The following is a 288,358-nucleotide window of genomic DNA, read 5'->3' as shown; positions in this document are numbered from 1 at the left end:
CCTGATGTGATCCCGGAAAAGGATGCCCATCACTTCTGTGGTGTTTCTCCCCCACCCCCAAAGCATTACCCAATTCTAATCATAAGGAAAAATGAGAAACCCACATTAAAGGCCATTCTACAAAATAACAATCTTGTGCTGTTCAAAGACTCAAAATCAAGAAAATAAAAAGACTAAAGAATTGTTTCAGATTAAATAAGTCTAGAGAGACATACAACCAAATGCAATGCATGATGCCAAATTGGCTCCTGGAGCTGTCTGTTGATACAACACAATCTGATGATACAAAGTGGTAGTGATATAGTCACGTGGCATAAAGAGCCAATCATTTTATAGATTATAAATGACAAAAAGTCAGGAACCATGTCAGTGTTTCTCTAAAATTTGTTCATTTTGATCTTTTATTTTACAGAAAGGACAAGGAAGGAGAAAGAGAGGGAGAGAAACATCGACCAGACTTCCGCCAAGATGGAGGCATAGGTGGAAACACTGTGCCTTCTCCCACAACCAAGTTTGAATACAGCAAAGGTTTGGAGAAACAAAGACACAACCAAAGGACAGAAAATTGAATTATACAGAAGTCCGACTACATCTAACCGTTCAACGGGACGGTAAGAGGGGCGGAGCCAGCAGCGAGCAGGGTTGGGCAGGACAGGGCCCCCGACCCAGGCGCGCAGGCAGACGGGAACCAGTTGGGGTGCGAGGCAGACCGCGGGTGCATATTCGCGCACACTGAGACAGATCACGCAGGCCCCAGGGGGCGAGGACTGATGGCGGTGGCACACTCGCGAGCAGTGGGACGAAACGTGTGGGTCCGATGACAGCAGCAACTGCGGCACCGGTGAGGGCCGTGGCGGCAGGTGGCGGACAGGACGCCATAGTCCCTCTTTGACCCCGCCCCCACATACAGCGTCAGTCATAACCCANCTTTCATTTAGAATGGAAGGACAGATAAAGTGCTTCTCAGATAAGGTCAAGTTCAAGGAGTTCATCATCACCAAGCCCTTATTATATGAAATGCTAAAGGGACTTATATAAGAAAAAGAAGATGAAAAATATTAACAGTGAAAGGACAGCAAACACACAGTTATTAACAACCACACCTAAAACAAAAGCAAACCAAGAGGACAGCTAGATCAGGAGTGGAACCATAGAAATGAAGAACACATGGAGGGTTAGAAATAGGGGGGTGGGAGGGGGAGAAGGGGGGAGAAGGCACAGAAAATAGCATAGACAGTAGGTAGAAAATAGATAGGGGGGAGGGCGAGAATAGTGGGAGAAATATAGAATCCAAAGAACTTGAGACATGTGGTTATAAACTAAGGGGAGGGGAGAATGGTGGGGGAGGGAGGGTGCAGGTGGAGGGGAATGAAGGGGGGGAATAGAACAGCTGTAATGGTATAATCAATAAAATATATTTTAAAAAGAAAAAAAAAAGAAACATCGACCAGTTGCTTTCCACACTCAAACCTGCATCCCAGGCATGTGCCCCAAGCGGAATCGAAGCAGAGACCCTTTGGTTTGCAGGACAAAGCCCAACCAACTGAGCCACACAGGCCAGGATGTGTCAGTCATATTCATTGCTATATAGCTATTAACCAGCACTCAAAATGCTTTATATATTTAAGAAATATATTCCAAAATAAAGAATGCATGAATGAATAGTGTGTAATTGGTGTATTTTTAGATCTATTAGTTGTTATTCTCATTGTTTGAACTTGGTTGGTCTCTAAGAAAGTTACCATTTCCATTTCCTGAGGTTCTGGGATCCTGAAGAATTTTAAGCAAGGGGAGTATGTACTTGACTGTTGCTATTTCTCCCATTGCCCCCTGCTTCCTTTCCCATAATGACTAAGCCATTGAATTTTATGCCTGAAGTCACTCCATGGCCATACCCATACAACTGAGAAATTCAATACAGTTTGAAACCAGGAGAACGTATGTTATCCCCCAAATAACTGTGGGTCTTTTTTTTTCATTAAAACACTTTAGCTGCCATTCCTCAAAGTCCTAATGCCTGGCTTTTCATTGCCTTTTATCCTGGAGAGCTACATAATAACTTTTTTGTTAAAAATAAGCCAGTTTGTTAGTACCTAATAAGGGCTACTGTTTCCTATGGGTAGTGGACCATTTTGATCGATATCAGTGTGGCCCATCAGTACTGAACACTGTCTTTTACATGGTAGAATATCAAATATAAACACACACACACAAATACATTCACTGTCCATGCAACACATTTCACAGAAAGACAGTAAGTGATCTCATAGGTTTCCTGTCTGCAAAACAGACGGCAGTTGGGGTTGATTAATAGAAACTTCCACTCTGTTTCTTTAATTGTGCTACAGAAAAAGGGTCTGTTTCCAACTGAACAGACAATTTATGCTTCATTAAATTCTTCTCTCGTCTTTGCACTTCAGGTACTTCGATTAGATGGCAGCTCTATGTTGAAGGGCTCATTCAAGCATGACAACATGCCAGGGGGTATCTGGAGAAGCCACGGGACTAAAAGCAGCCTTTACATCTGGAAGACACTACCTCTCATGTCTCAAAACACTCAATTGAACTCTGTGGTTCATAAATATTCACCAGTTGAAAATGGTATCTTAAATAAATGAACAAACACCACAGAATTCCTTGATGGGAGGCTCAGCTAATATTTCAAAATTAGGAATTTATTTCTACAGAAATGAAATGTTTTGTACATTTGGCACATATGAGATGGCTTAGAGGTCTGTTGATTTTTAATTTTAGTATGCATAGAATATTAACTCTTCAGTGATTAAATACGACCCACAAATATATAAAGCTTATAAGATGTAAAACTTGAAGACATTTTATTTCCTGAAATTTAATGCTACACTATATATTTAAACATTTTCTTTGAAATATGTGTAATGTCACTCTAAATATGTTATGTTTTTATATTCATATGTTGACTTGAATTTGCACAAGTCAGGAAGTTTCAAATATGTGGGGATAAGATGAGATTGATCTGTTCTTTACCATTATCATAACTTCACAGAGAATTAGGCAGCCTGTACTCCCACTGGTAAAAAGTTGAGAATCTTAAACCTGTTTCTCTTTGAAGATAATTAAATACTAAAAGTATCACTGGTTCCTTTTCCAGTTAAGTATTTACAACATTTTTAATGTTTATATTGACTAGCCAATGAAGTCATACAAAATGATTCTTCCAACTCTTACCATTTCAGTAGACATAATCTTTAACCAAGATGTAGCCTTCATGACTGGATGTTTGCGCTCCTTAAAAAAAAAAGGTCCCCATTTTCTCTGTTTCTTTTTCATCACTTTGCCTACCGTCTGACAAACTGTCCTCTCAGTTTATTCTCTAATTTGCTGACATCCAGATGCCTTGGAAATCGAGCTAATAGTTATGGTACTTTCTTTGCATTCGTCTTTTCTCTTTCAAGATGGAACTCAGGGGCTTTTTAAAGCAGTTTAATCACATTTCTCAGTGGTATAGGTCAATTCCAGAAGGAAGTTAGTGGAAATACAAAGCCTTTCAGAGAAAAGATGGAAACACCCAGAGAAGCCAATTGAAATGGATATCGATGATGCTCACTAACTGAGCCCTAGCTGAGGGGTTGAATTATTCAAAGGCAACCTTACAATTCCACTGTCTTTCCTCTAGGGCCGGGCAAATATTTTTTTAATGAAGATTGCCTCTTCAGTTCATTGCATGCACAGAAGTCCTTCGAGCTGCCGCTGTTTGTTTCATGCATCCTTTTCTTTCCCAGGAGCCATTGCTCTCCCTTTCTAGCCCGGACAACAGGACAATGCAACGTTCCTTCAACAAACATCCTTTTTTTTAAAGCAAAGAATATCTCTGCTCTCCATTTTTGCTGGACATCCCACACAGGGCTGTTAAGTTTTCCTCAAACACAGATGAAAAACAGGGTCACACTCTTCCACTAGTGGCTTTTTCACAAGACCTCTTTTTAAATATTGTGATTTATTCTCCTGAAGATAACCTGTCCCTTTCAGGGATATTTTTCCCTCGCCAGGAATTGACTATTTGTGGACCTTGGCATTTTGGCAGTAATCGTCTCCAGTGGCAAGGTATACACCAGGGGATGGCCAAGGGTACGGTTAAAAGACTCACAATTTATGCATCCCTTCTTGGGTAACTCCTGAGTGAACAGAAAGGGTCACAGACGGAAAAGGGACAAAAAGCAAACCTCCCAATAATCTCCGATTAATGAGGGAAGTATACATGAAGAGGAAGAAAATGATTCCTTTGATGCCTTATTGTGCACGGTATCCTTGCTTTGCCACCGCGACAGAAGGGCCTGGCCATCGTGCTCTCGGGGGACTATTTCAGGCCACAGCTCAGCCTGAGCGTGTAGGCGTGTGGTGAGGACACCTACCACATGTGTGTAAATTCACACTGCCTCTTGAAAATTAAGATGATTGTTCTTAACTGTGTGCTCTTACCCATGTGTTAAGAGGGTTGAAGGGAGATAGACTTTATCACACAGAGCAACTATTTTCAATATGAGATCATATAAAAATCTACCTAGCATGATTTTCAAAAAGATATAAGGCTTTTACTTAGAACAGAAGTTTAATGTAGAGGAAGAAGTTTAATGTAGAGGTTGAAAGAGTATCCAGAAAGTAAAAATTTATAAGAATTTATACTTTGAATCTATCACTATTAACCTCAACTATATTTATAAGTTTCCTTAGAATTAACTGTAGGTTTCCTTCTAATGCTAATGTCTGTCCACTGATAAATAAGCAGATAGACCTGAATCGAGAGATATCTACTATACCGTGATATATATGCAATTCAATGTAGAATAGGAATTCTCTTTCACACACACACACACACACACATATATATATGTATATACACACAGATACATAGATAGAATGCTAATGTCTGTCCACTGATAAATGTATAGATAGATCTGTATAGAGAGATATCTATTATACTTGATATATGTGTAATTCAATGTAGGATAGGAATTCTCTCTATATATATCTGTGTGTGTATACACACATACATAGATATACACATACATAATATATAATAGAGATCTCTGTATAATCAATATATATTTGTATAGTCAATATATAATCAATATGTAGAAACATCTACACATATATCTATGTATCTATGTAGAGAGAGACATAGAGGGAGTCCATAAACCAAGTCACAGGATAAGGACTCTAACTCATTTTTTGAACTCTCCTTCTATACACACTCGTGAGTATGCAAGTATATGCACCCTGTATTAGTGCTCTTTTGTTCACCAAATATTTTGGGATTTCCTTCTTCCAGGCACAAGGTGTTCCCCTGCCCCTTTAAAGGGAGGTGAGGTCATGTGACCGGCTTGGCCTGTGAAATGTGAGCAGAAGTGGTGTACTTCACACCCAAGCAGAGATTCTGAGAGCCAGTGTTTGTCTCACCACAGCCCTTCTCTGCTGTTGTGGCAACCGTGAGAGCACACGAAGAGGAGCCGTCTCCGGCAGCCTGGGTCCCTGAGAGATCTGGATAAACAGACCCCGACGGCCTGTGTCGGTCGGTCGTGAAGTAAAGCAAGGAGTGCATTTCCGTTGGGCGAAGTCGCTGACGCATGAGCATTGTTGGCTATCGCAGCATAACCTAGTGCAGGGATTGGCATAATTTTTTTGGAAAAGGCCAGAGAGTACATTTCTCTGTCTTTTTATTTTTCTTAGCAAACCTCTTTCAAAAATGTGTTAGTTTCCAGACTGTACAAAGCCAAGCTGCAGACCAAATTCAGCCTGTGGACCTTAGTTTTCCATTGCTCTGATCCAGCTTATGCTGAGTGTCAATGAAGTTTTTATTTTCTCTCTGCATCACTTTCCTTAGCTGTCCTAATTATCTTATCGGAATTTCCCAGACTGGAAAAAGGAGAAATGGAGATAAATTTTTTTAGAGAAAAATTGTTATTTGCTATGCAAAATGTTATTATCTCAACTTAAGTAATGATTTAAAAATACTTCTGAACAAAAATTGTTAAGAAGAAATATTTTCCCCATCATATTATCTTCATTTTCATGTAAATAACCTATTTCAAATGAAGCCCTTCCTTGTTGTAACCAACACCTTTAAGATGCTGTAGACACACATGTACACACACAGTTCTCAGGGCAAATAAAATGAGGCAATTACACCTATCGTAGCCATGGAATACTTATTAACATAACGCCTGTCAATACCCTATGAAATAGCTATTCATCCCAACACACGCTGGGCAGCCTTGCATTGCCTTTTACTTGGTACCAGGCTCCTTGAAGTTAAGTCGTGGTGGCTTACCTGGTCCAAATTTAAGCTTACCCTGCTTCCCTAAACTCTGCATCTGACCAGCCCTATGGCCCAGCCCTAGCTTCATAGCATCCCTGGAAAATTTACATGGCACATTCGGGCTTGAACACCAGTTGCTGGCCACGGTAAAAATTAATTTCATGCTAAATTCTGAAACAGCAAAAATATCAGTTACCGTGGTTTTAAAAGAAAAAAAAAAACTCAGGAGAAAACAATGGATGGGAGAGGCAGAGGAAGGATTTTTGTTATTTGAGTTTTTAACCTTTGTAGTCCGACGGGGACACTGGCCCTCAGTGTCCTCGTAGTTATGGATGAAATAAGACATTCACATGGACTACCGAATCCGGTGGAGGAAAAGAAACAGCATAGCTTTTTCTCTCAAGGGGAGCAAAAACCTTGGCCCTTGCCTTGACGGGCCTTTACTGGGTTTCTCTGCACATTACCTGATGGTCCTCATTTACTGTGCACAGGTTGCTTTAGGTCCTTAACTTTTACAGAAAACAAAGGAGCCAGTGCCGCTAATCACATCCCAGAAGAGGGATATTTGCAAATGAAAAGGGCAAAAGTGGTGGAACCGGTTACACTTGTCCTTGGAAGGTTTAGCATGGATTTTAGGAAGTTATTTTGCAGTAAATGTTTGCCCCTGGGGGCTGGGCCCAGGCCACACAGAATGGTCTCCTACAGTAGTTTCATTGATTAAAAAGAATCAAGAGAATTTGCAGTAGCAGTCTCTGAAGAAGTTCAAACTTTCAAAAGCAACAGATTGAGCCCAGTAGAGACCTCATCATCTGTGATTGAAAATAAGTTACATTGAATTACTTCACTCTCACGTATGATGATCATCATTGTCTGTCATGTGATACCAACTTAGTTCAGGATGTGGGCCCCAGAAGGAGGAACACATGTTTCCCGTTTAGAATTGCACGAGAATGTTAAAGTTAGAACATCCAAGGGAGGGGGAATTATGAGACAATAAAGAAATTAAGAGCTAAATTAAAATGCTTTAGTTATACTTTTTCTCTCTATATATCTCTATATATTATATTATCTGTTTTCATATATATATACACATAATTTTATTATGCAAGTGGAATATGCTTGAGAAGTATATTAGTTGGGCCAGAATAGATACTTCTACTTCAACTTACAAAGAATTATATAGACAGTTTCACATATGGAGGTTTTGGTGATGCTCCATAAGATACAAAAAGAAGAAAAAAAGTGAAAGAATATCATATCAATTAGTATATCTAAACCAAGTTATCAATGATTCAAAATGCACATATCTTAATTACTTTGTTAAAACCAGGACTATAGGGCAGGTTGGGCAGGTTCTCAGAGTTGAAAATGTGTTTCCTAGCTGTGTTTGAGCTACAAATTGATAAAAAGCCAGACTTGTACAAGCTCAAACTATGATCAAATGTATTTTTTTTTCATTCAGGAGGACATTATAAATAATGCTAACTTCATTCCAAGTCTCTTTCTCCAGTGGGAGGGAAGGTAGCACCTTTCAACCATGGGATGGCTTCCGCTGAGTCCTGTTGGGCCAGGTTAGGTCACACGTTCCTGAGCAAATGACAGCCACTGGAATGTCCTATTTTCATTGGGTTAAACACTGATTCCTCAAGCAATTCTGGCAAGGAAGACAGAATTGTTGTAATTGGCTTAGTTGAATAAGAACCTGTCTCTGGAATTAGGGTCACCTCCTAAATCACTTGGCTGCTGTTTTCCCGGGGACGGGGGGCCTGTCAACCATACTAACTTCATAACCAGCTTCTTCTAGAAGGCGCATGGGAATTGTTTTAATTAGTCTGATACAGTCACCAAGTCACCTTCAAAGATCAATAGCCCACTCAACTTTGGGTCAGGAATTTATAATGTGATTCTTAGAATTATTTCCTCTTACTATTCATGAAAATTGGCCCAGACCATGCAATTGGGAAAGACATTTAGTTTAGTTTGAGAGAGACTAAGCTATAGGAAAGAAGGAATTTTTTTCCTACTTAGGAATTATATTCCAGTACCGTATTCCAAGACAGGAGTCTGTATCACCAACTGATGTACCATAAGTTTGATGTTGATAAATATAAAAAGCTCTGGCCATGTACCAATTTAATCCAGATAGTATTTTAGGGTCAAACCTGATGTGTGAGTCTTGGTTCTTCCACTCTCTCCCTTTGTGACCTTCAGCAAGCTACTTCACTTCTCTGTAGCTCACTTTCCCACACTGTGAAATGGGCATAAAAATAGTACCCATCTCAGAGGGTTGATGTGGTCATTGAATGACTTAATATGTGTAAAGATGTAGTATGTGACAGGCGTGTGAAAGTAAGATAGGTATATTTGTTATTACTATCATTTTACTGTTACTGTTTTTTTCTTCTACTTCAAAGTGGTGAGCTGTCTACCAAGGACATTTCGGGTTAGAGAAGAAAAAGAGAAGTGGAGACATCAATGCATTTTCAGATTGTTATGAAGAATTTGCTTTTAACAGAGTATGCTGCATTTGAATCACTGATAAGATTTGTGGACAACATAAATCAAGAAAGACATATTTCATGCAAAATGATAGAAACTCAAGACTTCGCTCTGTGTGTGCCACACGAGGCTGTACAACTCCTCAGGGCATACTCATGCTAGGTCTCAAAGTGGAAGAAAGAATGCAGTTTGTTTTGAACAGTAATTGGGGTAATTTTAATTGTCAGTTGTTCATGAATATAGCGTGAATCTGAAAAATACAAAAGTATCTGGAATCTTTTCTTCAGCGTATTATAAAATAACTGCACTTATGTGATTATTGTTTGGGGAATATTCTTTTAATTCCAACAGCTTTGAAAGGCTATGAGTGGTTTGTGTTGTTCACCAATACTATGAATCCAAATGTTATTTTAAAAGTTGTTAAAATAGTACTTCATCCAATTAAGGACCTAATAATACAACTAGGACATTAGCATAGGCTATTTGGTATAGGCTGCTAGAAGGTTGAGCAAATGAGGCCAAAGTTACAGATTCTATTTAAGTGTGACATGGTCTAGTTAGAAAACTCTCTTCTACAAACCAGTGGACTCCCAGGCATCCCTCTGGGACTGCGGCTGTTGGGGACATAAAGAATAAGCAAGGGCGGGGAGCAGACAGCCTGTACCTGTACCACTGTCAGAAAGCAATTCAGAGCTCCATCGCACAGACAGTGGGTCAGCAGCGTTACAGTAGTAATCATGACTGTTGCAGTTTGTTGAGTACATGCTAGCCACACTGGTCCATGTTTGACCAACTGTATTTTATTTGATTTAATCTTCACAAGAACACAATAAAGGAGGTATTATTATCCTCTTTCCAAAGATGAAGAACAGGAACCTAGGAGAGTTAAAGAAGCTTGCTCAAAATCACACAGCTAATGACTGGTAGCTCTGCACGTAAGAAATGCTCTCCTCTAAGGTAGACCCCTGAGGATGTACCTGCAGGCCTGATTGGGCTCTGAGCTTACTCAAGCATTTATGTTGCTTTCCAGTATTTTCTGAGCTACACTCTATAGTTGGAGTTTTCAGACAGCTGCATCAAAAGCCCCCCCCCCAAAATCAAATGTAAAAATGCAAAAAAATATATACCCCCACTCTGAATTTTTCCCCTTGGAGGAGGAGGACTGGCTGATGATGAAGATTATGATGATAATAACAGGTACCACTGAGCACCTACAACGGGCCAACCACATTTGATCCTCTCAGCACCCTCAAGTAAGTACGATACTAGTTTCCTCTCACTTCACAGAGGAAGTGAGAATAAAAAGGCTAAGTAATGTCTAAGATCACACCGTCACTGAAAGGAAAAGCCAGGACTTAAGTAACCTCCATTTAAGGTAAAAGCCCATGCTCTTATTGAGATATTATATTGACAAAAAACAGCAAAGAAATGTTTACATGATTTGGCAGATTTGTGATTAAAACTGCACCCAATTCCCTATCACTTCATCCAAATTTACGCTCCCCAATTTACTTCTCAGAGTGATCTGTCATGGCTTCATGGCATAATACAATGCGGGACAAAAGTAGGCTTACAGTTGTTCATAGGGAAAACAGCACAACAATTAATAAATGATAAAAGAATAAACTGTTGTACATACTCACAACTGTAAACCTACTTTTGCCCCACCCTCTACATTATGCCTATAATTAAAGCCTCTTGCAAAAACAAATTTTTCCTCAAAAACAAAAATGCAGGGAATGGAACATACAAGCTCTTCACACATTTTTAAAAAATTCAGATTCTTGTCTACTTTTTTCCATCTAATTGGTGAAAAGTCATAACTGTGTTGATCCCTACAGTAGCTATGATCTGTATAAAATGCTTATATTCATTTAAGGCATGTGAGCATTCAGCCACAAAAACAAAATGCAGAACAATTCAAATTAAATTTCATCATTTGTTCAAATACATGTCTCTTTGGTCACACCTTCTTGATGAATAGTAGCGGACAAGTACACGGCTCGTATGTTACTTTAATAGGCCGATGTAACGGCATGTGAGCTGTTACCTCCTGGGAGAGTGAGTGACAGATTCCAGTTCTCATTACTGAGGAGATGAGTCTCAGAGAATTCATTAGTGCCCAGTGTGGCAGCTCTGTGAGTGCCTTTAATTTGGAAAGAGGGACAGGAGGCCTGTGCGCCCAGGAAACTACAGACAGGTGATCTGAAATTGAAGGCTTTTAGGGCAAAGAGTTCTCCTGAGAAGACGGCATTTACTCACCTGGTTTTTCCGGTGACTGGTGCCAGGTCTCTTCCTTTAGTCTGTGTCAGGACACACTCTAGAAGCAACAGAGACTGCGGGACTTCCCCTCCCTTGTGAGGAAGCAGGTTCAAAGCAGGATGTTTCAAAGGTACCTGACATCCACATGGCTCATCTCCCTTGTAAATGACCCTTTTTATTCTATACAATGACAGCGAGCAGAAGTAGAGAGTAAAATGCAGCTTGTCAATAACACTGACGTTTCATTTTCAGGTAATGGTGTTAACCCTTTCTATCAAACTGCCAAGCAAGCTTGGTACTGACGGATTTAAAAACCCTACATGCACTACTTCTGCCACAGGCTGGTAAAGATATTTTTTTAAGTAGTTTCATCACAAACACAATGTTCAGACTTCTAGGCAATTAAAGGTGCCAACACAGCACTTACTAAAAGGCTTTCAAAGTATTTTGACTACAACCCTTAGTAAGAAATATGTTTACACAAAACCAATACCCATGTACATGTAGGTGTTTACACGGGTGAAATTAATGCTTCGGTAATTGTGATGCACTCCTATCTGTAGTGTCCTGTTTTAATCTCTTCATTTACTTTATACTGTTCTATTGCATTCTATTCTATTTTTATACTGGGTTTTTTAAATGTTGATTCTATTTTAAAAATTGATTTTACAATTTATCAATGCATTAGGGCCTGCAGTTTGAAAAACTATATGATAGAACCACATATAAAGACAAAGGCGTTTTCATATTAATTTTTATGAGAATAAAAATTAATCATTGAGTGCTTACTATAGGCCAGGCGCTGTGCCATAGTTTCACAAACTTTCTAACTTAGTTTGTTCCCACAGCAAAGATGGAAGTTGATAGTATTCTCCATCTCAGATAAAGAAAATGAAGTTCAGAGAGGTAAAGAAAGTTGTTCCAGGGCACACAGCTAATAAGTGGCAGAACTAAAATACTGGCACACCATAGGTGTACAACAAGCATTGAATGAATGAATGAATCAATGATTGAATGAATTATGGATAAGAGTGAGGGCGCAAGCCTGATGACTTTTGACTACCACATGTATTGACAACTAACCTTCACCGTAGCGTTTCTTTCCAAACCACAGTCTAACACTATGGTTTTCAATGACCTCAAAACAAAAATAAGAGTTTTTATCTGAAAATGCAAACAATTCTTTCTTAATTGCAAGGGGTGAAAATAATAATAATAATTATGGCTAATATGTATTGATTACTGAATATGGGCCAAGTGTTTAAGAGTTTTTTGTGTGTGTGCATCAAAATAATAGTAGCCACATAAGTTTTCAGGAGGATGAAATTCATGTAACACTCTCATCACCCATCGGGTAGATACTATTAGTGTCTTTGTTTTGTAGTAGAGACTGAGGCACAGAAATTTTAATGACACGTCCAAGAGCACACAGCTATTCAAGGCCAAGAGCTCTATCTTCGAACCTAAGCCCTTACTTGACCTTTACCCCCCAGTGTAATCACTAGGTCAGCTAAACTTTTATCAGTAAACCAAGGTTGATTGTTTCCAAAGCTAACACAATTAGAAATGCTAAATTCTTTGGTTGAGTGAGCCATCCATTATATGGTGTTTATCTCTCCTAACATTCTCCATGCTTAAGAGCATTTTTCTGAGGGTTTAGATATAGCCTATATTACCTGACACAAATATTGAAGATTATAATTTCAGAATATCCTATATTTTCATGCATCAATATTTTATAAGATTAGTAATAAAACATAACTTTTTGGAAGCTAGTCATGATTTTATTTTTGATATAATCAAACTAAGAGATATTTATATACTTAATAGCAATTCGCTCTGTTACAACAATGTGGGGAGACTAAAGAAATACATTGTCAAGAATAACCATGAGTACCTTAGCGGTGGGAAGAGCTGTGGTTGGACATCTTATTGACAAAACTTAAGAGGCTAACACCAGATTCTGAAGAGGAAGCCAATGAAGGCCAGGAGCCAGGTCCTCAGCCAATCCCATGAAGAAGCAAGAGAACATAATAGAGTGCTGTCCAGAATGGAAGCGTGTGTTGCAGAGCCCTACAAGCTAACTTGTTGCAGAGCCCTACAAGCTAACTTGCTGCAGATGTTGTCCCTTTGGTTCTCAGATTATCTCTTGCCTTAGGTGAAGCCTTTAAGCCCTGCCACATAAATACAGCAGGTGCAATTGGTTAGAATATTTGAAGCAGAAGAGGCCAATGCCCTTGGATACATGACTTTGCTCTTCTACCTGGGAGCAATACTGAACCACATTGCCTAGCGCCTTGACATTCTGACCCATGAAATGCGGGTACAGGCGATGTGTCTGGTCTCTAAGAACCTCCCTTGGGATCCTCTATTCTCTCTGTTTCTTCATTCTTCTGCTGGATGACACCAGGCATGTTGAAGAAGGAAGCAAATTAGGTCCTCAAATGACTGGGTGGGGCACACCCCATGGAGATGCATTAGAGGGTGGGAAATAAACTTTTATTATATTAGGCCACTGAGATTTTTACAGCAGCTAACATGACTTACTCTAACTAAAACAGTGCTGGAGTGTGAACACTGGTGCAACTGTTATGTTTTAGGTGAAAGATTATGATGTGTATTTAGTGTTGTAAATTGGGAAAGTGAGCGTGCTCTGTGCACATATAGCCTTGTCTACGAAGGTCTGGCTGACCTTGTTTAGAGCCATGACTGCCCGCAGCAACCACCCTGGCACAGAAGGTTATGTAGTCGGCTCGCTTCTCCCTCCTCTAAACCTTTTGGAACCTGCTGAGGGACCGACTGCCCTCCCCTCGACAAATCAGATGGACCCCAGACTCCCTAAGGACTCACATGGTGGAGCCCAGGCAAACTACTAGAGCAAATCCTGCCTCCAACTCTTAGTAGCTGTGTTACTCGGTACTTTGATTATAACCTCTGTGCTTGTTGAAATAAAGAACAAATTGACAATAACCAGAGAGGAGCAGGGAGGGGGATAATGGGGGGAAATAGGGGAAGGGTCATTAAGGAGCATGTATAAAGGACACACAGACAAAGCCAAAGGGTAGTTTCAGGAGCAGGAGGTAGAGATGGATGGGGGGAGGATGTGGTGGAGTAAAAATGGAGACAACTGTACTTGAACAACAATAAAAAAATCTCTGTGCTCATCTTTCTTATCTGTTAAATCATTGAAATAATAGTACCTATGTCATAGCAGTGTTCTGAGGATTAAACAAGCTAAGCAATACAAAGCACTTAAAACAGTGTGGCGTGTGGTAATTGTTCAATGTTAGCCATTATTATCTTAATATTGTTATAATATTTGTGTTATTCTCCCTCTCTTGCCTGGAGTGTTAAGACTTAAAACTTTTACCTTTTTTTCTAGGAAAGGACCTTCTCTCTCTATTACCGAGGAATGCTGGGAGGCACTAACAGAGCTTTTTGTTTATTACAATACTATTTTTCAGGCGTGTGTTTTTTGTGTTCTCACACCATCAGAAGGAAAGAATCTTCTCTTGGTTTTACCTTCCGATTTATGAAGCAAAAAAACTTCCAAATTCTTTTTTTTAATAATTTTTTTTATTTAAAAAACTTCCAAATTCTAATTGGCCTGAAACACTCACAGACACAATAACCTGGAGGTGAGGCTGGTCCAGGTCGGCATGTCTGCCCCCTCCCCTGAAGCTGAATGGACGTTTTTACAAGGCATGCATCTGGGCCTCAGCTTTCTGTTGCCTAAGCCTGCCTAGCCTTTGCCACATTTTTCAGTGTGGCCGGGTTACAATGGGAACTTCAGCACCAGCTTTCCTAGCATGGTTGTAAGGAACTAACTCCACCATAAGCCAAGATTTTGGTTGAAAGGGGATTTTATAATGAATTTTCACACCAAGACGTTTTTAATTTTTTCAAGTCTCCTGACAAGAGGTAATCATTAAGGTTAAGCAGACGTGTTGCCCTTTCCCTTTCATTGGACACTTTATTGTGGTGGCAGCCAGAGTTAATGACTGGCCAAAGTATATCCTATTTCTCTCCATTTCAAAAGCCAGTTCAGTATACAGACCTAGTATCATAGAAATGTACACTTGAAAACCATGATTTTATGAATCAATGTCACCCCCAAAAATCTAATTTAAAAAGCCAGTTCAGTGTCCATACATTTAAAAAAAGAACAAATGGGGTAGAAGCAGAGGCCGTGCATATGACTGAAGGTAGCAGGGCATCGGTGGAGGGGAGCTCGATGGTGCAGGGCTGATGGGTGCAGGGCTGATGGCCGCAGCTCAGCCTGGCCTCCTGCCTGCCCCGAGATCAGTGCTCACAGAAGAGAAAGAGAGGAAAAGAAAAAAGGAAGAATAAGCGCTCACTTGGTTTTTAAGGCTGGAGTACAAAATGATATCTATTTGGTTTATCTCATAAATTAAATCATTGAAGCATTTTATTAGCAATTCATAAGTGAAGTTTTTTTTAAATTTAACAACAATCTTTGCAATAAAAATGTCTTCAATGAGAAGAATGAATAGTTACATTAGGAAACAATCAATGCAGTGTATTTTGTTTGCATTTTTTTCAGGAACAGGACTGACAGTGAAGGGAAGCGATGAGCCTTAAGGGAGCGAACCCTGGGAAGTAAAGTCCAGTCGAAATACGCATCCTCTGAAGCTTAGGCAAAGCAGTCTTCTCTTTACCTTGTCTATCTAGTTTTCTCTTTTATACAATTACATGTACATAATCAAATTGTTTTCAGACTTTTCGTTAGCATGAATGTTCTAACTGTACCAACATTATATTCACAAAATACAGTAGATTATCTTTTAATTTTTCTTGACTGCAAGTATCTGACTCTATCACAGTTTGGAGGACCTCCTCCCATTAGAGCTAGTGTAGGCCTGTGACTGACCTCCCCTAATCACGTGACGTACTTCACAGTTTCAATAGAGGCCAAAGATACAGGAGCTCCAGGGAATTCTTTCCAGCGTCAGTGGAACAAGATCTCATTCCCAGGACAGCGGCGCGCATGACTCTGTGAATGGATCTCAGGTCCGAGCCAGGGGCAGAGGCCGGCAGCGCAGAGCAGCGGCAGCAGCAGTGCCCAGGGGAGGTCTGTTCCACTGTGCTCTCTGGGACATTTCTTGTGTCTGTGTGGCCTCCGATTCTGCTATTCCTGTGATCTCAGCAAATCGATGACAAACCCTTGCCCTTTCTTTTACTTCTGTTGCTTTTTCCTTCAAATCATCTTAGATTTACAAAAGAGTCACAAAAATGGTGGACAGCTTCGTTCTCTATACACCCCTTGCCCAGCTTGCTGTAATGTTAACATCTCCCGTAACTGATACACCAAAAGCAAAAATGAACACCGGTGTAATACTGTTACCTAAACTCTGTCCAGGCTGCCTCAGTTTTTCCCCTAATGCTTTTTTGTGCTTCAGGACCCAGTTCATCAGACCTCATTACAGTTGCCTGTCATGTATCCTCTGTGTCCTCTGATCTGTTTCTTGGTCTTTTTCCTGTCTTTAATGACTGTGACACTTCTGTGGTCAAGTATTTTGTAATCTCCCTCGATTTGGATCACTCTGATTGATATTTGCTATGATTAGACTGGATTATAGATGTTGGGTACATGGTTTTGATATGTCTTATCACTGCTGATGTTAAACGTGACCTGTTGGTTATCCTGGCGTCTGCCAGGTTTTGCTAATGTTACTATTTTCCTTTTCTACTTTCTACTTATTAGAAGCAAGCCATGAGTTTAATTCCCGCACACAAGAGAATGAAAATCAAACTCTCCTTTGCTGAATCTGTGGATATATGCTAAAATCACCACAATAAATATTTCAAGGAAGATATGCTGACTCTATGTAAACATCCCATTTCTCAAAACTTCACCCACTAATTCTAGCATTCATTACTGGACCCAGCACACAGCCCATGTATGACTGTGCTGTCCTTTCTAATGGTAAAGTGTTATACATCCTTAATGTCTTCTACATGTATTAATTAGAAATTTTCTACATGAAATACTTGTCCTAACTCCCCATCTATTATTTGTTTGTTTATTTAATAATTTATTCATATCAGTACACATTTATGGATATCTATTTTATTCTTTGGCTTATAATTCAATACTATCGTGATTTATTTTCTTGCTCAGATCATTACAGCTGTGGCTATTGATAACTTTTTCACGTTGTCTCCTATGTCTTTTTGACAGGCCCTCACCTGGTTTTTTTTTAAAGCTGCTACCATTACTTCCTTACCTTCTGATACAACAAGATGCTTTAGCCTCATTTTGTATTTTTCCGAGTACAGTTCTAGAACCAAAAATTTCTCCAAGAAGCCCTAGTTTCTTTCAGTGGAGAATGGTATTTCAAAACTAATGAGCTTGAAGTGCTTGATTCTATTGGGATATCACTATTTCTAGACACACTCCCAGAAAGAATGATATATTTCTGTATAGATCTATATTTCTGTATCTGTGTATTTATATGTATAAATATATGCATACATATATATAGTGCATATATATTTATTTCTATATTTCTCTATCTGTATATATGCAACTATGTATTAAATATATGAACTATCTGTCTACCTTTAAATAAACATGAGTTCATTCTGGTCTCTCTGATTCTAACCCATTATGGTGATTTTCATTCCAGCCCTCACTCCTTTATTTGAAATTTCTTTTTCTGACAATGAGATACCTGGCTCCCAGTATTATAATGTATTTACTTATTTGTTCAACCTTAATAATATATTGTACTAAGAACTGCAGTGAGAAAGTTACTGGCCATAGCACAGTTTTAGTGTACAATATATTCCTTTAATATTTGACCTCACAACTTCAGTAAAAACAGTTTGCCAACATTACTTAGGTCAGTTTCTTTCTTCCCCATGACCTTTAGTGTAGTTATTTCATATATTTTGTATTACATTTAGCTTCATTTGTCACCTTCTGCATCCCATCCTGGGTTCTCTCAACATCCTACTCCATTTTTTCCATTTGGACACAGGATGCACATTGTACAGCTCCGTGAGCTTTGATAAGTGTGTAGAGTCAGGTCTCCAACCCCACGGTGTTGGACCAACCAGCTCCATTACCTTCAGTGGCCCTGTGCTTCCGCTTCGTAGTCAACGTCCCCATCCCTTCACCCAGGTCCCCTGGAGACTGCGGATCTATTTTCTATCTCTATAATTTTGCCTTTCCAGAATGACATATAAATGGAATCATACTATACACAGCCTTGCATATATGGCTTCTTTTACTTTACAGAATGCAATTAAGGTTCACAAGTGCTGTCATGTGAATCAATAGTTCATACAAGCTTCCTACTTTTCAACAGCAACCTGTCTCATGTTTTCACCTGAAGGTCTAGAGTAGAGAAAAAATTATATGCTCAGTATTAGAAAATTTAGTGACCTCTCATTTCCAAGTTAAACTCCTCCTCTGTGCCATGCACACTGTTTAACAGTGGGAATTCCTCAGTGAAGGACAAGATCTCATGCCCGGTGGAACTCCCAATAGACTATGACAACTGCATTGAAAGAGCAAAACCAGGCAGAAACCTGGAACATACTGAAGAGCTACCTCCATCAGTTAAGACCAGGCCGACTTCACAAAGAAGTGACTGGCAGTTTGGATGAAGGCTAAAGAGTAAAAAGTAGGAGTTAGAAAGGAGAAGTCAAACAGAACAGACAGGGGTGCAGCTGGCTCTGCGCAGGAACCGCATGCTGAAAGGAGCATTCGTTTATGAGGACATGAAGTCCATTCAGAAGCAGTGAAACCTGACATTAGCAGAGGAGAGGAGGGGGAAACACAGCAGGGGCCCGTCAGGAGGAGTGGGGAGCCCATGCTCAGGCGTTTGCTCTTCGCGCTAAGGGGAAACTGCCTGTGTCTAGGCCTGGGTGCCCCAACAACCTTCACCCCCACGCTGAGAGCATTCACCCCCCTTTGTCTCCCACTTTGTTAGTGACAACCACCGGGAAGTGAAATGGTCAACTTTGGAAACCAGGGTAATTTTAACTTTTCTATTTTGAGGTTGAAGTGAATGCAGGAAGTAACTTTGAAGCTTTGCCTTACTTACATAGATGCATACTGGCTTGTCCCAAGGATGGAGGTAACCAACTGTTTGGATTCGGAATTAGAAACATACTTTCCTCCGTGAAGAAAAATAAACGAAAAACATGATGACAAAGGTAAAATTCTTGAATAAGATTAATGAATTCATTGTACTTCTAATAATAAAGATCAGCTCAGAGGGCTGGCTTATTTAGATTGTTTTTTCTCCAAAGCCAGCTGACAACTCCATGGCCATTAAAAACATAAGTGTTTTCCCGGTACATTGACAGGACAGGGGCTACAACTGTGAGTGGAACTCAAGCACTGGACGCAGGGAGCTGCTCTAGGGCCTGAAATGTTTGCCTCTCTCCTTTCACTGACTGACGTGCAATGAGCAGCTCTAAGGATTTAAAGGGGGAAAGCGTTGTCAATCATCTATTTCTTCCCAAAAAAGTATCTGATGGAAATTTCCCTCATTCGGTCAAATAATCTGATTGGAGGCCCCCCTGTGTGTGCCATATAAGGAAGGAATTGTACTGTTAATTTAAAAAGAGAGATACAGCTAATAACATTTAAATTTTCTCTCAGAAATAGTCTTTTAAAAAAGGAATCTGAAACTGTTGTAGCTCTGGCCAGTAATCTGGCAATCTTTTCTTACATTACCATTGGTAATTGCCCATCGACAGAATCCAGATACCTAAAATATTGGTGATGTTAAGACAGAAAAATACATATGCTGAACCTACATCTGTATATAAACTTCCTCATCCCTACACCTTCTTCACCAATACACTTTATGACTCTTCCGGTTGGTGCTATGAGTACCCACCTTTTACAGCTGAAGAAAAGGAGGCCTACCAAGGTTAAATAATTGCCTGGGTGGTATCTCTAGCAAGTCAGCATGAGCCGAAAATTGAACAAGATTTCCCTGATTCCAAAGTCTATGGTACTCATATGCTATTTTCTTTCTAGTCTTGGAATTTCATCTGTTAATCTTTCAAATAACTGTGTGGCCATCCACTCCATGTTCATAATTGCTTCACCAGAGTTCGAGTGAATTAGCTGCATTGAGGTTAGTTGTCAGTTTCTTGCTATTATGAAAAGAATGCAACAGTTAAAATCTTATACCTACTTCTTTACCCATTCATGAAAATATATTTAGTGGATAAATACTATGAACTATGTAGAGAGGCATAATGTAATTGACCAATTATTAAATTTCTACATTTAATCTCTTGATAGAGGGCTTAATGCTTCATGAGAGTTTTAATTCTAGAAGTAGTAAAATATAGTTTTTCTTTTCCCTTTAGCTATAGACTGGGATCGATCCTAGAAAACACAAAGTCACCATGAAAGCATACTCCTTTGAACAGATTGTTCTATTTTCAAAGCCACAGTTTCTCCTGTGAGATAGTCCAGCCAGTATTTTCACAGGGCTGTTTTGCTGATTATATGTAAAATGAATGTAATGGACTGAGCATGATGCCTGGCTCATAAAAACTGGTTAGTAAATGTTCATTACTATTGTATCTCTATTAGTTATGAACACTTGTCTTTTGTGTACGATATCATTTTTAGTATCCACATCTCCATGAGTTAATATATTACTATTTTATTCATTATTTCGTTCATATAATAGTATTTATTGATCACCTACTATGTACCAGACCCTGGTCTAGGTGTTGGGGATGCAAGAGCTCATAGAAAAAGGACTTATATATAGCCGACATGCTGATTCTGTCGAAATCAGCATGTTTTCATGAATTTTGACTTAAAAATAACATCAGTTGAAATAATATTCTTTAAAGTAGAATTTAGGGTATTTAATTATAACTCTAAAGATTTGATGGTTTTTTAATATTTTTCTAAAAATGAAAAATGATACCACTGTTTATGGGTCAGTGGCTAGTGGGAATTCTTTTTACAGCTGCCTGGTGTCATTTATCTTGATCAGACACTAAATAAGCAATTTTTTTTGTAATTTACAAGATCATTGTATCTTTTATACCTTGGCTTCCAGATCACTAAAGAATACAGCTTAACTTTTATTTTCATCTATCCATGTGAAAAAATAATACGTAAGAGGGTGTCTAAATCATACATTTCAATTCAATTGTTTTAAAAATATCAGTTGAACAAAATATCAACTGGTAACAATATAAAAGAAAAGAAAGAACTTACATATGTATTTTATTGGAGATATACAACGAGTTGTCTTAAATTCAATAATTTAGTATCAAATAGAATATACTTCTCGGTACATGTCTAATTCCTCTGTAGATCTGTGCATTATGATGCTCATATGTATGTGTATAAGCACACATATACACATATAGATGTGAATACACACACATACATATACATTTTTTTACAGCACCAGCAGTAGTATTTAGTGGACAAGTAGCCATCTTCTTACTGTTATTTAAGTCTATGTGTATGATCTGGAAAATTTAGTGAGAATCCAAGTCTGTCCAGAATAATGTCATAACAAGGTAATATGGAATCTGATTATGTGAAAAGCTGGCTGTTTACACAAAGAGGTCAGAAACCAGCTGGCTGCACATAAACTAAAGAAAAACCAACAAACGTCCTAAGACAGTTCTTATTCTTGAACTGTTATGGACTTGCAAGCTTAGCACAATTTTAAAAGGCCCAGATATTGAGAATGTTTTCTAAGTCAGCACAAATCCACTAAAAAAATTTGTGTGGCTTGCTACCCAAATTATCCTGAAGGCAATGAGAACATGTGTTTAATTTCTCCTTGCATGGTATTATTTAAAGATTAAAATGTTTTGAAAAAATGTAGCATTATTTTACTTCTATGATTTAGGGAAAACATCATCTTAGACTCAGGAAAATAACCTGGGGTTATTTTTATATGTATTTTATTTCTATTCTACAGAACTGTTGTTCAGATTGGATTTAGGGGCCCTGGCCAGGTAGCTCAAGTGGTGAGAGTGTCATCCCGATACGCTAAGGTTGCAGGTTCTATCCCCAGTCAGGGCACATACAAGAATCACCAATGAATGGGTCGATAAGTGGAACAACAAATCAATATTTCTCTTTCTTTCCCTTCCTCTTGCTCTAAAATCAATCAATAATTTTTTAAAAATTGGATTAGGGTAGGCATTCAATAGATTTGTCTATACTACTGCCATGATTGGTAGAAGCACTTATCTGAAAAATCAGCTCTGAAATTATTTGCCTTTTTCTCCTTCATTCTCCCTCTCTCATTGTCTTTCTTTACTTTCCTTCTTTTTTCTTATTTCTTTCCTTTCTTTCTTTCTGTTCTCTCTCATTTACTTTTACCCCTCCCCTTCTTCTTACAACTTCTTGACTCTAAAATGTTATACCAGGCATCATGAAAGATTATGTAAGTGTATTAAAACTTGGGTCGCCTACAGTAAAAACTCAAAACAAAAGTATTACTGAATTTTTGAAACTATGTTTATCTTCAGCAGTTAAATTCCTCCTCTTCAAAGGATTAATAGTATATTCTAAATTCTAAATAGGAGGAAAGAGAGAAACTAAAAATGTGATGTTTCAGGGTTATTTTGCAAAAATAGAGAAGATTTCAAGTGAGTAAAATGATGAACAGACACAATTGTATATTCAGGCTATGAATGATCTCAATGCTAACTCTACATTGAAGCTAAGATTTGTTAAATTCTTTGGTGGAAGCATAACTAACTGTTGTATTCATTCCATGATACCTCTATTGATTTTTATGTTTTGATGAAATTCCTGATTGCCAGACTATTACAATACCACCTAATTTTTGTGAGGTTGAAAGGCACTCGGTGTTGACGTACGGAGCCATTTGTGTTTGAATGGTTAAACACCACAGATGAAGTCCACACAAGTGCAGCGTATGGATTCGCTGATCACAATGTACATTAGTGAACTGATGGACTTTTAATATCTGGCAGAAAAAAAATGCTTTACCACAGAGAGATTTTGACATTTACAGTAAAACTCCTTTTCTGAACATTTGGTTTTAATAATCTTGAAGGTCTAGTTTAACTCTTTCTTGTACTTTTATAGACACTTCATCTGGCCAGTCTTTTAAAATAAAAGAAAAATGGTTAATGATCCTCTTTCAGCACAATATAATGTAGCAATGGACCACAGCCTCCAGAGCCAAAGAGCAAACACAATAGTCATAAAACAACTGTGATGCAATGACCCACATGTGCTGTCTCTGTGACTCAGGGTAACCAGGCAATGTCAAGATAAAACGGTTGTAACACAAAGCTGAAACGTCAGCATGCACTTGGGACTGGCAATCCTGTCTAAAGCAATTAACTGCCCCGCCACGTCTTCCCTCCTACTCTCATTTTCCCTGATGTCCACCTCTGCTCTGCAGTTCCTTAAAGTTAAAACATTCACAAAACAAAATTTATTCTTTCATGATAACTAGTTTTTTCACTTCATGTACAAGATGGCTGACTATTGGGAAGAGGGCTTTTGCTCTTCTTCCCAAGACCAGCCAGAAGATCCAAAAGACCCAGAAGATTCGGATCCTCCACACGAGCTCCTGCAGAGTTATGAAGTCCCGAATGTCTCAGGAGAGTGTGATTGCTGCTTTGCAAATCAGGGGTTGCAGTATGTGAGTCATTTGTTCCTCGTAAGCCCCAATGGAAGTCTTGTTTTATATTTTTCAAAGTGGAAACAGCTTCGTTCTTCCTTCATAATTATACCAATATTTTGTGCTTCCTCTATAAATATCAGAGGATCTAGAAAGGTAAGAGATCTCAGCTATAGATTTGCTAGCTGGGGTAACCATTTTTTGTATACTATCTTATAATTTTTATTGTTTTTTAATATTCATTTACTTCTAGAGAGAGGGAAGAGGGAGAAAATGAGGGAGAGAAGAGACATGTGAGAGAGAAGTAGATCAGCTGCCTCTAACACACCCCCACCAGGGACCTGGGCTGCAACCCAGGCATGTGCCCTGACTTGGAGTCAAACAAGCAACCTTTCAGTCCCCTGGCTGGTGCTCAATCCCCTGAGCCGCACCAGCCAGGGCTACTATCTTACAATTTTAAATAGGCATTCAAGTATATACTCATTTTTTGTGGTAAAAAGAATATAACATATAATTTACCAACTTAGCCATTGTAAGCGTAAAGTTTGGCAGTGTTAAGTTTATTCACATTGTTCTGAAACAAATCCCCAGGACTTTTTCATCTTGTAGAACTGAAAGGCTACACCCACGCAGCAGCGGATCTTCCTCCAGTCCCTGGTAACTGCCACTCTACTTTCTTTTTCTATGAATTTGACTCCCTTAGATGCCTCGTGTAGGTGGAATCATATCTATCTGGGACTGGCTTATTTTATTCAGCATAATGTCTTCAAAGTTTATGTATGTGGTAGTGTACAAAGAGATTTCCTTTCTTTACATGGCTGAATAATTTCCCATTGTATGTATGCAGCATATTATGTTTACCCACTCACTCATCGATGAACACTGGGTTTCTTCTGCGTTTTGCTGTCATGAACAGTGCTGCTACGAACAGAAGTGTGCAAACATCTCTTTTTTTGGCATTCATATTGTTTATAACTCTTAACACTGTGAACGACATTATAACAAACTTCTATGAACACAAATATTTGGAAGTAATTGATGAATTATTTTTGTAAGAAAATTCCTAGAAGTTGTTGAGTCAAACAGTATATGCATGAAAAATAAAACTATATTTCAAAGTAATCCATGTACAAGAAAAAGATCAAAGCCAGCTTCTCCATCCTCAGCAAATTACCCACGTAGGTCCAGAGGTAAATTTTCAAAATTATTTTTGTTCTTCTTGTCTTAATCACCTACCACACTTATTCTAGAACCCCAGTTCTCAACCATGACTACACATTCGGACCACCTCAAAAGCTGTTTGAAAAATATATAGGTTTTTGGACTCCCTCCCAAAACATTTAAAGCATAATCTCTTAAGGTGGGGCCTGGGGCTTTGTCCCTTTTTACGTAATATTTTTAAAGCTCCCCAAGTTTTTAATAATGTATCGCCAAAGCTGAGAATCATGGTTTTGGAATAGTGCTACTCAAACTTTAATGGGCACATAGACCCCTGATGGGTCTGGTTAAAACGCAAACTCCATCTCAGCAGGCCTGCCGTGGGTGCTGAGGTCTGGCTGGCAGAACAGGTGAGGTCAGTCCTCCTGGGGTGCAAACCACTCTCTCTCTAGTGAGTTCTCTTCTCCTTACCGGTTTACCTGCTTCCGACAATATGCAGAGCCTCTTGGTACAGAAGAGAGGAATGTGCTCATTGCCATCACTCCCTTCTACTTCTTTTTTGTTCTTCTTTTGTAAATGTAGGTAATTAAAGTTAACTTTAGATAAATAATTTCCTGTTTCTCACATTTTGACAGTATTTCCTCAGCCTCGGCCCCCACCCCCTTTAAAAGTGAGTTTTTCTATTTTTTCCCATCTTTTCTCTCAGAAAATGTTTGTTTTGTCTTTTGTTAGCTTTGCTTTGATATGTAAATAATCCAAAGAGTTAATATTTCTGTTCTCTCCTGCAATCATAGACAAATCTTCAATGTTATGTCCTTAGGTTTTCTCTTAAAGTAGAAAAGCAACAAACCGATTGCCAGGGTTATGCTCTAAAGCAAAACAAATATAAGTCACGCCAAGTGATGCATGAGGCTCCATCGCCTTCTCCCTGGGCCCTCTTACAGGAGTCAGGGTCCCCCAGAGAATGGTGTTCCTAGCACTAAGGCCTGTGGATTCCTTAAAATCATAGCATTTAGTCTGCATCCTATTTTGATCAACATTTTCCAGTACAATTCCCTTCCAACTCTGGGATTTATTTGCCCTTTAGTTTTTCTGCTCTCTGAGTCAGAGTAGCTATTTCACAAGTCACAGATAACTCCAGAAGCCTTATCCCCAGGGCTTACTGTCCCACCCCACTCCTGAGGGTTACTCCCTAGGCCCAGTGTCACCTGGGAAATTCCTGTCCTCTCCTGCATGGATCGGCTGTTTCCACCTTCCTGGGTTACTATCTTTTCTCCTGAAACACACTTGGCACAATAAATGACAAGGTAATAAGTGTGCTTAGTTAGTGCTTGTATCTTTGAAGCTTATATTTATAGAGTATTCTAGATAAAAACTAATTTTACTTCAGAACTATGAAGATATATATCGGTCTGAGTCTCTCTCTCTTTTGTAACTTGTGGCTTTTTTCTTGTTAGCTTTTAGGTTCTTCTTTGCAATTATGTCGTTCTGAAACATCACCAAAATGTGGTTAGGTCTTTCTCTCATTAATTCACTGGACTGGATACTCAGTGAGCCACATAAGACTGAAGGTTCTTGTCCCTCCTTGGCTCTGGTACATGTCTTTTTATTATTTGCTACAATAATTTCAACACTTATTTGTCTATTTCTTCTGAGGCATTTATTAGATGAATATAGGCCCTCTCAGTTTTCTTCTGCCCATTTTTCATCTTTTGTCGTTTTGCCTAATGTTTTCAAAGATTTCTTTAATCTTTTTGGTATGGCAACTAAGTTTTTTATTTTGAAGATTTTATTTTAAATCTCTAAGAACTTTTTCTCATGACATTGTTCTACTTCTTTATTTGTGGATGTAATATTTCCTCTCTTGAGAATGTTTATAAGCATGATTTTTTAAATAAGCTGGTTTCTATTTTCTGACAAATTTATTGGGGTGGCACTGGCTAACAAAGTATGCCAATTTCAGGTGCACAGTTCCACAACACATCATCTGTACACTGTATTATTGTGTCTTCACCACCCCAAGTCAAGTCTCCTTCCATCACCATACACCCTCCTATACCCTTCTCCACCTCTCCCACCCCAGGCAGTCCTCACACTGTTGTTCTTTGTGTCCGTGAGTTTTTCTTTTTTTTTCTTTTTTGCTCAATCCCTCCAAAAAATTCTTTTTTGTTCCCTAAAGTCATTTCGGTCTCCTCCAAGGATATTTTTCTGTTTTTTAGACTTTGGTATTTCTCTCTTTACATTGGTAGTTCTTGTGGCAGTCCAGCGACTTCCCCGTGTCATTAAGAGAGGAGGCCTGGGTTGGTGGAGTAGATGCTTCTGCTTTGTGTAAGTAAGACTGTTTCCCTACTAGACCTCCCCCCTTCTGGGGTTTCCTTCTAGGACAGGCTGAGCAGTGTTGCCTGGTAAACTTTGAGGATCAATGGAGCGAGAGCCGGCTGTCAGGCTGAGTGTCTGACAACAACCCAGATGATAATGGCTTCCTTCCGAGGCACCAGCAAATTTAGAAGTGTTATCTTTCCCCAGTCTGTTCCATTTCTTTAGAGAGGATTCATCATATGTTTTGCCTGGAGCAAAAATTCCAGCTGCCTGCTTACTGTGTCCACATTGTGGATAGGGTGCTGACTGGAAGAGGTCTGAACATATTCAGACCTTTAAGTAATTGCCCTGTTTTAGCTCCGTCTTTCACTCTCTGCTGTGCTGTGTCTACTGACTCTGTACCTAACGCAGCTCTGGGGTGCCACAGGGCAGATTAGCTTTCTTTCTCTACAAACTGTCAGAGTCTATTCTAGGCAGGTGATTTCCCCGTACTTCCCTTCTGATGGCTCCTGTCTACTTTTTGTGTTCCAGAATTTTATTAAATATCTCACCCTTCAGTGAAACACACTCCCCCATTCACTCCTGTCTGTTGTGCCAGGCAGCAGCCTTTTGCTCCTAGCCATTACTCACCCTTTTCCGGTGCTGCTGTCTATCACGGGAGAGTGACCCCTGCGAATGACATTTCTGTGTCAACTGGCTTCCGTCTCGGTTTAGCCAGTTGGAAGCACCGGTGGGATATTGAAGAAAGCGCAGAGGGAGAAGGTAGACTGTTTCTTCCTTCTGCTTCCGCCTTGGGTGGCATCTCTAGAAGTGGCTGCATTACTTCTATTTTGTTCAGCACCTTCTCACCCCAAACAGCCCCTTTCACCACGGTTTCAGCACCTGTAATGTGGTCCTTGCTCCTGGCCTTCAGTGATTATACCTTCATTGGTTCCTCCAGCCCTAGTGGTTGTAGCTGTACCTGATGTTGCTAATTTATCTGGCTTTTTAGATGTTCCCATGCCTTCAAAAATAGCTTCCCATATTGAGTTCTCACCTTTGAACTATTTTGCTCAATTTTGCTGGCTGAACTCTGAGAGAAACAGACAAAAGGAAGTATGTTAGTCTATATTTCTACACTTTTAATTCAATGAGTCTTAGAAGAAATGGGAAGCCAGTGTGTGTGTTCAGTCTGCCATCTTCAGTTAGGAAATATATGCATTTTTGAGGCTTTTGATACATATTATGAAATTACCTCCTATAATGTTTGTACCAAATTACATTTCCACTAACAGTATTTTGGTATCCTTGTCCCGACTTCCTCAAAACACAGGGGACTGATACTTCTTTTTAATCATTACATCCAATCTTTGTACAAGAATCCATGAAACTTCAAATTTTCTTGCCTTAGAACATCTCATATTTGTGTTGCACTAACAGCTGGAAGTGATCTATGAGGAGATAAAGACAATAGTCCTGGCCTCGCATTTGATTCAAGATGGCTGGCCAAGTTTCTGAGGAGCCCAGAGTCCCAGCAGTATGGGAAAGACGCACCAAGCAGCATTTCCAGTGTCTGCTTCTGATATCCAAAAGGAAAGAATTATTCTGGCTCTCTAGAAAAGCAAAATGCTCCAAGATAAATAAAATCATTTATGAGATCCAAATTATTAAAGCATGACTCAGAGAACAGCGAGTGTCTCAAAAAAGACTGAGTCAAAATTGACTCCTGACGTCCCTGCTGTGTGGGTTAGAAGTCCCCTGGAAAAAGTCTCCACCTGTCTCCGTGGGATCTCCAGTAGATACCCAGCTGGAGAACTAAAAACAGAAAATAAGAGTATTGAAATGAAGGACGCTTCCATTTCACCTTATGGAGTAGTTTCATAATTGCAGCCTTCCTTGAAATTGTGTGGAAGCGTCAGTTGGAGTCTTGATGAACCACATCTGGCCATGACCCAGTCCACTTTGTGGCGACTTTGCTTGACATTTATTTTCCCTGCTATAGTCCTCCCAAAATTCATCACTTTATCAATTGTATCCCACCCACCAAAGACCTCCTCTGTGCCTTCCTTGTACTTTCTACCTGCATAGAGAATGCATTGAGATATGCTTTTTCATCAACTGTGCTCTAAAGCACATAATTTACACTCTTTGGCCTCAGTTTTCTCATCTTTCAAATGAGGCTGACTGGTCCTAAACTTCTACTAGACTCTGAGCAGGAGCTGTGATGGCTGAGAAATAGGTGTCCTTAGGGAGGCCAGTTAGTTAGGGACTTAAACTTAGAAAAAGTCTCAGATTTGGCCAGTTGGTCTTTCCTTCTAAAAATGTTGTTTTAGTTTACTTTTGTGTTTAGAGCATGATTTTAAGTTCTTAAATGTGTTACAGTTTTTGCTATCTTGTTCTAGAATTTCTTCTTCTTCATTTTTTTAATGTTCCAAAAGATTCAAAAAACAGAAGAGTCTCAGGTTTTTCTTGACATCTGGGAGGGCCGTGCCTTGTTGTTCAGTGAGTCTATTCACATCTCTCTCATTCTCCCTGTGGCCTATGAACAGGTTATCGTGGGTTGGAGAAGAGATTTGGTTTTATGAAATGACGAGTCAGTGTTCTGACTAACCCCCAATGTTTTGGTGACTGCTGGGGTGGAACCCAATAGTTCTGCCAAGTTAGAATTAGTACCAGTGTTACTTCTTTTTGTGGAGATTCAGCCCAAAATCAGAGTTAAAGAGAAATAAAGAAAATCCATGGTGTAAGTGGATATAAGTTACAATAATCACCAGAAGATGTTTTCAGAGCTTCAAAGAAAGAAAAATGGAAAACCTCATTAAACACATTAACAGACCATTTGTAATTAGCCTGATGTATGCCTTTGTTGAAAACTATTTCTCATGAGATGGACAGAACCAAAGTAGTCAGCAGACTGGGCCAAATTAGGCAAAACAAATGTCCCCGGGACTTCCTTTATTTCATTTGGCCACAGTCTCTCTCTCTCTCTCTCTCTCATACACACACACACACACACACAATTTCTTTCTTTTTTAAAAGATTTTATTAATTTATCTTTAGAGGAGAAGGGAAGGAGAGAGGGAGAGAAATATCAATGTATGGTTGCCTCTTGTGCATCCCCCTCTGGGAACTGGCTTACAACCCAGGCATGTGCCCTGACTGGAAATCGAACCGTGGTCCTCTGGTTCACAGGCCTGAGCTCAGTCCACTGAGCTACACTAGTCAGGGCAACACGCAATTTGTTGTCAGTCTTGTTAGTCATAACCTGTTCTTTGGAACCCTCAAGATAAAATGCACAAATTATTTTATAGAATAACCATTTATCACTTTATGTAGACACATAAGTTGTAAAAATGCACTAACGATGTGCTTTATATCTAAGGGATTTACATTTCATCCAATTAGCTCCGTATAGAGATGACGGAGCTAAGCATTTGGTCTAAAACATTTTGTGTATGTTGTGCTTTTATTCAAACATAGGTTAACATTTGGAAGTCAGTTTGCTTTTCAGTCTGCTGGAGTATCACACAGGAAGTAACCGGCAGGAGTCAGCAGTGTATGGGGTAAGGTTCTGGAAACCTGGGTGTCTAATGCTCTTTGCTGTTTGTCCCAAGCACACAAACTAATTTGTCTACACATGGACACCACTTCTGTCTTGCCCCTTATAAATGAAACCTGTTCTCTCAGCCTTCCTTTCTGCTCAGCAAATACCTGTTCCCACTCAATGCAGTCCTTCGGTAATCACTGAGGCAAAAGAGAACAGCACCATTTTAATGTATTTCCAAGATCAAATGCTGTTCTCTTTTCTCAGCCCAAGTAGCTACACGAGCATGTTTTCTCTAAATTCCAGGTGATGTCAAAATATGTTTGGTAGATAACAGACGGCATCTCTGTTTTATAAAAAGTATTTCTCTGGAAAATAAATAATATTTTTCAAATTTCCTGCAGGTATCTGAAAATTCAGTCTCAAAGCCAAAGTAACAAACACAAAAAGCAAACAGAAACAAAAAAGGTGAGAATGTTCCATTTATATATCTATGAACATAGAGATATGTAGAAAAGCAGGTCCACCTATGAACAAGTATATCAGGGCCCATGACTAATGAGTCCACGACCAGCAAAGAACTGGGCTTCAGTTCCAAGAAGAGCCTTTTTCTGGCTATATCCTTTCACTTTGGTGGGAAGTATAGGAAGTTTGGGCTTTAAGAAATCCTGGGGCTCAGGAGACTTCTAGAAAGCACTGTGGATTAGGCTGAGGCAACTGCCTCTCCACAGCATCAGCTTTATCTGGTTCTGAGATAAGAAGTACTTGTGATCAGCTCCCATTCCAGAGGAAGCTGACTTCCAGAAAGAGGTTAAGTGGCTGGCTTGAGAGAAGAGAGCTAGGCATGGGAGATCCCCTTTATCCTGCTGTGATGCTATCTCTATTGTGCTGAAAAAAACCCAGAATTGCTGGAATTATCCATCAATGGGGCAGACATTTGCGCTATTTGCAGTCATCTGGGGAAATGTTTCCGGCTAGTGGTTAGAAACATTTACTTCTCCTGTTTCAGAGGTCATCATGAATGGGGCAGGTATGGGATTAATTCTTTTTGGCAGCCATATCCTGGAGGGAGAGGGAGAGCCAGAATGATCTCACAGACAAGTGGAAAAAAAAAAACCCGGCAAGTTTCACACCCACTGGCTCTGAACCTGAAGCCAGTTCCCCTTGTGACGTCTGACTCCAGCTAAACAACGCAACTGAGAACGGTCTTGCCAGCCTCTCAGAATACACTCTTTAACCCTTTATATTAGTAGATCCTGTGACACCATAGCATGGGAAAAATGATACACTGCCAGGCTAAAAACATAACAAAATTTAAACTGCTTTCATTCTTTTTCACATTTAAGATGTTGGGGCAATGCTCTTGGTAACTTCGTATGCCACCATGGTGGAAAGGGTCAAGTAGCTCTGTGATTCGCGTGTGCCTTCTCGCCTCCTCGTGGCCGTGGCCATCAGATTAAACTGCTCAGGGTTCTCGTATTCAGGATGCTGGGCGATGCATGCTTTTTCTGCCTTGCTAAGCAACTTCACGTTCTATGCCCCTCAGGAATCTATTTACCTTGAGATAGGGTGGCGCCTCACAAATGTCATTCTTGAGTAACCCACAAGGTTTTTACTCTGCTATGCAACCATCAATTCTGTATATTTTTTCTTTAAACTTACTCACTTCTTCTACCATTTTAAAAGATATCACTACTGTCCATGGATAAAAAGTTTATTATTTGCCTTACATACAAGATAGCTTTAAAGTATATATGCAATGACGACAGAAACATGCTTTAAAGTTTAGGTAAATATTGCTACCTTATGCTAAAGACTGTGAATGTGAGGCCTAGACACTCTTCCCGATAAAACAACAACAATAGCGACAACAACAATGACAGCAGAAGGGCAACGGACGCTGTAAGGAGTGTTAAATGCAAGCCAACACTAAATTGCGATTTTCTCCTTTATGTGATCTGAAGGATTGAAAGAACATGGATAAGGAAATCAGTTTCTAATTAGGGGACCAGAGTAAAGACGCTGGGCCATGTGCCCTCCTGTGTGCTGTCTCAGGGAGGGGAATATTTTGGTGAAGAGTCTTTGGGAAACATGTCTAAACTCCAAAGAGCATTTCCACTGCTCAGCTGGACTAGCAGGAAGAAAAGGTGTGATAAGGGTAGACGTTGTTTTTCTCCAGTCAGTTCCGTCCAACACTCAGTAGGAACTACGTGCTCAGATAGTTCAAGTAGCTTGTTCTCTTCTTAACAAGGAGACAGAAATACATTTGGAACAAGCAATTACAAAACAAAAACAACACTCAGTAAAGGGTGCATACTGAATACCTGGGAAGATGGCAGTGCACCGGAGCCTTTAACAGGGGCCATGTCCGAATGGAAGCATCCCTTCTTACCCCTTATTGGGTTCGAGGCAGGGCAAGCCAGAGGAAGATGGGATTTCTGCCCTGACTTCGTCGCCCCAGGAAGTACTATCGATGTTCAAAGGGTGGAGAGAAAGCCTCCTCAGACTCCTGAAGAACCGGTCCTTTGATGCTGTGTTTGTTTGCCAAGATGCGATGGTGTATGTTGGGCTGATTACGGACCCAGCAGGGCTTTAATGCAACGGAGTAAATTAAACAAGTTCGTTTGTTGAAACATATTGTGAGTGTTTGAAAGAACAGATTTTTATAATGCCTATGCTTATTAAAATGTTAAAGAAAACTCTTGCCTCCTGTTTAAATCATTATCCAGTGAATTGATACAAATTTTCTAGCAAATAACCATAGTTATAAGCCAAACTTTTTTGAGTAATAAGACTGTGTCATGTAAGACATTGTACTTTTGATGTCTATAGTTTGAGAAAAATATATAACGATCAAAGCCTGCTATTAATTCAGTGAAGCAAGTCAATTTGTGTTTTATTCATCACCTCACCTACAGACATTTCAAAAAGACTAGTGTGTGTGTGCATGACGTGCTATTTATTTAGTCTACCCATGCTGAATGTGCATGTGGACTTACAGACCCCTCACAATAAATTCTGCTACCCTCAGGGGTCCGAGACCTACTGCTTGGGAACCACGGAATAGGACAGGCTCATGATTGATGACAGTGAGGAGGGTCTGGGGCACATCTGCTGGTCTTCCACTGCTTTTATCATCATGACCTTCAACACTTTCTTTCTGAAACTCTGCACTCTGCTTTGTTTACTGAAAACATTTTCTGTATAAACTTGGACAAGCCGGTTATGACTTTCCACACTGGAAAGTTTTTTTCATGCTAAAAAGTGAATTGCCCTTTTGAATGGACACATGCACAACTGAGAGAAAAGTCATTTCCAGTTCAAGAGGCACCAGTTCTTCTAGTGCAACCAATAGTCCTTTGTTCCACGGGCATGTGTAGCATGACTCTTTAGGCCTTTGTGAAACACATATTTAATAAAAAAACGAAGGCAGAAGGATTGCTTGCATCCCAGTCCAGCTGCTTCCCTTTACATTGTTACCCGACAGATCAACAAAATCCACCACTGAAGTTAGTACTTGCTGCACAAATCATAGCTAAATAACACTGTAAATTTGCTTTCCGAAATGTTAATTCATGTGTCCTAGCCAATTTGGTTAGAACTTGTAATTCAAAGTGTGCTGTGGACTTTTGCCCCCTTGCACTCTCCTTTAGGGGGTCTGCCTTTTGTGTGATCCTAGGGACAATTCTGACTTTCTTATAAGCAGTTCTTTCATCTTTCACACGTTCCTGCCGTCCTCTCCTCTCCTTCCTACGTGAACAATAACTTCCTTTTATCATGGCACAACGTTCCAATCAACTTGCCTATGTTTGCTGTCCACATATACTCATGTCTTAGCCCGTTTCCCCCCCCCCCCCCCCCCCGCTCCTCTCTGGCTTCTGTCCCTGGGTCTCCGCTGAAAGCCTGCTCTTGCCACAGTCACAAACCACTATTATAGGGACCTGAAGGTCACCATTTGGTTCTCAGCTCACTTGCTATCTTACAAGCAGCTGACATGTTGATACTCCCTGTTTAGTTTCTTAAATTCATTTCCATTATACTCTTTTGTGTCTTCAATGGGGGAAGACTTGTTCTGAGCATAAATAGAACACTGAAAAAGAAAGGCTGCACTCTCGTCCATGAATGACAGTCTGAGGGAGACAAAGAAGCAATGTGCAATGACAGTGTAGTGTGTGGGATGTTCTGGGAGAGGAAATATTACTTTGTTAAGAAAGAACTTATTGAGAATGTTTACTCAGGATCTGGGAGGTCAGGGAAAACTTCCTCAGCAAGTGACAGTTAGTCCAAGACTTAGAAGGTGAATAGGAGCGAAGTGCAGTGGGAAAGGGTACCCAGGGCAGAGGCACGAGTAGATGCAAGAGTTCGGAAGTGGACAGAGAGCACGGAGAGCTGGGGTAGCTTAGTGACCATCAAGTGCGGGCGGTTAGGGAGCAGAAAAAGGTAAAAATGTCACTGGAGTGAGGAGGCCTCCTATTGTGTCAGGTCTTGTAAGGCAGTTTAAGCAAATCGGACTCATGGGAGGCAGTGGGGAGCCAGTTAAGAACGTGGAGCCAGGAAATGGCTGCAGTGGAAGACAGGACTGGAGTGGGGTGAGATTAGAAGGAGAAAGACTTGTTAGGAGTCTGTGACATTGGTTTAGACAACAGATGGGGATGGTGTTGAGGGGATAGAGAGAACTGGTTGGTACAGAAGAAGAAACACAAAATTTAGTGAGTGATTGGTTGGGGGCCAGGATGGGGCACAGTCCCTGGTCAGGGAGATGGAGGAGTCAGTCATAGCCACCATGATGAGGCATATAGTGGTGTCTTTCACCAGTTTGGAAGCACCTCAGTAAGAACAACATATAGCTAAAGGTGAAGGGACACTGTAAATTCAGCTGGAGTTTTTGACACTCTCTAAAAGCAGACACACACTTGGACAGGCAGTGGGGACCCTGGAGGGTACGACCTTCACTCTGTTTCTTGGAGATAAGTGAAGGGATGAGGAGATACTGACAGTGTCTCTGTTCTCAGGAGCTTTCTCAGGAAGCATGTGTGAATGACCCACAATACAAGATATACAGACAGGGGGAGGGGGAGGCAGGCTTCTAGAGGGGAACCTGCCTTTTTTTCTAAGCAAGAGGACACTTCCCACACCAGACAAAAAAGCTACAGCTCAAGATGCACAGCTCTGAAAACTGGGCTGTCAGGGAATCTGCAACAAGAATGAGACACTTAGTGCGAGAGGTCACGTGACTTCACTGCCACATTCTCAACAATGTGCTTTAAGAGGCCTCCGTGGTCTCAGGGGTTTAGGCATTGAGGGGAAGTTGGGGGAGATATTTAGCCCTGAAATAGTTAAACCCTGAGCTGGGGACTCTGGTACTTTCTCAATATCTTGACAAATATCCAGGTTTGGGGTCAGCAAATCAGACCAAGTTGAAATGAGTATAGATAGATGAAATACAAAGGAAGAAAATAGTTTTTTCATTTTAGCATTGTTGGCTTATGTGTTTTCTTTTGTTTTTTAGTGGTGCATACCATTTGCAGTGGAGGTCTCATTTCTTTCAAGATCATTGCTTTTGCAATTCTATCGAGCAATATACGAAAAGGATTGCAAAAAATGAGAAACTATACTTCAGACATTTCTAAAAATCAATAACATTGTAGACATTTTTTTAATGCCAATATACTTATGACAGCCCTAGTTGAAATAGTTTGCTTCTCTGTACAGTTAGACACAAATGAAAGAATTGAAATGTTGTAGTCTAAGGGGACCATTTGAAAAAAAATTTCAACATGAATTTACATTCCCATTATTATTACCAAGTCTTATGTCTCTCTACCTGCTAATACTTTACATAATAATACAGTGTGCTGCCCTGGCTGGTGTGACTCAGTGGACTGAGTTGTGGCCTGGGGACCAAAGGGTCGAGGGTGCGATTCCCAGTCAGTTCACATGCCTGGGTTGCGGGCCAGGTCCCCAGTATGCAGTAATAACAGGCAACCACACATGGATGTTTCTCTCCCTCTCTTTTTCCCTCCCTTCCCCTCTTTCTAAAAATAAATAAATAAAATATTTTTAAAAATAATAGAACCTGCCTCTTCAAAAGGCTATTAATGAGGTGTATTTCACTCTATGCAGTCTGTTAGGAGTTCCAGAAAAATTATACCTTAAAAGTATATCTTAAAAAATTATATCTTTAGTATATCTTAAAAGTTGAAATCTCTTCTGCAAGTGAGTAAACTTCTTCTAAGAACTATGTCAGGAGCTGCAGGGACTGGAGTCACCAATGACCTGAATTTCTGTAAGCAGAGCCTAGTCAGGTTCTCATCAGTGCCTTGCCCAAGGGTGGCCAACTCCCTTCTGCGGTATCAGTCATTGTTAGCCACACCAGGGAGTGATTTAATCTCCGTTAACAAAAAAAGCAATTGTTGTGCTACCCTCAGGGGAGTGTTTAGTTCACTGCCATGCTTCCAGCATCACCGTGCTCCCATCTTCCCCCAGAACGGTTTTGTCTGAAATGGAAGTGACGGCAGATTAACACTAATAACCCTGCAGCCATAATGCAGTCCTTCTGGTGCACCAGCGCTGCGCTAAATGCCGTTTTACACGATGTCATCTAGTCCTCAGAGCCACCTGTGATGTGGGATTACTGGCTGTGTTTTAGAAATTACAAAACACACGTTCAGGGAGAGGAAGACATTTCCCGAGGCTCACCCAGAACTGGGGTTTCAAGTCAACCGTTTGACTCTTCAGTCTGTTTCTTAATAGCCCAGTGGCTTAAAATTTTGTTCCCAAAGGATGAGGAGGCAGAACTCCAGGATCCTACCCGAACCAAAGCAATTCTTCTTTTGTTGTTTTTTATACTAATCAGTGCAGGGCTCATGGAAATAACGGCTCACAGCCATGTTTTAAAAACAGATGGAAGCTCCCTTGGTTACTGTATTTTCTCTATGCAGCACGTAAACCAACTATGTATTTATAAATGGACCCCAGGCTGCCTGCATTATGCACTCTAGGACCACAAAATAATTGCCGAAAAGAATAACCCCACTGGTTGACTACAGACTGCACAATCTTATGTCAGTACTTCTGGGTTAGATCAATGAAGGCCTGTTAAACTAATCATATAACAAGACAAAGGGTAGTCCAGTACAAGTTAACCCTCATGTGTCTTTGATTTATTAACTACCTTGTATTTAAAAATGTCCCACAGTGACTGGTATAGTTCAGTTGGTTGGGTGTTGTCCTACAAAGTTAAAGGTCAAAGGTCACCAGTTTGATTCTTTGTCAGGGTACAAGCCTGGGTTGTGGGTTTGTTCACCGGTCAGGGAATGTATGAGAGGCATTCTGATCGATATTTCTCTCTCACAATGATATTTCTCTCCCTCTCTTTTCCCCTTCCCTTCTCTCTAAAAATAAACAAATAGAATCTTTTAAAAATGTCCTAAAACAAAATACACATTTTACTAGTGGGAAGGTTAGAAATAGTTACAGTAATTGGGACCCATGAAGAGAGTATGAGAAATGAAGTGGGATCCAGACAGCAAAAGTTTTTTTTTTTTTTTGAAATGAGACGTCTCCGACTCATTGCAGAGTGTATTTCAAGGGCAACTGATAAAATTTAATTTCTTATAGGCCACTCTAAGAAACAACACAGTGAGTCTCTTTACAATTTTTCCGAATGAAGTTCTATAGTTAGAAAACTATTAGTCTTTATTTTAGAGACAGCTATCGTTTCACAATTCAGAAATGATATTTGAGAGTTTGTTACATAACATGAAAACCTTCTGGATTCAAAGCATTACTATCATCTAATAGATAAAGGAAGCCCAGGTTATAGAGAAGTAGGGTATATAAACCACTCCCGGGAAACTTGCAATACGGTTTCCTGCACGAGACTGTACTCCAGATTCTTTGGACATCAAAAGACAGAAGCTGAGAAATCTTCCATTTTCATGCTGCCGGTAGTTTTTTTCTTTTTTCTTTTGTATGCCAAGAAGTGACACCTAGAGCAGACAGCTTTTTTATTCTGGGAAAACCAACTCAATATGCCTTTCAGGTCTAAAAAATAAAGAAAGTGAATACTCTGTTTTTGAGGCAGAAAGAATAATCTTGATGCAGACACTTCAAATCCGGAGTTTGGGTCTTCCATTTAGACGCATAAGTTGGATAGGATGTGTAGCAGAATTCTCTTTCTCCGCAGACACAGAGGCCAAGCAAAAAACTTTCCTTTATATTGATTTATGCTGCCTTACAATAGCATATTATTGTTTGTTTTAAAGGAGACCCTCTCAGAGTATACAGAATTGTGGTGTATATGTGTGTACATAAAACACATGTGTTTATGTTTTATTGTTCCCATAGGTCAATATCTTAGCATCAGAGAATCCGAAGACTGCAGCAAGGTTGGGTATGTCTGAATCTAATAATTCATAAGCGGTTTTGACTGGGCTTGGAACAGCTTAGACTGAACTGCAGATGCCCCATACTTGGCATAATAAATAATGTAATGGCCTCAGCCTGGGAGAAATGCATGTTATTGAACCATTTGCCTGTTAACATATAGCTAAGACCCATGCTAAGGCAGTGGGTTGGGTTTCTCTTGGAGAATGAACACAATTGCTCTGGAAAGAGGCAGATCCTGGGTGTGTGACAATGGCCCAGGAAGCAGGCTTTAGGATGAGGAGAGGAGAAACTTCTTTTCTCGTTGGAGCCTCGTGAAGGTTGAGCAAGGAGAGGAGACACGTCAGAGAAGATTCCTCTTGAGGGGTACATGCTTACATGGGTGCTGGGGCGTATGGCTTGATACGCTGGTTCTAGCAATATGGGCACGTGGTGCTGGGGACTCCTTACAGATCTACTGACTGTGAGTTAAATTAGTGCAGTGCATTTTCCTTTCATTATTTCAGCTCTTTTGGGTTTTTAAGCAATTAGGGATGCAGTGCAAATAAAATGAAGACTGCAGAATGACCATCGAATTCAGCACCCTGGAGGTGGATGGAAAGCTGAATTAAGATGTATTTAAAGTAATAGTCTGGTCTTCACTGTGCTACGGATAATCAAAGAGGGCTTGATGTTCATTTTTGGGATGAAACAGTATAATGGGCAGCAGCTGCTTACAGAAACCCCTTCTAGAGAGATAAAGAAGTGAGCAGTTGCCACAGAAGGGGCAGACACCTAAGGTGGGAGCCAGATGGCCGGGCAAAATGATAAACAGGGGCCAGGATGGACCTAGAGAGAGAAGAACCCGAGAGTTCTGTAGAGCGAAGGCTCGGTCTTTACTTTGGATATTTCAAGTCAACAGGAACATGAGAATGCAAATATCTCTTCAAGATGGTGATTTCACTTCCTTTGGATATATATCAGGAAGTGGGACTGCTGGATCATATGGTAGTTCTATTTATAAGTTTTTGAAGAAACTATACCATTTTCTGTAATGGCTGAAGAAATTCACACGCCAAACAAATAGTACACTAGGGTTTCTTTTTCTCCACATCCTCACCGACTCTTATCTTTTGCCCTTTTGATGACAGCCGTCCTAGCAGGTGTAAGGTGTTATCTCATTGTGGTTTTGACTTTATTTCCCTGATGATTCGTGATGTTGAGCATGTTTTCACCTATCTGTTCGGCATCTGTATGTCTTCTTTGGAAAATGGCTATTCAGGCCTTTTGTCCATTTTTTTTAAACAGGTCATTTGGTTTTATTTTGCTAATTAGTTGCATAAATTCCTTATATATTTGGGATATTAATTCCTTATCAGATATGTGGTTTGCAAATATTTTCTCCAGTTCTATATTTTGCCTTTACCTTCGTTGATGATTTCCTCTGTTGTGCAGAAACATTTTAGTTTGAGGTGGTCCCTTCTTAGTCTGTTGCCTGAGCTTTGGCATTAATTCCAAAAACGACATTGACAAGTCTGATGTCAAGGAGCTCACACCCTGTTTTCTTCTACGAGTTTTTATAATTTCAGAGCTTCTATTTTACTCTTTAAACTATTTTGAGTTGAATTTTCTGTCTGGTGTAGATAAAGATCCAGTTTCATTCCTTTGCATGTGGCAATGCAGTTTTCCCAGCAGCGTTTCACTAAAGAGCCTATTCTTTCCCACTGCGCATTCTCAGCGCCTGTTGCAAAAGTCAGCTCATTGCAGCATTCTTATTCACAGTGTCCAAGATATGAAAAAAACCTAAGTTTCCGTCAACATGAATAAATAAAATGTGATTTTATGTATAGTATATAATGGACTATTATTCAGCCTTTAAGAAGGAGGAAATCCTGCTATTTGCAGCAATATGGACAGGCCTGGAGGCCACTGTGCTAAGTAAATTTGAAGCCAGACAGAAAAACAAGTTATTTCAAAAAAAACGTCAAACTTACAGGGAGTAGAATGGTGGTTATCATGGTATGGGAGTATGGGAAAGGGAAAATATAAGGGTACAAACTTCCAGTTATTGGATGAATAAGTTCTGAAGATCTAATGTATGGCATGGTGACTATAGTTAATAATAATGTATTGTATACTTGAAATTTGCTGAAATAATAGATCTCAAATGTTCTTACCAAATGCATACACAAAATGGTAACTACGGGGCATAATGAATATGTTAATTAGTTTGATTGTAGTAATTATTTTGAAATATAAACATATATCAAAACATGTTGTACATTTCCAATATATTTTGTAAAAAGTCAATAAAACTATGAAAGAAAGAGTAAAGTTGATGTGGTTTCACTAGCCTTACAGTGATGTGGTTGGATATAGACATGAACACTATCAATGCCAGGAGAGTCTGATATTGTAATGTGCACCAACCTTTCCAGTCGGATCTCATAAAGTGTTCACTCTACCAAACTTCTGGTGAGCCCAGTCAACACACCTGTCTACGCTTCCCATCATTCGAATGATTCCCGTCATTTGTGATCTGATCCAAAGCATGACCTTGGAGCATTACCTTACATGGAGCACCTACTGTGTACCCAGTGCCACTCTAGGCAACAAAATGCAAGGGGAGAATAAAATAGACTAAGTCCCTATTTCAATGGTGTTTACAATCTGGTGAGGAAAAACAGTCAATAAATAAAGTCAACAAGTAAATGAACACATCATATAACATGGCAGTTTCTGGTAAGCGATGTGGAAAAATAGCTAGTCAAGGCAGGAGAAATAAGAGTGTGATAGGTAGGGTGCGGAAGGTACTATTTTATATAGGATGATCAAGTAAGGCCTCCCTGATAACATGACTTTTAAGAAGAAACATGAAAAAAGTAAGGGAATGACTGACTATGTGGCTATCTGCATGGAAGAGCACTGCAGCATGGAAGAGCACTGCAGCCGGAGGAAACGACATGTGGAAATGCAGGGAGTGCCTGGTTTGTTCTAGGCTTGGCAACGGCCTAAGTGTGGTTGGGGCAGAGTGGGCGAAACAGGGCAGGGTAGGAGATAAAGCCAGAAAGATGGAGGCAGATCACCAGATCTGGGGGCAGATCACCAGCGCCTTATGAGCCATGGCAAATAAAGGTCTTAGCTCTTCTTGAGTGTGACAGCGCAGGATAGTTTTGAGCAGAGAAGGAACACGATCTGATACTTTACAATGGTCACCAGCTGCCACGGGAAGAGACAGTGGAGAGTCTAGTCAAGAGGTTATTGCAATCACACAGGTGAAATGGAATGCTGGCTTATTGTAGCCCTAAAGATGGTTCAGAACAAGAAAATCAGAGTCTGGGGGTACATTGTTCATAAACTGGATGTACGTTGAGAGAGAAATAAGTCATGGATGTCTCTAAATGTTTTTGGCCTGGGCAACTGATCAAAAATAGTTGTCACTTATGAAATGGAAAGGACTGCTAAAGAAGTATGTTTGAGGAAAACATAAAGAGTTTCATGTTATATTTCTCATGTCTATTGGATATTTAAGTAGAGAGGCCAGAAGACAGTTGGCATTTTTCAGTGTATTGTTATTTAAAGTAATGGACTAGATGACAGAACTTACAGGGCCAATGTAGGGAAGAGAGGGGGCCTAAGAAGTGGCCCCTTCATAAAGACTGAGAAAATTAGGGGAATGCTGAAAAGGAGAGAAGGAGGAAGAGCCAGTGGCACAGAAAGAGAACTGAGAGAGAACAGTGAACAAGAGACCAAATGTTTTAAGTTGTGTGCTGCAGTGTGCCTGTGATGAGGATTTAGGGACAACCAAGGACTTCAGTGACTTGGGGGTCCTTTGTAGGAGTGGTAGCCATGATGCTTATTGGACTGGGTTTCAAAAGAGAATAGGAAAGGTACTTACAGCACAGTTCACCTGGGTCCATGATTTGGAAACAGAGGCAGTCGAAATCTAGAATCATTGATCATGATGCAGGACAATGATCTGTGTGTCAGTGAGTCACCTCACGATGAGTGATGGGCCTGTTGAAAAGAGAGTCATCAAGGTGGTATTGCCCCTGTAAGCTGTCTGATGGGGGGCATCACCAACGGCGGTGGAGGGCACAGCTGAGGCATGGTCTGTGTAAGAAGAATAGGTCTTCAGGGTTCCACTTAGTTACTGTTTGCAGCTCCTTCTAGAAAAGTGAACAATTCTGTTTGATAGCTGTGAGAACTAAGGGAAGACACCCAGTCAGTGTGTGGAACAGTCTGACACCGAGGCCATCAGAATGACCATCTCGATGATTATCCGCCCTTAAGTTGAAGTTAGTTATAAGGGATCTCCGTACTCGGTTTTATTCTAGTAAGACTTTTGTTCTTAAATTGGCACTTTGGGATAATATTTCTGAAAAACTGCAACTGCTAGTGAGTCTAGTGGATGGAATTTATTGTTCTAGACGGGTACATTTTTGTTGTTTCTAAATTATGGCTCAACAACAGAATGGTAGTTCTGAAAATAAAAGCCAGGCACAAAGAGGTTTGTTTTCAACCTTCAGGCAAGGCCTTATAAGAGTGTGTCTCAGCCTCCTGAGACTGAAGACAAAGTGCTTTCCCAGGAGCCCCGAAGTGGAAAAGCATTTCGCTGCTCCTGGGACAGCACGGAACATACACTGTGTGAAGCAGTCATCCAGTACTTTCCTTTCTCCTCTTGCTAGTTCCCTTTACTTTGGCAGAAGGTGGAATGTGATGGCCCAAATTAGGCTTATCCACATCTAATTCCCAGATTCTGCGACACCAGTTTTACTTTCTTACTCAATAACATACGACCTTCCAGAAGTTACCCAGAAAGAGTCCCATGGAAGGCAAATGTCCTATTGGTTATAGCACGGTCTGAAACACTTTATTTGAATGGGATTTCCATTGCCTTCTGAGCAGATTGGTCACATGAAGCAAATATATAGTACAATAAGTGGTATTTCCTGATGTGATGGATCCCCCATCTAATGGCCTCTGAGCGCAAGTCCCATGAACCATAATGCTTTTTGCACACAAGTCTGAGATTGCCCAGTGCAGATTTTACCAAATAAGGCTCTTTCTGCATAACGGGTTCGAAAAGACCATGGCAGGCAATTCAGAAAAAACTGTGCTTGCCTCTCCACCTTTTTCCAAGCTTACACCCCTGGGTTTTTGTTAGCATTTTAAAAAGAGATTTAAAGCTGCACTTCAGCCACCTTGTAAAATGAAAGAGTACATTGTACAGGCACCAAAGGTACACGTCAGTGCTTTTATCAAATTCAGGGTCCTGCTCTGCTGTACTAATTGGAACCATGTGTTGAAAATGCAAGACAGAATTTTCAGCTGTTCTTTAATTAAATGGACTAAAACAAGGACTAAACTTCACATTTCTTTATAAGGAGAGGCTGCCGGGTGGCTCTGTTCGGAGGACTGACGGAGGGTCCTGAGTGGGGCTGCTGGCCCCTGTGTCAGGGCGCAGGGGACACTGGTAGTTTGCTTTCACGTTGAAGGCATTCTCATGATTCTGTGATCTAGCCAGGTCCCCAGAAGGCCTGGTTGCAAACGCTTCTCTCATAAGGAGATGAAGAGAAGTGATAAAAAAAAAGTACTTATTTTCAAGTGTACTGGAAGATTGACTCATGAAGATTTTTTAATATTTTATATGGTTCAGTTACTGCAAAAATCATCAGTGAGGTGGAAAAAGTGCCTCTTCATGTACTTGCCCACTGAAATCTGTGCAGAAATTTTGGCCAAGATGCGTCTACTAGAGAGACAGTGAAAAATATTCTCAAGTTTTCTACTGAAACATGAGAAAAGGTATAATTTGATTTTTCAAAAGTGCTATTTCTGCAACCTTATATTTGGGGGTGGGGAATGATACTCTATCACTCTTAATTGTCCTGGGATCAAGCTCCCAAAGACCCAGAGTTTAGTCCACAATGTCTTCTTTCAGGATTTAAGCCCCTTTCACAATACTCTATGTTTTGAATCTACTGAATGGCAATGGTGTATTGAAATTCACTTGCTCCCGGCCCCTCCAAGGCTGGGACCCAGGGCCAGTACCTCCACACAGAGTGCTGAAGCCTTAATGCATATACAGTTTCCAACAGAATGGTTGCACCTACAGCCTTCAGAGGTGCAAGGAGAGTGAATTAACGAGGAAAGAGACAGTAATGCCTCCAAAGGTGCACAGGAGCAGCATTCAGCAGGAGATGGGTCCCTCTTGGGATCATCCATCAATCCTGCTAAAAGAATGACAAATGCTCCTACCTTTCACTCCTGAGTGTATAGTTCTGAGCTACCTTTTGGAATACCCTGATGGGGTGGGACATGTGTCACCGACAGGGCTGGCAGCCCTGATAAGGCACCCCTACACTGGCCTTTTCGCCTTCCCATTTTTTATGCTTTCTGTCTAGCACTCCGGCTGCCTGGGTTCACATTCCCAAATAAATTGACTGTATGCAAACCCTTGGATTAGGCTCGGCTTTTGGAGGAATGCAGAGTAAGACAAGTTCCCAGAAGGGTCTTGTACGAGCAGGTTCCATAAATATTGTCTCATTTCCCTACACTTATTTGACTGGATGTATTGTTTTTCAGATAGCAATTAAGTTGGAGACTGTCTCTAAATCAGAAGTGTTCAGGACTAGCGTGTCGCCTACTTACTGGAACAGTGGCCATCAAGATTGCTCCTGCTCATAATAGGGACATGTACTATCAAGATGGGTGCAGGGCTCTACTCTCTCTCCCTTCCTGTAGAACAAAAATCCTTTAGGGACAAAGAGACCCTCACCCAGAAACAGCATTCTCTGTGACATTGCGAGATCAAAGTTTAGGGCAAAGAGCCTCAAAAGAGGGAAGAAAAAGAAACCAAAACAATGAAATCTGTATTGGATATTATTCAAATATAGGAGAGGAGAATCAGAAAGTGAGGACAAAGATTGGTAAATAAGAGGATATGTGAATATTTGAAAAGGAAAAAAAAGTGAGTGGAATGTAGGCTGAAGAGTGTTTAGTTTGAGTGGGTAAGGAGGAGAGGGGAGTCAGGACAGGAGGTGATGGAAAGCTAGTTACGAAGCAAAAATGAAATGCTTGTTGTCATGTATTTTTCAAGGCATCCTTTTCCAGTTATTCAAATACAGAGAAAATCACTTCAGAATATCTCTAAACCACTTGCAAATGAAATCTGCCCTCTTGAAGAGAATTATCAGAAGCTGTCAGATCAGCAGTGAAAATGTTTAATTCAGACAATAGCTACAAATGGATGTATGAATAGTGCCTTTGTGATGATATCATCTCCCTTACAAAACGTAAGCACCTATTTTTTTGATTTTCTGATCTAGAGGTAAATTCGTGAGGCCTTCCATAAATTTAGATGTCAGCTTCATTTTATTAAAAATGAATTATATAAATAGTACCGAGTAAAAGAATGGGAGAGACACAAAAGGATGAGAGCGAGCTGCTCTTCCGGGCACTATCTACCACCGGCCCCTGGACTGGGCTTCCTGTCCCTTTCCCAGGTGTCCAGGAAGGGCCCTCACACCTCAGCTTTTCTGGCCGTCCATATCTTCGCAAGGAGGTGCCAGTTAGACCTGGGCTGCTCAGTTATTCCTGTCTTCATTGTATAAATTAGCTCCACGCTCCTAAAACCCCTGGCCAACACGACTTCTGGGATACCTTCTAACTTGTCTCCTTCAGTGCAGTGATTCAGTCACGACCTTGGGCATTCACCTCAGGCTTCCATTTTCCAGGACCTTCTGCTCTCTCCTCTGATCCAGCAGACAGCTTCCTCCTCAGCTCACTGTCCTCAACCTGTGCCAACTTCTTTTAGCCTCTCAACCGGATCTTTTATCCTCCGTAGATCCTCACCCATGACTTCAAGTTTATCATTCTCTTTATACCATTTATCCGACCACTCCTTGATATTACAGTTCATTAGATAGTCCCACTCCCCGCAACACTCTGTTCTTTGAGAGCAGGTCCCCAATTCCTCTTACTGGCATGTGTGCCCCACAGCTAGAGTGCTTGTATCGTTCACTGTCACAGCTAGTGAGAAAACTTTCTAAAGAAAGTTTCTCTAAGAAAAACTTTTCTAAAGTAGTTTCTTGACTTTTTAAAACTATGTAATAAAGATATCTCTTCCTGAGATGGAAATTTTCTTTTATAAATTTCCTAATGAGGCCTGAGCCAGACTATCTGATGCCAGGGCCAAGAATTGTAAATGTTAAGCTGAAAAACCTTCAGAAATGCAATCACCTTGTTCTAGAAGTGACGGCACTAAGGTCAAAAAGCTGCATTGTAGCTCAATTCTGGTGCCTGCTGTTTCGGTGTTCTTCTACAGCAACCTGTTTTAGAGTGTAGACAACGGAAAAACATGAGGAAAAATCATGGCACGGAATGATAGCATCTGAACATCGTTAACACTGGGTCTATAGACACCTGTCCACCTGTTCCAGGGCGAGGAACATAAAACCATCCCTCAAACCTTTCCACACCAGGTATAAATGACAATGGGTTGGTAATGCTCTGCTCTAACCAGCTGAATCAATCTGACACACAGCAATGGTGAAAAAGATCCACTGCCCTGGAAAACAGAATACAAATTCTGTAAATATTATGAGCTTTATAAATTATACTGTTATTATATACACACACACACACACAGAGCTGCATACTGATTTTGGTTAGTCATTTGTGGTCTATTCAGATGAGATAACATTATTTTGAGATTCTGGTACTTTATGTATAAAATCCTTTTAGAAAGTTATCCAAGGTAAATCTTGGATTATATGAGGTTCATTATTATAGTAAAGTTCTTCTGTGGCTGAATAGAATTTCATGTTTTATAATTACATTTTTGTATTTCACATATTTGTATTACACTTAAAATTTTTTCTCTTAAGTAGAAGCCACTATGAAAATAACAATGCAGTAAAATTTCTATTTAAAATATTTGGTCGTTCCATTGACTTAGTGAAATCTTATTCCTGATAGAAACAATAACGTGTAATTTCCCTTTGCTCTCTATAGTCAAGTCTATGTGCACATATATATGTGTACAGTTGACTCTTGAAAAATGTGGAGCTTAGGGTAGACCCTCATGCAGTTGAGAATCCATGCATAACTTCTGACTCCCCCAAAACTTAAGTTGCCCCTCAGTCTCTGCAGGAGACCGGCTCTGGGATGCCCATAAATATGGAAACCCGAGGATACTTCAGCACTGACATAACACATCATAGAACAATGCATACAAACCATCTGCAAACTCCCAACAATAGATTGAAAATAGTATAAATATTTATTGAAAAAAAATCTGTGCATAAGTGGACCCACTCAGTTCAAAACCTGCGGCTGAATTGTATATGTTATTTATAATTGATCCCAGAGGTACTTGAGCTCTCTGAAACATTATTTCTTTCGATTAAAACATAACAACTTTAATCTTTTAATGGGTTTCTTTTCAAAATGGTTTAGTAGCTTAAAGACACTTTTGAGTGCCTACTATACAATAGACATGCATTAATTCAGCGAATACTCACTTAGTGAGCCTCTATGAATCCAGCCCTGTTCTAGGCACAGGGGTAGAGATAAAGCAGATAGCCATGTGGCTGCTCTCATGAGGCTTGTTTTTTTAGGGTGAAAGGGAGGGAGGGAGAGCAAGAAAGCTAGAGATTTGAAAAAAATAACTCCATGCACAATAAAAAAATATTCCAATGACACAGAGTGACTAGGAATGTGCACACCTTTAAAAAGGATATTTCAGGGAAAGCTCCTCTGAGGAAGTGACATTTAATTCTAGATCAGAAAGATGAGAAGAAACCAAGTGTGTGAGATGAGCATTCTGGGCAGAAAGACCAATAGAACGATGGTTTTGAGATCTGGCCCACTTGAGGGACAGCGAGAGGTAAGGAAGCAAGAGAAAGAAATAGGAAATCAGAGGAGAGAGGCAGGCAGGGGCCAGATCACGTCAGACATTGTAGGTTGTGGTAAGGAGTATGAACTCCATCCAAAGGGCAATGGATTCATATTGGAGAGTCAATTCAGGCAGTGAAATGGCCTTATCTAAAATTTTAGAATTCTGCGTGTTCGGACTGTAGAGGAATCGAGTGTACAGGGAGAACAGCCAGAAACCAGATGTAGTAGACAGAAAGAGAAGTAGACAAAGCCAAGGTTAAGTACAAATAATAGGATTCGAGAGGAGAAGGGCAGAAACACCAAGGAGGATTCCTGGTTTTTAGCCTGAGGAAACTAGGTGAGTGACGGTGCAATCAGTCTGATGGGGAAAACTGGGGGAGAATTCATATTGAGATACAATCAAATCTCTGCTTTAGATGTGCTCAAGTATCCAAACAAAGGTATAAGCAGATAGAGGTAGTCAGGTGGATTTTTAGGAACCTCCTGTTAATAAATTAATGGTAAATTATATATACAAGGTGGGGCCAAAGTAGGCTAATAGCTGTGAGTACACAAAACAGAGTTTATTCTTATATTATTACTTATTAATTTCTGTATTATTTTCCATATGAACCATAAACCTACTTTTGTCTACCCTGTATGTATGTGTGTGTGTACATCTGTGTGTGTGTGTGTGTGTGTGTGTGTATGTGTGTGTGTGTATAAAACTATAGAAAGAGGACTATTCTAGTATTCTAATTTTGGAGATGTCAAATTACAGATGGTATTTAAATCCATACATAACCTAGGGAGATAATGCAGGTAATAAAAACAAGAAGGGTGGAGATTAATCCCACAGTACTCAAAATTTAACGGCTGGGCAAGGAAAACTCAGCCAAGTAATCTAAAAAATAAGTTGCCCGGGAGAAAGAGAAATAGAAACAGCGCATATTATTGCAACAGTTAAGTGAAGACAACATTTACTGAGAAGAAGTGTTTGACAGTCAAATGTTACTAAGGGGCTTTGTAAGATGAAGATTTGGATGGACCAATTTGGGGCTTATCAACACGGGGGTTATCCTTAAGTTTGAGTAGCATGGAAAAAATGGATATCCAACTGGAGAGAAGGAGGATGAAATGAGACATTCAGTAGAAATTGAGCAATTTTTCAGACGTTGTGCCAGATGTCACTGAGGTAAATGATATGTGAATATGACAAGACCCTTGTCACCAAAGAGGGTCCTCATACATGTAAAACAAATCTTTTATCAACAATTTCCAGAAATATCCTTTTTTTAATATAAAAGGATTTACATTTACATTGGTAACCACTTTATGAAGGCCTGTTAGTATAGTGAAGGCAAAAGTTAAACTAAGAAACATATTTTATTAAGAACACAAAATCTTCAGTGTATCAGACATTGTACCATTTGATTTTCAGGTTGTTTACATACACAGTAAAACTAGGTTTTATATGTCATCCCACAAATCAAAATACTCAGACATAAATGTTCTGACTACTCAAAAAAAAACACCTGTAGACATTTTCTTTGTCGTATTTTCAAAGTCTTCCCAAACAGGATGTTAGACAGCTACCATATATAACATGTGTGAACAGAGTCAGATCAACACATCCTTAGTAACAAAAGGTGAGATTTTCTGTAATTATAGTCATGCTGAATGAACAGGTTAGAATAATGTGCCATCGTCACCAAGTCCTATCTCCATACACACGTATAATCCATTTTGCACAATGGCTTCAATTCACTGTGTGTCTAATTAAATTGTAAGATGAAGTAATAGCTGCTGCTGAGTTGAAATTTCACTTTTTTTTTAGGTTAAAGAAATGAACAGAAAACATAGGCTAGTGAACATCAAAGCGCTTTGGTGAGAAGGTTAAATCTCATCAAAGAGGTCTTCCGAGCTGCTGTTTCTCAGCGTCTCCAAAGACAGGTTCTCCGTTGCAACGTGCTGCTCCTTTTCCAACATCCCAGGGAGTGGAGGGTCCAGCCTGGAGCAAAAAGAAAGTCAAGACCATTTTATTAAAAAAAATTCCACATCGAGTAAAATAAAACTAAGAGATACAGAAGTGAATGAAATAAAGTTAAACCCTGTTTCAGAACCGCACTTTGAGATTTAGTTCCTTACGCTGTATTCACATAAACAGAGATGAAGGGAACTTAATTACCTTACCTACTTTCAAATTAATCTGTTGTTATTTTGAGGTCACAAACATTCAAGGGCCTAAGACAGTACTCGTGATTAAGGTAAGAAATAAAATAGACTCTGTTCTCTAACTATGTTTATGCCAAGATATAAGTGGTTTCTCAAGCCATTTCTTCAATAATTCTACCCCAGTTTCTATTTTCCTTTGCCTCCTTAAATTCTACTATTAACATGCATTATAATTTCAATACTAAGAAGTTCTAATCACATGAATTTCCTTTAGTGGTCATTTGATTATAAGTGTGTATGTAACTAATAATGACTTTACATTTTAGTAGTTGTTGGTCATTCATTTACCAAATCTACACATCTTCTTTTTAGTAACTAAATTTTATTCCGTTTCAGTACTGCCGTTATGCATCAATGAACTGACTTCTCTATTTACATAAATGTTCTTTTTAAGTTCCAGGATAAAAGGTATAGTCACTGACTGTTAACTGGTCTTAAAAAACAGTAAAAAAAAAAAACCAACTTAAAAAAGCTGGAGGGCAAACGGCTCAATCAGAAGGCAGCTTAGGAAGGAACGTATGTTTATGCTCTTGTGTGAATCTTGTCAGCGGTTTGTATGGAACCTGCATAAAACATTCTTAATCTTCCCAACTGGAGGCGGCTTCAGGGGCGACTATGGCTGGGGCGAGTCGATCCGCAACACTGGTACTGCTTCCTACCTGAAGGGCAGGAGTGACGGCGCTTGGTGCAGCTGAGATAGAGGGGGGCTGGGATGGGGGTAAAAGACAGAAAGCTGTACTTGAACAACCATTAAATAAATTAATTTTAAAAAAGGCAACGGTTCTTGAGGTCAGGACATAGAGATTTGAATCCAGGTCGATTGCTAGTCTATGTGACTTTTGGCTAGTCATTGAACCCAACTGGACTTACATTCTTCCACCTAGAAAACTGATGTGGTGATACCGGTCTCAGAGGTGGCCTACAGATTAAATGAGATGTTGTAAATGAAAATGCTTATAAATTCTCACAAAACATTTGGAAACTATTAATGTTAGCTGCTAATATTGCATAAACCCCAGAAGAGTTCTTGCTAATAGCTTCTTTCATGTAAAAGAATAACCGATTAAGAATCTCCAAACATCAAGTATGTTTTTCAGATTATGAGTATTTCAAAAAGCCTGCACCCACACTTAGCTGCAGAGGTTATTTAAAAAAGTCCACAGAAGACCCTTCTTGGCCTCATGACCACACACCATTAACCCTGGTTGGCTGCCACTGGGCCTGTGACAGGTTCTGTCTTGTCCTGAACAAGCCAAGTTTGAAGACACTGCCCTCACAGGAGTGCCAAAGTGCAGGGCATCAGTGATCGTCGAGACAACAAGCACTACCCTCTGGGAGTTTCAATGTAAACATTAACAATAAAGATGGACATAATTATTGTGACATAATAACACATCTAAACATATATTCCACAGGAGGATAAAATGATACAGTAAAGAATAAAAGTATGATGAACACATGCGTAAGTTTTCAATGTCAACTCGAAACACAGTAAACATTTTTCTCTGGCCCTAAATGTTTTAGGAGTTGCTTTTTCTCCTAGGAAGAAAAAAGAGAATTGAATGATTTCAATTAAAGAGTCAGACATGGAAAAACCTGTATATAGGTTTTTTGTAGTCTACACACTGTACAGCCAGAACACAAAGATCAATCTAATTTTTAAAAATTAGCATAAAGCAAAAGGACCCCTCTGAAGTGACAATTCCAAAGGAAATAGGTTCCTGGCACTCCCCCTCTGATGACCATCTTCTAAAGTCAAGAGGAGCTTAGAAAGATTTAGACACTTTCGTTCCCCATGCCGAATAGATAACAGGTGCTCAAAAATGCATTCAGTGAATGGAGAAAACCATTCTATATCTTTTATATCCCTGATAAGTCAACAGAGTAAATTATAGAGTTCTCCCGACACCAAAAAATAAGCTTAATCATTTTTATAAATAATATTTAAGACTTCTTATACATTTGGAAAAGTACAAAAAGTCCATCATTCTATTTTATATTATTTGTATTTTCATATTTTTACAAAAATTGAATCATTCCATATATATAATTTTCCAGCTTGATATTTGAACTCTCCAAAATATTAGCAATGTCTCTGTATGTTGAGATACATATCTACATTCATCGTTAATTTTAATTTGGTTATACTAACCATTAATCCACTGATAGATATTTGGCTTGGTTCGATTTTTCAATGATCTTATAAACAACACAACAATTAGTATTCTTACACATGTCTTAGTGTAATTATATGAAATTAAATAATTTCATGAACATGCTTATTCCAAGAATTCACACCTAGATGTAAAATTTGAAAGCAAATAACTCAGAGAACCTGAATCTACAGTCTTAATAGAGAGTGAGCTAAACAAGTAACTTGCAACTTGGGAGTTCCTGTCTGTCTAATTAAATAACAACCATTAATTATAGCCCATTTTAAATTCTAATTATTCCATGAAGCCTTTTTTAAAAAAAATCTTTCTACCTTCAGGCTGATTTTCCTTACATTTTCCTTTCTCTTCTTTTTTTCCTTTTCTCATCTTTTCTTTTCTTCTTCTTCTTTTTTTTTTGGTTATCTTTCTTTTGGTTGTGCAAGGAAGTGAGGTGTTTCTGCTTACACCTTCATCTTGTCCAGAACTCCCTGGAATGTGCCACATGTTTTGATTCACTCATTTACTGATGGGCACTTACTTATGTTGCTTCCAGCACTTGGCTATTGTAAATTGTGCTGCTATGAACACTGGAGTGCGTGGGTTCTTTTGGATTGGCGTTTCAGGGTTCTTAGGGAATAATCCCAGCAGTGGCAAAGATCACTGCTCACTTTTTTCCCTCTTTTTTCACTGTTCACTTTAAAAAAAATAATTTCAGAGAGGTTAGAAATGACAAGATTCCTAGTAAACAGGTTTCTCTCCTGGCTTCATATAAATAAGCCTGATCAGTAGAGGTTTTTTTCCTGCGAAAAGAGGACAGGAAAAGTCCCTACAGGAGCCTCCTTTACTACTTTCCCTGCCACTAAGGAAAGATAGAGTATGTTACAGGGGCCTTTGGACCACACCTTCTCCCTCCCTTTTCCCTCACCTTCTCTCTCTCTCTCTCTCTCTCTCTTTATTGACTTTGGCTTTATAAGTTAGATAAGTCAGTTTTTACTTTAATTGAAAGATTTTTCCATTATTTTAGTCCTTGCTAGTAGACTTTATTCTTAGTGTTCTCACCATTACCTGGTCTAATTAATCCCTCTGCTCACAAAGTTGTGAAGTTCTCATCAGTACCATCCTGTGCTGTGCGTGTCCTCTCTCCTCCTGCTGTGAGCTGTTGAATATTAATCTGTCCCAAATCTTCCCTGAATGTTTTTCTAGGCTTTTCAGGGAATGACAGGATGATTCTGTAGCTGGCACTTTTAAGGAGGCAGACCGTTTTCTAACATCGTCATCATTATAAAGTTAGTGTCCTATAACTGATACACACAATGAACAAAGTAAAAAGCCGTTTCTTCACAAAGAGAGCTGACCACACTTAGTGCTACCGGTGAGCACAAAGACGTCACTGCTCACATTCTGGGAGAGGCTCCACCTGTGTTAAAGAGACAGAACAAGCTCAGAGCCCCGGAAGGTGGAAGATGGAAATCATCCATGAAATTCTGTAGATTTTGAATTTGAACTTAAAAGATTTATTTTTCAGTTGATTTAAAAAATAACCAACTGTAAAGTAAAACCAAGCTACATAGGGAGGCAGAATGTTTTTAAGAAAAATTACTGTTATGTCACAACTGGTAGCGATTCTCTGAGTAACTGAGGCAGCACCGCCATGGAGAATGTATTTTAAATGCTCAGAATACCTGGGGAAGGGCCAGCCTAACCTCTTGCCTTGGAAAAGTTTAATACACATAGGGTATTTTGATTCCAAAAAAAGTTCAAATGTCACCACTAAACTTTTATTTATCACACTAAAGATATGGGAAGTGATTTCAGGGCAGAAGAGAATAGTGCAACTTTCAGGTTTCATCCAAAGTTATGAAACTAAATTTTCTGTATTACCTGCTCTTCTGAAGTTATTTTTGGTGTTGAATCAAATCAAATAAATACTCCTTAGGGTCAAATAGTTACTACTTAATGCAAACATTTGTTTAAAAGAAATAATAAATTTCCCTAATTACTTCTTAAGACGACTAGGGTTTCAAATATAGAAATTCTAAGTCCTGTATCAACCCTAGTAAAAGCAAGCAATGACAAAATTATTTATTCTTTAGTATATAAAGTAGAATATGCATATTACAAAGACTTCAAAAACTTCAGAAGAGAAAACTAAAATAAAAATGAAAAGTATCCTTTGTCCATTCACCTGTTGATAATTTAGTATATATTTTTTAATTTAATCAAAATCTGTTGAAAGTTTATTCAAGGTTGCTAATGTATCACTGAAAATAACAGCCAATACTGCAGGTACTGTGAGAAGCTCCTTATTCATGGAATTGTCATAACAACACTACGTCCTGTTACGGTCTCTATTTTCCAGATGAGAAACCAACACTTTAGATAGCCCAGCAGTGACTGGGTTGAGCAACTCTCTCACCCCAAGTTCTCACAATGTACGAGTGGCCAAGGCAGGACGCCTCCTCCATGCTCTCCCCGCTGCCTCCCGCCCATTTTCGCTTTGCCCCCCATGCCTTTCCCTTCATTGTTACGTGCCCAAGTTCTGTCTACCCTTGGAGCCCCAGCTGCAGTGCCACATCTCTCATGAAATTTGCCTTGAATTCTGCCTCTTTTGAGATCTCATGCCACGCATCATTACAGCCTTACTCTAACATAAAGTAAACTGATTCTCCTCAAAACAACACGGCTGTATGTGTTACCTGGGCGATTAGAATGTGTGAAATTGAAAGCAGGGTCATTTACAGCAAATATTTCTTAAAGTGGAAAATGTGTTTAACATCAGATTATAAACTCTATTTTTCCTTACAGTCATTAACATCACCATCCTGATTGACAACACTTAGCAAGCATTTGAAAGTGAATTATGCTCCACTGGACATTGTCTGCAGAATATTAAATTGACATGGTCACTGCCCTTTTTGAGCTTACAATCTAAAACAGATGTCATGGTCTAAACAAACATAAAAAGAGATAAAGGCGCCTACATACATCTGTTCAACAACTGAAACACTGCATGAAATGCTTATATTATATTCCAATCACAGCAAAAGTGTTGTGTGTGTGTACGTGTGCAGAAAATTGAAATGTTCATACGCAGGGTTGAGGCAAGGTTTTTTCAAATGCAAGCTTGTCTGTATAAGAAGGCAAGAGCCCACATCTGTGCAGTTGGGACTTTATGAGAAGAATACAGATGTCAATCACCACAGAATAACCACTGTACACATGTGAACCAGATGCTTCCATGTAAAATAACCCAGGGTGTTTCACAGATGAATCACTGAAAACGTAATTACACATCAGTCCTAGTTTATTAGTAACAGGTTCACTTATGTGGAAGCCATATGGTACTATCCATCCTGAAGGAGTGGAAAATACAGAAACGGGGACTTTGAGATGTTCAAATATACACTTTTCTGCTGCTGCATTGCTATATGATCCTTGTGGTGGGGTGATCATTCTAAGGGTTCAATCAAATGTCTTTGGAGAGATGTCTGTGGCTGCCTCTTATTAATGAAGATTATGCCCGTGAAGTTTACGTGTTATCTTCTCCTTTACAGAGGATTTTATTTCAGCAGAAAATAAAGTGTTTAGTGGTCACACAACTCCTACATGTCTAATTAATGGCTGTTAGGGTAAATATTCAGTTCTAACACCTCAGAATGTGAGTTCATTCTTAAGTTGTTACAAATGTTATCTTCTGCATAGAGTTTAAATGTTGACTCAGCGTATACAGAGTCAACAAAGCCCAAGTAAAAGCTGTCAGGAAGTATCTGTGTTTTATGACATCGATCCTCTGAGCTCCAAGGGTTGCTAGTCTGTGTTTCATAAAGCTGTCTACCTATTTACATAATTGATTTGCTTGTTTTCTTAATGTGTCAGAGCGCTGTCTGACAAGTAGAAATGGTACTCTTTAGTTAACAGCACAGGCTTTTAAGAGGAGTTTAGTATTCTGCTTCAAAGAGACTCCTTAAAACAAAGAAAACCAGCGTGCCCAAGTCTATTCCTACAGAACACTTTGGCTGGAAAAAGACAGGAGGGCACACGCCTTCAGAGGCATCAGGAGTCTTGGATCCGACCATCCCTGCTGTACTGTCAGGCTGAGGCAGGGTCAGTTCATGCTCAGACTCCCTAGGCCCTTGGGACATGATACTGAGCAGTATTTTAATGCTTTAGCCCTGGAGTTGGCTTTTGTTTCTCTGACTGAAAAGTCAAAAAATGCCTTGACCGGTTGATTTGCTGTCTTCCCTTTTCCCTCCATTCTTAAAATATGTTCTTATCAGAATTTAAAGAGAAGCTCCCAAACCTGTTACTTTAAATCACTTCTCAGTGGTTTTGATAATTTAAAAATAGTTTTATGCTATATTGGTACATATAATATGCATATAACATGTAAATCCACATACTATAAAGGATCATAGTAAATCAAGCTCCTGCATCGCTGCTACCACTTAACTTCACTTAAGAATACAAAATGACCTACGTGGTTACATTCCCAATGCCTCTCCTCCAAACTGCTTCCCTTGGTTCCACACAGAGATATAAGCTTATCCTACATCGTGTGCTAATCATTGCTTCATCTTAGAAAGAACGTTTTGTTATGCATATGCATATTCCTAAATAATATACTGTATAAATACTGCTTTAATTCTGAGCTTCATAAAAATGCAACCACACAAGGACTAGCCTTCTGTGACTGGCTTCTTTCACTCAACATGAAGTATGAGTCATCCATTTCATTCACTCTCACTGCTGTATAATATCACATTGTGTGATTTTTATATATGTCTGTGTGTATATATATAGCTAATACAAACAACGCTGCTATAAATATTCTTATATATAAATTTTAGAGCACACCTACTAGAATTTCTCTTGGGTGATATGTCTAGGTACTGAATTTTTAGACTATACTGTAAGTGAATGGTTTTTTTTCATAATAAGGCCAAAAATATATTTAAACGTGTTCAAGTTAATTTTCACTCCCGTTAGCAGTATTGAAGATTCCTGTCGATCAATTTCTCTCCAACATGTAATGTCAAAGCTTTAATTTTTCTAAAATGATGTTAAATGGTATTTCTCTGCAGAATTTTAGTTTTTTACTTAAGTTGAAAGAAAAGTTGTAGGAACAATATTGTTTGAAAATAAGTTGGCAATATGATGCCTCTGTTACCTCACCATCTTAGTGAGTATGTGGTAAACATAAATGTCACAATCTCTTACTTACCCACAATACAACCATCAGAACCAGACACATCACTGCCATCTAATCCTTAGCCTACACATTCAAGCTTCCCATAGTCCAGTAATATCCTTTCCAACAAATGGACCCAGTTCAAAATCATGCATCACTTTTGCTGTTACATCTCTTTAGTCTTTTCTCTCAGTTGCTCAGTTATTTCTTGAGGCACTTCTGACGATTATGGTCAGTTTACACTGAAGACTGTACTAGAGTTGAGTTTGCCTGGTATTTCCCCGTGGTTTGACCAAAGTTACTGCACCTTGGCGGGACCATCACAGAAATACTGCTGTGTTCTTCTTGGTGCATCCGACCAGGAGGTGCATCATTTCAAATTGTACCATTACTGCTGCTGTTCACTTTCAGCACAAGGTAGTAACTGCCATGCTTCTCTACTATAAAGTTTCTCTCCCCCACCTTGGTAATTAATAAATGTTTTATTGAGAATTAATGAAACCGCCCATCTTTTCATGTGTTTAAATGCTATTTGTGCACTTCTTCTCTGAAATGCCTGCCTATGTCTCTGACCCGTTTTTTGCTGGGTTGCTTGTCTTGTACTTTACTGACACGAGAGGAGAAGTACATCGTAGTACATCCTAGTACATCGAGGATCCTTTTCCCAGTGCACTGTGTCACCACTGTTGTCACATACCAAATCTGCATACAAACCCGGGTGTGTTGTTAGGACTCTTCTGTTTAGTTTACCTCATTGTGTGTGTCCGTGCCAACACCACACTTTACCGATTACTGTTCCTATATACCGAGTCATGATATTTCATCAAGTTACACCCCTTTATTCTTCTTTAGACCACTGTGGCTATTCTTAGTCTTTTGTTCTTTTACATAAATTTCAGAAACAACCTGCTAAACTCTTACTGGGATTTTGATTACAAATGGAGTGACTCTACAGATAATTTTGAGAGAACCAAAATTTTTAAGATACTGAATCTTTCAACCCTTCAGATCTTAAATCCATCATTTTATAATTTAATCCTTATATGTTTTGAATTGTATTTTCTCATCATTTGATGCTGGGTTGCAAAAGTGCAATTGATTTTTGTATTTTAATCATATATTGAAACACTGATAAATATCTTATTAATTAAAAGTATTTATCTGTAGATTCTTTTGGATTTTCTATGTAGTCTGTTATATTAATTGTGAATACTGAAAACTGTCTATCTTTATGAGATTTATTTCCTTCTGTACTTTAAATGCACTGGCTAGGACCTCCAATACAATTGAGTAGAAACAGCGATCCTGGGAACCTCGACCTGAAGAAATCCTTCTATTTCTAAGAGTTTTTGTTAGGTGTATAGTGAAAGTCCTACAAATCCTAACTTTCAAAGAAGTTTTATCATTAAGATAAATTTTATTAAATTTATATGCACCTCAACTGAGTTGATCACATAGTTTTTCTCCTTTAATTTTAATAACTATTCCTTTCTAAAACAATCCCATTTTTCATCATCCCATTTTCCCAGGATTTTTCAATCCCATAGTGCTACAGAACAACTCCTCCCCCCCCCCCCCCAAGGAGAGTCTACTAATACTGTCAGGACCCCCTACTGGACTCCATTGTCTGTCACCAATAGGAAAGATATTTCTTAATGCCAGAGATTTGGATGTGAAAATTTGTGCTGTGAAAAAGCTCAATGCTGTGAAAAGGAATGTTTAGTTAATGCTATACAGACTTAAAGTAGTGACCTAATGTCTTCATTAAAATATCAAAGTCCTTTAGGATACCCACAGACACCCACAGTGCTTCTGTCTCCCCCTGCCCTAATTCAGGGTACGGTAACTCAGGAAAGGAAGCAAGTCCGAGATCCAGGCTCCTGCAAAGTTGGCTGTGTCGCCGACCAGGCAGGATCTCTAATTAATCCAAAGCCATGTAGCACCTTCTCACGGTCTACTGGCAAGAGTTCTTTGTACCCATTTTCCAGGCAAAGTCTCTCCTGTTTCCCAGGCCACGAGGCCAAAGGGAGCACTCCAAAGCTGAGTGGTCCTCTTCTACCAGAGCTGCAGGGGTCTGCACTCTGGCCAAAACTGTGTGGCTCTCCCTGCAAAGTTGCAGAGAGGGGAGGGTCACCACTCTGGAAAGGCTGGGTGGCACTCTCCTTCACATGGCTGCAGGGGTCCCCACTCTGTGAAAACCTCGTGGCTCTCTCCTTTCTTCACCAAAACCGCCAGGGGGTCTCCACTCTGCCAAAAGTGCGTGGCTCTCTCCATGCACTGCCACAGCCTCGTGATTCACTCTCTAATGGCTGCTGCATCTGGGTTTTTAATACCCATGCCAGTCCTCCTTTGCAGCCCCATTTCTGACTCCTCCTATAATCGGCTACACTTGCCAGCACTCCCATATTAGTCCAAGTTTACTGGGCTGCCATTGTGAGTCTGGGCCGGTGTGGCCCAATGACATGGAGCCAATCATCTCCAAACTCTCACGCAGGCACCGTTACCTGGGAGACCTGCCCCTCAGTTACTTCCTGGCTCAGAGCACAGCCACAGCCATTTAACATATCTATAAAACCAGATAAAGGTTGTAGATACATTAAATGACCATGTCAGAGGTTAGCTGCAAAGCCAGTGCTGTACAAAACAGCTCTCAATGGCCCTGCTCCATTTGCCCCTTCCCCAACTGACATCTGTAAGGGGGAGGGGTGAGGACATCTTATATGTCTCTCCAGTATTTCCTAGACACCTTGAGTTCTGGACCCCATTCCAAATCCCTTTTTGGGGCCCCCCTCTTGGCTGCACCCTGTTACAATAGTTTCTATGCTTAAAAAAGTACATTGCTAGACTTAGTTTTCTAAGACTGTTCAGGATTTTTGTACCTATATTCAGAAACAAAAGTGGTCTATAATTTTCTTTGTCAAAGTCTTGCTTATTTTGTTTGTTTTTAGTTCTAGAATCCAGGTTATGTTAGCCTTAAAGTATTAGTTAGGAGTATTTTCCCATTTACTTTGCCAGAAAAGTTCAATAAATTAAACTAACTTGTTCATTGAAAAACCCTGAGGCCTTTCCTCTAAAAAGAATTTGTGGGTTTTTTTTCTTTTTCCCCACTGAGCAAGGGGCACTCCCCAAGGGTACTCAGGCCTAAGGCAGTCTTTCCAGTGGACGTGCTCAATCAGCATTTTTATCTCAGGGCAGCCCTACTTTCCAGTTTGTTTCCTCTCACAGCAAGGTGCCTGCTTGGCTTCAGCTTATTGTTTGGTCTTAAAGAGCTACAGTACTTCAAACACAGATTGTGTGCTCTAAGAGGGGGAAATATATATATATATAGTTTATGCAGAGCTCAGTTGCATTGTAATGAAAGGATCCCTCAGAATATCTGTTTGCCACAGTGTCAGGGAGAGGCTCGGCGATGTTAACTTAATACCTAGTGTTCTGCGCTGGAGGAAGCACCAAGTTTGGAGGCAGGTAAGGCTGGGTTAAAGTCACGGATCTGTCACTTTAGTGATCATGGGATTTTGAGGAAGTGTGAACTTTTCTGAGCCTGTCTCCTCTTTAAATTGGGGATACTAACTCCTACTTTATGTGGCTGTTCGAAAGTATATAACAAAATTTAACTGACATTTATTAGACACTAAGAGCCACTCACTGTTAGATGTGCTTATAGGTACTAACTCATTTAACATTCACAGAAGCCCTATGTGGAGGTATTACTATCATCTCCTCTGCACAGCTGTGTAAAGCTAGAGACTGTTAAGAAACTTGCCCAAGGCCATAAAACTGTAAGTGAAGGAGATGGCGATTCGAATCTAAAGTCCAGGTCTATTGTTAAAAAAAGAGTGTGTTACGACTTGCAGCATTAAATCATATACGTTATGTTAAAAGTCTACCATACTATCTGGCACATAGTAAGTACTTTAAAATAACAGCTAAATTTTGATAATAATAACTAGTTATTAATAGTAAAATAATTTATAGCAAACGGATAAAGAAATGTGATATTTACACCCACAGCTATAGTACTACTCATTAAAAGCAATGAAATGCACAGCTCTACATGGAAGAATCTCAAGAGGATAAGGTTACATGAAAGAAGTTAGACTCAAAATGGCTCCATACCATATAATTATATGGGCATTTTGGAAAAAAAGCAAAACGACTGGGACATATCAGCAGTTGCTAGAGCTGGGTGTGAAACAGAGGACTGACCAAAGCTGGATGTAAAAAACCTTTCTGGGACGGTGGGAGTGTTTCCTAGCTCGATTATACGTTTGCCAAATTCATAGAACTTTACAGCTAAGAATTGTGAATTTTGCTTTATATTAATTATATGCCTGTAAGTAAAATAAACAGAAAAACGTATCAACCTTTCCCCTGAAAATATGTTTTTAAGCTGTATTTTGTCTTTGATTAACATAACAGTTATGACATTATTTTTTTAAATCTAGTGACTTAAAAACATATATTATTAATTGTGAAATCAATAATGAAACAGCAATGAGCTCCTTATCAATCCCCTAAGAATGAAGAAAAGCAATGAAGAAAGGGGCTTGCTGGTCTCAAAGTTTCACGGGATGCTTCATAGGCTTCTTCGGACTTTCTTTTTCTTTCTACACTTTTAAAGAAATAGATCATATGCTGCTTTCTGGCAAGAATTAGTTGCTGTAAGACCAAAAGAAGTATAACCGTGTGGTACTAAAAGCTCAAGTTATGCAATGGCAAAATTACACTTGTCAAAGCAGAACTTCAGGAAATAAACCATATTGTAGTTCAAAATGGAAGACTGGCAAGTGTGATTTCAGTATGCAGATTCAAAGTGGATTTTCCCATACAGAATATTCAGTGTGCAATGGCTTGAGCTTGGCTGGAAGGATTACTTAATTTCTTTCAATTATGCTTAAAAAAATTAGACAGATTCTATTAAGAAGAGTAACTAAATAAAATGAAATTTGGAGGAAAACTGCCTACTAGTAGTAAGAGAATCTGACTAAAAGTAGGTAAAGTTACAATTTGTAAAAGTACAGTAAGCTCAACTAGGTGGCATCTTTCATTACAAGTCAGAAACATTTCCAGCCTTAGTGAGAAAGGGAAATGTTGACTTTGAAATCAGGTCATAGAAGGGAGTAGAAGAGGAAATGTCTACCACGTCAGAAAACACTGTTCTGTTCTACACTGTGGTAGGAAGCTACGTTACCAAAAAATCACTTGAGGAGTTTCCACTTTATCTGTGAAAGAGGCAGAAAGTGGGGAGAGATCCCATTCTACATGATCACCCAAGACTCAAATCGACCTTCTGAGTTCCCCATAGGTCTATTTTCAAAGGATGTTTAGTCTGATTTTACAGAGTGGGCTTCTTTGTTAATTTAGATGGCAGCAATAGGTACGCTATCTTGAGTCAGTCAAAATCTTTCTCTCCTGCAGTGACCACCTGACTGCGTGGGGTCAAACCAGTCACAACGTTAGCAAAGTCATACAGCCAATCACCACAGCACATTGTTTTCTTCCTAGAGCAATAAAGCCTGTATTTTCCTTCTTCCAACCATGTGAAAAAGCTACAGGAAGAGCAAAAGCCTGCTGTTTGTGCTGTAAAAAAACATTGATAAAGATATTCTACTGTGTCTCTTACGTCTGTTATGTTGGAGCAAGGATAAGTTCTAATTCTAAATAAACTAGCACAGTGTCACAGGTACAACTGCAACTTTTGTAAAATTCACATTGGTATAGCGGCTGATTAAACTGGCAGTTATTTTTCAACCCAGTTTCCCTATTATTGTTAACTGGTGGCAAACAGAAGTAACTTTTTGTCTAGAGACCAGCAGAATGACTGAAATGCCATGGTTAGGCTGAATAGAAGATGAGAGAGATGAAGACAGAATAAGAAGTTCCTGTTAACAGAGTAGCCAATGGGTACAACTTATAAAAATCCTTGAAAATTAACTGAAAAATATGTGTCTATCTAAACAGGCGGTATCACCAGTGTACATAAAATACTTGGATATCTGGTTACAAAACTGAGCGAGAAATAGTATTTTTAGAATAGTCACAGAAAACTTTTGTATTACAGGAAAGTGAAAAGTAGAAATTGTAAAATATTTAAAATGAATCTTGCCCCGGCGGGGTTGCTCAGTTGGTTGCAGCATCATCCTGAACACCAAAAGGTTAAGGGTTCGACCCCCAGTCCAGGCATGTATGGAAGCAACCAATCAACGTTTCTCTCTCACCCGCCCTCTCTCTCTCAAATCAATAAAAATATATCTTCACATGAGAATCTGAAAATAAATAATAAAACAAACCTTTCTATAAGTGAATATTAGTATATGTATTGCTCCTAAAGTTTACCATACTATTGTACTATTATCCCAAATCATACATATAGGAAAAAGTTATGCTCAAAGGAATAATGAGAGAATTTCCCAAACTATGTGGCATCTATCATTTACACATAATTATTGTACATATGAATGCAATATATTAGAGTTTATCACTAGAAAAGCTCTCTTGGACCAAAACAAGTGAAGGAACAGAATATCGCCACCTTTGTAGATGACTTCCAGTACCTCTTTCAGTTCTACGTCTATTTGCATACAGAGCAATGATTTTTGGACTCTTTTCAGAGGCAATTATCTCATAAAACCCTCTGCCAAAATAATACATGAGGTGAGACCTCCTGGACCAGCTGAGTTTGCAAACCTATTTTTAACTGGGGTGTAGACATGGTTCAATTTACTGAGTGCTAGGCCAGAAGCCAGAGAGACCTGGGGCGGGCTTGTGAGCTCCATGGCTCTCAGGTGAGCTGGAGATGCCAAGTGAACATGGCTAAAACCTCATTTAAAAGTTTTTATTCTTTAGTGCTTTGGGAAGTGCCATTATTTGGCCTCTTTCCTACAAAACTAAAAAGTTTGACAATGCCTAATGCTGTGAAGTGTGTGGGAATGAAATTCTCAGTATCTAGTAATCAGCTAATCTGATTTCTTGGCTCTGGAAAAAGAATCAAAAACAACAGGTGCCTTTTTACTTTTACTTTTCTTGTGTGTCCTGGATAAACGAATTGTCTTTCTAATTGACTTGTTTCCCCTTCTTTGTCCTCACAGCCAAATCACTGACGACTGCTGAATGTCATAGAGAATCTCCATCTGATTTATAATACCTCCTTTTCTTTTTTACCATTCTCTCTTTCAGATACTTAGATCGACTTTGAAAATAGGTTTTAAAATTCATCCAAATTCTGTCCAGTCTACAAAATTCCTAGGGGTCCTCAACACAGTATCAGATGTTCTGTTCAGGCATCCTCAGTACTTCCAGTGTTTAATTTTGACAAAAGAATACAGAGAAATAATCTCTTTCTATTTTTTTACTTGGCCAAAAATTTCTAGGCAAATTGTTATAAATCCAAATAAAGTGGAAAAAGAGAAGAGAAATATTTTTATCAAAATTGTTGCCTTATTTTTATTACAATCTGAAGGGCTGGTAATTATCTGTATATCTAAAACCAATAATCTCTCTTTCCCTAACTCATTAAACTAGGGCACTGTTAAGATGCTGTAATCAAAATTTCCATGTGGTAACTTCTTCAAAACCCTCAGCTTCTGGCAATGACGACAGAAGCTGATTTATAATTTATAATTATTATAAATAATTATTCTTTATATTTTTGTAACAATGGAATATTTCTTTATCTTATTCATAGTGTATATGATATTACTCTTTCCAAGAACGCTTCATAGTCTTACACTCTTTTTTTATAAATGTGACTAATTAAATTTTTAAAAATCTATTGAAAATGTTTTAGGGCTGAATATTTCCTAAAAATATGCACTTCAACATACAGTTTTGTATTATAAAACTCACCATCCTTTTTGTTTGTTTGTTTCTGCACTTTTGCATTCTCTTTCTTGCTTGGAAAGCTCTTATTTTTACTTCAAGCCTCAGATCAGATCCTCCAAGTGGCTTCACAGAACTTGCTCTGCTGGAGTTACAGCCTCAGCCCTGCACCCACTCCCTCTCCCACACCCTCCAACAGGGCTTCTGCTGAACCCAAATCCTTAGTTTTGCTTGTCTCCTTCACTAAATGTTGAGTGTAGTATATTTGGTTCCTATGACTGCTGTAACAAATTTCAGTCACAAACCAGGTGACTGAAAACAGCACACATTTGCATTCTCACAGTTCTGGGGGCCAGAAGAATAAAATCGGTATCACTGGGCCAAAACCAAGGGATCAGCAGGGCTGGCTCCCTCCATATCGGCCAGGGTCAATCTGTCCCTTGCTTCTTCCAGCTTCTGGAGATTGCAGTGCTCCCTGGCTGGGGGTCACACTACTCTAATCTCCGCTTCTATGGTAACACGGCCTTCTCTTTCTGCCTCTGTCAAATCTCCTTGCACCTTCACTTATAAGGATGCATGTAAGTGCACTGGGGCCCACACCAGTATTCCAGTATAATCCTAAAATAATCTCAAGAACCTTAAACTGATCACATCCACAAAGTTTTTGCCACATATGGTAACAATCACATGTTCCAGGGATGAGGACAGGAACATTTTAGAGGACAGCTCTTCAGCCTGCCACACTAAGTGAGGGGATTGTCTTACTCATGTCCTCAGCATATGTGGCAGAGAAAAGATGCTACATAACTGTGGAATAAACAAATACATATATTTCACTGAGGTTTTAATGGCATAAAAGTCATGCAAAATTATGAGTTTACAGTGTTCAGTAGAATTCAATATTAAGAGAAACTGACTAGAGGCTTTAACAGGCTAATAGTAATGTTTTTTTGGTGGCCATATATTGTAAAGAATTGAATTTATCTTATATTTAGGCTCCCACTCACCATCTAACAATATTAAAGAATTATGCAGACATTAAAGAAGGAAAAAATTCTCTAGCCAGCATAATATATAAATAATTAAGCAACTGTTGAATGTGAAAACATAGAGTATACAGTAAAATAAAAAATAATTTATAAGTACAAGCTCATCATTTTTACAACTAAAAATATAAATCATATATTTGTCATTATTATTAAAATATTTTATTTAAAAAGCATGGATACTATTTTCCACAGTGGCTGCACCAGTCTGCATTCCCACCAACCCTGCACTAGGGCTCCCTTTTCTCCACAACCTCGCCAGCACTTGTTTGTTGATCTGGTTTGTTGATGGCCATTCTCACTGGTGAGGAGTGGTTTCTCACTGTGGTTTTAACTTGAATCTCTCTAATGGCTTGTGATATTGAGCATCTTTTCACATGCCTATGGGCCCTCTGTATGTCCTCTTCGGAGAAGTGCCTGTTCAGGTCCTATGCCCATTTTAAAAAATATTTATTTATCTTTAGAGAGGAAGGGAAGGAGAGAGGGAGAGAGATATCAATGTAAGGTTGCCTCCTGTGGGTCCCCCCAGGCATGTGCCCTGACTGAGAATCGAACTGCAATCCTCTGGTTTGCAGTCCCACGCTCAATCCACTGAGCTACACCAGCTAGGGTCTATGCCTATTTTTTAATTGGGTTGTTTGTCTTCCTTGAGTGGAGTTGTATGAGTTCTTTATATATTTTGAAGATGCTCCTACCCTTCGCAACAGCATGGATGGAACTGGAGAGCATTATGCTAAGTTAAATAAGCCAGGTGGTGAAAGACAAATACCATATGATCTCAGCTATAAGTGGAACCTAATCAACAAAACAAACAAGCTAGCAAAACATAACCAGAGACACTGAAATAAAGAACAAAATGGACAGTAACCAGAGGGGAAGGGGCAAAGGGATAATGGGGGAAAATAGGGGAAGGACCATCAAGGCACATGTATACAGGACCCAGGGACAAAGCTGAAGGAGGCAGGATTGAGGGTGGGAGGCAGGGGTGGGTGGGGTGGAGGGAGTGGAGAGGGGGAAATGGAGATACTTGTACTTAAACAATAAAAACATTGTAGATACTAGATAACAAATTAGATATTCACTAACTCATAGAAATCAATGGGATCTCCTAGACACTGAATGTGAATGCCTCTAGTGACTGTTTAGCTGGTTCCTTGGCGTTTGTGCCCTTTTGCTGCAATTTCATCAAGGGTAATGAGGGACAGTACCACAGCACGGTACGACGTCTCTACATCTTGATAATGAATTAGTAATAATGTCTTGGTGTAGGCCCTTCTTCAGGGAACGCTACATCTCTGCAATTCTATTGTGTTCCTATATGTATTCCACAATCTCAGTTAATTCTATGAACTAAGTCATTCATACTTGTACCTGTAAGGTGGACATATCTAGTTCACTTGCATACTTTATGAGATATCAGGTTGTTTGTATGTTTGTTTTCCTACTGTACTTGAAAGTAACAGCAATTTGAAAAGTAAAGTTAACACATTAACCTTATTAATATAAGTTGTGGCTTCATAGAACAGAAAAGACTACCAAAAATTCAATGTACATTTTTCTGTATTAATAACATTAAATATTTCCATTACGGAGGGGACCCTAAAAGCTCTGCTAACACTTATTGTCAAAAGAGTTAGAGATTTTCTTGATGTATACTGCTATGTCACTCCAAACTATCTGATGAAATTTGTGGCAAATTTTGTAACACTAAAAAAATGAAGTGAAACATAAATGTTTATTGTAGTCATATGGATAAAAATTATTGTTTACTGAACATTCAAACTATCTACTGAAAATTGTTATCATCTATATCATTTCATTTACTATTTATTCCCATTTTGGATACAGAGAATGAAGAATATTACACATAACAAATTCACTAAGAACTAGAACTTTTTAAATGCAATTACAGATTTTCTTTCACTAGGCTGTTGTGCCTAAAATTGGTGTTAAAAGGTAATTATCAAAGTATAGTATTACATGACTTTTACTTTTTATTAGAGCAAGAGATAAAATTTATTTGACTGATTTTTTTTTAAACTGGTGTCTACCATGTGTTGTGATTACGCTTTTTAAGGAAACATACAGGGTGGCACAAAAGCAGGTTTATAGTTTTGAGTATGTAAAACAGACTTTATTCTTGTATTATTATTCCTTAATTAGTATAGTACTTGCCATATGAACTGTAAACCTACTTTTGCTCCACCATATATATTAAAGTAACATTTACTAAATGAAACGTCTCCAGTGTTAGGAGATATCTGATTATAAAATGGAGATATCTGAAGCAAGGATGTGATTAAATAATAATTAAATACTATTGATGAGGAATAAGATTTTATTTAATCTTATGTTCTTGTCAGGATATAAGATGTCTAGCAATTCTCTACTCATAAAGGTATTAGTAAGAAAGAACATACTGTCTTTATGAAACCTGTATATTAGAGAATAAAATAGACAAATAAAATATTATATTTAATAAAAATATTAAAATAGACAGATGAATATATTTGTCTATTTTAGACAAATGAATATATTTGTCTAAATATATAATATATTTATTATATCAAATATTTTATACAAATGAATAAAATATTATATTTTAGGAATGAAATGCCCAATGGAGATTTAAAAAGCAACTAGACTGGGAGTGGAATGGGGTTCACAATATTATATAATATGATCAGAGGTGGTCTTACTGAAAAGACAAAATGTACACTAAGAGGTGAAGGAGAGCAACTTAATTTCTAAAGGAAGAACTTTCTAGGCAGAGGAATGCTTGTGCAAAAGAGGACTACAACTGATGTGTCTGAAGAATATGTAAGAAGCGGGTGTGGCTGGGGAGGAGTGAGCAAGTGGGAGAATAAAGCCTGAGCTAAAAGGTAAATGGGGCAGATAGCAACTCAACATCCTGAAGCAGCCAACTGGTTACAGGCATCATGGGAAATCAGTACACTGAGATACTCTTTGGGGCCATTGCCAAGGATGGGTTAGATCTAAATGTGTTGGAATTAAAAGATCTCAGTGGATAGGGCAAGACTGTGCATACAACATGATTGCATTTGTGTATATTAATATGTGGTCTTATCAGAAATAAAATGCTTTCCAAAAAGACACATGAGAAAGAAGTAATAGCAATAAACCTTTAGAGAGAAGGTCCAGAGGTGGGGTGGAGGATGAGGAGAGAGGCTTTAGGCTTTTACTCTTCATTTTATGCACGTCTATCCACTTTTTAGCCATATCTATATTATTTTTACTTTAAAAAGACCAGAAAAAAAGCTACTTGTATATCCACAGGATGGTGTCCTTTCAGTCAACCTCATCAGCAGTTGAGGTCCGAGTCTTCCCCTTTGCCCTTTGGATGCTACCTTGGCCTCCTCAATGAATTTTGCAAGTTTTGTTTCCTCACTTCCTTTCTCAGAATTTATTCCAATGATTTTACCAAGTCAACAATTTCACTAAGAAAGATCAGTTCCTCAATTGGAGCCTCTTGTCTATTTAGTAACTACATAATCTTAGCACTTTCATTCCCATAACTTCTGTACCAACCATGCTGACTTGTATACCAATGAACTAGAATCACCCAGGTGATTACATTCCCTCCTCATCCTGCAGATAAGCTATGTTCTCCATCATCCAGAAATGCACCTCCTACCTTTCTCAGTAAAACAAAGACTCAAAACTCTCTTCCCGTAGGAAGACTTTCTGAATTCACTTCCCATCACTCAGAACTTCTACAGGTAATTTATCCTGTAGTAACCTTATATAGGTATCAGTTTTGTATTGCATTAAGCACTATTTATAGGAATGGGGGCCAGGTCTTTTCTTTCTTTAGTATCTTCACACCTTGATCTCATATGATGCTTCTCACACAAAAAGTATTTTATTAATGTTGCAACATTAGCTGACTTAATTTTATTAATCCATATTTCTTAAAAAAGCAAATATATANCTCCTACCTTTCTCAGTAAAACAAAGACTCAAAACTCTCTTCCCGTAGGAAGACTTTCTGAATTCACTTCCCATCACTCAGAACTTCTACAGGTAATTTATCCTGTAGTAACCTTATATAGGTATCAGTTTTGTATTGCATTAAGCACTATTTATAGGAATGGGGGCCAGGTCTTTTCTTTCTTTTGTATCTTCACACCTTGATCTCATACGATGCTTCTCACACAAAAAGTATTTTATTAATGTTGCGACATTAGCTGACTTAATTTTATTAATCCATATTTCTTAGAAAAGCAAATATATAAAAACACAGGGAATGATGAAGCCTAGAATGGTTGTATTAGTAACCTTAAACCCTCTGTGTTGAATTCTGTGGGTTTTTCTGCTCATCTTCCATTCCACTCTCATCTAGGATAACTTTTTCCTACTGCAGGAGCTGGGTGGGTTTTTCTGCTCATCTTCCATTCCACTCTCATCTAGGATAACTTTTTCCTACTGCAGGAGCTGGGAAACTAAAAAGTATTTCCCAGTCTCCTCTGCAAAACTACTGAGGTATCTGGAAGGTGAAAACGGGGCAAAAGACACCTTCTTGACTCATTTTAGTGTCTCCCCCCCCCACCAATAAGCAAAAGTCTTGATGCAGAGTAAGAGGCTTTTCTGTATCAGATTCTTGTGTCCATTTTTCAGCTTCCTATGTGTCAAGAGGCAACTGTGGCAGAGGCGGTGGCAAGAGCGCACAGTCCCATGCCCGTTCTCCAGTTTTGAGGCTGTCATGCACAGGAGCTTCCTGGCACTTGGGATAGAGTTATGGTAGTGTCCCCTTTGTGTTCTGGTGGTGTCCTGAAGTGGATTATTCCAGAGGCCAGCCCACTGGAGCCGGTCCAGACTATCCTGTGACTTTGTGAGTACCTAATGCCTTGCATGCATTAATCTTCTGTGGCTAAATTATACAAACTTGGTGGGTTACACAACAGAAATGTATTCTCTTTCAGTCCTAAGGCCACAAGTCTGCAATGCATCTTATGGGGTTAAATCAAGGTGTTGGCAGAGCTGTGCTCCCTCCAGAGGCTCTGGAGCAGATTCATGTCCTTGCCTTTTCCAGTGTCTAGAGCTGCAGGTCCTGCATTCCCTCGCTCATGTCTCCTTCCTGTACGTTCAAAACTACTAGTCTAGTGTCCTCTGTCTCTGACTCTGCTTCTAACACGTAGCCTCTCTCTCTTCTGTATGAAACCTCCTCTAATAAGAGGTTCCTCCTTCTAATAAGAACCCTGGAACATGCATTTAGGGCTCATTTAGCCTTTCACCTATGTCTTCCTTTTTTGGATGTCACTATATGAGGGAACACATTCTCAGATTCCAGGCATGAGAAAGCTAATATCTTTGGGGGGTGGGAGCAGGCAGTATTCTGCCTGCCACCAAAAGGTACACAGAATAAACTTGAAAAGATCACACAAAAATCATTATTGTGTAGCTCAGTGGATTGAGCACAGGCCTGCGAAGCAGATGATCACGGTTTGATTCCCAGTCAGGGCACATGCCTGGGTTGCAGGCCAGTTCCCAGCAGAGGCCAGTTCCCAGCAGGGGGTGCATGAGAAGCAACCATACATTGGTATTTCTCTCCCTTTCTCCTTCTCTTCCCCTCTAAAGATAAATAAATAAAATAAAAAAGTCATTATTCTTTTCATGTTGCTGGGGGGCAGGTTTCTTCTTTTTTTTTTTTTTTTTTAACTTTTATTTATTTATTTATTTATCTTTAGAGGGGAAGGAGAGGGAGAGAAACATCAATGTATGGTTGCCTTTCGTGCGTCCCCTGCTGGGAGTTGGCCTGCAGGGAACTGGACTACAACCCAGGCATGTGCCCCGACTGGGAATCGCCCGCGCTCAATCCACTGAGCTACGCCAGCCAGGGCGGGGCAGGTTTCTTCATTGTCTTCCCCACTTCTGGCCATCCTCCTGACTTAACTGACTTTTTTAGACAAACCTCCTGTTAGGGCCCCTCGAGCCTCCCTGCCTTTGCTCCTCTCACTCCCCTAGATGGAATGGCCTCCTCCTTCCTCTCCGTACAGCGTCAGTCTTCCCTCATTACTGCAGTGAGCAACAGGAGTACTTCCCACTCCCTCAAATCTTCTCCCACCGCTTCCCCTTTGGGGAGGACGGTGATCCTGTGGTGCTGCCTTTACCAACATACGATTTACGAACGCACGTTGTAGCTTCACATATGACCCCGTCTTGATCCCCAGCAGAGATGTGAGCTCCTGGAGGTCAGGTACTCTATTTTGCACTTATAGGTGGTTAATTATTTGTCATTCCTGACTATACCAAAGCAAATTCACACTACTAAGCTTAAAGAATAACTCCACTCTTTTTAAACAGTGATTTTTAAAACTGAGATGTAACTGACATATGATATTGTGTAAGTTTGATGTATACATATTGGTTTTATACATTTATATATTAGAATGTTTATTTTTTTATGTCTAGAATATGTGTAATTTTCTCTAAGCTTTTTATAACATAAAAATTAGTTCTGGAATTCTTATTAACTTGCTGAGCTTTCACTTTGCAGAGAGAAGACAGTAGATGGTAGGTAAAACATTCTTTTTTTCCTAAATAGTTAATCCATTTATGAGAAGATCTCAGTATAATTCTTTGTATTCAAAAAGCATATAAAAATCACATTCCTTTAGATATTAAGAGAAGTAGCTTAACAGTGCCCAGTAAAAATTTCAGTTATGATATTTTAATGTTTGTTAATTTAATGTGATTGCAATGAATACCCTTCTCAAATGGCAAATTACATTTTCCATGGGTAATATTCTCTAAAGCTTTGACTCTTATTATGCAATATGTGAAAAAAAAAGTTCTTATATGATGAATTCCTACATGTGGAGTTATGGAAATTTCAAATCAAATTTGGATATCAGGATAAAAAAGTTAGATAATGGAAATAATTATAAATCAAGTCTAAATTGCACAAAAAATAATGATTATTCAACCTGGAATTTAATATTTGTGAATTACACAAGGAGTAAATGTTAGCTTGAAACATTTCCTTTAAAAACATAATTAGGATCATATTTACTATTACTTTAAGTTTAGGAAATATATGTTTAATAGGAATCTTTCTTTATTAGGTAAAGAATGTGCCATCTGTTACAAGTACTCACATTTTCTTAGAATGTAAAGGGTAAATATTTTCAGAGAGCTTTTGAATTAATGACAAAAAACATGTTCAAAAGTGTGAAGGACTTTTGGCATTGACCTTTCTAAGGAAACCAGGAAACTGTTTGGTACATGCTCGTGTGTATAACGTGCTGCTGAGTCAGCTCCAACTCCTGGCAACCCTATGAGTGAGTGACGTCAAGAACAGCCTGTCCTCAACAGCCCTGCTCCCCTCCTGTAGACTGATGCCTATGGCTTCTTTTATGGAGTTGATCCATCTCATATTTGGCCTTTTCCTGCTGCTTCTTATTTTCTCCCACATCATTGTCTTTTCCAAATACCTGTATCTATGTATTAAACAAGATTTGTATTTTCTCCAAAATACAAATGACTAAAAGTGGCACATTTCTATAGTGATATTAACTTATTTTCATACACATATTTTTCAAATATCCCACGCCATGTACTGCCATCCACGTGCCCATCTTCTACCCGTTCACCTACCCACGGTATTTATGTCTGTTATATGAAAAACAAACTGCTCACAATGAGTAAATGCTTTCTTGGTAATAGGACTACACAAGAATCTATAAAAGAACTTATAAAACTCAACACCAAAAAACAAACAAGTCAATTTAAAAATGGGCAAAGGACCTGAATAGACAGTTCTCCAAAGAGGACACACAGTTGATCAACGGACATATGGAAATATGCTCAAAGTCTCTAATTATGAAAGAAACGCAAATTAAAATCACAGTGAGGTGCCATTTCACTCCTCTCAGAATGGCCATCATGAATAAATCAGCAAACAACAGGTGCTGGTGAGGCTGTGGAGAAAGGGGAACTCTTCTGCACTGTTGGTGGGAATGCAGATTAGAGAAGCCACTGTTGAAAGCAGTATGGAGATGCCTCAAAAAATTAAAAATGGATCTGCATTTAAATTCAGCAATCCCACTTCTGGGAATATATCCGAAGGAACTCAAACACTAATTTGAAAGAACATAAGCATCCCTATGTTCACTGCAGTGTTATTTACAATTGCCAAGATATGGAAGCAGCTCAAGTGTCCATCAATTGATGAGTGGATAAAACAACTGTGGGACATTTACACAATGGAGTACTACTCAGCCATAAAAAAGAAGGAAATTTTATCCTTTGCAACAGTATGGATGGACCTGGAGAACATTTTGTTAAGTGAAATAAGCCAGTGAGAGAAAGACAATTACCATATGATTTCACTCATATGTGGAATCTAATGGAACAAACTGAACTAACAAGTAAAATGGGGACCTTCTCATAGGTGGAGACCAGGATGATCACTAGTGGTGGGTGGAGGTAAGGGGGTGGAGGGACTCAACACAAAGGAAAGAGGACTCAGGGGTGTGGACAGTAGTGTGGTGATTACTAGGGCAGGAGAGGCTATAAGGAAACTAAAAGGTAAAGTAAAAAAATACAATAAAGATTAAATTAAATTAAAAAATTGCTAAGGGCAGCAAGTTTTATTAATCACATCAAATGATACTGGTTACAAAAGTGACTGATGGTAAATAAATTTCTATTATTTATTACTGGATAATTTCTCACCTATAGACTTAAGCTATCGGTCTGCTTTTATATTAACTTTGTCAAATACACACACTTACACACACTTTGGTTTTTCCATTGTATATAAATTGAAATAAAAATATGTACCATTTCTTTGTTGTGTGTTGGATTATGTAGGATATGTCTGTGGACAATTCAAAGAAAGATAGAAAAAGGTCCTGCGGATGTTTTGTATAGTACAGTATCTCGGCATTTGTGTTAACAATCGATAGTTCACTTTCAAGTAATTAAAACTCCCATAATGCCATGTTGGATGTGTTGCCCAATTTGAACTTCAATATAAAGGTTCCTGACAGTAACAACTAAGTTGGCCCTCCACCCTGGTCCATAACACCTGCTTATGATACTCTTAAAACATTAAAAAAAAACTCTTTTAAGGCGTGTGTCCTGTTTTGCTTTAAAAGTATAAATTGTGTGCGTTTATTCATTCCTTAGCTAAATCATAAGCATATTCAGAGAACTACATTAGAGAAAGCTGGTACCTCCTTAGTGTTGAATATAGTGTGAAATCTCCAGAATTTTTTGTGGAGGAGCCACACAGAAATATTGGCCATTCTCTACAATTCCTGCCCTTTCCCCAACCCCAAAACAACTAGAAACAATGTATAACCGCTCTTTAGAACAAATGAGTAAACATTACTAGATTGAACTAATGAAATTAAAAATCCCATCGTAATTCCTTGAACACTTAAAATTCTTCTATTAGCCAGAAAGTATGCTGGATGGAAATATTTGGGGACGAAGTCTGTGTCTCTTCACTATTTGGCCACAGAACTCTAAGTCTGAACCCCAGAGGCTAGATAACATTTTAACAGGCGAGAGAGGGGAGGTAAGTGTGCTCACCCGCTGGCAGAGTAAAAGCCTGAATACAAGCAATTCTGACTACTCACTCCCACAGCAGTATGTCTGACCAGAGAGTTGAACACTGAAATATTTTAGAGTTACAAATGTCCCTTCCTCCTTTCCCTCTCATTTTGGTGTATGCTGTTCTTTGTTCTGTATTTTGTGCCCCACGAGGGAAGACAAGAAGCCACAGAGATGAGTCAGGGTGTGCAGCCTCTCTAGCAGAGTCACTGGCCCAGCTGTGATGCAGATTCCTGTTGCTTAATCAGTCCTTTCAGCAGAGCTGGGGAGGGAGATTGAAGTTGTGGCTCTGCTGCTAGCATCCACAATCCATCCACGCCATGCACAGCAGTACTCTGTTTGATAACCCCACACTACACGACGTATCAAACAACAATGGCTGGGAATTATCTCACTTCATATCTTTGATACTGACACTCCCTGTTAATTATAAAATTATTCTCATTAGCATAAAATCTTAATCGTCTTAAAAAGTCAATCTTAAGAGAAGAGCCCAAAGCCTAAAGGGATTTATTTGATTACTCGAATGTTTTAAGTTTGGCCTTGCTTTAAAATGTGACTGTAAAGTCTAACATGGGAATTCAATAATAATCTTTGATTTCATTTACTGAAATGTTTTCTTTTCATGTTTAAAATGAGATGAGCAAAGAAGAGACTAATCTTGAATAAATTTGAATGTGATGACACAATCTATGGTTTTTAATAACTACTCAGTTTTCTATTTCTTGATCCTCATGAATATTTATTGTTAGATATATACACAATGATTATGCCTCAGCCTATGCAGGTATCACAGTAAGACTTCATGAGGATCACGTGGTTCTTATTCACTAGGAATGTGCAGTCTTCAGTAGGAAGTTCGCTGGAATGTTCAGGGACAGATTGGTATGTGTGAGAGGTGCACACGAAACAGAGATCAGAAGAGCCTGATGCTCTGCTCCAAGTGCCTTTATTTGAAGCTGCACCACAGGCGGCCTGAGTCTGGGCAGACTGCAGCTGAGGAGGGGGGCAAGAAGGGGTTTTTAAAAGAAAAACTCGGGGGGGGGGATGAGGGAACTCTTGTTCTTTTGGACTGTTGCCTCAGAGGTTCAGGATGTGAGTCGGGACAATGTGTTAGGTAAAGGGCAGGGTGGTTCCTAGGTGCAGGAAGGTCAGTCTGACCACAGGCCATTGTGGCTGGCATCACATGTCTATTGTGCAAGACAGCGGAGAGTTTCGATTAAGTTCTGAGCTATCAAGCGAGTAGTATGTTTAATTGCTTTAGCTTTTTTCCCTTAGATAACTGAACCCTAAAGAAAAAGATGTTACTTAAAATCTTTTAGAAAATATAACCTTTAATTTTCCTGACTTAACTAATAAAGGCAGCAGACCAAAATTTAACACTTCCTTTGGGTGACCATCCTCAGAATCAGTTCTCATTATGCTGTGATTGTGAAGAGATTATCTGAAATTCCTTGGACATTGTTAATTTAAAATATTTAATATAATCTTTATCTCTTTTAATTAATTCTGCTCAAACTTCTAATTATTGAGGTTTTCTAAAATTAAGCTATAGCTACAGTTGGGAAGTATAACATTCAGAAGAGGTACCATAATGCTGTGTCAAGAGAGTAGAATTTACTTCCAATACTATGTTGAATAAAAGTGGTGACAGTGGACAACCTTGTCTTGTTCCTCATCTTAGTGGAAAAGCTTTTAGTTTTTGCCCATTGAGTATGATGTTGGCTGTAGGTCTCTCATATGTGGCCTTTATTATGTTGAGATATGTTTCCTCTGCTTCCATTTTGCTGAGTGTTTTTATCGTAAATGGGTGCCGTACCTTATCAAATGCTTCTTCTGATCTGTTGATACGATCATGTGATTTTTGTCTTTCCTTTTGTTTATGTGATGTATTACATTTATTGATTGACAAATATTACACCATCTTTGCATTCCTGGGAGGAATCCCACTTGATTATGGTGTATGATCTTTTTAATGCATTGCTGGATGCAGTTTGCCAATATTTTGTTGAGGATTTTAGTGTTCCATTGTTGGAACTATACCCTAAAAATCCTGAAACACCAATTCAAAAGAACCTATGCACCCCAATGTTCATAGCAGCACAATTTACGATAGCCAAGTGCTGGAAGCAACGTAAGCATTTTGTAAATATCAATTTATGCAAAACTGGATGGTTTATGTGAAAATTTTACTGAAGTAAAGCAAAGGTAAATTTCCTCCAGAAATTATCTAAATGACTATATATTTGGGAGAGAACTCCCAACTTTTTATTATCTGGTACAAGATAAGTCAAGTAATAATCAATCATAGAGAGTATATTTATATACAAATTAAAATTACTATAAACCTATAAAACATCTACACACCAAAAGATATCTGTAGTAACAAACAAATGGTACAGAGCAGTTGACAGCCACCTGACAGTCAGGGCCCCGTCCCTCAGCCTGTGCGGCAGTGCCCATGGCACACTGTAAGAGGGTACAGCGAGGACTCTGGTTGAACTTAGGTGAAGGCAGCAATGAAAGAGAAAGGAGGCACGTATTTGCTTAATTCAAGTTTCATGACTACAAAGGACTTTCACTAAGGAGTTATTTAACAGCCTAATATTTTTGGGCAGATAATTTATGTGGTCTTAAATAAAGAATGTACTTGTATTACTTTTACACTTTTGGAGGATAGCTATGAACTGTGTTCTGAAATACCAGATTATTAATAAATTAATTTTGTGCCATATTGCCATTTGTTTTGTTTTAACCACAATTCTTGGTAAATTGTGGATTCATCTCTATTCATCAGTTATTCCAGTTAATGAGGGTTGACTACAGTTTCAAAGTTATTAGTTTTACTATATTCTCAAAGCATTTCCTAACTGGCCATGCGTCATCTGCAAATATTATCAAAGTTTTCCTTAATTATATTTATAAATCATGTTTGAACTTGAAATTGCACCCATTTCAATCATTACCTCAAATCCTTGATTCTTAAAACAGTTTATTCCACACAACATTAACTAAATATAAGTTGGCTCTGCAGTGTTCTCTGTTGCTCTACTTCAATTTTCTATTGTGTTACTAGTAGGAATTTTTGCTAGATTATACTTGATTTTCACAAGTTATTACACTACAAAATTTTAGTTTTTTAAAGATTTTCCATAAAAGTAAACTCTGTCTTTTACAATTTGGAAGCATGGTAATTACTGCTGTCACGTAGTTTCCATTGACTTTATTATTATACTGCCATAATTGTGACTTTCTCATAATAAAAATATTTAGTCACCAACCAACATTTACATGACGTCTTTGATACTATATAATAACTGTCCTTACCAATGCATGTTTGCCTTATAATTTTTCACAATGGGATATATTTGAAACCTCTCTGTACATAAAGAGATCCTTGGGCTTCCTTCATTGCTAGTGCAACAACACAAGATGGAGCACGGACCTCAGATCGCCACTACCCACGTTTGACTCCCTTTACACCACTCTCCATCTGTGACTCCGTCTCAGTCTACTGGTGGGTAAAATGGGGATAGAACAGTCACTATCTCATGGAATTAGTGGAAAGATTAACCAAAATAATACATGTAAAGCATTTTGTAAAAATCATTACTAGAACCATTATGAGCTTTTCTCCTTTGAATCATGTCTACTGTAATTGGTTTTCTATTAAAGATGAAATTTATGTGTCACAATAAGCCATCTTCTATGCATCTGATTACACTTATCCATAAATTTATTCTACTTATTATACCTTTAGTACAATTCTTGCTAAATATTAGCGTATGAATTTGAATGCTTGTCGGGAATATTCAAAACCCTAGGAGTCCACACAATACCTTTCGCTTAAAAGAACTAAAAATGCTAGCGTGGGTGAGTACATACGTACGTACTTGTTTCCCCCCTTAATGGCCCTGGAAAGCGGATGAAGTACCAATGAAATATTAGATGGAAATTTAAGGAAAGGCAGGTCCTTGGAGGGAGTGAAAACTTTTTTTAAACCTAAGGACATTTCCTGGAACTTATTGACCTAATGCTGCCACTTTCATGGAGTTGTGAAAATTTGCAGCCTTTATTAATCTGCAGCCAAAATTAATGTGATTTGGATAGTTAAAAGAAAAAAAACCCCTCAATGATGAATGTGTTAGGCCAATGGTGGGAATCCTTTCACAATGTGTATTAAATCATCATGTTGTACACTTTAAATATATTACAATTTTTTGGTCAATTATACTTCAGTAAAGCTGAAAAATCAACAAATAAGGAAACCTCAAACCACACAGTTTAAAGTAGCTGAAGTGCCCCTACGTGGAAGAAGCAACGACAAATATTTTTCAGGGAAACACCTTCACACTAGGCATCAAAGAAGTCCCAAAAGGAACTTTCCAGGAAAAATGAGTATCACACAGTAAACAATTACTTCACTTATGAGGAAACAAAGCTCATAAGTGAAAACAGAAGAAACAAGAACACCACAAATTGGTTGTGAAGATTTAAAATACTGTAACAGATAGTAATATAATAACATAATGCTTACTGCATTTCAAGCAATACAAAATACTCTAAGACCCTGGCTGTTGTGGCTCAGTTGGCTGGGCATCGTCCTGCAGGGCAAAGGGCAAAGGGCAAAGGGCAAAGGACAAAGGGCCGAGGGTTCGATTTCTGGCTGGGGCACATCCCTGGGCTGCAGGCCTGCGTGTGTGAGAGGCAACGGAACAATGTTTCTCTCACCCGTTGATATGTCTCTCCCTCTCTTTCTCCCTCTGTTCCCCACTCTCTAAAGCAAATAAATAAAATCTTTTAAATAATAACAGGAAACTATAAAGAATGAGAAAGCAGATTTGAAAAAGAACCATATACAACTTCCAGAAATAAAAAATATAAGAGCCGAAATTCAAATTCAATGGCCAATTTAAAGAGATTAGTCTTTTCTGAAGAGAGAATTAGTAAACTGAACATAGGTTAGAAGGATTATGCAGAATTCAGCAAAGAAGGTCAAAGCAATAGGAAAGAGAGGTGTAGAGAAGAGTGAGAAGGTCTAACTTAAGTGTAATTTGATCTCCCAAAGGAAGGGGCAGAGAGAACCAGGAAGCAGAGATATTTGATGAAATGATGACTGAGAAGTTTTCAGAACCAATGAAAGTGACCAATAATTATCCTTGAAAACCACAAGCAAAATAACCAAAAATAAATCTACACTGGGATGTATCATTGTGAAGCTTCAGAATAATGAAGACAAAGAGGCAACATTAAAAGCACCCAGTGAGAAAAGGAGATCACCTCCCAAGGAGAGACTGGGACACCATCAGCCAACTCAACTTCCCATGAAACAAAGCTTTAGCAGGATGGAAGAGATTAACTGCTAACCCAGTACAGCTCCATCAGAATCAAGAACAAAAATTAAATACCGTTGACCCTTGTACAACACAGGCTTAAAAGACACAGGTCTATTTATACATAATTTTTTCCAATAAACACTGCAAATGTATTTTCTCTTCCTTATGATTTTCTTAATCACATTTTCTTTTCTCTAGCTCATTTTATTATAAGAATACAGTATGTAATACCTATAATATATAAAATGTGTTAATTCACTGTTCATGTCACTGATAAGGCTTCCAGTTAACAGTAGCCTATCAGTAGTTAAGTTTTGGGGTGAGTCAAAGTTATATTCAGATTTTCAGCTGTGCAGGAGTCAGTGCCCTGACCCTGGCACTGCTTAAGGGTCAACTGTACAGATAATTTCAACCCACTACACACTGAGAAAGTCAGCCTCTAGTAGAGCTTCATTAAAAGAAATTCTAAAGAATGTATTTCAGATAAATGATAAATAATCCCAGATGTAGTTCTAAAATGCAAGAAGAAAAAAAGAACCATAGAAATGATAAATTTGTAGTTAAATTTAAATGAGCACTGACTCTATATAAAAAAGACAAACTATTCCCAAATACACGAAAATGTTATATAAATTTACAGGCTATTTGGAATTAAACCAATTTAAAAGAATTAAAGAGTAAAGAAATGAAATCTAATCAGTGTTGTCTGACAGGAATAAATGGGTACTCAATGGACTTCCTACTGTCACCAGTTAAGAAAGCAGGTGGGAATTTTAGAGTAGCCACCGAAAGAAGAGCAACAGCATGTTTCCTCCATAATAGTAAATGACAAAAGTTGAAAGACAAAAAGTATTGGATGGGAATTTTAAAAATTGAGTAAATGCAACATACCAGAGAGGTTTCCAAAATATAAGTACATATAAAGGTAGAAAGTAGCAAACATTGAAAAACATATACCAGGCAAGTTTTAACCGAAAGAAATCTCAGGTAGTTTTAGTAATATCTTTTTTTTAATATATTTTTTTAAAGATTTTATTTATTTATTTATCTTTAGATGGGAAGGAGAGAGGGAGAGAAACATCAATGTATGGTTGCCTTTTGTGCATCCCCTGCTGGTAGTTAGCTTGCAAGGAACCAGCCTGCAACCCAGGCATGTGCCCTGACTGGGAATCGAACCGCGATTGTCTGGTTCGCAGGCCCGTGCTCAATCCACTGAGCTATGCCAGCCAGGGCCGTAATATCTTGTATTGAGATATAAGCATTACTAGAAATCAAAAGAGCCATTTTTATAACAATAATAATAGATTCCATTCTACAGGAAAATAAAACTATTTTATCTACTAAGATAGCCTCAAATTGACAACCAAATCACAAGATGATATAGACAACTTTATTATCAGAGTCAGTGATTTAATACATCTTCCTTCATAAAATAAGCAGAAGAAAATGATATGGCTATATAATTTTAATGATTAACAAATATGACCCCACTGAACTTACATTGAACACTTATCCAACAAATGAAGACATATTTTCTCCAACACATGTATAGTATTTATGGTGTCATTAAACAACTTTCAACAAACTTAGAATGAGTAAATTAATACGATATGTGATCTAAACTCTGCCACTTATTTGCTTTATGACCTTTTGGAAGTTCTTTAACCTCTCTGAGCTACAGTCTCCTAAACTGCAACATGGGGATAATGGCAACCCTCAGCTATGTGAGCAGAGACACAGAGATGATGTACTAAAGTTTGAAGGGTCCAACTGCAATGAGAAAAAGTTTGGATGTTTAGCTGAATAACTTTAAACAAGGAATGGCATGATTAGATATGTTTAGAAATATAATTTTGGCAGCAAAATGGAGAATGTCTCAGAGAAAGAATAAACGAGGAGCAGCAAGATGCCCTGGGAAGAAATTAGGTCAGATGAGAAATGAGGGCTTAAAGAGCAGGAGACAGGATGACATATACTCACAGACATGCATGTTCCTACTTAACAGTTTTAATCCCAAAGAGAAGTAACAGAAAGTAGGTCTACGGAATATATGGCTAGTACTTTAAGATTCTTTGCTGAAGTTAGGATAACTAAAGCATGTAACTTTTTCATTCCTTAAAAATAGACAATTTAAGAGCCAATCTTTAAGACAAACATCTTTATGACTATAAGAAAAAAGACACTGAGCTCGCTACCTTTATTTTGCATATATATTTTCTCTCTTTTTAAAAATTTTTATTGCATTCATTGGGGTGACATAATGAAATTATATAAGTTTCAGGGGTACAGTTCTATGATATATCGTCTGTATACTGTATTGTATGTTCACCACACAGTCAATCTCTTTCCATCACCCTTCATTTCCCTTTTACCCTCTTCTACTTTTATTAAGTTTATTTTTAAAGTATTCTATAATCTTACTTTCTAAAACTATCTAAAGTTTATAATCTTCACTGGTAGGTATTTATTATTCACAACCAAACCAGAAAGCAAAAACACTGGCTATTTCTCTTACTTGATATTGATAGCTATTTATAATACTTACAAATTGCTATATTCACTCAAAAACCTTAGAAAAATCAAGAGAAAATGTTCCCAAGCATGGAGTTTTGAAGAAATTCAATTAATAATTGCAAATAAGAAAAAGAATAAAGAAAAATCTCAGTTCTCTTTATAATTTTAATTGATAAGAAACCTGGCTAACATACAAGTACATGTAATTAAAATTTTAATGAGTGAAATCAAAATTATACTGCACAATACTTCCATGTACCACAGCATTCTATATGAAAGAGGATCCTCCATAAGTTAGTTTTTTTGTTTACTTGTTTTATTTTTTTACCATTGATAAGAAGCCCACAAGTGGTATGATGCATGATTTAGATTTAGGAAGAATAACCCCTGGCCAGTATCAATAACAGTAATAAGGACACCTATTGCAGAGAATGCCATGGTGACAGATCCTAGCCAAAAGAGTTATTTCTCATAGAACCAATTCAGATTTCATTTGCAGGTCCTATGCAGAGTACCACGAGTAAGCTGAAAGCACATGAGGTTCATTTAGAGTAAAACAGCCCTGGCTGCTATAGCTCAGTGAATTGAACATGGGCCTGTGAACCAGAGTTGCCGCTTTGGTTCCCAGTCAGGGCATGTGCCTGGGTTGTAGGCCACGTCCCCAGTTGGGGGTGTGAGAGAGGCAACCACACATTGATGTTTCTCTCCTTCTTTCTTTTTCCCCTTCTCTAAAAATAAATAAATTCTTAAAAAATAAAAATAAATAAAGTGAAAAGTGTGCTGACACAGTGTCAGAATCAGATGAATAGAAGAAAAATAGAAAAAAAGGTGACTCAAGGAATTTTACACCTTGTCTCTGTCAGTTATTTTGGAAATCTTCCAAACATTATATCAAAGTCAAACTCCAGAGAGATTTGTAATTTATATAATTTATGCTTTGGCATAAAGCAATGCTAAATATCCCCAGAGCAGCTATTTAGAACAGAGAGAAGAGGAAAGGAGATGAAGGTCATCCTTATTTACTACTTCTCTCTTATCTCTGATGGACAGCATCAAACTCTACCCTGAATCTATTTAGAACAGAGAGAAGAGGAAAGGAGATGAAGGTCATCCTTATTTACTACTTCTCTCTTATCTCCGATGGAAAGCATCAAACTCTACCCTGAATCCGACAGCACAGCATCCCTTTCATCTCTCATCTGGATTACAACAGCCTCCTAACCGGCTTTCCAAAGTTCTGCTCTTGCTCAGTTTCAATCAATCTACCACAGAGCAGGAAAAGTGATCTCATAAGTAAATCAAATAACAAAATCACCATTTAAAACTAACATCCAATTCCCTTACTTTGGCTTCCAAGGTCTGCATGATCTGGCTTCTGCTGATCTCTCCAACTTACACTCACCGCACCCCCCAAACCTCCCCGACCCCATACAAGCGTCTCGCTAAGTGCCACGGAACACAGGATGCAGGCGGCCTGTGCCAGTGCTCGGGCAGCTCACACGCTGGGAATGGAGGCAGGACACATACCCAAATACCAAGAAAATAGACTCGAGGTGATGTGCTTGACAGCCTCTAAACTTAAATTGGAAAGAGAGATTGTTCTTGTGATTTCCAAGACAGCCTGGTAGAAGAGGTCACTTTTGAAGGACAAGACTAAAAAGAAAGTGGGAAATACAAATTTTCAAGCAGAGAGAAAAGTTTATTTAGGGGGCAAAAAAAGTGAATGGGTGAAATATATTTGAGGAATGTAAGTCCACCTCGAGAGAAGTGCTGATGGGTAAAGCACAGGGTAGTACTGAGAGATAAAGCTGTAGATGTGTGGTCATAGAAAGGATAGAGTTTTCTTTGGGAAGGGAGGAAAGGAGCTGTGGTCATACATAAAAGGAATATGATTAATGGTAAATGATAAATAGTAAAGAATATCTTTAACTGGGTCCATGACACAGTCTCTGGTATTGTGGCCTGGGAATGTAACCATGGGAAGAACAGCTTAAGTTGGCTAATGAATGTGGAGTTTCATACATTCATTTACTTATTAAATAATAATTAAAAATTACATTGAACAGGAAACAGGCTTATAATAAATCTTGCTGTTATTTCTATTGCTTATGACAACTGGAACTAATTCTACCCAGATTACTATATATTAAGTTTAAAAAGATCACTTTTCTAGTGTGATTAAATTTGTCATTAAATCTATAATAAAATAAAGACTCAAATTCCTCTCATTCTTATAAAGTAAGAGAAATCCAGAATCTATTCTTGTTACCTAGTATAGATAATAAGTAAAATATACATTTGATTAAATTGTGCATTCATAAAAGAATGACTTAGTTATTACACTACTTCTCAAACAACTAAACGAGGAAAATAAAGGAAAGGGTTGCCTGAGAATTCCGTCCTCTGGGACATCAGTTAGCCTGTAAGAGTAAGAATATGAGTACTGCTGTATTTAATTTATAAAAACATAAATTAATTTTATCAACAAAAAGAAATTAAATCACTATATTAATTTCAGAAATACAGTACTATTCAAAATGTCATGAAATAAAATACTGTCATTTCATTACCATAAAGCAAACAGTCGGAAAGTAAAATGCAAATTTAAATATTTGCTTCAAATTAGATTCTGGGGCTTAAGTTGGTGTTTAATGGATGCCACAAAACACTGAATTCTTCAGCAAAAAAAAGAAAAAGAAAACATTTAATCAATTCTAATTATTCTGGAGAATTCTTACTAGAAGTAGTAATAATTGTAATAGGAAACTGCTCTGGGCAAGGGCTTTCAAAAATCCTGTGAGATACTCTATAAAAAGTGTTCTACTTTGAAACACGTTTGGGAAATGTTCAATAAATGTAAAATGCAAATGTGCACGGTGAACCTTAGAAAAAGGTTACAGCTTCACAGTTTTGCAAAAGCAGGTAACTAGGGAAGCTGTTATATGCCAGGTGCTTCTTACTGTATCAAGGAACAAACTGCGATACTACTACTCTGTGAGAAATGATGGAACTAATTTTTCTCTACAAACTTTGCCAGATTTGCTTCACTTTTCTTTATATCTTATACACAGAATGCTCTCAAGTCCTAAACCTTGTTCTATACAACACACACACACACACACACACTCTATATGTAGTGTACATACATAAACATCCTATCTATCCTCTGTCATCTATTAAAATTTATCCTTGCTGGCAATGAATGCTCCAAGATCCAGTTGGTTTTTCCTTCCATCTTTCCCAAATCAAAAGAATTAACACATGATGCCTCCAAATCAGTGGTCACAGAATAGCACTGAATAAATTAAGATGGTTTGGCAGATAAAATTGGTAACTACTCAGGTGTATAGAAATTTTAAAAGAATAGATCTGGCTGTCTTAACCTAAGGAAACCAACCACAAACAGCCCGTGACACAAGAGTAGGTCATAAAAGGCTGTGCTCCTCTGCTGGCCAGTACCTGTTCTACACACGGCTTACATGCAAAATCAGTAACACATTTTTACCCAAGGAAAGCATTGCTCTCACACTTAGAGAAAAGTATTTACGTTTTTCATTGTTCTTCTTCTACCTTTCCCAACACAAACTTTAAAAATATATACAGAAAGAAAACTTAAGCAGATTTTATGGAAAAATAACAAACCTTTTAAAAACATATTTTATAAGTTTTATAATTGCAAAATTTTAATGTAGACCATGATACAGAATTATGTAATGTATGAGCTGAAACTATTCTTACTAATTACCTAGTCCAATACATCCATTTATGGATGAAATTTTAGAAGGGAGAAGGGGTAGTAGATGAGCTCAAAGCCACACAAATTTATGGCAAAACCAGGGCTTAGAATTCAGGTCCTTTTTTAAAATGTTCCATTCCACCAAAGTACCCACTCCCATTTTTTGTTTTGTTTTGTTTTTGAAAACCTTCACACATTTCAGAAAAAAATATAAATATATTTTGTTTGTGGTTTACATACTTAAATGTTTATAGATTAAAGCTATCAGCAATGTTTATTTTCTATCTTAATTTATTCATATTCATCTGTTGATTCTGGTCTTGAAAACACATGCATGATCTACCTAAGCTAACTCAACACAAAACCCAACATAGTAATAATTTTGTGAGTGTAACACATTTCTCCTTCAAAATGATATTATATCTAAAGAAGTACATCTTTACCTGCTAATATAAATGAGGTGTGGTAATTGTGCATCATTCTACAAATCTGTGAAAATTGAATACCGAAAAAAGTTCAATTTAATTTAAATAAAGAAAAGAAATTGTAGAGAAAGTAGATTTCTTGCACTAATTTAGAAATCCCTGAGCTCTCTGAAGTACTATCTGAGCTCTTAAATAACTTGTTACAAATAATAAAAAAAATATTTTATGCATATAATAAAGTGAAAAAGATTCTTTCCAATTATTTTTTTAAGATTTTATTTATTTATCTTAGAGGGGAAGGGAAGGAAAGAGAGAGAGAAATATCAATGTATGTTTGCCTCTCTTGCATCCCCTGCTGGGAACTGGGAACTGGCCTGCAACCCAGGCATGTGCCCTGACTGGGATTCGAACCTCGATCGTGTGGTTCGCAGGCCCGCGCTCAATCCACTGAGCTACACCAGCCAGGGCTTTCCAATTATTTTTTCAGTAAAGAAACTGCCAACTTGAGCCATAACATGTTTATAAAGTGTCCAAGTAGAGAAGATTGATATTTAGCAGAGAATCCTTGCAAGTCACATGGTAAAGAACATAATCGAAGTACTTGAAATGTAGTAATCATGAAGTAAATATTTACAAAACAAAGGAAATAAGGTGGCTATTGAAGTTTTGATTTTCTTAAATAGCATTATTAAAATTGGATACATGTATATAGAATTCAGTTTTTATAATACTTCAATTGTATAGATCAAATTTATTCAAAATAAAAATACTTCAGTTTTTCATTTGTTTATAGATTAAGTAAATTTAATTCATTAGCATGAGAGAGATGTTCAGTTTCCCTTTTGAAATATACAGAGCTTGGAAGTTGTCACTCCTACCCTTAAAGAAAAAAGCTGAATATAACTGGAAATCAATAACTTTTCTTGGACCAATCACATACTTGAGGTTGCAAGACAACCCCTGCCCTTCCCAAAATGTAGAAAGATAGGTCAATCCAGAGAGTCACAGCTGAGATCTGCTTACCCTGGAGCAACCGACTGATAGAAGCACCTAAATGGGAATTTCAATGAACTGCTGAGGGATGAACACAGAGTAGTTGAGAGTGAGAAACTCCCAGGGACACAGTCTTGGGAAATCCCCACTGTTCCTTGGATTTTTACCCCCAGGAACCCCACCAGTTTCTTACGGTGAGGAGCCAAAGAAGATCCTGATTCTGGCAGGGGGAGGGAAACAGACATCATTGTGAAATATGTCCAGAGCCTCCATAAAAAAGGCCTACTCTCCAGGGTGAAAGCTTTTCCCCATCTGGGCTAAGGGTATTTCTCATGCTACAGTCCCCTCCACCTTCCTTGTCTACCCAAGAGGGAAGAAGAAAAACCTTATAGCACTTGAGAAATACCAGTGAAGGTCATAGCTCCAAGACCCGGGCCCAGTAATAGGCTGAAATTTAACCATAAAACTATAGAATGCTACTCTCCTCTACCACCGCATCCTACAGCGGCGGGTCACCGCTGAAAGAGCTGGAAGATGCAGACTCTCCGAGGAGAAATACTCAGGGAAGCCCGAAGGTTAGAGGGGGGATGAAAACAAGGGTGCTGGGGGATTTAATGCTTCTGACACCCACAGCTACAACACCATTAAATAGAGCACAACTTCTAGCCACAGTAACATAGATACTCACATAAAAAGCCTCTTCAGTCCCAATTACTTGACACATGTTCAGCTTTCAACAAAAAGTTATGAGGAATGTTAGAAAACATGTGAAAAAAAGGGTTAAGAGTAAAAGTAAGCATCAGAACCAGAAGAAATATAGAATTGATGTTGAAAAGACTACACAGGGAACTTAAAGTAATCATGGTCTATATTTTAAATGTGCTAATGTAAAAACTAGACAATTTGCAAGAACTGTAAGTAGTGTAAGCAGGGAAGTTTACTCAAAACCTCTGGGAAAGAATCAAAAATAAGTGCTAGAAATCAACAGCACTATAACAGAAATGAAGAATATAGTCGACTCATCAAAAGACTGGACACAGCAAAAGAAAAAATCAGTACGCTTAAATATAAGTCAAGAGAAATGACTTAAACTGAAATGCAAAGCACTCAAGGAATGAAGAAGAACAGAACAAGACACTTCCCCAAAGAGGACACACGGAGGGCCCACAGACGTGTGAACAGATGCCAACACTAGCCATCAGAGAGGTACAAATTAAAACCACAAGGAGATACTTCTTCCTACATGTCAGAATAGCCATCATTAACAAATCAACAAGTAGTAAGTGCTGGCGAGGTTGTGGAGAAAAGGGAACCCTGGTGCACTGTTAGTGGGAATGCAGACTGGTGCAGCCACTGTGGAAAACAGTATGCAATTTCCTTAAAAAAATTAAAAATGAAACTGCCTTTTGACCCAGTGATTCCACTAAAAATGATACCCTAAATGATACCCTAAAAATGACACCCTAAATGATACCCTAAAAATCCTGAACACCAATTTAAAAGAACTTATTTACACTTACGATCATAGCAGCATTATTTACAATAGCTAAGTGCTGGAAACAGCCTAAGTGTCCATCAACAGATGAGTAGATCAAAAAATTGTGCTACATTTACACAATGGAATACTATGCAGCAGAAATAAAGAAGGAACTCCTACCTTTTGTGACAGCATGGATGGAACTGAAAAATACTATGCTTAATGAAATAAACCAGTAGGTGAAAGACAAATACCATGTGATGTCACTTGTAAAAGGAAACTAATGAACAAAATTAAGTAATGAGCAAAACAGAACCAGAGGCATGGAAACATGGAACAGACTGACAGCGGCCAGAGGGGGAGGAGGAGGGGGAATGGTGGAAGGAAGGGGAAGGGACTAGACAAAGAACCTGTATGAGTGACCCATGGACATGGACAAAGGTGTGGGACTGACTGTGGGAGTGGGTGGGAGGCTGGGCAAGAGGGAAAGGGGGAAAAATCAGGACATCGTAATAGAATAACAATAAGAAATTTTAGAAAATTAACAAAAGAAAAAGAAAGAAAAAAACATAACATCTGAAAATTGTGGAGCAATTTTAAAAGATATAAAATGTACATAATTGGAATACCAGAAGGAGATGGAAAAGAAAATAGAGTAGAAAGATAATCTGAAGTAACTAAGAAAAATAAAGCTTAGTTAAGTAATTTGAGAAATTTCTGAAATCGGTGGTAAACACCAAACCACATATCTAGCAAGGTCAGGGAATACCAACCCAGGTAAACAACATGAATGAATAAAATACATCTAGGCAAGCATATTCAAATAGTGAAAAACTAAAGACAGAGAGAATCTTGAAAGAAGCAAGAGGGAGTAAAATATCTTACCTCTAGAGGGACAATGAGACAGAAAAGAAACAAAATTCTATTTTCTTTAGTTGAATTCAGAGTAATTAGTTTTACCATATTCTCAAGAATTTTGAGAATTTTGAGAATTTACCAAATTCTCAAGAATTTACAGTGAATTTCTCACTAGATATCATGCAAATAAAAAGGAAGTGGTATAAAATATTTAGAAGTGTTGAAAAAAGAAACCTGCCAACCTAAAATTCTATATCCAGTAAAATATTCTTTCAAATTCAAAGAAATAATGCCTTTCTCATAAAAAATGAAAAGATATAATAGACAAGACTTAACAATCATAAGCACAGATGCAACTAATAATAATGCCAAAATATATGAAGCAAAGCAAATGGACTTGAACAATGAGGTAGACAAATCCACTATTAGTGTTGGTTGGAGACTTTAATACCCTTCTTTGAGTCACGCATAGGTCGAGCAGGAAGAAAATCAGTAAGGATACAGTGGACACAAATAACATTACCCATCTCTTTGATTTAATTGGCATTTATAAAATCCTCCACCCAACAGCAGAATACACATTTTTCATAAGCTCACATAAAATATTCCACATACTAGGCCGTAAAACACACCACTTTTAAAAGAATAGAAATCATACAAATTATGTTCTTAAGCCACAATGGAAATCAACTAGAAATCAATAACAGAAATTCTATAGCTGGAAAATTCTAAAATATTTGGAGATTAAAACATATACTTCTAAATACACAGGTCAAAGAAGAATTCTCAGGAGAAATCTAAAAAATATTTTGACATAATAAAAAATGAAAACATCAAAATTTGTGGAGAACAGCAAAAAATAGTGTATAGAGTGAAATTTATAGCTTTGAATGCATATATAAGAAGAAAGACCTAAAATCAGTAACTTTAGCTTCCATCTAAGAAAACTAGAAAAAAAAGAGAAATTTAAGCTTAAAGCAAGCAGAAGAAAAGAAATAATAAATACTAGAACAGAAATCAATGAAAGTAAAAACAAAAAAAGAATAAAGAAAATCAATATAACCAAAAACTGTTTGTGAAAAGATGAATAAAATTTATTACATTAGACAATGTATGTGCAAGTACATTGTAAACTGCAAACACTTTATATAACATTGCATTTTTCATTTATTGCAAATATGTTCAAATAAGAAAATTAGACATCTTAAAGAGGGACGTAACATAATACAGATGGTCAAAACATTGATAGCAATCCAGCCTTTTGAATATTGTATGTATGAGAATGGATCATGAGGATTTTATTATTATATTTCTAGATATCTGTCTGCACTTCCGTTCTGCATCATTTATAATGGGAGCAAAGAAAAGTGTCTGCATTACAAAATGGTATTGTAAATTGTTATGCTGACATAATCAAATGTTAACATTAATAAAATTTAACTAAGCTTTATTTTTCAAACCTTAGGATAAATATTTGTGGACTGAAACAGAGAGAGCTGTTCTGTCCTCCCCTTGTTGTGCCAGGACCTTGGGCTGTAGATTGTTTGAAAATACAGATTTCCTTGTCAGCTAGATAAGCATTAGCTTATGATTTTGCACTGAAGTTTTTTCTCATACTGCCCCTAAAACCTTATGAGTTGGCAGAATAACAAGTTTACTACAGACTTTTTCGATGCGGATGCCCTTCTTTTCCAGCCTCCTATCTGAGAATACACTGACCATAACTGTGAAGAGGGCAGAAGAATGGGGTGAAGAGTCATCAAAAATCTGCATTATTGCTCCCTTGCAACATGCCTAAACAATCCTATATGTGCAACGCATACCAATGAACTTGTAATCCTGCACAGGCCAGGCTAGAACACTGACAGCCAATTAAATTATTATTAGTGGCAGCCTTTTACTGCTGATTACATCATTGGTCCCATTGGTTACCAAGTACCATCAACTCCTCCTCTTCCTGTATCTGCCCCATAATTTTAATTTAGCCTTTTAACTATTTTATGTGCCATCTTCAGTTATCTGCATTGTCACAATGGCCCTTTATGGTACACTTCTCTCAACATTCCTCCAGGCCGTAATCTTCTTAAGTACAATATTTGCTGTCCCCAGCTTGTAACTGTTAGTTTAACATGTCCACTGGTGAGGCTAGATGGAGTAACCAGTTGTGTAATCAGACACTAGTCTTGGTGCTCTGGTGAAGGTGTTCTGTAAGTGCAGTTAACATTGCAGTCAGCTGACTGTTGGTAAACGGGGTTACCTTCAACCATGTGGGTGAGCCTCGTGCAGTCAGCTGCAGGTCCTGTGATAGAAACCAAGGTTTCCCAGAGGAGAAATTCTGCCTCAAGGCTGCAGCATTAACTCCTGCCTGAGTGTCCAGCCTGCCTGCCTGCGATCCATATTTCATACTTGCCAGTCCCCACCATGTGTCAACCAATTCCTTAAAATAAATCACTTCATACACACAAACTTATATATACGCATACATATTTATACACACACACAACATATACATACACACATATGCATGTGCGTGTACACATATGCATGTATATGAACGAATGTGTTATACTAACACACGTACGTTTTTCCTATTGGTTCTGTTTCTCTAGAGAATCCTGACTGATCCCCAACCCTTTTCTCTTCTGCCTCAGGCTTCTTTCTCAGTGACACTGGCACACCTTGGCCTTCGGGACCAAGGAGGGGGTTAATATTGATGGGATGATTATGTTCAACAATTTTATTCTCATCTGATCTGAGCAGCAATGAAAAAGTACATGCTCACATGTAATCAATTGCTACGATTGACTGTAGCAAGCAAAAGTCCCAAGCAATCAATTCTGTTCTTCATCCAATTTTCACTACCAGTTAAGAAAAGAAATCCATTTTCATAAAGGTTTCAAGATATATACTACACATTAGTATGGATTTACATTCTAGATGAGAATAAAAAACTTTCAACAAAACCTAGTGTTTATGATTGCAGTAATACATTTCATAGCATGTTAAGTGTGTTAAGAAACTTTGTTATATAACTACAAACTTAAAAGATATTTTCCAAATAAAATTACACGAACAATAGACACATTTATTACCATACCACATGTACTATGCTCTGTGTTTATATGGATTGTCTCATTCAACACTAAAACAAGAGAAAACAACCAAAAAGCTATGAGCTAAGACCTCTCATTGCATTCCTTAACATAAGAGGAAAACAAGGTTTAGTGATATGCAATAATTTGCCTAACGTCAAAATAGCTAGTAGGCAGTCCAGCCCGAGACCCTGAAGCCTGTGTTCTTACCCGTCATTTAACAAAGGAATGATTCTGACTGAATAGAACTCATTTCACTTGTCTAAACCAGTCGTTATGTTGACATTGTTAAAGTCACCGAGGAACAGAGGGTGGTGGTGCCCAATTTTTCTGAACCATTTCCAGGAGAGGGCAGTCATGTGGCCAGCAGGTAATCAGACAATACCTTAAAAAATCACATAAATATCGGAAAAATAGGATTTGTTATACGTAGTCTTTGAAGCAGAAGACACCAGAAAAATAATAGCAAATATCTTTCAATAACTTCATTCATATCTGTTTAATTTAGAGCAAACATTAAAATCAACAAGGAACTGATGCTCAGCAGAACCGATTTTGATAGCAATGTGTGTTCACTGGAATCTCATAGTCTGTTTCCACTGCCAGGTGAACTTTGCTTTCACGCAGCCTTCTTTTGGAGAATACTATTTAAACGTGGGTGTAAGTCTCACTTTGCCCTGTATCCTTGGGAAAGCCAGCCTGGGGAAGGCTCCCTTCACCTTTTGAGTTAGTTTCCTATTGTGTGAAAGGAGGGTAATAAGATCTTCCTTGCAAGATTGTTGTAAAAAGACTAGAGAACGTATGTGTTTTAATGGTGGAAACACAGTAGGTGTTAAATAAATGATGGCTGCTGGTATTATTACTATCACTCTATTGTTTTCACATACTGAGATGATTTCCTGTATTATAAATAGCATATTTTGGAGCATCACTTCAGAGAGCCACTAAGCAAGGGTAAGGACCATTGCCGGTTGCTCTGGGCACATAATAAGAGTGACAAGCTGTCAGGCAGAAAAGCAAATGTGTGAGTCAGAAAGGTCAGAGGACTAAAACCAGAAGCTTATTTATATATTTCAGACAAGAACTTGATTAGTTGAAAAGGAAACTGACATTCACAGAGACAGACCAATTCATAGTCCACTGGTCCCAAGAGTCAGATTCAGATTTCAGTCAGAGATGCGTTGTACCAAATTATCCCATGTCCAGAACCTCGCCCAGCTATGGGTATTATCTTACTAGCCAGGAATTAAGGGCTGGATTGTCTGGCTTTTCTAAAGGAACATATGCCAAGGGCAACGGACATCTCAGACTAATTTCACTTGTGATTCAAACGAACTTTAAGGAAATAGCAAGCTCCTGTCAAAAGTCATGTTTTTAGTTTTGGTAAATCAGATGCCACAAGCCAGGAGGGTGGGTGAAAGGAGAGGCGGTTACGTCCATGCCTCCACCCTGTGAACAAACCCCAAGGAATGACCAACAGGGTTGAAAAACATAATACTGAAATATTCTTATGGCACTACTTGGTTAAAATGTTAAGTTAAATACCTACAGTGTATACTTTCAGAATAATCACACTACTTAACGAAATACTCTGTTTTTTAAATGTTAAAATTTTTAATATTAAAATGTTAACATCTCAATGTTAAAGAACATATTTGTGGTTTTCAACTGAATTTATGACTTGTAATTTATCAAGGCTGTTGTGACGAAACAGCCCCCTTCCGAATGACCTTAATTTGCGGCACATACAGCATCACAGCCGATTTCTCCTTGACTGCCATGTATTTCCCCAAACTATGAACAAATTAGAATGAGTGAAAGGATGTTTAATTCCTTTGTTTCTGACAACTAGTGGGTCAAAAAGCATCCAAAAATTACTACATGGTGATTCCAAAGACAGTGAAAGCACCTGTTTCTGTTAACCAAGCAGGAATAACTCTACCATTTACCTCTCTAGCCATTCCTTCTCCCTCCTAGCACAGTCCAAGAACACCCAGAATACATACAGTTCTTCACAATTACTTTGTTTGTATTTCTACAAATCATACATGAATGTGTTTAGACTGTACTTCAGATCAGGCTAAAATACCCTGAGATACTCGCCACCCAACCCTCGATTTCAACCTCCACCTGCATCAGAGGTAGGCACCAGTAACAGTTTTTATGTAATCCTTCAGACTGTTACGTACCAATAGAAAACACTGACTATTTTCTGTTCCACTTTTTACTAACTGCCATTATAATGTATGCCCAATTTTGCAACTTGCTTTTACCCAACTATAAGATATTCTAGGTTAGGCAATCGTTCATAGAGGCTTCAATAGTAGTGGGAATAATGCTGGACACAGAACAGAATCTAGGCCTGTGCAGAGCCAGGAAACCTGGGGTCTGTCACTAACCTCACTATCCTCATTTTTGAATAATCTTTCCTTCATGTGTAGGTTGTGCGTGAAAACTAAATGAAGTGTTGTGCATGTGTGCACATTAAAAGTTGTACAGTTTTTATATATAAATATTATTTCTCAAATATCTGAAAAATAAAATCAGGTAGTGTAATTATGCTAAAAGTATACACTATAGATATTTAACTTAACATTTTAACCAAGAAGTATCATAAGAATATTTCAATATTCTAACTTTTAGCTAGTAGCAGTCATTTATAGCTCTAAATGATTCATTGGAAACACTGATATACCATCCAAAGGTTTAATCATGAGAAAATATATTTACATATAAATTCATTACTAAATTGGAGGTTTAAAGATCTGATTCCATTTTTATATATTGATGAGGTTCTGTACTTGATTCACAGATTTAATGAACAGCCACCCTGATGTATTAAAACTAGAATTATTAAATCCAAAAAGAGGTTGCAAAACCATGACATTTGAAAACATTTTAAAATTTACCACAAAGCTACTACACGTGGTGTTCAAAGAATTTTAGTTAAAACAACTGAATATATAATTTCCATTGAAGTTAAAATTTTTTAAACAAAATATTCTTTATAAGATAGAAGCCTGAAAGTTTTGCATTTGAAATAAACTAAGACATTAAGATTCTTGTGGGAAATGGTTAGGAAAGAATCTCTCTTTAAAGCCCCTCATTTCTAGTTTGTTTGTGTTTTTTTTTCATGAATAGAGTCATCAATAAAAAAAATTACCACCTTCATCTTAAATAAAGGTATTGCTTTTAATTATTGGTTATTCACTTTTTTTTGGCTGGGGGTTAGTAGAAAACATAGGGGCTATAAGAGACGTTTCTGAACCTTGCCATTTTTTTTTAATTTGAAATACATTCTCTTATACTATTTCTTTAGTCTCTAAGCTCAACTGGCCACCCAATTCACTTCTCAGCAACAAACCAAAAAAGAGCCACGGGAAAGAGCTGCCATACTTACAGACATGTAAAAATATGACACAAAGCCAGTACATTCTTGGGGATGGGGGTTGCCAGCATGATCACAGCAAGACAACTCAGAGATGAGTTAAGATCCTGAATGACACCTAAGACAGGGTGCTTCCCAAATTCATTCATGTCTGAGAAGGAAGGCGGGGCCAATGGAACATGTATCTAATGTCTATCTTTTAAGTGCCAAAAGTGAAGGCAAACTATAAGAATTATTTGAGGTCAATTTAGTTCAACTCCAAATTAAAAATCTGAGTGAATATACACATTTCATGAATTAGTGGATAAAATAGATTATAAAACTTTAATTTTATAAATCAGAAGGCGTCATGACAGGTTTAGGACCTGTTAATGCCCTAGTCAGTGTCAATTTTTCTAAATAGAGAATTTTTGACCATGAGCACTTCAAAAAGAATTAGTTTTCACTCATAGGAATAAGTAAAAAAAATAACACAATATCCAATAGGTAAACATGAGTGAGAAAAATGAAAATTATGACTATTCATTTTACAAACTGGGTGGACGGCAGAATGTGCCTTTCTGCTATCGGAAGACCACAGGCTCCTAGCTCTCACTTCAATGTATTGAAACATTTTGGTCACAGTTTCTGCCGATAGAGAATGAGGAGGAGGGACTGTACCTCCAATGTTTTCTATAATCTATGATATTTTATAGAGAAGAATTCATAATGATAGCAGACTTAGACGACCTATGATTTGAATGCCTATAATGGTAAGCTAGGAAAGCTACAGTGCCTTGTGGACTATTTATTACTACTGACAGTTTCTTTTCAAAAACTACTTTTTGTCTGGGTACAGAAATAATTGCATGTTATTTGTAGACAATGTGGAAAAATAGAGAGAAATCCAAGTAAGAGAAAGCATGAACTATAGTCACTACCCAAAAAACACATGAGCGGTTAACACACATTTCCATATGTACTGTAAAAATTCCTATAATTTATTGAATCCACTGGTTTTCAAATTTTTGTTTTTATGAGCAACCCCCTTTTTTCACATGTAACCTTAACATGTACAGGAAATCAAAGTAAAACTATCCTGGTTGAAGTGGTGATGCAGTGCGGGGTTTTTCTGACATACTTATCAACCCAACTCTTGTGGAACCCTGTACTCTAAGAAGTACTGTTTTAAACCCGTTGACTGCCTTAAACAGTTTTCTAGTACTAGACATTTAAATTTTTTCCTACTATAAATAATATCCAGATCTTCATGTACACTCATGGTTATTTCTGTAGGAGAAATTCCTGGAGGCAGGCTGTCTGTGCCGTACGGTTTTAAGGCATGTTTTTCTGCCGACTGACTTTGACGATCATCTCCCCACAAACTGGCAGAAGGCGCTCATTTTCTGTTCTGCTTTTTAAATGGTAACTAACTCCATTTGTAGCATTTGAATCAGATTCTGTTTCTTTCTGACATATTCCCTCCTCCTTCTTCTGACGCCAGACAGGCTGCCACTGGATGCCCTCTTTGAAGCACCGATGACCCCTTCTGGTGGGTGTCACTGGACGCCTCACAGAGCAGCCTCTTGCCGTCTTGGACAGCGATCTCCCAAGCAGTTGGGCTCTATACAGAATCACTAGCAAAGCAGGTAGTTCCCTTTGAAGGGGAATACCTTTGTCACTTGGCACTCAGGGCACCACATGTCTCGGTTCAAGCCTTCTTTAGTATGTATCTGAGCTCTTGTTCAACTGTTCAAAGCAGCCTCTGACCCTACATTCCCCCAAAGGAACAGTATAGAGCAGATTTTCATAAAAGAAGAGACCACTGTGACCATCTTATCTATGTTCATCATTTTATAGATGATGATACTGAGGCCCCCCACAGTGGCTCCTCAGAGCCCAAATTGTGACACAAAGACAAATTATACATTGCCTCTGTAGCCCAAAAGTTTATAGGCTAGTAGGGGATACTAACAAATAAAGCACCAAACACTAAACAGCATGATAGTCGCTACAGGAGACCAAGGTGGTACAGTACATGAGAAAGGAAGGCTGGGTGAGATTTTGAGGAAGGCAACAATGGTACTGCAGTTTGCAGGAAGAGGATGGATGAGTGGAATAAAGGAATGGAAAGAAAGGGGGGAGTCCTGGGAAGGATACAAACAAAAGTTCCAAAGGAACTTTGGAAGAGATTGATACAATTCAATGCTGTAAAGAATGAACATTACCACATGGGTGAAGAAACCAGAGGGGGATGAGAATTCAAATGCTCACAAGTGACATCAGCGGGTGAAACTTCATGGACCAGGACTGCAGTGAATTAAAGAGCAAGTGTCCTCTATAAAGACATATATTGACTGCTCTCTATTGCTACCTTATGAGGAGATAATCTTATAAATTCAAGGGAAGCTAGAAATCTCTCAATTTTTAGATTCATGTCGGTAAGAAAACATGGTACAAACCAGAACACATATGTGAGTGGAATTTTGCTCACAGCCTCCAGTTTACAATCTCATGGCTAGAGACTTAGGCAAGGAGCAGCTTGGGAAAGGCTCTTAAGCTAAGAGGTTTGGCCTTTGTCCTGAAAACTCTGAGGACTCATTAAAAGACTTGAAGTGATTCCTTCTTGGAAGGGTTCCCATCTTGGAAGGATCCCTCTGGAAGCCATGGAACAAGGCCTTAAACCAAAGCAGTGACAGGGACTTGGACAGGAGGTGGCAGATTTGAGAGATGTTAAACATGGCCTATAATTTAGTAAATTACACAGCTGACACTTGAACTCAGGTCTCCAACATCCTTGCTCAATATTCTTATAACTGTATCAGCACTGTAACATTGTTTGGAGTGGGATGTTATTTAGTTTATAATTAAAAAGCTCCAGGGGAGAGTCTTTGAAAGCATTGGGTTGGAACACCAGAATTTTTCCCCTATAGATACTATTAGTGTAGTGTAGGTGAACATCACATTAAAATAAATGTCAGGAAAGAGGGGAGAGAAGTCACGGGGGGATAGATGGTGGCCATAGGCACTGACCACAAATAAAGCCCCTCCCAACTGTTCTTCACTTGGCTAACATTTCATGCCTGTTTAAAATAAACAGTGTATAAAGACTTCATAAAGTATTTAGTAGAGGACTAGGACTATGTTGCTCTATTCCCAACTCAAAAATTCTATGACTAAAAATTACTCAATTTTATTAGTTTCCAGATCATCCGCATTGCGGTTAATCTTCACATACGTAGTGCAAGTGAAGACTACAGCTTTAATTCGCTTAGTACCTTTTTTTTGGATCAAGGAATAAGTGAGACAGACAACAAGCAAGTCGAATGGAAAGTGAAGTCATTGGATGGAGTGAAGTGCTGTCAGCTCGGAGTGTTCCCTCTGTCAACCTCAGGGTGGGAGCTGGACCACATTTGTCTGACAGACCAAGACGAGCTCACACAAGGGCATCCGTTAAATAGCTCTGCAAATAATAACGTCTACGCCCACTACCTGGTTGAGAAAAAGATGAAAACTAATTAAGCAAGATATTAATTTGTTTCAAAAAATTAACTAAAAATTGTTGTCTCAATGTTGCTATATTATAAAATTATATTGGTAAGGAGAGAAGATAAAACTTCCAAAATTGTAATGGTTAGAAATGTTATATAGAGGGTCCAGCACAAATAACACTCCTTTTTTATTAAAAAATATTTTATTACAAAATCATAAGTATGTAATTTTGTAACATAACAATATCACACTCAAATACATGATATGATATTTCAGATAAAATGTTCAAATTAAAACTATAAATTATTACACCCATAATATTGCCCTACCAACCACACTCAAGCAAGTGTTACTTCTGCAGGACCCTGTATGTTTAAGTTTGTGATAATACAGCTAAACAGTGGTTTACTCTGACCCTCTACTCTGCTTACAGTAAAGCTGCCAATATCCACTTCATGACAGTGTAACTGAACTTTCAACCCATGCTGCCTGGTGGCTACTTGTTAAACAGCAGTACAATGGCGGTAAGAATGTGCTACAGGGACGACTCTCCGACCTCCGCCGACTGGAGGAAGTTGGGCTCTCCCACAGGAGCAAACACACCAAGGCTCTAAATTCTCATTTGTGCCGTGTGTCCAGCAGGGGTGGCCTGGGGAATCTGCTCTGTGCTGTCCTCATTCCAGGACCTGGGAACACGGGCCAGCTACTAACATTGCCAGTCACTATAGCAACGAGAAAGTCAGTTCTCTGCAAAACTTTCTGTTAAAAAGTAGTTTCATAGCCTTACTCAACTATATCTAAGAAGTTCAGTTTTGTCATGTGCCCGGAATGCACAGAGCTGGAAATATTTAATGAACAGAACTAATGACTATCATACTCACCCAAATAATTGCTCTATTACAGTTTCATGTATGTTTGTTTTCTCTACCTGGTTGGTGGTAGGAGGTGGGTGAAGTTAGAACCTATGGCTTAAAAGGCTTCCCCCCAAATTGTTCTGATTCAGTAGTTATATATGAAGAGAACAGCTCAATTTAAAGTGTGATTATGTCCTTTTGGAACTTCCCCCCAGTGCTATACATATTTTAAATCCAGTTCTGATACAACACTAATGCCTCTAGGAATAGATGATTAAATTGTTCAGATGTTTTGAGAGCCCAGAAAGCAATCTCCTGACTATTAAATTCAGGGATAATCCATAAAATAGTAAAAAATGGACTGAATTCATTTTTCCACAGATGTTATAATCCATTAAAGAACAAAGCCTGGAACTCTGACAGTATAGTAACATCTCTCTTCTTACCTTTAACATGTTTGCTGTTTAAAGCTGCCTATGAGGAGCCACTCGGGCACTGCTGAAGAGAAACACTCACCCGATGCTGGCTCTTCCCACTGTACGATCATTACCATAAATCCCAAATGATTAGGGCTCTCAAACCTTTATCTCCAGACTTCACCTCTTCCAGAAACTCCAGACTCATACATCTTGCTATCTCCGTTTTGATGTTTCCTGAGTATTTAAACTTAACCTAGCCCAAACAGAACTGTTTCATTTTTCTTCTCTGCAAACCTGCTTCTTTCTCCGTCTCTCCTATGTCTGAAAACTGCACCACTCACGTAGTTTCTCCAGCCAAAACCACATAAATCCTCCTGACTCTCCCTGTTCCATATTCTCCCAAGTGAAACTCGACAGCAAGCCCTGGCAACTCTACTGCTAAAACACACCCAGGATCTAGGATCTCCTCACTACTTCCCCACACAGCCCAAGCCATCAGCCCAAGCCATCACTGGGGCTGCTGTAAAACCTCCAGCCTGATCTTGCTGTTCTCACTAAACCTGCCCCCCACACCACGTTTATTTTCCACAGTGATCGCAGCGATCACTGAAAACAAACATCAGACCACGTTATTTTCCTCCTTAAAGTCCTCCATTACACCTTGATTAAAATTTGAAGAACATTGGCCTTCACAGTCCCGTGCAGTCTGACCCTATCTGGTTCAACGACCACCCATTTCCACCATGTATCGCTCCTGCCCTTCCCCGCGACAGGAGCCATCTACTTCTTCAGCATTCCAGGGTTGGCTCACCTGAGGGCCTTTGCATTACTTGTTTTCTCCTGGTCTTCGTAGAGAGGTCTGTTATTATTTGGATTCCCTTTACATATCAGTTCCTTACAGAGACCTTCATATAAAGAGGAACCACCACATCACAATCTTTTAATTATATGCCTATCTCTTGATTATTGTCTGGTGTAGTTTATTTATTTTTTTTACACAACTAGAATGCAATATCAATTGCTTTGCTCACTGTCATGCCTTCTGTGCCTGGATCTGTGCCCAGACCAGTGCCTGGCTATCCCTGGGTACTCAGCAAACACACACTGAAAGATATTATGATCTGAGTATGCACAAGACATGACAGTATCAGCAAGCAAGTCCTTCTTGCTTGCGTAGCATAGCACTTCTCAATTCATCTTTGGCCACTTTCTAATTATTCCGAAATTTTTGATGGTAAAAATTATTATATTATAAATTATGGAACATAATGAAATAGAAGTTAAATGCTTTCATAGTATAATTTGTACCAAGAGTAATTAACTTGACTTGAAAGACAATTTGTATTCAACTTAGACAGTTGGGACAGTGGAAGGGAAAAATGAAATGAATAAGAACAAAAGCAGAAGTAACTAATATTGAAGATTTACTATTTGCCTAGCACATTATCTTTATCACCTTGTTAATTTTTAATAAGGTGGGTATTACTATTCCCATTATAGAAATGAGAAGATTGAGCATCAGGGTGATTAAGTAGCATGCTCCAAATCACACAGCAACTAGCTGTCAAATCTGATCTACCTTCTTTACTGAACCCCTTACCTTAATTCATGCCTTTACACGGCAGTTATGTGGTAAGTCCTGACCGAGAAGAGGCAGTGGCTGCTAAAACTAACTATAAAATTGGTGCTATCTCTTTCAAATAGCCGATGGCTAGTAGGCCTTTTCATAGAAAGAGAGAGGAAGGGAGGGAGAGAGAGAAAGAAAAAAAAACACGTAGGTGTAGTCTTCAGGTAACAATATTATGTTTTTGTATTTATTAACTTTGTATTGCATTAAATTTTGTCTCCTTTTAAGTGATACTGGTTTTCTTTTCCTTTTTAAAATATTTTATTTATTTATTTTTAGAAAGAGGGAAAGGGAACAAGAAAGAGAGGGAGAGAAACATCAATGTGTGGTTGCCTCTTGTACTCCTCCACTGGAGACCTGGCCCACAACGCAGGCATGTGTCCTGACTGGGAATTGAACTGGTGACACTGTGATACTGGTTTTCTATTTAAGATAAGAAAGGGTAGCTTCCTCTTTAAATAAGTTTATTTAATTTAAAAATGCAGTAATTCAATAAATAATTAAGTCATAGTACAAGTGTTACTAAAAAAGTGGCAAAAACTGAGAGGCAGGTGGTGAAAGTCAGATACAACACAAATCCAAATGGTGGCTTATGCACGAGCACAGTTTGGAAAAGTCAGGGCCCTTTTACTCATCTTTTATTGTAGGTTTTCCAAAAAAGTAGTCATAACTCAGGAAAGAAAGGTGTGACAGCAAGGGTACACCCACACTGACAGGAGAAGTATATTGTCCCATTATTCCCTGTACTGACCACAACACACCTGAGGTACAAGCAGGCTCTGGGGACATGACTTTAATGGAACAATGGGTTCAGTGAAAAGCAACCAAGAGGCTGACCATGTGAAACTATGTTATATTGGGGAATGTTGATAAACTTAGGCTCCTTTATCTTGCAGAAGAAAACACGCAAAGGATGAAATCGTCTCCATATTTAATGAAGAGATACTCTTATGTAGAGTTTGGATTCTAACGGTAGGTCTGAACACAAAAATCAAACTACCCTGAAAAATCCGTAGGAAAATATTCTACTCCAGGCATAATATGCCAATTTAATTGGTCCAGAATTGCAAGGTTTCCCCTCTTATTTTTGAAAAATGACTATTTGTTTTCCATCAAGTGTTAGAAAATAAAAGTGGTTGCCCTGTGTTTAATAGCCATGTTGTATGAGCATGGTCTATTTAAATATTCTGTTTATGTGATGGAAGGATAATGGGAACTCAGACAGGTACAGGAAAAGAATACAGGCTTCTTGTTTCATACTTACTCCCAGGCATATGTTTGATCAGAATGTCCACAACTATTCAAATTGCTCTTTTCTCCTATCGTTCCCACCACCCCTTTTTCTATGGTCAAAGAGAAGACTGAAGACTGTTGAATATGCAAGAGTTCTATGCATTTAGAATATGACTCCAACTCTGTGTGAGTGACTTTATGTAGAAAATGTATATGGTATGACACATAAGCCCAGTGGATAAACATTACTGGGTGAAATGGGCTTTCAACTAAAGCACCAACCCTTAATTAAAAGAGAAAGAAGGGGAGGAAGGAAAGAGAAAGAAGAAAGGGAGGGAGGGAAGAAAGAAAGAAAGTCTTGAATGATAATATATAAAGGTTAAAAGATTATTTTCTGGTTGCCTGGGCTTGTGCAAATATCTGTCAAATCCTCCTCAGGAGGTTTGCTATTATTATTTGTTATAATTCTTTTTCATGATTTAAATTTGCTGTCATTAGTTTAGAAATCATCCTCTCACTCTAATCTTCAGGTTGTCTATCTTCAGTGGTGTTTGACAATATATCATTCATAACTGTTATGCTTAAACTGATCTCAGAATTCAGGTTCCCGGTTACTGATTACCAGCACTGTCTCATTCCTGTTTCTGAAGGAGCTAGCACATAAGGCAGACAGGTAAAGAGAATTTCTATGTGATAGGATAACATTTTTAAATTGAATTTATTAGAGGGGCACTGGTTTGCAAAACTATACAGGTTTCAAATGTACAACTTGATAAAAACAACTTGTAAAACATAGACTGATAGTGAAAACAGAAGGGATTTTATTTAGTTCATTTAATGGTCCAGTGACTTAAATGCATTCCTGGATTTTATTTCAAAGCCGCTATTATACTTGTGTTTTTCAGTGAATCCAACTGAAATTTTATTTTAGTTAAAGTCATCTGAAACTTCGAAAATTCTTGTTTCTTTTGGCATTTATATTATGTAGCTTAATTTTCTACTGTCTCTCCCATTTTTCTTAAAACTTTTTTAAAAAATATTTTATTTATTTATCTTTAGAGGGGAAGGGAAGGAGAGAAGGAGAGAAACATCAATGTATGGTTGCCCTCCATTTTTCTTAAAACTTTAAAATTATTGTAACCCTATTCTATATTACAAATAGTTTACAATAAGTCATCCAATCTAATGCCTCATTTACTCTGAATTTTAGGTATGTCACTGATCACTGATTCAGTCTAATACACAAACTTATTACTTTTCATGTTCTCATTTGTATTCTAAGCAAACAGGGGGGCACTGGTGTATATAATCTAAAGCAGCAGACAATAATTTTTATTCTACTATTTTCTTTTTATTCTGTCCACTTGTTTCAGTTAATTATTATGCTAGTATTAGAACTGCATGTATTATCTCATCCAATATATGTGACCACATGGCCTTTACATACATGTTTTGTGGGTCGTTTTTATTTTTTTAAAAACATGCTTTTCTAAATTGGGAAACACATATGATGCAGGACTCTGAAAAGGAACTGAAATCTGTGATGAGTTCGAGATTTCTTTTTTTTGATGAAGACTTCAGCTCCATCAGAACACGGGCTTAGTTTTGTTCACTACTGTACCACTTAAAGCAAAGCCTGGCTAGTGATTGGCCTTCAAATATAATATTTATTGAATACATTTTTATTAGAAAAACTGTTTCCTCTAAAGAATCCTGTTTTAAATATGAGACTTCCTACTGGCTCACTCACAGAAATTATCATTGTCTCTAACAATATTATATAAATTATAGTGTATATAATAAGAGTTGAAAGAACATGTGATATAAATATGAGATTCACTCACAGCCCATAGCATCTTACAAATGAAATGATAAAATAATAATAATAAATAGTAAAAAAAATAGCAACATGTACTGAATGCTATCGATGGGCCAGGCATTGTGCTAAGGATTTAACGTGTCCTATCTCATAACTCTTACAAATCCAGGTAGTACTACCTGCATTACCACTTGTATTGATAACAAACCCCAAGCACAGTGAGGTTAAGCGGGGTGTCCAAAATCTGACAGGTACTGAATTGTGAAGTTGAAACACAGACCCAGGCTGTTTAATATCAGAATTTATCCACTAAACCACAATAGCAGGATATTTTTCTAAATAGAAAGCAAATCAAAATAATTTTATCTGCTTCAGTCCCTCATTCTATAGAGAGAAAAACCAAGGCCAAGAAATGTTGAGTAACTTGGTCCAGATCATATTTTCTATTTGACTTTGCCATTACCGAAGCATAAAGACATATTCTCTTACTTTCTATATTAAATAAGCAAGCAAGCAAAAACCTCCCTTGAGCCTAAAGCCCACTCTGGCCACGTCTTCCCTTATCTGAATGACTTTGCCCCTGCCCCTTAAAACTAACTGGGTAATTTATTCATTTGTTTTACAAAGATTTGAGGAACATAAGCATATATAGTACATTCTCATTCACAGTACTTTAAAGGTAGAAGGTAGTCCTGGCTGGTATAGCTCAGTGGATTAAGCATGGGCTGCAAACCAAAGGGTCTCGGGTTTGATTCCCAGTCAGGACATGTGCCTGGGTTGTGGGCCAGGTCCCCAGTAGGGGTCACGTGAAAGTCAACCGCACACTGCTGCTTCTCTTCCTCTCCCTCTCTCCCTCCCTTCCCTTCTCTCTAAAAATAAATAAATAAAATCTTAAAAAAAATAAAAATAAAAGGTAGACGGCAAGGTCATTCAGAGTATGTAACCATGGTGATGAGTTTAGATTTTAAGTACTACGGGAAACCACTGGAATATTTTAGGGAAAGGATAGAAAGTTGCGAAAGAGAGGAGATACATAAAGATATAACCTAATTTGTTTTTTCAGGAATTCACTATGTGGAGAACGGATTAGAGGACTAGAGGGCCAAGAAGTGAAATGGGGAGATCAAAAGTGAGCAGAATGCAGTAATCTAGGTGAAGGATGATTGTAGCTTGCATGGGGTTAGTGGCAGTAGAAGCAAGTAACAAGTAATTAATTAGGTTCTAAGAAGTATTTAGACAAAGAAAGTATGAGCCCAGCAAATAAGCTTGATGTGGGGATGAGTGAAAGGGAGGCGATGACTCAATTTCAGGTTTTCAATATTGGGTACACAGTAGTACCACCGAAAAAGAAGGGGCAGGCTCAGCTGGGTGAGATCCACTTAATGTTTACTTTTTCTCATTTTGATGAAATCCATTTATTACTTCATTTACTTGATAATTATAGAGTTCCTAGTATGTGACGGGTATCATGCTAGTTGTAGAATCTTGTCTTTCTTTTAACTGTCAATTTACATCGAATTCCTAATTTTGGAGCTTAATGTTTGAACTCTAATGTATGTATATATATTCTCATTTGCGGTCACTTATCTGTGTGTCCATCCTTGGTTAATGAAGAAAAGGTAATCATTTTTATTTTGCGTTATTTGTGCCTACCTCTAGCATTCATTTTTGTTAGACATTCCAAATGTCTAACAAAATGCACCTGAAACTATTATGAGTATATTACATAGCTTCATTGTCACATTGTAACTTTTTATTGATCTATTTCTACAACTACAGCATATTCTTGTGGAGGGGAGGCACCCATATCACCCAAGAAGACCTGTCTTGTTGTGTGCTATAGCCCCAGCACCAAGCAGAGACTTGGCACATAGTAGGCACTTCATTATTATAAGGGGAAGATAATATTAAGGAGAAGATAAAAAGGTAGAGGCCTATGACCATGTAATGATAATCTATAATGTTGAATTTTCTGTCCTATGCTGGATTATTTTAGTCCAAGTTATTGGTATATAGATTTAACAGCTGATATATAAACACTCCAAAATCATCCTTTAGACCTGGGAGTCCATCTTATTATTTGGTGAGATACTAAGATTTGCATTTGTCTTACTTGCACACACAGCAGTTAGAACAGATACAATCTGTTTCACAGTTTCCATGCTTTATAGGAGCATGGTACCATTTACTGCTTAACCAAAAAAACCCCAAAACCCACCCCAGAAAACCTCTCAATAAATACCAAATTACATTATTTTCCTGGTTTCCTTGAAATAGAGATATATAGTTCTATTTGGTTTTATACCATTATCTCATAACTTCATTAATTTACCAAATGCATTTGTGAATACAATCCCTATTTTATCCCCTACAGTCTGAAAATTTTACAGTCATCTGTTTCGGTCTAAGGCTAAATACTGTAAAATCAGCACTATATCCATAATAAATTTTGACAGTGAAAAAGTTGATTTTCTCTCTAGCCTATACATAGAATATCATATATCTCTAAGCAAGAGAAATCTCATAGCTTCAGACTGAAATAAAAATATATGTTCCAAAGGAACATTTCTTGTGGCTGGAGCTAACGAGAACCTTTACAGGACGGAAGGTTTCCTGAGGCTACAGTACACCTTTCAGATTGACAACCTTTCTTAAAGCATGATTGGAAGATATAGTACTGACTAAATTTAAAAAAATGAAAAGAAGTAAAATAACATAGATATAATATATATATCTATATATGTGAGTATATAAGTATGCCAGCCTGGTAAAGGACATCTTTCCAGTCTTCTGGGAAGTGAAAGCTCATGATCACTGAGTTTTATTTATCCAGCTTTTGTGGTCAGCTGATTTCTAAAGCAAGATGGATGACTTACTCTGATAAAGACCATGTTTAACACATAGTTTTCAGTAACTGATGAGGCTTCCCAGGACACTGGTAGTAGGAGGACTGCAACCTCAAGTGTTCCCTGATCCACCCCTTCCCTTCCTTTCCAATCACACCTACACTTAGGGTCACTGTCCTTCAGAGAACTGTTTGTGGATTTCTGCAATACCCTATCTCCACTGCCAGTCTGCCAACAATCCCTCCACCAAATATACGGTTTCCAGGGAAGTTTTCCTAAAGCACTGTTCATTTTGCTATTCTTTGGCTCAGAATCTTTAATGGGTCCTTGTTGAATTCATGAAAGAAGTTCAAATAACTCAGTTTAGCATTTAAGTCAACTTTGTGACCTGCATTCTGTCCACTTTGCCAGTTTTATTCACATCTCTGTGCATCCACGAAATGATCACTGGTTCCCTATCTTCTTCCATGCATTTCCTTATGCACTCCGTTAACGCTGAAAGGACAGCCCTTCTTTCTAATCAGGGGCTATCTCAGGGTCTGTGACAAAGTGTCTCCCAAAGCACCACAGTTCAATAAAGCCAGACACAGTCTGCGGGTAGTCTACTCTAAGGTGGGTATGCTGCTCTGCTCCCCGAGACCGTCCCCAGACTACGATGCTTCCCCTCCCGTCACTCTGCCATCTCCTAGGATGTTTTCCTTAAATGCTAGATAGAAGCTGGACTGAGAGGGGAGACAGACAAGGGAATGTATTCCCAATCATTTGGTGGGCAAGATCCTAAAATTGTACATACCATCTCCACTCACACACCACTGGCAAGGACTTTGCCACAGGGTCCTATCTCATTGCCAGTGTGGCTGGGAAATGTGGCCTTTAGGTCGGCAGCCACTTGCCCTATTAAAACCTGGCGATGATGAGGTGGCAGAAAATGGGTTCTATTACAAAAAAGAAAAGTAGTGAGCAGACTGGGTTCAATTATTAGTCTCTGCATAATATTTCTTAAATTTATGTCTCTAGAAACGTCTATTCTTCTACAAAGCCAAACTCAGTGCCTACATCGAGGTAGTTTTCTCTGATCTTATCACATGCCCTTAATTCCACAGTCCTTCAAATGGAATATCGGCTCTCCTGCCTCTAAAGTTCTTGGACCTGTTATGGAATTTGGCACATTTTGGCTTGTGCATGCTAAATACAATTTGTCAGAAAATACATTGCGGCCAGAAAGGAAAAGATAAGTGTGTGCTATTGATTAATCTTCCTTCATTGTTTCATTTCATATTCTAAGTTGTTGAAGACACAGTCAGTGACAAGTTCTTTATTCTGTATTTCTACAAGTGGTACATGCAGGACAAAGCACTCCACACCACTGCACTCGATATACTGATAGTTTATCTTCATTTATTATGAAAGTAACATCTTTAAAAGTAATACCCATAAATTTGAGCCACAAAAATTATAATTTTAGGAATTGTTTAGAAACAAAATTATTGTAAAAGATTTTCAATTAAACAAATGTATATGTCCTAAAATTTTACTGAAAAATACTTTTGAATAATGTTTAAATAAGGTATGTTTGTATTTTTATCCTTTAGTAATAATTTGCCAAAAACAAACAAAATCCTTGAATACTAATGGATAATTATACATGTTTAATTTTCCTCATTTGAACTTTTTGCTCATTTTTGCCTTTTATTCTCATATTTGATTTCTTTACTCCATTAGCTAACATCTCAGTTACTTATGAGGTTTATATCTTTTTATTTTGACATCACTGGTTTGTACTTTCACATAAGCTGAAAACATGAAAAAATAGCCTTCAGTTCTATTGTGATAAAATGTTTTATTCCATTCCATGATGTTTTAATGCAAATCAAATACCTATTTAACATTTACTTGTATATCATAGGAGATGAATTAAGTTCTAGAATCTCACTGTCAAAATTTAAATTTTGAGTATAGCATACCAAATAATACAAAAGCAAATCTACCCATTTTTCAACATTGAACTATAAATTATGAGCAGGAAGTCATTTCCTTTGATTAATCACCCATCTGACCAGGTATAATGAATATTTACACATTATTATATATTGGTGGAGTACTTAAAATGTCTGCAACCATAACTATTATTAAGCCAAATTTTTTTTTATGTAAGAAAGTCAAATGAAAGGGGCATAATATATATATAAAATATATGATAAAATCTCTGTCTAAAACTCAGAAAAATTATAACAGCTTTCTATTAAAATTTTATCAAAAAGAAATTCAAGTCTGTCAGTAATTTGAAATCTAAATGCATATAATAGCCTGAGGGAATTATAGTAAGGGTTGCTCCCAGGGAAAGCAATAAAAATGGCAATACTTTATTTAAACATGTATGTAACTTCATCTGAAACATATTATTTTGAAATTATGTTGAAATAAAACTTACAGTACATGTAATTATAAGGCTAAGCCTCTAATACATTTAATAATCATGTTTTTAAAGGCCATAAAGCTATAGTTAATATTGAATATACTTTCGAACAATACTGCTATTTTGTCCTTTCTCAATAGTTAAAAAAATCCACTCAAATTTTATCTTAGAGTGTGACTGCTGATTTTATTGGCAAACATATAATAATGCATATGATCAACCTTTACCTAATTATTTGAGTCGCAAACACAATTAATAAATCATCTTTGAAGTGCACTGACCATAATCAGTATATTCTGGAACAAGTCCAGAGGGCCATTAATCAAAACACACAGAAAGGAAAGTGAGCGCCGCAGCCTCAACAGTTAGGGAAACACAGAGTTTAGCTAATAAAAACCTATCTCAGTTTAAAACCACCACTGTGTTTGCTTTTGCAACTAAGATAAACATTATGATAAAATTAAAGTTGTGTAAAAAATGGGGTTTGCTCACAATGACCAAAGTAAATCTATAACAACTGCACATACATTTTATGTCCCTAATTTGACACTAAAGAATTTTAAAGTTCAGTTACCAAAATATCCTCAAGAATTAGATATTTGAATCAGATAAATTACATTCCCCATGTGAATTAAGCACACACATTTCAGATATGTTGAGGTTTAAATTAGAAAGAAAGCAATAAGTTGTTAGGAATTTTTTAAGAAACAGGTGTAAGTATGAAAATAGGTTCTTTTTGAAAGAATAGTATGGCCAACTAGCATGTTCTAAATTGGCAGATGTAAATTATTAAATTGTAAAAAAATAAGTAAATACTTGAGTTGGAAATTAAATTTTCAATGATTAATAACATAAACTGATAGACTACAAACACATTCCCATATATATAAACATATCAAATTAATAAGTAGCTCTCAAAACCTGGCTATCCAATTGTGTTATTTTCCTCCAAAGTTCTCTTATTGATGACTAAATAGAAGGACAGAAGATTTGCTGAGTTAACACATAGAAAGGTATGGGTTATCCTCATTTCCGTAAGAATTATGAGGAAAGAAAACGCTCCAGGGTTGAAAATTCTATAAACATAGTTTCTCTCCAAGGAATAGGTTTCCAAAATTTAGCTGAAAACCCAGGGAAAATAGTGCTTTAAAAATAACAGTCCATCATATTTCTAGCGTGTCCTAATGAGATAGTGCTTTCATTCACATGATCTCATTATTCACGCTGAAAGGTAGTTGGGAGGTATCATTAACCGAATCCCTGCACTGACAGAGCTTTGCCGTTCTATCTCTACTGTGTTCCTGTGCAGAAGTTTTGAACAAGCAGTAAAACCTCACTGAAACTCATCTTTATTCATGCGCTCAATGTAGATATAAACAAAGCCCAACATCACAGAGTTGTGGTGAGAATTAAATGAATAAACGAAACTTAAATCCTTAACACAGCACCTAGCACATAGCTCTCAGATAAATAGTAGTTATTATTTTTATTTTTGAAGCAGTGTAAGAAAAGAGATAAAACTATGGTCTTTGGGACAAAATGTCCTGGATTTGAAGTCTAAGATGTGGCATTTGGTTTGGGGCAAGTTATCCAACCTTCTTAGGTCTGAGATTCCTGATATATGTAACAGAAGTAGTTAAACGAGCTAACATACAAAAGGCTTAGCATACTATCTAGAACATAAGTATTCAATGAATGTTAAATATTATTATCATTGATAGATTAATCTAATACCTTATATAAATATAAAATGTCACTCACAAATATCAGAGGGTGAATGACAAGCTAGGAAAAACAAAGATTAATACTTTTATAAGTAGTACTTATAAACAATAGGAGACAAAGATCTCCAGTGAAAATCAGTTGAGGTTATGAATGAGTAGGTAATAAACAAAAAATGAAGTTCCAAAAATCAACACATACCAGAAAAAATACTTATGCAGTGATTAAATATGAAAACTAAACAATGAGACATTATTCATTTATTACACAATTTAAATGACCTGGCAATAACCAAAATGAATTGGAAAACAGCAGAACAAAAGGCAATTACTGCTTGTGGGATTAGAACTTGTTACAGCCTTCTGGAGGAATTCTGGCAAAGCATAACAAAGGATGAACAAGTACATACACCCTCTTCCCTAGTAATTCCACTTTGGGGGGAGTTCATTTTAAGGAAATAACAGTCATATGTGAAAATTTATCTAACATATATACACCATTGTTTTTAGCAATATAAATGTGGATGAGGCCTAAACATACAGTACAGGTATTGGTTAAAGCAACGCAGGTATTGGAACGCTATAAGTATAAAATGTTAAAGCAATGCGGTTATTTAAATAGAACATATATTTGAGTTTAAAAATAGCAGGCTACATCATAGGTCAGTGACCCTGTGTGGCGTATCCCCGTTTGACTCTGTCTTAGTTTCCAGTGTAATCCTCACTTGGCTGCAACTGGGTTTGCTTTCTTCATGGCCACCTCTTCTGGGGCCTGAAGTCCTGACTCTGAGACAAAATTTCCACTTATATGACCTCTGTTCAAATGTTAGTTAAATTATCTCTTAAGGCTAGTTTCCTTTCAAGAAAGAGAATCTATAGAAATCAGAAACAAAACAGGGGGAAGAAGGTAAAAGCAGAAGAATTTCAAAGTGAGTTGAAATGGGCCGGAAGAGTTGAAGAGGTAACAAGCATGAAAGTACTAATTAAATAGTTTAATTTGAACATTTTGTCAGTTGGTCAATTTTAGAAAATGGTTGCTAAATTCAATGAGACTGGGATATTTACTCAATTTAGCCAAATAAGTAAATAATGAATGGATTAATTAATCAAATTTTAAAAATAATCCAACTAGTCTACCTGGCCACAATTGACATCATGTAATTAATATCAAGGGAATACTATTAATAGGCTTTTATTGTATTCACTTTTTTAGGATGTCAGAAGAATTAAGAACTCTCAGATTTGAAAAACACTTAAATGTAAGATTCTTCCTTGATAATATTGTGTGATAGATAAAAAATGACCTCATTAAAAATTCAAGCTGGGTGACTAATGGAGCCTGAATGCGGTGCTATTTCATTTAGATACATATTGTGCTCTTGTATGTTTATAGAGAGTAATTTCACAATGTTCTTGTTTACACTCAGGATCTTACTCTATAAATGTAAAAGTAATTTTCCTATTTCTGTAGTCTGTGTCAGCTGGTTCATTTTGTTTAACATATGGAATTAAAAAGTCATACTGAGCAATTCTACAAATCACAGTTTCAAGTGATGCAAGACAATAAATAGCAAGGAATGCACAACATATGGTAATGTTGAATGATAACTCTTAGTGTGGAGGCTGGCTGACAGGATGGATGTGTGTTCTCCAGGCAAAATCATAGTGTGTGAATTCGTCACACTAAATTTTTTAATGCATATTTATCAATATATGCCAGATTTAAGGAGTTCAGAGTCTTACTAGAAGTAGAAATCAAAGATCTAAACATATTCTTGAAACATGAATTTACATGACCAAAAAGGCCAAATGGAAGCATGAGTCCGCAGCTGAGGACTACTGACACAGGCCAATGCAAGCCTACCCCTGGGAGCACTCAGCGTAAGGTTTAGTGTATGTTTTCAACTTTCTAGTTTCCTGTATTTCAAAAGAATAAAAGTTTTTATTATTGGGAGTCCAAAATTGCACAACATTAACCAGTATGAAACCAGAATTAAAAAGGAGGAAAAGAAATGAAGCACAACAGCTTCAGACAAAGTTTAAATGATGTTATCTACGAAGATGCAATAATGATCAACATTAAATTTTCTAGTCAATCGGATATTTTTATAACTCTTAAGAAGAGTTAAAAATGCAGCATAAAAGGTAGGAAAAACAGAAGACAAGTTCCCAGGTGATGTGAGAAACAGAAACGCTATCATGGGTACAAAGAAAGGATGAATTTTCAACCAAGGCCACACTACCACCTCGCTCTGGCTTCTGAGAGGCTCTCGGCCTCATGGCACTTCCCCCTTTCCCTGCTCCCTCCACTCCCTCCCTCCACTTCATCCGCTCCCTCCACTGCCTCCACTGCCTCCACTCCCACTTTCCTTCTGGAAGGATGCTCACAAGCTGCTTCCTCTGCTAAAGTACTGTGCTCTAAACCGGACTATTCTTTCTCCTTCAGTTTAGAGCTCCAATGATGGATGATTCTTCAAACTGTATCCCCCTCCTTATGTTCCCTTTAAATTCTGAAATCCTTCAAAAGCTTTCAATTATATATCTATCTAATGATATAGTTAAAACGTGTCTTCTTTCATATAGACTAGGCTTTATGAGATCTGGGGTTGTGCTAGTTTGCTTAGCAATGTTTCCCAAGTGCTCGGCATGAAAACATTCTGTTAGAGGAATGATGAGTGAATGAATGAATGAATGAATGAATGAACGAAAGCCATAGTCCGAATTTTTCTGTTCTCAACAAACAACATTGTCTACTGTGCATTTCCTTAGTCACTGTAAAATCATGTGGTAATCACACAATGAGTATAAACTCTATGGAGAGGCACAGGATACAGAGGAACTAACAATTTGAGAGTCTGACAACAATGTTTCACACCTAGTATGTCAGAAGGCTTCAAATTGAAAACATGTAATGAAGTCAGGCTTCCCTGACAAATTAAGTGGGATATAATGGCTACTATGCCATGGTAATATGAACTCTAAACACAAAACTTTCTATGTGATCTTCTCTTCACCACTAAGAGAAGTATAAAAATTTGTGTCATTCGTTCATTCTCAGTTAAGCTTTTCTAGTTAAACATTGCTTAGAAGGACAATGGGATGGTGGAATATCTTTGTTCACATACAAATTCATTAAGTATTCGGCATTTTGAAAGCCCTTGAAAATAATCATCCAAGAGTTACTTCTATTGAATGTCCTTAGAACATACACTTCAGAAGATATCCACCCCCAGGTCCCCAGCATGGGGGATGGAGGGGGCATGCCCACTTTGATGTTTCCCTCCCTTCCCCTCCATTTAAAAATAAACAAATTCTTTTTTAAAAGTTTTTTTTAACAAAGAAGATATCCATCCAAATATTTCATTTACTTTTACCATAGTACAGGTGTATAAGCAGGCCACACCTTCCTTGGTGCAGTCAAACTGAAAGGGCATAGCATGCAGTCAAATAGCTTCATAAACTGTAGTTCGAGTGCTGAACTAACAGTTTAAGTTGGTAGGATAATACTAACAACACAATAATAATTATTACACCGGTTTTATGGCTAAATTTGAGGAGTTGAAATAACTCATCTATATAAAGGAAGTCTCTGTTCTCTTTTATGAACAGTAGACAATACATCATTGATTTAATCCACTGAATAATTATTTAAAATCATTCAGTAGCTGTGTGAATTTAGATGAGTTATTTAACCTTGGAGTAACATTGTACAATACAGTTTTTGACATTATTTAACAAAATTGGGTCAACATTTCCATACTAGTTTCCACTTAAAATAGTATCATTATTTTTTAGAGTAAATTAAGGGACTTTGAAATTATATTTGTCTTGGATTACAAAATAATTTTAAGATACTAGGAGTAACACATTTTTTTAGAATTTCCAAAACAAACTGGATTATTTAATTATAAAAACTGTGACCATTATAAATGCATTATTTAGCTTCTTACTTTTTTGTGAATATTTTCTTAACTTTCTCATATGGCTAAAGAATAATTATTTTCCTATAAGAATGGAATTACACTTTTTAAGTTCAGAAATTATCTTCAGTACAGCTTTTACATTGACAAATTAACGTGCTAAGTTTTCCTGCATGAAATAATTGTCTACCAGTAATCACGATGCTGTCCACTCATTAAACGGCGTGTAGAGCACAGGCACTCTGGGGGGCAGCTTGGCTTTCCTTGCTTCTTTACATCTGTCTGAGGAAAAGCCTGCTGTTTTTCTACCGTGGAAAACAGAGAAAGGAGCTCGGAAAAGGTCAGAAGTGGAAATTGAACAGAATTGAATCATTAGTATGTAATTTCACTATTTTTGTTTAATATTAATTCCTAAAATGTTAGGCGCACTTATTATCCAAAGCAAATATACTTCTAGGAGTTTGACTTTACTTTTCCAATTGTAATATGACATAACAGTATACTTTAACAGTATCCACAGAATATAAGCAGTTTCACTGTAGTGTTCAGACACATTTTCTGGTGAAACTATTTTGAATTTTCATTATTTAGTACTTTCATTTACTAAAATAAATTTACTACAAATGACTACAAAGTTTTCTTTTATAATTGATATGTATACTGTGCCTGGACATTTTTAAGGCTTATTTACAAATTGAATTCTCTCAGTTGAAAACTAATACAATTTTTATCAAATGTAGCTAAATTATACTGACTACTTCATCATACTATCTCATAAACTCAGAAGGAACTGGGTTGTTATACTTTTTAACCATGAACACGAATTAAATACGATGCAGGAACAACACGTCATGACTTGCTAATATTCACATGCGGGTGAGATGGAACCGGGCGCTCACCAGTTGGTCAAAGCTCTAACAAAGACCAAAGTGGATCTCAGAGTCCAGTAAAATGTCTTAAAGTGACTCCCACTGTTGAGAGAGTTTTTAAAAATGTGGAATGTAATTTCAACGATTCTAATTTAGAATCTTAAGGCTGGTGTATTCCCCTCACTCTGGTCTTGCACTCACAAAACTATTTGTGTTTATTTCTGCCTCTCAATAGATTATAATAAGCTTCTTGAGGTCTTGGACCAAGTACAGGCTTTAAAATAAATCATTGGCTGTGCACTGCTTTGAAAAAATAACTATATCTTTCTGGTTGTTTTTCCTCTGGAAGAAGGAAATTAATATCTACTTTGTGGGATTTGTGTGAGATTTAAGTGAGAGTTATTTATGTTTGTCTCTCTCTCTCTCTAAACCTTATCACTGTAACAATAACAGCATCATAATAAATACTTAATAAATTTGAAAATTACCATAGTTTTGTTTTATTGATTAGTATCAGAATAGTTCAGATTAGTATTGATCAGTACTTAGCTTTTTAAAGCATATAAAATAACCCACGACATATAGGAATGTGCTAAAAATTTTACATTGTGAAACACTTATGAATACACAAATTTAAAAGATGAATAAATTTATCATCCATAGACATCTTACATTTTTTAATCTTCTATTTTTATGAACTTTGATTGCTAATAAACACTTAAGTAATTTATTGCCAACTCATGTTTATGTTTTGAAGTGGTAAATTGTTAAAAGTGCAATAAAATTATAGATAATAGGAGAGACTTTACAGATAACCTAGTTCAATTCTTTCACTATACACATAAAAAATGAAATCCCAGGAAGATGAGATAACTTGGACGAAAACTGGTAGAAATTAAAAACAAAGATTAAACTTGGTATCAATGACCATCCTTCCCCGACTTTGTTCTCAAAACGAAACTCTGGAGAAGACAAAGGAAAAATACAGAAGATGCTCAGAGGGACTATCTGAAAGATGAGGGGTCACAGGATTTCTTAAAGAAGGGCTCAGGGAACTGCAGTTTAGGGTTAGAAGCCAATATCTTTTCACCCCTAAGTAACAATCTACCCACATCTGCATCTGTTTGGGAGGCTACCGCTAGAGCACATGAACCTAACTGATCCACGCATCCTTGCTGAGAACTTATCAGAGTAAAAAGGTGTTTAGAAAGGTAGAAATAGGCGGTATGGAAATTTAAAAACATAAAGGTTCACCATCAGTATTTGAACGTAAAGGTCCACAAGGATAAAATTAGCAGGCAATTCAAAAAGCTAATAAGGTTTACATCAACTTTTTAAATAATGTATACAAAATAAATATTGGCACGATCATCTAAACATGGAAAAGAAAATGGACACAATATTAACTGCATATCTGTTGGAAGAAACAAACACATTGCCTATAGTAAAAGCTTAAATAAAATATTTAGTGTTTGGTTCAGATCTAAACTTCTTTCATCACTGTACTATGCCAATAAGAAACCTGTTTAAGGAATGTATGTATTCAGAAAAATCTTAGTAACCTCAAAACCTTATACTTAGTTCATACATAGGGCAAAAAGACTTAAGATACAGCTTTCCACATAAAACCAATACGTTACATTCTTCCCCCAGGCCCTGAAATTTATCAGACAAAACACTGAGACCAAAAGTCCCATGAGGGCAGGGGCTATGTCTGTTTTCTGCTCTCAGGAATGCTCAGCACCCTCTACTACAGCTGCATATAACTGATACTCATTTGCATACAGTTTGACTGAGTGAAGTATAGAATCATCTGAATATTTCAGACTTCAGTTAATTTTTGCCATATTAACCTATAGGAATAGTTTACTTACTCTAATGTTGCAAATGGGAAATATTTTCAGTCCATTATTTTAGAGGTAATACAACACTCTGACTCTGTGAAGCCAGGGGATTATGAGCTAATAAGTAAATTTGAAAAATAAACACAAACCAGCAAAAGCAGCTCACCACACTGGGTTCTCACACATATTGTCTGGAGACATAAGTGAGCCCCTTTGTACACAGATGGCATTTTCAAGTGCTAGTAGATCGGGCAGTTGTTGAGAGAATAAAACCCGATGAGAAATAGACAAACAAAACAATTGCAGAATTAACTGGAAAGTCCTTGCTTTTATGCAACCAACTGGAAAGCTCCCTCCTGTCAGGCTGGTGGTCTCCTGAGGGCATGGACTGCCTGTGCTGTCTTAGCACTGGCACTGTCTCCACCAGAATTCTAAAACTTCCTGCTCTCTGGGCTCCTGTGCACTTTGACAAGTTTTGAGGAATCCAAGAACTTTTGTTTATATAGACTATATTTGTCATAGACAAAATTAAAACTAAAACAATTTAAAAATCTTTATTAATTCATTTAAAAATAAACAATAAATCCAATATATGGTAACAAAGATAATATACTCTTTATTTAATATAAAGATCATTGTATTTCCCACAGAAAAAGTCTTGCGAGGGCAATGTTTTACGCTTTTCCAAATCTGTTTGATGGCTGGCTTGAGTAAGAATCATTGGATTCTCATTAGCCTCTGCATTCAGTCACATGCGACATGTCATTCTCATTGAAGTGTATGAAGAAAATCTGACTCACCCAGGCATGCAGCTGAGGAGTGGCTACCTTGTGGGTCAGCAAGGTAGCTGACCTTGTGGGATCCCTGGTGGGTCACCACAGATGCCTGGGGAACACCCAGGGGTCCTCCTTCCACACTTTGAAAACCACCGGCCTGTAATATCATCTGTCATGTGACTATTGTTCAGTAACTATTTGCCAAATTAATGAAAAGTTTAAAGAAAAAGAAATAAATTCTCAGGCATATATAACACATATCCAAACATACAAATGATTTGCCCATTTGTTTTTATTCAACTGATAATATTCCTTTGTTTATTAATCCAGCTTCTCAATTCATTACAACTACACTGGGATGCAGATCAAAGGGAGGGTAGGCAGAACTGAAGAGTGAACTATAAAAATAAAGTATATAAGTCTAAAATTAAATAAAAATAAATATATGACTAGGAGACATTTCACATGAAAAAATACCGAGCATAACCAAATCAAGTGGTTAACTTGAACGCTATATGGGTTTCTTCAAAGCAGTAAATTAGATTGAAACACCTTATTGAACACAAGCTGCATTCTAATATTTGTATTATCTTATATGTCATTTTTAATTAATCTATAAAAACCACAAGAAAAAAATTGCTTCTATTTTTGGCACTCCTGTTTTAAATATTAATAGGAATTAATTGAATACTAGGGAAAATATGTGGATTTAAACATTACACAATAACCAAAATCATAATTCTTGCTCTTTAAAAATAGCCGTAAATTCAGAAATAGAAATATAATTTTTAAGATTATATTTTTAATGTAAATTCACTATTTGGCAAATAATGAGATGACTTACTTTTCCTTTTCTTGAAGCTGATGTTCCTGAACAGCCACTTTAGGTTCTGACCCAAGATTGTTTTGTGTTCGCTGCCTTCTTTTCCTACTTGGTGCAATGTCAGTGACATCAGGACTTGAAAAAATGGAGTCTTCTCTGCTTAAAGTAGCTAAAATAAAATGATATAAAAATGTGATCCACCAAAATTATGCATTATAATTTGTGAATAAAGTATTAACTTGCGGCTTTGGCCCCGATATAAAGTGACACAATTAAACACAACAAAATGAAGAATCCGGCAAAACCAATTCAAAAGAACCTATGCACCCCAATGTTCATAGCAGTGTTGTTTATAATAGCCAAGTGCTGGAAACAGCCTAAGTGCCCATCAGTAAATGAGTGGATCAAAAAACTGTGGTGCATTTACACAGTGGAATACTATACAGCAGAAAGAAAGGAGCTCCTACCCTTTGCAACAGCATGGATGGAATTGGAGAGCATTATGCTAGGTGAAGTAAGTCAGGTGGTGAAAGACAAATACCATATGATCTCATCTGTAAGTGAAACCTAATCAACAAAACAAACAAGCAAGCAAAATAGAACCAGAGACATGGAAATAAAGAACAAACTGACAGTGACCAGAGGGGCAGGAGGAAGGGAAAAATGGGGGAAAGAAGGGAAAGGTTCAAGTCAAGGAACATGAATAGAGGACTCAGGGGCATGGACAATGGGGTGAGGATTGACTATGAGAGGTTCAGGGGAGAGCAACAGGGAAAAAGGTGGGGCAACTGTAAATACACAATAATAATAAAAAATAAAGTAAAAAAAGTTTTTTAAAGGTCATGCAGGTTTGAAGTAAGCCAGTTAGTGTGTAATACTTTAATATTCATATAAAACATAAAGTACATTATATACATGAAATAATTTGACCAAAATGGTCTCTGGCTATCTTGAGCAACAATCTTCCCAAATGCTTTATAGGCATTTTGATCTCTCGGCGCTAGAGTTACATAGAAGTGCCTCAGAGACACCTCTAAAATGCATTTGGATGGGAAAACAATGCTACGGGAAAAATATAAATCAAACTGATACTAAACAACAATTTTTAGCACAAATGGAAATTTCTCCTAGTGATCCAGAGATAGTTACACAGACTTATCAACTAACAATGACGACTGAGTATAAGAAAAATGTAAGAAAATACTCATAAGCCCTGGCCAGGTAACTTGGTTAGAGCATCGTCCTGATACGCCAAGGTTGCGAGTTTGGTCCCTGGTCGGGAACTTGTAAGAATCAACCAATGAATGAATAAACAAGTGGAACAACATATCTACTTTTTTTCTCTCTCTCCCTTCCTATCTGTTTAAAATCAATCAATAAATTTTTTAAAAAACAAAAATACTAACCGATGTCCACAATAAACCATTAAATTGCCTCTAAAAGAGTTTGATATACAAGAAGCAGAAGCAATAATAGAAACATACTTGATTTACATCACTTTATTCTCTTATGAGCAAATTAGTTACAGAGAACTTCAAGGGAAGTTTAGAATTCTTTCATGTAATACACAGTATAACCTATTATAATACATATTTCTATAAAAGAAAAGAGATCCTTTGCTATTGGTAAATAATAAACAATATCAATATAATTTGGACTTTGGATGTCCTGCTAGTTCATGATTTTTTTCTCTAGAATGTTAATGGTTTAAAGTAATCAGAGTCAAGCTTTCATCCCAAGTAAAGAGAAAGACTTGGCAATGTATAAAGGCTAAAAAAAATGAAGATCAGTTGCTAAAAATCATGTACAAGTACATTTTTTAGAATGAGTAGGAGCTGGTCCAGTAAAGCCAATAACACTACATTTTTCAAAAGTTCAGCTCTCTGTTAAAGCCACAATTACATCTGAGCAAGCTATGGAGACATTTCTCCCTGTATCTTGAATCCGATATTTAATTTACATGAAACTACTGGAATCAAATGCATTCATTAACTTCCATCTCCACTGAAGAGGAGGTATGATGCTGGGCACAAATGTTGCTAAAGGATGAATTTAATATTTTTATTAGGATTGTAATGAAAACTCAAAGCAACCTGAAGCTAAATGGACTTTGTGTGGTCTGCACAAATCTTAACTTTTTTCCTCCATGACCTCTGTTATTTTTAGTGTACAATTCTGCAGAAGGAATGGATTTTCGAGTACACATTTATCACATTCTAGAAGGAAACACTGTTCTTTGAGTTCTCTCTCCGCAGTCCACGCTTCTCTGGGTGACCTGAGGTCATTAGACACTGTTGACCATGCTCCTGAAACTCTTCTTCTTTGGACTCTTTTTAAAAATATCATTTTAAAGAACATATACGCTGGGTGCTTTGCTACGGGTTTTGTATATACTACCTTATTAATCTTTAACTTTGTGAAGTACTTATTATTACTACCTCTACTTATTAGGAAACCAAGATGGTCAAGTAATTTGACTAAATCCTACAGCCTTTGTTTGCTATATTTTGTCATATGACAATTAAAGAGTGTTTCTCCCTAGTTGGGTAAATTAGTCTTTGATCAAATATTAATTGCTTGTCCTTCAAAGCATATTTCACTTTCCAAAGCTGTTTAAATTATTAAGAAACATAAGTTCCACATATTTCTTGTACATTATTTTTATTAACCCCTAAAATGTATTAGGAGAAGGGTAAATTTAAAAAAAAACACAGTGTTTCTCTAAAAACATTCAAGCTGAATGATTTTCCTATTTTTTATTAAGCTAGGAAGTGGTTAAGGAAGAAAATTCTGGTTTACTGATTTCCTACCCAGTCTGCCCTCACTGAGGACGTGTAAGAAATCAACAAAGTGCAGGCTTGTCTATGACAAAATTAGCAAAACTGTCTTTGGACTTAGAGGGCATTCAACTGTAGACGGAATGGAAAAATGGAGAAAGGTTGTACTTAATGACATGCTGGACACCTAGGAGGGAAGAAACTTAAGTTTAAATTAAAATATATAATAAAATTAAAAATAAATAAAATCACCCAAAACTCTGCCACTCATTTCAAAACTAAATACTGGTTTACACCTTGGCACCCAAAAGGATGTTTATGTGTGATTTGGTTATATTTTTTGCTATAACTTCTACAGTTTACTTTAAAATACAATGAGTTTAAATGTGCAGCCAGTCAGGGTGAGTTACAATCCAGGTGGTGCTAACATCTACTCCAGAATGCACAGACCGGAAGTGGTTTGTTTGGATTTTATTTAGTAACAGTAACTTCCATACTCTTAAAGAGGCTACTGGAGGTACGTTTGCAATTTGTCTCAATCAGCACTTGATGTTTTATTAATTAGAATACTGAATAACAAAAATGTGTATATCTCTTGGTGAACACAAGCAGGAAAACAAGTGTGATGAATACTGCTCTTGGGCTCTCAAGAGTGAAAGTAAAGGCATTCTAGATATGGTGACTGGGTAAAATATTTTAGAGGTCATCTCTACCATTTTATGAACAGGGCGGGAGAACCCACTGAGGTCTGTTTACCCTTAGAGATGATGCCCTGTGCTAAATCCTAACGTGGTTCTGTGTCTAGTTGTGAACTCTGGACAACTGTGGTTGCCTAACACCAGGAAAAACCACCCTTCTTGCCTCAAGAATTTTTATATTTGTCCAAAGTAAACATTTTATATGAGCAAATGACTGACACCTAAAAGGACAGGAAACTGGAATGTCTTTAAACTTATAGGGCAGGTTCATGAATTATTTTGTGCTTACTTGCTAGTAAGCATTTAGTTGATATTTACCTGTATGTGTGGGAAAACAATCTGATAACTTATTATCATCATCCCCACACTTCAAATTTTTTGGTATCTACCATTACTTACCACAAAGAACCAAAAGTTGTGTGTAACCATATGTTTCAGGTCAGTTCACTGCACCATTTTTTCCCTATTCTACTGACAAAGCTTTCCCTCTCAAGTCATGAGGAAAGGGGGTTGGCAGACAAGCTAATTACTGTTGAAACTAAATGTATCTTTTTTCTGGCTTTTGTTTGCAGCATGGGAAATGGCTTTCCATTCCATTTATTACATATATTATCTGAATTTATATATTCATTTAAAATAAAGTTTTTATAACATTTCATATAGTCTTCAATAAAAGGAAAAAATGTTCCATCTCATCCTTTCCTCTCCACCCCTACAATGCCAGAAACCAGGAAAAGAAGTGTTGTACTAACACCTGGTACCTAAGTATTAAATTACTCACGTCCAGCAGTCCTCAAACTTGAACTCATCCTGCCTCTGTCCTCTACTTGTGCTAATGCTCGGTGCTCTCATTCTACTTGGTCCTGATGCTCAGTGCTTTACGTCTATTCTGACACTGGATCCCTTCAACAGTGATTCTGTGTCTACAAACAAGCAAAGCTGTTTTACATACAGCAGGAGGGATCTGATCTCTCTCTACAGGAAGTCAAATACGAGATTTTGAAATATCTATGTTATTCAGAACCTTACATGTTTTTAATGGCAAAAATTAAAGCTTTTGATTTCAAGCATTGTATTCCACTTTTAAAGAAAGAAAATAAATTCACATTAAGTTTACTTGTTATACATACTCATTTGAGATATGAAGAGGAGCTTAAATAGAATTGGAAAAGAACAGAAAATGTTCAAAGGGAATGAGGAGTCTAGCCTGGTTAGAGCAGTGTTCACGCAGGAAATGACTGGATAGGGATGGGCAGCAGGGAAAGAAAGGAAGGAAAAAGAAGACAGAGATATGCCACATAAACTGGAAGTTTTCATATCCAGGCAGAAGTGTATAAATTTGATATGGACTGGGGAATTTTTTTCCTGAGCTTCCACCTTCCGAATTCTCCATTTTTAATATTCATCAGTCTCTATGATGACAGTGTGTCTTGCACCATTCCCAGGAATTTTTTAAAAAACAAAACAAAGGAAAGAAACGACTGCTAATTAATTTTCTACAGCTGAAACGCTTATTGGCAGAGCTGTGGCATGATTTTCAAGTTCTCATTAGGGTCACTGAGTCTAGAGAATGGAGAATCTTCACAGAAGCCTTGTTATTGTGAAAGGTGGCTCCACAGAGGGTCACCCTTCTTCCCATGTGACAGACCTGCAGGAGCCTGGCAGCTGTTCAGACATGCTGGGTGGAGGGCTGGCTCCCCGGGCACTCTCAGTGTGCGAAGGAAATCACACCGTCCACTGAACTTCTGGCAATCTCCATACCTCCCATGAGGTGAACTACCTGGTAAACTTAAGTGTCCGACCATTAAATCCTCAAATCTCAGTATTTTCAAAGCCATTTTTCAGGTTTATAAGTTGTTTTTATTGGGGCTTCATTATTATCTCTTGTCTAGGGATAGTTTCTCTCTTTATATGACACGTATCTTCATATACAGATTCTATGAAGCTCTGAGATCATCACATTTCATTCCACCCTAACACATACCTATTTACAGCTTCTGCACAAAACAGAAAAATTAATGCCTTCAGGCACGTTCTTTGTGGCAATGGCTACTTAGCTCTCAGATCATTGAATAAAACGGTCTCTGATCTTTAGGTCCCTTGGCTATGAAGAGGTAAATGTGTGCTGTTTGCAATAGACTGTATCCAAACAAAAAACTTTCAGTGGTTCCCGTGATCTACGAAAATAGTCCTAAGAGTCTAGCTCCGAATTCAAATCCCTCTATAATGTGACCCTCACTTGCCTCTCTGACCCCATCTCCCACAAATCTCCTACCATAGTGTGTAAGTCATTCCAGGGCCCCAGGGCTCTACATCTTCCTTTCCGTTCCCACTTTCTCTGTCTTGAATGTCTCCCACTGCTCTACTGGCTCACCTGCGAGCCCCGTTCTAGCACAGCCCATTTCGGTCGTCTCCGTCATCCCAGGTAGTTCCGATCCACAGCAATCTCTCCTCTCTTTACGGGATGTACAGTTTGAATCACTCATTTTATACATACCATCTTGTATTGTTATTCGTTTTATGTGTAGCTTCTATTTCTGCAATCAGACTATAAACACTGTACAGCTAGAGGCCATTCTTTATACTTTGCTATCTCCCGATCATATTACCCAATAGTATTACACATGAAAAATATAAACACTTGAACTCCTATTTTCAAATGTGTATCTTATTTTAAAATCAAAACTTAATTACCTATGGACTTTCAGATGAGATGCATGAAAATCTCAAATCATAAGAACTGGGTCTGGGTCTCTAATTCTGCCATTGACCTTGGACATATTATAGATCTCTTTAAGTTCCTCAGCTGAGAAATATATGTTAACCAAGATTTCTCACAGGATTAAAGGTTATAAATTATAATGTAAGAAATATTTGATATCAGCATTAAAGTATTATTAACAATATGTGTGTCCCCTTACAAAAATTAAATTGACGATCATTTAGATGAATTTGAAGGTCTTTTAGGCTACCTTCTATAGCTTCTTAGAGACATAAAAATAAAATGATAAAAAATTAAGATGAATTCATGGTTTTCCAATTCAAAATAAAACCAACTCTCCCAGAACTATCATATGTTATGAATATAAGGTAACCAATTTGTTATGACTATAGTTTGCCATTTTATTCATTTATTCACTTCACAAATATTGATTGTTTATATCAGTAAGTGATTTTGTTTTATTTCAAAATATATAAAATATTGAGGGGGAAACAAAAATCCAAACTTTAAAATACTACTCTAAGTAAACCTGAAACTTCATAAAACATACTCCTCCTTTCACTGGGAAAAATGACCAACCAAGGACTCGGGTTAACCTGCCTCTCTGCAGCCTGTCTCACTGATGGGGATGAGGATGAGCCAAAAGAGAAGCTGAGATCAGGCTGGTAACACCACAGTTCAATAGCAGGGTCTGAAAGTGACCTATCTTAGGGCAGTAAATTTCTAATCTGACCAAGCAAGCAAACATTTTTTTTCCTCACCATCTGTCACCCTTTTTCAAATCTGTAATCAGTGGCTACCCAGTTTTCACAATCTAATCTGCATAACTGATGATCATCTTACACAGAAGGTCAACAGTCTAACCTACTAATCAGCAATCACCAAATAAACCAATAATTAACACTGCACTAAACAATTAAAAGGGGTGTGTGTGCGTGTGTGTGTGTCCTTGTATGTGCATTTCTCCAAAAGTCAGGCTCCTCTTTCAGCCAGCACAGCTGGAAGTCAGACTTAATGACAAATACCTACTGACAACGGGTAACCTAAGAGGTCATCTTTGGAAACCCAATACTCTCAGTGTCAGGAGCAGGGTGGGCCACTAAAGATAAAGTACAGATTCTAAAGGCACAGCATTAAAAAAAGTAGGTTGACTATATTAAGTATTGTTCTAGACCTATAAAACAATCTAATTTTTTTAATTAAAAAACTTAGTACCAATAAACTCCATTAACTTAGGGGTTCTATCATTCCTTTACTTGTTCAACAAGTGTTCGCTGAGTGTGTTCTATGTGTCAGGCACCAGCCAAAACACACCACCACTGTGTATTCAACTGGCTCACAACTCAGCAGGGCAGAAGCACACACTATTTGCAAGAAAGATGTAAGTCACACAAGCAGTTATAAAGGGACTAATATGGAAATTCTAAGGTACACAAAACTTTCTAATCTCTCACTACTTTCTCAAATTAATCTGTGATACGTCAGTTTTTCTTTTCTGTTATCAAACACGAACTATAACTTGATTTCTTACATTGTTTTTCCTACTGTTGTCACTATTTCTTTTGAAAGTAAAATCATCAGTATCAAATGGCTCTGAAGTAGATTTCCCAAGAGAGAAAATTAAAAGGTTAGCTGGCTCTGAGCAGACTGACAAGACTGAGTTTCTCAAAACACTTAATTTGAAAGAATATATGCATCCCTAAATTGAAACTATACAATCACCTTTTTGGATAGTCCTTTATGTGGCCCCACAAAATCCCTAGCAGATTTCACCACACTTGTAATAATTTGTGTAATATTTATAAGCTCCGGAAGGCGAGGCTGACTTTGCTCTATGCACAGTTAGTATAAGACACTAGCACAATCTCTGACACACAGTACTTCCTCAGCAAGTGTTAGTTGATAGACTGATATAAATTCTTAAATACTAATTGACTTAGTAGTAACTCCTTAAAAAATTATTTTGAACCTATACAAAATATAGCATTATTGGTTAGCTGTGCCTGCTGCTGCCAGTTCAATTAACATTAAAAGAAAAATATTAGCAGGGAAAAGCAGTTTATGAAAGAGAAAAATTAACCTCTAACATATCATTTTGTCATCAAAAATAACAAACATTGGAAACAGGTTTAATGGTTAATAGGTTTTCAGAAAACAAAACTACAACTTTTCAGCTTTCACCAGCTTTATACAAGGGCCTGTGGCCTATGTCATAAAATGTTTGGGGCCAACATAAAACTTACTGTTGTACACGAGTCACAGGTATGGTCTTCTCTCAGCTCAAGACACTTGTTAGTGTTTTATTTCATAAAGATTTAAAGGTTTTTGAAATTTTCATCCTTTCTGATTTGCTCAACTTATAATAAAATCTGGGTCTTTTACAGAGCTTAGGATTTCACTGAACTAGTATAAATTTAAAACTGGATAAAAATTAAAAATATATAAAACCTTTTTAAAGAAGTAATATAGGGGATCTTTCAGTTTGTTTTTTTTAATGATGTACTACCAGCATATTATCTGCGGTAACTCTAGGTTAACTGGTTATGACTCAGATAAGATCACCAGTTTAACTAGCAAGTCAAAAGCACAATAGGACAGAAGTGGCAAAAGTGAGGTGCTGAATAACTGTATGTGAACTGCATCGACAAGAACCGTTAACGTTGGCTACAAATCCTCTCTTTGAAAAATATTAGGGATAGAAAGAAGGATTTCAATGAGTTTAACTGACAAAACAGACTCTCAACTTCATTTTTGCAGCATTTGCTTCATCTTAGAAAACGTTGGAATAATTTTGATACATTAACAAAAAGCCCTATCTTTGACTTCCTTATACTTCTTTACAATGAGGTTAATGCCTTCCTTCGTGATGTGATTTAGCCAGTCTGTAGTGGTTCTGCAAAGAGGCAACAGGAGGCTAAATCTCAGAGGCATTCCTTGAAAACTGTGGGACGATTTTCAAAAAGGAGATTCCCTAGTTTATGGTACTAGACACATTGTCTCATTAACTCTCAAACCCAATGCCATGAAGGCAATACTTTTACTAAGAAGGATTAAAACAGATTTTCTGCCAAATGGCCAAAAACGCCAGAATAATGTTTACACTGAATTAATACTACAGAAGTATCCTGCACCTGACTCTCTTCATCACTGTCTGATGAGTGCAGGCACATCATGTAAGGCTTCTGTGAAGGTTTTTCTTTCAGTCTACAAAACTGGGTGTAGAGAAGTGAGACCAAATAGTTACTCCGGTATAAAAATGCCTAATTCTATAATTAGTTATTGTGCCTTGCAAAATGACTACATTATCTGAATTTGCTGAGAAAAACTAAATGCACTTTCAGGCCATTGTGAAGCACTTTTAAGTTACCATTGAGTTAAATGTCTTGCCCAAATGAGAAAGTTTTTCTTCAGAGGTTTCATTTCCAAAAATCCACACGTTTTTCTTTTTATTACTTTGTTTCATACAGTTTGTGCTTTTAAAAATTTTTTAATAAAAACCTTATAAAGATTTTATTTTTAAAACAAATATTTTGTGTATTCTTTTGTCATAATACTGAAAATTAGACAAATTAGAGCGAAATTATTTTAAGCATTGATGTGACAAAGAGTAACATTTGGGAAATTAATTACAGTTTACTACAAAGGCATACTCTTAACATTAGATGGTACATGTATGAAGTTGTTTATCATGCATTATAATCACTGTTAGCAATGTGTTACCTTCCCATTTTCGGCATGCTTAGTAACATGCAACCTCAGCACAGACCTTCATAAGACCACAAACTCCACAACTTCCCACACGTCAAGCAGAAATCATTTCTGATGCCTTCCAAAACTCCAGTTTTCACATCCAATCGCACCTCCTAAAAGTTCTTAAACCTGTCTGATAACTCTCTGCAGTCAGTACTTTCATAAACTCTTGCCTAGATTGCTGTTATAATTTAAAAATGGCCAATGCAGTTACAATTCATTCATTCCCTACAAAATGCCTAAGGGAGTTTTTCTAAAACTGCAAACCTGATCAAGTCATGTCCTTTTTCACTGCCTTGAAGACAGAGATAAAGTTCCCTAAAGCACTTTAACATCTGTTTCTTTTCCTGATTCAACTTACTTTTATAGCCTTACTGAACTTTGTCTGACGTACCATCCTTTCTCTCTCTCTTGCACATGGGATCTTTTCCCAGAAATAGTGTTCCACCACCCAGCACTCAACTTTGTTAACTTTACCTTCCTGGAAAGCTTAGTAAAGATCTCATGCTGCAAGGAAACCTCAGAAGTCTGCTTAGATGTCCCTCCTCCGTACTCCCTTTTCAGTACCCACTCTAACACGTATCACTGCGGTTTAGAGACTGGTTATGGTCACAGACTACGAAAAATAAAGTAGGGAAAGTCTGTTTCAGGTTCTCCCAGGGAATACCAGATACAGTGGGGTTGAATTTTATTGTAAAGTCAGTGCACACGGCAAACAATCATGATCAAAACTACCCTTGGAAATTCCTTAAACTACCCATTAAATACAGTAATATATAGTATATATAACTCTAAGGTAATAGTTATGCATAAATATTTACTAAATACCATAATATACAGCTTCATAGGGAAATTGTATTCTAAAGAAAACCACTCAAGGTTTTCAATAATCTAAACACATCAGCAATATAGAAAAAATCAACTTGCTCCTTCTTCCAGTTCAATGTAGTCATCCTCGCCTTCTGTGGGAGAGGTATCAGTTCCTCTGATGCTTCCTGAGTCAGATTTCTCTTTGGTTCCCAAAGAATTTTTCATTGTTTTCTTTCATCTTGTTTGCTTAGTCACCTAAATGGTACTTTTTTTTTTTAAAGATTTTATTTACTTATTTATTTTTAGAGGGGAAGGAGGGAGAGAAACATCAATTTGTGGTTGCCTTTTGTGCGTCCCCTGCTGGTAGTTAGCCTGCAAGGAACCGGCCTGCAACCCAGGCATGTGCCCTGACTGGGAATCGAACCACGATCGTCTGGTTCGCAGGCCCGGGCTCAATCTACAGTGCTATGCCAGCCAGGGCTCCTAAATGGTACTTATTATTTCTTTATCAGTAGACCCAATTCTTAAAGTTGCTCAGACTTACTCATAAGTTTTTCCCATTGGTATTAACTCCTGTCAGTCTTGATAGGTATTTGTGGACACACACTTATTAAATGGAAGTGCAAGTAATCAGCAGAATTATTTTAAATGTGATTTTCTTCTCCCTTTATAAAAAATCTATATTTGCCTAGAAAATATAGTTAAATAAGGTTTGCTAAGGCACTACAATTGATAAGTGACCATGAAGCCCAAATTTCAATTCCTGAAGATATTTTAATCATGAAATGGGAAGTGGGGACATGATAGCATAGTACACCTCACAGAGTTAGGTATCTTACTCTCCTAGAAATTCATAAAATAAGCATTTGCACAGATTTACCATAATATTTAATCATTTACCATAATGTTTAATCATTAATTAAAATGGATAAGCTGTTACTATGAAGGGCTAGTGATTTTAAGCATTATAATTTTGTATAAAATGAAAAAAGGGTAAGAATACCAATATAATAAACATATGTAACTCCACATTTTTATATTTATAATTATTCCATAATAAACTGATATTTAGAAAAATGGTCCATTATGTTGCCCGGTATGCTATAAGTGCTCAAAATATTGTTGAACTGTTACCAATGAAATAGATTTTCTCAAGAAGACTGACACTGGAGATGAATCATGGCTCTAGAGCTATGAGTATGATCCAGAAACAGAGGCCCAGTTGTCCCAATGGACGGCGCCTGGCTTTCCACGCCCAAAGGGCGCGTGGCAAAGTCGAAGTGAGATCAAGACCACGTTAACTGTGTTTTTTGATTGGGAGGTGTTGTCCATCACAAGTATGTCCCTTCAGGCCAAATGATCAACAGGGAGTATTACCTCGATGTTTTTCGTTGGTTGAGAGATGCAATACCATGCAAACCACCACAGCTATGGGCATTTGGAGATTGGCAGCTTCATTGCAACAATGATTTACTCATGCATCACATTTTATGCAGGGTATTTTGGCAAAACATCAAATCATCCATGGGACTCAGTCCCCATACAGCCCAGATTTGGCACCGTGTGACTTCTGGCTTTTCCAAAAACTAAAATCACCTTTGGAAGGGAAGAGATTTCAGACCACCAAGAGATTCAGATAAATACAATGGGGCAGCTGATGGCAATTGGGAGAACTCTGTGAGGTCCCAAGGTGCCTACTTTGAAGGGGACCGAGGCATCGTTGTCTTATGTATGAAGTTTCTTGTGTCTTGCATCTTCTTCAATAAATGTCTCTTTTTCATAGTACCTGGCTGGATACCTTCGGGACTGACTTCATATATCATATGTAAGTTGGAAAACAAAAAATATAAATGTTCTAAATAAATATGAGAAGTATTATGCCTAAATAAGCCCAACAATGCAAAAACCCCCCCACAACTAACTAGGTAGAAACTTGGACAAATAACTTGATAGAGAAAATATAGAAACACAAGGGTGAAAAAAAGGAACCTTCAAGAATCCAGCATATAACAACAATTTTCCTGCAGGTCACATGACTGCTGTGAATGATTGTGCAAAGTGGTTGAGCTACAGTGTCTGAATAATTGCACTGAATTTATATTACCAATATAAATTTCAGGGAAAAAAGAGGTAAATTTTATGAGTTCATAAATCATTTGAGTAAAAGCTAATGTTATTTTCTTAGAGTGAAATCAGCACAAAATTTTTGCTTACCTTTCTGTTTCAGGTACTGATTCAATAGAAACATAAAAAGAATACCTACATTCTTTTGGATGTCATCTCTGATGCTAACTCTAGCAGTTCGGTAAAAGCATTTTAGACTATTGTGTAAGGATGATTTTGAGGATGAGTACAGATTCAGCAGAATCGGGCATAGAAATAGCAATGTTTTGAGTTTCATCCTGACTTATTATGACTGATAAAAGTCAAATAATTAATTACTTAGAAGTAGGCAAATTAGGTTGGTCTTAATAGAGAGAAAATGGCCTTGTTTTTTATTCAGTAAACTTAACGTACTTTCCTGCCAAACTTCACCCCTTCCCTGCCACCATTCCTCCCCTGGGAAGCTTTCTTAGAACCAACATAGTCTTAAGTCTGCAAGTTACCAAGACTTTTGTTTTGTTTCTTTCGTTTTCTTTTTATTTCATTCTTTGTGTATGTGTGTGTGTAGAACATACAAAAGAGTCCAACATTAAAGAATTCATAAATGAATTATATAACAACTCTATTTTAACATTCTGAAGGTCTGAACATACAAAGCTGTGTTTTCTAAGTTTACTTATTTAAAGAATAACTTTCCTATTAAGTCCTATTAAAATGTTGAAGAAATGGCCCTGGCTGGTGTAGCTCAGTGGATTGAGCGCAGGCCTGCGAACCAGACAATCACAGTTCGATTCCCAGTCAGGGCACATGCCTGGATTGCAGGCCAGTTCCCAGCAGGGGACACATGAGAAGCAACCATACATTGATATTTCTCTCCCTCTCTCCTTCCCTTCCCTTCTAAAGATAAGTAAATTAAATTTATTTTAAAATATTAAGGAAATGGTGTTCTTTAGAACATATATTGAAAATGACATTGATTGGAGAAATTCCTATACAGGGGCAGCATCATTGTAAAAGATTACCTATGACCCAACCATACTTTATTTAGCTGGTAGTACTTTTTTTTTTACCATTTCCTCTAACCACCAAAACTATCCTTAGAGCAGTAGATCTCACTAGGAGGTGATTCTGTGATAATCCCAGCCCTCACCTGTTGAAAGTTCTGACTCAATAGTTCACGGGTTGTCCTCTATGTTCCTGAAAAGCTTCAACAAGCGGTAATCTATCTCACACACAACAGTGTTAACTATAAGTATTCAAATGCCAATTACCAATGCTTACTTCAGAGTACAGTCAAAACACCAAAGTTCTGTAATGGGTACTTTAAATCTTCTAGTAGGTTTGTATTGTCAATTCATAAATATTCCATATCTTAAAAAGAGTCCATTTTCACACAACAGAAGCAATTGTTTCTTTGCTCCTATGAGTCTCTCCCGGATGACGTGCACTAATCCGGGGGCCACTAGAAGGGCAGTAGCTGCCGGAGCGTAGCTACCAGGCAGTAGGAAGACACATAACCACACACTTTATAATCCAAATCACTTATCTTAGACAATCTGACACACATTTTGCTCAATTATTTAGACAGCAAAGATTTTGTCCTTTAGAGCCCTAAAATATCAGCACAGAGTAGTTAAAACTATGCTAGATGTGATTTAGGAGACCAAGTTTGATCCTCAGTGAGGATCAAAAATATCTTAACTCCACTAGTCCTAAATTCCCTAAGCTCAGAAATTATTGTGTCAGACTAGATATCTATGTGAAGCCACTTTGTGTTCTAACTTTTAAACATATTGAAATAAATACTTTCAAAAGAGAAAATCAACTTTCAAAGGTCACATTTCTAAATTCTAATAAGACTATTCAATGAAAAAGACTTATTGCTATTCTACTGGCCAGCAACTTTAAATAATTTTATTTAAGAAAATGGGAATTTACCTTAGTCCATTATGGTTGCTATAACAAAATAGCACAAACTGGGTAGAAATGCATTTTCCGCAGTTCTGGAGGTCGGCAGCACGTTCAGGTGCTGACCCAACTCTGCTGGGTTGCTGATTGCTGACCCTGCTCTGTCTTCACAGGGTGAAAGGGGCAAGGGAGCTCTCCTGGACCTTTTTTTACAAGGGCACTAATCCCACTCAGGAAGGCTCTACTCTTCTGGCTTAATCAATTCCCAGAGGTTTCACTTCTAGGTACCACCACACTGCATTAGGATTTCAACATAAATTTGGGGGTGGGGAGGGGACACACAAAACTTTCTGGCTATAGTGGAATGCATATCATTTGCATCTATCATTCATACAGAAAGGCAATCCTATAGGATGTATGCAATACATATGCAATACATATTTTTCATATAGGATGTATGATTGCTCACACAGAACACTGAGAATAGCCAGATTTTCAAGACACAGCATAGGGATAAAAACAGTTACTCCAAATTCAAATAGCAATACCTAGCTACATTATTCTAAGTGTCCCAGTTAAATTAACTCATTGAATCATAACAACTTTATGGGATATATACTGTTATCTTCATATTCTATATGAAGAACTGTCACTCAAGGAACATTAAGAAAAGTACCCAAGATCACTGAGTTAATAAGTGCCAAAGCCAAAATACAGACCCATGCAAGTTTCCTTGATAAGAAAACCAATACAGATGAATAGCTTAAATACCAGTGTCACAAAAACCATGCATTAGATACCACTCCTTCCTGAAATTTTATAAAATGTCCCTTTAAAAATATTAAGACACAATCTCTACCTATAATGAGAAAATACTCCAAGAACACCAATAGGGTAGAAAACATATACTAATATAATTAACTTCCCTTTCTTAATACTTGGTAAATTTTTTTAAAAAGTTTAAGTGACAATGAAAAATTCTGTAGAGTTTAAATATTTCTGTCTTATGTATCTATTTTTAAAAGATTTTATTTACTTATTTTTAGAAAGAAGGGAGAAAGAGAGGGAAAGAAACTGATGTGTGAGAGATACATTGATCAGTTGCCTCTCGCATGCCCCCAGCTGGACACCTGGCCTACAACCCAGGCATGTGCCTTGACTAGGAATTGAACCCATGACCTATGGCTCATAGGCTGGCACTCAATCCACTGAGCCACATCAGCCAGGGCTATTTCTGTCTTATTTAAAGTGGTTTCATATTGTAAGTTGTGAATTTTTCTAATAGTAACATAAAACATACTCCTGCAAGATTTAAGACCTTGGCAAGAGCTAAACCTTGATGACCTGTGTACCAAGACAGACATCAAGGCCATCCTGACACTTGGAGAACTGACTTAAACATTGAATTTAGAGAACTATAAAGAGTACAAATAAAGAACACTAAGCAATTCAGTCATAAACTATTGAGGTTGGGCAAGAGAATGCTATGAATACACACTGATACACGACTCTAAAGCTATAGAAAATCTGGATTCACAGGCAATTATCCAGACAAATTGGCAAAATGCAAATGTTATCTCTCAGGAAGTACCTGGAACCTTTCTGCTTGAGTTGCCCAGACAGACTCTCTCACCACTCGGGAGACCTGGCCCTGGTTTTTTTTTTTCATTAGATCACAATAATACACAACAGTTTTTTATCCAAATTAATATTGTTAAGTCAAGGGGGAAAAAGCAGAAAAGGAGAGAGATAAACAGGAAGGGTGAAGAAGGGAGATAAGGAGAGAGAGGAAATGAAAGAGAAGATAGATCAAGAAGGAAGTTTTTACCGAATTGTTATTTAAAATTAACTTGTATTTTCTTCTTTTGATCAAATAAATTATTTTAAAATATCTTTCAAACAAATATTTATTCTATCTGTATTTGTTATTTAGGTAAACAATTACTCTTTTTAAATACAGATATGAAATAAACATTTTATGATTGAACATTTAAATTAATTGGCCCATTTTAACATTCCTAAAAAGGATCTTATAAAATTATTCAAAATAATTTGTAACTTGTCTAACTTCTCATTTATTTCATATTCATTAAAAGGTTATTTCTATGACAATAAAGATTATATCCCTAGGTTTCTAGTAGCTAAATGTTTGTTTTGTTTTTGTTTTTGAACAATAAATTATTTGAAAATCTACTACTTCTGGGTTGTTACACTAAACCTGGTGTAACAGGTAAGTTCCAAGGTCAATAAGGTCACTTCCAAGACTCCCTTCTTCAACTCTACAGAGCGACGGATTAACTTCAAAAGCTCTTGTTTCAGTAATTGTAATGGAGAAAACAAGGCGCTCTAATGATTTAAGCCATGGATAACTTTTTATTACCAAAACGCCTGTTGCTATTTCCAAACCTATTTTAATTAAATTCAGAAGAATGTTGACTTTGTTACCCAAGGACATCAAAAGCTAAGAAAACAGCCTTTTGTTAACAGACTCATTTTCAGAACATCTTTCTCTCCACTCATGTGATTTCAACATGCTGTTCCTTCTCGGGATGGGTTTTCACAAAGTGGTTTACATGAATGTTTCAAGCCTGTATGATGTATCTTTGCTATGTTGTTAATATACAGATAGCCACATTTAATTTCTTCAAAACAGTAGTAATATTAGTATGCATATATAAGACTGACCTCAGCAAAATCAACCTCTATAAAGCTGAATATAATATTATCAAAATACGTTACAGCCCTGGCTGGTGTAGCTTAGTGGATCGAGCGCCAGCCTGTGAACCAGATGATTGCAGTTCGATTCCCAGTCAGGGCACATTCCTGGGTTGCAGGCCAGTTCCCGGCAGGGGACACACCAGCGGCAACCATACATTGATATTTCTCTCCCTCTCTCCTTCCCTTCCCCTCTAAAGATAAATAAATAAAATCTTTAAAAAAAGACATGTTACAGATGTTTTCAATTTTTCAAGAAGTAATGATTGGTTTTCAACACTGAACAACAGTGGATGTAAGACTATGCTTCCTGAAATGAGGAAAATACAAGAGGTGAGTATAGGATCTGTCTGTCTGTCTGACTGGTGGCACTTTCTGGACCTCCGAACAAGGATGTAGATGGAGCCCATGCAGAGCACACTGACTGCACTGAACTGAAGGAGCAGAAATTAAGAGTCTGAAGCTACTGAAGTAGCTGGAATCTGCAGGCGAAGTCCCAGAAAACAGGTAAGTACACAAAAATTGAGCCCCACTAGGAGTTGTCGGATGAGTAAATACTAAGATGCACACACGCAGAGCAGGACGGCAAGGCCCCCCAGGAAACGGCTACTGATGAGAAATTCCTGATGTTGCAGATGTGTGGAGATATAGAGCTTCTGAATGGGGGAGTAAAATGCCACATTGAAGATGACGAGGGCTGAGTGACACCCCGAAGAGCTCTAGATACACTGTAATTAGCTTGAAAAACAAGAAAAAGGACCAAGATTATTTGCCAGTAAATTAACTGTTTTACTGTTAAATTCAACACTCTTCAAGGGAAGACAACAGATTCTCAACAACATCTAAGGCCCAGTGTACACAGTGTAACCAAAAATTGCTAAACATGTAAAACAGGAAATTGTGACCTATCATAACAAAGAAATCACTAATACTTCAAGTACACGATGAAAACAATTATATTTATTTTTCTATTACATTCACCATTGTGAAATAGTACAGTCCTTGGAATTACAGGAGTAATATCCTTAAAGTAGTTATACCCCTTTAATTCCAAAAACATTTCAACTTTACCTATTACTCAAAAATATAACACTGTAGGAGCTTGCCTTCTTTTGCCACATCCTACTATTACTTACTCTGCTTTTGATTAATTTAGACTTTGTCTTTGATATGCAAATAAAAAGAATGTAAGCTTTGTAAAACTCTGAACATCAGTTTTCTGCTTGCATCTAGGAAGGCTGGGTAGGTCAACAAATGTAGCACATCTTCGTGTCTTGACCTTCCTTTCTCTACATCATTAAAATGTGCTTCCAATTTCCTAATCTATTGCTTCCTTTATGCTGCTGACAACAGCTTTCAGGATTAATACTCTATCTGTTGATATATCACTGTTAGCTGTCATTTTCACTAATCTAATACGCAATCCTTTCCAAGATCTATGTGCAATAAATTTCTTTTTTTCATGGTAAGAAACTCCTTGTTATGGACTGAATTGTGTCCCCCTTGAATTTATGTCAAAATCCTAACACCCAGTACACCTGAGTGTGACTATGCTTAGGGATACGGTCTTTAAAGAAGGCATTAAGGTTAAATGAGGTTATATGAGTGGGCTCTAATACATTATGACTGGAATCCTCACAAAAAAGAGAGACACCAGGGATGGGCACACACAGAAAAGGCCATGTGAGGACACAGCAAGAAGGCAGACAATGACAAGTTAAAAGAAAGGTCTCAGAAAAACTAAACCTGCTAGCACCTTGATTTGGGAATTCCAGCCTCCAGAAATGTAAGGAAATAAATTTCTGTGAAGTCACCCAGGCCATCTTATTTTGCTATGGTGGCCTTAAAAAACCAGTGCATTACTAAAAAAGGTATTTTCAATTTTTGCTGGAGCACTAACTCAATCTCCTTATCTTAGTGAAACGAACTTAATGACACCACATCCTTAAAACATTATTCTCACCCCTTGAAGACAAGCATGGAGTCAGAACATTTACCAACTGTTGCTACTTTTAGACTATTATCCCATTATTACATCTTAGTCTTTAAAAATGATGTCTAATTTTGAATGGAAACAATCTATCAGGAGAGAGAGAAGTGTATCTTGGCTAAACATACAAATAGCAATGTGGTGTAACAGCAATTAGTTTAAGAGTGAGCTATGTTGGATATACCTAGATCTGAACACCAGGTTCCCTGCTTACTACCTGTATAATCTTGGGTAAGCTACATATCTCACTGTGGGTAATACAGCATCTATTTTTTTGTAAGTTAAATATGCTAATACTCATACAGCACCTAGCCTGGCACACTGTTAGATAAGTGCTTGCTATTCTCCAGAAAACTGATTTGGACAGGGCTGCTAGGGAGGAAGCACAGGGGAAAGGGTGCACATGATGGGAAGGTGGAAGTTGCAAGTGTTGATTACAGAAGTAATCATAGTAGAAGTTTGGAGGTAAATTACAGTTAGATTAGAAAATAACTTCAAAAGTAAGTAGAGCACAGACAACAGTGTGGTGATTGCTGGGTGTAAGGGGTTAAACAATACAATAAAAATTTAAAAAAGAAAAACAATTAAAAATAAATAAAAGTAAGTACAGCAAGAGAGGATTTTTTATTTGTTTAAGATAAAGAAGAATGGAACATGTTCACAATCTCAGACAAGAGATTTAGTGAATGTGAGAGAATAAGCATCAATGAAGCAAAACACTGAAGCAGATTAAGGGTATCAAATAATGCCTGGGCAGCCCTGGCTAGTGTAGCTCAGTAGATTGAGTGAGGGCCTGGGAACAAAAGGATCAAAGTTCGATTCCCAGTCAGGGCACATGCCTGGGTTGCAGGCCAGTTCCCAGCAGGGGACACACAAGAGACAACCATACACTGATATTCCTCTCCCTCTCTCCTTCCCTTCCCCTCTAAAGATAAATAAATAAAATCTTTAAAAAAATAATAATGTCTGGGCAGTTTTTCCACTTGCAGGTCATGACCCACTGCTGAGTTATAACATAAGCATATGGTAACCAGGTTTTAGAATTAATTTACCCAGTATATTATATTCATTACCAAACAATATATTCATGCAAATTTATATTGTGCTTCTTGGTCTTGAACATAACTAACATGACTGCAATTACTTAACAAATTCATTAACTTAAAATCAAACTCAAAATTTTATTTTCTTAATTTACTTTGTATTGCTGAGTTTTTAACATACGGAATAAATCACTATTTCAAAGTCCTGGGGGACAGTCACTAGACATCAATTAAATATAAACACTGGTTTCCACACACCTGTTTTACTTATTTTGAGGTGCCTTAGAAACCCCTGAAAAACAATCTTTCTCTTTCCTGACAGCTCCCTTAGGGCTCTCCCTGGTGACCTTGCCCACTCACATGGCTTTAACTGTGATGACAGACACTACCCTAGTGTACCTTCTTAGCTCTGGAGAGAGTTCCAGCTATTCCAGGGACTCTTTTCAAGTCTGAAGTCTTCGAATACAACTTCAATATGTGAAAAATTTTAAATGATTACTTTATTAGTCTTACCATCTACCTATTAGTTCAAGATAGGAACCTAGAAGTTGGAATGCCTCCATTTATGTGGAATAAATCATCAAATTCTTTCAACTCTTATCTCTGGATAGCTCTCAGCCTCTTCCTTCTCTCCCTTCTCTAAGTCAGAGAACACTATTTCCTCTCATGTCAATTCAATACTCTTTTAGTTCATTTCTACCTCCGGGTTCTTCATTCAGGTCCACCCTTCACACTCTAATCAAAGTTTTCTTTCTAAAAGGTTAGGCTAATTGTATTACTCTCCATCCAGCTCATTTCTCGCCATGCGGCCACACGTACACCGAGCCAGTCACATACACCCTGCCTGCCTTCCTTAAATATGCCTCATTCTTTTACTCTTTGTACAAAACACCTTCATGCCTCTGCACACGTGTTCCCTACCTGGAACGTGCTGTGCTACTTCCTCAACCCGCTCACTCTTTAGCTCTCCTATTTACTCTCACGTGCATAGCACACATCAACTCTGTAAACCACAGATGGAGCCTTCGTTCTTCCCCTTCACAGCACTTTCTACATGATACTTTAAATATTCACTCATTAAACATTCAGCCACTGAATATATATCGAGCAACTTCTATTTCATACACTTCCTATTTTGCACTGTAGGTAAATGTTTAGATATTTCTTACCTGAAATACAAGCTGAACTCCTAAAAGAAAGAGGGGATTAATGTGTGATCCCTGAATCACATTACTGGATGTGAGAGTAAATAAATTAATCTGATGCTTTCAAACACATGATTTTCTTCGGCCCTCCAATTATTTCTATTATTCCCAATAAAATTTAAAATTTGTGAAAATAGAATCAATAGGCCTTTAATTATTAATGGCATAGTCTAGTGTGAGCAGGAATTAAACATCTTTTCTAAAGAGGTACACGTCTACTTAAGAGTTTTGAAATCATTAACATCTATTTGTGGTCTCCTAGCAACTAACCATTAAGAAATTGGAAAAGTTAACCCTATTTTACCTAGTTCCTTATACTTTTTAAAAATTCTGTATCTTAAAAACTTTTACATTTCCTGAGAGATGGTATAATTCTTTTTATTACTAATGAACCTGAGAACTATTTAGCTAAAAGGTATAACCTAAGCTTGCCTCTTTAATGAAAATTAATTGATTCATGGAAAAGTCAAATTTTAACTTCAGCAAAATCACCTTCCAAATTCAATTCTCTCTTATTAGCTCATATATACACGTAGCAAAACACTTTGTGTCTCTTAGTATTTATGATTATATTTTTCTGCTTCATTTTTAATTTTTATTTTTGTTATTTAAAATCAGGCTGAAAAGTAGCGAATCTGCTCAAGAAAGAGCTTTGTGAGCATTTGGTAGCATCTACTGACCCAAATACACACTAAAAGGATTATTAGAGCAGCTTTGACCAAAACTTGAAAGCACCCAGGGGTATGAAAGCTCCCTGTTTATCCTAACAACTCACATTTCTCTGAAGGCTGGTAAATTCTATCCCCAAATCAAAACTATTTATGCAAGAGGCAAGATCTCATTTTCTGAAAATCATTATTGTATGTCTTCATAAATTTTTTATTAAATTCCACTAAGCTTAAATTCCAAAACTATCTTCTAATATGTGAATTATTAGAATGAATGCTATTAGCATATTTTTATAAATATTTCTGAAAATTTAAATAAAACAGTAATCTTAATTTGCACTTAACAATAGTAGTTTTACTACCACCACCACCATCACCAATAGTAACAGCAAGATTAATAAAAATGTTATAGTTAGCTCATTTTTGTTGACTGTGACAGGTACTATTTTTAATTATATATATTTAATAATATATAATGATAACATACAATATAATATGTAGGCATATTTTTAAGGAAGCTTCAATCTAAATCTTCTGGAAACCCATATAGTCTCCATTACTTCAGTGGCCCCTTTACTAATACAAATAAGGCAAATCACACATTTTCCTGGAGACACAGGAAAAATATTATAGCCCGGGATGATCAATTTTATAAACTTGTAAATTTTTCTTGACTTCATTTCTAGACTATACTTTCCAATAGGTAGTATTTTCAAGTACCTTATGGCTTCCCAAAAATCAGGAGGAAAACAAAGCTGTGATTTTATCAGTGAGCCACTTAATTCTTTTCAGAATTATTCTGATGACAATAGGTAGAAGAAAACTTAGGAACACTCTTCTACCAAATATCATTAGTTACCTCCTGGCACACTTTCCCTGACCTCATTACAAACAGTAGCCTGTAAATGCACTGGAAAACTGTAAATTTAGAATTAATTGAACTTCAGATATTATCTAAATTTCTCCTTAAATTTTACAAATGAGAAAAATGAGATGCAGAGAGATTAGTAAAAAAAATGTCTTGATCAGAAAATTAAGATAATGGTAAAATAGAATTAATAATACCTGAATTCTAGGTTTCCATAGTACTGTAAACAACTATGGTATAAATCACATTTGATAGACACTCTAGAAAGTAAAGGTTTCTAGATAATACTTAAATTCAAAAAACATCTGTCCTTTCCTGGGAAAGGATGAGATCACCTCCATGAGTTAGTCAGTAAGCAAAAGATCAACTACATTATATTAAATTGATGCTTCAAAAATGATGTCAAGCCCTGACTGATGTAGCTTAGTCAACTGAGTACTGGCCTGAGAACCAAAGGGTTGCCAGTTCAATTCCCAGCAGGGCACATTTCTGGGTTGCAGGCCAGTTCTCCAGTAGGGGGTGAGCGAGAGGCAACCACAAATTGATATCTCTCTCCCTCTTTCTCCCTCCCTTTCCCTTTCTCTAAAAATAAATTTTAAAAAATCTTTAAAATAATAAAACGATTTAAAAATGATGTCAATTATTAACTACATTGTAATCTCCTCCAGAGGCCTAAGGAAGAGAGTTAGTAGAGGAGGCTCTTATTCTCTCTCCAGATTCACTTCCAGAGAAAATCAGAATCATCTGGGTACCTCCATTTGCCTCCTACGCAGACAAACACAGGAACAGGTAGTTATCCAAGTCCAAGTCGGAAACATCAGACTTATTAAGCCAAGAAAAGTTATCTATAGATTGACATTTTCTGGGCATGTCATTAAATTTTAAATTATGTCTCAATAACTTTTTATTTTCCATATATTAAGTGACAAAATAGCCTTTTCATTTCAATATTCTTCATGTTAAGCCATGTCAGTTCACCTATATAAAAGAATTAAACCTGGTTCAACAATCAAATCTAGTTATCAATTGGCAGTAAAGGAGCCTAAATAACACAGTGGGTAGTTAAGGAGGATAGGTTTTGTTACCAGCAACATGTGAGCCCAAATTTTGGCTGTTTCACTTACTGGTCATGTAACCTTGGACAAGTTCCTTAACCTCTCTGGAAGTGAGAGCTATAAGGCCTGATACTGACTGTGGTCAAGGTTAAATGAGATAAATTACGTAAAGCACCTAGCACAGCATCCCACACAGAGCAGCAAAAATGAATGTTAACTTACTTTCCCATTACTCTTTTTGGCCAGAAATTTAGCAGACTCAACAACCCTGACCTTGAACAAGACTTGATTACAATGATCCTAAACATTCTCATTTAGATAGTGTTTTGAAAGGGGTATGAGAGGATACCTAGAAAGACTTGGAAAAAAATTCCACATATTCAGTTCTCAACTACAGTGAACACACCATTTCAGGAGAAAGTCCTAATGCTCTAATGCCTGGACTTTTACCCAGACGCCTGAGAACTGCATGATAGCTCAGCTCCTATGCTTGGTTTTTCCCTCTGAGCAACAGTTCTACTGAAGACAGTGGAGTACTCCCTACTAAGGTTTTTCATCGATCTTTTATGGAAATATCATGACAATTCAATCTGAGAAAAAATGTTGGGTACCCATTAAATACAAAGTGTTGTGCTGATTATGGGAAGCAACAGTAAGCCATGCTTTTATCCTCGTTCTCAGGAGTTCACAATCAGGCGGGTGCATAATGGACTATATTGGTAACATTGGCTGTGCATTTTTAATTTAGGAGAACTGCACAAAATATAAAAGGTGACTTTGGTGACTAGGCTGATGTGGAATATGGCTTGTGAAAATATTTTATGGCGACATAGTTAGTTTGCATTCTGCCTTTTAAAATATTTTAGGATATGGTTTTATGGTGGGGGGGGATAATAATGAGGAATAAATTTTTTTTAGTGTGATGTCCAGCAAAATAGAGATTTTACCCAGCCTGGCCTGCAGATGAAAGGAGTGTACTTTGCAGAAAAAAGTCATTAAAAACACCTTATTGCACGTTGTAAAGTCCTACAGCAGAAGGAACTGTGACTCATTTAAACTCTAACAAATGGCGAAGACATGTAAGTGGGACTCGCAGGCAGTTCATAATCAATCATAGTCAATGGATCTGTAAGAAGTGGCATGCCAGCCAAAGAACAGAGAATGAATGGAGTCTTTTAGGCTAATTTAGATATAACACAACGTTTGAATAAGTGTTGTGAGGCTTAGAGAAAAACAATTGGTATAAACCATAATTTATCCTTCTGAAATAGGCAGGAAATTGTGCCAAATAAAAGTCATAACTGCTAGGCTTTGTTTAGCAATATTGTGATGCTAAAATAAACTCTGAGTCATTCCTGATTTTATGCCAGATAATAACAATGAAAGTCTGAGTTTGTCAACATATTACTAATGGTATTTAAACATGGCAGGAAAATAAATTAAAAATAATAATACAATTGAAACTGCATTTCCTATGTTCATGTCAAATATATTTAATTATACTATGAAGAGTTCACTCACCACTTAAAGAAGCATTAAAAATCCTACTGTGTGCAAGGCACTGTGCTGGATGATGCAAAAATAACACTAAATCAATTCAATTACCTTTTAAACAGAGAACAGAGTGTGGGGAACAAAGAAAATCATATCTAAAAATTTCCTTGGAATCCATAAATTTTTACTTAAAAGAGTAACATAGGGAAGAATAATACTAGTCTATGTGCTCTACGGGGTACAAATACTCTCACTTTCACATGTATTATTGATGTGGGGCTTCTGAATCCTTGTCTCTTGCAGAGATAAGGGACAGGTGTCCTGATCCACAATACTATGGAAGATCAGATGCGAGCTCTCAGCTCACAGTCTAAATCTTTTCCTGAAAGTAGGCTAGGCCTTTCTTTACAACACATATTTTATTTTCATGATGCCAACATTCAAATAAGAAAGGAGCATTAGAATGTGATACCACCTAAAACAGGCAGGTTGTTAACAATTTAATGTGATATTTAAACAAGCAGATACAATACATGAGAAATCCTAAACAAAAAGGAATTCATATACGAGGATAATTTTCCTCTTTAGAATTACAAAGGGCTGGTGATTCAAGAGATATCAAATTATCCTTCTAACCGAAGACACAGATTAGTTCTTAAAACATTTACTTGTTTTTAAATTTTTGCCTCCACTAAGGATGAAATCAAGAAATAGAAAGATGCTAATAAAGTGATAGCATCTTTGTTTTATGTTTCTAAAGCAACACACTTCTCATTCTGAGTTACAGTGAGAATGCCAATGGTATGCTGAGCTGCCAATCACAGTCTTTGTAACATGAGCTGTGAGAACTTGGCTTTGAAAATAAAAACCTTCCAACTGACAGCATGTCTATGGAAGGTTCTCCCTTTAACAATCAGATGCTATTTTTTGTTTGTTTTGTTTAGCTTTGTGTTTTAAAAAAAGATATAAAAGAACATTTGTTACTTAAAAATCAATTAAATTTTTAAAAGAAATAATTATTTCTGACTCTTTTGTAATGTAAATTATACCAAGTATATAATACTTTGCACACATGGTGTCTTTGAGATAGTATTCATATGAATCCTGACTCTAATGGTAAAGAAGTCTAATTTTATTCGACTTTGGGAGCAGAGAAAGAGCTCCTGTGAAGGCTTGATCGACAGTTGAAAAATCATGAAAAGAAACCTTCAGCCCTGGCTGGTATGGCTCAGGGGACTAAGTGCCAGCCTGCAAACCAAAGGGTCCATGGTTCTATTCTGAATCAGGGCCCATGCCTGGGCTGTGGGCCAGGTCCCCAGTAGGGGGCGTGTGAGAGGCAACCACACATTGACATTTCTCTCCCTCTCTCTTTCTTTCTCCCTTCCCCTCTCTCTAAAAATAAATAAATAAAATCTCTAAAAATCCACTAAAGGAAAAAAAGAAACGTTCACAGCTCAAAGAGAAAGTCATGTTAATTAGCCTTTGAAATTCATGGTGTTTAATAAGGAAAGTAGCCAGAGTTTTCTCAGGTAAACTAAACCTATTTATTATTTTTTAAATCTCTAAAAACTTGATATTATTAAAATTTTTATTTTAAAATATAATATTATCTAACTGCATAATTTTGTACTTCCATCAGGTACACTGCAAATATTTCTATGAAACATAATAATCAATAAAAGTAAATAAAGAAAAATGCATAGAGAAGTTAAGAAAGTTCTACTTCAGTAAACATCATTTATTAAAGACTGAATTTAATATCAATAAAATTAATTCCAGTATAGAATGAAAAATTTAAAAGTACAGCAAATATTGTTACAAACCTTATTTAATTTTCAAAATGTCACACTCTGTTGGAAATAAATTAACTTCATAAAAATGGAAATGCTGAATGGTGGAAAATGGTACATGCTGAATTCCTCATTTAGTAAGATAAAAAATGCATACTACTTGCCATATTAAAGAATGAACAATTTAGAAAGAAAGAAAATGTTTAATTTTATTAACTGTGTCTTATAAACTTATTTGGTCATAAAAATCATTTTTATCAGGACTATTTTAACATTTGTCTCATGGAATACAGTTCTCATGGAATAAAGATAATTTCTTAGAAGATATTTTTCTGGTCCAAATTTATCTTCCCATTGGTACTCAATTTTAACCATATGTTTTCCAAATAAAAACTACTGAAGATGCATTCAAAAGCAGGGCATAGAGCATCTTCTTCAGAATCCATCACTGGTCTTTTAAGTTAACAGCAGAATCTTCCTTGGTTCACCATCACCACTGTTCCCACTAGTGACCCCAACAGTTTCAATAACCTTGGGGCACCAAGGTGATGGACTGAAGACCGAATCCAGGCTGACTTGTCTAACCTTAGTTACTGCATCCTGTAGTCACCACAAGGTTCACCATCAAAGTGCCTCAGAGTGTCATGGTGTACGTCAAAGCCTCATACCTCAGTTCACAGGATCAGTTCTTTCAAGGTTTCTATTCATCTTGCTATACTGTTCCCAGTTCCTTCCTAAGGCCATAAAACCCCCCTCCCATGACAAACAGTAAAGTATCATATCAAGACACATAGAAAGAATGAATGATAGTATTAAAATTCTGGAGATGCTTCTGTTGAATTTTTCCTTCACAGTAACTTTTATTTGTCACAAACACTGGAAAATATATGGATTTCCCCAAAACATTGGAAAAATATATGATGTACATATATTTTTACTTCGATGTTCTTAATGTGGTATCATTCTTCAATTTAAATAATTTAATTTTTTCCATCATGATTTTTATTCCCCCATGCCCTCTTCCACCTTCACCCACCACTCTCCCCTCATTTCTTTTGATTTTAATCACCCTTTGGTGGGACTCAGTTATGGTGCTAATTGGCATTGCATGAATTCTCTGCAAAATAGTTGGTCACTGGATCTTTGTACTAAGGGAACTAAAAATATTATGGTGAAACACATTAAATTGATAATATTTAGCCATTATTTTTCAAAGATTTTATTTATTTATTTTTAGAGAGAGGGGAAGGAAGAGAGGAGAGAGAGAAAAACATCAGTGTGTGGTTGCCTTGCGAATGACCCCTACCAGGGACCTGGCCTGCAACCCAGGCCCTATCTGGGAATTGAACCGGGGACCCTTTGGTTCACCAACTAGCACTAAATCCAGTGAGCAGCATCAGCCAGGGCTCAAACTTGCTATATGAGTTAAGAAACTCCTATTGTTACCTATAATAGAGTCTTTGTTACTTGTAGCTGAAATCATTGAAATTGGAAAACAAACTAAGCATATCATTAGATAATAATCATGAAAATGCATTTCACAGAGCACCGTGCTCACCAGGGAAAACCATGCAGATAATTTAAGGCAACTATTTCCTACTTATATAAAGTTTCCTACATCGGCATTTAGTATATGACTACAGCATGCTTAAAACTAGCTTTTGCACACTTATATATTTAGAAATGTGCAATGAATGCAGTAAAAACTTTCAAAGTATGCTATGTACACCTGTCAGCAGTAAACCAACATGGGGCACACAGATAAATTAAATCCACTAATTGTTTTTAAATTATTGCATTACTTTTAGTTGCAAGACAGTGAATAAAATAGGTACTATGAGGGACTAACAACCTCGAGTAGCCAAAAACCGAGAGAAACATACCTTCATAGTAGATTAAAATGTATACCTAATTAACTCATCATATACAAGGAAAACAAGTAAAGACCAAAACAGCAGAGATTGGTAATTTCAATACACAAGGTGGATCAATAGAAAAAATATCAGTTGGAGCACACAAAGCTAAAATAATTGAAATTATAGAAAAAACTACAAGGAATATGTGGAACATAGTAAAAACTCTAACACTAATATTGGTATTGTATGATTCCCAGAAATGGAGAAGAGAAAGAACAAGATAGAATCAATATTTGAAAAACTACTGGCCAATAATTTTCTAAAACCGACTAAAGATTTCAAGCCACCAATTCAGGAATCTCTATAAATCTCAAGCAGAAAAAATACTCACACACACATAAAAAAGCCACACTCAGGGACATCAGAGAAAAGCTGCTGAACTCCAAGCCATAGGATATAATTAGTGAGGCTAAAAAGATATTAACTTCATAGGAGCATCAATATGACTGCAAGCTAACTCCTTAATAGGATCAAAAGAAGCCAGGGACAGTAGAGTGACATCTTCAAAGTGCTGAAAGAAAACTGTCAACCTAGAAATCTATACCAGCAAAATTCCTTTCAAAACTGTAGGCTTTTACAGGGCCAAAACCAAAAGAGTTTGTTGAAAGCTTACTGTGCATGACAATAAGTATTTAAAAAAGTTCTCTAGGATAAAGGAAAATAACCTTGAATAAAATGATACAATGGGAAAAGGAATAAAGAACAAGGTAAAGGTAGAGCTGTGAATAGACATAAATGAATACTGGCTTTTCAAAGCTACAATAATAATGCTTTATGAGGTCTAAAATAAATGGCAAGTTTAAATACATGCTATGACAATGCAAAAGGTGATGGGGTTAAGTGGCATTAAAGTGTCCCATAGTCCCAGCACTACCTAGTGAGCATGAAGGTTGCATTTATATTAGACTGTAGCCGGTCACAGTTACATGCTGCCCTCCTAGGGTAACCACTAAAACAAAAATATAAGAATAAATATCTAACAAGCTAATAAGGGTAGAGAGTTAGAATCATAAAATAAAAAACAAACGGTGTCTCAGTATAGCTAAATCAAATTATGTAAGTAACTACATGACTATAAATTATTTCAATCATCACTCCAGTTAAAAAACAAAGGTTCTCAGACACTTAAAAAGACAACTGTATGTTGCTAACAAAGGACAGGTTTTAAATCCCTAAAAAATTGGAGGAAACAGAATGGAAAATAATGAAAAATAAAAAAACATTTAAGTGCCAAGAAAAAGAAAGTTGATTTAGTTCCACCATTATCAGGTAGCGGTAACTTTGAGAAGTATTACTAAACAAAGTGAGACACTTTATCATGATAAGTCAACTCACCAGAAAGATATAATTTTACATCAACCAAATAATATATAAATAGCATATAGTATGTCTATATTTAAAAAAAAAACATGTAGATGGGCATTTGGTAGTACGATTTAATATTCATTTGGCACATTTTCACCCAAGTCTTTTAATCAAGGACTGAACACAAATCGCCATTCTCCTGCCTTATTTGCTTTGCCATCAGGTCATAACAGAACCTCCAGCAGAGCTATGAACCTCTACATTTATCATAATGGTACATCGATGTCACCAAGCAACATCTTTTGTAGTTGAATGTGTGCCCATTCTTTTAAGAAAAAAAAAAAGGCCATACATTCCACCCTTTCTTTTTTAGGAGCCTTAAATAATTTTTTTAATAAAAATGAAGGCATCACATATACTTGACTTTAAAATACAAAATCATACAGAACTCCAACGTTTTAACAAATTTGTGTCTTATTTAATGAACGCAAAGAACTTTAGCACAGAAAGGGCACTCAGAGATGCACTCTGAAGGCAGACTACCTGGGTAGAACTCCCGCTCTGTAACTTTCGAGCTGGTTATCTTGGGCAAGTTCTCTAATCTTTCTGTGCTTTCATTCTCTCGGCTGTAAAATGGTGATAATAATAGTAAATAGACTTCACAGGATTATTTTGAGATGTACATGAAATAATACATCTAAAAAAACCTAGAACAGACCCTGGCACTTAAGTGCTTAAATAACTATGAGTCCGTAGTAGCTGTTGTGATGGTGATGGTGCTATTAGTAACAGTGGCAGTGGACCCACAATACAGCGGAACAGTAACAGTAACAGAGGAAGCAGAAGTGGTGGCAGTGGCAGTAGCAATATCATAGGGGTAGAATTAGAAGAACTAGTTGTGATGCTCATCATTAGTACTGCAGAATCATCAACTTCCAGGGATCACAAGCTCAAATACGCAGAGAACTCATACAAGTGACATCAATGAATGAAATGAGTCAGATCTAAGATAAGAGGGAGTGTAGAGGACTGCAGAAAACTAGGGAAACTATGCTCTGTTTACATGTACTCAAATTTATCATTTAAAACACTTATGTCATCAAAGGAAAAATAAGGTATGTGAACTAGATCACACCAAGGATCAAGAGTTTACAACCTCTGATTTAGTCCAAGTTACTCATTTGTATTAATAAACAATATGATTATTATGGCTAGCCATTGTGCTTAAAATGTAACATGTGCCCCAATACCCTGAGTCCCTTTCTGCTCTGCTCTCCCAAACTATAACCCTACCCCTCACCACTACGAAATCCTGAGGGTACGTGCCTGCAGCTACTATTTCTCAGCATTCCTGAGTTTTACAAGGCTTAAATTTGGCACTTAGGATATCACTTTGTATCTTTCTTTTGCCCACCCTCCTTGTGACTGTTCTCTTCCACTACACCAGGCATTCAGAACCTGCTTTGCAAGCCTGCTGATATCTATCCTTCACACGTCCCCAGACCCTCAGAGTTAAGCTGCAGCAAGTATCACATCAATGCTGGTGGGCTGGCAATAGTCTACAACCTCATCACTGGGAACCTTCTCTATCCTTTTGATCTTAAATATATGCCTTACGGGTGACACTGATGAAATGGCTCAAGGAACCAGATGTGCTGTAGGTGGCAGAGATCCCTGTCACACGCACAGAGAGATGAAAATCCTACATTTATGTTACAGACATGCAGCTGATTTAGAGATTTTGCTGCATTACTCCACCTTTTGTCTCAACCAAGTCATGGCTTGCAGTTTTACAGGGCCAGTAACAATGTTTAGTTTCATTTTCCAAGGACAAATTGATAAACGATCCAGGCTTTCTTAAGTCTGCTTTACTACAGTGAATGAAAAAACCCAGGGCAACTCCTTTTGCATTTCTTAGGTAGAAGTACTCAATTATCCTACAATCACCTATACCCACCTACACATTTCATGAGCTTACAATAACAGTTTCAAGAAAAAATAGTTTCATAGACACTTAGTACAATTTGAGTTCTTTTCCATAATCACATAAATCTTGTACAGAATCACATAATCAGCCTGAGATGGAATTTTCTCAAATAGTAAGATCAGTGTGTGTCACATAGAGACATAATGGGAGTCAGACATGGAATTTTAAATTTCCTAGTACCCACATTTCAAAAAGTAAAAAAGAAACAAATAACATTAATATTAGTAATATGTTTAATTTTACTAAATATGCCCAGAATATTACTTAAATGTATAATTAATATAAAAATTATTAGATATATTATATTCTTTTTTCATACTAAATTTTTGAAACCCAATGTGTGGTTTATACTTACAGAACATTTTAATTTAAACTAGCCACATTCCTTCTTTCTTTTCTTTCTCCCTCCCTCCCTCCTTCCACCTCTCTCTCTCTCTTTTTCTATAGCCACACTTCCAATGGTAAATAATCACATATAGCTATTTTACTGAGCAATGCAACTCTAGACAAATCTCCAGTCCAATGTATGGACAGAGGGTGGTTTAGCTTCTATTTAAATGTTACTCTCTTTTCATATCATCTTCTCATTTATTGTGAGCCTCAATTTCCTTTTAACAAGCATTGTTCCATTTTTTCTAGTTTCAACACCATTATCCTAGATAAAAAATTTTCACATTTTCACCTGGTGTGCCACATTTTCAAAACATACAATACTTGACTATTTGGTCAGAGGCACTGACTTCTTTTCCCTTAGATTATCAAATAAAAAATGACAACAGCCAATACAAAAACAGCCATCCAATGTGAATGCCTTATCTTGAACCATAAATATACAGGTCGTATCTTATTGGTCATGTTGCATATAATAAGGTTATGTCTGATTGGTTAATTCTTGGTATCAGAAATTCTTATATATGAGTATAGGCATCTGGTTTTTTAAAAAGTCACTTTGGAACAGAAAGAATAGACTATTCTTGTTGTTGATGTTGTTATAATTTTTATTATTATAAATCAATTACAATTATACCTATTTTTAGTCAGATCAGCCAAAAATATATTTTTGGGGTGTGCCACAGAATTTTAGTAATTAGTTTAGGTATACCATGGATGAAAAGGCTGAAAATCACTGTACTAGATATCAATGGTTCTGAATCTTTTTTAGAACTTGGTCCTCACTGAAAATGTAAGAAAAACTCAGACCCTAGTTCCAGAAAAACGTACACTTCCATTCTTATGGGTAAATTGTATTACCTCCAAAAGATATTTTGGAGTCCGAATCCCTGGTACCTAAGAATGTGATCTTACTTGGAGACAGAGTATTTGCAGAGGTAATCAAGTAATGAGTCATAAAAAGGGGAAATTTAGACAGATAAACAGAGGGAAGAGGATATAAAGAGACATGGGGAGAAGATGGCCAGCGATAAGCCTAGAAGAGAGTCCAGGAATAGATCCTTCCCGCATGGCCCTCAGAAGGAATCAACCCTGCTGACACCCTGACCTCAGCCTTCTAGCCTCTAAAACTATGAGACAACATACTTCTGTTGTGTAAGCCACCCAGTCTCTGGTACTTGGTTAGAGAAGTCTTAGCAAACTAACACATGCATATATAAATAGAATTCTACATATAATTTCAAAGGACTCAATGATGCCCCCACTAAATACTGTCTAAGTACCAGAGGTTAAGAATTCACTTTGAGCCCTGGCTGGTATAGCTCAGTGGGTTGAGCACGGGCCTGTGAACCAAAGTATCGCAGTTCGATTCCCAGTCAGGGCACATGCCTGGGTTGCAGGCCAGTTCCCAGCAGGGGACACACGAGAGGCAACCACACATTGATATATCTCAAAAAAAAAAAAAAAAGAATTCACTTTGAGATAGACCAAATTAAATAGTACAGGGTCTGGCACAAATAATGCCCCCTTTTTATTACAAAATCTTTTATTGCAAAATTATAAGCATGTAATTCTGTAACATAACAGTATCATACCCAAGCACACCATATGACATTTCGGTGAAATGTTCAAATTGCTGTTCATCTTGGGCGAGAGGCTTACGTACCACACTTAGGCAGGCGTTACTTCTGCCAGACCGTGTGTTTATGGAGCATTTCTGTCAACTATAATATACATTTGTACTAAGTCCATTCTCAGACCAGCCCTCTGACCACAACAATGGTAAAAATACCATTTTACACAGTTCTCAGAATTCCTGCAAGTCACTCTATGTTTTGAGATTTAACATTATTCTTATAGGTTCAAGCTACACTGTGAGAATATATTCTTGATTATATGATCCTCTTTCCATATTTAGTGCATCTTCTCTTAAAACAGGACATACAGAGTCTGTACTGGAAACACATTTGTTATCTTTAGACATTTCCCCTATCTAAGGCAAGATTTCTGGCATGGGTTGCATGGAATAATAGCACCCATTTTAAAAGTCCCTAAGGTCTATAATTCTGAGAATGTTTCACAGTACTTTACACCCTTCACAACTATGCACTCTAGCATATTAAAGACTCTGAGAAGTTATGCAGAAAAGAAAAACTGCTTAAGTTCAATATGTGGCTGCATAACTTTTTTCTTTTATATGTATTACCCACTGACACAACCCAGAGATGACCACTCCATTGCTAACGGAGTGAATCTGGTTCCCACACGAGAGCCGCCATCCTCATGGCCTCCCGGGCAACGCTTCCATACTGACCAAGCTGAGGGAATGAGGGACTGAGGGAGAACAATGTGGACAGCACCAGGCAGGGACGCCACAGACTCCCAGTTCTTACCTGAATTTCAGTAATTTTTCAAGCATAAACACTTCTTATTGCTGTTTCTACAGCACTGAAATGTTTGGATTTTTTTTCTAGTTACTTTTTAGGGGAGAGAATTTGCCAACCTCCTCATTCATCCATAGCCAGAGACAAATATTCTTAGTAGAATTTCTTTTTTCCTGTCTAATAACATAAAGACATAAAAATAATTGCTTAGGACCATCTATCAGTTATATTTTAACAGTAGGGTACAGAGAAATTATCATAGATTTGCTAACAACCATTGGTACATTTAAGAGCTCTCAGGTAAATAAATACTAACTCAAAAGCTGAAGCAATTAATATACAGAGGGAATGAGGTCAGACAAAGAAAGACAAATACTGTATGTATAGTTACATGTGAAATCTAAAAAAGCCAAATTTATGAAAACAGACAGAGAATGGTGGCTACCAGAGGACAGGGGGTGGGGAAACTGGGGAAATATTGTTTAAAGGTATAAACTTGCAACAAGTAGACAAGTAAGTACTGAAAATCGAATGCACAGTATAGTGATTATATACAACAACACTGTATTATCAAAGTTGCTAAGAGATTATGTTGTAATGGTTCTCACCACAAAAAAGATATGATAAATATGTGACACCAGAAACATGTCAGGTAACTCTATAATGGTAATCATACTGCAGTATGTAAATGCATCAAATCAACACACTGTACACCTTAAACTTACACAATGTTACATGTCAATTATATCTCAATAAAAAATACAAGAGGAAGACCTCAATATAAATATGTAGATTCTGGAATTTTCTCCACAAGCTGCATACTTGTTTAATCTGATGATGCTGAATATCTTCTGGAAAAGTTATATACCAATAAGTTCTCTTTTCTCTTTGGGAGAAAAAGTGTTCTCATTACTCTGCTGTATCAGTGGAAATTTCCTTAGCATTAGGAAATTTCCAAGGGTTTTTACAGTATCTCAAAAGTGATGTGAAACTTGGTTAATTCATTACTATAGAAAGCCAATACTTGCTCATTCTTGTCTCCTGAGTTACCAACAGCAATGCACTTAACCTCTGTTGTAGGCCTCTGCTCCTTCATCTGAAAAATAATGAGCTTGAACTACATGGAAGATTTAGAACTATATGAGATCTAGATTTCTCCATAAAGATATCTCCCTGGCCAGGCTGCTGAATTGAGCACCCTCCCATACACCAACAGGTTGCAGGCTAGATCCCTGGTCAGGGCACAAACCTAGGTTGTGGGTACCAGTTCAGGCACATACAAGAGGCAACCAATTGGTGTTTCTCTTCCACATCGATGTCTCTCTCTCTCTCTCTCTCTCTCTCTCTCCCCCAACCCATCTTCTCTCTCTGAAACCCATTAACATACCCTTAGGTGAAAATTTTAAACAAAGAAACAAACAAATAAATACATAATAAAAAGAGTATAATGCCATTTTCCAGCAACACTACTAATGTGTAAAAGCCCACAAAGGCTAGGAAATTTGCTCAAAATGCTTTTCCAGTTTTGTGATATGTTTTATTAAATCCAGCTTTTCATTTAGAATTTATAAATAGATGTGTCTAGGACACATGCTGGATAAGATTAAGGGCAGAATCTGTGACTGTAAAGCTGAACTTCTGAGTAATCTCTTTGGCAGTACATGTTGTTATCCCCTCTGTGAGTAGACATTCACTGTGGGAAGCAACAAGCTCTCTGATACTTAGAAATTTTGGATTCTGCTCCGTTTTTAAAAGCTACTGTATCGGTATTCATCAACTGTTTGACATAGCTATTCATTTATTTTCAAAAAGGCCATTCTATAATCACACTTCCTTTCAGGAAGCCCACCAACCAAGCAGAAGCCTCAATTGCTGATAGCAGTTATACAGGGACCTTCTGGTTGGTTCCAAAGTAGGACTAATTAAACTAATGTGCTCAATCTCGGACTAATAATTAAGCAGAAAAGTGGTAATTTATTTTTAGTGGTTGTACACCTTTGATATGAAGCTAAGAAGAGCAAAACATTCTAGAATAAATATTTTTCTTACCTGTACTTTAAAGAAGACTGATTTCATTGGTCTCTAATTATAAGAAATAGTCAATTTATATTAATAGAAATAATTGTAATAAAAATATTGATTATTTAAGTAATTACAAATAATTTAAAATAATAATGAGGCATTAAAATGATTCCTCATTAGGAGTCAACTAAGTTTTCAAAATGCTTCACAAGAAAGATCCTATTTCTACGAAACAGACTTTTTCCACTAAATACTCATTTGCATTTTAAATTATATTACAACTAAGAAATGTTTTTAATAAATGTTAAAATTTTTAGAATATTCGTATACGTTTAAAATGTTTTCACATACAGTTCTACTGTTATTAGAATGTCAAATGATTATAAAATATTAAAATGCATAAATTATTTTTAGGATATATCAGATATTTTTGAGCAAATGACAGGCAACTTAGATGTACTGTTGATAGTTCTGGCACTCAGATGCTAGCTACATCAGTCATGTGTGTGCCTCTGTGTCCTGGTGAGGTCCTATTGTTCAGGGGACGTAGTTCAACTTGAAGCTTCTCCACAACCACAGACCCCAGGTGTTACCTTATTAAAAAAAGGAAACAGAGGGTTTCTTGCAGACGAGATTGTTTTATGATAGCTATAATGACTTGACAAATTTCCAGTGAATTTAAAAAAAAACATTGTAGGTGAGGAGTACAGACTAACTAGGAAATTCTTAAAGCCAACTAGATGGGAAGTGAAAATGATCCATCTTCCTTTGTAATAGAGGAGTCGAGCTATCAAGACACCAGTAACTAGCCTCTCTATCATGATCTTAATAACAAAAAACAGTGAAATATATCTGATCTCTAGGGCCTTAGTATGCAGTCACATGTAAAGAAATTAAGTTGGTAATACTACTGCTACCTTTCCAGAAATTCTGGAATTTTAGATTAAAAGAAAGTAAATCTTGACACAGAAAAATATGAAATATAGTTGTGGGGTGGTATAGACTGTGATTGGTCAAGTTTCAGAATATTTCAGCGACCTTTTCGCTAATAAACTGTTAATGAAAAAGGTTTTTCATAGTATATGGTATGGTTCATATGAGCATGATGTAGTTTATTAGATTAGACTACTTGTCATTAGTTACTGCCTCAACAATCCTAATGATAGGAAAAAATTCAAATTTGGAGAAAAAGTAATAAAACAGATTGCTTATTCATAAAATCTGTAATATCTCTACCCTACTTCTGGATACATGCATAAAAATAAACAGACTTTTTCCTTGAATGCATACCGTGGAATCAATAAATGATCCTGGTCTCACTGAAACCTCTTTTATCATACAGACATAGGACAGTAATGCAAACAACTCATGGAAAAAATTGGTGATTTTAATAATTGATCATGAAAATATATTTACATATTAAAAATTACTACCAACTGAAACATTTTACATTTTCAAGAGATGGCTTTCTGAAAGAGAGTAAATGTATTAAATCTCATCAATTTCTTTTCCTCTTGGTTTTATTGTAGGAAAAGTACACATGCACCTGCAATATGTAAAATAAATTTGTATATTTACTTGTGCTCTAAGAACAAGTATTTTATTGTCAAGATGGAGAAATAAGTGTAGAAGGAAATTGTTACAGCTCTACCCTTAGCACCTAGTAATAATATGTAATTTGCCAGAAGACAAAGCTGTGATAAAAAAAATCTTGTGGTCTAAAAATTTTTTTGTCTCCGATAAGGAATAAATTACGGAATACAGTAAATGACAAGGAGGTTGACCTTGGTACTTAACAATGTTTTCCCTCAGATCTATGGAATCTAGTTCTTAATTCAGTATCAAGCATTTTAAATCTAAGGTACATATTTGCAAACAAACTTCAGTTTCCTCGATATTTCTCACTAAAACAGAAGAAAAAGGATACATAAGGCTTCTAATAAAATGCTACTAATTCTTGACACCAAAAACTTGCTAAAAGCAATTAAATACAAAAAATTAGAACGAGAGACCTATAAATCAAATACATAGTGAACTGGTATGAGTTAAAGAAAGTAGACTCATGTAAAAATTTTTAAAAAGCAATGAACTAAACATTTTTGAAGAGAAGAGAAATTCTGCCAAATTTAAAATAGTACAAGTGGAACTTTAAAAGATTTGCCTAAAAGAGAGTGAACACATAAAGGACCCCATTCTTATATATCCACATTTAACCATATATTTTCTCTTCAAAAATAATTTTCATCTACTTCAAAGGCTGGTGAGATGCTCTGAATAAGGAACAAAATCAAAGGCCATTGTATTTAATAAAAGTTGTGAATGTTTAAACTGGAAAGCATACAGATTTTCTTTGTGAGCTTTTGATTACAACTTATTATTAAAGAATGATTTCATTTTAAATGGGTCACTAATGTAAACCAAGCACAGCCTCCAAATGAGAGGAAATTTAACTCTGATGTACAAAAGCAGGATTGTGTGTTACAATTCATATCTAATTAGAATCGGATTAATTGATCAACTAATTTAAACCACAGCAGTAAGCTTCTCTGACTACAATTTGATACCTTCTTGTGTCTTTGTCCATTTATTCCACCTTCTTTCCTGTCAGTTAGCCCATGCTTCTAGCTAAATAAATCCTGCCACTTGTCCATTTGATCCCATCTTCATTTATCTACTTTGAGACAGTATTGCAGCAATTGTTATCATTGTCTACTGCTTGGACATTTTCCCCCATCTTTCCTTATTTACTTCAATTAGTATGCAAATATGGTATTATTTTTCTCACCTAGACAAAAAATCAACCCTCTCGATTCCACTCCCCCCTCTGTCTGCTAAACTGGATCATTCCTCTGATTCACAGTGAAACCGGTTAATAGTGTTGCTTGGACTTTTTGTCTTCTCTCCAATTTTCTCCTCTCATTTACTCTGAACCTCCTATTCTCTCCTATTCCCTACATTCCACTGAAAATGTTCTATTAAGGTCCTCAGTAACTTGGGTTGCTAAATCCTTCAATCCTTATTTCCTTGCCTAATTTGCAGCATTTAACTCAGTTGATCAATGTTTTCATATACTTTCTTGGTCTCCAGGATACCACATTTAACAGTATTTGCCTGCTACCTCCAGGTTGGCCCCTCTCAGTCTTCTTTGCTGGTTTCCTCACTTACTCACATCTGCACATTCAAATGCACTAGGGTAAAGTACCCTTCTCTGTCTCCCTCAGTATCTCAGCCAGCTTTAAGTATTATCTCTACTTATATCTTTGAAAGGGTGTCCTCCAACAAACTCCAAATTTGTGCATCCGACTACCTTTCAATATGTCAGAATTAATGTTTCTATAACTGAGTATTTAATTTTCTTCTTTCAGTCTTCCCCAACTCAGTAAGTCAACTGTGTATATTAATTATTTCAGTCCAACAAACTTACCATTCTTGGTGTTCTTCTTTCATGACATACACTTCATCAGCAAATCCTGCTGCCTCTAAACATACCTAGAGAATCTGCCTGTGATCACCTTCACTGCTTTCATTCTGATCTAAGACACTCTCATCCTTCATTCATTATCGATCTACCTTTCCATCTATTGTATCTTCTGTGCTTATCATCCTATAGTCTATTCTTAACACCACAGCCAGATTAATCCTGTTAACATAGAAAACTAGAGGACCCAAGATGGCAGAAGAGTAAGTGGAGGGAAGCTACATTAACCTGCTCCCAAGAACAATCTGAAATTACAACTAAAAATTAGAAAAAACATCCTGAATAACCAAGTGAACACTAACTGGAGGGAAGCCTTATAAACACAGGCAGACAGAAGAAGCCACTCACCACAGTGTGACTGGTAGGGAGTGCAGAGGAGTCATGAGAGGACTGGCTGGGCTCCCATAGGTGGCAGCTGAAGTCTTGGAGGGATATTCTAAGGGTTGGCCAGACGTTTCCCCCTGAGAAATGTGGGGTCTAAACCCCAATCTGGGCTTCCCAGGTTCCAGCACCAGAGGCACAAAGGAACCCAGGTAACATCCAGCTGTGAAAGGCAGCAGTGTTTCTGTCTGTCAGGGAGAGACAGCTGGAAACTTAGAGAGTCTCCAGGGTCAAAGCACAAAATTTCATTTGCAGTCACTTAACCTGAGCTCTGGCAGAGGGAGGGTAGACTAGACTAGAAACACTTGGTAGAGTCTGGAGTCGGTGGCTCTGGGGAGAGAAGGGAGACAACAGAACAGAGACAACAGCTGCCAGGATCCCTATTCTGAGTTGTTCCCCATACTNTCTGTCAGGGAGAGACAGCTGGAAACTTAGAGAGTCTCCAGGGTCAAAGCACAAAATTTCATTTGCAGTCACTTAACCTGAGCTCTGGCAGAGGGAGGGTAGACTAGACTAGAAACACTTGGTAGAGTCTGGAGTCGGTGGCTCTGGGGAGAGAAGGGAGACAACAGCTGCCAGGATCCCTATTCTGAGTTGTTCCCCATACTACAGGAGCCATCTTTGTCAGGCAGAGCACTCCCCTCCGAATGGCATCACACCGAGGAGAAGCAATGGCCCCACCTGCAGGAATTACTCTCTCACACTCTGTGGTGCTTCAGACCTGCTGCTGAAAAGTGCTGCTGGAAGACTTTCACTCTTAGGGCCTAACAGAAAGCCTGTAGGCAAGCATGGAACTCTGGGAGTTCTGAGACTTTAGCTGACCCTTCCCTAGGTCCAATGCTGGCAAAAGCTAGCCTTGGTGTAAAGCCTGGTTCTTTCTGCACACACACTGGCACAGCAGTGGGAGCCACAAACTGTGGATTGCTGACAGTTTCAAACAGGTTGCCCATGCTCAGTCACAAGCAGCATCTGACAAAGGTCTGGATCAGTCTTTGCAGATTTACATAATACACAGAAAGCAATAAACACAAAGAGGCAATCAAAATGGGATGACAAAGAAACTGACCCCCAAAGAAAGAAACAGAGAATTCTCCAGATGAATTAGATGAAATAGAGGCAAGCAATTTATCAGATAAAGTATTTAGAGTAATGATTATAAGCTAAAGTCTCAATAGCATTTTAAAAAAGACATAGAAACCATAAAAAAGGAACAGTCAAAAATAAAGAATGCAATATTTGAAATAAATAATACACTGGAAGGAATATACAGTAAGTTAGAGGAAGCAGGGGATTAAATCAGTGATCTGGAAGACCAGGTAGAAGAAAACACCCAGGCAGAGCAGAAAAAAATAGAATTTAAAAAATGAAGAAAGCTTAAGAAACATTTGGGACAGCATGAAGCATAACATCATCCATATAATGGGCATACCAGAAGCAAAAGAGAGAGGAAAAGGGATAGAGAACCTATTTGAAGAAATAATGACCAAAAACTTCCCTAATTTAATAAAGAAAAAAGACACACAAGTCCAGAAACCTCAGAGAGTACCTGAACAAGTTGGACCCAAAGAGGCGTACCCCAAGACACATCATAATTAAAATGGCAAGGCTTAAAAGACAAGGTGAGAATCCTAAAAGATGAAAGAGAAAAGCAGGTAGTTACATACAAGGGAACGCCAATAAGACGGTCATCTGATTTATCAACAGAAACATTATAGGCCAGAAAGGAGTGGAATGAAATAATCAGGGTGATGAAAAGCAAGTACATAAAACCAAGGCTACTTTACTGAGCAAGGCTATCATTTAAAATCGAAGGAGAAATAAGGAACTTTACAGACACACAAAAAAGTTAAAGGAGCCCTGGCTAATGTAGCTCAGTGGATTGAGCGCCAGCCTGCAAACCACACAATCGTGGTTCGATTCCCAGTCAGGGCACATGCCTGGGTTGCAGGCCAGTTCCCAGCAGGGGACACATGAGAGGCAACCATACATTGGTATTTCTCTCCCTCTCTCCTTCCCTTACCCTCTAAAGATAGATAAAATCTCTTTTAAAAAAGCTAAAGGATTTTGTTAATGCAAAACTTGCAACAATTGTTAAAAAACTTGCTTGAAGAAGAAAAAAGAGAAAGACAAAAAAAACAGAGGAAAATAGTCTAACAATAAAATGGCACTAAATACATATCTATCAAAAAACACCTTAAATGTAAATGGCTTACATGTTCCAACCAAGACACAGGGTAGCTCAATGTGTAAGAAAGCAAGACACATAGAAATGCTGCCTCCATGAGACTTATCTTAGATCAAAAGATCCACAAAGATAAAAGTAAAGGGATGGAAAAAGATATTTCATGCAAATAGAAAGGAAAGAAAAGCTGGAAGCAATACTTATATCCCATATTATACTTTAAAACCAAGGCTACAGTAAGAGACACTACATAATGATTAAATAAGGACACTACATAATGATAAAGAGAACAATTTAACAAGAGGATATAACCCTAGTAAACATTCACATACCCTAACCCTAAGTAAGTAAAGAAAATCTTGCTGGACATAAAGGGAGAGATCAACAGAAATACAGTCGTGGTCAGGGATTTTAACACACCACTGACATCATGGATAGATCTTCTAGACAGAAAATAAACAAGGAGACAGTGGCCTTAAACGACACACTAGATCAAATGGATTTAATTGATATCTTCAGAGAATTTCACTCCAAAACAAGAGAAAATCCATACTTTTCTAGTGCACATGGAGCATTTTCTAGGATAGACCACGTGTTAGGACACCAAACAAGTCTCAATAAATTTAAGAAGATTGAAATCATATCAGGCATATTCTCTGACCACAATGCTATGAAAGCAGAAATCAGTCACAAGAACCCTGAAAAGCATGCAAAGACATGGAAGCTAAATAACATGTTATTAAATAATAAATAGGCCAACAGCAACATCAAGGAAGTGAAATACCAGACAAAAAAGGACAAGAACCATATCATTTCACTCTTATATTGCATATAAAACAGAAAGCAACAAATTATCAAAGCAAACAAACAAACTGATAGACAAAGACCATGGTGGGAACCAGAGGTGAACAGGGTAGAGTGGGGGAGGATGAGAGGGCAAAGGGGTTCAAATATATGGTGACAAAAGGAGACTAGACTTTGGGTGTTGAGCATGCCATGCAATTTACAACTGATGTATTATAGAACTGTACACCTACAATTTATATAGTGTTATTAACCAACATTACTCCAATACATTTAATACATTTTTAAGAGTTTAAGTCAGATTATGTTATTTGATTGTTTAAAAACCTGCAAAAGTTTCCGATGCAACTCAAAGTAAAAGTCAAAATCATTACCATGAGGCCCTGCACCTGATCTGACCTCCCTCTAATCTCCTTTCTTAGTCCTCCCTATCTTCATCCTTCAACTTGATCCACACTGCCCTCAGCATTACTGCTTGAACACATCAGGCAAGCTCCTCTGTCTACTGCCTGAGCATTAGGGCCTTTGTACTTAACTGTTCTTTGTGCCTGGCATGCTCTCCCCACAGAGAGACTTATCACTTTCTGACTGAGGGAAGCCTTTTCTGGTGCTATCCCCAAAGTCACAACACTCGTCCTGTGCCCACTCTGGCATTTTCTATCATCTCTCCCCAATTTAATTTTCTCTTTAGCACTTAACATATTTTATATTAAATTTATTCATTTTGTTATTGTCTGACTAGAATTCAAACTCCACCGAGGCAGAAATGTTTGTTTTTTCTTCTCTACTACATAGAAAAGTTTCTCATATACAATGGAGACTCAAAAATATAATTGCTAAATAAATGAATCCAACATTAATGAAGAGAGGGCTTCCCCCTCTAGAGAATCTACAAAACTCGAATAAAATAATCCATAGTGTCTTTAAAAGCTTGCTTGCTGGGTACTTGACCTGAGGTACTGAGAAAGACCCAGGTGCTTGTAAGTGCCATTTCTCCTCTTTGTCTCGCTGATACCATCTAACCCCATTAGAATCCCTTTTCTGAACAGTGAGAAGGTCTCACTCTCAGGATTTAAAGCATTCTAGATCACCCTGCTCCATTACACTCACCCACAGCTCTAGCTAGATTCAATCTCAAGCGTTATAGGCTGCCAGCTTTGAGCTAGAGATAATTAGTACGAAGGCATACGTTGCTTATTGCTTATGTAGCCTTGCTTTACAAAGAATAATGTACCTTGTTGTGTATGTGAGCACACTCTCTTGTTTTGTTGTTGCTAATGAATTGCTGCATTTTTCAATAAATATTCATGGTTAACAATAGTATTTGAGGTTTTAGACTAAAAAGTCTAAAGGGTTTTTATAGAGAATTTTTTTCATAGCGCTTTTCATTATGGACTATTGTCATTAGAGTGATAAGCCCAAGTGAAATATTCAAAACAGGAAGTAAATGTAATTATTACCTGGAGATGACACTGACGGATCAGGCGGACTTTCACCTTCCTCATCAGTACTTTCGTCATAGACTGTGGTTCTATCAGCTGTCATTTCAGAACATGTTGCAGTTTTCCTAGAAAAAGAGAAAGTTAGAATTATAAGTATTGGCTAACCCCTGGCTAGATACCAAATTCACTAGGAATCATAGAAAATATCCCTGGGAAAGTATTATAACTAAACAAACATATATTGAAATATATTCATATGATCAAGATGAAAGCACCTCAAAGACTACATGTGAACTCTCTTAAGAAGAAGTTTACCTTGTAGCTAACCTAAATGTAACTGAATGCTCACTATAATTCTTGAATCAGTTTCTTGTCATATTCATCTGCAGGCCACAGTGTTCAGTATTTTACTGCTCTCAAAGCAGTTCTGCCTTTCACCTGATCTTCTGGAAATTCTGAGCCAGGGACTTTTATTCTTATTATGGAGATACCCAAGCAAGGCACAGAGAATTTAAAGAACTTGCCCAAAATCATGTAGCAATAAGTATCAGTGCCAGATCAGCACTTGAAATAGGACCATGTGATATCAAATGTTACATTCTTTATATTATACTATTAGTAAACCTATGTTTTCTCTTGGGTTCAGGACAATAGACCCAAACCTATAACTAGAAATGCCTAAAATAGCTATAATTGTCCAAGCCATACCAGCTCTTAGTCATCTACGATTCTTCCCTAAAAAATCAAGTACATATCCACTCGTAGAACCACTTGATTCTAAAATCAACTGTTACTTAGACATCGAGATCACAAATGTGTGTACCACTCCATAGTTGGGCAGAAGATTAAAGTTTTTAATTAATCTATTTCTTACACAAATAATAATAATAAGTAAACGAATAATATTTAGATAAACTTCCGGCCAGTTTCATGATTTAGGTGTAGGTGTGACAGGTGGGCAGATACAGGAGATCATGTGGAGAACCCTCCCCCACCCGGCTGTAGCCAAGAGCGAGAGCATCCAACCCCGAACTATCAAATGATCTCATATTACTAAAAGATGGCACCTAACTTTCACTACATTTGGGAAGAGGTTCCACTTAAATTGATACACCTGCCATCTCAAGCAGAAAGGTCAAAATACCTTTCATGTTCCATGTTTTCTTGTTCCTGAGCTTCACTTAACAATTTATGCAAGCTTCTGATCTTTGCTTTCTTCTCGTTCAGCACCAGAATAAACCGTTGATAAAGATCAGCCTCCAAAGCTTCCTTAGCATTCACACATTTTTCAAACCTAAAACGTAAATAAACAACTAATGGAAGAAACCATGCATATTTTCTTAACATTAATATTATAAAATCTATTACTGCCCTGGCTGGTGTAGCTCAGCGGATTGAGTGCGGGCTGGGAACCAAAGGGCCACCAGTTCGATTCCCAGTCAGGGCACATGCCTGGGTTGCAGGCCAGGCCCCCAGAGCGGGCACATGAGAGGCAACCACACATCAATGGTTCTCTCCCTCTCTTTCTCACCCCTTACTCTAAAAATAAATTTAAAAAATCTTTTAAAAAATGTAAGTCTAAAAAAATCTATTACTGAAGATGATTTCAGGAAAACTTTTCAAGGAAAAATACAGTTAAAAATCATTGAAAACTGATATTTAAAGAAAAAAATTTTAAAACAGTTAAATGCCTAAATGCAATAATTCATTTACATCTCTGGTTTATTTCCAAATGAATATTTCTACATGACAAACTTCAAACAGGATTAACTACAGCCTAGGTTTCCTATGCTTTGTTAATATTACTGTAACAGCAACAGCGATCTTGTTTTGTGGTTAAGTGATTTGCCTAATCTGTTTTCCCTAAATAGATCATGAACTGCTCCAGGCCAAGAACAACTTCCCCAGTTCCAGTTTCTAACCCAGCTGCACGCACCCACAGGCACAGACACACACACACACACAATAAATGAAAGTACACAACTTGAAAGTTCCAAGAAGAATGTAATGAAACAGCAAATGTAAAACACTATTTATCTTCCATTTTAGATACATATGATAAAACATAAAATTCTCTATGATTTCTATTTTTCCCACAATATTTAAATGAGCTAACAAGAGATTGTGCTAATTTTGATCTCCCAGAGAAAGAAACTAGCAGAGGTCGCAGGTACTTAGTATGTGCATATGCACATACCATAAATAAATATCTATTTAAAGGTCCAAATATAATTATTTTATGTAAAATATGCTTTTAAACTTAGTCTATCTGCCTAGTTTTCTCTTCACCATATTGTTCATTTATGCTTCTGTTGTTCTAGGCAGGTATCATAGTATTTTCACTATAAATGTTTTATATATTTATAATATTTTATATATTTTAAACATACTTTATATAAAGTATAACATAAAATCTATATTTTAAATATATAATTTTCAGTGAAATAATTAGAAACAAAATGTCAAAATTTGATACCTTTGATATATATGCCCTTATGCTTTCAACAACACATCTATCCAAAGAGGCAAAGAATCAGGGCCTCTCACAGCATGAAGAGAAACATGGCAACATTGTTTTCTGGGAACAATTACAGTATTGGTGTAGCATAGTCATTGGCTGTGGACTCAAAGGCAGAGTGTGCCTAGGTGTCTTATTGGCTGCTTTATCCTTAGTGTCTAGGACAGAGTTCTACATCCAACAGATACTGACTATGAGATAAATGAATCAAGTCAGTGAGTTAATATGGACATCTTACAAGGAAATGGAGAGCCAGTGGTTCTGAATTTCATATTTTTCATTCCTTTAACAGTTAGTTAGGCACCAATGTCACTAGAAATATTTTTCATTTTCTTAAGCTTCTAAAAAATTTGAGGTAAATATTAATATAACAATCCTTTTTTCATCAAGCAAAACCCTCTGAGAAACAAGTTAAGCAAAAGGTGTTGGGGGGCGGGCGGGGAGAGAGCTAAAGTTGAAGAGCTGCCAGCACCGATGGCTTATTTTACGCAGAAACATGTCACTGCAGTTGTAGTTCAGAGGTAAAGTGTTATGTGAATATTATTTCCCATTTTCTTCTACTCTTTTGTAATGTAAAACAATAACAAAAATTTTAAAAAGATAAAAAGAACATACATACCATTAAAATATCTGAGTATATAATAATGAAATATTTTAAACCTAAAATTAAAATCAATTATAAACAGGCACACTAAGAATTCTTGCATGTTGGAGCTCCAGTGGGTGACACAGTCGAATAGCGCCTGGTACTTATAAAAATCTCGTATGTCAAGCCCTTGCTGGTGTAGCTCAGTGGATTGAGCGTGGGCCTGCGAACCAGATGATTGCGGTTCGATTACCCAGTCAGGGCACATGCCTGGGTTGCAGGCCAGTTCCCAGCAAGGGATGCACAGGGGGCAACCATACATTGATGTTTCTCTCCCTCTCTCCTTCTCTTCCCCTCTAAAGATAAATAAATAAAATCTTTTAAAAAAATCTCGTATGTCATAATTAATTACATAAATTTTAAGAGTGGTAATCAATAAGTACTTTATATTATTTAAATATATTTAATATCCATACAAAACACTGTGATGATACTTGATTGAAAGAGTATGCGCACTTATCAATATGAATTAAAAATGAAATAGCATATAATTTGTCTAAAATTTTGTTCATCTAAATACTCAGTGTCACGACCACACTATCAAAGACAACAACATTGCTGTAGTAGGAGAGCGAACTCCACAGAATGAATGGCATCCTCTGAGTTACACTTGCTTGGGTTTAGCAAATTTTTTTTTTTTTAAGATATTTATTTATTTATTTATTTTTAGAGGGGAAGGAGAGAGGGAGAGAAACATCAATGTATGGTTGCCTTTTGTGCATCCCCTGCTGGTAGTTAGCCTGCAAGGAACCGGTTTGCAACCCAGGCATGTGCCCTGAATGGGAATCGAACCGCGATCGTCCTGGTTCGCAGGCCCGCGCTCAATCCACTGAGCTACGCCAGCCAGGGCAGGTTTAGCAAAATTTTAGGACTTTGTTACAACTAAATTTCTGATCATCTAACTGGATAACATTTTCTAGACAAAGCTGGGAAGTGGGAGTTAGCTGGGACAGAGTATTACTGTGAACAGTTTCAAGAAATAAATTTACTCTTAATTATCAATTTATAAACAAATTCAGAGAATGCTATCCTTTTATTTGCTATTCAGTTACTAAAAGGTACCTACAATTTCCCATAAGCCATACCTAATGCCAATGCTCCCTTATGGCATTGTATTACCATGCTTTCCATATCACTTGACTCCTGCCAACCCTCTGCCCCAAGAACTAAACAGCTGTTAGTAAGCAGGACATTCAGTGGAGGAAAGACATGGGATTCACTGCTAAGTTTAGTGACACTAAAGGAGAACACAAATACAAGTAGATCAGACCACCCTTAGTCCAAGAATCATCTCCAAGGCAAAGCTCAAGCCTGATAAAACCATCAATCACTTTAAACAGGCAAGACATAAGTGATGCTTCATCCTTTCAATGATGACTAGGAAAACAGAACAGTATGTTAAGTTCAATTAGTAACAGGACTGCAGTATCTAGGAACTCAGACCAAAAGATAGTAATTTTTTAAAAACAATTAAAAGGATAACTAAACATGAAAAATACTGAATATTCAAAATAAAATATTTCTGGGTGGAAAAACAAAGATTGTAAGCATAGCAAGTGAAAAATAAAAAACAAGAAGAAGAGCAGAAACAAAGCAATTTCATGCAGATATAACATCCAAAGTAAAACCATAGATTAAATAACCCCAAACGAAACAACAGATACATAAATGTGAACATATGGTACTTTGTATAGTAATCCTTATATTTACAATCAGCTCTGGTCAAATTTATATTCAGGTCACAGTTGTACAGCAAAAAAAAAAATATGAATAGAGTTCAGAGGACAAAGAAGGCTAAAAAGAACTGGAAAAAATCAGTGATAAAGAGATTTAATAAGACTTAAGTACTGAAGAAGATGGTAAACAGCTGCTCCTCATCTTTTCTGGGGATAGCACAAGAGGAAATGGCCTTCAACTACACCATGAAGGACTTAGATTACCAATAGATGGAAGGAAGAATTTTCTGACTGTGGCTATTCTAAACACTGTAAGGGGCTACCAAGGGAAGCTGAATCTATCTCTTGAGGTTTTGAAAAATCAGACTGAATTCATCCTGATATAATATGATACTAGCTTAAAGGCAAAAAGCTCTTATAGAAGAGCTTTCAAGGTTTCTTCTATTCTAATGATTCAATGTATGTTAGAACCCAATTCAATCTGATGAACACTGCCTCAAATTACAGGTTTAATAACTACAATGAGAACAAAACTGGAGAGTTTCTAATGTGATGTCTCATTGCAAACAAAAGGCCTATTCAGTAACATGGAACATAAGAGTTAATTAAATAGGAAAAAACAGTGAAATAAATACAGCTAATAACCTAAGGATTTACTATAATATTTCGAAGTTTTATCTATTAAAACTATACAAAATTAAATTAATCTAGTAATGTTATTTGTTCAAAATGGAGCTAAGACCACAATTATTAAAAAAGTAAATAAAAATAACTGTAAACAAATATATTGTCTACACATTAAAGCTCATTCTTTTAATCATACTGTAATTCCTCAGGCCTTATTCCAGCTTCATTGATGCTCCACTGTCATCCCAAATGACAATAGCTTTAGAGTTGGTTCTGATTATAATAACAGTGCATATTAAAATACCTATATACATGCAAAATACCCTGAAAAGAAAGTAAAATGTAATATATAATTCCAGATGTAGAGTATTAAAATTTCACTTTCTCCTTCTAGACAGTTTCTATCTAAAGATATATTTTGCAAAAAAATGGATATTATTATTACTTTTGGTACTTCATATTTCTCTTCTTATCATGAACATTTTTCATGATACAAGCGCATATGTAAATGATTTGGGTTTTTGCTTATATAATATCCTATTGTATATTAAATAGATTTGAGACCTATCTACCAAGCTTATAAGAAAATTCTCTGCACCTATTTTATGCTCCTCCTCCTTACCCTCCCCCAGGTATACTGTCTGGAACAATAATGGGGAAGAAATGATTGGATCATATATGAACACTGATATAAAAGAAATCAGGGCTCATCCAGAAAACTGAACTGTGACCAGATCTAATGTGATGGCCCCAACTAACAAGCCTCTGTTTTCATGTCTTCAGTGACTTAATTCAGTATGTGCATGTCCCATTTCTAATCTCTCTAAAGACTCCTCATCAGTACTATTGGGTTGGCCAAAAAGTTCATTTTTTTTCCTATAGGATGGCTCTAGTAGCACTTAGTTATCTCTAACTTCATTTGAGGCAATTTTGTTAGATTGTATTGTGACAGCTGTCATACCAGTGCACATTAAAAAAAAACAACTATCAAAATTAGTGAATTTTGTGTAGCCATTTTAAGGAAGAAAATAAGCAATATCTTTATTATTTCAAGAAAGATAAAAACACAAATGAAATGCAAAAAAAGATTTGTACAGTAAATGGAGAAGGTGCAATGACTGACTTAATGTTTCAAAAGTGGTTATCAAAGTTTGGTGCTAGAGATTTCTTACTGGACGATGTTCCGTGGTTGAGTAGGCCAGTTGAAGTTGATAGCACTCAAATTGAGACATCACTTGACATCAGGAAAAACCATACACACTTTTTGGCCAACCCAATACTCACCTCATGGAAGCTGGAGCTGCAGATCCTTTGCTCATTTTCTAGTTTAGTAAGGCTGTTGAAAGGGAGCACAAAGGAAGGTTCGGCAGTACTGCTTGGCCATGACCAAGGTATAGTTACAGCTTCTTAAAATAGCTTTTTTCTCCTTTGATAGAAAAAGAAAAGCCCAAATTTGGAAAATATGGGGGCGGTGCAAAAGTAGGTTTACAGTTGTTTGTATGGGAAATAATACAATAATTAATAAACAATAATTCAAGAATAAAATCTGTGTTTCATGTACTCACAACTGTAAACCTCCTTAGCCACACTTTGTAAATGAAAGTTACTAATCTAACATCTGATATATAATTACGAACCTAGAATTCTCTAGACTGGACTCCCTTCCCTCTCAGTTTGCAGTGTCGCCTCAATAGCACATACCCTCAGCCTCTGAAGAAGATGTCTGGTCCAGTATTTACAAAAAAAGAATAACCAGAGCACAGTAAGACAGGTGATAAGATACATCACTGAGCTTTTGACCAAATAGAAAACCATTTGCCACAAAAACACAGCGGCACTTTCTGTACAGTTCAGAAATAGCAAATCAAGCATCTGTGGACCACACACTATAATGTACTCCTCACACATTAACACCAGGGCACATTTTCTCATCTTTGCTCCCTGCTGCTTTCCATTCTACGGCAGTGGTGTTGAATGCCGATGAGATAACCTCCTTCAACCTCTGGCAGACATTTTAAAGCAATTTGTTCAAGTACCAAGTACTCAGTCTGCATATCTGTGGGCAATTTGTGAATCAAATTTTCTATCATCCTGAGGGTATTTTGAGTTTTAAATATAATGGCTTATCACAAACACAGTACATCTCCTTTAATTTGATTTATTTCACATATAAGCAAACCCCAAAACACGCATTCTAACAGATATTTGATATCAATTCAAACATGAATAAAATAGAAGTTAAAGAGAAAAATTAACTTATTTCTCTGTATGGTATCCTAGTATTTATATATATTTCATTTGGTTTCACTATGTTTATATGACTGAAGACACAACTGATTCAGAACAAAAGGAGAACTATTTTCTTAATGTAGTAACTGAGAGCCTAATATGATTAGGCATTAAAACTTAATTTTATGTGTCTTGCATTAATTAATATGAATGAATAAATACAAAAATTTTCTTTTAGTCAATCTCGTTTTCTATACACATATTGATAAAACCCTTCACTCACTTCTGTCCCCCATATATATACTTAACTAATGTCCGTAAAAACAATCTCAATGGCTGCCTTAAAAAGACCCTAAGTAGAAAATATTTTTTTTAAAGTTTTTATTTATTTATTTTTAGAAAGAGGAAGGGAGGGAGAAAGAGAGAGAGAGAAACATCAAGGTGTGGTTGCCTCTCACATGGCCCCCACTGGGGACCATGGCCTGCAACCCAGGCATTTGTCCTTACTGGGAATCGAACCAGCGACACTTTGGTTTGCAGTCTGTGCTCAATCCATTGAGCTACACCAGCCAGGGCTAGAAAAATATTCTTATCTTTTAGAGATACTACTGGTTTTAATGAAAATTTTAAAAATCTACTAGACACACTGGATATAGTAACAATAATTATAACTATTATATGCATTCCACATAATTCAGATGTTTCAAGATAAAGATGTATAAACATATGCATACTATACTATATATGTCTCTGTAGAAATATAATGTTCACAACATACATTTTATTTCCTTCAAAAATCTTTTCCATAATAGAATAACACAGGCTAAACTTTGGGCCAGCCTAGATTATGAAATACTTCAGAAAATTCGTAATTAATAAAATAAATGACCTTCCTCTTCATTGTTTAAAAAATAAGAGGTAAAATCGGAAAAATAAAAGGCTTTCAAATGCCTTTTCCAGTAGTCACAATTACCTCACCTTTTAAAAGCGTTGGTAGTATGAATTTGCAATCAATCAGGAAAAATAAGTATTAGGAGCCAAAACACACATCATTTGAAATAGTTGCCATTTATATAATGATTCCAAATAATAAATTGCACATATTTACATTTCATGTCTCTATTTATTCACTATTAATACTGTAATTTAAGCTAAAGTAATCCTTATAAATATCAACTTCCTAAACTTTGATTAATATTAATCAATCCTGATTCTCATTGCCCAGTTACTCCTTATTGTTTATAAGTTTGCTGGTACAACCAAATACTAATGACCTAAAAGTGTTAATGTATATTATCATGTACAATAGTGACCAGTAATTTGGTTTAATTATATTAAGTAAAGGTATAATTAATGATGGACTTATTTTAAATACACACTAGTCTACATTACAAATTTACAAATCATTAACTCAATGCTACAACGATGTGAAGAGAGCTTTGTGTTTGTATAACACATCATGCACACACCGTCCTTGAACATCATTCCAATCTCTCAGAAGCCTTTCATTTTCTTTCTGCAGGTGTTCATTTCTGGCACGGTTTTCTGCAATGGTGTCCAGGCAGTCACAAATGAGTTCTCTAATGACCTCAGCTGGGCTTGCAACTTTCTCTAGATTGAAGGACCCAAGTCTGAACTAGGATGAAAGAAAAACATGATTAGCTTTGGGAGAATATCAAAATTGAGCGGCTCAATTTAAAATATGCATAATTTACTCGAATGGGAAAAAGTCTGATTCAAATAGAGTACACTTACCAGATACAGAGCGAACAAAATAACTGAGCAACTTTCTAATTTCTTACTAAAGTTAATTATATAGGTCAAAATATAACCTAAGAATAATCATTGTAGGTTGTAAATCACTCTCACACCTCTGGCAGAAAAGAAAGCAACATAAACACCATATAAGCATATTACCATCTGTTTGCTACAACCTCACTTAAGTGTCTCTGCTCAGATTAAGAAAAAGAATTACACATTAGGATTTTTAATGCTAATTAGTTTCTGTTAATACTGATGGTAAAATGGAATAATTGACATAAACTATGTTATTTCTGAAGGAAGAGCAAAATGTGGTAATAAGAACTGTAGGGTTTTAGGAAACTGATAAACCTGGAGACACCACACAGCATCAAAAACCAACAGTTTATTACTACATATTATAAACAATAATGTCAGTTTTCAAGCTTGAGCACTTTTGCATAATCTTAATTCCTCTTCTAGTGGGCACTTTAAAATAATATAGTAAAATCTAGTTTTATTTATAGTTATGGAATTCTGAAGGGAACAAAGGTTGTCATTTGGTAGGTAAAGATACTAACACGGTAATTAATAATAATTACACTTATCCTTACTATCAAAATTATAATTATTGTAGCAACCAGTAAGATTTTTAAAATAAATTATTATTTTAGCTGTCATATCTTGTGACTCAAGCAAAGCCCAAATATAAACTCATCATCATGGCAGTGGAACTATCATGCATTTTACAGACTACAAACCAAGGTTCAGAGTGGTTATCTAATGCACTGAAGGACTCAACTCTGCTATGCCGTTATGCTATTTACTGACATAGGAAAGTATCCCAACTACACAACCAGTAAGAGAAACTACTAGTTTCTCCAAAAGGACATGTAATTCTGAAGGGAGATTCTCGTGGCATTGATAGCAGAATTGAGAGTAAAACTGAGAGGTTTTTTACATTGTGTTTTAGCCTCCTAGATCAGTAATTTCCATTATGGCATTTCTCTAATTAGAACATTTCCCAAATGTCTGGCTATAAAATGAGCATTACTATAAGTATGGTATATACAGATTGAGAAATATTTAAACAGTGGTGGATAATTCTGAGACAAATCCCCATTAATTAATTCAAAAGAAAACTAAAAGGTACTAAAATAAAAATCCAATGTTTGAAATCTGAGTGGAATTTTATACAACATTTCAGTTAATTCCTATAAATTAGAATCATTTGTATGTTTAACCCCAGAGAGTAAACTTTTCTGTATAAATTATGTTTAATTATTTTCTTTAAATTTTCCAAAAGAAAAGTCTTACTTAATATTACAGAAACCCTGACAAAAGGCTTAAATACAGATGGTCCCTAGTGTTGAGAAACATTTATTTAGCTTAAAATCTAAATAAAAACAAAACATACTTTGTTTGAATATTTATATTCAAAGAATATTTATTCAAAGAATATTTATATTCTTTAGTACTACAGGCCGGTTTCAGAGGACTGAATATTACTTGTGTAACCAGAAAAAAAAGTGTGTGTGTGTTTCAACCTAAGCACATCTGTCTGTTTGATCCTTTCATTTGTTTTATCTTACCTCCTCTTGTTTCTTGACAAAATAAGAAAACAGATTAGAAAAAAAACTGTTCTTTATTTCAATGAGTACCTAGTTGTATTAGGCTTATACATGTAACAGCAATTAAACAATTTGAACAATGTTTACCAAAAAAAAAGGCTTGGAAAAATTCTAATAATTATTATTCATTCAGTTAAAATAATGTCAGGCAATTTCAGCCAAAATTCACAGACCAGAACTAGCTAAAAGAGAAAACAAAATGGAGAACGAATTTTAAAAGTGTAAGAAAAAAAGCATGAAATAAAAGATTTAAATTTTCAGATACAAAAGGCCTACTCAGTTCCCAGCACACTGGATTAAAAGAGGACTCATACCAAGACATAGCATAATTAAATTTTGGAACCCTTAGGACAATAAATAGAATCCTAAAACATTCCAGAGTAATGAAACAGGCTACATGTGAATGATCAAGAATCAAAATGGCGCTGCACTTCTATAGCAATTCTAGATGCCAGAAATCAATGAATTAATATCTTCAAAATAATAGGCATATTCAGAGAATATGTTCCACCAGTGTTATGAAATAAACCAAATTATAACATAACATTTTCTAATAATAAGTAATACTTACAGAGCATTCATTATGTTTTAGATATTATGTCAGTTATATGTAAGTCTCTGTGAGGCTATAGAAATAAATTCAGATTTTGAGCTCTGAATCTAAGACAAAAAAAGACTGTAAGGGTCATGTGAAATGTAGTCAAAAAATTCTGTTGAAATCTACATGAAAACTTCAAATTCAATTAAATATCCTTTCTTCAGTTTCTACCGTGTATATGTACAAGACACGCTACATTAGAGAGAGCAGCACTGGCTGGTGTGGCTCAGTAGATTGAGTGCCAACCTGCGAACCAAAGGGTCACTGGTTCGATTCCCAGTCAGAGCACATGACTGGGTTGCAGGCCATTTCCCCAGCTGAGGGTATGCAAGAGGCAACCACACATTGATGATTTTCTCCCTCTCTTTCTCCCCTCTTCCCCTCTCTCTAAAAAAGTAAATAAAGCCTTTTTTTTTTAAAAGAAAGCATATATTATAGAATACCTGCTTTACAAAAATGCAAAAGGGTAGTAGTTTTGTACAGTCTACAAGGTTAATAAATTAGTTTCCAAAAAATCAATGCAAGCTACAACACCACAACCATAAATTTTCATTATTAAAAAGCTAAAAGTGAAAAAGAAAAGCTAAAGGTGAAAAAAAAAAGCTAAAAGTGTAAATGTAGCCAGAGTAAAATGGTAAAATACTTCAGGACTAAAATCATTGTTTTCAATGAAATAATGCCATTAATGCACAAAATACCAGGTGTTTGGTGGTAACTATGTAAATAAGGCCTGTTACATAGACTACCAGTACCTTGCTGTTAGTAAATATTAAAACCAGAAACTTAGTTTCAATGAAGTCCAAAAAAAATCAACTGTTTTGGCATATTAGAGTTTTACTCCTGCGAACTCTTCCTTATGAAGCAATCTCAAATGAGAATTCCTACCCATTGCCAAAAATGTCCAAATAGTATAGCAGTTATTGTATTTTGACAATGTAGTAATCCCAGTTCATTTGATGGGGTGCTAAGTGATGGATCCTAAAACTAAAGTGAGGGAACAGTGGTAGACAGAGTAGCATTTTGAAAATACAAAATACACTGAGATACACAGTTATATGAAAAGTACCATGGAGAAACAACATTAGATGCAAAATGAATATTTAATAAAATTCTTAAGGGATAATTTTTCTTTACATGACTCAAAAGGTCAGATAAAGGATTTATGTGCAACTATTAGAAATGCTTTGGCACTTGCTGTCGTTGTGACAATATATTAAGAGAGAAAAAAGCATTCCCCTTAATGAATCAGTTCAGAAAATAATGTAACATAAACTCTTTAAAATTATCCTAATTTTATATATTAGTGTTTGGTTATAAATTTAAAAAGGTCATGATGCCTGTGTGTCTGTCATGCATAGAGCTCTTTTTTGGCAAGGATTATTTAATTTTTAAGCTGGATAAGTAAACCTCCACAAGTACATGGCAAGCTATTACAAATTTACACATTAGATTAACACAAATTCGCTGCCCAAGTACTGCTAACTGGACCAATGCAAAAGCCAATGAAGACCATACAAGGTTCTAGTATGAAAGGGGATGGCTGACTGCTTTTGAAATGACTTGATCTAAACTCTTCCCAAAGAGATCTATGTATTAAGTGCCTGCAATAGTCACATTCTGTGTCCCCTCAGAATTACCAAGAAAGTGTGGGTTTTTTTTCTTCTGTTTGTTTTTGAGGGGAGCGGAGAGGATGAGAGCAAGAAAGAAGCATCAATTTGTTGTTGTTTATGCATTCATTGGTTGCTTCTTGTATGTGCCCTGACTGGTGACTGAACCTACAACCTTGGTGGATACAGACAACGGTCCAACCAACTGAGCTACCCAGCCAGGGTCAAAGTGTTGTTTTCAAGCAAATAAATATAAGACGGTTCCCACAAGGTTAAGGGGTTTTCCTAAAGTGGACAGAGCTAGTATTCCATTTCACCACACATTAATCTTACAAGAAGTAGAACGGAAGCATTATTGGGAGGCCAAATAGGTTATTTTCCATTCTGTCTTTTCCTTCCCCTGACCAAAGTTCCCTCATTTATATGGATATTCCTAATATACCTCAATCTTCAAAGGTCATCTGTATATATTTTCTCTCAATGATCTTAAGAAATCTGACCAATTTGACTCTATAATATAGAGATTTTTATGGAGTTGAATATATATTGGAATAGCTACCTCAAAATAAATTCCTATTTATTTAGTTACATTTAACTGAGATTTTCATTTTCAACAACTGTGTTTAATGAGTCTACATTCAAAGTCTACCTTACATTTTAAGGTTGTTACATGTAACAATTAAATTGGTTTTAATAGCCATTTTCTACACTGAAATTGCATATCAAAGACTGGCAATCAGGTTAGAATTTTGGTTTTTCTTAATACATCTTTTTCTTCTTATGTGCATCTTTTTTTTAGCTGAAGCTAATAATACGAAGAAAAACATAATATATTTCAAAAGGCCCTAAATTTGAAATTTTCTTTTTTTGGTAATGTTATCCACATTCTTGGTGCTTAAATTCCAAAACAAGATATACATGTGATAAATATTAAAGTCTAGATTAGGCTCCTTTATCAATAATCTGTGACCTTTATTTTTGAACATCAAAAACTTGGAATAATACCATTGTCCAACCTAACTACTATATAGTCAAAAGAATTGCTCAGTCTTATCATTTCAATTCAGTGAACATTTTTGAGAAAAATTTCACCAAATACTAATATATGCATCAAAGATACAAGAAATAAAGCAATGTCCCTACCCACAAAGAGACTTACAAAGAATAACACATTATATAGTGCAAGAAGCATTATAAAAAAGGTACTCATTCATATCATATTCAATATTTTTCACAAGTACATCAATGTCAGAATACCAGTAGATAAGCACATTTTCAGGATAATAGGAGCAACATGAAATAGTAGTCAAGATATCAATATACAGACCGTAATCAGACTCTCAATTTCTATACTGGCTGTAGCTAGTGTAATGTTTAATTTTATGTGCCTGCTTTACTGGGTCACTGGATCCCAGCCAGCTGTGCAAACACTACTCTGAGTGTGTCTATGAAAGTGCTTCTAGAAGAGAGCAGCATTTACATAGGTGGGCTGAGTAAAACAGATTCCTTTCCCCAATCTAGGTGGCCATCAGCCAACCAGGTGAGGGACAGAATAGAACAAAAAGGCAGAGGAAAATTGAATTCACTCTCTGTCTGACAAGTTGGGCTGATTGAAACACAAGTCTTCTCCTGCCCTCTGCACTCCTGGCTCTTAGGTCTTCTGACCCGGACAGGAATTCTACACCATCAGCTCTCTAGCAATGAAGCCTTTGAACCATTATCACAGGCTTCCCTGAATCTCCAGAGTCCAATGGCAGATAGTGAGTTTTCTCAGGCAACATAATTGTGTGAGTGAATAACTTTTTATATTTATAAATATATATACTGTTGTTTACATACAATATATATGTATTCTATGGATTGTGTTTTCTGAAAAAAAAATCTAATGCAGGTAACATAACAGCTTTACGGAGTCTATGGTTATATCCTGAAGATAACCAATTCCCTAAGTTCCCCCACTGTGCCCTGGTTATCCATTCTTGGGCCATTTCAATAAAAATAAATTGAAAATATATGAACAGGATAAGAACTACTTTTTTTTAAGTTTATATCTTTTTTAATTTAATTCTTGTTCAAGTAGTTTTGTCTTATATTCCCAGCCCTGCCCACCCCCCGCCCCGTGCTCCCCACCTCCCTCCCATTTCCACCCCCCACGCTTAGTTATTGCCCATGTGTCCTTTATACTTGAAGAACTACTTTTATTCACCCTAATTTTTTTCATGATTGTGGACTGAAAATTATAAATAACAAAACAAATAACTACTAGAACAGTATCTAAAAATAAAAGCAGAGTGTTACAAATAAGTTGGAATATATGCACAAACCAATTTCTTCCAGACAGCTCATGCTATCACTATGAGCTGCCATGGAAAAAGAAAACAATCCAGAATGTTTTGCACCTATATGAACACAAAAACAGGATCAAAAAGAGAAGTTGTTCACAATTTAACTGACAGAGAAAAAAGAGCAATGACACTAACACTTCCACTGCTATCATCTCATCAGTAAGTAACACAGAGGAACCACCCTGTCATGGATTAGATGACTTTCCTCACATTGCCCACAACTACCTATGATTCTTGTTAACATGCGTAGGTAGTTCCAAATTCATGCAAAAACACTTGTATGGAAAAAAGAAGAGTAAGATTTTTTTTTAATGTTCAATATGGCATTTCTGAAAGACAGAACTAAAATACACCAGGAAGTATGTTTTCAAGTATACAGGGAAGACCACCCTAAAAGCCCCACAGCACGATTTAGGGACACACAGAAGATGGCAAAGGAGTAAGTGGAAGCCACACCAACCTCCTCCAAGGACCCGTCTAGAATTAGACCTGTTGTAGAAAAGCCATCCTGAATAACCAACTTGTCACTAGCTGGAGAGAAGCCTTATAGCCATGGAAAGACAAAAGAAACCACTTCACCACAAGAAAACTGGTAGGGAGTTCGGAGGCAGCACAAAAGGGCTGGAGGTGCAGTCACAGGCAGCAGCCGAAGGTCCAAAGGGATATTTCAGAGGCAGGGTGATTTCCCCCTGACAAGTGTGGGGTCTAAACCCCAAACTTGGCTCCCCAGGTTACAGCACCAAAGCTAGAAAATAACCAAGATAACATCCTGCTGTGAAAAGCATTTCATTGGCTACAGCCGCTTACCCTGGGCTCCAGTAGAAGGAGGGCAGAGTGTAACTGAGTTGCTTGGGAGATTCTGGGTTTGGTGGCTCTGGGGAGAGAACTGAAGGAACAGCCAGCCACCAAGATTCCTGTGCTAAGTCATTTCCCACACTGCAGAAGCCATCTTTCACAGGCAGAGCACTCCTCTCCAAGGACATCAACCTGAGGGACAGCAATAGCCCCTTCTGCAGGAATTACTCGGCCCCACCCTGTGGAGCTTAAGCCAGGCTGCTAATTACAGCTTCAGGTTATATCACAAATTAGTTTAACAACTAAGGCAAATATTTAGGAGCTCTATGAGACTTCAGCTGACCCTCGCCCAACTCCCACACTGATAAAAGCCGGCTTTGGTGTACAGCCTGGTTGTTTTTGCACACACACAGGCATATCAGAGAGAGCCAGATACCATCGATCGCTCATAGTTCCAATCAGGTGGACAGTGGCCAGGCACAAGCAGTGTCTGAAAAAGGCTTACACCAGAGTCTTTGCAGATCTACCTAATACATAAAAACAATCACAGAGACAACCAAGATGGGAAGGAAAGAAACAGATCCTAAATGAAAGAACAAAAGAATTCTCCAGATGAAAAACTGGATGAAATAGAAGCAAGCAATTTATCAGATAGAGAGTTTAGAGTAACGATTATAAGGATACTAAACAGAACGAAAAAAAGATTTACCAATAGTGCTAGAGAGCAGATACATACTTTTGTCTGTATTGTCTTTTGAGCAATTACATGGACACATAAAGTCAGTATGAAAGTACATTCAGCACCATTCAAATCAATTTCACTGAGTTTCTAGTATGGGTTAGAAATTTTGTTTGGGGCTGAGAATGAAAGCATAAACAAAACATACTTCCTGTCTTTATGGAGATCTGGCAGGAGAAACTGAAATGTAGTTATCCAACTAAAATGCAACACGGTTTCAAAAGAATGGGATGAAGTTCGGAAAAAATACTAATGTCAAGCTAAAACATTTAGCCTTTACTCCCTAGTGAAGGCTGGCAACATCAACTGTCTTCAAGGGCCAGGCTAGTGAATGAATAAGGTTGATGGGCTGGCAAATTACAGACAGCATTTCCCACCTACAGGGCCATCACTGGGTAATAGTATGTATTGCTGTTGTGGAAATGCGGACCACATTACACATATTTCTAGTTTTTCGGAAGAGGCCAGAAATAATATTTTTAGGTATAATGTAAGCTCCTGGTTTTAACTGTTGGAAACTGGCTTAAAATTCTTTCTACATACAAGGGTCAAACATAACATGTCATAGGACATATCTGGTCCTCTGCTAAACACAAACAGATGAACTTCAATTATTTTTTAAGTTGAACAATGTAATTAAGAGTCACTTTAGGAATATTCCTCTGGTGATTGACGAGAGTAGGAGGGAGGACCAAAGAAGGAAGATCAGATGCTTGGGAAAGTCCTACAAAAAAAGACAGTGAACTTAAACTTTTAACATAGGGAAGTGTAGACAGGTTTACTTGAGGGACAAGAATTTAGGACTGGAGAACATATAAATTTAAGGGAAGGAGCAAGGGGACGGGGTGGGGGGAATGAAAATACAAGAGTAAAGCTGAGAAAGTGAGTACAGGTCTGATAGTGTGAATTAAAGGAGTGGGAAAGGCCAGGATGGGGGAATTGGGACTTGGAACAGTATAATCTTCCTTGAATGAAACTACAAGAGGAAAAGAATACAGACACATAGGAAGACGTATAAAAGAGAATGAAGACATACCTAACAGCCTGTAGTGTTTCAACGGAAGGTAGAATTCCCAGATGGCCCTCAAGATTCCCATCCTCCGATATACAGGCCTATAAAACCCTCTCCTTTTGTATGTAGGGGGAAACTGGTGAATAGAACAAGATGCTCACTCATGTGATTAGGTTAGGTTACACAGCCCAGCAGACTGTACAAAGGAGAGGTTATTCTGGCTGGGCCTGATCACATATTAAGTGAGCCCTTAAAATGGACCATCACGAAGAACAGAGATTCAACTTGAAGGAAACTCCATGTGGCTGGGTTTCAAAACGGAACCACCCTTGGCTAACAGCCAGCAAGGAAATGCTTGACGCCAACAAATACACAAGCTTGGAAAAGGAATCTGAGCTCCAGAGGAGAATGCGGTTGGGTGGACACTTTGATTTCAGCCTCATAAGGTTCTCTGAGCAGAAAACCCAGATGTGACACGGCCGGTCTTCTGACCTATAGAAACTCTGAGACGGTGGGTGGTGCTTTAAGCCCCTAAGTTTGTAATGATTTGTGGCACAACAGAAAACTAATACACTTAGTGATTAGAAAATTAAGTTGTATTTTGTTTTTAACGAAACAACAGGGATTACTTCAAGATACGGTTAGTGGGACTGTCATGAATGAGAGTCAAGCCAAATTTAATTTCTAGCAACTTTGGTCTCATCAAGTTTACCCAAAAGTATTATCAGGTGCAAAAAAAAATGATTCAGTAGAAACAGAAATATCTTCCGGTGTTATATAAAATTTTGAGTTATATATCGAAGGAGATGGACAGGTTTTCAGAAGGCACTTCCATGAAAAGACTGTAAAAGAAAGCAGGTGGATACAGTGGTAACAAATATGAAAAATGTTATCAAGTAATTCCTGAGAATTGAACGCGTTCAGAAGGTTCTAGCCATCATAACTGCTGTACCCAAGAATATCTTCAAGTTTCCCCCATTCAGTATAACAAGTGACTTTCTACTAAAACTTGAAAAAAATGTTTGCATGGCAAAAAAATAACATATAAGTCATGTAATTGTTTCAGAAAGTATTTCGATAATTACGGCAAAACAAAAGTTATGAGAGAATAACAGAATCACTGACATCCTGTTGGCATTTAATCACTTAGTCTCTGGAAATTATTCTGTTTACTGTCTGGTTTCCACAGTAATGAACACACCGCCTGCTTACTTTGAATATTCCACCCTGAAATGAAGATTTTTTCCCTCAAATTCATACTGCACACTAACCAAGATCCCAAGCCAAAAAGAACACAGAAAACCAAATGTGTAAAAGACAAGGAAGATCCAATATGAACACGATCCTGTCTTTAGATTCAGAGAAGAAAAATGCCAAGCTCCCACTGTTCTGACTTAATAAAGGATAATCCAGACCACAGCCCATGACACACTGTCCGTTTTGTTCGTTTTATGTCAGCAAGCCCTGCACTTGTTTTGTGCTTCATCTTTTCCTTGCCAATCTGCAACTCTCCCTAAACTGTACAACAAAGCTCTCTTCAGATCAATAGTAAAAGTCTATTCCAAATGAAGGAGTGCATGAAAATCAATTTCTGAGAAAACAGAACTTAAAATTTAGAATTGTCCTCAGGTGAAGAATTTCAAGGAGGTATTCTTTGTTGTCCAATCAGCATATCCTAAAAGAACTTCCCTCTAAACTTCAAAAAATATATATAAAACCACCCTTAATTCAAAAAAATAAACTATGTAAAAATAACCATTTTCCAATAAATTGTAAATCTGAAACATATTCACTTAAAAATGGAAGCATAAAATAGATGGAAAACGAGAACGAGGGAGATATTATAAACAAGGCTGCACAAATGCCCTAACTCAAGTCCATCTGCCACATCAAACAATCACCGTCCACCCGCCAGCCTCCTGGGACTCGCCCCTCCTGGCACTCTGACCGACCCCTGTCCCGAGACGGACTGGCGCCCTCTGCGCCCACCGTATGCAGTCGGCCTAAGGATTCCTCTCTTCACCTCGCACCGGGTTTCTTGGATCGCATGGTGGCACTGAAAGCTCAGCTCAACAGTCTTCAACATTTCTGACCATGCACACAAAACTACACTAATTCTTTGGCTTCAAGCTCTGATCTATACAGTGTTTTGGCTGCAGTTCAATTTTAAATTTTTATAATCTTTTAATTTCTTCATTGGCCCATGAATGTTCTTTTACGTGTGAGAGACATATTTATTGGAGAGACAATCTTTTTAGAACTAAGTTATTACAGAAAACTTGATCTGTATGTCAATTCTTTGGTTGAGGAGTCCTTTGTAGCCTAGTTCATAGTTAAAAATTATCATGTTTTATTATGCTTGACAAAAATGTACATTCTCCAATTGTTAAAGGGATCTATTTATTTATCATCCATCCATCCACTCATCCATCCAAGTAATCTTGCTAAAATATATTGTTCAGGTCTTCTATGTTCTGGCTATTTTCTCATCTGCTTGATATATTAGTTTTTTGAGAAAGGTGTTTTCAAAACTTTCAATATGACTTTGGATTTTTTAAACTTCAACTTGTAATTGAGTCAACTGTTGCTTTCTGTGTTTTGGAGTACATTGTCAGGTGAATACAAGTTCTCAGAATTATTATGTCTTCCTATTCATTTGTCTTCTCTATATTCCTAGCAACACAACACTCCTTGCCTTAAAGTATATTTTTGTATAATAAAATTCTCTCAGAAGTTATATTTTGATTCATGTTTGTCTGGTGTATTACTTTTATCTGTTTCCTAACTTTACATTCCTTATGTTTTAGATATGTTTCTCAAAAATAGCATAGAGTTGGACTTTATATTTTATAGAATCTAGAATCTGCCTTTTAATAGGAGAGTTTATATTCACATAATTAATTTACTGATTTATTCCTACCATCTTATTTTGTTTTCCTATTTTCTATGTTTTTGTCCTTTGCACCTTTTTACTATGTTTAATACTCCTTTAAAATGTTCTTAATCACTTAAAATATTTGTTTCATATTACTTAGAATTTTAATATTATTTTATGCTTTGTGATAATAATTCTTTTTATTGTAGCTGCTGACTGAATCATGTTAGATAATTCGCATTGCTGGGATTTTTATTTTGAACTTATCTCCAGAGAAGCAATTCTTTCCACAAGATTCCTATCTGTATGGGACTTCGATTAGCTTCCGAATAGCTTAGAATTTGCTTTTTCAAGACTTCAGAAATTAGGTATGACAACCTCTTGGCTTGAAATCCCTGAGCTATGGGGACAAAGAAATCCTGACTTGATTCAAAAATGTGCACAGGAGAGGAGACACCCTCCCCTCCTCCCACGCACCAAATCCCTTCCACCCTCTCGCCACACAGGCAGTGCGCTAAAACCGACAGAACTTGTATACGGGAAAATGACCCCTTTGGCCAATGCCATAAAACTCTGGCTTCGATTTAGCCTTTCGTTTCTATCCCTTGGGGTTCTGCAACCCACCCTCTTTTCTTGTCTCAGCATTTCTACTTACCTGGAATGGGACAGAGGACATGTAATTTATGACTGTGTTTTACTTGGTGTTAATATCACGTTAGTTCCAGACATCCTTACAGTATTTTCCTAATCACGTATATTACCTTCATGAATGTCATTTGGTATTTACTGAGGAAATCAGATCAGCACAAATGGGGATGACAGTACAGTTATGCCAGCTGCCCACTTGAAGTTTATAAAAGGCCTAAGGATTTTTCATCATTGAAGTCAGCAATTTCACCAAGCATTGTTACCACTATTTCAATTTTCTATCCAGGACATAAAATCCTCTTATTCCATAATAATTTTGAATTAAATCTAATACAAATCAGTTATGTCTATTATGTCAATTAGAGTAATCACAGGCATGTGTATCACCTCAAGAAGTGCTAAGGGATTTTCAGAAACAGTTTTACTTTTAATGATTTCTCAGTCTTTAACAAAATAAAATCATAGATGCATTTTTATTTAATCTGAAAGAAAATGATATTGAAAGATTTTTCAAAAGAAAATACTTTAATATATTGCATGCCCAAATTTAATAGTTTACTATATGCCCAACATATGTACTAAAATGTAAAATTTTCACATTTCCTGTTCTTAATAATGTGTAAAGAGTAATAATTTTCAACTTCTAGAAATAATTTACTGAAAATATTATTCTGTTAAACTTGTATGACAAAAGCATCTCTGAAAAACAACTTAAATGTGTGAAATTCACTCACAGGCTGTGCTGATAGAATAACATTAATTATTATAGATTATATTTCAAATTTCATGGTATTTTAGTACAAACCTCAACATGCTTTTCTATTTAGTAAATTCTTATGTACATAGCAGAAGTGCTTAGAGTGAAAAAGATTTCTTAATAGACCAAATTTCTTTTAAGAATCAGAGAATTTAACAAAATCGTTTTTTAAATTAAGAACCAAAAGTGTTTTGTTTTTGTCTTTTTTTCAAGTTTGGTTTGATTTAATAACCTCATGCCCTCTATTATAGAATTTCTTTAAAAATTGCATACAAAATATATTTGATATGCTGGCTAGATTTTCTAGGACCTTAATAATTCTTTACATTGCAATAAACCTTTCTATTAGCTACTATCATTTTCTTTTCTTTTAAAAAAGATTTTATTTACTTATTCTTAGAAAGAGAGGGAAGGAAGGAGAAAGATAGGAAGAGAAACAACAATGGGAGAAAGAAACATCAATCATATATAACCCGGCCAGGGACCAAACCCACCACCCAGGTTTGTGCCCTGACCGGGAATCAAACCAGCAGCCTTTTGCTTTGAGAGATGATGCCTGATCACTGAGCCACACTGGTTAGTGCTGCGACTAGCATTTTCAAAGCCATACTGCTCTCAGAAGACATGTTTTTGATGTAGCTTGTTTCAAGTTAAGAGCACTTTCAATATTCACTAAAATTTTTCTTTTGATTTGATGACATTACTGTAGTGACAAGTATAGAGGAAAACCTCATATATTTATGTGGCTAAATAAGCAACTCTCCCACTAAAAATATGTGGCACAAAATTAAAATTCAGAGCAATACAAAATTATAGATCGTTTCATGTCATAGATACTTAGGGGTTGCTCATGATTTGGATATTAAAGTTACAAATATCACAAGTCTACTGATATAATCCATGATTTACATTTTTACATTTGGTCTTTTCCCTAAATAAATCTATGCTTTATTTTGTGTTGCAGTGCTTTGTGAATAGAAATGTGTCCATTCTGATAGTTTTGTTAGTAAAGTTTGATTACAAAATTTGGCAATGCTGGTGAGTAAAGAGATATTAATCAAGATTAATGAATCAGTTAATGATTCATTAATGGGACAACCACAGGACAATCTAAAGAGCACCCTTACTTGGGACTTCCTAACTTGTACTTACTCAGAATTCTCTCTCTTTTTTCAGACTAATACACAACTGAGATACACACTTGCTTAAATATAAGCTACAGTAAAGAGGACTGACACGACCTGAGGACTCCAAAAGAGCAACAGGGGCTGCTTCAAACAGCCACGGAGGTCTACCACGTGAGAGCGAGCCTACGGACCACGAGGGGCGTGATGAAAGTCCTCCTATCCCACTGTACTTGCCGTAATGTATGAGTACCCATCTGTTGCTTGTTTCTAGAAACCAAATAATTTTAGAAATGTACTCACATGGGAAAAACACGTATTAAAAACAAAAAGGAGATAGTCATAAAATGACTCAGCGGCAAATTCTGTAATACAGTTTAGTAGGTATATAATAAAGTCTTCTCAATGCATTTCTTCCTCCCTTCATCAGTAAGCAAAGCAGCTGAAGTAGTCCGGAGTTTAATGAATTGGTAAACTCCACGAGCTATTATTACAAATGATGGTTATTAAAATAGAAATCCAGCAAGAAGGGTAGCCCAGTGTGAAAGGGAATTAGCATATTCACTGCAGAAAATACATAAATTTTATTTCAATGGCTACTCAGAAAGACTGAGTCAGATTTTAAAGATATATGTCCAATGAGAATTTAAGATAATAGGACCAAACAAATGCTAGTATCAGTAACCAAATGTTCACTGAACCAAACTAACATTAAATCATAAGTCCAGATTCAAGAACAAAATAGGAAATATAACCTATTTATTGAAATTCTTTATAATCTTTATGACTCTAATAAACAAGACAAATGAGCAAATATGCTGAGTGAAAGAAAGAATACTATTTCATGAGTAATCTGGAACAACCTAGTCCTTTACTAGCACATAACTCTACTGAGTTCTAAAAACATAGTCAAATGCATGTGATTGAATTGAAATAAAATAAAGTATGTTAATAAATATTAAAGGATTCCCTAGAGTTCTTCAATTATTTTTTATTCTCTTATTTATTAAAAAGTATGATTTGTGCCCTGGCTGGCGTAGCTCAGTGGATTGAGCGCAGGCCTGCGAACCAGAGGATCACGGTTCGATTCCCAGTCAGGGCACATGCCTGGGTTGCAGGCCAGTTCCCTGCAGGCGAACTCCCAGCAGGGGACGCACGAAAGGCAACCATACATTGATGTTTCTCTCCCTCTCCTTCCCCTCTAAAGATAAATAAATAAATAAATAATCTAAAAAAAATTTTAAAAAAAGTATGATTTGTAGTCATAAGGCCTTTAAGGAAAAGTGTTCTGATAATCCAACCAATAAAACAACTGAGAACACTATGGTCACTTACTAGCTACATGCTTCTCTATCAGTTTCCTCATCTGTACAATGGGGATAGTAACAGTTATCTCCCTCATACTGTTATTACCTTGTATTTCCCAAGCATTCAGAACAGTCCTGGCTCATAGAAGTGCTATATTAAGTATCTAAAGAATAACAAGTGATAAAATATGACACATATTAAAAGTAATTATTCCCAAGTAATCAAATTTCAATTTGGTTTCCTTTTTAAGTGGAAGGAGTTTTAAAAAAAGGTAGTGGGGTCTGCATCATCTCTGTGTCAGGGAGGTGAGAATAATCTCTACACAACTGAAAGATACCTCAGAGAAAGAAATACACCCAAAGTAGGAACACTCTAGTCAGAAGCAATCATAACTGACTTCCTACATAAAACTGACATCTGATTAGAATTCTGAAAGAACCCTTTCTGAAACAATGATAATAAAGAACATCAAGAATAATACAAAGGATGAGTTATCTATCACTCATCCTATAGGTAACAAAGGCAACATTTGCATATATATAAAATTTGGATTATAAAACATTGAAATGTCAGAACAATGAGGGTGTTATCAATACCTAGAATATTTAAAAAAGAAAACTACGAGTAAATGAAGCAGAATTGAGAAGAGTGGTTTCCCATTAGACACGACATATATATAATTGTAATTAATAACAGACGCACCAAAGGGTAGAATATAATCATTATATTCAGTCAGACACATGAAAGTTGGCTGTTGTACAATCGCATGATTAGGCTACTTGAACTTTTCCGCTTTTTGTTCTTTCAAATAATTTAATAGTCTCTGACTAATACAATTCAAATGGCATAAACTATCATTCAAAGCTAACCCTTCACAAGGCTCCCCCAAATTTAATTACTTGATAAATTGTTTCTTTAATTTAAAAAAGGGATAAAATTTAGAAGTTAAGATTCATATTCACCTCCATTTCTCTTTATTTTTAATATTTTACCTCATATTTCAAACAAGACTTATTAGGATCTTAAAAATTAGGAACTCTTCCAAATATTTACAATAGATTGCTGGTAAAAATTATATGCATTTACAACTGTGTTTATGAAATGATTATGCATTTATGATCATAATAAGATTGTGCATTTGTAATCATAATACACAGAAGCTCTGAATGAAAATATTCATAGTATAATTTCAATGATGTGATCTGAGAATGGCACTCAAATTTTAAGTGGTAAGGTAAAAGAATATATCCTTTCATTCTATCAGGTATCTCTGGAACATAAAATCTTATTTGGAAATAACATCAAAAAGTTTAAGTTTGTGCCCTGGCTGGTGTGGCTCAGTGGGTTGAATGCCAGCCTGCAAACCAAGAGGTCTCCAGTTGAACTTCCACTCAGGGCACATGCCTGGGTTGTGGCCCACGTTCCCAGGTGGGGGCATGTGAGAGGTTCCTAACTGATGTTTCTTTCCCCTTTTCCTTCCCTTCTCCTCTCTCTAAAAATAAATAAAATCTTTTTTTTTAAACAGCTATGTTTGAAGTCTTTCACAAATGTGCATTTTGTCACCAGGAATGTTTCAATGGATCGCTCCTGAAAAGTTTATTTGTAAGGTTTTCTACTTTCCCCCACAAGTTTTCATGACTATAGAATAACTCCCATATTTTCCATACAGGTAGACATCAGTAAAGTAAAAAATGATTATGCCTGTGTGAAATAAGATCACGGGAGGCCCCTTGGACCCTTGCCTACCATTACAGCAAAAACTCTTGTCTTTTATACATTCACATACCTTGGTCATGCTATAACGGTATTATAATTGCATCAAATTTCTGAAATTCAAGCATTTCTTCTTCCAGTGTGCCCCACTGTCTCAGCCTCACGGCAGAGTTCTGGAACATCCATGAGTGCCTTTAAAACTGCATGCACTGGGAGCCAAAGGTTCCTACAGCCCACACACTTTCTCACCTCCTCCAACGACCCTATCTAAATGACTGACAGTCTTCTTACCAGATTACAAAATCTCTACAGAAAGGGGATTAGCTGCCTTGAAATAGGTCAAAATATGATTTGGGAATATAAGCAGCAATGAAATGAGTGAAATAATGAAAATAATGAAAGTTTGAAAAATTTTAATACTAAGAAGCTTCGAAACATTTTATTACCTTAATATACATTATTTTTTCATATTTTCCAGTTATTTCTGTTTACTAACCTCAGAATTCTGTACTGACAAAACTTCCACAAACCTTAACAAGTTACAGGAATTTAACGTCCACTGTCTGTCTCCTCCCGATCTCTATGGCTGACATACAGCTCTGCTCGGCTGTCCCTGACGTCTGTGCAATATTAGCACATGTCACTGGGAGAATTAAAGCAATCTGATGAGTGATCTATGAGGAGAACAATAACAGGAATGAACATCACTATGCCAACTAGAAAAAAATGTGTATTTTTGCTCAATGTTATACACACGAGATTAGTTCTTTGTATTATCGTATTTTCCATGCCATAACTAAAGAAACAAGTTTCTTTGAGTATAACTGGACAACATTCCTTTTGTCTCCTACAGTTAAAATTGTTTACAGTAAAAGCCAAACATCAAATTTTCTTTAACAAATCATAAATTTCTTCCCCTTACTTTCCTCTTTCATTTCTCAAAACTCGTGACTTTATAGTATTTGACATTACTATCATCTTTACATCAAAGAGCCATTGTTTCTCTGGTATATTAGGTGAATTTTATTGGTATTTTAAAATATATTACTGATAGGTTGACAATGGTCTTTATATTAGTCACCAATATAAAATCATTTTACATTGGTACTGGAATATAGACAATGACTCTTCCACAAATTAGAAAATACCTAATTCCTCTGGTAAAATGCCATAGGTACAGTGACTGTTTTCCTGAATTTATTAAAATGAAAACAAGAGTTCTTTTTAAGTGGAAAAATAGCTTACTAGATCATCTAATCCATCTGTTGTCATATACTTCCCCCCAGAAGTATAACAGACCATTGCTAAAGATGATGTCTTATCCTTTACTTGGAAGAAATCTAAAGTTATGGAGTGTGGTCAACTTTTCTCAAATTGTTTTTAAGAGAAGAAAATCTGCATATGAAGCATTTAGTTTAGAGAATGCATCCTCATACAATGAGATTATTGTAGAGCTGACACATCTCTATTTATAAAGACTAACAAATCACACTTGCGCAAACAAACTTTTCACCATATAATGTACTATACACCTCTATGTAGATTCTTAACAAAAGGCCTGTTGGATGGACAACAAATTCCAAAATAAGGATAGGCATTTTCAATAATAGAATATCCAAAGTTTGGGGGTATTTTTCATTTATGTACTAGTGGCCACAACTGTAACTTTCTCTTTATCAAAAATTATTTCTGTTCTTAAATGTTCACAGCACTGTTTTATGTAACAAAGGAATATTTAAACCTATACTTCTCAAGAGGGTTTTACATCCTGTTAGAAGCATGGGGCTCTGGGCCAAGAAAGCGGACTCAGCAAATCTACGTAACCAACCTGGCACAGCCAGTGAACATTTAACTCAAGCAATTTTGAGAGTTGGAAACTGTTCTTAATATTAAAATAATCACATGTATAATACAGAAAAAAATGTCAAAAGCATAATTTAATTCCATTTTCGATCAAAATAATGTATGACAATAGCTTAAAAAGTTAGAGTTCTGCAAGTTTTATACTGAAAAAGCCCTATTGCACCCCCACTACCTGGACTCCAGCTCTACAGAAGCCCCTTTCAATACTTTTAGCGACTTTCCCTGATTTATTAGTTTTAGCCATTCACTACGGATTTCCTCTAGTCTTTCTTCAATCCACTCACTGCACAAGATGTGGATTTAACTCTTCCACTACTGCTCATCCCCAATTCACTTTCGCTGCATACATTCACCCACCAGGTGTATTTTTAATAAGCTATTTCAATTTTTAAATAATTATAAATATGTAAAGTTATTCATAGCTGAATTACATAGTAGACTATGACATTCGCATTCAAAGAAAAAAGCATCTAGACTCAAACCTTATAGCCCTCACAAAAATCAACTTGAAAATAGATCACAGACCGAAAGTAAAATACAAAACTAAAAAGTTCTGGAAGATAACATAGGAAGAAAACCTATATGACCTTGGCTAAGACAGTGAAGTTTCAGATATAACACCAAATGCACAACTCAACAACAAAATAACTGATAAGCTGGGCTTCATTAAAATTAAAAACTGGTCAGCAAAAGACAATGTCAAGAAAATGAGAAAACAAGCCACAGACTGGGAAAAATATTTACAAAAGACAAATATGATGAAGGACTATTATCAAAAATATACAAAGAACTTCTGAAACAAACAATAAAAATACAAACAACAAGAAAAAAAATGAAACAAATACCTTAACAGACCACCTTGCCAAACAACATATACAGATGGCAAATAAGCATATTTGTTCACATCATATGACATCAGGAAAGGCAAAATAAAATAGTGAAATACCACTACACAACTATCGGATGGCCTGTTCTGGAACACTGGCAACTAGTGCTGGTGAAACTGTGGGACAGCAAGGACTCTCATTGCTGGTGGGATTACAAAATGGGACAGCACGTTGGAAGACAGTTTGGGGGGTTCTGAGAAAAGGAAACATCCTCTTACTCTACAATCCAATGATCGCATTCTTTGGTATTATTCCCAGGGAGTTGAAAAAAATCTGTATCCACACAGAAACCATCATATAGAGAGCAGCTTTACTCATAACTGCCTAAACTTTGAAGCTACCAAGATGTCAGTCAGTTGGCTAACAGGTAAACTGTGGTACACCCAGACAATGGAATATTATTACGCACTAAAAAGAAATGAGTTCTCAAGTCATGAAAGATATGGAAGAACCTTAAATGCTTACTGAATGAAAACTGGTCGTCTATACAACATTCTGGAAAAGCAAAATTGAAAAGATCAGTGAGTTGAGGGCAGAGTGGGTATGAAGTAGGCAGATCACATAGGGTTTTAGGGCAGTGCCAATTCACCATATGATACCATAATGATGGACATGTGTCATTACACATTTGTCCCAACACGTAGAATGTGCACAACCTAGACTGAACCCTAACATAAACTACAGACTTTAGGTGATAAAATGTGCCAGTGCAGGGTCAGCAATTGTAACAAGTAAACCACTCTGGTGAGGGATGTTGATAATGGCACCCATGCATTTGTGGTAGCAAAGTCAGGAAATCTCTGTACCTTCGTTTGTTTTCTGTGAGCCTACAACTGCTCTAAAAACTTGTCTTAAAAAATGAAAGAAATAAGATAACTCAAATGTTGCAATTATAACCATGCAAAACTTTGCCCTGGCTGGTATGACTCCATGGATTGAGCATTGGCCTGTGAACAAAGGTCACTGCTTGGATTTCTGGTCAGGGCACAGGCCTGGGTTGTGGGCCAGGTCCCCTGACTTGGGGCATGTGAGAGACAACCAGTCCATATATCTATCACTCACACATCAATGTTTCTCTCCTTCTCTTTCTCCCTCCCTTCCTGTTTCTCTAAAAATAAATAAATAAAATCTTAGAAAAAAAAAGAATTGTTGCTTAAAAAAAATCATCAACTGGTTAATGCATAATCAGATTGTGGTATATCAATGCAATAAGAAAGAATGAACTACTTATTCTGGTTCTGTATCTTCACTGAGGTGGTGGTGTATAAATTTTTAAAACTCATCAAACTATACATTCAAGATCTCTACATTTCATAGCATATAAACTTTATAAGAAGAAAAAAATATATGTGTCTGCATATCTCCAGCTAGTTAAATGACCTAAAGTTTTACCATAAGATTAGTGCTATATTTCATACTGAAAGTTAAATATACATTAAATAATTTTTTTGCATTAATTAACAATTTACCTAATAAATACTGAGGATTTAGTTTGGCATATGTTTAAGTCATAGATCTGAGATACTTCCTAATTTCAACATTTCCTTCTTTGACTAATAAAAATTATTTTTAGTAAGATTCATTGATTTCTTAGACTTCTTCACTCCCTAAAATCATTGTCTCATGAAAACATTTAATTTGTGTTTGTTAGTGTTTCTCAGGAATGACTTGATTGTATTTAAAGTACATCACTTAGAATATTTTCATATTTTAATGCTGAAGAAATACGATAACCTTTCAAGAATAGCCACTATATCCAACTAATAAATGTAATTTGTATGGTAGTATACAAATTACATATTCATATGTAATATTCACATTACATATGGTAGTATACAAATTACATATTCATATTAAATATTCATATCTATGTATATTTTAAATATTTTGGTGGGAATATAAACTGCTACAGCCTCTACGAAAAACAGTACGGAGGCTCCTCAAAACGTCAAGAGTAGAGTTACCACATGACCCAGCAACCCCTCTTGGGCATTTACCTGAAAATTTTGAAAACCTGTATTTGTAAAGATATATGTACCCAAATGTTCGATGCAGCATTAATTCGTGGTGGCCAAGACATGGAAAGAACTACAGCGTCCTTTGACAGATGGTTGGATAAAGACGTGGTACATACACAAAATGGAATACTACTCCACCACAGGAAAAGATGAAATACTGACTGCCATTGGTGACGACATGGGTGGATTCTGAGAATATGCAATGCACTAAGAAAGATAAGTCAGATGAAAAAAGTCAAGAACCATATGTGGGATATAAAACTGAAAGCAACAAATAAACAAACATGGCATGCAAGCGAACAAATGGAAACTCACACACAGACAACAGCACAGGGGTTACCAGAGAGGCTGGGGTCACGTGACAGAGGCAGTAAAGGGTGACGGGAGTCAAATACATATTGAGGGAAGGAGATGTGATTCGGGGTGGTAAACACACAATGTAATATCCCGATGACGGATTATAGAATTACATACTTAAAACCTACCTAGTTTTATTAACCAATGCTACCCCAACAAATAAAATAACTAAACAAATAATAAAAGCAAAACCAGCTAGAAATTACTATTACTAGCATAGAGGTCTTCTGGAGACCCAAAATCTGTCCCTAAGATTCACATATACTATGTGGATCACTACATAAAAGACTCTTTGACTTTTATACCAAGAATAAATCACCTTGAAGCAAGTATAAATATAGCAGTGGAGGCAAAGAAAAAGTTGAGTAAAGGAAAAATATAAGCGTGGTGTAAAGGCTACAACCACAATAACCATAGAAATCTGAACATGCAAAACATTTTCTTAAAGTGAAATCCACTAAATGATGAATCTCCCCAGGAATGCAGTGAAAGCCCCATCACTTAAGTCAAGAACTAGCCCAGACAAAGTACTTCAGAAAGTCTCCCAGGGACCAGACCAGTGTCGGCAGGGGAATTGCTTTGATAAATGTCTTACACTTTCAACATGGTTGTCATTCAAAACACAAAGAAGATAGGTTACATTCCTGGAAGAACATATCTGTAAATAAATGATGAAGGAAGATCTCATTTCAAAATGAAATGTTATGCTCTTCACTATTTGCCCTTCTAACCATTTCAAAATTAATTAACAGTCCTTTTGCACTGAATGTATTTCATTCACATCTGACTTATCAGTTATACCATGATGCTTCACTTACACTTCCATTTTTAAGCTTCCAATTTCCAGAAAAAATGTAATGACAGTAAAATTAATATGTAAAAAGGTATGGCTATTGCAATTCATATTTCCTGTGTAAAGCTAGGGAAAAAAAGAGCTAAAATAGTAATATGCTTAAACAAAATATCCTAGAAATGTTTTTAAAATAATTTTGAAAGACATTCTTTTTGAAAGGGTTTTTCCTGAGTTTTATCTTAGTACCAATGTAAATACTGACATTCAAATTATGTAATGTTTTTAAAGTATTCTACATGCTAAATTACCACTACTTAATCACATTCTAATGCCTCTTCTTACAGTTCTAACAGTATCAAGTATGTTTTTTGATGTATTAGAAAAAGGTATAAACTCTGATCACCTAATAAATGCTTCCTCACTTAAACTTTAAATCACTCTTGTTCTAGTCTAAGGTGAATCTTCACATGTGGGAATTAAATCCATCGAGGACAGAGTTAAACACTCAGTATACATTAATTATGTACTTTACATTTCACTAATTAGTTTCCAACTTTATGTCATGTAAGAGCACATAAAATCAATGCTTACAACCCCCTTTTAAGGCAAATACAACACTCCAGTGATATGTATGGAGCAACTAGTTTTAGTAACACAGGGACTGCGAGAAAGCTTTCTGACGACAACGAAAGTAACATTTTGTTATAGTATTGTAAACCTTTCCCTCTTTAGAAATACACCAAAGTTCTCTTCAAAGAGTCTGATAAGGACTTCCCCAATGTATTTATTTTTTAAAACTTTTCAAAAATATTTTTTAAATTTATTTATCTTTAGAGGGGAAGGGAAAGAGAGAAGGAGAGAAATATCAATGTATGGTTGCCTCTCGTGAGGCCCCTGCTGGGAACTGGCCTGCAACCCAGGCATGTGCCCTGACTGGGAATCGAACCGTGATCATGTGGTTCGCAGGCCCGCACTCAATGCACTGAGCTACACCAGCCAGGGCCCCAATATATTCAGATGCATATCTTGAATATATTGAGATTCATACTCCCTGGATATATTCAGAATCATACCTTGAGTGTATTTCTAGCAAGGAAGAATATGACAAACCTTGTCTTTAGTAATTTAACTTTTCAATACTTTACTGTTTAGAACACTTTTAATTTCACAGCAAAATTATTAGATACAAAAATTTTGCATCTACCCGTACGCATGCACAGCCTCCCCCATTATCAATACATTCCACTGTCAGATGTGCCATGGCTTATTTATCCATTCACCTACTGAAGGACATCTTAGTTGTTTCCTGCTGTGGATAATTATGAATGAAACCACCACAGACACTTGTGCATGTTTTTGTGTAGACATAAAGTTCATGGCAGCTCTATTTAAAATTACCAAATTTGAAAGCAACTAATACAGGGGAGGGCAAAAATAGGTTAACAGTTGTGAGCATGCAAAACAGCTTATTCCTGTATCATTATATTTATTATTATTATTAACTTACTTTTGCCCTCCCCTGTATGTCCTTCAGTAGGTGAATGAATAAATTATTAATTTAAATTTAAAACAAAGAAATAAACTTTCCGAATATGTGATTATTACAATACTGAACATGTTTGTTTAAACTATATCCATCCTCTTTCTCTCTTTCAAAACCCCAAAGCTGAGAATTATTTTAAAGAATGAGTGAAGGGGTAAAGAAGAGAATTCTGGATAAGGTGAGGACATCAGCAGGACTACAGAATAAAACAATGGTATGGTTTGGGGGGAAACTAAATCCACATGTGTGTGCATGCGTTTTTCTAGCTACGTAAAAAGCCATACACAGGGAATGATCAGAGACAAACAGGGATGAGGCATAGGCCAGGTAACAGGTGTTAAGAAGCTGGAGCGATATCCTGTATGGGACTCAGGAGCACCTTTTTATTTGTTCAGTCAATTGGTAAAGAAATCACTTGTAAAATGTTACTAAAAATAACTCCATATACCATCCCATGTTTAATGAAGGCCTGCTGGGACAGGCTGAAATAACAGGCTCCCAAGACAATGTGCTTCCTTCCTAATCCCCAGAACCTATAAATATTAACTTACATAGCAAAAGATGTGATCGAGTTGAGGATTTTGAGAGAAAAGGCTTCTCCTCCATGTAAGGGAAAGTCAGAGAAAGTTTTCACACAGACACACAGACACGTACACACAGAGAGACGGTGATGTGAAGATGAGACAAAAAGCACAGTGAAGCGGCTGTAAGCCACGGGACAGCAGCTATACAAGACAGAAATGGCACACATAACAATGTGAACATCTCTGAAGGTCACTGAACTGCACACTTAAGAATGGCTAAGAAGGCAAATTATATGCTGTGCCTATTTTACCACATTTTTTTTTAACTGGGAGGGAAAAAAATCTAGAAAAGGCAAGTAACAGATTGTCCCACAGTGCCTCCGTAGGAAGTGCAGCCTTTCCTACACATGCACACTGATTTGGGGCTTCTGTTTTAAGTCACTCAGTTTACAGTCATTTGTTATAGCAGTCCACAGGAAACTAATACTTGGTTTTTATATTAGACAGAGAAAAACATATTACAGAAACACTACCAAATGTCTTTATAAAATTAAAATAGAATAAGTAATGTATATTTTACTTTTAAAAATAAATGCACTATTTCAAAATTAGATTCTGAACTCTATGAGAAACATATTATAAACGATGGTATTTTCTTCACAGGATAGCATTTTATGAGAATAGTGTATACTAGCAACTGTCACAACTGGAGGAAATAAGATGAGAGACCAGAATATTATTTATTATGCAGGTGGCTTTCTTCCTAGTATTCCACACTTGCTAACTGTCAGAAAAGTGATATATCAAGAACAAGAATTATCACTGAACCGAATCCAAAGAAATTATCTTTTCCTTTGCAATAAGGTTTATAGAAGATCCCAGGCATGAAAAGGTTTTACATGTATATTATTTTTAGCAGACTTCTAAAGTTGATGAACTGAAATTATTTCCATGAAAGCTATACAATCTTTATTTAATATATACATGAAGAAAGCTACTTTAGTTGTGCCTATATTAAAAACAATAAAAAGAACTTCATTCAAAACCAGCGACACATTTTTTCTATTTTGATTGCCAGCGTTCTGTGTCACTATTACTTTCAATAAACATATTTCTGCTGAAATTTACCACTAGAAAAGAGTCTAAAACTGGAAGAAAAAAATCAGATGTCAGTACACAATAATGTTACCTGTGCATGCAGTTTGATGTGGAATAAAAGAGCTAAGTTTATAATACGTATTCAATTCAGCAGGACTATTTAAAACCTGACATAATTAAAATATTTTTTCTTGCATGCATCACTTTCCTAAAGCATTTTGTCACTACAGGCCTAGGACAGACCCCAAGGAGGAATTCAAAGTGGGTCTATGATTAGCCGGTGTGGGAAGAACTACTTACGATTCCATAAGAATGGCCTAAAGTTATTCTTTCCTAAACTTACACAATGCAATCATACTAATTCACACCTAATACTCTTAGAAACTTTAAAAAAAACATGAAATGAGGAATAGTTCTCAATACCTAAAGCACTGAAATAGCTGTTACCAGACTAAAAAATATTGAAACATGTTAACTCCACTGACAATAATGATAGTTCAATATTGATTTCTGATTATTCAAATTTAAAACAATGTATCTGGCCCTGGCTGGTGTAGCTCAGTGGATTGAGCTCGGGCCTGCGAACCACACCATCGCGGTTCGATTCCCAGTCAGGGCACATGCCTGGGTTGCAGGCCAGTTACCAGCAGGGGTCTCACGAGAGGCAACCATACATTGATATTTCTCTCCTTCCCTTCCCCTCTAAAGATAAATAAATAAAATCTTTAAAAAACAAAATAAAATAAAACAATGTATCCACACTTGTTTTATATAAGGTTTTTTTAAGGGACTAAGAGATTCCCCCCCTTCCTAATTCACATTTAATGCCTAAGAATATTTAACTGCAAATGTACGTACAATTGTTATCGGACTTCAAGTATATTTATTTTAAGTATTGTTTAAGTAGGTTTATAAAAATTAAGTTTAAAAATGTTCTGGAAAGGTCCATGTTCTTTCCTTCTTACCTAAATTGTTAATGTTGAGATCATTGTGGATTTGCATGCAGTTGCAGAAGTAGTACAAAGAGATACTGAGTATATGCTACCATTTCCCACACGGTAACATCTTACAAAACTGTAGTGCAACCTCACAACCAAAAAATTGACACGGACACAATGTATCAGTGTTTTACCCATTCGGTTTTGAGTGTGAGTATTAGGGTCTGTATAAACTATATTTCATACATAGGTTTTTGTTTCCGTCACCAGAGGAAGAATGCGTTCCATCGCCACAGTTCCATCACCACAAGAAGCCTTTCCGATCCTTTATCACTACCCTTGGCAACCACTAACCTGTTCTCCACCTCCATCATTTGTCAATTCTGGAATTTTGTGATATAAATGGGATCATTTGGGATTGGCTTTTTTCACTCAGCATGATTCCCTTGAGATTTATCCAAGTTGTGTGTATAAATAGTTCATTTGCTTATTGTTTAGTAGTCCATTTCAGATGTGCCACACTTTGTTTCACCATTCACAGCCTGAAGGACATATGGGTTGTTTCCAGTTTGGGGCTACTAGGAATAAAGCAGCTAAGAACACTATCAAACACTTTTTGTGTGAACACAAGTTTTGATCTCTCTGATTGCTATACAAGAAGTGCACACTTAGTTTTATAACCAGCCAAATCGTTTTCGAGGGTGACTTGACAATTTACATCCCCACCAGCAAAGCAACTGTGATACTGTTTATCCACACCCTTGTCAGCATTTGTCACTGTCACCATTTTTGAGTCATTCTGATATATAGTAATATCTCATTGTTGTTTTTTGCATTTCCTTGATGGCTAATGATGCTGAATATCATTCCATGTGCTTATTTGCCACCTATACATTTTCTTGAGGTAAAGGTCTGTCACATCGTTCACCCGTGTTTCTAATTGAATTATTTGGTTTGAGAGTTCTGTATATACTTTAGACACGAATCCTCTGTTGGCTATGAAGAGTACTTTCAAATACTGTCTCCACTCTATAGCTTGTCTTTTCATCCACTTTACAGGGTCTTTTACAAAGAAAAAGTTTTCAATTTTTTAAAATTCTTTTAATCAATTCTCCCTTTCATGAACTATGCCTTTGAAGCCAAATCTAAGAACTTTTTACCTATACCTAGGTCCCCAAAATATCCCAAAGATGTTTTCTAATGTTTTCCTTTCTAAAAAGCAAACACTCTTTTAGATTTTACATTTAAATCTGTAACTCATTTTGAGTTACTTTTTGTAAAAGGAGTGAGGTTTACGTCAAGCTTTACTTTTTTGCCTATGGATACCTCCCCACCATTTGTAGAAAAGGCTACCCTTCCTTAATTGAGCTGTTTCTGCACTGTGGTCAACATGAGTTGGGAAAAATATATATAAAGCCAGGGAGCCATCTCAGGTGGCTCTATTGGTTTCCACTTCATTTCCCTTACCACCTTCCCCACAAAGAATCACGAGGGACTAAAAAATCTAAGTCATCTGATTTTATACTGACATACATCTTAAACAGTGATGCAAACTGGAACAGAACCATCATAATTATTAGGCTTTTCTCTGAGGCACTCCCTCGTTCTTCGACACACAGCTGACCATTCCCTGATAATTACTGTCTCCAGACTTTTTATCTACTTTGACTACAACACTCGATGAATTAAAATAATTTCTTGAAAACATCAGCTGTGCATGTCCATGCGAGCCCACTGCAGTGGCTCCCGATTCCGTTCCATCAATCAGTGTCTGTTTCCACCAATACCCTATGGTCCGGATCAGTGTGAAGAGCAAGCTTTTCTACTGAGCAAAGTTATTCCTCCCACCTATTCTCCCTTGTCAAGATTATTTTAGGTATTCTAAAGTCTGTGCTTTTTCTATTTAAATAAAATTTAGAATAAGTTTAACTGTGTTTACAGAAAATTGTGCTGTGATCCAATAGAAAATGCTTTAGTTCTATGGATTAACTGGGGAGAAATATAATTATTACTCCATTGAGTCTTCCCATCCATGAACACAATATATCTCCCCATTAACTTAGGTCTCCTTTATTTCTGATACAAATTCTGTATAGGGCTCACTAAGTTTATAAACGAGTGCTTCATTTTCTTTGGAGCAATAGCCAAAAGCATTTTTAACTTCTAGTTCCCACGTTTGTTGTTTCAAAGTACATTTTAACTGGCTTACATTGGATTAAAAAAATAGTTAACGACTTTGAAACAGGAAAAAGATATTTCTGAGTATATTTTCAATGGAATTCTGGATGCTCTCTGGAGCACCTCCCAGGTTACCTGATTCTACCCGGGTGTACAAATATGACTGCTTTTAGCCAGGCTCTCATAACTCTGATATAGAACACCACCACCAGTGATGCTGATGACTTTCTCCATAGAAATGCATTTTGTCTGATATAAATACACTAATTTGCATCCATAGAAATATGACTACAAACATATTGCTGTACATAATATTATCCAGTTTTACACTGATTAAAATTTATTTTAGCATCATTGATCATATATATATATATACTTTTTCTTTGAAACACTTTTAATATCTTACAAGTTTACTCATTAATTGATGAGTTAAATGAAAACCATGAGTTCATTTTATGAGTTATGATTTTACCTTTTTTGAAATTTAAGACTTAATTTAAAAAAGTAGGTTTCATTTATTAAATTTAGTGAGTTTACTTTTTTGGTTAGGCTATATACACACGAATTTCTTACTCCTCAAATGATAAACTGTAAATATGGTAAAATGACTAATGCAAAGGTCAGCAAACTTTTTCTGTTAAGGGTCAAATAGTAAATATTTTAGGCTTTGAGGGCCACATGTTGTCTGTCACAATGATTCTTCCTGTTCATGTACAAAAGCAGCCACAGACAATATGGAAACCAATGAGTGTGGCTGTGTTCCAATAAAATTTATTTACAAAAACAAGGCAGGTGGAATCTGACCCACAAATGGTAGTTTACCAAACCTGGCCTAATGTGCTGCTGCTTTAGAAAAACAAATCTCAATTTTTTTTCTAAAATAACACACATATTCATGAGAAAACCGCTCCCATGGATCTCTAAAGGATGGAATGGCTGCCTCCTGGTTACAGCATTGCCACAGTGCTTATAACCTACACGCCCGCACGCTCTGACAAGTCAGCTGACGTCACTTTTCCTTCCAACACTGATAGACTGATAGACTTACCAGAGTCATTAATCCTCTGAGTAAAGCATTTCAAGACATTTTCAAGCTTCCTATTTCATTCATGAGAAGAAGCTACTACTTGTCAACGAGGAAAGATAATTAGTTTATCACATAAAAATACGATACTATTAGAAACTTGACTGTCCATAAAAGCATTCAGTTTAGTTTGCAAATGAAAACTGAGTTTCCAGACTTATCCCAGAGGGACATGGCAGTGCTCACATAAACACTTCTCTAGTTTTTTTTTTTTTCAAATATACCACACTTTAATTGAGCCAAACATTGATCAATGACCTCGTCATGCATTTATGCTAAGTACTATGTATATATGGTCCACGAGTTGAAATAAAGTAAAGCACAGCATTTCAGAGAGACGGGTTAAATAATTACAATACCTAGGTCAACATACAGGGTGCTCATAAAATACTGTCCATGGCTTGAGAAACCAAGGGACATGTGCTGATAACTGAGCTCAGTCTCAAAGTACAAGTTGGCAGCCAGGATAAGGGTAGGGAGAGACTAGTAGCGAAAACTGAAAGAATTTCTTGGTGAAGGGAGACAGGGAGAGCAGAAGAAAAACAGATCATAAAGGGTCTCAGATGCCAAGCTAAAAAGTTTAATTTTATCAGAAACCTTCTGAGGATTGTTAAAATATTTTAAGTAGGAAGCAAATACAGATTATTATGTCTAATAACAAATTATTTTGTTTTAATAAGTCTTTATCTATACATTGCATACATTTTAAATAACCAGTATAATTCTAGTTACTTTCAAAATTGCTTGCAGTTACATTCATGGTGAGATAGAAAAGGAAAGCAGAAATATAGTTGATGCCAACTTTGGCTAGGCCAATTCAAACACCATCAGAAAAATATGACTGTTCCCATTTCAAGTGGGCTGAGGCAGAAAAGTTTAATAAAATGCTGTAAGCCACACACTGAATGAAAAGACTGGATTTGAACCAGGAGTTATCTATCACCAAAGCACATGTTATTCCCATTACATATTGGCAACATTTTATAAATCCTTACCTTAGCCTATCACCACAAGCAGTAAATTGAAATTATATCATATGCATACTTAGCATAAGCAAAGTCAATTCTACAGGCTTATGAAAACAGTACAAACAAATATTTTTCATACAACACAGCACCTAAATCAAAGGTAACGTTTTTAACCAGTGGTCAGTAAAATGAGCAGTGATGTCTTTTATCACTAAAGGAAAAGCTGCTTGTGTTGAACTTATTGGTAGCACCATGGATATTATACTTAATGGCAAGTTAAATGACTTTCAAGGATAATTCTGACTAATTTCAACCTTTATCTTGGACTTTGACTTAAATATTTAGCCCTCCACTATAATTGTAAAATAATCCACCATGATTTACACTAACTCATTTTCACTTAACCTACCACTTTTTTAAAAAAGATTTTATTTGTTTATCTTTAGACAGGAAGGGAAGGAGAGAAATATCAATGTATGGTTGCCTCTTGTGAGTCCCCTGCTGGGAACTGGCCTGCAATCCAGGCATGTGCTCTGACTGGGAATCGAACCGAGATCCTGTGGTTCACAGGCCCGAACTCAATCCACTGAGGTACGCCAGCCAAGGCAACATACCACTTTTTTTTTATTGAAGGCATTCACAAACAAAATGCCTAAAAAGTGCTACATGCCTATGTTTATGTAAGAATGGCTATATAGGAATTTGGTTTTTATTTTATTTTTTATTTTATTGTTGTTCTATTACAATTGTTCCCCTTTTCCCCACCTTGTTCTCCCCTACCCTGCTCACCGCCGGCTCCCACAGTAAATCCCCACCCCACTCTCCATGTCCCTGTGTCCTTTATACTTGTCCCTTGACTAGACTAATTTGCTATATTAAAAGAACACACAAACTCAATATATAAGATGTATACTTCAATGCAAAAAATCCTCTTGACCAGCAGACTATGAATTATACAAATACACAATTCCCTCATATCTTTAGCATGGAGGGGAAAATTCCCATCACAATAAGTCCTAGAAATACTTCACACTAATTTACTAATTTCTGTCATTTTCTATGAAAGAACAGAAAATACATTTTCAAAAAGTTACCATTTATTTATAAAATAATTTCACAGCCCACAAGTCCAACAATCTTTCTCACTGTTCACAGACCATCAGTGCAACGACCTGCATGTGTGCCTGTGTGTGTTCACACTGAACCTCGGGAAGTGAATACTCACATAAGTCTGCAGTGCATCTGTATTTTCTGCAAAAATATAACTTCGTCTCTAAACACACTTTTTTACCCTTAACTGAACAGTTAGTTGAAGTACCTGGGAAACACTCTGAACTCCAAGTGACCTCTGCTATGCAAACACTATACATCAGACCACACAGTTGTATTACCACTGAAGCAAGCCTTGATCTACTAAATTGTGCTTAGGAAGCTTTTAACACCAAAAGGCTTCCCCTGCAAGGTAAAACACTTATTTTATTATGATAGATTGCTGTAAATATGCATCATTTAAAGATACTGATTAAAATTGCTATCAGAGTGATAGCTGCTTTTCTTAATATCCTCAAAATCCCACTGCAGTGGCAGAACATGAAGACATACAACACAACATAATATTTTATAAAAAACGACAGCTTTGTATAGAAAGCTATTTAGATAGCATTTGAAATGTTTGCCATACTAACATTTAAAATGTTACAATTTAGCTACTATTTAAGAATCAATTTAATTGTCAGATTTTAAATTTATATCAAAGAAGGTTCTTCCTGTTTTTATTTTTATTTTTCATACAAAATCTCAGCAATTCATGCACTTGGAAAGATTCACTCCTACGTAACTTACGTAACTTCAATCAAGCACTAGATCACAGAATCGGCAGCCTGTTTGTTTAGGCGGCAGCAGTTAAGGCAGCCAAGCCTCAGTAAGCCCTCACGGGACTCTGTGGGTGGCACATTTCAGCCTTGCAGCTGGGTTAGCACACAGAATACCAAACAAATTGTTATTTTAATAGAAATAAACAACACCCTTTGCTCTTATAACTCAAAATCCTAAAAAAGTGCTCCCATATTGAACATTCACAACCGTCCAAACAGCAGCTTAGTAGGTTAGCATATCAGTGAGGTTATAAATCAGTTCTAACAACATCAACTCTTTTGATGAAATCCTAGTTTGGTTGGGAGTGAATACTTCAAAATACTGAGTCACACAGAAATGGAACTTCTTTGATCATTGCTTCAAAAGACTAAAAGAAGAGCAATAATTATAATTAAGAATGCTAGAAATATTTGGAGTGTGTTGTGTTGAATGAATTATTTCTTTTGCTTTAAAGATGACTTTAATCATTATGCTACTATTAAAGTATAACACGTAACAAAGTCTAACCTGTCATAACACATCCGTTACATATATTTCCTGTACCTCAAAGACAACCAAAATATTGTGGACCAGTATTAAGATAATGCAATGAGTTCCAATATGGCTCAGTTATTTGAAGAATACCTGCAAAGCCTGGTTAGCCAGAGAGAACAAGAGTCCTACATAAACTCTGTGGACAGAAAAACACCATGTGCAATATTGTGATTTGTGAGAGCTTTGGTCTTCTCCCACAATCACTGGCTCACAGCTCCCCAGACTCTAAGGATTTCATAGGTGTTGAAAGTAATAAAGGCATCTTCTGTTATGTTAATTTAGGTGACTTCAGGTCCTGATGAAAGGGGGCGACCAGTTGCCAGGAGAACCTACCAAGTGATGAGAGGTTTCTGGAATTTCAGTCCCACCCCAGGCTCTCCAAGGACAAAAGGACAGGTGAGTTCAACTGCCAAAGGCCAATGACTTAGTCCAGGAATGTTCAACCTTTTTCATCTCTTGGCACACATAAACTAATTACTAAAATTCTGTGGCACACCAAAAATATACTTTTGCCAATCTGACAAAAAGATAGGTATGATTTTGATTCATTCACACCAGATAGCTATTGTGTTGACTGTTGTCATTTTTGATTTGACGACCTAAAGGAAAGGAGGTTGGTGCTCCTGACCAAATAGTCAGGTACTGCATGTTGTAAAAATTCTCACAGCACACCAACTGAAAATCGCTGACTCGGTCAATCATGACTATGTCATGAAGCCTCCGTGAAAAACCCATGACAGTGCATTGGTCCTTTTCTCAGGGAGCTCCCACTTGGGGGAGCACCGGAACACTCCCACGTGGCATCTTTCAGGGACCCAGGCCCCACAGAAGACAAACCTCCTTTGTGCAAGACCTTGTCCTATCACCTCTTCATCTAGGTGTTGATTCTTTAATATCCTTTAAAAACAAACTCACTGCCTAGAAGTAACATGTTTTGCAGTTTTGTGAGACATTCTAGCAAATCAGTCAAACTCAAGGAGAGGATTGTAAAATCCTCTGATTTACAGTCAGTTGGTCATAAGCACAGGTAATAACCTGGACTCTTGATTAGCATTCTAAGTTGGTGTGGGTGGTTGGAACCTCCAACCTAGAGTCAGTTGGTTAGCAGCACAGCTAAGAGCCTGGGCTTGTGGCTGGTGCCTTAAGTGCAAGTGTGTTGAGGGGCGGGCGGGGAGGGAAGCAGCGCAGGGCAGGGAGAAGTCTTGTAGGACTGAATGCTTAACCTATGTAATCTGATGCTACAGCCCATTAGATAGTGTCAGAATAGACCTGAATTATTAGATACCTTGTGGGCGTCTGGGAATTTTGCGTTGATGTGTGGGCAACCCCTACCCCAACCCCCATGTGGAATTGAGTCCAGGAACCTCATTTAAGTGGTGGGATTTGCCAGAACAACCCTGACTCAAAGAAACATGTGGCTTGGGACGAGAAAGAATAAAAGTCAAGAGATGAAAATTGCTTGACTCCTGGTTGGCTACATGGTTATCCATGGTATGGAGCCGCTACGATGCTGCAGCCAGTTACCACTAAAGGTAAAAGTTGCCAGTGGAGTTTGGCGGGCACAGCTCCTAGGGAGTTGCTTCATTTGATGCAGGAAGAAATACATACTAATAAGTAAGAGGTTAAATATACAAATCCCTGGTTATTGTTACCTAAAATAGCCAAATGAAAGCAAAAGCAAGTACTGGGTCAGGCCTTAACGCTGGACCAAGCTTAGATTTGGGTCAGGGAACCCCATTCACCATGTAAGAAGGAGACTTCTCTCACATTTCAATACCCAATAAAAGAACCACTAGTGAATTGGTGAAAATCTCTGATAGATTCAGAAAGCAACAGGAAATAAAAATATAAATGAAGATGGCCATATAAACATATCAATGATATGATCTGGTAATTAAATACAATGCACACTGTATAGCGTGTCTCAATATTCTGACTTAATAAAAGTCTTGTTTTGGATAGGGCTATTAACTGCATAATTGTACAAAAATAAAATATCATAAACTATTGCTTTTGCTGGTTGGAATTGAAATTCTTACAGTCTGTTAAATAGTCTGTTACAAAGCATATCTCAGTTCTGGCCAAGATGGAGGCACAGGTAGAAACCCTCCACTTCCTCACACAACCAAAAGGAGGATAATAACCAATCTAAAATCAATAAACAACCAAAAGTGCCTGAAAATCAAACTGCGTGGGACTCTGAAAACCAAGGAATTAAAGAAACAACCACACTGGCAGCGCAGCAAAGAGGGTTGCCCTGCCTGGGTGAATGATACGTAAGGCCCCACCCCTTACAACCTATCAGCTGCACCAAGACAAAGAAATATGCCCCGAATGAAATAACACAGCAAAACCTCAGAACTAAGTGATAAGGAGATCTCCAACCTATCTGATGGAGAATTGAAAGCCCTGGTAATCAAAATATTCCTCAAATTGATTGAGCTTGATCAAAAAATGAAGAAATGAAAGATACCCAAAATGAAATAAAGCAAAATATTCAGGGAACCAATAGTGACAAGAAGGAAACCAGAATTCAAAGCAGCAGTTTGGAACAAAAGGAAGAGTAAACATCCAACTGGATCAGAATGAAGAAACAAGAATCCAAAAAAAATGAAAAAAGGCTGAAGAACCTATGGGACAACCTGAAACATCCCAATATCTGAATTATAGGGGTGTCAGAAGGAGAAGAACAGCAGCAAAAAAGGGAAAACTTAACTGAACAAATAATGAAGGAAAACTTACCCAATTTGGTGAAGGAAATAGACTTTTAGGAAGTCCAGGAAGCCCAGAGAGTTCCAAAGAAGTTGAACCCAAAAAGGAACACACCAAGGAACATCATCATTAAATTACCCAAGATTAAAGACAAAGGGAAAAATCCTAAAAGCAGCAAGAGGAAAGGAGAGACTTGACTACAGAGGAGTTTCCATAAGGCTATCAGCTGATTTCCCAAAAGAGACCTTACAGGCAAGAAGGGGCTGGAAAGAAGTATTCCAAGTCATGAAAGGCAAGACCTACATCCAAGATTACTCTATTCAGCAAAGCTTTCATTTAGAATGGAAAGGCAGATAAAGTGCTTCCCAGATAAGGTCAACAAGTTGAAGGAGTTCATCATCACCAAGCTCTTATTATATGAAAAGTTAAAGGGACTTATCTAAGAAAAAAAGATAAAAAATATGAACAATAAAATGACAACAAACTCACAACTGTTAACAAATGAACCTAAAAGAAAAACAACAAAAACAAAAACTAAGCAAACTACCAGAACAGGAACAGAATCAGAGAAGTGGACATCACGCAGAAGGAGTTCAATGGGGAGGGGGAAGGTACAGGGAACAGGGATGGGGGAAAAGGTACAGGGAAGAGGAAGCATAATTAGTAGGCATAAAATAGATGGGGAGAAATAAAAAATGGTATGGGAAACAGAGGATTCAAAGAACTTATATGTACAACCCATGGACAAGAACTAAAGAGGGGAGGAATGTTGGAGGGGTCAGGGGACAGGGTGGAAGGCAGATAAAAGGAGAAAAATTGGGAAAACTTTAATAGCATAATCGATAAAAATACTTTAAATAAATAAATAAGCATATCTCTTCATTTGGAGTATATTTGATAAAACTCCTTTCTTGTGTCTTCACTACAATTTCATCATCGTCATCAATATTTTTATTTTTATTTATTTTATTTTATTTTTTATTTAATTCTTATTCAAGTACAGTTTTCTGTTTTATATTCCCCAATCATTATTTTTATTATACAGAATATCCTACTTAAGATATCTCTTCAAGGAAAAATTCACTCACTGATATCTTCACTCTTCACAGACCTAAAGGAAGTACTTCACACAATGCATTATATAAAGCAGGTACTCGATAAGTATTTTTTAAAATGTGAAGTCATGTATACATATCTTTAAAAACTTGTTTTTACTTTCTCATTTACTGAAAGTCAAAGACTGAGGCTATGAACAGGTGAGTGATGTCAGCTCGCAGGCTCTAACCATCACAGACGTCTTCCAGTGCACCATACCAGTGGCCCCAGAGCACTCTGAAGAACAGTACTCCAAGAGGTGCCCACCAATCAGAGAGGGTGCATGGAGAACTCTGAGTTAATCCAATTACTCATGTCATAAACAATTTAACTGAGGATCAAAAGTTAAGAGAAAGCCCTGGCTGGTGTAGCTCAGTGGATTGAGCTCGGGCCTGCGAACCACACCATCACAGTTCGATTCCCAGTCAGGGCACATGCCTGGGTTGCAGGCCAGTTCCCAGCAGGGGACTCACTAGAGGCAACCATACATTGATATTTCTCTCCTTCTCTCCTTTCCTTCCTCTCTAAAAATAAATAAATAAAATCTTTAAAAAAAAGTTAAGAGAAGAAGGTTCCAGGTCACAGAACAAGTAACTGGTCCCATGTTAAAATACAATATTATCTAAAAAGCAAGAGAGAAGAAACTAGAGAGATTAAGATGAATAGAATAACCACCATAAAATAGCAGCTATCATTTATTGAGTGCCTCGTTGTATAGCTGGTATGATGCTAAAGAATTTTATACATGAATCTCATTTTAAACTCACATTTGCTATAATGAAATAGGCATTAATTATGCACACCTTTTTTACATGATAAAACTCAGGTTCAGAGAACTTAGGAAAGTTTTCAAAGGTTACAAAAGAGTATAATATGCATCCAGAAATCAAAGCCAGAACTATGTGACTTTAAATCTGGTAACATTAACTGACTTGAATAATAGTCTCTCTTCTAGCAAATAACTTTGATCTTCTATTCTCCTACAGTGTATTTGTTACCAAAACCACAAAGAACACCTAAACACCATCAATCCATACTTCTGGACTTAGGGGAAAAAGGGAAACAGAGAAGGATTAGAGAAATAATTGAACATCAACCTTAATTGTCACTTTCAATAACTGACATCTATTTTAGAGTGTATAGTTATTTAGTAAAGTGCAATAAAAGTATGAGGGTAGTAATACCTACCGAATGCCTTCTGTGTGCCAGATACTACTCTGGGAATCAGGAATACAATGATAAACAAGACAATTTAAGCCTTGCTGTCATGGAACTTTATGAAGAAACATATAAAAATGAATATTATACTATTTCTTCTTTTCCAGTAGAATTTTTATAAATTATAAGCTGTTTAAATAAATTCATTTTCTCAACCTACTACAGACACTCATATCAATAATGAAAAACCTGAAAGGCTTCCCTGCTAATGACCACACAGTTAAACAGCCACGGGGAAGGGTAAACATGACATCATACAAACTGTCCATCTGCCAATATGTGACCTGGGCTTGTTACTTGTTTTCCGCTAACTTTTCCAATTCAGTTTGAAATAGCTCAGAGAAAGACACTTTGCCAGATCGCACAGTCTCACAAATCTCATCAGTAGATATTTTTCTTGAGGTTCAGCCTAACTGGCCCTTTGCTTACTATCATTGCATAAAACTCTTCTGAGTGTTAATACCAGTACTCACTTTCTCTGGAAATTTTCTACTCTACAAATACAAGCATGACTTTAACTACACAAAGCATAAACTAGGACATCAAGAAGACTAATTTTAAGGAATTAGGCCACAACACCAATTTCTGAGCAAACAAAAAAAATGATACCAGATGGACATATGGATCAAAGAAGCATAAGAAACAAAAGAAATGGTAACTATCAATCCCACAATATAATGAAAAAATTTTGCTTTTGCCAGTTTTTTTATAAATTAAGAGATAACCAAGTTTCTTGGACTTGATATAAATTATTAAATATCGTTATAATTAACTTAATGTTCTTGTATTACATTTCTGTATTTTCATTCCATTTATATATACAACAGACTTTACTGTAGCTTAGTATTTTTGATATAAAGATTGTTAAAAATACTAACAAAACTGATCCTCCAAATACCAGACAGCACTGGAGGAGGGACTTGGTCTTTGAATCACTCTAACAAATAATTATATCTATTCCATAGGGTTATAAAGAGCCTCTATAATAATACATTAAAAAAGTTTATCACTTTTCATCAAACAGTGTTCTGTTACTGATAACTATTCAGATCTCTATATTTCAGTGGCATCAAGTAAGATTGGCTGAATAATATAAATTGTATCATAAGCATCACACACAAAACTGACAAACAAATCCATTGAAAAACATTTATGCTAACCAAGGATTTGTGAAAATGATTTAAACAGGTAATGTTCCTGAAGGAAATTTTAATAATGTCTAATATTTAGCACTTTAAATACAAGTAAGATTACAACTGGATCTCTGAGTAACAATTGTGAAACAACATACAAAGGAAATGGGTGCCTCTAGGACGTCATCCAACCAGTAGCCATGTACAGAATGGGTTCCTTGTTCCAATATAATCAGAATTTGGGTTATTTCTTAATATGCAAGAACACTTACCCTGACAAAATTTCAAAGAGCCTCACAAACTTGGCCAGCACGACAGTGTACACTGGCTGCACGTGGACGCACAATCGGTCTTGCCAGATCTTTCCTTTGACTGCTGCTCCCTGAGCCAAGGCCCTCCCAACTGTACAAATGGAATATCATGAATGCCACAGAGCTTTAATATATCAAATCAATAAAAATTTGAGCACATTAACTACATACAAAAATAAGGGGCCTTAAATATAGCATGATAGTTCCCTGCCCCACATGCTTTGAAGTCACAGCCCCAGCCTGCCACTCCTTAGCTATTTGGCTTTGTGTAAGGTACATACACTGAATGTTAGTTTCCTCTGTAACAGTTAATACCCATCCATAATACTGAGATGATAACAGGACCTATTTGAGAAAATCCTTAGGGTTGTATGTAGCATAACATATGGTACATGCTGGTATTTTCATTATTAAGCACACTAAAAGAGTGAAATGTAACAATTCCAAACATTAGGCAGCCATTATAGCAACTAAATTTAAATAGAATTATAAAATATAGAAATATTTTACAGGAATATAAAGGAAGGCAATAAGTCACTTACAAAAGGAGATGGTAAGTGAAAACTTCTTGAAGGGTAAGGCACTTTCACACACTCACAAAAATAAGCACTCCCCATGGCCCAGTACACGTAAAAGGTATTTGAAGAATGACAGGAACCATGCCGAAGTAACCAAGATATCTGATTCATTTTCTGCCACAAAGAGATTAAAACAGCATTATTTTATTTTTCACTACAAGACTATTTATCCAGAATACCTGAGACCTGACCTGTTCCAGATTAATGTTTTGGAAAGTTAACATCAAAGAAGCAAACTGACTGAATAAATTTTACTATAGCACTTTAAAATAATACCTGACTGCCGGTCAAGATAGTGGTGTTGGCAAACGTGGCTTGCCTCTTCACTCAACATCAAAACTGCAACTAAAATATAGAAAAACCATCACTCAGAACCATTAGAAATCAAGCTGAGTGAAAGTCTGACAGCTACGGAATTAAAGGAACCACATCCATCAAGACTGGCGGGGGGTGGGGGGGGGCAGACTCGAAGGCCCTTGCCCCACTTTCTCTTGTGGTGGGTAAATTTTCGGGAAGGATATCTGGGGAGCAAGGAGTCCCAGCCCCACACCAGACCTCCCAGCCCAGGCTTCCAGTGCTAAGAAGATAAGTCCTCGCAACTTCTGGCTGCAAAAACCAGTGGGGACTGAGTCAGTGGAAGCAACTTCTGGAGTCCCAAGCAGTTCCTCTTACAGAACCCACACACAGACTCAGCTATTCAGACTCTCTCCCTCTGAGCTCGAGCACCAGGAGAGCAGCTTGAAAGGTACCAGTGGCATACTGGGAGAAACTGCAGTGTCTAGCATCAAGGTGAACAGATGCTATTGTCCCTTTCTTAAGCCCTCCCCTCACCCCAGGGAGCCAGAGAGATAACAAGCTGGTGCCATACCTGAGACTCTGTCAACCTGGCTAACACTGCTGAACTGGCCTTGGGGATCCCAGGAGACTCTACCCCACTCAACTAACAGACCCACTTAAAATGCTTTTCCATATGAATTGCTGGTCTTGGCTCATGGTTCACAACTTCCTCAATCTTCTCAAACAAGCAAAAGCTGGCCTCAGTGAACCCCAGGCTAGGCACTACCAGCAGCCAACCTAGATTCACAGCTTGGCTTTGCCTGAGAATCTCCAAACCCACCATAGGACACAGCCATCTCAGATTGCTTTATAGCTCAGGCAGGGTGGCCCCAAGGCAAAACACAGGTGGGAACTGACCTTGGCCTGCACCACCAGGGAAACCCCAGGGCCAGTGTACCCAGGGGACAGCTACAGACCACATCAGAGCACCACCACTGTGCCTCTGCACAGCTGATATTCCAGAGGGTGGAAGTTGGTGGTCAGTGGTCACAACCAATCCTTGCAGCTAACTGGTCTGGTCTGGGTACTGATGATAAGGATGCTCAAGGAACTTGGTAAGGACCTCAGCAGCACACACACACACACAAATCTAGTCAGAAGTGAATAAAGAACAATTTACAGGGCAACAATGGTAGAGTGGACATACGCAAGAATCAGATCAATGGTTTGGAACATAAGGAAGCAAAAAACAAACAACCAGAACAACAAGAAAAAAAGGAATCCAAAACAAATGAGGATAGTATAAGCAGCCTCTGTGACAACTTCCAGAGGTCCAACATACACATCATAGGAGTAACAGAAGAAGAGAAAGAACAAGGAATTGGAAATTTATTTGAAAAAATAATGAAAGGAAACTCCCTAATTTGGTGAAGGAAACACACATGCAAGTCCAGGAAGCACAGAGTCTCAAACAAGATGGATACAAAAAGGCCCACCCCAAGACACACCATAATTAACATGCCAAATGTTAAACATAAGGAGAGAATCTTAAAAGCAGCAAGAGAAAAGAAGTTAGTTACCTACTTCTTTTAGAACTTCCCATAAGACTGTCAGCTGATTTCTCAAAAGAAACTCTGCAACCTACAAGGGATTGGCAAGAAATATTCAAAGTCATGAAAAGCCATGACCTACAACCAAGACTCTTCTACCCAGTGAAGCTATCATTTAGAATCAAAGGGCAGATAAAGAGCTTCCCAGATAAGAAAAGACTAAAGGAGTTAACTCATCATCACCAAACCATTATTATATGGAATGTTAAAGGAACTTATTTTTAAAAAAAGATCAAAACTATGAAAATAAAATGACAAAAATACATATCTATCAACAATTGAATCTAAAAAATAAACTAAGCAAACAAAAACAGAGACAGAATCATGGATACAGAGAGTGTTTTATGGTTGCCAGATGAGAAGAGGGGAATGGGGGAATGAGGGGTATGGGGCAATGGGTGAAGAGGTGAGGGGATTAAGAAATACAAATGGGTAGTTACAGAATAACCAGGAGGATGTAAAGTACAGTATAAGAAGTGGAGTAGCCAAAGAACTTATACACATGACTCCCTCAGGCAGTTCACTCACCATTGTCAATTCTGTAGATTCAATGCATTCCCAATCAAGATTTTAGCAGTTATTTGCAGAAATTGATATTAATTCTAAGTGTCACAAAAAACCTCAAGTATATATAACATCCAAAACAACAATTAAAAAAACAAAGTTGAAAGACTTATTATCTGATTTCAAGATTTATTATATATCTAAGTAATTGAAACAGTTTAGGGTTTTGCACAAAATAAATATCGATCAATAGAGCAGAACAAAGTCTAGACATAGATTTATATATGTATATAGACATATCTAGTCAAGTGATTTTCAACAAAGCACAAGAAAATTCAAGGCAGAATTCAACAAATAGTGCTAGAAAAACTGAAACATCCATACATAAAAATTTAACTTCAATCTATACCTCACACTATATACAAAAATTAAGTCAAAAACAATCATAAGCTCTAAATGTAAAAGTAAAAAGCTCATATATGAGCGCTTAGAAGAAAATAAATTTATTATATATTACACTAAAAGTATGGTCCTTAAAAGAAAAAAAAATGACTTCTTCAAAATTAATTTCTCTTCTTCTTCCACAAACAGAAATAAGGTATTTCTAAATCACATATCTATTAAACAACTAGCATGCTGAATACACAAAGAACTCCATAAAGATTTAAAGGTTTTTTAAAAACATATCCATGAAAGATTTATACATAAATGTACACAGCTGTTTTATTCACAGTAGCCCACACCTGGGAACCACCCACATATCTATCTAACAGTGAACACAGTATATCCGTATAATGCAATACTACTCAGCAATCAGAAGGAAAGAATTGCTGCTACACAAGGCAACAATGATCCTCAAAAACATTACACTCTGTAAAGTTACACACAGGAGTGTGGTTCCAGTTACAAGAAATTTTAAAACGGGTCATCTATAGTGACAACCCAGTGGTTGCTCGAGGCCTGGAAGGTGAGCAGGGTCAGGAGATGGACGGAGGTAATCGGGGAGTGACTGCAGAGGTATGAAGGAATTACCTATGGTGATAAAACTACATTTAACATAGGTACATTTTATTCTATGTACATTACACTTAAACAAAAATAATTTTAAAAAAAGATTTTGGATTCGTAAGACAAAGGCCTGGATTCCACCCTACATAACTGCCTTCCTTAGGAACTCCCTCCCTTATGCTTCCAGCACCCGTGTCCTCACGTATTTAGACTGACATAACCGAGACCACACAATGAAGTGAAAGTAGATGTTAAGAGATTAACTGAAAAGCAACAAGCAGAGATTAATATTATTAACACACAAAAGCCTTTTATAGCATAGTTTTTATATGCTACCTTCTACTTTTTATTATAAGTTGTTTCTTTCCTGAACAATCCCAGAGTAATTGAAAAAATTAAAATATAATGACTTTGAGATGTTTCTTTTTTCAAGCTTTTATAAAGGTTTTTATTAGATGTAAATTAAATTTCCCCAAACATTTTTGTTTGTCTTTTTTCTCTTTTTTTTACTATATTTTTAACATTTTAAATCAGAGTAAAACAAAGAAATAAGTTATCAAAGACAAAATCATATAACAATTAATTTTTAAGGCAATAATTCTAGAGTCTCTTCTATAAACTAGAAAATACATACTTTGCATAGGATTTCTGCACCACTTACATTACTTGTAAGTAAAAGTTTCACATTCCAAAAAGGTCAGGAAATTATAAACTGTTTAATATAAAAATGGCAGATGTATACAAATACATTTACCATAGAAATAAAGAATAGTACAGTTTCTTTTTCAGGCATGCAAACAACACAAATTCAATCCATACTCCCACAAACCTGAAAGTCATTACTATTTTTGAAAAAGTATTTGGCAGAGAACCATAATAAATGCTCCAATTCTGATATTTCATCTGGAAATAGCCATTTAAAGTCCCCTAAACCACAGGGACACATGGCTTAATACAGAATTTTGGACTGCTGTTTTAAAAAACAACTTTGGCTGCTTTTGGCTAATTTATTTTACCTGATTTTTATATATCTAAGAAATGTAAGTTTAATAATTGTAGGGAGAATGTTCTAACTTGAATTCATTTTCCACTTAAGAAAAAATCACAACATACTGTGGGATATAGTTAGTCTTTACTTCACCATATGTTCAAAGAATTTTAATTAAAATATGACTAAACCATGTATTTGTAATAAAAGTATCAGGGGAATAAATACCCTCATAATAATTAAAGTGAGCCTTTCTGAACGACATTTCAATCTTTCCTGAATGTTAACATGCAGACACTGTTAGCTGCCCCTCAATATCCACTGTCCACTCTCTACAGAGTAATGGGAATTTCTGGGCATGCAACAAAACCAAAATCACATTTCACAAACTGGCTTGTAGCTAGATAAAGCCATGTGACTTAGTTCTGGACAATGGGATGTGTGTGAGCAAAAGCAATGCATACAATTTCAGGGTGATGGCCTAAAAGAAAAGGTCCAGGACTCTTTATTTTCTCTTTAACTCAGTCCTGTTGCCTGAAAGGCAAACATAACAAGGAAGCTAGAGCAGCCATCTGGACCAGTAGATAAAAACTACCTGTGAAAAATGACAAAGCAACAGGATTAAAGAAACCTGAGCCTCCAACATCATAAAGGCGTCGTATTAATCCAGGACTGCCAATTTGGATTTTTACATCAGAGAAAAACAAACTTCCATGCTATTCAAGTCACAATATTTTCAGCCTAAACTGTATCCCAAGCCAACATCTGATGGTGGGGGCAGAGAGACAAAAGGAAAGGAAATACAAAAAGACTCTACTAGAAACCTAATTAAAGACCTGTAATCAGTTTTTGTGTGTGTTTGTGTGTCTCTTTACTTATCATATTTAATTTTCCTTCAAACCTCTTTGCTTTCCTTCTTTAGGACTACTTTTAGAAATAAAAAACTACACTATTTTAGATGACCTAAAATAAACCGAAGAAATCACTTTAAAATTTTATAGATGAGAAAAGAGAAATGTGAGCAAACTAAATGATGAGCCCAAGGCTATTCTTATCAAAAATAATTAGGTCTTTTTTTTAATCCTTACCTGACGATATGTTTATCGACTTTGGAGAAAGAAAGGAAGGAGGAAAGGAGAGAGAAAGAGAGAGGAAACACGGAAGTGAGAGTGCAACATTGATCAGTTCCCTCCAGTAAACATCCAGACCTAGGACTGAAGCCACAGTCTAGCTGTGTGCCCTGACTAGGAATCAAACCCAAAACCTTTTGGTGTAAAAGACAATGCTGTGACTGAGCTGAGCCACCTGACCAGAGCTATTAGGGTTTTGTGGGGCGTTGTTTATAGGTCATGAATAAATTGTTTCTAAAGAAACAGAGCAAGTTATGAAAGCAAAGAAAGAAAGAGGAAGACATTAATTAAGATGTAGTATTGGCATGACAAAGCATATACTACTGTAGAGTCAGTATGAATTGTGAAAGGCAGAGGGAAAACAATGAGAGAGTCCAAAGCAGTCTTCAGAGTAGACCATAGTACTTAACAAAAGAGACGAGTTCCAACTGCTGGCACTAGAGTATGCTTTTATCCACTACATCTACTGCCAAGTAAAGAGCAATGGTGAAGGTCCCAAAGGTTTGTACTGTACAGAGAAAAAGAGTTAGTATTTAGTAGGACATTAACATTTATTCCAATGGGAATTAAGCTAAAATAAAAGCATTTATATTATCTACAAAGAAAAGCCAATTAGAGCATAAATAAAATTCTGGGTGTTTTGAAAAAGCAATCTCATGAAAACCATGCACCCACTCCCCACTTCCCAAAATGTATATAAACATTGACATACACATTATACATTTAAAATATTTCATTGCTTTGGAAATCGACAATTCTCTCACTGATAAAACGCAAGATAATATTTCCAAAAAAAGTTTTTAAATACACAAATTAATAGCTCTCCTTTAAAAAAAATAGAAAGAAAATTTGATATAATTATAAATTTCAATTGTCTTGTATGACTTGAATATATGAAATGCTCATACTGTGTAGTGATCACCAACACAGAATTAAAAACATACAAATTTTTGATTTGGCAACAAATGCTTAGAAACCCAGACTCGTAGCATTATGACTCTAGTAGCAAATATAATTAAAAGTCGCGGAATTCACTTTGCCATGAGAGAGTAACCTCATGTCAACAAACAACAGAATACACTGCAATTTTGTGAGTGGAATCTACTTCATTCTTTTCTTTTATTCCAAGTGTAGGAAGTCATGTTTGGCAATAATCAGATGTCTGTATCACCAAGGAAAGTATTACAAATTCTACTTAAACTTTTAGGTCACCAAAGCACAATTAACTTTAAACAAAGTATTCTGCCATGTTTCCAATTGTCGGAAAATGTTTGCCAGCAGATAAATTTACAAGATATTGTCCCTCTGAAATTCATTTTGCGGAAACACATCTTGCAGCACTGGAAGATTCCCAAGGCAGTTTGGCCAGATGGACTTGTGATTTTCATCTGCATCCACAAGGCTGAGAGAACTGAAAGTTTTACCTCATTCAAACATCCAAAAATATCCCCCAAGTAAGCCAAACCATGAATAAAATCCTTCTTGTCTCTGAGAGTAGTCTTTTTTACCCTCATAAACAAGTTAGTAAATGAATAAATAAAGGAGGCAGCTCTCTAAGCGGCAACATAGTGATTTAAGACATATCATCTAGGAAACTAACACATTTCTCAGTTACTGGGAATCTCTTACTGTTTCCATTTCTTGAGAAAACCTGTTGAAAACGTAGGGGCTAAAGACTTTGGCTTTGATAAAACTGACAGTTTCAGGGTGGGGAGCAAGCTCTCCTTCTGGATTACTGTCCGTTTCTGCTGTTGATACCTGCCCAGCCAATTGTAAAAGACATGACTCACAAGGACTTGAAGTTCTTTCTTCACAGAAGCAGCAAAACCAGATGTACAGCCAAACATGGCAAGTACTCCATCCATGCCCAAGGTACCAAACGCCTCTTTTCACCGTGTCAAAGATACCCAAAGCCTTCAGGGTTCAAAGATACCTCACAAACTTGAAATCTGTCATACTTCAGTATACACAAAACAGATGAAAACTAGAAACTGGCTGCATGAAATGTTCTTACATATAAACTAAACAGAAATGTTGAATGGAAAATGGCATTACTCCCAATTTGACAATGACCTGCTTCAAAATATTACAAGAAGCCATCAGCGGTACTGTGGTATATATACCACACTCCGTGAGAGCATCACAGACCTGTACAGAAAAGAACACTATAAAAAATAATAAAATTTCAGTAGCCAACTCAAACCTTCTTACTTAACCTATTTTAAATGATCATTTTAAGGGTTTAGCTTATTGAAACTTATTTACATTGGCAGCTAAATTAGAAAAAGTATGTATCTTTTAAATAGAAATAATTACTGAAGCCAGTGTCTCTAATATTCTTTGCATCGGGGGTATCCCTCAGCCTGTGGGCTGCACGTAGCCCGGGATGGTTATGCATATGGCTCAATACAAAATCATAAATTTACTTAAAACAATACTTAGTTTTATTACTGTTTTATATTACATTTTATTACTTAGATATATAAATTTTCTATATCAGTGATCACAAATTTGGGGCCTGTTCGGTGATTTTAAAAGATTATCAAAAGGGCTGCTGCATAATTATACGCAGGGCCTTTTTCCTTATCTGTGGTGCTGAGTATCACAAAAATTATGCATGGACTTTTTCTTTTTTGCTCACTGGTTTTTGTTAGTGTTTGTGTATTTAATGTGTGGCCCAAGACAACTCTTTTTCTTCCAATGTAGCCCAGAGACAACAAAAGGTTGGATACCCCTTCAGTCTATATGATAATACATATTTGAAAAAAATGGTTCAATTCATTGCTTCAAATATTTCTCTAATTGATGAAATAGCTTTACTCATTCTGAATAAAAGAGGCTTTTTAAAATAATTTTTTAATTTCAATTTACTTCTAGCATAAATTGTCAATAACTGTCTTTAAACTTAATATCATAAAGAGGGCCCTCCTTTTCTCCTACCATAGACCTCATATCTGCTCAGTAAACGACTGGCCAAGTGCCAATAATTTAATCTCTAATTATTGCATAATCTTGAGTAAAATATAGAAATAGTAAGCACAATACTTTTGATAAATAAATCATTTATCTTGGTTTGAATTGGTGTAGGAACCAAGCAGAACAAATAGTAAATATCCTCATTGGTAAAGCGTGTAAGTTTTGGAAAGTCTGGTTTGAATTATTTCTATTTTAATATTTTTAAGTTTGATAATATAAATAAAACATCTTAATTCCTAATTATAAGTCCTACTATACTTAATTATATCATTTTATAATTTCAAATACATTCTAATAAGTAAAAAAGGCATGATTATTAAATACTCAAAGGTAAATATATTACTTTCGTTCTTAACATCACTATTTCCCCAAACTTATTTCAATAGACTTTGTCTCAATGTCTAAAACTTTTGACCTCATTTTTCAGAACTGCTCATTCATGTAATTATCTCTAAAATACTTATTTAAAGCATTAAAAACTAAATACATTCTCCCATAATTAGTTTTCATAATTCATTAAGATAAAGCATTGACTGTAACTTTGAAGCATTCTTCCAACTTGGAAATCAAGTACTTTTCAAACTTTTATTTCTGAGGTATTCTGGGAATAATATGCTAATTACTTCAATAACTCCCCATAAGAGCTCTGACATCACACCACACTTCAGAAAGTTTTACTTACTGAAACATCTTTCAGGTTTTTCTCAAAGGAGAAATGACAAGACTCTTTAGGAAAATGAAACGTGTACGCAGTGGCCGGTCCTGCTCCTGACAACAATGCTTTTCTCAGCTCATCAACATATTTCTCTCTTTCCATTGCCATGTCATCAGCTTCTTGGGAAATTGCTGATTCACCAACTATGGAAAACATTAATGAAAACTTTTAAAATAAAAAGTAAATTTCTAAACATGAAAATAGTTCTTTACCTGTTGCTATTAATTGATCACTTATGCAACAGAAATTTTAAATAAAATCAAACCCCATACCATACATTTTTAAATCAAATTATACCCTTTAACTGAACTCAATTTTTGACAAACACATTTAGTTTCAAATCTCACCTGAGAACACGAGGCTCCTTCCTTTCTATTCTTTCTCTTCTCAGATGAAATGCATGCACTAGCAATTACCACAGAAACTACTACCCTATATACTTGCTACTAGATCATAGCCAGAGAAATTACTCCCTATAATCATTAATAAGGTAAGTATTTTACTACATCTTTCTTCCCTGCCTCTATTATTAAAGAGATTAAATAGACAACAGTCTATTTCTCCCATGGGCACAGTCAAATTAAAGTAGAAGTGGAGTTCATACTGTTTATGTCGCTTTGTGCCAACAACAGGAGATGTGAATGGAGGGAGGTGATGATGGAGGAAAAAGAAGGGAACTAATATTTACAGTGTCTCCTCTACAACATACTATACTAGGGATCTGCCTTCCAGTCTTCTCATCTAGGTACTTTTAAAGTTCATGTTTTACTCACCCATAGATAACTTACTTCAGTAATCATATTTTCAATTTTAGATACTGTTTCTTATTCATAATATCCTGGTTCTTGTTACACTCTCCTTGTAAATATTTGAAGGCTTTAAATATATTTAAAATCTCTTTCAGATCAGTCTTTATGCGTGGTTCTGAGTATTAATTCCATCTCTTCTATCTGCTTATACATTCTCGTTCTTCTTTTCTTGCCCGTTCTGCATGGCCATGTGTTAGCAGGGCCCTCCCATAGGAGCAAGAGCTCTGGGCAGTAGAGGTGGCATTAAATGGAGGTTTCTCGTTTGCCTTTCTTGGAGTCCCTATGGGGTGTCACCATTCCAGACCAATTTTGTAAGTTAATTCCCCAGTTTTGTTTTTATATAAGAGGCAAAAAATTCAAATATAAACCTCCCACCTGAGCATAACAGAGACTTAAGGTTCTTATTTTTGTTGGGTTATTCACTCATATCTCTTGCTGATGGATCTATGCTGCATCCCCAACCAGGGTCCAGGTTTTGGTTGTTGTTTTGTTTTGTTTTAAGGTGATTCCATTAATGGGATAAACTTCTAGGTTCCTTGCTTTATATGGACAGCTCAGCTCCAATTCCTTAAGAGGCCTGTGGTCTTAACATCATACCCCACTCAAGTATTACAGACACAGACATTAGACATATATGTGGTTCAGATATTCCATGAACCTGTAATTAAGCTTTACTTCCTATAAAGCACTCTGGTTTCAGGTTATCTCTTCAGACCTGGAACCCAAAAGACCATACAGTCTTTCATCTTTCTGGTAGTCTGACTGGACACAGAAAACCACCCAATCACACATATTCCAAACAAATGTAGATTACACCTTGTAATTTCAAAAGCAAGCAGATACATTGCAGCTTTTGAATGGAAGGTCTTCAGGGTCCATGACTGAAGAGATAACCTGAAAACCTTTCTTCCATTCAAAAGCTGCAATGTATCTGCTTGCTTTTGAAATTACAAGGTATAATCTACATTTGTTTGGAATATGTGTGATTGGGTGGTTTTCTGTGTCCAGTCAGACTTCCATAAAGATGAAAGACCATATGGTTCTATACTTTTATATTTAAAGGGTACATTTATCTATTTCATTCTTCATGACACTGAGATAGACATTACTTTCATTTCATTAATGAGGAAACTGAGGCTCAGAGAGATCACATAACAGTCTAGGGTCACGGGGGCAGGAAGTGGTGAACCTAGGATTCATATTTACATCTCTCTTGCTGTTTGTGGCTTGGAGATAGGCAAAGATACGGGATAGTGGGTAAATTATTTTCTTCTATGATATTTAAAAACATATTAAAATGAAGTACTACAGAAAACAACAGAATCTTGATTAAAGAATCCCTGAAAATACAACCCAGCTTTTCATAATATTAGTCTGTGTGATAGTAACTGTCTGGAGCCCATGACACGCAGTGGGGAAGAGTCTGGAGATACACATATGTTTCCCAAGCAATTTTTGATAACAAGCCTAATAGTGAAAATGAGTCACACAGCCTTTGAAAAGAATATAAATATCTTATATTGTTATGTGACTTTGCAGCTTCTAAAATACTTTCACATATTTTTCCTATATTTGAAACCCAGGTATATTTAAGATGATCATCACTATCAAATCTACTGATCTTGTAAATATCATATTATATCTTCCCAAACAATCTAAAATAATGAAATAAATGCTTCCCATTTGAGGAATAACTTCATAGTTTCTGTTTGGATAATATTGAACAGTTCCAAATACCTACGAAAGACAATTATTTCATGGAGAAATAAAAAATAAATCTGCAGAAGCCATCTTTAATGCAGATAGAAGCCATCTTTAATGCAGATATAGACAAACTTATAAAACACAAAAGAAAATAAAAACTGATACTTATTGATAAAACACCTAAAGCATTCTAAATTTCATGAACATAACAAGGTACCTATCTGAAAATATTTAGCAGAATGTATCGATTCAATTCATTTATTTTAAAATGCTATGAGCATCTACTATCTGCTGGGCACTATTCTAGCCACCGGGAATACAACAGTTAAGGAGAGACAAAAATGCCAGTCTCGTGGGGCCTACATCCAAGTGCCGCCATCTTAGACACCCTCTTACCCCACTCCATCCGTGAATGCTGTGTTGATTATTATCATGGAACATTTCATTTTTAAGAAGAAAAAACATATGAAAGAAAATTATCTTTCTTTTTCCTTAAATTGAATTCATTGGGGTGACACTGGTTCACAAAACCATACAGGTTTCTGTTGGGGACTGATATGCCTGGTTTCAGGAATTATAACTACCTCCCATGACTAAGGATGAGTGAACAACCTCCGGAATGTGAGCCACAGGAGACAAAACCTTGTCTCTGGTAGCAAACGCTGCCTCAGCTTCCTCCCCCTGCCCGCAAAGCATGGCCAATGTTGATGATGGGTAAGGCTCCTCATAGCAGGGGGCAACCTAAGCCAGACACAATCACTTGGGAGGCCATCATGGAAGGACTCAGGGGGCTGCAACAAAGAGGGAGCAATGGACCCTTGCCCCCGGGCTATGTGACATAGCCCGAGTCCCCATGTCCTCTGGGGAAAGCGCTTCCTGGCTCTAATCCACTTAAGCCTGAAAACCTGATGGGGAGGGGTGCAGCTGCTTGCCTTGCTAGAGCGGTATCTGGGGAGAAATCTGGCATAAGAAAGAATCCCTAAAAATCCTGTGAAACCTGCTTTGCTCAGAGTGCTTTCATTCATACGTTAAGGGTCCAAGCAGAAAATGAGTATGTCTCCCAAAGTTTCTGCAACCCCCTTTCCTGACAGACACTGACTCAGACTAAGCCCTCAAATTTCTTTGAAATGTTATCTACTGTTTGATCCTTGCTGCCCTGTATTCCCATATATTACAGCCCAATAAAAGCCCCTGAAAGAAGGGGCTCCTGGCCTTTTTCCTCTGAGAAACTGGCCACCTCTCCTCCCCAAGCAGATCATGTCTTGGTGTTGTTTACTTTCATCAGTGGCAGATGGGGACACTTGAGGGCAAAGTCTCCCCCACGGGTTTCAAGTGTACCATTCAACAAAACATCATCTGCACACTGTATCATTCGCCCATCACCCAAAGCGAAGTCTCTTTCCATCCCTATTTATCGCCCCTTTGGCAGCCTCCACCTACCGTTACCCCTCTTTCCCTCTGGCTATCACCACATTGTTGTCTGTATCTGTGTGTTATATATAAATGCTTTTAGTTTAATCCCTTCACCTTCTTTCATCCAGCCCCCAAACTCCTTCCCCTCTGGAACTCACTTCAGTCAGTTCCATGTAACCATGCCTCCATTTCTACTCAGTTTGTCAGTTTAACCTTTCTATTTATACGCCCCCTCTAAAAATTATGTTTAATAAGAAGGTACCAGTTTTTTAAATTTACTTGGGTAGTTCCTATAACTATAAACATNTAGTTTAATCCCTTCACCTTCTTTCATCCAGCCCCCAAACTCCTTCCCCTCTGGAACTCACTTCAGTCAGTTCCATGTAACCATGCCTCCATTTCTACTCAGTTTGTCAGTTTAACCTTTCTATTTATACGCCCCCTCTAAAAATTATGTTTAATAAGAAGGTACCAGTTTTTTAAAATTTACTTGGGTAGTTCCTATAACTATAAACATGAATTTTTCACTGCCTACTTAGAACTGCAATCTTAAAAACACAACCCAGTCACCAGCTTTGAATTTTGTGCTAAGAACATCTGGAGGAGGCACAGCTGTGAGCATGCAATGCTTCGAAACTTTCAGTGACCAGGATTAAAAGCCATGGAAACAATAAAATTCAGCAAGGATTCAGCTAACTCACATAATATGTTATAAAAAGCAAGCAGGCCAACATGATCAAAAAACAAGAGATTTCTCTCAGACAGCTAGCTGCCAAGAAAGCATCTGTTTCACACTCTTTGTGGGTAGGTGACAGTGTAAGTAAGGAAAGGAGAGTCCTTCTTTTGGATCCTTGTGCATAAGGAACCCCAAACTGTGCCTATCTTACTCCTGTGTCTGAGCTCGGAAGAGCTCAGCCTTACCATCCCTTTAGGTTTCTTGGTGGTTTCAAATCATGGGCCCGGTTTATTGCTTTTATTAAAAATCCTTTTTCCACTAAGCCTCGTCACAGAATCTCTTTATAGGTCACCAAATATCAATGTTTAGACAAATATAAATGGATATAATTATGTGATACTAAAGAATTACTAAAATTTAATTTACTCTTCAATGAAATTTAAACTATTCCAGAGATGGGTAATTTATGTTTCTTACTGCTGACTGCAATTCTTATAAAAGTCACATAAGAGTCATCGATCATTAACCCACTTTGTGACTTAATCCTCTGATATTACCCCCTATAATGTTGAAGTGATGATAGACCACAAGATAATTAGACCCAAAACATTCATTAGATAAAACATTGCTAATGAAAAAGAAATCAGTGAGTTCAGTGTGTGGGAGATTAAAAAGAACCCCACATCCTTTTAATTTCACTCAAATGAAAAGAGAAAAAAATTATCCAAATTGAAGGCTGCAGCAATCAAAAAGTTGTACAAAAAACAGGATGAGGTATAGGAAGGAAATCCATTTTCATGTTTCAATTATTTAATTGTTTCAATGTTCTTAATTATATTATTGTCTATCTATAAAGTGCCAAACCAAATTATATTTAAGTAATAAGCCTTAACTAAACACGGAAATAATGCTATATTACTTGGTTTTATTTTTTCCCTGAAGTTTAAACAAGAAAATAGAAATGAATAATGAAAGTATAAAACATATGTGAGATTTGAAACTTTATTTGAAATCTTTGAAAAATAAAATGACCATATATGATGAACTGTAAAATTTTCCATTTGAAAGCTTGTTTAGTACAGGAAGTCAACCCATCAAATAACACAGAGGTTTGATATCACGCTTTTCACCCTAAATTCCATTAGCTGGAAAACAAATTGCAGAATATACTGCATTAAATGTCAATGCCAACAAGAAATATGAAACCGGATTTTTCATTTTACAATATGCTACCTCTAAAGTGAGTGGTTCGCTTTCTTTTTTTTCCTAACCAGTTTTATGTATTTGAGGCATCCTTTCATCTTCAGGTCCAAGAAATACCCATTAAGCATGTACACTCTAAGTACTGGTCAAGATACTCATATAGAACAGTTGACAGATCAAGTGTGTTCCCTGCTCTCAATGGACCCAGTCTAGTGAAATAACAGTCTCATTAATAATGTTAAGAGAAACTGCAGGCACATTTTGTGTGGCATAAACAAAATGTTTCGTTAATGTAAAATCAACTTTAATTTCTAGTAAAATTACGATTTAAGTGTTAACAAAATCACTCTTTTTCTTCCCAATGCTTAATGACAAAAAAATTAATGTATAATTATTGTTTTTTGTCTTGGTGAATGAGAGTTACTGATTGGATTAAAATGTAATCTTTTCCTTTGATAATTAAGGCTATTAAAGTACTTCAGGGCCCTCTGTTTGAACATAATCCCTCACTACACAGGACAAGCCGTTTGTCAGTCAGAAATACTTAAGTTATAAATACAGCATTCCTCACATAAAAGCAGCCATTTCACCTAGGGCACGCTTTCTGGACTGCGCTGTTGGAATTGACCTCCCTCCAGACGACTGGGATCAACCTACTCCATGGTCTTAGTCCTGCACTCACTTCACCCTAAAACAGCGCTGTTTCTCCTGGGCCCACCCTCACCGGCACACACAGAGCAAACCTGGCAAATTTCCCTCCACTCCTGCACTACAACAACCAACCAACAACTGGGGTTTCTTACATAAAAATTTACATCTTAAAGAGATAACTGTAATAGGTACTCAAACATTACTCTTGAAATTTCTTTACTTTACAATAATACTTATATCAGCATTCCTTGCAATCTGTCATAAAAGACACACACACACACACACACCCCCCCCAAACCTCGTTAGTATAAATTCAGTTTGATTATGTTATATAACAGCTTTTAAAAATTTATTGAATTTATAGGGGGGGCAATGGTTAATAAATGTATATAGGTTTCAGGTATATAATTCTATAATAAATCATCTGTACATTGTATTGTGTACTTACCACCCTGTCATGTCTCCTTCCATCACCATTTACCCTCACACAACCTCTCTACCAACACCTAACCCCACTTTCACTCTGGGGATCACCAAGCTGTTGTCTGTGTCTATGAGTTGTTTGGTTTTTTTTTTTTTTTGCTTAATCCTTTTACCTTTTTCACTCAGCCCCCCACCCCTCTACCCTCTAATAGCTGTCATTGTGTTCTCTAGCTATGAGTCTATTTCTATTCTGTTTGTTAGTTTATTTTGTTCATTAGATTCCACATATCAGTGGAATCATATGGTACTTGTCTTTCTCTGGTTTATTTCACTTAGCATAATGTAGTCCAGGTTTACCCATGCAATTGCAAAGGGTCCTTTTTTACCATCGAAAAGTATACCATTGAGTAAATGTACCACAGCTCTTATCTACTACAAATTAACAAACAAGTGTTGGCAAGGATGTGGAGAAAAGGGAACCCTCGTGCACTGTTAGTGGGAGTGCAGATTGGTGCAACTACTGTGGAAAGCAGTATTGACTTAACATCAAAAAATTAAAAATGGACGGCCTTATGACCCAGTGATTCCACTTCTGGAAATTTATCCAAATGAACTCAAAACACTAATTTGAAAGAAAAGATGCACCCTCTATGTTTACTGCAGCATTATTTACAACAGCCAAGATTTGGAGGCAGCCCAAATGTCCATCAGTACATGAGTGGATAAAAAAAATGTGGTTATAACAATTTTAACATTCAACAAGGAAACAAAATTTCAGAACTCAGGTAATTTTTTAAAGATTTTATCAATTTAACTTTAGAAAGAGGGGGAGGGAGGGAGAAATAGAGGGAGAGAAACATCAATGTGTGGTTGCCTCTCATGCTCCCTGTACTGGGACCTGGCCCACAACCCAGGCATGTGCCCTGACTGGGAATCAAACAGCCAATCTTTGGGTCACAGGCCAGCACTCAATCCACTAAGCCACACCAGCCAGAGCCAGAACTTAGGTAATTTTAAAAGATGATATACTGTAGTAATATCAAATATTAGAGAAGTATTTCAAAAGTTGATAGAAAATACAAATAGTATTTAAATCAACGTGACAAAATTATTTTACCTAAAACATACTCACAACTATAGAAATGACGATTGCATAGTGATAGAAAGTTTTTTGAATCTTTTGATAAAATACTTTAGAAAAATATTAAAATTTTGCTATATGAACAAAACATAATTCTACATTTTTGAGTTTATACCTGTCATGATCCACATATTATTTCAGGACCATTAGCCTTTTTAAAAAGATTATCACCAAATAAAAATAGTCAAAAGTCTATTTTACAAAATAATTATCAAAATCTCATATATATAGGTTTGAACCTTGAATTACATGTTTTAGGCTTGAGTTCTATTTGGTTTTGTTACACACGTGGTACAAGTTCATAAGAAAATAACTGAAACAACGTAAGTATATAAAATGAAAAGCACAACTACGTTATTCCTCCAAGCCAACACAAACATTTGATCCAGACTATAGCCCCTCTCCAACCCTTAATATTTCCCTGAGATCCTCAGGAAACATACATGTAAAAAGTAGTATTTATGTTTTGTACAAAGAGGTCATTTAAAAAGTCAAGTCAAGTCCAAGTAATAAGGCTCAAACGGTAACCAGAATTTGCAGGAGCACATGTTTATTTATCTATCCTTCTAATAATACTAATTATAGAAAATGGCATTAAATATTACAAATTTGTATATAATTAAACATCAATAACAATTAAAAGCATTTACATTAATTTTACCCAAAATCTGTTAAAGAAGCACTTTAATTTGAAGTACCAATGAAGGTGAAACAGCAAGTTACTGAAATTTTGCTTTTAACATTACCTGCCCCGGTCCACGCTGACTGGCCATCAGTAAGTGTAATAACAAAACCAGATCCTAGGGTTTTCTCCCATGTGACTTGTAAAAAGTGAATTATATCAGGTTCAGAAGCAAGGCAGATTCTGCTTATTTTTTTCTCCATTTCTGGTCACCTATTATAGAAGAATAAAATGAGTATTTTTGCAAGAAACTGACTATCAAACAGCAATGTTTTCTGTATTGGTCTCTCAGCTATAGCACCAAGAAAAATAAGTTTTAAAAAATTGTACTAGTACTAGTACAATTGTACTTGTACTAGTTAGCCAACCACCAAACTCGACAAGTCCTAGTTTTGTTCAATACTGATTCATAACTTTTCTAGATGGGAAAAGCAGAGGCCCATAAATGGCAAATAATTTGCACAAATTACGTAGCTAAATAAAAACTACTATCTCCAACAATATGACAAGTAAATTTTGCACAAGGTTCAGCAGACTTATCTCTGTCTGGAGAAAGACTGTTTGAAATGAAAGAAGAGAATAAGCACAAACACTAAGAAAAAAATCTCAGAACCTAAGAGTTCACAGTACCCAGTCATGCCTTCTCCAAGAAAAAAATTCTCGGGCTCAGTGATGACTCACTCAGTCCACTGACACAAGAACTCCCCGTAATAGAAACGTGTTATATTAAGGTATCACAGCTGAAAAGCAACACAATTTTGTTTGCATTTTTAAAACTTTGTATTGAAGTATTATAAACAGGGAGAAGCACACATATCAAAAATACAACTTTATAACATAGAGCAAAGTCATGTAAGAAATACCTAAATCAAAAACATTACCACACAAGAACTGATCCTCACAATACATCCCTTCCACTCACTATGTCCCCAAATAACCACGCTTCTCACTTCTAACAGAGATTGGAATTTGAGTGTTTTTGTACTTTTATGTAAATATAACCATGCAGCATAATTTATTTTCTGTCTGGCTTCTTTTGCTCAACATTATACTTGAGAAATTCATCCAAATTATTTCTTAGAGTTGTAGATCATGCTAATGGTTGTATACTATTCCATTACATAGATAAAGTACAATTCATTTATGCATGCTCCTAGTGACAGGCACCTGAGTACTCTCCAGGTTTTGACTACTGAGAACAGTACTGCCCTAAACGTCCTAGCAAACACCTACGGAGTATACACATATGGTCAGTTTTAGTACGACACAGCCGAAAGCGTTCTAAAATGTTTGTACCAAAATCGACTTGGAATATGAGAGTTTGCCCTGCATCCTTACAAACACTTCCCATCTTTTTAATTTTCTCCACTTTGATAGTTATGTAGTATTACATTGTAGATTGAATTCTAATTTCTTGATGAGTAATGATACGAGTACTTTTCACATATTTGTTGGGCTCTTGAGTAAACTGTCTTGGGTAGTGTCTGTTCAGTTGTCTTTTTCTTACTGATGTTCTTAGTGATTTGTCCTTGTTTAAATTTGTTCTTTCTTCTTGATTTGTTCTTTATATTTTAAATATTAACCCTTTTATAGAAATATGTACCGTGAGTACCTTCTCCCACTCTGTAATTTACTTTCGTACTCTCATAACAGTATCTTTGGATGAAATGTTCTTAATTTATCAAAATATTTATGGTTATACTTTTTGTGCCCTGCTTAAGAACTTTCTGGACACGTAGATGTTCTCTTATGGTTATCTGAAAGCATTATAAATTTTCTCTCTCACATTTCGATCTACAACTCATCTGGAACTGATTTCTGTGCACTGTGTCCAGGAGAGGTCAAGATATATATTTGCCATGTATGTATGTAGTTGACACAGTACTGTTTATTAAACACTATTCTTTATATTTATGTGGCTGAATATATGTGTAAGGTTCAATATTGTTTCTTTGTCTCAGCAGGGGTACAATTTTATATTTTACAATTAGCTTGTCAAAGTTACATTGAATAGTGACTCTGTTACTGTGATGCAGCACATTTACAATCTCTCCCTGACCTTGCCACTTAAAAAACTGGTAAAACTCCCTCCTAAGTATGAAAATCATGTGTGTGAAATGTTATCAGGACAAGCTCAAGAACAGACTTCAGTGGCTTGTCAATAGGAACCAGCCTCTCAGAGACATCAACCACTACTCAGTAGGTGCACTGCTGCTGTCTCCATTCAGGTCACACAAATTTAGGAGAGTCCTTTGTCAAACCTACCTACTCTACCAGTGTAGCAACACTATTTTTTTAAGGGGGAATAAATTAACACTGAGACTTTTTCTCAGTAATCTACTCTCATTTCTAATGTTAAGGGTTTTTTTCCTACCAATTCAAAAACCATTTCTTCTGGTAATTCACTCAAGAATCTTGCCCAGATTGTCCTCAAACTTACTAGACTATGCTATGACCATTATTTTTAGTTCAAAACAAAAAACTACCTTTTTCTAATACCGGAATATCCTTTGACCATGTGCACATCATTAAAAGATGCATAAGCTGTTGAAGCTAAAAAAACAAAACTAAAGAAATGCCCTAAAGGTTACAAATATGCAAAGAATTAAACATTCTAAAAGGTCAAAACCAGGAAAAAGCACGAACTTCAGAGATGGAAAACTACAGATAATTACTCTTTAATCACATAGCATGAATCTCTTTATTAGATGATCCTAAAAAAGCTAACAGAATTTCTTTAACTTTTTATTTGTAGGTAGGAACATAAATTTGCCTCAATTTTTTATGACCAATAAACATAACTGCTACAAAAATCCAGAAGTAAATTACTAATTGGCATTTCACTGACAACTGATTAAGTTTTAAGAAAAGCAAAGTTTTACACCAGAACTTTTCATTTCCTTTTTCAATTTAAAACTATTATGTTCTCATAAATAAAGCATTAGATTGACAATGAATATGAAAATAAAGACAACTCGCTTTGTCAGCCCTTCACCAAACAAGGCTGACTTACGTAGAGCTCTGCCTTCTGGGGTTAGGGAGAACGCTCAGTCGTAGAATGCTAGGGCTGTGCTACCTCATAGCACGAGGAAGCTGAGAAACTCCCATAATGAAGAGAAAACCATCAGAAAATAAGAGCACAAGATACCCCCAAATTGAAGAACTAGTAATAATTCTAATTTCCACCTAAAGTTTACTCAGAAAAATATTTATTATGCTTCCCAGTGAAAGGCAAAGTTATAAACTAACCATACTTTAGTCATATCAACTAAGCTTGTTGACATCTTTAAAATATGTAAATTTGTAGGGTTAATTACATCATAATCAATAAAAAATTATTTTTAAATATTTAGTCAATTTATTTTCCTATATCAAGACCATCTCTTCCTAGATGTGCTTAATTCTGAAATGCTTTATCCATTTGTGAATATTTCTTTTAGATCAAATAGTCAATACACTTAACATGCAGTAAATTACATGGTCTGTAATTCTGAAATTTGAAAATGGCTGGAAAATGTGTTACTGTTTTTCTATGCCAAGCATTGAAAAACACATAGTGAGGAACTGACATAAATCTAAATAGGAGAGAGAGGGTAATAGAAAGTACTTCTGAAGACCACATTTTGCCTCTGCAAAACTTATATACAAACACACAAATACACATACACTTACACTGACTAGTTCTTCTCAAATGTGCCTCCTGAAATATGGCTATTGTTAGCAATCAATGTAACTTTGTGAAAGAAAAACACAGCACTTAGAATTACTACTCTAAAGCAGCAGCTGGTTTCACTGTTATTTTCTACCATATTTGAAACAAGTCACAAATTTTAAATTATAAAGACAAATTAGTTTAAAATTCAATATCCCCAATGCTTGTCAGTAACTCATCCTACTCACAATTATACAAAGGGCTTTAATTTCAATAATCCTACAATGACATTTAAAAATTAGATTAGTTTTAATAACAGCTTTGAATTATTAATGTTTCAAGTATTTTCCAATTTTCTGATTAAATCTAGGTACTCACCAACAAGACAAAATTATGTTACTTTAAAGATCTTAGTAAACTCAGGTTTGAAACCATATTAATAGGCCAAATGTGACAACTCAGTTTTCTTTAACTATTTTGGGTCTCAAATAGCCTCCGGCATGTTTTCTCTGTACCAACTGAGTCCTAATTTCCTAATAATATACTATTTGAACCAGTTTTGAAAATACATCATTCTTTACTTACTGAGGTCACCCTCGCATCAAATATCCAATACAAAATATCTGAGAACCAACAGAAGAGGAGAAAGGATAACTTGGAATGTCTTTTACAATTCAGTAAGAACAAATCAATGACCTCTTTACTCTCCAGCCATGTAAACAAATAGTCAACCACAGTTGTTTTTATGTTTGTTGGGTTCCCGCTGCCCCAAGACTACTTGAAGAAAGGAGGTGGAATCCTCTTTACAGGGACTGATTGATTAGGACCATAAAAAGGGACAGGTTTTGTTTTCTAAGGGCACTAAAGGTCCCCCTAGTATGAGCACCTCTCCCAGGCAGAGCCAAGGATCTAAGACAAGCCTGCAGGTGGAAACAGCTGGGTCCCACCCCAATTTGTACATCAGTAGCTTTATTGAGGCTCAGAACAGTTGAGAATTGAGAAGCTTATCTTTAGTACTTTGTGTCTTTGATACTTGGCTTCTCTCTTAGAAGAGAAATAAGTTGTTGGCTGGTATGCAATTGATGTGATCTACTCTCTGAACAAATACCATTCACAGTTGCCTCTGAATAAACAAGTCACTTTTTAAATTAGTTTACAAAGAATTTTGTATGCCCTTTTGGATGGTGATAAGGAGCAGTGCAGAAGCCAACACTCTTAGGTCAGCTCAAGTTAGGGACAACACTGTATCATTGATAACACCATTTTGAACTTGAGCTTCTTTCATTTTCCTTTATAGTAAGTTATGTTTTCTTTTCAAGCTGCTTGGGCTGCAGGTGTTCAAACTTCTGCAGCTATGACAAGGAGTTGTACTTACAGATCAGAAAGGACTAAATGCATGTTTCCAATGAAGCAATTAAACTTAAGTGCCCCCTTGTTGAGAAACGCAGGCTGATACCTAAAGTGAGTTCGGAATAAAAAAGAACACACAGTGCATGATGTTAGTAGCCTGTAATTAGATTTCTCATCATATTATTTTGTGAGACCTTATTTTTTTTAAGGAGAAAAAGAAAATGTAAATTGTTAACCAAAATTGTGCTGACAAATTTTTCTATCACATTACAAAAACTCAAGAACAAGACCAGATATAACCGCTAGATAAAAAGGAAAGAAAGGTTTAGAAAACAAACACTGATCTATTTACTTCTGATAAGACAAACATCATACAACAACAGTTCAGGAAAACTAAGTGTAAAGAATAGAAAGAACCATTTTCCCATTTGTTTAGCATTTTAAAAAGCATTAACTATTCACGTGTATCTTATTATTGTAATTCCTACACTACAAATTTTTAATTAGTGATGTATTCCTAGCATTTTCATTATTAATAGCATATTAAATTGCTGGTTGGCATTAAGGTTTTTCTCAAAAATAACCACAAAATTAATTTACCTTTAAAATTCCAAAGCAATTAAAACAAAAATATCAAGCTAACCTTCTATAAAAGAAATGCTTTGCTGAAATAATGTTTTCAAGTTAGACATTTCTAAACTTTGTAAAGAATTTACAGGACTATTAAATACCTTTCTAATCATGTTAGAATTATTTCCATTCTATTAATTTTGAAAGTGAATGCAAGATGACCATCTGTCCAAGTTTAACTGAGATTTTCCTGGGTTTCACACAGAAAACTTCACATCCTGGGAAACCTCCCAACCCTTGGCAACCCAGATACCCTAAGTAAGAATAAAATATAGTGAAGACTGTGGGCATAATCTTATTAAAAAACTTGTAACATACAGCTGATGGTCAAAGAAGACATTACATTAACAATCTAATGCTTCAGAAATAAAGCATTAGAAATATAAAATAAATCTAAAAAATAAGCCTTCTTTGTCATGGTCACATCCAATCTCAATTATCTCTTATGACCGTGGAATGCCAGCTGCTGCCATCCCGAATATCATGTTATTGCTCATTTCCTCTGCTAATCTTTTACAAATACCATTAATAATTATTAGTTTCAGTGATGTATTTAAATTTCACATCCTTTTCTCTCCTTTCTCTTAGCCAATGAAGTATTTAAACACAATAAAATGGCCTGAATAAATTTCTCACATAAAATCTAACACCTACGTTTCCAAAATGCCCTTAAAATTGGACTGAAAGTTCCAAGACTATGACTTGTTTTGTACTCATCAAAGGATACCTTCATTACAAACAAGGACAGATGAATGAGAGTATACTTATCATTTTGGGAACTTTCACAAGAACACTTCAGTTCTAATTGCAGAGCTTCATGTGAGAATGACACTTAACAGAACTAAAGAGATAAGATAATACCTGAAATATAGCTTTACTAAGCAACAGCCTTTTTTCATTAAGAATTTAGTAATTATAATTTCTTAAGCCTCAAAATTTTGACACATCTCAAGTTTTACTTTCAGAAAAGTAAAGATATTCCAATGAAGCACCATCAGTTAACCTTATATAGTCTTTTCTACATGAAAAAAAACATGCTGCTCTGGAACTGAATTTTAACTAAGAGCATTTGTGTGGAAAAGGAACAAGACTTGCACAGTACTTTGTCCTCATTCACAAACCCACCATTTACTTACAACCACACCCATTTATCTCGCTATTTTCCAATGGCAGACAAGGAAATGAGTGATAATACTGGGAGTACAAATACGGGTTAATGCTCAAAAGAAAGCACAAAATCCTATAACATGTACTCAACTGGTGAAACTACCAAATTCAGCCACAGAAAAATACTTAGGAGACATGAAATTGTCAATATTTAACAATTTTTAACCCACGAAGAATGACAATTTCACATGGTTCAAATAAATTATAAACAGCACATGAGGATTACATTCCTAACTGGATGAATAATTACACACTTTCCATGATGCAATTTCAAACACATCTCTGCATATATTTTGGACAACTCTATTGGGAGGAAATTCCAAGATACAAGCAAAAATTCAGTTCTGTGTCCCCTTGGGCGATGCATTTCCAAACTGAACTGAACCTGTACCTGCAGTACCTACATTTTAGCAGTAAAATGTAAACCAACCCTCGTACTTTTAAAGCAATGGTAAAAATCCTACTGCCTCTAGGAGTTATGTGGGTCAGGTGTAAGCCCATATACCTTAGTCCCCATTATCCACAGGGGACTCCTCCTCTTGGACGCCTGAAACTATGCATGTTATCAAACCTTACATGTACTAGGTGAGAATCTTAAAAGCAGCAAGATAAAAACAACGTGTTACATACAAGAGAAACTCCACAATGCTACCAGCAGATTTTTTCAGATGAAACTCTGCAGACCAGAAGGGAATGGTATAACATATTCACGTGCTGAAAGGAGAAAAACTTCCAACACAGAATTCTCTAGCTGACAAGCTTATGACTAAGAATTGAAAATGAGATGAAGAGTTCTCAAAGTAAGCAAAAACTAATAAAGTACATCACCACTAAACCAGACTCACAAGAAATGTTAAAGGGGCTCATTTAAGTTAAAAAGAAATGACACTAATTAATAACAAGAAAACATGCAAAAAGTAAAAATCTCACTAAAAAAGGTAAATATATAGTAAAGCTAGTGGATCACTCATTTATGAAGCAAATACAAAGGTTAAAAGACAAAAGTACTGAAATTAACTAAATGACAATAATTAGTTCAGGGATACATAAAATAAGAAGATGCAAAAGGTGAAATCCAAAATACAAAATGTAGCCCTGGCTGGTGTAGCTCAGTGGATCGAGCACAGGCCTGCAACCCAAACAGCTGCAGTTCGATTCCCAGTCAGGGCACATGCCTGGGATGCAGGCCAGTTCCCAGCAGGGGATGCATAAGAGGCAACCACACATTGATGTTTCTCTCCCTCTCTCCTTCTCATCCCCTCTAAAAATAAATAAAAATAAAATACAAAATGTGAAAGGAGGGTAGTAAAAATGTAGAGTTCTGGAATGTGTTCAAATTTAAGTGGCTATCATCTTAAAAGAGACTGTTACATCCATAGAATGTTATATATGAAACTCACAGTAATCACAAATCAGTAACTTACACTAAATACACAAGAGAAAATGAGAAAAGAATCTAAACACTCAAAAAAGTCATGAAACCACAAGGAAAGAGAAAAAGAGAGAAAAACTATAAAAAACAGAAAACAAGTAACAGCATATGATAAGTACATACTTATTAATAATTACATTAAATGTAAATGAACTAAATGCTCCAGTAAAAGATTCAGAGTGGCTGAATGAATAAAAAAAAAAAAGAAGACTCATCTATATGCTGCCTACATGAGACTCACTTCAGAGGTAAGGACAAACAGACTGAATTTGAAGAAACAGAAAAAGATATTCCATGCAAATAAAAATGAAAAGAAAGCTAGTGTAGCCATATTCATATAAAAAAGAGAATCTAAACCAAGGACTGTAATAAAAAACAAGGAAGGTGATTACATAATTATAAAGGGGTCAATCCATCAAGAAGATATAACATTTGTAAATATATATGCACCCAACATAGGAGCAAGAAAACATATAAACTATATATTAACAAACCTAAAGGGAAATAATGACAACAATACAATAATAGTAGAGAACTTTAACACCCCAATTACATCAATTGATAGATCAATAAGACAGAAAATCAATAAAGAAAGATCAGCCTTAAAAGACGGATTAGTCCACTTGAAGTTAATAGGCAGTTACAGAACATTCCACCCAAAAGCAACAGAAGACACTTTCTTCTCAAGTGACATGGACCATTCTCTAGGATGGCTCATGTTCGGGCACAAAAAATTTCAATAAATTCAAGACTGAAACTGTACAGCATCTTTTCCAACCACAGTGGTATGAAACTAGAAAGTAATTACAAGAGAAAAACCACAAAAATGTGGAAATTAAACACCCTACTACTAAGAAACCATTGGGTCATCAAAAAGTCAAAAGAGAAATAAAAAATTCATAGACGTACATGAAAACAGATACACAATATACCAATATTTTGGGGCATAACAAAAGCAGTTCTACGAAGGAAGTTCATAGCAATGCAGGCCTACCTCAGGAAACAAGAAAAATCTCAAATAAGCAATCTAACTTTACCTTTACAAGAATTTGAAAGAGAAGAACAAATGAAACCCAAATTTAATAGAAGAAAGGAAATAATAATGATCAGGGTGGAAATAAATGAAATAAAGACTAAAAACACAACTTAAAAAATCAATGAAAGTAAGAGCTGGTTCTCTGAAAGAAAAACAAAATTGACAAACCTTTAGCTAAACTACCCTATAAAAAGACAGAGGACTCAAAATAAAATCAGAAATGAAAAAGAAATTACAACTCATACCACAGGAATATAGGATCATGAAAACTACTATAAACAATTATATGCCAACAATTGAAAAACCTAGAGGAAATGGACAAAATCCTAGCAAATAAACAATCTTCCAAGACTGAATCATGAAAGATAGAAAATCTAAACAGACCAGCTACTAGTAAGGTGATTAAATCAGTAATCAAAAACCTCTCCAAAAGACAAAAGTCCAGGACCAGACAATTTCACTAGTGAACCAAACATTTATAGAAGATTTAATACTAATACTTTGCAAAGTCTTCCAAAAATTTTAAGAGGAGGGAACACTCCCAAACTCATTTTACAATACCAACATTACCCTCATACCCAAACTATACAAGGATACCACAAGAAAAGATAATCACAGGCCAATATTCTTGATGAGCATAGATGCAGAAGTCCTCAACAAAATATTATCAAACCAAATTCAGTAATACATTAAAAGGTCACATACCATGATCAAGTCAGGTTTATTCCAAAGGCACTAGAATGGTTCAATACCCATAAATCAAGCAAATTCATATACCACAGTAACAAAATCAATGATAAAAATCATGTGATCATCTCAATACATGCAAAAATTCTGACAGAATTCAACACTCATTTATGAGAAGCTCTCAACAAAATAAGTATACAGAGAACATAGTTCAACGTAATAAATACCATAAATGACAAGCCCCCATAAATGACAGACTAACCTCAGACTCAGCAGTGAAAAGCTGCAACTTTTCCCCTAAGTTCAGGAACAGAAAAAGAATGCCCACTCTCACCACTTTCACTAAACACAGTACTCAGGTCCTTACCACATGAATTAGGTAAGAAAATAAATAAATTAAAGGCATCCATATTGGAAAGAAAGAATTAAAACTGTCACTGTTTGCAGACATGATACAATATAGAAAAGCCTTAAAACTACATTTAAAAAAAACTGTTAGAATTAATAAATGACTTCAGTAATGTTGCAAGACACAAAATCCATTTACAGAAATTTGTGGTATTTCTTTACACTAATAAAAAACAATGAGAAGGAGAAATTAAGAAAACAATCCCATTACTGTTGCATCCAAAGAATAAAATATCTAGGAAGTAATTTAACCAAAGAGGTAAAAGACCTGGACAATGAGAACTATAAAACTAAAGAAGACACAAACTGCCCTGGCTGGTGTAGCTCAGTGGATTGAGTGTGGGCCTGCAAACCAAAGGATTGCAGTTTGATCCCCAGTCAGGGCACATGCCTGGGTTTTGGGCCAGTTCCCAGCAGGGGATGCATGAGAGGCAGCCATACATTGATATTTCTCTCTCTCTCTTCCTCCTCCCCTTTCCCTCTAAAGATAAATAAATAAAATCTAAAAAAAAAAAAAAAACACCCTAAAGAAGACACAAATAAATGAAAAGGCTCCATACTAATATATTGGAAGAATTAATATTATTAAAATGTCCATATAACCCAACCAATCTACAGACTCAAGCCCTGTCAAAATCCAAGAGCATTTTTGACAGAACTAGAAAAATTCTAAAATTTCTATGAGACCACAAAAGATCCCAAATAGCCAAAGCAATCTTGAAAAGAACAAAATGCTGCTATTTCAAACTATACTACAAAGCTATAGTAATCAAACAGTATAGTATTAACAAAAGAAAACTATATGACCCTATTAACCAATGTCACCCCAACAAATTCAATTAAAAAAAATTATGACAAAGGAGACAAGAATGGAGAGTCTCTTCAATAAATGGTGCTGGGAAAACTAGACAGTAACATGTAGAAGAATGAAGCTAAGCCACATCTTACATAAACAAAAGCCAAATTAACATAAAGGATTAAAGACTTAACTTTAAGAACTAAAACCATAAATTTCCTAAAAGAAAACACAGGTGGTAAGCTCCTTGCTATGACTCTTAGCAACATTTTTGTGGATCTGAGCCCAAAGACAAGGGAAATGAAAGCAAAAATAAACAAGTGGAAGTACATCCTATTAAAAAACTTCTGCACAGTGAAGAAAACCATCATCAAAATGAAAAAGCAATCTACTGCATATAAGGTATTTGTACATCAAATGTCCAATAAAGTGTTAATATCTAAAATACATAAAATATTTGGACAACTCAACAACAAAACAACACAAAAAATGGGTAGAGGATCTGAATAGACATTTTTCCAAAGAAGATATACAAATGACCAACAAGCACATGAAAAAAAGCCCAATATCACTAATTATTAGAGAAACATAGATAAAAAATACAGTGAAATATCATCTCATACCTGTTAGAATGGCTGTCATCCAAAAAAAGCAAGAAAGAGAGGATGTGCAGGAACAACTTCACACACTGTTGGTAGGAATGTAAGTTGGTACAGCCACCATGAAAAACAGTATGGAGAGTCCTCAAAATAAAAATAGAACTACCATATGATCATCTATTCTACCTCTGGGTATTTATCCTAACAATAAAAAATACTACTTTGAAAAGATATATGCATGCACCACTATGTTCTCTGCACCATTATTTACAATAGCCAATACATGGAAACAACTGAAGTGCCTATTCAGGGCTACTACTAAAGGTGAATGGATAAAGAAGATGTGAGAACACATACAGGACTACTACTAAAGTATAGAAAAAGAATGAAATCTTGCCATTTATGACAACATGGATAGATCTTGAGGGTATTGTGTAAAGTAAGTCACACAAAGAAAGAAAAATGCTGTTATTATCTCATTCAAATGTGAAATCTAAAAAGCAAATAAACAAAACAAACAAACTCATAGAACAGACTGGAGGTTACAAGAAGGGCAGGGAGCCGCAGGGGAGTGAGGGGTAAAAGGGAGGGAACTGTTTAGACGGTGTTAGATGGTATCTAGACTTCCAGTAGTTATCACTTTGTAGTGTACACAGATGTCAAACTATAAAGTTGTATACTTAAAACTTACATAATGCTATAAACAAACTTTACTTTTATTAAAAAAGAAAAATAATAATTTAGAAGAGTGAATTTTGAGCAGGATATAAATGAAATGAGACAGGCCGTAAGTCGATAACATGTTGTGCTAGGGTACATGGGAATCCATTTGCTTTACCTTTAAATATGCTTGCTATTTTCCATAGTAAAATATATAAAAATTCTCAGTAAGTGTTATTTGAACATCAGTCTGATTCTGTTCATTTATATGACACTTTTATCAAAAGAGAAAAGTCATCTATTATGAATTTATTCTTAAATATATAATTTAATACTTCAACACTTAGAAGCCTGTCCAAAGAATTATTAGACTCAATAATGGCTCTTTGTTAAACACTCATATCTGATAAGCATTATACCAGGAACCCTGGAGCATAATGCAGTGGCAAATTTTGTAGTGCAACACAGAATCAACGATATCAAATATCAGAAAATATTTTTATAACTGAGGAGCTGATAATCAAAAATATCTAAAAGTATTGTAATATTTATTGGCTATACATGAATAATTTTATCTTAAGGCCAAAATGTATAAAAATTAACATAACAAAATATTCAACATATAAGCCACTTCCTATAAATATTCAATGGTTGCACATAATACCCACAATAAAGATACCAAAAGTAATAATATTTTCCAAAATTTCCCACACTTGGCATATCATTAGTATTATCCCATCTTAGATTTCTTAACATATGAATCAAATATCTAGTATAGTTCCTGGCAAATAATCAGCCTAACTTAAATGGATAAATTCATTTAATCTATACTAGTTTGCATAACTGTAGCTTATATTTTTTTCCTTCTATGTTCCTTAAAAAACAATAGCTTCCCAAAAGTACTTGGTATTTTAGCTATTACCAAACATTGGTCAGAAAATAACATCAGTATCATGATCCATGTCCCACGTAATTCAGGTTAAATGTGTTCATTTAGACAGTTTGTTGATTTTTGCCACCCAATACACTTCCCCTACTTGTAGCAACAAAACTCTAGGTGATACGACCTCTGCTATTGGGCAAGCTGACTTTGGCCCCATGTTCCAAGAGTATAACACAGACCTGGAGTAAGCCAACATTTCATTTTAATCCCCAGTGACTGATTCAGAGATAAGCAAGATTCAGAGAGATAATCACATGATTCAAGTTAGAACAAGGCAGACCACTGAGACTCAATCCCAAGACTTTTCTTTGCATCATAAAAGATACAGATTCTTCTCTGTGGGTTTAGTGTTATGACACTGTGAGTGTGAAACTGTTGAGAACAAAATCAAGAGAGCAAAAAATGGAACTGAGGGGTAGGCAGCAGCTCAGATTGGATTCCAGCAGCATCAGAATCTAGATCTAACCATGGTTGTTTTAGGTATGAGGACCAGAAATTCCTTTTTGCTTTAGCTACCTTGTGTCAGGCTTTGGATTCAGACAGAATTCAGGATGTATTCTCACTGTCATTCACTGGTTGTGTGTACTTCAAGTTATTTAATTCTCTTAACCTTGATTATTTCATAGTCCCTGTAAAACAGTTATAGGCAAGCAACTGTGTATATTCTATCAGTGATACGTGAGCACCACACACTTTTGGAAACACTGTATTAAACTCATAATATTCAACATCAAACAAGAAGTTTTACATGTTAAACTTACTATGCTTACACTATCATCAAATCTAAAACACAGAACACTTTGCAAACTGGGAAACTTCTTGCTACATAGTAAATAACTCGTAACACATGGTTCAAGGAGGCAACTGGTAAATATGTTGCATAAGGCCCTAATAATTCTAGAAGAAAATCATATCTATTCAAAACAAAGATTCAAGCCTTGGTTATATGGAAAAAAAAGTTTCCCAAGTGTTAAAAATCACTAAGTAGTAAGTCTAGTGTTTTCTCCTTAAAGCTCAACATTTTATATCAAAACACTGGGAAAGTTCTCTTTAAAAGAAAGATCCAACCAATTTAAATTTTAAAACTATGGTTCTTCCCCTTCTATCTTTAACATACTGAAAATAGGTTAACAGTCTTTTGTGAACCTCTAAGCAATTTTGTTATTTCATGTTTATCAAGGTATTTGTAGATAAAAATACAGCTTCCCCAGAATATATACCTCAATTGCACTTTGCGTCCATTCTTCATAATATAAACATAACACTATGTGGTTAAATGACTACCTAGCTAAGTCAAAGCCATCGATCTCTACCATCAGAAAAGCAACAACAGGAGCAGTCCCAATACCCATTTTTTCATGACCTTCTATGACTGTTTTTAGGACTATCATTCAAAAAATGAAGTTTAACCTTTTTTTATAAATCTGCCTAACAGACATAAGATTGTGTGGTTCCAACGATTTGATATAGAAGGTTCAACATTCTTCCACGTTGCACCAAATGCTGTTACATTGCAGTGATATTCATACGGGAATTACAGTGGTGACCTGTGGCATTCAACCAAACATACAGACCTCACTCACTCTTTCCTTCACAGATTTTCTTCTGAGACATGGTTCACAGATAATAACCAGGACAAATTTCCTTCACATTTTAACTTCAAAAATCTCTTAGGTTTTCTATTGCTAAATTCTCAGAGCACGAACTTTAGTTCCCAGAAGTTGTATCTAAGTCATGGCTTGAGACAATTTTGATAATAATAATGCTTAAAATGAAGAGGTTGGTTCCTAAACACAATATTAAGAAAGCATTTTTTAAAATTCAATTTATATGAGTATCATAGCACAACTAATTTACAAAGTTATGCATTACAAACACGGTGTCATTTTTTAAAAGCACTTAAGTGAAGCACACATATGGAACTACATCAGTATACTACATAGTAGAAACATCTACCTACAAATTACCAAAGAGGCATCAATAATTTTTTAAATGTAAGTTTTTAAGTGCCCTGCGTTTAAACAGATGTTATCCTATTTTCTTTGAGCAGCTGTTCATTTGAACATGTTCCTTATTTATTGATATACTTGTGTTCAATGCTAAGGTCATATTTCTTAAACAGGAACTTGGCAACTTCCAAATCCTATGGTAAATATTGACATATCTCAGCATGTCAATATTTCTTTTGTCAGGACTTTGATGAGTCTCTTCAACAATAGCAGCATCTTATTTCTTAGCAGCCAATTGTTTCTGTTCCAATTGAGTTCTTTCTTGATTCAACAAAATTCTCATTAAATGTTCAGATAAAATTACAAGTAAGTTAAAAGCACCCTCTCAGACAAAGACCAGATTAAGCTCTTTGTTTACTTCTGCATTTTTGTCACTTCAGCAGGATGAGTAAGCTCACAGAAAAAAGGCACAAATTCAGGAGTGTCTTCCAAGTAATATTTGTTTTTGGTTAATCTCAAGCCTAATCCTTCTCAACTTCACTGCTGGTGTTGAAAGTCACTGAAACCTTTCAGTATTTATAGTTAAATTATTTACTTTTTTGTTAGGCCAAAAGATAGGCAAAATTATAGATTGGTTTACAGACTGCAAGGATGATGATTTTCAGAGGACAGCTTGAATTCAGAGTGTGAACCATAAAAAGTGGTTGAAATGTTAACAAACTAGTCATCATCAATTCAACCTTAAGGGCAAATTTCCGTATCACTTGGAGAAAACCTTCCCAATGTCCTGTAACTATCCTGGGATCTCCCCACGGCACACAAGTGAAAGTTTAATTTGTAACTATTGGCAGTACTGCCATCAACAAAAGCACAAGTATCTCAGGAGCAGTCTGGAATTCTGGAAGAAATTTCTTATTTCAACAAAAGTCTTTAGCAGTATTCTTCTCCCAAGAAAGGCCCAATTTCATCAACACTTAAAATTTGCTTACTATTATAACCTTTTGTGCGTTTACTTCAGGCACTGTCTTAGAAAAAAAAAGCAAAACTCACTTCTTCATCAGCACTGGCAGCTTCACAAATGACAAGAAGCAAATCGCCCAGGGCTATGAAATACGTGAACTACTTCCTAGCTGTATGAAAAGAACCATCTTTCTACTGTTTTACAGTCCACCCTCTCCCTAGAAAACTGAGTATAACAAATAGTGTTGATTTTACACTCAGAATACCATGCCTGAAATTAAACCTCTACTGCCTGACAGCTGATCAACTCTGATCATGCCAGTGCATTAAAATGTCCCTTGACTACCTGTACCCAGGCTTTGATATCCCAAAGATGAACAGGCCCCATTCCCAGCTCTCTAGTGAGACAGAAACACACAGAAGCATTTTACAAGCTCGTAAAGTACAGAGGCAGGGTGGGAGCTCCTGGGAAAAGTAGCACATAAGCCAGCTTGACTGTTCATGAAAGGCTTCCTTGAGTTACATTTTTAAAGATATAAATCTTAAAGGATGAAAATGACTTGGGGGTGGAAGGAAAAAGATAAGGAAAGGCATTCCAGGCAGAAGAACCTGCATGAGCAAAGGCTTGGAGGCAAGAAATACCATGGTATGTGGAAATGAAAAATAATTCAATGTTCAGACTGACTGTAAACCCAGAATTACAAATTCAAATTTCCAATCAAGCTCACTTATTCAACCAAAACATACTATGCACATCTATGCCTTGGACAGTGTTTTAACTTTAATAAGGGAACGAAACCAATAAAAACTCCTGTCTTTGGGAAGTTCACATTTCAATGGAGTAGGTGAACAATGAAAAATACACCTAATAAGTATATAAAAATATGGTGATACGTGCTATAGTAAAAGGAAAAGAGGAAACTGGGAGTACAGAGAGGCATTTTGGGGGAAAGGGGAATTTGTTGTAAAGCTGCAATTTTATTAGGAAGTTTAAGTAGGCTTCATCGAAAAGGTGCATTTGAACACAAAGGAGGTAAAGGAAATAGTTGTGTGGATGTCTATGAAGAAGCATTCCAAATAGAGAAAGCGGCCAGTGCAAAGTCCCTAAGGTGGAATGGGCCTACTGTGTCTAAGAAATAAGGTAACCAGTATGCCTAGAACAGAGTGAGGGAGCAGAGAACACAAATGACTAAAGTCAGAGAAATAATGGAAAACCAGATTATGTAAAATCTTGTAGGCCGATATAAGAAGGTTGGCTTTTACCAGGAGGCAAACAAAAAGTCACGAGAGGTTTTAGAACAAAAAAAGCAATGTGACATTCTTTTTTAATAAAATTTTTATTTTGGAATAATTCTGAGAAAAAAGTTGCAAAGATAATAGAGTTCCCATATACCCCTCACCCAGTTTCCTCTAATATTAACAAATTTTATAACCATGGTGCATTTATCAAAACAAAGAAACCAACATTGATGCACTACTATTATCTTGATCAGATTTCACCAGTTTTTTTTTTCCCCACTAATATCTTTTGTCTATTACAGGACCCAATCTAGGATAGCATGTTATATTTAGAATCTTACATTTTAATACAATTTTTATTTACATTTAAAAGTACCCTGTAGCTATTGTGTGAGATCAGAATGTAGAGAGGCAAGGATTGAGGAAAGCACGTAGACCAGATAGAAATCCAAACAAGAAATGATAGGGGCTACTACCAGATGTCCAAGTGGGAGATGATCCGTACACTAACAGCAGGAAGAGTAGGAAACAGATTCCAGATGTAGTTTAGGGAGAGTCAAATAGGATTTGCTGATGGATTTGATAGAACGTAAGAGAAAGTCGGTAATGACTACAAATATTTTTTAGCAACTGGCTTTACAGAGTTGCCATCAACTGAGATGAGGAAGAATGGAACAGGTTTGGATGTAAAAGGAGTTTGGTATGTGTCACTCGAGTCTGAATAATTTTGAATAAACAACTGGAGATATGGAGGTAGAAAACTAGATATGTGAGTCCAGAGTTCAGAGAGAGAGGGGACTAGGAATATGCACTTGGTATGAAAACATATACAGATGACATTTAAAGTCACCTTAATATCATCAAGAGGGAGTGTAGACCAAGAAAAGAACTGAAGATTGAGCCCTGGAGCACTTCAATAATAAGTGATCAGAAAGAACAGAACGAAGACTGAGAAGGAGCAACCAAAAAAGAGAAGAAAAACCAACAGTGTAGAATCCTGGAAATCAAGTGAAGAAAATATATCATGAAGAAAAGAACGATCAAGTTTGTTAAAGGCTGCCCACAGGTCAAATACGGTAAGAACCAAGAATGATCAACACCTAGAGATCACTGGTGACACCAACAAAAGCATTTTGGGGGAGCATGAGAGCAGCAGTCATTTTGAAATGGTCTCAAGTGAGGCAAGCAGAGTTTGCCACCCCAAAATACGCCTATGAGATATTATCTTGTTAGTTTTTTTAAAAAGAAACAAATGATTCAGGAAATGCCTTTAACCTTCCCCCAACTGCCTAAAAGAATTTAGACAGAGAACCTGCTCCAGGAAGAACTAGTATTTAATGAGAAAGAAACTAGCAAGGCTCATTTAATCAGTCCTCTCTGTATCCATTATTAAAGATAGCCCAGGAAACATTTATTTGCCAAACACTAGCTTTTCTATCTCCATGTGTTTGCCCCCTCCTCTATGCAGTCCCAAACCTCTACCCCTTACTCCTTCTCTGGGGTTCAAAGTGGCATTTGTGCTTAACTGCCCAGTTCGTTCTCTACTCTCATATTCTTATGGAACCCCCGTATACACACATGTAATAAACTTGGTCATTTTCTCCTGTTAATATGTCTCATGTTAATTTGACTTATTAGCTCAGACAGAACTTTATAAGAGTAGGAGGGAAAGTTATTTTTTTCCTCCTCCACACAAGAAAGAATAGATAAACGAAAAATAAATTGAGATCTGGATCATATAGAACTCAAAGGAATTTTGTTCAGAAGAACAAATAAATCGGTTTGGAAGTAGAGGAAAAGGTGAAGAGAAGTATTTCTTAAGTAAGAGGAATAAGACTCAGGCTAGAAAAAAATTATGGGTCTTAATCTAATAGCCATGGGAAAAGAGAATTAAAAAGAAGAGGCAAAAAAAGAGCAAAGACAAACACTAGAACACAAGGATCGTCAACCTTAGACTATGGAGGCTACTTGCGGATCAGAGAAAGCAAGCAGTTAAGTAAAACCATTTAATATATGTGAATATCAGTGCATTTTTAAAAACTGGGAAATCATATAAAAGAAAACCTTCCAACTCAATACTAGATACAAAGCAAAAAGAAAAAAGGGGAAGAAAATGGTCTGGGGGTATAAAAGCAATACTAATTTATTTCAAAAACCTTTTGCTGAGTGCCTAACATGCAAGTCAATCAGCTCTACAGCATTATCTCCCCCTTCAAGGAATTTTTAATTTAGTGAAAGAGAAAGCCAGGCACACAATAGGTAAGTTATCATGTGCTTATTAAATGCCAAATTCTTGGCAAGATGATTTACTTGCATTAACTCATTTCATTCTCATAACAATGAAGAAGCCTACGCACTCTCGCTACAGGAATATATACAAATATGCACTATTTTTAAATAAAATTCTAGGGAACTCATGAAACTAAAATCAAAAATACTGTTCTAGATGCAGGAGAAGCAATCATTCTTTAACAAAGGAATGATAGGTTTTATTTTTAGTAAGAAAAGGATGTAAGATTATTTAGTAAGAAGTGAGAAATCATAGCAGAGCTGCCAGAAAGGAGACTTTTAAAGTATTTAGCAATGGAAGACAGTACTTAAATTAAGTGCATTAGTTCATTGGCAGTGAACTAATTTAAACCCCCTGCTTTTGGTTTTTGGAAAACCAAAAGCAGGGGGTTTATGTGCTTAATGACCATGGAGCTCAATTACTAACTCCCCACCTCTCACCACAGGTTAGATTAATTCTGTTTGCTGTTACATGAAAAAAAATTACACATATATGTTCAACTTCATCTATTACCATTTGTGTCCCTCAATGGATAACTTTAATATAACTGGCCAATATTGTTCTTAACTACATTTTGAAGCTGAAGTACATTAAGTGCCCACGGCCTAAAATTAACTGTAATCCATAAATATAGCAAATCAACTGTGATCTTTAACTTCAGAGCCCCAGTGCTCTTCACAGGAAGCTTGAAACATGGCTTTGCAAATAAGTATTACCCCTAAGTGTTCATAAAGATCAAGACGATCTTCACAGGAAAGCAAAAACAGTTGTGAAGTCTACGGACATGTTCTCTCCTTTGGAAATCAAGCCTGATGAGTTGCACAACATAACTTCCATAACTAAGCCAAGTTTGTTTCATTTGAGTGGCCTGTTTTGTGATAGGAAGAGGATCCTGTACATTTTTTATACATTTGATTCTCCCCTCTTTCCCATGCCCATCACATTTATCTGAGGAACAAGTCATCTTTATTCCTCTGCTGCACTATTCCCCTAATAAAGCTCAGTAAATCCTTGCCAAAATTGTATATTTGACCAACTCTTGACAATTCAGTAAATTCAAGAGTAAAGTTAGTTATATTTTTTAAAAAGGCCAATTGTGTGTGGTAGCAAGCAATGTAGTAACAGATAGCAGAAATCAAATGTTTTAATCACCATGTTGCCCTTAATACCAGGCTCATAGTTTGGCCAAATACTGCATACAAATCAACACCTGAGTATCCTTCCCTTTTTTTCTCTATCCACTTTCTGAGTTAATAATTTAAAAACTAACATTCTGAAAAAAACTAACACGCTGCCTGAGAAAAAAAATAAACTATACGATTAGAGCCAGAGTTCACTTTAGGGAGCGGAGGGATAAACTAAATTTCCTAAAACTATGCACAGTGAACAAACACACCAGGGCACCCATTTCTCCAGCTATTAGAATATGCAAAGAAAAAACGGGGAAAAATAGAGCGTCGTCTACTGGGACTATTAAATTTACAGGAAGCTAAATAATACTACCAATTAAAAGATTAAGTTGGCATGTGCTTTGTCTCGCTAGTGGATCACTTCTCTAGAGCTCAGGAAAGGCAGCTGCTTCCCATTCATTACCATAGAAAGTTCTTCCCTGTTTCCAAAGAGTCAAATGTTTCAGCCCCAAATGCAACCTACTGACAAGTTTTTTGTTTTTGTTTTTGCTGGGGATTGGGAGAGAAAAGGCCTGTATTAAGAGAAATGACCCAAAAGGCTACTCAATATAATCCTCCAGGTTCAAGCGCCCTCCTAATCCCAGAACCATACAGGGCATTTCAAAGACGTTTTGTAATCCAAAAAACAAAAACAAAAACAAAAAACCCTAAAGTGCAACGGGAGAACCGGGTCCAGGAGGTGCACGCCTTGTGGATCAGGCCATGGGACGCAGGCGTTCGCTAGTCAACAAACGAAAGGCCCAGTAGCTTACACGTAGAAGGTGATCCTGCCAGGGAAATATCCACGCACCACGGAGTTGTAAACAGAAATAACAGAAAACTAAAAACAAATTTAAAATTAAAAAAATAGGGGGAAATAAAACAAACAAAAGGCCTACAATTACTATTATTTAAAGAGACAACCCTCCACTTCCGAATAGTACCTCTTAGTGACCCCATTTCCGGTCTCCTCCAAAAGGCCCGCTCCCACAAGCGCAGTCCTGCAGCCAATGAGAGTGTCATCTACGTCATCTACTTCCGCACGGGGCTCGTGACGTCACTTAAATCCCACCTTATTCCCGTAGAGAGGAGCCTATCCCAGTGTCTGAGTCCGCAGTTCAGGAGGCGGTGCCCTGACAGGTCCTACTGGAATGCCGGAAGGGGCGAGACGGGAAGGCGGGGCGAGCACGCCTTTTCCGCCCTGGGCCCGGAAGGGTGATGTGGCTGGGGCTTCGCCGGCCTCACTATGGTAAGAATCGGAGTCGTGGGGTCGTGGTTGAGCCTTCGGAAGGGCCTGTGGTCCCGAACTAGGGCTGGAGGGTTGGGTGGTGGTTCCGGGTTCGCGGGCCAGGAGGGATCCTTGTCACTAGCTTGATTTTCCCGTAGTTCGGAGGGTGTACAGGCCCGGGAGCCATGTGGCCCCTGCACGCCCAACCTCTGAGAACCAAGGCCGACCACCCAGGGAAGACTCCCGGATGTCCCAGCCCGTCCCGTTCCCATTCCGCAGAGGCCACTATCTTGACTTGTTAAGAAGAAATTACCGGTCAATTACATAGACTCTTAGTAGGCCTTGATCCTTTGAATCGTTACAGCTTCCGGAGTTTTCGCTGCTTATTTTGAGTTACGTTTCCCTACGCGCCAGATCCAGGTTTTTATTTCATAGTTGTCAAATAAAGTCCAAACTTCACACCTTGATTTTTACCTGTTGAATCAGGGGCCTTTAGGCCTCCCCCACTCGATTCTCTCAGCCTTAAAGATGCTATTTTACAAGTTACAGGTTCAGTGACTGGAAATTTCTGAAGAGATGGGTTTTTTTTCTACGAGTTTAATATAGTTTGAGTGGTGTCTGGCCTCAGGTCTCCCTCTCCTCACCACACGTTATTAAGGTTGTATGTGTTATGTTATGTTATTGCAGATTCCTTTGATAGTTTTGCTCTCTTAGAAAAGTTTGAAATATATATATGCATTTCCAGGCTGAAGAAAGGAGGTAATGGCTTCCAGCATGGCCAGAGGATAGATGCAGTATCAGTAGTAATAAACCAGTGTGCCAACCTCTGCCAAAAGGCATTTTACTTTTGTTAATGGTAAAATGCCAAAAGCCTCTACTCTAGGCCCTCATGATGAATTTTTGAAGTCCACCTGTCAGATGTTGCAGTTAGGAGCAGACTTGGAGGGGAAAGATGCCTGCCTTTTACTAGAGAATAGAAAGCAACCACGATGCACAAAATGCTATTCTATGTGATAGTTGCCAAGCTTGTGTTCCCAGAAGTTCTGCAGAATTCCGTACAGCACAGAACCCTTAGACATTTCATCGAAAACTCATTTATTGTTGCTTGCTTTATGCTAGTTACTTTGTTTATGTTTGGATAAGGCTTAAGTCACAGTTTCTCTTCCCTGGAGTTTACCACTTAAAGAGGAAATAGCAGTTTATGGCATGTTATATTCCCTTCTTGATCAAGGATATCCTCTTTCCCCACCTCCCATATGATGGGCAGGGTGCACTTGCTTTGAAGGAGGGTCATTAGTGAGCTGTCATTTAACTTAGAAAATTTGGTTCCTTCAACTTAAAAAGAGTAAGGAGTCTGTTACTTTTAATTCTTTCATGTCTTCCACGAAGCTAAAATTGAATTATTTTACCTGTTGTTCAAGTCAAAGATACGTTATTCTCATCATCTTACTGTCTGGTGTCTAGTTAAAATCAAGGTGGATACTGTATTTAAAATCAATAGTATTTAAACTGTCTTGGCCACACTTTTTCAAAAGTAACAGTTGTAGCTCATTTATTAGCCCTTGAGTGGCTGTGTTTGAAAAATCCGTTTATAAGCATTGTCTTATTTCAAGCCCACTTTGAGTAGATGGCGAAAGTCAGGAACAAGGAGACGGATGTGCTTAGGGTTGCACAACCTAGTAGGGAGTTCAGCCAGGACCCGACTTTTTCAATGTCCAGATGCTAGAAATCTTCATGTTGTTGTTAACAGAAACATCATAATAGAGGCTGAGATGTTTTATTGATTTGTCACTGTCAAATACAATGTGTCAGTCAGACAAGGTTGGACAACAGGAACAACTGTTAGGTGATTGATTTTTCATTGCTGCTGTGTTCCTATGAGCTTCAGATGTCAGCATTGAGTTTGCCCATAAATTTGGTGTATTTCTGAAGTTACCAAGTGGTAATGACTTAAATCTGAATTACCATACTGTAATGAATTCATTTTCTAAATATGTTTCAAGGCCATAACATGTGTATCAGCAGACTGTTTATAAGAGTATAAACAGTCTGATAATTATACTACTTAATTAATATTTTCAAGAACTTTATAATACCTTGTTCTTCCTAACTTTTTACATCATTGAGATTCATCTCAAGTTTCATCTCTTCCCATAGTTTTCATAATTTGTGTTTTTATGCCCCTCCCCCCAAAACTTAGTTTTTTTCTACTTTTAGGTATCCATCTGGGCATCCATAGTTCTTGGCCCCCACTAGCAAAGCACTTACCAAAAGAAAAACAGCAGCAAGGTGTTGCCTGTATTTCTCCCCTCTCTAGTCAGAGCTTTTAAAGTGTAGACTAGTTCTTTTAATCTCTACATCATCGTTTGAGTTCGAGTTAGTACTCGAATGAATGAGTCAAAACACAAAGTCATGTAAGGCAGCTCAGAGTCTTTAAGAACTTCACAGTCCGATGAGAAAGATTATTAAATAAGTAAAGTCCGTGTGTTATCTGCTAACATGTAGAAAGACCATGGGCTTTAGACTGAGCCGTATAGAGTCAAAGTCATTCCCAGTTCCCATCCTTTACTTGGTTAACTTGAAGAAGTTTATCTTCACTTCTTCCTCTGTGAGTATATTAGGTAATTTACAGATATTATTAAGATACAGGGTGTATACAGATACAAACCCTGCAGGGTAGGTGCTATTGCCCACATTTTATAATTAAACAGTATGAAATAAGGGGTGGGAAATGTTCACCATCTAGTAGCAGATAAAATATGAGCATGTAAATGCTAATGAAACACAAGAAAGTAATTCTGTCTGGGAACTGCTTCAGAGATATCCCCAAGGAGGTAACACTGACCCATATGTTCAAAAGTGATTACAGATTATTAAAGGAATCAATAGCTAGAACTGGACAGTGTTCTCTATTCTTTAGATATAGATAAAGTAAATGGCAGTTATGGAGCCAAATAGCCTGAAGTTCAATCGGTGCTTGGAGACTGGCGGGAATGAAGTAGCAAAATTATGAGAGATGAGACTAGAAAGATTGGGGGCCAGATCTTAAAGGGGTTTTTGTTTGTCAAGGACTATGTTTTGATGAGGTTTAATTGCTTACCTGGTAAAGACTTTGAACAGCGAAAAGAATGGTGTGCATTTTAGGAAACCAACTAGTAACAATATAGAGAGGGTATATTTAAATAGAGGAAGATTAAAATTTGGGAAACCAGTTTAGAAACAAGTGCAGCTAGCAGAAGATGGAATGCCTCAACTGTTAACAACTAGTTAGGTTAAAAGAAAGGATACATAAAATCGATTTGAAGGTGCTTAGTGGGGGTTGATGAAGGACAACTCCATTTTGGATGATGATTGGATTAGAAGGAAATAACAATTAAACACTTACACTGCCAGGCATTTTACATGTGGTGTTTTATTAAAGACTTACATTATTGGGCATATTGTACTTAATAATAAAGTGCAGACAGGTTAAGTGTCTTGTCCAAGATCACACTGCTTATAAATAGTGATGCTCAGATTTAAACTTAACACCTCTGTCACCAAATCTTTTATTATACAATAATGCCGTTAATTCCAGAATGGGTGACGGAGAGGTTGTCATGCCTTAGTGGTTAAGGGGTAAGGGGACTTACATAAAATAATAATTCTCATGCTACTGTTATTTTTGCACCATTAACACAAAAGGCATCTAAGTAAAAAGGCAAATATCTTCTTAGTATTAAAAAATAGTTTGACTTCATAAACCTCTGGCAGGTTTCCATGAACTACACTATTGAAATAATTGCATTAGGCTAATTGGTATCTGATATGGATGCTGGTCCTCTAGTGTAGTGGCTTCTAGCCTTGCCTGTGAGGAGAGACTTCCAGGGAACTTTGAGAAATTGTAGATGCCCAACTAATTTAAGTCCAAATTTCTGAGCATTGGTTGTTTTTAAAAGCTCCAAATGATTCTAATGCGTGGCCAGGGTTCTTACCACATTTGACTCAATGTATTTGGGAGCATTTCTGTGTTATCAGTCTGTCAGTTCTGACCAAGTAGCTAGAGTAAATTTTTTTCCAACAGGATTTGCACTTTGTCCTTCAGATATTTTCTCATGTCAGAATAATTTATCAAGGACACGCGTGAGGCATTCATTTCTTTATTGCAGGTTTATGTACTCTTTCCCTTACACCTTTGACATCCTTGTTGCTTCTATTTCATTCTGAGTTGTCCATAAAATAACTATGTTTAAACTCTTTGTTTAAAACTAAGCAGCACAAACACAGCAAATGCATTGTAGGTAGGTACCATGAGAATGAGATGAAAATAAATGCAAATGACCACCAATGTGGCCAGTGGAGAACAGAGTTCAGGTGCTTCTACTCTGGACTGGAGCTTTACTCGGAGCTGTCACAGTTATGTAAATAGAAAATATAAGTAGAGAAAAGTCTCTACACTTTTGAAACACGATCGGTGAAATCAAATGGCAATTTAGTCTAGCCCCACCCCTCATTTTATAAGTGAAATTACAGTGGTGCATAGAGATGCTGGTTTTCCCAAGGTCCAATTTATGCACATATTTCATTAAATAGTCCATATGACTATAACCATTGATTCTAAGAGAAGCTGATGTGTTCTTAACATTGAAGCATTAAGCAGTTCTGGGTAAAATAACTTGTATATTTGATACAATATCAGTATTAGCTTACAGTAAGCAGCAAAGGTTGAACTTATGTGCTAATAACACCAAAGGAAAATGTTCAATATTTCTGTGTATTAGTGAAAATTTTTTCAATCACCTGTAGTCACTTATTTTGGGCAAACGAGGTATTTGTGTGTGTGTGTTTGTACATTCATATACAGGTTTACATTTTAAGAGATAGTAGTGGTACATGTGAATTTACAGTTACAAACTAGTTGAAAAATGCTGACCTGACCTAGATTTGTAAGTGGTAAAGTGCTGACCCACTTTTCCGGTGCTGTATGTAGTTTTTTATCACAACTAGGTCAGAAATGTCATTTCTAGGTTTCCTTAAATCCCTCCAGAGGGATAAAAGTTTTTAGTTTTGTGTAAAAGCAGTAGTCATTAAAACAAGTAAAATTGCTGCTCTTGGGGGTTTCAAAAATTAAAAATTTTGGTATTCAGTTTTTGTTTAAAGTGAATTTCCATTAAACTGAAAATTAAATATGTCAATAATAATTTATTTCCCACATAGGAGTTAGTCAATATGTAATGGTCCCAGACAGTGTTGTGCATAAAGAAGACCTTTAATTGGTTAACAATTTATTTTAGTAATCTTAAAAATAAATAAGTTAGATGTAACTTAAGCAATCCTGGACTAATGAAAACACAATAGGCTTAAAGTCTTACAGTTAGCAAGCAGTCATTGAGCACTCTCTGGCAAAGCATTTTTTAGTGTATTAATATGTGTATTTTTGTTGTTTTTCTCATTGTTTCTTTGTCTGGATTTCTATACTGTTTGGATTTTGTGTGATAGTCATAGGGATTAATAAGAAAACCTTAATAAAATGAAGGAGACAGTTAGAGCACAGTTTGATGAGTGCTGCAATCGGGAGCTCTGTGTGTAACACCTGTACAAAGTTCCTGACTCTGCTTAGCGTAGAGAGTGGGAAAAGGAGAGACTTCACAGAGAAGGTCACTCTTGAGTTGGGAGATCAGAAGTTTGAGTCAGTTCACCAAGCAGGCAAAACCAGATGGAAATGTGCAAAAATACAGAAGACCTTGAAAAGGACTTCATGATTTAAAAGATCTGGAAAAAATTAAAAACAGTAAATGAATTTCACTTTTCTTATCACCTTTTTGTATCATCTTTCCTTCTACTTTGTGATGGAATATGCTTCCCTTTTTCTTAGCTTCTTCCCTTTCCTTTAATAACACTTTCTTATTTAAAATCCCAATTATTTTTCTACAAAACAGGAACATCTGTTTCCTTTAACCCTGAGACTAAAGTTTTATATCAGCGACCCACAGATGCTAAGCATTAGGAGGAATGTGCAGGTAGGCTAAGCTGTGGTAGACTAATGTTTGAAACACTCTGTGCACCAGTCTGAGTACATCTAAAAGACTTTACCACCTAAGGTTATTTGTTTAGATTTTAGGGTCTATAAACCCCAAGAACAAAGTTATCTGTATTGTATATTGCCTGCTTGTAAATGATTTTCATTTGTAAATGGATTCACATACAAATATGTATAACACACCCTACTTCTTTAATAATAAGCATGTTTTTAAGTGCCTATTAAAATTTTTATTATGAAAAATTTAAACATACATAGGTAGAAAGAAAAATACAATGAAGCCTCATACACTCAGCATTTCATCAACCACACACACACTGGATTACTTAGAAACCAGTCCCAGACACCATATCATTTTAAGCATGTTTCTTTAACAGGACATTCAGGGAAGGAAAAAACTAAATATTGCAAAATTGTGAATTTAGATACTCCATTAGGAAGACGATAAACCTACTTGGCAAATTTATTTTCCAACCACTTTACTACGTAAATCCTTTGCTTTGTGCAGTAAATCTGAACATCATTCTCTGCAACTTCCTGAGTCTGTGGGAATGTTTCCATGCCTTTGCCCCTTCCAGAGCCTGCTCTCTATTCTTTGGCTATCTGTCTATTTGTAATGTCTCTTTCAAGGATTGATTCAGTTCCTGCTTTCTGCTTGAAGCTTTTCCTAGCTTTTCTTTGTGAAAACAGCAATTTATTTATTTATTGGGGAGGGGGTGAGCATGGCTCTGTGGTCACATATGTTAGTTTCTATTTAGTTTTTTAAACATATGTCTTAACATGATTATAACTGCTATATGCCTCAGTTATCTCACATATAAAGGTTATTGAAATCATCACATATGAGGATAAATAAGATAATCCAGAACAAGGACTCAGTGAATATCAGTTGTTGTCATTAGCTTTTGTAGAGTCCTGGATGCAAGGGACCATGCTATGTACTTGTTTAATTCCATGTCTAGCCTCATATCCCAGAGTAGATACTAAATATACATTTAATTATGTTGGCTGCAAGGAAATCTGTGCTTTGTATTTCATGAGCTTATTACCAAATACTGTATCCATCAACATATTCATATACATGTTCAAAATAGGATCGTTGAAAGGTCTTGTGAAATACTGTGTTTCCTATCTAGAATTGATTATGTGTTCATTCATTTCTTTCAAGTTATACAATATATCACTTGCCTTCACATATGCAAAATTAAAATCCAATTAAAAACCAAGGCATATTAAACTTTATACTTGTTTATCAATGAAGAAATTATTTCCATAGAAAAACAAAATAATGTAAAAGATTTTTGCTTATATTTTTCAGACCACAAAACTAACACTTGGAAAATTTGAGAAATTCAAAAAAGTTGAGAATTAGGTTAAAACCTTCCACAGAAAAATCACTGGATTCCCCCCTCTTCTTTCCCTAAGGCTTGCACAGCTAAAGATATTATTGTGAAGAAAAAAAAAGCACGCTATTTTTCCTACCACTTAGCATTTTTTGTCCTTGGTATATTGGTAAATAACATACAACTTTTAAAAATGTTTTCAATAGTTTGTAAATATCCTACAAATGTCTGTATTAAAGGTTTTAAAAATATTACTACAATAGTTGAAAAGGCCTAGTTTTTTAAATTTATTTTTTCACATGAACTTCAAAATCAGTTGTGTATTTCAGAATAACTTGTTGATATTGCGTTCACTTTAAATTTGCAGATTAGCTTTCTGATGTTGCCTTCGAATGTAAGAACCCAGTATACCACTTCTGCTGTCTTCTGCAGTATGTTTTAAGGTTTTTGTCAGTTTTGTTCTTTGATCTTAGTCAAAGCTGTTGCACATCATGTTAAGCTTATTCCTAGATAGTTTGTTATTATAAATGAAGTCTTTTTATTTCCATTATGTCTTAACTGGTTGATAATATAATCATGAAGACTGTTGATTTAGATATTTTAATTATACACCCAGCCACCTTACTTAATTCCCTTATGGTCTGTAATTATTTTTCACTAGATTCTTTTGGATTTATTATATATACAGTCGTACTTCTGTACTTTTTATTTATTCAACCATTCCTTATTGAGTTCCTACTATGTGTCAAGTACATAGGTGCTAAAGATTGATCAGATAATGTCCACTCTTCAGAGAGGAGTATTAGAATAACGTATAACAGTTTGCTATGGGTACAGAAAGAAGAGTTCTATATGAAATACGAGAGGGGAAGCAAACGAGTTCATGGAGACTTTTGGAAAAGATAGTGCTTGAGCTGAATTTTGAATAAAGTAAATCCACCTTCATTTTACTTGGACTGGAATTTGTGTTTTCCTTTGATTCCTTTGTTTAATTTATTGAGTCACTTCTAAAGAATCAGCAATAAATGAGCAAGTGCTTTTCTTTCACCAAAACCAAATAACCCATTATGAGTCAGTGCATGGAAAATGATTGCTAAAATTTAAAACATTCTTGTCCTAAAAGAATTGCAGAATTGAAAGACACTTTAGTCAGCATGTAACCTATCTTCCTGCTTTCCACCCAGTTTTAAAGATGTGAAACAAAGACTTAGAGAGGGGCTAATGGGTCATGGTCAGCTATCGGCAGAGTTTAAAGACTGTGCCCTACTTGTAGTCTGGGTCTCTAGAACATTTATTTTAATTACATACTGATTCAGCTTTGGTGAGCTATTTTGGATTCATGGCATTTTTTATTGTGTTTTTAAAATTGTTGAACTTAGAATTTTTGTTACATTTTCTTCGTTCCGTAGCCCAAAGAATGAAAGAAAGCACACTCTCAGAATCCCTCATTACTGTATTTTGGTTTTAAGTATTCTCAGACATGGCATTCTGTTTGCCTTTTTGAAGAAAAAGCTATGATTCTTTATATGGACTTGTCTGGCATGATTTACCAATACAGTTTTTCTTTTGATACTAATTTTTCTTTTTTTTTTCTTTTTAGTCTGCCATTTTCAATTTTCAGAGTCTGTTGACTGTAATCTTGCTGCTTATATGTACCTGTGCTTACATCCGATCCTTGGCACCCAGCCTCCTGGACAGAAATAAAACTGGGTATGTTACTCATGATGTCTGATCACCCAGATTAATTCTCACAGCCATTGAATGTAAATTACTATAAACGTTATTAAACAATTTCATTTCTGTACAGAACTTAGTTTATAATAACTTTTTATATTTCCTTCCTCCTTTTAAAAAATCCAAAAACTGTATATTTGCAGATTCCTACTAAATATAAAGCTAAATATCATAAGTGACCTGAAATTTACTATACTGAAGAAAATTTATATTTAAAAAAATGAACAGATATTTTTTCTGGGAATAAGAAAATAGAATAATTAGTAAAGTTAGTTTTCACATTTTGAAAGCATTAACAGTTTGTAAGCCCTGTGTCCATAAAAATAAATACAGACATTACCTCTTTAACCAAGACTGCTATAATCACATGAACTCCCTGTCTGTATCATAAATTAAAAATTCCTGAAGAACTTTATTTAGTTTACTTAAACAGTAGTAAAAATTAAGTCTTGGGCATGTCACATTTCTTTTAATTATTAAGTTCATACCCCCCCAAAAAAAATTTAAGCTTAATGTCATAACACACAGAAGTAAATTTTAAAATGCCACGTTCATAATACAGAAATACATGTTGAATTTAAGCAAAAAGAAGAATATATTTAAAAGAAGAGCTTATGTGGTAAATATGTTTTCTTGGCCTTACATATCTATTAATTTCTGTGAATAATTGTATTAATCCTTTCTTGATAAGAGCCTGCACCTCACTTAATGATTTTAAGGAATAAAAGGATGAAATAATAGAATACTGCACATAGGAATAATTATCTCCAGCACCTTTTTTGTTTTTAATGGGAAGAAAAAGGCCAAGTTAGGATCCTGCAAGGCCAAATACTTCCACTAATAAAACCCCCTGCAAGAGACCACATGGTAGATACTCAACTGTGAGAATAATAATTTCTCCTTCTTTCCTTCAATTTTATTCTGTCTTTGGACTCATAATTAACATTTACTGAAACATCCCATTATCTAAACCTTTTTTTTTTTTACTCTTCATTTTTATTTCCTAGCACTGTTTGAATATCTGTAAAGGAATAAATAGAACTCTAACCAGTTTTGAAAATTGAAAACCGGTTATCCTGTTCTAGTAAACTGATAATCTATTTCTGTTAGTCTCCTGTTCTAGGAAACTGATAATCTATTTCTGTTAGTCTGAAGAACTTTATTTCATTTGAAATTGAAAACAGATGCTATTTGTCCATAAGTTTTTATGACAATGCCCCACACCCTTTATAGACATTGTCTTCTCATACCACCGTTTTTGTTTGTTTTTTTTTCAACGCCTATTGCACTTAATCTTTAGCAATCAAAACTTTGTCTGTTTGTTGAAATTACATAATTGTATTTGTTTGTCACTTGTGTGTGGAGTCTTTTTATCCAAACAGTTTTATTTTCTCCTTTCTTTTCTCTGTGACCCCAAAGTATTAACTTATAGTTAAAAGTGTATGGTAGAAACCAGAAAACATTCTTATTGATCAATTGCTTAGAATTCCAATATAATATATAATGTCCATTTAATAAGATGCTTTTAAGTGTTTATTTCATTAAAGAATAATCACATAGTAGTACCATAGAATATTTATACTTTATTGATGCTGTTATGAAGAAAGTCGATCGCATGTGGAAATGTCTGCTCCTCATTCCTTTGGGAGCAGGGACACATCCATAACATGCTACATTAAAAAAAGGAGTTCTCAGGGCTACCAACCTTACAGAAGAGGTTGAGTAGTAGTATATTTCTCCTACATAAAACTAGAGAAAAGCCCAAAGAAATAGCGTGCCTACTTTTACACTTTAAAGCATATGCTGGTACAGTCAAGGGTTTGAAAGTGGCCATGGTGGGAATTTTCTTTTATTTAAATAGCTTTTAATATGCTAACTTTGTTGTTCCAACTTTTTGGTGATACTTAATAGATTATTAGGACTGAAAAGACCTTGAACGTGGTCATATGGCAGGACAGTCTGAGCTTCGCTCCAGGCGTCCTGCCTCTGAGTCCCGCAACCAGAGAAGCTTTAAATCATTAGTGCTTATTATAATTAGTAGACTTTCAGAATCATGAAATCATGGCATTGCAAATCACTAACCAGTTGTCCTCCATTTTTTGATGAGATGTCTGCTGATTTTAAGTGGTACCTGTAGCTATTGTCACACGTACCTTTAACCTTGTGTGTGTGGCTAAACACAGCACATGGTAGTCACTATTCTAAAGACAGTAACTCATTAATCCTTAAACAACCCTGCTGAGTGCTGAATGCCATTAAAGAGATAAAAAAAGTTTCTCACATTTATGCAACCAATTAAATAGGATTGAATTTTAGGCACAGTCTGGCAATTGTATATATAATCTCTCACTTTCTAGGTTTTTCTTGTAGCTGGAAGCAGTTCGTTAAATGTTTATGGATAGAACAACACTTTCAGAAAAAAATTACTTCTAAGAGTATACATATATGGTTAGTCCTTCTGTTGTCAGAGTAAAATTGTTTCACCTGTCAGAATGTCCATATTTCAAGAATACCTTGTGTTTTTACCCATTTCATTTCATCTGAAGTAAGGGACTTTTGTTTTAAGGTCAGGAAGTTATACTTCAGAGGAGGAACCTATATAGAACTTAATTTACCAGTTTTTCTTTCTGTCGTAATCACAGTAATATAATGATTCATTAGCCAGCTATCTCTTTAAGCAAAAAGAATGTAATATAAATTTCCCTGGAATTAAATATTATGATTTTGTTATGCCAATCCTAACTTGCTACAATTAGTAACGTTAATTTATCTTGATTTGTAATCATGCATAGACTTCATTTATTATTTTATTCTTCTGTCTAACCAACAAAATAGTTATCTACAATGGTGTTATTTTTTTCTGATACCTGTATTCATTGAATGACTCACTTTTTTTAATGCCAATACTTTTTTATGTCAAATAAATGATATAGGCACATAATATATATTTAATTCATAATATATTCAGCTGAAATATATTTAAATGGGCATCTTCATCTTAGTTCTTTTTATTTCTAGAATGTGTTTTAAATGCCATATTTAATTACCTCATATACATCGTTCCTATACCAGGGTTTTCTTCTTATATTGAAAACATAGACACATATTTTTGTATTCTTCCTTATTGAATAACATAGTTATATAGATGCTATCACTGGGTTTTATAGTTGTAGGTTATTTAAATACAGAGTTACATTTTTTGAAGTCAGTTAGTTCTCGTACAGGTGTTTGCCACTTGCTCTAATTTACCTTAGGTTTAATCTGTGACACCTCGTACATTCCAGTTAATAATAGTTTACATGTGATGATAGTTGATAAGTTATCCTACATATGTGACTCAACATTGGGCAAATTTCAGTTTTGAAGCAAAGTATCGAAAGTTTAAAATGCTAGTATAATGAATTATCTCAATGATACTGAATGATTTACCTTTTCCAGCAATCAATAGCTACTTTTTTCTTTTTTATTTTATGCAGATTGTTGGGTATATTTTGGAAATGTGCCAGAATTGGTAAGTGTTTCTGTATAAGCTTCATCATTTCCTCAGCTGTAAATTCTTGGCCAATTTGCTTATGTCGTTTTCAAATCAAATGTCAGTTTTTAAAGTGCACGCTTCTGATTTTCTTGAATTTTCAAAAGTTCATCAAGTTCTACCAAATTCTTTTCCTTATGCTATTTAAAGCTAGAGTTGGTGGATATGTCATGACACTTACTAACAGGGAGGTGGAAAATATGAAAAAAGTCTCTGGAAATCCAGATATCAAATACCATGCATTCCTGGTTTTCAGAAGATTGCAGACAAGTGTGTATAGTTTTATGCTCATACGCTTATAGTAGAAAGAATGTTTTTCTGTTTAGTGTCTACCATTTTGATAACCGAGGATGAATTTCCCATTAATGAAAGACATACTAAGCAATTGTCTAAACATAATCATTTTGTTGCTTTATGCTAAGTTGTAGAATGTTATTTATTGCTTTTAGAAAATACTAACTTTTGTCTTTAAATCTGTATGGTCATAGCTAAGCTTTATTCTGATTGATTAAAGTTAACATAAGAGCAGTTATCTTTTAACTTTTCACAATAAGGTTAGTAGTATCTTCAGTGTATTTATGTTTAGATAATAATATACTCTTGTCCCATTTCCATATTTATATACATACACGTATACATATAGATATATGTAACATTTAGCACAGTGCCCAGCAGCACATAGTAAACTCTCAAAAATTGGCAGTGAATGAATTAAAATGTATTGCTGTAATTCACCAATATTCTTGAAAATAGATTACCTATCCTTTTTAACATGCCTTGTTCCAACACTACATCAGGGCATTTGTACTATTTCTTGTCTTCTTTGGAATAGTTTACCTGACCCCCTCAAAAAAATGATTTTTATACTCTTCTAACACTGGATTTATACAGAACTATGTTTTTAATAAGGTGTCAGGCTTTCATGATGAAGAAAATAATCTAGTTAATGGATCTGACAACTGCCTGAATTTCCTAATTTCTTTAAATGGGGTGGAGAATTTAAGAATCATCTCCTTTAGATAAGCTGTGTTCCCATTACAGTATTATGTTTTATTTTGGTTGCCACTTCTCAGAGATGTGGAAAATTTAGAAGTTGCTCCATAACAGGAAACAAAATTAATTAAAGATTAAAAAATACAAACTAAACTAATATTTAGTTTTTTTCTTTAAAAAAACCTTAGAATTTGTATTTCTAAAGCTAATTATAGGGATAACCTAGTCTCAGCTAAGAATTACAGGAGTTTCAAATTTTTTAAAGCATCTTCTATGATTCATGTTGTTAACATTGAAATAATTCTGAGAGAGCAGCTTTTCTTTCCTTGAGCTTTTAACCACAGGCATGACCTACTCACGGTGGAAGTTATACATATAACACTAAATTATCTGGAAGCTCTTTTAAAGTCCGTTATGATGAGACTGTATGATTCCTTGGCTTTTTAGGTTTCTTCCTCGAGAAGATAATAATATAAGCACAAAGAGCTTTACAGAAAAGTACCCCTGTCAGGACCCTCATTCTAATATATTGATTATTAAGACAAACATCTTTCAGAGAATTAAGTGTGCTTTTAACACGTTAAACTGTTTTTCCTCAGGGTTCTTTGTCAGACTTTATTGTCTCTTACAGTGATAGGCATGGAAATCTTTTTTGCAGGTGGGGTAAGAAATGTTATTGACCTTCTTTTGGTAAAGTACAGACACGGATAAGTGGTTGTCAGTCAGGCGACACTGGACCGTGTCTGGAGAAGTTTTTGACTGGCACAACTAGAGTGGCGGTGTATGTATACCAGCTGTAGGGTGTGCTGGCTTTAGGTCAGGAATGTTGCCCAACATCCTGTGACGCACGGGGCAGCCCCTTCCAACAGAATTAGCCCAAAATGTCAGTGGTGCTGAGGTTGAGAGTACCCCATCTAGATGTACAGAATTGGGTGGTGCAGACTTATCTGGCATTCAGTCATGCTCAATGGCCAATGCTTGTGGCTAATGCTGATAGCTAGCGGTAAATGTAAATATGTATAAACCAAATTATTTGCTTCAGAGCCAAGTCACTCAGAAAAAGAAATAATGTCAAAAACCAAAGTAGCTGGAATATCTCAAGTAAACCTCAAAGAGAACATAATGGAAGAGCAAAAGAGTGAAAGAATAGAAGATCACCACATTAGAGTAATTCTAAATACTCATTGGTAAAAATATAAAAGGTGTGGAGTTAGAAGGCTGAGCCTTCATCTCAGTGTTAACATTGAGTTGCTAGTTCAGAAATAAAATATTGAGGTATTTTAAATCCATTTTATGTTATAAATATGAGAAGTACAGCTTCATTCATTAGCCAACCCAGGTGACTCTTTTGTCCACAATTATTACTTGGAAGTACAGCTAAAAACTTAAGACACCTTGTTTATAGCTTCCTTAATGCTTTCCTGTAGTCTCATCTATTTTTATGTCGAATTATAAACTACCTTTTCTTTTTTGCTTGCTCATTTTTATTTTTCTCTTGACTACATGAATGTCATTGGTTAAATAGTCCAGTTAACGTATTCATTGTTGCCAATTATGGAAAAGCATTAGCATTTCATTTTGGCAAAATGGCTTAGAAAATGTTGCTGCAGATATGCTGCTTTCTCAAACACATGCTCCTCTTATCTTGACACAAAATATATCCACAAAGAAAGGATGCAGTTTTAATGGGAAAAGACCCAGCCAAACCATCTTATGTTACACATCACATTACAGCAACTGTTTCACATTCGCTTACACAGAACCAGGACCAGACAAGAAGTAACATTCTTACCCAAGTTCAACCAAAGATGTTGAACTCTACCACATGGCAGCCTCTTTTATGGAAATTAAAAACAGGAGAATGAAACCCAAATGTAAATTATAGCATTCTAAGTTGGAGGATGAGGAAGAGAACTTCCTCAAAAATTGATTTTCAGCAGATGGAAAATTTAGGACAATATCAATCTCTCTTTTAGGTGTTTGGTAAGACTGGTAGACAGTGAGAATTTCTAGCCTCAATAAGAGTGACAGGCTTGCTCATCAAATCTACCTGAAATTTATGTCAGAATGAGTTGGTTCTTTTTTATGAGACTGACGCGCTGCCTACTGCGCTAAGAGGGCAAGCCAGAGTTGGTTCTTTTTTAAATTTTGTTGTGTAACTTGAGTTTTTTACCACCAAGGGAATTGGCTTTGCTTAAAGATTTTTAGCTTTAAATGTTTTATTTCTAGTTGAGATAGTGGTATTGTGAAAATGCTAAGCTCTCGATTTCTAGATTTTTCCTTTAACTAGAAGCAGTCCATTAAATGTTTATGAAAAACGCTTGCAGGTGAAACACCCACTGTTTATTTTATTTGTGCGTGTGCCCCATCACTTGTGCCCTGTGAGTGCTGTCATTGAACAGACACAGTGATACCTGCTCACTAACAACACGACTATGTGAGCTCGGTCGAGGGTTTTAGTTGGCAAAGGTGGTCATATTTGTTGTTTTTCAGTGGTAGTTAACTGAACTTACTAAATGAAATAAGGAACTTAGATACTGGAAAACATAGAAAAACACAAGTCAGGGGTGCATATCCAATATTTGCTAGGCGTACAGCCACAAACCCAGGGTTATTTTTAGAAGTAGCACGTCACTCTCCATCCTTTCTTGTGTGTCCTCAAGGCAGCGGAAACACTGGTGCTTTGTGGATTGTACAACCTTGCAAGGAAGGTGGGTTTGCGTTAACGCACAGTCACGAGATCTCTGTTGGCAGGACCAATTCACACACCAACTCAGGTCGATGTCATGAGAAGGAAAGTCCCCCGAGTACAAACACTCCTTAGACAGACACGCTGCAGTGCTTGTTTTGAGTTCTGCGTTTCTGGCTCAGAGTGATCATACTATAAAATAAATTCCATCTGGGAAATTACTTTTCCTAATATGTTTTTATTAAGCATTTTATTTCATGCCCATTCTTAAAATGCAGTTTTGTTGATCACCCTCTGTTTATTGTCCTGTTTATGCTTGTTTTCCCCTTAAAAAGTATCAGGAGTTGCTACTGATGAGGAAAATAAATATGGCTAAAAATTGTATGCTGAATTTTTTTATGAGAGGAAATATCTTTTTCTACTGAAAATATTGAGCAATATTTGGCCTTAATTGAGTTTGAGCTCATTTCTCTTGGATCTGTGTCCTCCATTCTGCCTTGTCTTTTTTAATATTTGGGTTTATGCCGTTGCGCAGGAATGGCGCATTGAGGGTTTCGAAACAACTGAAAAAAGGAGGTGGTCTTAGAAATAAATTGGTATAATTCAGTGTGTTTTGTATTGTGTTTGCTTTTCTGTTGCATCTAGTTCTTCTTTTGCCCACCTCCCAAATTATGGGCCTCGTAAATAATAACTTTGTCTTGATTCTGATATAGCCTTCTCTCATTGTAAGTAATAACCAAATCATATCTATGTTAGCTACACATTTAACCAACTGGAATATCTCCCTTGCCTTCAACAGGTGAACGGAAGAGTCCTTATGTTGCAGTGTGCTGTATAGTGATGGCCTTCAGCATCCTCTTCATGCAGTAGCTTAGAAGAATGCCTGGATTTAATTCCCAATGGATTTCAACATAAAAAGGGGACTTATCTGCAGAAAATAATGGAAAGAATGGTTAACTTTATCTCTGAACATTGAATGAGATAAATTTCCAGCTGCTGTCTTACTATTGGACCAATAATCTGTGTAATTAGGGTATAACCATTTAGTACTCAAAGAGTTTATAACAGTCATTCTCAGTACTGTCACTACAATATTACATTCTGCGATTGTCATTTTGTTGTGTCCAATACCAGTTTTTAATGAGGGATCTCTAAGGCACATAGTAGAAAAAATTGCTAACTTATTCCCTTTCACTATGATTTGGAAGTGATGTATCTAAAGAATGAGATCGTGTATTGGACTAGTTTTCTTTTTAATTGGGGAAAAATTCAATTTTTGTTTATAAAGATTACATTCATGTTTAATAGTACTTGCTTTGCTATTTTGAGCCACACCATTTTGAGCATTAACCAGAGTACCTCTACTCTTAATGAACTCTGTAGGTCATTGCAGATTTTTTAACTATTTAAAACAAACCTGTGCAGTTCTAAGGAGGAAGATAAGTGAGATGGGACTTGAGTAGTACTGGGAAATGTTCATGTTTAACTTACAAAGGGTTTAGAGGAGCTGACTGGTGTGGTGATCCCTGTAGCCCCTTTGGTTGAGTGTGGATACATGTCTTACGCGTCAGTTTGACCAGCTAACTGTCGTCATTCTCTAAATAAAATTACATTCGTAAAATGAAAAGAGCAGAACAATTACAAAATGATAATCCTATGTGTTTTTTCATATTTTAATTACCCTAAAATGCAAACTGTATTTTTGTTATTTTTAAATACAGCACTTTGAGTCTAGCGTATGTTTTGTCTGTCAACTTGAACTGGAATCTCTTATGTAACTTACGATGATTGATAAAGAGTTTTTAAATCTGTTGATCTATGCAGAATGGCAAAGTGTCTTTGACCTTTGATAATAAAGGAGGACCTTCAGTAAGGCAAGAGGAACATTGGGAGTGTAACATAAATTTCACTGTAGAGCCATTTATAAGTTTATGGTTCACATTTTGTAAGATTCAGCCAAAATTAAATGAAAATTTCAAAGCTAAGGAGAATTTAAATATCTTAGCTAAAAAATGCCCTTACTATGTGAGGGCTGGCAGAAGTAACACCTGCTTGAATGTGGTTGGTAGGGTAATAATAAGGGTGTAATAATTTATAGTCTTAATTTGAACATTTAAAATGTCATATGGTGTGATAATATGTTATAGAATTACATGCCTATGATTTTGTAATAAAAAAGGGTGTTATTTGTGCTGGACCTTGTATATAGTATTAATTAGATATTATTCTCAGTTTTTAATTCCCTGTAAGGTAAAAAGGAGAAAAACAATTTTTTGCATTTTTTTAAAGAAAAGAATTATTTAAAAATTAGTCTGCTGGTAGCTCTTTCCTCAGAAACACGGTATAGAACTGAAAGCCACTCCACTACTTGGAAAGAATGATAGGAAGCACTTAAGAAAAGCTTGGTATGCATTGCCACTGGGTTTTCTTGGTTTTTGTTTGTTTGTCTTGTTTTTAAAAGATAAAAACTTGTAAACAATAGATATAATTGTTTATTTTACATTTTTGGCTTATTTTAAGCTGGTTAAAAGTGGTACATTTACTTTAGAGAGGGAATCACGCTATGATATTTTTTTCTACTCTGAACTGTCTCTTGGGCTTCCTGTTAGGTCAAGGATTTTCAGGGTGTCCCCAAAATAGTGCTCTCTTATCAGCATATACATGCAGAGTAAGTCACCTTTCTGGGTCTGGCTTCTTAGTGGCCATCTGTTGTCCAGCTCTGCTGCCAACTAGACTTTTGAAAAGCTGTGACAGCTAACTTTACATGCTACATGAATCTAATATTTTAAAAAATGAGTATTCTAAGTAATCAGTTCTAAAACATTAACATGGCATTTTGGAGGATGTAGATGAAAGACAGAGGATGAAATAATTTTGGAAAATTATTTGGAAATTTGTGGTAATATATAACAGTTTATACTCTAGAGATTCTGAACAGAGTGGAAGGTAGCTTATTTCTGACCTCAGCCTTTCTGGCCTTTTAAAACAAGTTGTTTGGGAGGTGGGAGAAAGATAGGATGCTATGAATAAAAGCAATTAGCATTTTCTTTATTGTTTTCAAGGAGCTACCACCGAATCCTGTTCTAGAACCCAAAGGGCAGTGTAGATTGTTTCAAGCCCAGGGAGTATTCAGATACTTTCCCTTTGTGGTCTTGGTGGGTGGTAGAATGCAGAAGAGGATTAAGGACCAGTCTAAGCTTCAGGTGGACTGCCTCTGCCGTGTAGTCTTACTGAGGGGCTAGATGGGATGGTGGGCACTGAGGTCCACAGTACCCTAGGTTCCAGTACTCTGCCTGACCTCCTTCCTGGCTCCAGAGTCTTTTGATTCCCTCTCCCCTGGAACTTGTTTTAGGCCGATACTTAGTTCTTGGTTGGCCTCACCTGTGCCAATGGCAGGAGCATATCTTCTTTCTAAGCAGTTTTAAAAGTTGGTCAATCAAAAGGCTGCATAGTGTGTTGAAACAGGTGAAACATAGTGTGTTGAAACATAGTGTGTTTTAAAGCCTGTGTGGCTTTAAAAAGTTTAGAATGGAGTCAGCTGTCTTCTTAATGCCTGTGCTGCTGTGCCAGGCACTGTCCTGGATGCTCGTACGTGTTCAACTTCAAAATAGCTCATTCATGCTACAGATAGTAGGAATCTGTAACTTGTAATAGACTCTTCCATCCTAGTAATATACAGAACAGTCTAGTTTTACCTTAGGGCAAAATAGAAGTGTGGATGAAGTAACTTCTCCAAGTTTACAAAGTCAAAAATGAACAGATCTTTGATTAGTTTTGTGAAAAGACCTAGGACTTGTACGTAGAACATTCATATTTCAGTATTCTTTTAAGAAGCATTTATAGAGTGCATATGCTGTATTATCACTGAAGATAAGTACAAAATTTCTCCCCTCTGTGAGTAATTAAGTAGTGGTGGGTGAGAGAGATGGAGTTATTTACACAAAGTGCTATGTGATAGCGTTTACTATTGAGATAATGGCAGGGTTCTCGGAGAAAATAGAAGGGTGACCACTCAGTCAGAGACATGAAGTCCTCTCCAAAGAAGCTGCGCTGACGCTGAATTTAAGATCAGTACTCAAAACACCAGTGATACATCACAGACTGTGAGGACCTAGCTTATGCCACCTGGGAATTAGTAAGACAAGCCCAGAAAGGTGAGCAAAGGTTTCGTTCTAGAGCATCTGCAGTTTTCTCATTATTTAGTACCTACCTCAAAGTTTTAAGTTGAATGTGTTCCCTCCTGCCTGACAAAAAAAAAAAACTAAAAAAAAAAAATTCCTTGGAGTATATATTAACAAGGTTGAAGATACCCATGCTAACCTTAATTTGGTCCAGGAATACAATAGCATGCACTCCAGAGATTCACCTGCTGAGTATATAAAGCTAAGGTAACCAGTCAGGTGAAGTAATTTTAGAATCTCTTAGTCACTCATACTCCCATCAGTGCAAAAGCAGCCATGATTGTTAACACACCATCAGCACAAAGAACAAACATGGTTGCATTGTCTGCATTTCCTGGGTATACAGAAAAGATTTCCAATAAACAAAGACTTCATGCTCTTTTCAAAGCCTTTGAAAAGTTACTGTGTCGTAGGGAGCTAAAAACAAGAATGGAAGATTCTTAGGGACCCCTCTTTACTTTCTTTGGTATCCAATAATGGGTGTTCAGAATATAAGTAGCTGAGCACAGCAAATCCTCGATTAATGATGTTGATGTGATGCCTTAGAAGCCTAACTTTTATATTGATTAGTCTTTGGTGAAATTGGTTTTGTTTCATTGAAGGTCACAGAAACCATTGACACTGAGAACTTTACTAGTATTGTGAATACTGTGAGCCTGTTCTCAATAACAATTAGCAAGTCACTAGTTTCCAAAAATAGTTTGAGAATTATGTCATTTATATACTGCCAGCCATGGTTTATTTTACTTTACCCTAAATTAATCCAAAAATTATCTGATATGCTGCTCCACAATCAGAAACGGGGGCAGGGGGAGATGTTTCCTGTCATTTTAAAGAATACACAGAATCATCCTCTGGTTAATCCACATGCCTGTGGTGTGTAATAAAAGTCAAAGTGAACTCTCAAAAGCCTCTTAATTTTTATTGTCAGATGAGTGAAAACAGTTTCTTTAGGGGTAGGAAAATTGAAATTGCCTTCTTTTGAGTAAGATGGAAAGAGAAATGTTTCTATTTGTTTTACCTTCATATTAATGGTTGGTCAAGGTTAGTGTTAGGGAATTTACATATTTTTGGTGGTGGTTTTGCAACTTAGAACTGTTCAGTTTATTATATTGTTCCATTGGAGTGAACCTTGAAGAGTCTAAATGACTCATTCTCATTTATTTTAAACCTTGTCTTCAACTGGAAGCCTTTAGATGCCCAATCATATTCTGGCAAGTAGCTAGCTGTCTCACTGTCCAAAGTCTATCTGTGAGCAGTGTCCATCAGTTGAAACTTTAAGCCAGTTTATAACACTTACTGAGAAATACAAAAAGGCTTCATATATATTACATGCCTTGCTTTGGGTATCATCCGGGCACTGAATCAACAGGCAAGCTTTGTTAGACCTATTGCTAAAAAATTTTTACCTAACCAGGTGAATTGTAACAACTACACAGGGATAGGTAAAAGTATTTACAGTTTTGTTTCTATGGGAAGTAATACAATAAATAATATTGCAAGAATGAACTGTTTCTTTCCCTGAGCATGTGGTTCTGGTTGGACATTATCCCCCAGACCAAATGGTCACAGGTTTGACTCCAGTCAGGGCACATTCCCGGGATACAGGTTCAATCCCCAGTCGAGGTGCATAAGAAAGCAACCAATTGCTCTCTGTCTCTCTTCCTCCCTCCCTCCCTCCCCCTAAAAGCAATGAAAAAAAATGTCCTGGGGTGAGGATTAAAAAAAGAATTAACTTTCTCATAACTTAGCCCACTTTATAGTTGAATTTAGAACTAAAAAAAAAAATGCAGATGTGAATAGAAAAACAGTATCTTAGTTGTTTCCTTTGATGTATATTGTAAATCCCTCACTGCTCCATTTTATTACCAGTTGATGTGAGACTATTTAAAAAGTCACTGAATTTCTGATTGCTGCCTGCTCGAAAGAACTCAAAATGGCTTTGCCTGAGTGCATTGAATTTAACATAGAAGGAAGCAAAATCTGCTTTCAATTCAGGAGATTTCATTACTATCCTTGACCATAGCAGGTTTGTCTGGGGTGGGGGATATAAATTGGAAATAAGGGTAGTCACTAAACACACTTTGTGGAGTATGAGAACACTCAGTAGTAACTGCAAAAACCCAGACACTACAAGTGATGGAGTTTGCTTTGGTGAAGGAAGTGGCCTAGGAGCAAATGTGTAGTGATTGAGGACTTGTGCCCAAATTTTCAAAAAATGTATAATTTATGAGCCACTTTTAACATTTTTGATCAAGTCCTATGTCTAAGCTAAATGCTGGGGAAAATTTGGAAAGATACTAAACTGTGTGAAAAGAAATAAGGAAACATTGACAGCATGAAGGATTTCAAAGAAGCGTGTAGCAGCATTGAAGTGTCAAAGTTATCTGCAGGCTCCATGTAACACCAAAAGGTTTGACCTTGAAAATCGAAAGTTAGGAAGTTAGAATACTCTCAATATTATTTCATTAGGGCTCCTGGAAAAGAATTTCCCTTTTCCTTTTGGTTTCATTTAATAAAAACATTGCTTATTCTTTGCTTGTTTTTCACCTAATGTTTTGTATTCACAAATGGAACTGTTAAATTTTGGGAAATGAGAGTATTTTGGCTTATATGTTTAAGAAATTTACAATACACAAATAGCCATAGAACACAAAATATCAGGTAATAGAGTTGGGTGAGTGCTCTGAAAATACAGTTCTATGAACAAAGTAAGTCTCATTCNTTGAAAATCGAAAGTTAGGAAGTTAGAATACTCTCAATATTATTTCATTAGGGCTCCTGGAAAAGAATTTCCCTTTTCCTTTTGGTTTCATTTAATAAAAACATTGCTTATTCTTTGCTTGTTTTTCACCTAATGTTTTGTATTCACAAATGGAACTGTTAAATTTTGGGAAATGAGAGTATTTTGGCTTATACGTTTAAGAAATTTACAATACAAAAATAGCCATAGAACACAAAATATCAGGTAATAGAGTTGGGTGAGTGCTCTGAAAATACAGTTCTATGAACAAACTAAGTCTCATTCTGTTCTTAGCTTTTAACCAAAACCCATCGTGTGAAATAGCATTTGTTTTTTAATATATATATATATATATATATATATATATATATATATTGATTATGCCATTACAGTTCTTGTATTCCCCCCTTCATTCCCCTCCACTCGCATACTCCCTCCCCCACCATTCTCCCCCCTTAGTTTATAACCAGGTATCTCAAGTTCTTTAGATTCTATATTTCCCTGAAATAGCATTTGTATTCGGGCAATCCCGACATGAGTTGAGTTTTTATTAAGTATTATCACAAGCATGTTTTCAAAGAAATGTAATCAAATCTGCTGACACTTAGAAATTGGACATAGGAAACTACCGAGACAGCTCCTGAATTCTTAGACAATTAGTCTGAGCTACCATGAAGAGTAGAAATAGTGGTAGAACTCAGGATAATTTTTGTGCTCAAAAATGTGAAGTTAATTCCTTGGCATCTCTGCTTCACAATGTGGAGTTTTTCATATCACTTTCTTTTCCCAGAAAAATGTGAGAACTGTTTGTGAGACAGTGCTCACATCAGCTTGTACAAGGAACAGCTGCTGTTGTAGAACCTGTGTTTTAATGAAGACCAACTATCCAAAAACCTAATTAGATACACGTACCCAGCCTCTGAAGAAAACAGCATTATTTTAATTGAGTGGTCAGAGAAGGCCAGTTGGAGTTGTGTGAGCTCAGACCTACAGACCAAAAAGCATGAGCTTAGAGGCAGAAGGAACAGCATGTTGAAAGACCCAGAGATGAGAAAAGAGCCTCGGACTTGAAGTGGCCATGAAATTTATAGGGCACTAGCATAAAGAATGTTCTGAAAGGAAGGATGATGTAAAGTGGACAGAAAAATGAGCCAAGTCACGCAGTTCTTTGAGCCAAAGGACACCAGACTCATGCAAAAGATTCCACCACAGAACTGGAGCAGGTTTAGTAGCTTCTCTAAGGCTGCTTGTGTTTCTTTGTTGGACGTGAAATCCACAGGGAAGGGAAGCTAGAAGCTTCAGGATGTCTTAAAACCCAGTATCAGTTGTTATGCTCTGATTTTGGTGCTCTGGAGGGCCTGAAGAAGAAGACCAAAGCCCTTCACCTTGGAGGTAAACAGCACAGCTGGCCCAGGAGTCAGAGACGATATAGGAGAAGGTAGACTAATTGCAGGACCAGCTGTAGCCTCAGGCTAAAAAAGCAGCACACCTGTGGCAACAGGTGTGAGCTGACAAAACGGCAGTTGCTTCACGTTTGCCCTCCAAATTTCACACAAGATTCTCCTGTAGCCCTGCTCTACCCAGAATTTTATAGGGAAAGAAATTCTAGGAAATGTAGGTTGGCCTAACCAAGTTGGTGTGTTACGAAGTCACCATGACCTCTAAGACCCTTCCACCTGGATCTCCTCCCAGCACCTCGAGGTGAATGTATTCCAAACAAAGCTCTTCATCTTCCCTCCTAAATGTGCTCCTCCTACATTTCCCTGTATCTGTAAATGGTACAACTTTCCTTCTGTGATCAAAACTCTAATCCCCTAAACTACTCTCTCTCATATCCTTTTCGTGCTCCCACCAATTTGCAACTTAGTTTTATCATTTTTGTTTTTACAGTGCCTACCCCAGGGGTATGAGTTCAAACCCACCTGGTGATTACACAATCCCACACTCTGATGTCACACTTGATTTGATGTAAGCGCCATTCTGGAACCCCAGGAGTACAACAAGGGCATTCTCTCCTACACAGACAGACACACGGAGTGAGTTATGGTCAAGGAGCCAGCATGCTGTTATCATTATTTAAACCAAGAAAAACACACCATAGACAAGATGAAAGATCTAATAAGAATATGTTCTTATTCCTGATCCTAAAACTTTAACAGCTGGGCTTTCTCATGTGGAATAATGTTACATAAATAACTCAGCCAGGAAGCAGAGGGGCTGTGAAGTCCAACTAAATGACAGATGATTCTGGACACTCTGAATATCACAGCCAATGGAGTTTTTAAAACGTGGTCATTGGAAGGTACTGGTGAGCTGGTGCTGGTATGATCAGCAAACTTTACAGTCCCTGGGTCATGTAGTATGAATTGCACACAGGTTTGCTTTCTGTGTAAACATATTAACACTATTCCACAGGGACTTTCTGCTCCACCCAAATTTGTCGTATTTTAATGAGTCACAGAAATCTAGAGAAATTGGCTCTCAAAAAATAAACTTGTTGAGATTTTAAACTGAAATAACTCCATTCTTAAATTTAATTTTCTCTTAAAGGGGACAAATATCCCTGAGTACATCCTATTTAGGATTCTTGTCCACAAAATCTAGGTATAACCCATGTTGCAGTTCCTATCCCCATATCTTCCTTCCTTCCTTCGTCCATTTCCTACTGCCACTTCTTCCTTCCACGAGGTATGCACGGTCGCAGTTGTAGCACAAATGACAATGACATCATGAGAAAATAAGAGTGAGGACCAGAACTGCAGCCTAAGAAAGTTAACTGAGGTCTCCTTAGACAACCGGAAGCAGTGAAAGGGAGCCACAAACTGTGTCACAGACACAGAATTTTGAGGCAAGTGTTATCTGCATCAGGTGTGGGTTGGCCAAAGTGCTCTTCAAGAGTGAAAATTCATTTGTTTTTTTCTAGGCATTTCTTTGGAAATCCCAATATGGTTGGAAGTCTTACTTTGTCCCCAGGAATTCACCTTGCAGAAGTTATGTGAGGGCTCCTTTCAGTCTTCTTGAAGAGCTACAGGAGACATTCTGCGATAACAACAGGGGTTCCTCCAGTAGGGAACATTTAGGGAGCACTAGCTCGTTCCTCCTCTCTTTGCCTAATCTTGAGTTCCTCTCATTTATGAACATCAGCAAGAGTCACCCATTGGCTAACACTATGCAGAGGGAAATACATTAACTTGAAAGAAGAGAAGGAAAAAATATAGGAAAAAAGTACTTCTGGGTCTTTAATTGCTTCTTAATTACCCCAACTATCTACCCTTCATATTTTTTTACTCAACATTATCCAAGGTAATATGCTACTGTAACTACACTTACCCCAATCACCCAGCACACTGTGAGTCACTAAGAAAGAGATGCCTATTTTTCATCATTTATTCTTCCTTTTAAGAGACTATCCTCTGAGTAACAAGCCTGTGCTTGAGGAATGGTGATATGAGCCCCTTCCAGTCCAAATAACCATCATTAACTAACTCTTCATGTAAAGATAGCCATACAAAGGTAAAACATATATAATTTACTTTTACAAAAATGGAATTTAAAAAGGAAATTCTATTTTATAGCCTCTCCCTTTCACAAGGTCTCATTAATATCTTTACATAAATTATAGATTTGCGCTATTATAGCATTTTAAAATAATTGGACAGTGTTCCACTATATAATATAATATAATATAATTAATATAATGTAATATATTTAACCTGTATCCTGCCACTGGATATTATACTTTTCCACTTCAGAAATGACACATGTAAAAGAATAGCATGATGCAAATCCCATCAGTATCCACTAAGATTACTTTATATCACACATGTACTTGAGTTAAAAAGATACCCTGAGTTTGCACTTAGGTTGACAGGTACAGGTTTTTGACTGGGGTAAAAGGCACATGTAGGCAAAAGAGTTGACTGCTTACTTCTGATTATTTCAAGGGCACTTAGAAATACCTCCCCACTCCACCTCTACTGGCAAACCGAAATGATACCCTTAAAAAGCTTAATGTTTCATGACTTGCCAACCTTTAACAGAGTAGAGCACAATGCATTTTAAGGCATTCCTTCCCCCACCACCATGAGTCTTCAATGAAGTACCCACCTACACGAGGTTGGGGAACCAGCTGCTGAAGTGCCAGATTTGAACCCAGTTCTATTAAACATTGCAGCACACTGAGCAAAACAGAGATATTCCCATGGTCAGGGCAAAACAAATTAGGTACTTGAAATGTGAGAGATTAGCAACAGACACAGCAACTTAAAGTAAGCTGAGGCTGGGGCACACCATGGACACATTCAGACTGAGCAAAATAGTGATCTACTTACTGACACGTTTGCTGCCATGGCTCTTTATTCATTCAGGGTGCAGTGGGGCTATTGCTGCATTTTAATCATGGAAGATGTGGGGGATCAATTTATAGACATGCACACAGGATGCACACAGTCTATTAAGTGATGAAAGCAGGTCACAAACCACTTTACGTGATGTGATCTCTATAAAAAATCCTGTATATGTGCATGCACATGTGTGCACACACATGTATAGAAAAAGAAATATAAAAATATATACCAACATGCTAATAATGGCTTTCTCTAGAAGGTAGAAATAACTGGTTTTTCTTTCCTGTTATTTTTCTAAGTCTGTTTTTATGGCAACATATATGATAATAAATGGCAAGTATGTTCACTTGAATTTTACTCTACTTTTTTTTCATGCTGTATTATTTTCAGACCATAGACCCTTGTTGCAACTTGCTTTATTGATTTTCCCTCTTTGTTTCATCCCCATGAGAATATGAAATGCCTTTGTTATTTTATCTCCAAATCTGTTGTTCTGTCTTTCCTTTTCCTACTTTCTCCCATACTCGATTTCTCAAGCTAGACGTTTCATATTAATTTAAAGTATTTAAGGGTGGTCACTCCTTATTTGTCTTTGGAAATCCAGAATGTGAACAGTATTTAGTAAACTTTCATCCATCATGTAAATTCTTAATTCTTTGAAGAGGCACAAATGGACTGAATTTACCCCCTAATGCCCTGACTTCAAGCACTTCAACCATCAGGAAAAGTAAATCATTTAAATTTAGAACTGACGAGAAACAGACTTAGTTTTCTCCAACGTACATGATAAAGAATGGTCTGCCATGGGTTTTCAGTAAAGGCAAAAGATAATAAACTTAAACTGTATATACTAGTCAATGAATGTTTTAAACATACAACAGAGTGAGTGGTCCAAGTTTTAGAAATAAATGCCATGCATTGAATATAGGATTAGTGCCAACCAAATGAGTTTATTTTCTGGGTGAAAAAACTTATTTCTCCTCTATCTTAAATGAAATGAAATGAATCTATGTGGTATTAGATGGCATAAAGATGTCAACTTTATAAATTTTCCTGATCTCTGGTTTATGATA

The 288,358-nt window shown here is 36.7% G+C and overlaps 2 protein-coding genes and 1 non-coding gene across 5 annotated transcripts; 2 read left to right on the top strand and 1 right to left on the bottom strand.

The window, feature by feature from the left end:
- Nucleotides 1-49,635: 49,635 nt before the first annotated feature.
- XRCC4 (X-ray repair cross complementing 4) lies at nucleotides 49,636-259,579 on the bottom strand. 3 transcript variants are annotated; one of them, XM_037032053.1, is made up of 8 exons: nucleotides 259,422-259,579; nucleotides 237,575-237,723; nucleotides 228,776-228,951; nucleotides 178,472-178,638; nucleotides 170,451-170,600; nucleotides 169,325-169,431; nucleotides 123,441-123,588; nucleotides 49,636-50,951 (listed from the first exon to the last, which is right to left on the bottom strand). In XM_037032053.1, the coding sequence occupies exons 2-8, from the start codon at nucleotides 237,711-237,713 to the stop codon at nucleotides 50,837-50,839; spliced, it is 1,002 nt and encodes a 333-aa protein (XP_036887948.1). In that variant the 5' UTR covers nucleotides 237,714-237,723; nucleotides 259,422-259,579; the 3' UTR covers nucleotides 49,636-50,836. The 3 variants fall into 3 exon arrangements, with proteins under 3 accessions (XP_036887948.1, XP_036887949.1, XP_036887950.1); XM_037032054.1 differs by having other exon boundaries at nucleotides 259,251-259,422; XM_037032055.1 differs by lacking the exon at nucleotides 49,636-50,951 and having other exon boundaries at nucleotides 123,437-123,588.
- Nucleotides 259,580-259,647: 68 nt separating this feature from the next.
- TMEM167A (transmembrane protein 167A) lies at nucleotides 259,648-277,893 on the top strand. The gene is made up of 4 exons (XM_037032057.1): nucleotides 259,648-259,726; nucleotides 268,668-268,777; nucleotides 272,278-272,312; nucleotides 276,815-277,893. Exons 1-4 carry the CDS (start codon nucleotides 259,724-259,726, stop codon nucleotides 276,883-276,885), a joined length of 219 nt encoding a protein of 72 aa, XP_036887952.1. The 5' UTR covers nucleotides 259,648-259,723; the 3' UTR covers nucleotides 276,886-277,893.
- On the top strand, nucleotides 270,413-270,548 carry LOC118977561 (small nucleolar RNA U109). Its single transcript, XR_005064564.1, has one exon. It is a non-coding gene; the product is annotated as a small nucleolar RNA U109 (small nucleolar RNA).
- Nucleotides 277,894-288,358: the final 10,465 nt, after the last annotated feature.

The sequence above is a fragment of the Sturnira hondurensis genome, unplaced genomic scaffold (assembly GCF_014824575.4).
Source record: "Sturnira hondurensis isolate 20B ecotype Veracruz unplaced genomic scaffold, ASM1482457v3 Scaffold0021354, whole genome shotgun sequence".
Classification (NCBI taxonomy): domain Eukaryota; kingdom Metazoa; phylum Chordata; class Mammalia; order Chiroptera; family Phyllostomidae; genus Sturnira; species Sturnira hondurensis.
The sequence above is the reverse complement of the archived record's forward strand: the minus strand, read 5'-3'. Positions and strand labels throughout refer to the sequence as shown.

Coding starts and splice junctions, on each gene's coding strand:
- XRCC4 (XM_037032053.1), bottom strand. CDS start 237,713: ATGGAGAAAAAAATAAGCAGAATCTGCCTTGCTTCTGAACCTGATATA. Junction 170,601..178,471: donor TGGAATGATGTTCAAGGACG/GTGTGTGCATGA, acceptor TTTACGTTTTAG/GTTTGAAAAATGTGTGAATG. Junction 123,589..169,324: donor TCCGTCAGTGTCATCTCCAG/GTAATAATTACA, acceptor ATTTTATTTTAG/CTACTTTAAGCAGAGAAGAC.
- TMEM167A (XM_037032057.1), top strand. Junction 268,778..272,277: donor CTGGACAGAAATAAAACTGG/GTATGTTACTCA, acceptor TATTTTATGCAG/ATTGTTGGGTATATTTTGGA. Junction 272,313..276,814: donor TTGGAAATGTGCCAGAATTG/GTAAGTGTTTCT, acceptor TGCCTTCAACAG/GTGAACGGAAGAGTCCTTAT.